The sequence below is a fragment of the Paralichthys olivaceus genome, chromosome 4, assembly GCF_024713975.1.
Source record: "Paralichthys olivaceus isolate ysfri-2021 chromosome 4, ASM2471397v2, whole genome shotgun sequence".
Lineage (NCBI taxonomy): Eukaryota > Metazoa > Chordata > Actinopteri > Pleuronectiformes > Paralichthyidae > Paralichthys > Paralichthys olivaceus.
In genome coordinates, this window is record NC_091096.1 from 19,641,201 (window position 1) to 19,929,558 (window position 288,358).

General features: G+C 40.6%; 7 protein-coding genes and 2 long non-coding RNA genes across 19 annotated transcripts; 4 read left to right on the forward strand and 5 right to left on the reverse strand.

Moving 5' to 3' along the window:
• Positions 1-3,905: 3,905 nt before the first annotated feature.
• On the reverse strand, positions 3,906-8,826 carry asb6 (ankyrin repeat and SOCS box containing 6). 5 transcript variants are annotated; one of them, XM_020094088.2, is made up of 7 exons: positions 8,736-8,826; positions 8,146-8,303; positions 7,542-7,723; positions 7,145-7,251; positions 6,902-7,010; positions 6,386-6,472; positions 3,906-5,570 (listed from the first exon to the last, which is right to left on the reverse strand). In XM_020094088.2, exons 2-7 carry the CDS (start codon positions 8,268-8,270, stop codon positions 4,861-4,863), a joined length of 1,320 nt encoding a protein of 439 aa, XP_019949647.1. In that variant the 5' UTR covers positions 8,271-8,303; positions 8,736-8,826; the 3' UTR covers positions 3,906-4,860. The 5 variants fall into 5 exon arrangements, with proteins under 5 accessions (XP_019949647.1, XP_019949648.1, XP_019949646.1 ...); XM_020094089.2 differs by having other exon boundaries at positions 8,146-8,306; positions 8,736-8,814; XM_020094087.2 differs by having other exon boundaries at positions 8,146-8,306; positions 8,732-8,800.
• A 4,868-nt stretch (positions 8,827-13,694) lies between these two features.
• Positions 13,695-149,414, forward strand: si:dkeyp-14d3.1 (transmembrane protein 132C). 4 transcript variants are annotated; one of them, XM_020094097.2, is made up of 9 exons: positions 13,695-14,082; positions 48,941-49,823; positions 90,382-90,528; positions 113,490-113,679; positions 131,172-131,315; positions 137,511-137,719; positions 142,318-142,591; positions 146,138-146,329; positions 147,558-149,414. In XM_020094097.2, exons 1-9 carry the CDS (start codon positions 14,034-14,036, stop codon positions 148,725-148,727), a joined length of 3,258 nt encoding a protein of 1,085 aa, XP_019949656.2. In that variant the 5' UTR covers positions 13,695-14,033; the 3' UTR covers positions 148,728-149,414. The 4 variants fall into 4 exon arrangements, with proteins under 4 accessions (XP_019949656.2, XP_069380213.1, XP_019949658.2 ...); XM_069524112.1 differs by lacking the exon at positions 13,695-14,082 and adding an exon at positions 18,346-19,506 and having other exon boundaries at positions 48,938-49,823; positions 113,493-113,679; XM_020094099.2 differs by lacking the exon at positions 13,695-14,082 and adding an exon at positions 18,347-19,506 and having other exon boundaries at positions 48,938-49,823.
• Positions 15,267-17,374, reverse strand: LOC138407406 (uncharacterized). Its single transcript, XR_011240814.1, has 2 exons — positions 16,918-17,374; positions 15,267-16,814 (listed from the first exon to the last, which is right to left on the reverse strand). It is a non-coding gene; the product is annotated as an uncharacterized lncRNA (long non-coding RNA).
• A 6,139-nt stretch (positions 149,415-155,553) lies between the features above and the next one.
• Positions 155,554-181,593, reverse strand: slc15a4 (solute carrier family 15 member 4). Its single transcript, XM_020093926.2, has 9 exons — positions 181,274-181,593; positions 180,438-181,066; positions 177,941-178,233; positions 176,811-176,952; positions 176,510-176,587; positions 173,904-174,084; positions 170,384-170,542; positions 166,095-166,253; positions 155,554-157,384 (listed from the first exon to the last, which is right to left on the reverse strand). The coding sequence occupies exons 2-9, from the start codon at positions 181,017-181,019 to the stop codon at positions 157,233-157,235; spliced, it is 1,746 nt and encodes a 581-aa protein (XP_019949485.1). The 5' UTR covers positions 181,020-181,066; positions 181,274-181,593; the 3' UTR covers positions 155,554-157,232.
• A 332-nt stretch (positions 181,594-181,925) lies between these two features.
• On the forward strand, positions 181,926-199,627 carry glt1d1 (glycosyltransferase 1 domain containing 1). Of its 3 annotated transcripts, XM_069524114.1 has the most exons (13): positions 181,926-182,065; positions 182,363-182,514; positions 182,654-182,759; positions 184,558-184,609; positions 185,849-185,885; positions 186,528-186,584; positions 192,613-192,711; positions 194,068-194,117; positions 194,695-194,750; positions 196,202-196,245; positions 196,716-196,831; positions 197,396-197,494; positions 199,161-199,627. In XM_069524114.1, the coding sequence occupies exons 1-13, from the start codon at positions 181,998-182,000 to the stop codon at positions 199,305-199,307; spliced, it is 1,083 nt and encodes a 360-aa protein (XP_069380215.1). In that variant the 5' UTR covers positions 181,926-181,997; the 3' UTR covers positions 199,308-199,627. The 3 variants fall into 3 exon arrangements, with proteins under 3 accessions (XP_069380215.1, XP_019949486.1, XP_069380216.1); XM_020093927.2 differs by lacking the exon at positions 194,695-194,750 and having other exon boundaries at positions 196,711-196,831; XM_069524115.1 differs by lacking the exon at positions 194,695-194,750.
• A 536-nt stretch (positions 199,628-200,163) lies between these two features.
• On the reverse strand, positions 200,164-227,921 carry LOC109633696 (transmembrane protein 132D). Its single transcript, XM_020093724.2, has 9 exons — positions 227,136-227,921; positions 221,337-222,204; positions 213,690-213,827; positions 209,477-209,669; positions 207,001-207,144; positions 203,004-203,209; positions 202,482-202,743; positions 202,080-202,271; positions 200,164-201,993 (listed from the first exon to the last, which is right to left on the reverse strand). The coding sequence occupies exons 1-9, from the start codon at positions 227,206-227,208 to the stop codon at positions 200,704-200,706; spliced, it is 3,366 nt and encodes a 1,121-aa protein (XP_019949283.1). The 5' UTR covers positions 227,209-227,921; the 3' UTR covers positions 200,164-200,703.
• A 29,831-nt stretch (positions 227,922-257,752) lies between these two features.
• On the forward strand, positions 257,753-261,092 carry fzd10 (frizzled class receptor 10). The gene has a single exon (XM_020112795.2). The coding sequence runs from the start codon at positions 258,524-258,526 to the stop codon at positions 260,348-260,350; it is 1,827 nt and encodes a 608-aa protein (XP_019968354.2). The 5' UTR covers positions 257,753-258,523; the 3' UTR covers positions 260,351-261,092.
• A 5,129-nt stretch (positions 261,093-266,221) lies between these two features.
• LOC138407504 (uncharacterized) lies at positions 266,222-273,132 on the reverse strand. Its single transcript, XR_011240939.1, has 3 exons — positions 272,257-273,132; positions 269,624-270,003; positions 266,222-269,413 (listed from the first exon to the last, which is right to left on the reverse strand). It is a non-coding gene; the product is annotated as an uncharacterized lncRNA (long non-coding RNA).
• LOC109633720 (homeodomain-interacting protein kinase 1-like) lies at positions 271,427-276,671 on the forward strand. Of its 2 annotated transcripts, none has more exons than XM_020093747.2 (9): positions 271,427-271,627; positions 273,141-273,316; positions 273,420-273,611; positions 273,771-273,952; positions 274,074-274,197; positions 274,300-274,419; positions 274,555-274,641; positions 274,882-275,051; positions 275,165-276,671. In XM_020093747.2, exons 1-9 carry the CDS (start codon positions 271,606-271,608, stop codon positions 275,757-275,759), a joined length of 1,668 nt encoding a protein of 555 aa, XP_019949306.2. In that variant the 5' UTR covers positions 271,427-271,605; the 3' UTR covers positions 275,760-276,671. The 2 variants fall into 2 exon arrangements, with proteins under 2 accessions (XP_019949306.2, XP_069380217.1); XM_069524116.1 differs by lacking the exon at positions 271,427-271,627 and adding an exon at positions 271,995-272,297.
• The last annotated feature ends 11,687 nt before the right edge of the window (positions 276,672-288,358 follow it).

Below are 288,358 nucleotides of genomic sequence, written 5' to 3' on the forward strand. Positions count from 1 at the left end.
TGCCGCTCCCCTTCTGCCTGTCTTTTCTCTTTCCTCCTGCTCCCTCTTTCTACAGGCTCAGTCTAACCTCCCCCTCCCCTTTCCTCAAGGGAATAAAGGTCGTAACGCAAATGATTACTCAAACCCGAGTTGCCATAGAAACGCAGTCATGTGACTAGAGCAGGCATGCATAGACCACAACAAAGAGGTGGATCAGGAACCAGTGCTGGAAAGAGCTGTAGCTCGCCTTACTGGTGCCTCAGTGCATTTCACTCAAATTCAGGCTTTTTTAAAAATAGGCGAGCAGCATGAAACGCGAGGGGGAGAAGAAGCAGGGAGAGAACACCACTGAAAAGAGTGAGGACGAGAGGCTGTAATGAATCTAGGCTGTAACACTGCAGTGTGCCATATATTCTACCATTCACTAGCATACCAAGGGTGTGTCCTATTCATCATGTCCTTCTTGGAGGCAGAGCTCAGGCGCCAGTTGTCTGGAATTTCTGTGAAATGGCGTCAGTTGTAGAAATGTAGAGGGTGGTGGATTTTGTGTGCTTCTAAAATAGGAGTTGGAGGAGGAAAGCGTAACTTTTTGGTGCACTACACTTTCAAATGATTTCCTCCTTGAAGAACAAAAGGAGACTTGTGTTAATGCTTGTGTGTAACAGTGAGGTTACTTGACTTGTTGGAGCAGTTTTTTGTCCTTTTGTGCCAAAGAGATTAGAAAAGCACAGATGCACATTAAACTGCAGGCATGTGGTTAAACACAATTTGGAATGGTACCTTTAAAAAAACATAAAACAGACTCATACAACTGTATACAAGTGAACAAAAAGTACTGAAATTGTGCAACAACTAAGTCATACATTTAAATCTTAAAACACATTATCCAAAAAAGTATTGAAAATCCCTTAGATTGGTGAACACAGTCAGTATGTATCAATATGAAGGAGGAACCAGCACCTGGAGCAGAATGAGAAGGTGGCCTGCCCCGACAGGATTCAGTTATCCTGCATCCAATCCACCCCCACTGAGATTAGTCCTGTGCCCTGTGTGAACCCAGCGACCTGCGACCATCTCTCAGAGACCAACCAGCACCCCCACCACACACACACACACACACACACACACACACACACACACAGACACACACATACAAACACACTCTGTCAAGCTCCACACAGTCTAAGCCAAACAACAACAATCTGATATATAAGTATAGAAGAAGAAAAGAAAAGAACAGAATATGTTGACACCCAGTGAGATCTTATTTTTTTGTCTTAGCAATAAGAGCCATTCATTTCAGTGAGCTCCATCGACACTGGCGGAGCAATAGGACGGGGTACATTTCTTTCGGATGAAGTCACCACATCTGCGGTTATGAGCACTGTGTGTCTCAACGTCTTCGCTCTCTTTCGCTCCTTCTCTCTCCCACACACAGATGAATCCACGCTGCCTTCACACCAACACCACCAGCACAACACATTCAGTGCAGTGTGTAGCTGTTCAGGCAAACACATAAACTCTCAATCTAAATAAAAAAGGGGTGTGAGCTTGCCGTGTGACCCCCATACACACAACGACTGCTGGCCATTTTTCCCTCCAAAGTCCACCTCGACTCCCATGAGGGTTAGAGGCAGCAGCTGAGTGTTCAGTGATGTCTGCAATTATCCCGTGTCTAGACAATGTCTAGTGAAAGACAAGGAGATGTGCTCACTCTGCTCAGGCTCATGCTCTCTAGAAGAAAAGGCCCCGGAACAGACCACAATGTCTTGTCAGTTGGTGACGTGGTGGTTAATGAAAAGGTTGGGGCCAGAGCAGGGAACTCAGCCAACAAGCAGAGACGTAAACAAACAAAACAGGATGAAATACATGTGTCATATTTACACTAATTGTTTTATTCTTCAGGTTGTAGACTCATGGCTCCTGTCAGTAAACATGCAGTAGAGTACGTGCATGGTTTTGATATTTATCTTGCTCACACAACAGCCTAATAGAATAAACTTGATTTATATAGCACCTTTCACACAGTTACAAGGAGCTGCACAAGTTTAAAAATGAATCATTCAAATGATAGAAAACAATTAAAAGCAACTTGAAGATCACAGAGCATTAGGCAACATTAGGGCACAAAATACAATAATAAAAATATTATGGATGAAAACAAAATGAAGTAAAATACAAAATGATTGAGACAGTCAGGAAGAATTTCTTTCAATCAATTTTAATGAATGTTTTGTGGGTTTATTCTTTGGGACATCTAGTCTGTTATGTTTTGTTAAATGCCCTTGTACTACACTTTACTATGTTCTCATTAAGTTTGACATGAAGCATTCATATTCTTTAGTGTGTGGTGTGAATGATGAGAATAAATGGTGTCAGGGACTAGTGGATACTGAGAAGAATAGAGAATGAGAAATAACAAAAACATGGTTTAAAAATGGAAAGATGTAATCTAAACATATTGAAGTACAGATGGCAAAAATCCAAGCAAGTAACATACAAGGTTATTTGACACTGAGACAGTGATGGAACAATTGACTATTTCAGCGTGTAAACATGTTTTTTGTAGAAGTCTTTAACTGTTTTCTTTTTTTTTTCAAAGTCCATACAGACTTTATCTTCTTAACATGAAACTTTCTAGTGGACTTCACATTAGGGGGTGTCATACTTGATTTAAAGACAATAAAAGAGCTACAGCACCAGCAGGAATCAAAGCTGGAGCTTGAAGCAAAAGGTTGAAAGATACAATGGGATGTGGTGAAAGAAAAGGCTGTGAGAGAATGAGCAGGTGTGGTGGGAAAGACCCATGGGCTTCAGGGAGAGAATAGATCAATAACTAATTTCAGTACCAAGCTTCACTCGCACTGTTTTCCAATAAATGCTGGATGGAGAGTATACTGGCTTAGCCCTCCCCCACTATCTCTTTTCTATCACCTTCTACAAGCAGGGATTGGACTCTTTATGGAAGAAGGCAGTCCCCCCCCCATCTCTCAGCATTGTGATTGTTGGTTGGATGGATTATGTTCCTACATCTAGTGTATTGCGTAAATATAATCCAATGTTGCCATTTCCATGTGTCCTCCACGAGTGCTCACACAACCACTCCACATATGCCGTCTGTATCTTTAACGTTTTTTTCCCTCCTTCCTCTTCTTCTTCTTCACTGTTCTGCTTCCTGCAACCCTCTCCCTCCCTCGCTCCCTCATTCGACCAAGGCCAGCGTTGAGGTTTTGTCAAGCCTGTGCAGGGAGATTCAGACAGACAGGAGAGTGAAGCGTGTGTCATGCAGGGCTGCTGCTGCTGCTGCCGAGGCTCTTCTCCTCAGAGGCTGTGACCTAGATAACCAAGAGGAGCTGGAGCGCCTGCAAGCCTTGGAGCCACTCCAGCTTCAGCAATGTCAGGAAGGGGTTAGTTGTGTAACACAATGTCCTATTTAGTTTGCTCATCACACACACATGGATGCAAACACATACGTACCCCTTGACGTTCCTGTATCTTAACATGCTTCTACCAGGCAATGTTTGGTTATTCCCAAAGATGAGGAGGTGCAGATTTGTAAAAAAGAGGAGTGGGGCTCTGAATTCATCAGAATTTATAATGCTTAGTAAAACTTTCCACACCAGCAGCCACTGCAGCTACGTTGTGTCTCAGTAAAACCACGTCAAAACATCGACTTGCACTCCTGCAGTGTTGTAGCATCTTATTCCTGTTTCTTTATTTTAGCAGGAGCTCTCTACTGATGTTTGGTTTCTGCTCTCAAACTCGAGGCAAATACACAGCACTGATTTCCTCCTTTAACATTTAGTCAGTCAGTTTTAAGAGTCCTATTCTGCGCTGCCACTACCTGGTCAATTAAAAACAGTAATATGTGGACAAACAGAAAATAATGTCAACATTTAGTTAGTGGATAAACACATCAGACCACAGGTGGTGAAACACGCTGCTGTTTTATTGGTCCGTCTTCATGAGGAGCGAGATGACACACAAATTCCACAACACATCACCATCATGTTGAGGAGATAAAATATAGATGGACTCTTCTGCGCTAGAACAACTTTAATAGGCTGCACTGAGAATAACTAAATCTTTGACCCTGCTAGCTGAGCTACTTCTCATCTGCAGGAGCAACACTGCCATCCAGTGCCTTTTATTCTGAACTGCAGCTTCCTCAACACTTGAATTTTGTTCAACAGTTCAACATTAATAACTTGGCAACAACTCAAACACCAACTTGAACATACGAAATGTTGTATATTAGGGAAACATACACTTGTTTTGCCTGTAAATCTGGCAAAGACAACACACAATGAGAATTCAACAAAGGCCTCAGTGATGTCTAAGGTTTAGCTTAATATTTTTTGGGACCTGAGCCCAGGTATTAGGTTACCTCTGCCAAGGAGATTATGTTTTCATCTGTTTGTTTATGTGTTATACATGATTATGTAAAAATTTATGGAGCGGTGGGGCATGACCTATGACTCATTGAATTTTGATGCTGATCTAGGGGGGGGATCCAGGAATTCATTTTACTTTCTTTAACATTGTGCTTTAGGAGGATTTTCAACCTTTTCACTTGATGGCTCAGTAAATAGTGTACAGTGGAAAAGATGGAGTTTTGGCTCGGCAGTTTGTGAGCCAGGTGTGAGAAAGTGTTGTCCATAGATGCACTGTTTGAATGTATGTGTGAATGGGTGGAGGGGAAGTGTAATGGCACTTTGAGGGGTATCAAACTAACATCAAGAGACTGTTGGGCCTTGGTGGAGGTATGAACACTACTGAGTGTCATTCTGGTTAAATTCCTTCCCGGGTGTTTTAAAAAACATTTTAATCAGATTTTGGGTAGAACAGAAACCAGCCTGTAGCTTGCATCATCAGTGTTTGCTATGAAAGCTGGGGCTTGAAGCAGTCCCAGCCAGGTTTTGGTGTATATGTGCGCTCAGGTAGAAGAAAGTCTTTCAGTCTGTCTGGTAATGGCAAGGCATTGACTCTGTCTTCCAGTGGCCAGGGCTGCAGGTGGGTCCGTATGAATGCCCTGCAGAGGCATCGCAAAGCAGGGGGGCTGGCGTCATGTTCTAACACCCTCCTCTGCAGGTCCACCAGAGCCTGAGCGTGAGGGTCCTGACCAGGTGCAGGAAGCTCTGAGCTTAAAGGCAGATTTAGCATGGGGACATTTACCCTCGCTAGGTCGAGCAACACCTCAGCTTGCTCCAGGAGCTCGGACGCATGACTTTGATCAGAGCACTGCTGAAGGGCTTCCTGGAGCCGCCCGAAAAGGAGGCTCTCGGCTGACCAACAGGAGTCGCCATGATAGGTGCACTGCAAAGCAGCGCCGCTCTGCATCAAGAGCACAGCCAGTGGGAAGAAATTGTCAAAGTGCTCCAGGCTTGTCTGTGTCAGGGAGGAATCACCATCCTCATTCATGCAGCAGCTGGGGTCCACACCATGAGTCAGCAAAAGCTGTGTGGTTTTCAGGCAGAATCTACCGATCGCTGCAGCATCCTCCGCGCTGGCATCCAGAGCCTCCTTAATTAGAAACACCAACAAGGATTCGACTGCTTCACCGTGTACAGTGACAGCCTTCGCATCAGCACCTGTAGGGAAGAAAGCATCACAGTAATCATCAGATCAAATCAGACAAACAGGAGTGTGAAGACCCTCCCTCATCATTTAAGTCTGCTGCGTGGGAACACTTCAGTTTCACAGTCACCATTATGACGACAGACTTAGTCAAGAGGATCGTACAAAAGCTGTATGCCAACATTCATAACTGCAATTTGACATGTAGCTGGTCGGACATCGAATATGCCGACTCGTTTGAAACGGCATCACCACAGTTATGTCCACTAACATTAAGAATAACACTAACATAGGGGGACAGGGAAAAATGAGTTCAGTGCAAACCCAGCTATCTGCAGCATTAAAGCTGCAGATTGAAAACAATTCAGACCGCATCAAAACAATAATGAGCAACATATGTGTTTTTATAGCAGCGGACATGTGACCGTTCACTCACTGAAAGTGTTCTCCACAGCAGAGACATTGTTAGAACCAGCAGAGCATTGAACCCTCAACTATGTGAACATGTACATTTTTTATGAAGAAAAAAATACATATATTTAATAATGATAATCATACAATACAATAATGGTGCAGTTTAAGTACAGTTAACTTTTTACATGCTGCACCTTAATGGATATTTATTTTACTATTATTTATAAGACTGTTTTTTTGTTTTACCGTGATTTTTGTGTACCATTACACCCCTAATTTCCGTTAAAGGGTTTATGTGCATATTTTAGTTTCTGGATGTAGGGATTTAACTGTGACCTGGTTTGAAAGATATATTTTGGTGACCAAACTTTACTATGAGTCAAAGTGAGGATGAAGTGGGTTTCACTGTCACTACCTCTCTGAAGAAGAAGCTGGATGCTCTCTGTGTTGTTCACTGTGAGTCCATCGCTGCTGGCCATGGCATGGAGCAGAGGTGTTTTTCCTTTGGAGTCAAGACCAAAACAGTCAGTTTACACCGTGAATGAATGAATGATTGTTACAGAATTAAGTAGAGCCCTAACAATATGGATTTTTGGAGGCAGATACCAATATTAGGGAGTAAAACTATTCCAATATAGATATCCCGGCTGATATATATTTATATTATATAATAGATTTTGTCATCAAACCCTTCTGACAAAGAAATGTAATTGAGGCCTGATATTTTACAGCTTGATAATGAACCTTATTATAAACAAAACTGAAAGAAAACACAAAACAAATACATAGAACTTGAAAATGAGGAAAATAAACATTTCTATGTCAAACGTAAACATAAAAGCACATCTTTTCTGCATTTTTATTCTGTAAAATTAAGTTTTATATATCGGCAATTTTATCGTCAGGCTCTAGAATTAAGATTTAAATTTACCATTTTTATCGCTAGCATTCACATTGGCGCCCAAGTCGAGCAGAGTGAGCAGGCAGGGGAGTCTCTCTGACTCCTCACTGGCAAGATCCAATGGACTGCTCTCATGGATCTAACAAGTAACATACAGCATAGAGTTTTTACATCAAATGAAAAAGGAGAAAAAAAATTAAAATCAGACAGTGTCCAATAAAGACAAGACATAACAGAGATATGTGTTGATTCCAGTTAAGGCAGCTCTCTCACCCTGTCCCTCTTCTCAATGTCTGCTCCATGCCCGACCAGCAGCCTCACCATACTTGGCCTGTTCCGCATAACTGCTACATGTAGAGGATTGTAGTACGACACTGGGTCTGGAGAATAGAAAAAAAATATTAATATTATTCAAACATGTTTTTAGTGATTGCACTGCACATAATTTGAGGACAAATTTGCCCAAAATAAAAATACCTAATTGTTAAAATAGGCAAACTGACAACCTACAAATAAGCCATCTCAGCCACAGATCTGCTGCATTATTATTGATGTATGACAGGACACCCGTGATTTTGTCTGTCTGCCACAACAGCCTATCAAAAAATCCTTTGTAATTTTACTGCATGTTTATCTACATTATTTACTCCACACTCAAATCATTACTCACCTTCAAAGTTTAGATAAGCTCCGTGGCGTAGCAGGATTTCAGCTGCGTACACCAGTCCCCTCTCTGCCACTTTAAACAAAGCGTAGCTGATGCCTTGTACAAACACTTCTGACTGAGACTCTCGCTCCAGAAGCTCCACCAGAGAACTACGCCCACTGGACTCATCCTCTGGAGTCCTGACTCTGTACAGGGGAGCAGAAAGAGATACTGTTAAAGTCAAAGTCTGAGTTAGAACACACGAGGAGTACTACAAACTGGGCTCTGGTAAAAATTTAAATGATGAGATCTTAGGATCTTACTTTAGAATACCTGGGAGTCACTTTGAACACTAATAATATGCAACATGCTGCAAGTGACTTTTTTTTAATATAAAGAATATGAATTCCATTGGCTAGTATATAGATAATCAGATTTCTGAATGTTTTTTTGGACAGGGGTACATTAATACAGCAGTAATACTATGTTAAAACTCACTCGGCTACACATTACAATTTAGAAGTAGTAACTTTGTCCTTGGGAAGAATGAAATTAAAACTTTGAGAACACCAGATAAAATAGAAGATAACCAATCAATCAAACAATATTCATGTCTTCATGTTTCTACCTGTCCTCCTCCTCCTCCTCACCACCTCCATCATCTCCTTCCTCCAGTCCAACAACACGCATCACAGCATCCACCAGCGGCTGATACTCGTAGACGATCCTTCTGAAGCCGTGCAGGAAAGGCATGGCTCCTCTCAACACTGTCAGTCTGGGAATCAGCTGCTGAGTCCACAGAGAGCACGTGTGTTAGGTTACACTTCAGAGAGTGAGTCAGTGCCTGAGATGATGAAACTCTCTGAACCTTATCTTATCTCTACAGCTCAGCTGACAGAGGCTGGAAGCTAACTAGCTGACCTAAACGCTGTGTGTCGCTTTACGGGATATCATATCATCACAGTATAAATATATATACATATAATATAAATATAGAAGTGTGTCTCCGCTCGTGCGAAGACTTGATTCCGCTGTATTTACGCTCTAAGAAAGAAGTTGTGTTGTTAGCTAGCAGGTAAACGCTGTACGTCAGAGACAACACTAGCACAACACTAGCATTGTTAGCTCAGTTTACTCCATCTATCATCTGACTTAATAATGAACCATTCATTTGAATTACTTGAATGAGTGAAGTTGCAGAAACTGTCACATACTCACGTCTGACGTTTTCCTTCTAAACAGGAAGCTACCACTGCGCCTACATCAGTCCGTCAGTGTTTTCATCCCCCCTTAAAACACGACGATGACAAAGTTCCGCTTTCCCATCCGTTCTTTCTAATATTACAATCAAATATTTATAATGTAGATTTTTGTGTGTGGATATTTTACAGTGAACTTGATAAATTATAAAAAAACATTTTGTCTCATTCCAAAGGCTCAAAAGATCAATGTGATCGGTTCAGAAATGATTAATCGGAGAACAAGTGTGTTTTAGAAAGTTAAACATTTGTTTTGTATACAAAATATTAGCTTTTAGCTATAGCTGACAGATAAATGTACTGAGGAAGAAGTACAATATCTAACATGAAATGTTCTGCAGTAGAGGTATAAAGTAGGATAAAAGGGAATATACTTAAGTAAAGTGTAGAGTGCAGTTCTTGAGTCTTTGAGTCACCGATTTGTTCTTACATTATTATGACATTCAATTTTCAACAGCATCTGGCAGATGATCCATGATGTCAGCTTTAACATTTAAAACTTTTAAAACATTTAAAGTGTGGCACTAAGTTTAAAAAAAAAAAAAATTCAATTTTAAAACAAATCCCAATTTTAAACTGTAAGTATACAGCAAACAAAAATATATGTGGCTTGTCAGTGAATAGTCGGTTTTTTATATTAAAATATGCTGAATGGCTCTAGATGTCTAATTACACACATCAACACTCACAATACTGTATCTGTCAGGTTCTGTCACATACTCAACAAACCGCTGACTCATTATGTCTATTTCTTCCAGCAAACATATAATTGATCAACAGAAATTGGACATTTATCATTTGATGTTGTCACTTAAACAAATGTAAAAAAACAACATAATTTGCCACCAACTCAAACAGTTGAAACACAGGATTCAAACAACTTCCGTTTTGTCCATATGGCACAAAAGACAGCAACGTTCAGATTTCTTTTCTTTTTTTTGACAACTCCTCCATTATGCTGACAGCATCTGGCTGCTAACACTCGCCTTTGTCCTGTTTAGCAAACAAACCCCTGCCGTGTCTGGGTTTGCTGACAGATGGCTCGCTTTCAAAAGCTGCTGAGGACTCCTCCCTCACAAAAGATGTCATTTTCAACACATCTGTGTCCGGTTTAGAAATGCAGCTCATGATGGTTACAGTGCATTTTAATGTGTTAACATATGCTGTTGTCAAAATACTGTATCATGATTTGAAAACTCATGCAATAAATGTCTGTGCAAGACACGTAACCTAAACAGACATGTCCTTTTTACCTCCTATAAGGTGGTTATTATTTTTATCAGCATTTGTTTGTTTGTTTGTTTGTTGGTAAGTTTACACAAAAACTACTCAACCGATATCCATTCAATTTTGTGGAGGGGTTGGGCATGAGCCAAGACAGAATACATTGTATTTTGATGCAGATCTGTATCAGGGACCAGATGCAGGATTTATTTTTTAACTTCCTTTAACATTGTGAAATAGGATGTTTGTCAACATCTTCCTTCATTTCTCAGAGAATGATTCATGGATCTTGATGAAAAAAAATCTGAAATGTTTAGGGGACTTTGTGGAATTTGGTGCAGCTCCAAATAAAAATCTGGATCAAGTGAATTCAAATGTGGTTCAATAAGGGGATTGCCTTTATGGTGGTTGCAGTCTACTTAGTGCCAAATATGAGTTTGAGTGCAAAGAAAAAAGGTGATAAACGAAAGGTGATAAAAGACCATGCTGTACCTACAATAATCTAATAAGGTTTAAAACTAGATATTCTGTGGAGTAAAATGGAATAAAATGAATAAGTAAATACATTACATAGCATGACTTCATCATTTGATGCTATGACTGCAGTTGTTTGTGTGTTATGTTGATAAAGTGCACTCTGCTGTGTAATAGCTGACAAAATAAAGGCTGATTCAAACTCTGTCTATAGGTGGCAGTAGAGCAGCACAAGCAAATAGACCACACAGCCTGTAATCAATATCAGTACACATTTGTTATAACACAGCACATGCACGAGCGCACAGTTTTACACATGCATGGAAACGAGTGTAGGCCATAATGTAAATGTGAAAAAACAAACAAATAACCTTGAGTGTATTTGGCACACTGAGATCTGAGCTTCTCCTCTGGAGTGGAAAACAAGGTTTGATTAATTTTAATTTTGCCACTTTCAAGACAAACATTATTTACACATCCAATCAATAAAGCATTGTTCCTTGAAAGGACGGCAGCTTGCACAGAATCCCACTAATGTTGCTTAAGTCTCTCTTGCTATTATCCACCCACACTCAGTTCAAAGTGTGTTTTCCAACCGTGTACTCATGAATAATCTACTCTCTTGTTTAAAAATCCACCGGTGATGAGTTTTTAAATCTCTGTGCACACACCTGGCGGGGCTTCCCCAGTGAAGCAGACAATCTCTCCTCTCACTCTGGGGTTAATTTGTACCTTTAGCACCATGTGGTGACAGGAGCAGGCTTTTCCTTGTCAGACAACAGTAACAGCAGGTGGCACGATACATCCAGTGTTTGGCTGTGAAAAAAAAAAGAGGGTGTTTCAGCTGCAGCCCCCCCACACACACACCTCCAAGGACCCAGACTCAGCATTAATGCAGGTTTCAGAGGAAGTTTGCAGACCTCACAATGGCACCGTGAGCCTCAGTGTCATCCACAAAGCAATGCATTGTTAGCAAAGTGCCTGCGGTCATCAAAATGTGAGGTTTGAAAGTGATTTTGAAAAATCCTCTCGGCTCCTATTCTTTGTAATATCCCTGAGGAAAAGCACAATTTAATATGACTTAAACCACTGAGCTTGTTAAAGGTTTTTTTTGCTTCAGTCCTCTGTTGAGCTTAAAATTCAACCCCATTAACAAAGAACGACCTCACAAAGTCAGAAATATTTCACACTGATCTATCATCATTTATCCTCTCTCTATACTGTACACCATGCAGCACCTCACTAGGATTACAGGTTATTGAAGAGCAATGGTCAGAGTTTAGAACAAAGCTTGATCAAAAACATCACTCTTTGTGCTGTTTGTCTTTTTCCCTGCCGTTTATTTTTGACTTGGATTGGAGGATGGTGGTGAAAAAGGAAAACAGCGGGGAGATAACAGCAGTTCCATTCCTGTGGCCCGTACGAGTAAATTGGCTCTTTATTAAATTTAGGCCTCATCTATCAATACAAAGAATGGTATCGGAATTACTTTGTTGGCCACAAATCGTTGGCAATAGATTGAGGCTCCCTGGAAACAAGGCCATCATTTATCTGCTTCACATTTCCTCCTGAGGTGAAAGGAAGCAAGACACAATAAGACTTTTATTGGCTCTGCGGGTGATAGATGTGACCCCCTCTGATCCTCTGATCCTCTGATTACCACAAGTAAAGTAAGAATCTATTAAACATTTAGACCTGTTGGTCCCCTTTGGATTTCCTCTTTTTTTATCAAATGGTGCTGCCAAGGGAGCTCAAGCTCTGGAGTCCCGCTACACTGAGGAGATTTACTTTGCTACAAAGTATTCTGGGGTACACAAAGCTGTGTAATTTGTCTCAGGAGGGTGATGCATAAAGGAGAAGTTAATTACCATGGCCACATCTTAAAGTACTTTTAAGATGTAATAAAACAGAGCACACGCGTGGCTCGTGAAGAACCTGCATGCTGTGGTGAAAGGTGATAGAATACTGAAGGTGAAGGTGGAGGCAATGAAATGATAATAGGGTGACGGGGCATTGTGGTTTGGTTTCCCTTCAGTTCCAAACTGAGAGCTAGAATTATCAGATCGGCAAGTCTGGGCCTAATATTCTTTTGTGCTGGCAGCATATTGCCGAGTGAAGATTGTGGATGGAAATAATCAGGCCTTTTAAAGGTCAGGGGAAGTTAAGCACACCCAAAGTAGACCATGACACATTTGAGCTGATAAGAAATAACTGTCTGAGTAAGGAAGACTGAGAAGAGTTCACCTTGTCCCATGTATGCTATCATGATTGCTCTGCTGTCACTCAAATAAAGTGACACACATGCATTCAACCAAATCACAACTATATATGAAACTTGCACTGAGGTGCAAAGAATAATGCACTGAAGTACTAATATTGTTGACTCATTAATTATTAATAGCATTGGAATATTTGTCTTTTAGGTACTTCGGTGAGAAAATATGTCGTCTTTTGGGCGGCACAAACAACCGACAACACTGATTTATCATCAGGATTGAAGTTGATGAGAAATTGTCAACATTAAAGTTAATATGTTTCTGTTTACAACTGTGGTGAGAAGAAAAGCATGTCTGAATGCACAACACATCAAACCTAGAGGTGGATGCATGGGCCACATCAGTAAAAGACTGTGTCCTCTCAGGCAAGAACTAGTCTGAGGCTGCAGGAGACACAGACTCACCAAAACGACTGGAAGAACGTATCCGTGTGATGGATCTGAATTTCTACTCAGGCTGTACATGATAGTCTCTAAATGTGGAATCTACAGCATGAATCCATGGAGCCTGCCTGCTTTGTGTCAACAGCCCAGGCTGGGGGGTGATGGTGGAATGGTGTGTGGAATACTTTCTTACCACACTTTGGGTTGTTTAATATGAATCAATCACTTTTTGAATGCAACGGTATATCTGAGCATTGTTGTCCTTTATTGCAAATAGTTCTTTGTCCTTTCATGAGAACCTCCAACATGATAATGCACAAGGTCACAAATGAAAAGAAATTATGTGTTGAAATCACATTTAAATTTTTTTTTCTACATGCATGATTACATATACATACATATACTATATATTTCTATATACTGTTGCAGTCTGAGTAGAGTTAACAAGTTCTGGGCCTCCAAGTGTCAGGTCCGTTAGTATATCAGGTCATAAATGCAAAAATGCACAAAAACGTTTTGTTCTGCAGCCAGCCACCAGGGGGAGATCTGTACGTTTTGGCTTCACATAGGAGGAGCAGGTGGTGAACGCCTTATGCCTGTCAGGCCGCGACCAGGGTGAAGAAAACCCACAGGTAAATCTACCTGGCACTTGTCGCCGCTGCCGTGTGTCATGGCGGCTGGAAACATGCCGCTGAAATGGACGAGTTGTCAGGACTCGTGCTCCTCGATGAAGTTATGAATAACGACGAGCAAAGATCTGACAGACACTGATGTTCAGACAGGATCTGAAGCTGGAACCTAAATGAGAAGGAGAATCTGAGGAGCTGGAACCAGACAGAGTGGAAGACACTGGCACATAGAGTTTGATGAGGGAGGAAATCCTGACTTTGCAAATCTTGCATGGCCCTTCCACTTTATCATCATCATCATCATCATCATCATCATCATGGTGAGTGTGACGTATGAGGTCAATCCTTTATCATGGCACATGAAGGCTGTTATGAACATGTAAATGGCTGAATGTCATGTAATTGATTGTAAAGCAGCAGCTGGACTCTTTGGGCGCATAGTCACCTAGTGTAGTGTGTGTGGCACATAAAGTCCTGCTAAATTAACTGCAATTTTGTTTTTGCTCAGGTTGAACAAAGAAGAAAACATTTAATGAGTTATTCCTGTCCAATTCTGCCCACCAAGTTTTCTGAGATTCCATTCAATTGTTTTTTAAACCTTGCTTACAGAAGTAAAAACAACTAGAATGGCACTCAGAGCCCATACGTCCACCAAGGCCCCTTAAATTCAATCAAGCTGCAGCAAATTTCACACACCAATAGAAATAAGTCTCTCAAACATGCCATATTTTGTTCATAAACATCCATAGGTTATTCTCTGGGAAATCAGTGGGATTTACAAAAAAAGGCCTATTTGCAAAGAAAGTGATTTTGTATTCAAGCTGCACCAAATTGCAACACTCATAGGTATCAGTCTGCTAAATTCCTGATTAATTTGGTTAAGAATTATGAATTGTTCCCTGAGAAAACTGAATGGTTTAAAATGTCTCATAATGTTAAAGGAGGTGAAAAGAATTCCTGGATCTGCTCCAAAATGTAATGGGTTCTTACCTGAGCCATTCCAAAGTTTCATGAAAATCCGGTCTGTAGTTTTTGTGTTATCTTGTTTTCAAACAAACTAACCAACCAACAAATGGACTGGGGGGGAAAACATATCCTCTTTGGCAGGAGTAATAATGTCTGTGTACCGAATCACCCACTCATTCACAAACCCCTACTTCACTATAGAAGGACTTTAATGTAGAGCACTATATAGTGAGCTGTATAAAATGTAAAATAATCTTTGTGTTTTTTTCACTAGTGTATTTCGTCTAAACTGTACAAATTGTTGTTTTCATTACCCTAGAATGGGCCCTTTATATTTAAATGTTTAATGTTTACTTATGGGAGTGTCCTCTCTACGGAGGCCACCATATTTTTTACAGTAATCCAAACTTAAAAAACTAAAAACCTTTTGACTTTTGATGACAACTGAAGGCTGCCACAGGTTCTCTTTTCATGTTTAGAATAGAAGGTTGAGGTGAGGGGTGTTCAGCTCCAATATGCAACTTCACCACACACACACTGAAACTTTAATGTTTATTTCTCACAATATCTAATTATTCCTCTTGTACAAAACTATCAGTTATAACCACAGGAAAGAATCAACCTTTATTTCTCAGTCAATTTACAAAGTTATGGAAGTGTTGACATCAGGCACTGACGCGGCTGTCAGTCGAGTTTCAGCAGCAAAATAAAGTACAAATCATCTGGGACTGTAGTGACTTGCAGCACTGAAGGCCACAGGAAGGTCACTCTCTGCCTTCCCTCTGGGCATCAGTCTTGAAAACAGAGTGACGGCCCCAGTGAGGCTGATAAGTAAATACAGTTTTAATGGGGCTGTGAATGGCTGGTGGTAATCTGTGCAGGCCGTGAGTGGGCAAGGCACAGAGGGCGACGGGGCACTCTGCAGCGGTTATTATTAATGCTATCATAGATCAGATAGGCCAGGGGAGGAGAATGAATGGTGGTGATGAATTTGGGGCCTCCTGTCTACCACTGGACTGGAGGACAAGCTACTGAGGCTGGTTAAGGTCATGGATGAAGGATACCACCCGAAAGAAGACACAGGGGACGATTCATTATGAATAATATAAAGGACAGGATGGAATGTGTCCCAGGGGAGTGACTGAAGGTTACGGGGTGACAATGGGCAACTTCAGAAACACAGCCTCTGGTGTGTTTCCACTTACAAGTCCTATTCATAATATCTGAATGTCCCACAAAAGCTCTTGTATACCCACAGTTGGTTTCAGTGTCGGTATTCTCTACAGAAACTCTGCGTCCTTACAGGAAAATACATTCCAGATGTAAAACGTGGCCATAGGTGTGTGAGTGTGGAAATGCAGAGTGCTGTATGTGTGTGTGCCTGGCATTTGAGTCTTTGCTCTTATTTTCAAGTCATGAAAGCTTCCAGATCTTTTTCGGGACTTCAAAGACTCGAGACCTTTCTGCAGACATCAAAGTTCTAACGTCTGTCCTCGGAGAGGTCTGCACATCCATAAACCTCACGTCTGTCAAGACACAATCGCTTGTTTGGTTTTTTTTTTGGCCTCCTCTTCAAATGGTGCCTATAGGATTGCTTGCTCTACCTGTTTTTAAAATGATTCCAATTCTAACGTGTCTCATCAGAAGATGGATGGTGTTTGAGTGTTTTACAGCAGCTGACGTCTTCACCTGGGAAATGGACTTTCCATATGTATATGTCATATTAATGACTCACAGCCACAGACGGTGAAACCTAAGCCACTCTGGCTCTGTCTGGTGCTCGCTCTGATTTCCAGCAGCTGAATGGACCTCAGTGTAGCGTGAGCTTCAGGGGATTTGACTGAGTGTCGGACTCTAGAATGAGCGACTTTTGGACAGCAACCAGCTTTTTCCTTCGTGTGAGTGATGTTCCAGCCTTCCATTAAACCCCACGGAAGTGACTGCTCTACACTTTTGTCCCCCAGGCCCCCCCCCTTCAAATCTAATGCTTTTTGCAGCTGAACAAGAGTGAATTTGTTTCCAGGATCAAATTGCGCTCGTTGAGGGGGTGGTGGTGGTTGGGGTGGGGGTGGTAAAAGCCTGGCTCCTTAAGGAGAAAATGGAATCAGAGAAAATGCCTTGAAATTAAGGCAGAGGCAGTTGATGGAGCTATGATTTAGTGGTCAAAGAGATTTCAGACTCACACTTACTTTCTCTAACTGAAGTGAAATGACATCCATACACTATCTGTGTGAAGGAAAGATGTCTCAGGGTGATTTTCTTTTACTTTTCCTGAGCTTTTTATGCCTCTGCTCCGTCAACATCCATGGAAAGAGGAATCTCTCGTTTTCAGGTTGTCCGTCAGTCCGTCACGATATCTTAGGAACACCTTTAAAAAAACAGGAACTTCTGACTCTAACACTCATTTGGACTAAAAGATGAACTTGGAGATCAGACATCAAATGTACTTCTTTTGTACAACTTCTTTTGTTTAAACAGTGTAAACAGCTCTTGTCAATCAGATTTATTTTTGTCTTAAAATTAGTTAAATGTATTAACTCCCTTCCAAGTCTTCGTTACATTTATTACGTGTGTCTGGACATGGATGTAAAATTCAACTTGACTGGTTGGCTGAGGCACCTAATATGTATCTTCAATTTGTATGAACCAAAGAGTATCTAGGTTGTGATACTACTCCTATAAATAAAACTAAATTATAGAACATTGTGGCTTTTGATGTAAGAATGAGATGTTCCCATGCATTAATTTCTCCACATAGTGCTTTATTATGCTGTAAACATATACTATTTGTCTTCTAAACTATTAAAGCAGTCACAACGGTATTTCGTGCCTTACTGTGACTCATTGTCGATTAATTGTCATGGCTTTCTTTTATACATTTTTACTTAAATCTCTCTGTATCAGAAAGCAAAGCCAACTAACATGAGGTCCACAGACAAATCCTTAGGAAGAAAATGGTTAGACGTCGACAGACTCATCCTTGTGTATTTGTATCTTATGAAAAAAAAGTAAATCTGTTTGGCTCATGGTTTAATCGATTCCCAGATTACTGTAATAGAGAATATAACATTTTAACTTTCTTTATTCTATCTCTGAACACATTAATTCAACATTGTAAGCTATAGACCCATTGGGTAGGTTACCTTTCATACCTTTTTATATAGTCGGTAGAGTTGCATTATATGAGAAGGCTCCTGTATACATATATGAGAAAGAATGTATTCATGCATGGATAGACCTCATGTCCAGATGACCTTGAATGTAAAGATATGTGGAAAATGCAGACTGACTGACTATAGAAATAGTCTGAAGATGCAACAAGGACACTGTTTCCACAACACTGATCTGCCTCAACGCACCATAGTGTTGATGACATGACAGTAGTCCAGAAATGCTGTATTCTTTTTTTGTGTTATTTACTTGAATTACAGATTTCTAATTGTATCTCTTTAGTGTCAGATGTGTGTTGCCTCGGGAACTCCTCCACACCTGATCTGCACAAAGCTTCTCTTTTTTAGTTCCGCTCTCATGCCACACGGGGTCGCCAGTGCCCACCAAGTGGTGCGTTCAGGCACATCAACTGATGTCCGGTAACAAGTTTTGCTGTCATTCTTTTCCTGCACAGGAGGGTGACGGTGTCGAGGGAGAAACATATTCAGAAAAGATGTTAAGATTAGACTTTGGCTAAAAAACGCGATCTGCCTCTTCTGTTTGAGCACTTGGAGCACGTTTAGGTTTAATGTGAATTTATTTGGATAAAAGTGATGTGAAATGTTTATGTTCATCCTCAGCTCCCTCCGCGGTGTATGGTGCGCTCCCGGTGCGCCACACTCCCCCCCAGCTGTGTGACAGAGCTATAGTTACAGCCTCGCTCCTTCTCTGTCTCTCGACGCGCATTGGACGGGCTCACTATGCGCAAGCTCCACTGAACCTGTAGCCTGCAGCTTGTCTACATAGCCACAAGGCAGATGAAGGTTTGATATCGGACCTTTTAGCAGAATATTTAATGCTGGTGCCAAAGTCATAATCGGAGGTGGTAGAGGAACCTTTGGCTCCGGGAGCAGAGCTCTGTGCGCTCTGCTGCTGCTGCTGCAGGAGTTGCGCTCTGTCGGAACTTCACCAAACCTTAAGGTCGCCTGGGTGTGGATATATGCCGAAGTTGTCTACTTTTATTTATTTTTTACCTTTTTCACCGCAGTGGGAGCCGCGTCCCTTTGTGCCATATTCTTGGACCGTAGGCGCGCTGCAGCATCCAACTTGGGGAGCCGGCTGAGGTGGAGGATACACACGAGACAAACAGCAACTGCGGGGAAGAGATTGGAAGCATTTTCGAAGCGGCTGTTTTTGGATAAAACTTTGAGAAAATGTATCGTAGCAGACGTGCCATTGTGTTTGCAGCAGTCGTCTGAGCGCTTTTTCCTCCAATAATGCTCCAAAGAGTGATGCAAAGCTGCGCGCAAGTTCCTTCTCTCCATATCTTCAATGTTCCTGTAAAAACCCAGCTGACGAGACACTTCTGAAAAGACTCTTGTTCACACGCGTTATGATTTTTTAGCATCGGCATCAAATGACTGGACGATACATGAGATCTTTACCAGTAAAAAAAAGCGTTTTCATTTTTTCCCCACGATGCAGCAACTAGGATTTTTGTCTTCGAATTAAGCCATTTTGGCTTCAATACATTTTTCTTTAGTTTTGGGGGATTCTTGTTTTCCCACCGGCTCCAAGAAACATGTTGCATATCCTCGCGCTTCAGGCTGCGCTGTTGCTTTTGGGAGGTAAGCAGAATGTCAGCCTTTTTACCTATGCGTCTTCTAGTCCACTCTTTAATCCAGTAATTATTTTTATTTCCTCTCTGTCTTTATGCAAACAAACACCATGCAGGCAGAGATGGTGGAGGCATATAGAAACTAGTTTACCTGGGAGACAGGAGAGGCCAGGCAATACTCGAGTGCTGTCACTCTATGTGCTGGTCTGCTGTGATTTGAACGACTGGATTGAATAAAGTGCAGTAGTGTTATACTGCATGCATCTAATTTACTTGGGCTTCATGAGAATACTTTTATATTATGTGTTCCTTTATATTTTAGTCTTTAATCCATTGTGGCCACCAGTGCTCAGAGACTTTGTTCAACAGCTCTGACCTAAAATAACATTAATCTCAGGAACATGTCAATGTGACAAGGATTCACATGTGCAACAGAAGCACTGAGACTTCATCACTGCGTGACTTCTTAGATTAATACTTTAAAATTCATTCTAAAGCTCATAATTACTGTTTGGGAAAGATCACTCAGACCTGCAGTGGTGAGAAATCCTCACATCTCACTCACAACATGACATGTTACAAAACAAAACCTTCCCCCTGTCTATCTTGAGAATGAAACAATGTAATTTTCAGTTTCAGTGCACATGATGTAGCATCAGTCATCAAGTGTCACATGGAGGAGAGCAGCAGTAACTTTGGCTGCCCTGCAGCCACAATTCACAGATCTGAGGGCAGCTGGGGGTCCGGCTAATGAATCCCTTCTGTCTGGTGGGAAAAGGGTTTTAATCCAGAATGGTGTTTGGAAAATGTTTCCTGCCCACAATTGTTAATATTTCTCCAGCTTAAACCTGACTTTAGCAGTCTTTGTTATCAGAGGGATTTAATTCACCATTAATGTTAAAATCTATCTATTGAGCTTTGAGGCTGCATGTATAGTTGACTTAATATCAGTCGCAAATCAGTCTTATCCAGTGATCATACTGGATAATCATTTGATTGTTTTCACATAAACGCCAACAGTCAATAATTGATCACTTATGGTCCAATGAAAAGAAAAACCTGTAAAATGAAGGAAATGTTATTTCAGAAAGTTGCCACTAAACCGTCTCAGGCTGCATCTCAATAATGCACGCACACCTTGATGAGGCTTCTTTGTCAGGGCTCGGAAGATGACTCGTGTTTGACAGCTTCTCTGTTACAAGTGCTGACTCATTGCCTGGAAGTGTGCAGTAATGATGTTTGCCATATGCCAGGGCCTTCTCAGTAACCATACACAGTCTGATCCTAATTGAGCGTTGTGTGTCATCAAGCTACAGGACACAGCCTCTCACTGTGAACAGTGATGGAAATTGATATCACACTCCAGGAAATGAGAGGATCAGATCCACGTTCAGAAAAATGCCTGCACAGCATATTGAAGCCATAATTAAGGAGGGAAATCTCGTGGTGCTAGTGTGACTACGACTGCATCCCTTGTTTTTAGAAAAGCAGAGATATTATCAGGGCAGAGAGTTAGAATATGGCCAAAAAAATCTGCTGAATAAAATGTCATTGTGATTAAGTGAAGATAAATCCTAAAGACCTGGAACTTAACAAAAGAACTGGCCTTTTTTCCTTATATTTTAAAAAGCATGTCCTCTCTATTAAGCGTAGCCACAAGGTGTGTTCTGATGAGGTAGGATTCCTGAGAGGAATATCCAATCTTCCCTCGCTTCATATTATCCTCGAGCTTAGCAAGATCCAAAAGGGGATCAAGCAAGGATAGCCTTCAGTCTACATCTTTAAGTACTAAGCACACAGCCCATGCTGTCTCTCGTCTCTGCCACGCGTCTGTCCTCATGCCTCTATATCCCCGTCTAGTGATGCGGCTTGTCCTGTAGGCGATTTTCTTATTCTTTTTTTAATGCTAACATTTTATTAAGCATGCAGAAATTCTTAGGCTCTTCCTCAGTGGAGAGTTTTGATTTGTAATCATCTTCAGATTGACCTACCGCTGTGGTCCTTCGCCCACAGTGCTGTGGCACGCATCCAGTTTCTCTTACCTCTCCCCTGGCATTTCTTTAAGCCTGGCAACCTGTGTCCTTGAGCGAGCCAGGTCCAGGAAACAAGAGAGAGGGGTGACATACTTGCATCTTTTTAGACAAATTACACAAAAAAGAAAATATGACTTGAATCAGTGGAGCAAAACACAGTTATATGACAAAACAAAATATTACCTTGCGGCTGAGAGCAGACTGATCATGTTTGTCTTCATGCTCGGCTTCATAAATTGGTTGCAGAACGTGTTTGTTTGCATCCATAGAGAAATGTCTATTTGTCTTTGGTTCAGGTTGCACAGTGTTTACACCCTGACAGAAAATGTTGCATGGGTATTCAATGCTTAGTTAAAATAAAACCATCAGCTGGACTGACTTCGTCAACACTCAAGTGGATATTTTAATTTCGACTTTCCTCTTCGCTCATATTTCTACACTGCAAGATTTTAAATGAATTCTGGTCTAATTGAAAAGTACAAATTCTGAATTCTGCTTCAAGCTTTTCATGTTTCTCAGTTGTCATTGTGTCAGGAGCATATGATCGTTAAAATTTAAACGAGCCTCCGTCCTGAGTGAGTTTGCTCTGGATAAAGACCTGTGATGTCATTTTGGTGGTGATAACTCATTGTGGTGTTGAATTGTGGGTTGGAGAGCATGAAAAAGAACAAACAAAATCCGTGGCTTGGTGCTTTGAGCGCTGTGATGCACTTCTGAGATTTGTGACGGAGTACACTGATAAAAAAAGGCAGATTTTTTTCTCCCCTCTCTCAGATCCAATTTGGTCGCTCGGGTGTTTTCCATATATTTTTTCTTCATGGAAGGAGAAAGGAAAAGAGCTCGGCACACGCTGGGCTTTAACTCCTCCAATGTGTAATTACCAACCATCACAAATATTTCACGCTACGTGTTTGTGTCACACTGTGCACTTTTGTTTGTTTGATGACCATTATATGAAGCACACTGAGTGGGTGGACCCTCATCTAAATCCCTTGTACTGCTCTTTCAATCTCTTTACACTTAAAAGTGTGTGTGTGTGGGAGGCGTACATTGTCGCTTTCCAATCACTGAGTCAAAAGAGGGTTTTTTCCCCCATAAATTCATATATCATCAGCATAATACCCCATAATATTTCCACAAAGCCCATCTGCCCTGTGTTAATTGGCTCTTTATAACTGCCATGATCTCACATTCAATTTAATCAATTTTCATGATTAGGGGAAGGTGAATAGAGGAAATCTGTGTAAAAGCTTTGCAGGGAGGGGCTGTGGAGATGTGTGTGTGTGTGTGTGGGGTGGGTGCTTTGGGGTGCTGTATGGTGTGGAGAGGTTGTGGTGTCATTGTAATAATTGACAAACGTGCTGATGCGGTGTTTTTGGTATTCTCTCATCAGTGGATACTTGTGTGTGAACAGAGGGCCTCCTCCTCCTCATAAATCTGTCGGGGAGTTCACAGCCAGACTGTCTGATGCTCTGCAGCAGGAGGAGGATAGCCAAAACCACCAGTTCACTGCACGCTGTTTGAAACTCATACTTTGATTCTAGGAAAAGAAGTCGTGCTGATCATAAACTCACTTATCAGATGTAGAGCTCAGAATTCATTTCAAGGTTGTGTTGATGTTGGGAAATGGAAATGGTACAACAATAGCCTTAAAACCTATAATAACATCTTATGTAACATGGCTTAATATAATTATAATATAACATAATATAATATAATAATCTTGCAATAAAAAGGAAAATTCACCACGTTCCTAACTTTTGCATGGGTTTTAACTCATAGCACAAACTGAAATGAAAGAAAACTATTTAAACTTTGATTGAAAGTTGATCAGTGTGACACTGGATTGGTGGAATTAGCTATTAGTCCAATGGATGGCCAATGTTTGATGTAGCACAGACGATAATGGTCAGATGATGTCTGATGATGAAAGTAAAATTTGTTATTCACTCGTGTCACACCTGCCTGTCCAGGTTGTTGAGATAATAAAGAACCACTGAATTTCAGTGGTTGCCATAGTCCCAGAACATCTAATTACCAGGCCTTCACACAACAAATCTTCAAGGTTCCCAGAGAATGCGAACAAACAGCTTAGAGCAAGAGAGCAATAGTTGTGTGTATAAAGCTTTTGCAGTAATGACAAGATCATTCTCTCCATCAACAAAAGCAATGACTCTGGTGATCCGATGAGAAAGTTGGCCATCTCTGCATTGTACAATATCTTTGCAGCACCAAAAAAGATTTTTTTAGGCAAATTATTTCATTACTTCTAATCGTAGTAAGACCTCGGGAAAAAAATGCCAAGGCCCAGGAGCCGTACGGCAAACCACAGTCAACATGTTGTCCACGTAAAAGAAATGCCTCTTGTGAGTCTACAGCTATGCAAGCAGCTCTGTGAGGATATACAAGGCTCCGCACCAAAACAGTTATCCATCAGTAAAGTCAGTAAACCTTTAGGGACTATGATTTTTTGCCCATCTTTCAATTGGAAGTTGAGCTGTTTTACTTTATAAGTGAAAACTTTGATCCACTGGTGTGACATGATGGAGAGGTTTTATAAAAGTCATTAGGAATCCTCCTCCAGGAGTATGAACATCTCTACATAATGTTATTCTAACACATCCAGTAGCTGTCAAGACATTTCACTCAAAATCATAAATATCATCCTCATGGTGGCACTAGAGGTAAAGTCAGGGAAAAGCCTAATTCACAGGGTTCACCCTCTGGACACTATGAGTGTGTGCACAGTGTTCCCTTGGACCTAATCACTGCTGCCAGCTCCCTACCATCAGTGTGGCTGAAAATCTGAACCAAAGCCATTTTCCGACATGTCCTGTGGAGGATCTCAGGAAGATTGGGTCCGCACTTTCTCCAGAGGTTTCTTTCCACACATGCACAACACAGTGGGGGGTTCTGTTCTCAGACCCGTTCACAACAGCGAAAAAATCTTTGCAGGTGAGGGATGGTGCAGCAGGGAGAGGCACAAAGTATTTATTCTGCTGCAGAGATCACGTGATTTCATTTACAGCACATTGGCTCTTTTCATGACAAACTCTCTTGACATCTTTGTCAGTGTCTTTTACATGTGTGACACCGCTTTTTCACCGGGAGATATTTGTTTCCTTTTTTTTTTTTGCATCTGTAATGTGTGAGAAGTGTCATCACCCCCCAACTCGCCTGTGGTGAATCCTGCGTGGGATCCCCTTCTGTGCACTCCCATCGGATTCTGCAGACTTTATACTCGGGGGCTAGGCTGACAGAGTTCACTGCAGGCCTGAAAGCAGCTTAAGAGGTCACTTAATAGGTTATACTTAAGTTTCTTGAGAAAAATGTCTGGTAGAATGAAAAAACCTTTTCACTTTGACTTTCATACCTGACACTCGACAGCTTTTTGAAACTTAAGTGAGCCACAGCAGCAGCTCTTTGGTTGACATGTGTTCCTCTTCCAGTAAACACCTCCTGTATTCTCATCACATAGAATCAACTGTGTACTTTGAACCAAATGATGTGTCCACTTAGTTTTCTCTGGGAGCTTTTGACACAAACACAGGTAAGAGACTGACATCTGAATAGTGCTGAGATATGATGCTCGATATGTTCTGCAGATAATTAAACCCTTATGCATTTACAGCTTTACACTGTGGTGTGTGACCTGTTTACTGCAAATTTTTGTGTTGCTTTTTATAACAGCTTGACAGAGTTGCAGAAACGGGCATGTTCACAGTTTACTGTAATATGAAAACTATTGAGTCACATGATTTTTGAAAAAAAAAAAAATCCCACCAGATTAAGAAGTGGATTATGTTTTTATTACTTCAGCGCATTAATAAAACATCATTAGTCTGTCTGGGAGCTTTCTCTGGAAACTAAGTGAGCATCCCACACATTAGATTTTTATTCTGGCTCAAACAACATTAATACACTAAAGAACTTTGTTTCGTTTTCACTGCAGGCACAAATATGAAAAGTAAATGTATACTTTTACAAGAACGTATCTTTTTGCATTGCAGTTACTGTGTATTTTCTGTTTCTCCTACCATATACACTATGGCCTCTGAAAAGCTGCTCCTCAGCCGGGACTTGCTGTCTTCCTGTCAGCGGAGATAAATCTATAACTCCACTTGGTTATGCATTTTTGATTTGAGTAATCACAGGCAGGTGGCCGGACAAAAGGCTGTCACTGCATCTGCAAGAGCAGAGCACTTGGTTAGGTGCAGAGCTGTAGCCGTCCATCAGAGGCCTCAGAGCTTAATGTGTTAGAGGCAATGATCTGACAGGAACATATTGTCAAAGCCCATTGACTTCTTTGTGGCTTGGCTGATTGATTGGCGAGATTACGTGAAAATCTGACAATCATTATGTTAAAACCAGAGCCGTGTCCCTTTTTTAGATTCACAGTGGTGTGCTAATGCAGTAGAATGCTGACCAGCCCCAACAAACTACCATTGAATTTTAATTTTGAAATATAATAGTTTTATCACTCAAGCTGTTTCCGAATAATCACTGTTGTCTGCTGTGGCTGGGACAAAGCCGAAGAGTCGGTCGTGCCCTCTCATCTGTGACAGCAAACTAATGTACAGCTGCGTGAAGAATGAATAATGGTCGACGGACAAGTGCTTCTGACACAGCACATTTTATAATGTGAAACAAAGAGCATTAACCTAATGCAAAACTCTTTTAGATTTCTAAAAACAGCAAATCACTGTCTGGAATTTACATATTTATTGTCAGTGAAGTAGCTCTGGGCTTTACTGCAGCTTGACATCACAGGTTAACATTTCACATCTGTGGACTATGGTTTGTTGGTGTTTGAAACAGTTTTACTCTGAATGGTCAGACAAATGCAGATTTTTTCTTCTTTTTCCAATCAACAGCAGTGACCTACAGTTACTATATATCTGTGAAGAAGTTATGATCAGTTATTTAAATAAAGATCCAGCTGCCTGCAGTATATACAGTATACATTACAACTCCTGGAATTACAGTTGCTATACTTGATATACTTATTTTTTTTCAAATAAATGTAAATATAAAGTATCAGGAAATAAACATACGTCCTCTGAAAACACTAAAGCACCATCACAGTGGTTTCTACATCAGCCACCATTCGGCCAATAACTTCAAATCAATTGATGTAAAGATTTAATTATGAAAAGTAAAAAGACATTAAATTAATGGAAAAAATTACTTAAAGTGTGTTCACATCAGATGTAATTCCATTCATAAACACCATACATTGTCCTTATCACATGTTGTATTTTCTAACATTTTACATAGCCATAGAACTGTAGAGTTTAATATGATTTAGTTTTCATGGGCTGCTGCAATGCAGTGATCTTGTCTGCATATTGGCCAATATTGGCTTGTTGCTGATTTATTGGTGCATAAAGTATGTTGGCCCATAAATAATAAGTTGCAGTGGAGAAATGCCAAAGATGTGATTGAGTTATATAGACACAGTAGTTTAAAGAGCACTTTTGAAGCTTGTAAAATATCTTGCTCAGTTCATAGCATCGTCATTTTTCTTTAAATCTACATTCATTGATTTATTTTTGTATTTGTCAGGGAGAGAGCAGATTGTTAAATACAGAGTTTTCATCCAAATTGGACCAACTGATGAGAGTGTGAGTTAAAATCACTTTCAGATGTTGTGGTACTGATATAATGTTTCTTTGCTGATTTGGTTTTTAAGCTGAATCTCGACAAAAATGCCTCCAGAGAAAAATCATTTGTTTATTTACTACAACTCAGTTAAATGTAAAAAGCCTGAAGTACACTCTGACCATTGGCCAGATGGTACTTGGTATAATTGGAAAGCCAGTGTAGGAGCGCGTCCCTAATCAGTCCTGACACAATCACGGATTCCTAATCAGTGTAACTAAGTAATGGCCACCTCTGAGTATAATCAGTGTACAAGTAAGTTTGGCAGGAGTACCTCTAACCTAATGAACTCCTTGGAGTAGACTCCCTGAGCACAACAGTCCTCTTGTGAGCATTGACTTCTAGGATCTAAAGAGCTTTGTCCTTATATTTATTTGTCTTGTTTTTCCAACAACATTTGGAGTAAAGACATGTTTTCATGCTGTCATCTCACCCTCGCCGTCCACAAGCCTCCACCCTTCAGTTTTTGGCAGCCTGTAGCGCTGCAGGCTGCTTTGTTTCTATCATTGCTCAGGGACAGTAAGCTGATGACGGGCAAGGATTTGGTTCGTCCCATGTCCGGTCACAACGTAGACAGTGTGGCAGTAGTGAGGCTCTGGCCCTGTGGTGCTCAGTGCTCTCACCCAGGCCAGGAGGGGCAGCGCTGGCAGTCGTAGCGCATCCTGCCGCAGCTCGCACTGAACCACTATCTGCGCCTGCAGATTTTCCCCTTAACCCAGAGGCCTTTCATTTCACTCAAATTGGAAAGAGTCGCACCAAGCTGAGACAGAATGACCCCAATGATAACGAAGGATTAGCCTAAAATAATATTACAGTCTAATTCAAATTGGGAATGTATGTTATTGAAAATGTGAATGCTGGATTTCCCACCTGCTCACAATTAGAATGTGGGTTAGTTATGATTTTTTATTTATTTATTCGCCATGCTGGAGGAATGGGTCTGTGGATGGTTTCTAGGTCAGTCCACAACTTTAGCCCAGAATATCTCATTAAAGGTTTGAGATGTGCAATGAGGGGATGGATTGTGATGAAATTTGGTATAGAAATCCTTGGGCCCCTCAGAATGAATATTGCTATAACTGTGTTGATACATTCACTTTCCCATCATTCATTCATCAGGTCCAAATTTTAATTTGTCCATTACTTAGACGTTTCACATCTCATTTCTATCTCAGCTGTACTTATTATATATAAATTTATAAATATCAGCCTGATTGTCAGAATATTGGCATATGGCCTGTAGCTCAAAACATGAATGTGAAAGTAGTCATGAAGCATTGTGACTTAGTGTTTCTCTAAATGAGGTTACAAGAGTTCATAAAAATATACCACAACACAAGACAAAATTAGTGTCTAATCAAAGAGAACTCATAAAACAGCACTGATTTAAAGTTTGGGTACTGACTCCTGTCTGTCAGAATGTATGCTGGGTTGAAAGTTCAGAAATGCAAGCTAAAGGCAGGCTGTGTCGACAGCAATGAGCAAAACCTTTGGACCTGTTCTGAACCTCACTGGCAGGCAGTGGAGGGAGGTTAATGTGCTGGTTTCATTAGGAGCCTAGCAGCACTGTTTCTGCACCGTTACATTAGAGACAGTTTTATAGATTTAAATAATGATACATGCACAGGAGTCATGTAAAGTACAAGACAAAACGTGAAAAGTCAACAAAAACTATTTTCAGCTCTGAATTGGATTTGCCAGAGTGATACACAACTACTTTCCACTTATGTGACACGACTATCTCTCCTCCATCATGTTTTTCGATTTACGGAAATTATTATTTATGTTAAGACAGAGGAAAGCAGCTGTCCTCTAACATTTCACTCCATCCTCCTCCACTCCTGGCTCGGATCCAGTGCGAATGATGGAGGCCTTGATATGATTTGCTCAGAGGGCATTCCCCCATATAAGCTGGAGATAAGTGTCAAACAAGCAGCTGCCAAGTGTTTCTTTGCCCTGTGGGGCTGCATTCGATAACTATTGCTCTCTTGCTCTATGCTGTTTGTTCACGTTCTGTGAGAACCTTGAAGATTTGTTGTGTGAAGGCCTGGTAATTAGATGTTCTGGGACTGTGGCAACCACTGAAATTCAGAGTGATGTAATCCGTGCTACCATCCTTAATTGCATATGTCATGGGTAGGATGTCTAATTTAGCCTGTGAGAGTGAATAAACTACAAGCTGTTTGCATTTTCTTTCTTCAAAATCAGCCCATATATAGAATTTCTGGTTGTATTTTTAAAAACAAGCACATATTGTTTTGGCAGAAGATGTGAATTATATCACACAAACAGTGCAACCTTGTGTTCTGGAGGAACACATGACTGCCTCAACAATATTCATGCCAAAGCTCAGGAAAAGCACCGAGAAAAAGTACAGCAATGATATAGATGCAAGATCTAACCAACAACTAACTCTGGTGGCCAGGGTGGTTCATCCAAAGAATCTTTTACCATCTGACCTGTATGTCGACAATGAAACCTCTGTCCAAATCTGTTTGGTAATATATTGTTACCTGATCAGAGAAGAAAGGTGTTGATCTCTATACCCCCATGTTTCCCATAATTATCTAGACAATGGCGGCCCACCATATAATTTGTGCTTCCATTGTTTCAAATAACCCAACCTAACACTTCTCATAATAACATAAGAGATCTCTAACTTGGTGTTTTGCTCCATGGCTGCATTGTATAGCTATTATAAACTCATTTTGCAGCGCTGCATGCTCACTTGCATTATTGAGTTGCCACACACTCGTGCTGTCGTCCATAATGGTTCAGTTTCAGCTGTAGTTGTGCACATACACAAGTTCTCTCATGCAAGAACTAATCTTTCACTCTTTTGTGTACCTGTCATTGGGCATCTGTTGCACATGAGTGACCTTCATCCGCATGCAACTGTTACCACCATAGTTTGTTCTAATTCTGTAGAAAATGCTCGCCGCTGTCAGTCATGGAGCTCGGACATTAATATAAAATTTTCAGGAGCAGCTGTTTGTGGGAAAGCAAATGTCCGAGTCAGTTGTTCCGCCCAATTTATGGAACTTTTCTTGCCAGCACCCTTGTAAATTTTCATGAGTGATCCCATTAGAGAATATAGCAGGAACATTTTTTGAAAATTCACAGTGAACGAGTGAATTTCTAACATGTGATGGACACGAAACTGCAAGAATGTGAATGGAAAGACAACTGTAAATGAAATCATGGGATTTCTGCAGCAGAGGACCTGCCTCCTGCATGCTCTTCTCTACGCCACTCCTCGCCTGAATATCCGCATCCTTTTCCTGTTGTTGTGAACAGCTCTGAAAATCTCCTGCTGCGTTCTTCATAAGTGAAAAGCAAAGTTTCATGTGTGAAAACAGCTTATAACATAACAGCCCCCAGTGATTGAAAGCAGAAGAGAAGTGAGGAAGGACGTCTCTGATACGGCACAGTAAACATGAACCTGTCACTGAGGCAAATGCTACGAAAGCTAAAAACACAAGTTCAGATCCTCTCCCACACACAAAAGCATACAAAGTGCATAAAACCTGAAAGCGTGAGATCTAGAAGAGTTCTGTCCATTATTTGATAAGGGATCTGGAGTTGCATGCAATTTCACAGAGGAAACTGGGAAGTGAACTTGTGATTTATTTCTGCTATATCTCTTCATGTTGTAAGAAATAGAGCTGTTCTGTAAGAAGTGGGCAGCAGTGATACACAGAGAACCAGGAACCAGGTTTAATCATATTAATGGCTATGGTTTGACTCAACCAATGTAGCCGCAATTTTACACACTATGGTTGAAAATACTTTTTCATGTCTCATTGTATCCGCCTGGACAAAAATTCAAATTATGCTCTTAACTGAATAAAATCACACAAATTATAAAACGACTATCCTCAAACTATTCTTAAGATTAATTTACTCTCTGTACTGCTGATTTGAATAAAAGACCCATAATGAAACCACAGAGCTTGATTTTTAGTCAAACTGTGATGTGAGTATTAGTTTATTGGGCACAACATGGAGCAGTGACATACCGTGTATTTTTTATCCACCCATCGACTTTTTAGCTCATTGTGGTTCATACCTTCAGATAGAATAAACAAAGCCCATCAACACAGTGAAGTGTGGAATGACTGGATACCATTTGTCTGTTTGTTGTGGTTTTTTTCACAGGTTTGAGAATAAGTCACCAGAATTATTTAGGAAATGTGAAGCTGTGAGGCCTAAATTACTGAAAGTAAATGCTGCGATTATTTGGCCTTGAGAATAGAAAATATTCTAACATCCCATTTCGCCAAGTTAAAGAAAAAAATTCCTGGATCTGCCCCTTGATCTGGATCCATTCCAAAATTCCATGTGTTTTTCTGCCATCGCTGCACCTTTCAACATTTTCTCAAAAGGGATAAGAAAATGATCTTTCAAAACATTCATGCAAAAGCTGCAAACATTCTCACAATGTTAATGGAATAAAAAAAGAATTCCTGGATCCATCTTTTGACCTGGATGTGCTCCAAAATTCTTTAATTTAATTCCTCCCCTCCACCAAAGTACATGGAATTGGCTGTTCAGATTTTGCATAAACCTGAAGAAAAATATGCTTGGCAGTCGAGCTCATGTTGTGGCGTCTCCGACCCCTCGTAAATATCATCTTTCAGGGATACTTTTAAGAAGATATCGCAGTCCTCTGTTGTGCTCGGCAGGCAGACAGGTTTTTGGCAGAGCTGTCAACAGGATGATGTTTTTATAGCAGGTTTTTTAGTGGGTTACCAGATTTATGAAAGGAAGCAGTCGTGTCAAAGTTATAGTTAGTAATATTTTACACCTGGAAGAACAATAACCTCAACTGTCTTATAGCGGCTGAACAAGTCCACTGGAGCTGAGTAAAGTTTATAACAATCAGGTGATAACACACTCTCACCTGAGTACTGACTGTTTTGTTGTATAACGATAGAGTGGGGGGACAAGGATTTTTGTTTTCAGCAGTAATAATGTATTTAGTTTTGTTTCATTGAGATTTTCTCTTCATTATAATATTTTTTAAAAAGGGATGGTTTTTGAATACAAACGGTAGAAAGACAATAGAACATGAGGGGCACAAGTGATCCGGATGATTTGAACATTTCCAGATCATTTCAGTTACAATTGTATGTGGAGATACAGTTTGTCCCATTACTTACTGTGGCAGCTGCCATAGTCTCATTTGTCTTGATATAGTTTCATAGTGTTTTGACACTTCTCATAATAACATAAAAGATAAATACAGATGAAAAAGTGAATAATGTTTTGGGTTAATTATTCTTCCTGACTACAGCATTCACTATCGTCAATACCTGGTAATTAGCAGCAAGCTATAAACTGGAGTGAACATGACTTGCGAGCTATAGATGTAATGGTTCATAAGGTTGATATATGACTACCTTAGTTCTCCTCTCCTTATTTTCACAGCAACAGTATAAGACTTCACAATAATTACTGCACCATTTCCTTCTCTGCTTTTCATGGGGTTTCAATCTAACTTTACTCAGTTAGGAGAAACCATGGTGCTTTAGGTTGGCCTATTGAGGATTAACTCAAACAACGATTTTTCTACTGCTCCCGCCTGCAGAGCTGCTCCGCATCTAAGAGTGTTTGTAGAACTAAAGTTCTAATTAGCTTCTGTTTCCTAACTTATTTTTTTCAACACATTAGAAACCGTCTGTATTCGCTCAAGAGGAATCTTCTTGTCTTCTTGGATTTCCTATACACTAGTTTGCTGTTAATCACTGAAATAAAGTTCAGACAGGCAGCCGGACAGGAAGACTTTGAAAACAAAACGTGCCAGCCACATTGCTAGATGGAAACATTTCTTTAAATCTAACAGGTTTTGTCAGTAGCATGAAAGCGCAGCTGTTTCTCTCTGATCTGGTCTGAAATAGAAACATTTTTCTCCCTTTGCTTTAATAGCTTTCTTTCTCTGGCCCAAAATAGAGCCACACTTCCCTGGAGTTACTCTTCACTTTGACAGGTGTGAGGTTAAACTGCAGATTTGAAGCTAGTCCATCTGGAGCCACAATAAAGGCTCCTTTCAGTGTGGGGACACCGGACACTGCTTCTACAGAGGGGAAGAGAATCTAGTTTTTATAGGTCCATCGGAAAAAAACTGATACCTACCATACTATCTGTTTTTTAAACATTAATTTAGAGATGCTGTGTTTTTATTTACTTAGGTGCTTTGTGCCGAATGTGCAGCAGAGTAAGAGAAGGGACCTTGACCTGTTTTCAGAGGTGAAAACATGGGAGCAGAGAGTCATAGGCTTCTGTGCTCAGTTCAACATCAACCATTACTATTATTAAAATATAGAGCAAATACACACGAGCCTAAAGATTTTCTTCAATAATTGCATCATATTACATATCGCCATGTAAGATTCAACTCAGTCTATTTTAACTGACAGACTTTGTCCTTTTAGAGTTACATCCCAGTGGATCAGGTCAGAAATGATACAAATGAAAAGCATCAGCGACGCATACCCTCCATATAAGTGCTTAATATATCCCAATCATTACACTCTAATGATGACATTTCATAATGATATCATCATGATTTCATTCATACCATATAATGACGAATGATGGTTAATCTAAATAAGCTGTGGATTGTGTCTCAAAACTTATTGGTTGCAAGTATGCATTACCACTTCTATGACGTAATTTTCCGACTTCTGACTGTTGTGGCGATTTCACACCATCCATTCATCCATCCTTACTGCTTTATTCTTTTAAAGGTCGTGGGGGACTTTAGCCAAACTCAGCTGACATGGGGTGAGAGGCGGGGTACACTCTGGACAGGTCAGCAGCCTATCACGGGCTAACATACAGAAACAAAGAAGCAAACAGCCAATCACGCTCTCATTCACCCCTATGATAAATCTAGACTGCAATCAACCTAACATTAATCTGAATATCTCCAACGCAAACCTTTGTCCACTGTGCCACCCTGACTCCTACCATATGATCATGATTTACTATTATTCTATAAATCCTAGGTCGGGTCTATAGCCATATGATGCCTGGATGCTTAGAAAAATGCATTTTTGAACTATGCATTACTTAATTTTCACTTCTCATATAATATCATAAAATGGGGAATCAATTTCTGATCAAAATGAGGTTCAGAATGTCTCTCTAGCCCTATTAATTGCAGAGTTAACTTGGAAAATGTGTTTTTCAGGCCATGTTTTTGTTGACCTTGACCTTTGACCAGTCAGGTCCAAAATTAATGATCTGGAGATACACTCCCAAGTAATAGCTTGGTGAAAATCTGTCCATGACACACACACACACGCACTCCTAGACAACATTCTGTTTATGGCTGGAGTGCAGCATGATTAACCAAAGAAAAACATTCAAGGGAAACAAAGTTTAGGCTAAGTACAAAAATATTAATAACATTAAAAGTTAAGTTTAACAAAATCACAAAAGACAACAGAAAATTATACTCAAAGCAAAATGAAGCACACACACACACACACACACACACACACACACACACACACACAAACACACACACACACACACACACACACACACACACACACACACACACACACACACACACACACACACACACACACACAGCCTAGATGCTGCCAAATGCGCTACTGGCACAGGCACTGGACACTGACCTTTATGATGCGAGATGCTAACAAGCTCACATTCCTTCATGTCCAAACTTGGTTAATGTGTGTGTACATCAGGTTTCACTGGATAAAAAAAAAGAAGCATTGTATTTGTGCCCTCAATAGCTTGATCTCATGTCCACTCTGTACAGCCGGGGTTTTCGCAGTATGACTTCATGGGTCTGAAAAATCAAGATGAACACAACAACAACCACCATTCATCTGCCCTTTTGACAGACTCATTTAAAATGTGCCAAATTAGCTATCAGCAGTTCCTGTTAGCAATCAACCCTTGAATGTACTGGCAACTTACACTGGATTACTTTTATATATAATTCAGACACACATAATAATGACGTCTTCACGGAGCACAATTCACAAAGACTTTGAAATATGCAAATCATTCAGTGTTTTTATTTTTGACTCATGAGAGAAGCAGTGCAGTTTATGACAAGACCACAGCGGGGAAATGAAGCAAACCTAGTATGCACCGGTAAATATTCAGATCGTAAACAGAGATGCATTCTGGTCGTCTTGTTATTTGGCTACCAGCTGTCAACTCTCAGATGATGGAGCTTCACACAAGCACTTGGATCCATCAGTAAGATAGATGGTTCAAAGCAATACATGGTTTGATGTGGACATGCGGATACAAACTAAAGTACATTTTTGTCTTTTTGCGTTTGCGTGGATTTAAGTCCATGTTTATTAGCTGCAAACACCCAACAGCTGTTATTAAGGAACACACACCGAGTGCATCTGAGGATCTGTTTTACTGACAGCGGTGACGGGCTTGATTTTAAAAAGTCCCAGGAAATTTTAAGGAATATCACTTATTCAACAGCAGAGCACACTTCTTTTCTGCCACTGTCTTTTGTGCATTGATAAAGTGTGTTCATGCAACCTGGGAGTGCTTTGAATTTCTCGCTCCGCAAGTTGAAACATTTTCAAATTAAGTAGACAAATCTTTTCACAGCCCAGAGTGAACCCACACCTGTTTCTCATCGTCTACGTCTTTCTATTGACTTTGAATGTGTTCGTAACCGTCTCGAAATTTTGCTTGGCAATTACACTGAAAGGGCCATTCAGTGATCCAGTCATCAATATTAAGCCTTTTCATATTAGTACTGCAAGGTATTATCAGCATAATTATTGTTCAATTATTTAGCAATAACCCTGTAGTCGGGTAATACACAACATAGAAGAGTAAGCCCAGAAAAAAACCTCATAAGTGATGTGAGGATCACATTCATCGCAGTTTGGCTGCATTTATGGGAATCCAGCCTTGTCAGGAGAGCTCCAGGCAGAATTTATCATCCTATATGTGGCTGACCTTGGGGAGAGGTTTACCAGTAGATTTGGGGAGGGAGCAGGGTTGGATATGGAGGCATTTAAGCATGCAGAGACGCGACAGAACTCCTTCATTTACTAGCTGATTTTAACACCTTGCTATAAATAAAGGGATCTGGGAGAAACATTTCCACTCTGTACAGACGATATAAACGGATTTAATTAACTTGCAGATTTTACTGCTATCATCCACTGGCTCCTGAGCAAACCCCCTAAAGCCTCAGAATATTGGCTTGAACAAATAGTAAGTAAAAACACTTCATTGTGAGACTTTCTGACCACATTTGAACTCTGAATTTGCTGGGTTTGTAAAAGTTTGTTATTAATGCGCCTTGACTCGAGGAGGAGAGGAACATGTTGTGGCTTGATTTGCGCCCACTTTCATTACCAGAGGCTGCCTCACACTCATCAGAGAATCACAGTACTTCATCTTCAAGCTGCAAAAATCACAGACTTCACCATCCATAATAAATCTGCTTTGCTTGTGCTGAATAATGTCCTCGTTTAATATTTGTTGGTTCCGTGATTTGATGCAGTGTAAATGTTTTTTCCTGGTTAGCACACTTCAAGAGGGGAACCATGAGTTGAAAAACAGAGAAAAGTAAATTACAGTGACAATAAAGTCTATTTTAACATGATGCCCAGCAGACGCACAATAGCCATTCAAGCTTGGGGGGAATGTGCCAGTAATGGTATTTTATTATATTACAAATTTTCTATAAGATGATTTAATGGTCATTTTATACTTTGAGTATTAAGGATGTGGCTCCACTTCGTCCCTCTATTCAGAAATATACCAGATACAAACACTGCCATCTTGAAACAATGTCATCATTTGGTGCCAGAGTCTGTGCAGTTGTAATTAGGGGATGGGGTCCCACCGATACATGCACTTGACCAATCGCGAGTCAGTCTCACCTGTCAATCATGATGTTATTATAGCATTATAAAAAACTATTGGCGTTATACACGCTGAACTGCTTTGGAAGATGGTTAGCTTTGTAGTAACTGAAGTTTAGTGGCCACCAGTTATAAAGCTTTTGCTCACTGGTTCATAGACAATAGCATCCTATTAAATATTAAAGGATAGCTGTGTAAATCTTATGGCAGGTAGCCAACACAATCACAGGTTATAGTGAGTAACACTGAATTCAATGTGATATTTCCAGGTCAGGATGCAGGAAAATGTCATAATTTTTTTTTAAAAACGACAGAAAGCAGCAGACCTGTCACCAGTTTCAGAGGAAGGTAATCCGTGGGGAAATTTATAGTCTGTTTTTCCTTCTCTCTTTGTAGTTGTGTCAGTGGGGGGTTGGTTATAGGTTAAATATACCCTAAATCCTTCAATATACTGTATAAGTATAAACTTCCCCAGACAAAAGAAAATAACTCTGCAATTCATATAATACCAGAAAATTGCAGAGTTATTTTCTTTTGTCTGGGTAAGGACCCTTGCCACAGTGATTGTTATCAATTGTCAGTAATCCTCCTGTATAATCCTATTTGTATAATTGTTGTAGCATTTCTAACCTTACCAAGCTCTCCTCTGTAGGTGGCCTACTGTCCTTGTTGGATTTGTGTGCACTGTCCTAACAGAGTGCACTCACCATTAAATGTCCCTGTGCACCCACAAAGAGGCTATCTGACTCTGCCCTGTGAATGCCTCTGTATTTAGTCTGATTTATGATACCTTTTTGCAATAATGGCCGGTGTGAGGGGAAGAGATTCATTAGAGGAATCTAGTTTATGTTTTAGAAAAGTCCGGAGGGGCTATGGGAATACTGATTGGCACACAGATGTGTGTTTGTCTCTCCCCTCCAACCCAAGCCAAAGGCTCCCAACCCTTTCCCCCTCCAGCCATGTGCACTGATTGTCACAAAGGAGATGCTGTTCTCTGCCTGTGGGATACCCAGGATGTCCAGGGTACTTGCCTCCCAGTCTGCAGTCTCCTGCTGCGTTAACACTGGTTCAGACATATTAGTCCTCCTTGCAGCACCTGTTGGCGCTCTCTGCATCCCTTAATGACATCCAAATTGACCCTCCCAGCCGCTAACAGTGGCGACTATTTGGGACCGTCTTTTTCATCCACAGCTTTACCAAATAGGCCAGTGGCACAGCATTGCAGTGTTTACTCTTCATCGGTCGATACTCTTTAATTCCCGAGATAATGCTTTCTCTCATGGACTCAAAATAGGTCTTCCTCCTCCCCCAGAGAAGCAACAGGCCCATTACTCTTTATTAGCTCTTAGCATCTTAAATGTGGCCATCCATTAGAGGCAAAGCAACAAACATCCCCAGCAGGTCTCTCGGTAGCCTGCCAGTGTGCGCGCATACACACACGCAAAATTAAATCAGACCCTAATCAAGGACAATTATTGCATGTTGAAATGTATTCTTATCAAAAATATAGTTTGGTCCCTTTGAAGATTTCAAAAGCTTGTTTTGTGGCCCAACCTCTCTCCTTCATGAGTCTTACTTAACGGCCAGACATACACCACAGACCTCTACCTGCCTGAATGATTTCTCCTCTATGGAGGCTGGCATGAAGTAATACCATACTGTGTCATGTATTGATTCTTTTCCCAGTTCCTCTTTCCTGAATTTCTTGGTGGCTCAAAAGCATAAATCATCTGCAATGATCCTTGAAGGAAATAAGTATTTATTATTCTTGATGCATGGTCACAAATTCAATAGCCCTTATTAATTGAACATGGTGAGAAATATGATGTGCGTACTCCAATGGGACTAGAGCGCTTTCTATCATCCCTCATGTTTAAGACTGTCCTGCTTGGCATTCATAGCAAAGTCCAGAATGATCTGGGGTCAAGATGAGGTTCAAAGGGACTATTATTGTAAACCTTGGCAAAGAGTGTTTTCCTGTCAGCTTTGCAATATGTTTTATTGTTTTCCATTACCAGAAAACCATGTTTACTTTATGAATGCAGGATAATCCCCTTGTATTTAAACCTACTTCAAGGCCCCATACACACCTGGTATTTACGTCCTTAGAGATCCAATCACAAATGGCCAGCATGTGTGTTCACACCTGGCATTAAAATGTGTCACTTTCCCGCTCTACATGCAAATGAACACATATCTCATTTGTGTTAGTATACACCAAATTATGTTGTTTTGACCCAGTCTGAGTTTACAGATGTGTCTGATGTCACTGATTGTGTATGTCTGTGTCAGCATGAGAGGTGCTGAATGAATCTCGTGCAGCTGCAGATCAGTCACAATGTCGTGGTCAGTGTTGTTATTTTGTCGATGGCCACAAACAGGTCAGCTTATGGGCAAAGATAATCAGGAAAAAAAGGTTCAGTTCAAAGCGAAAATGAACTCAGCTGTCTGGCATGATCGGATCACTATCCGATCTGACTGTGTTCACACCTGAATTTAAGGCTGTCCACTTATTCAAAACGCAAAGATTTTTAATCTCAGGTGACTATACACTACTGAAAACATAATTCTTGCAGATCGTACTAATTCCTCCATACCGGACCTTCTAGAGAATCCATGTATCATGGTGCGATTACTTTATTATTTTGCTCATTCTTGCTCATCTACTTTTGCCACTTCCTGTTGAGCTGTCTGCCCTTGTCCCATATTCTGTCTGTCTTGATTTGTGTGTTGAAGCGGAAAGACAGGCACCCAACACCCCATTCAGCCATTTACTTCTGTGTCCACCCACAATATTACAGCCAGGAGTGCGTGGTAGGAATTGTGGCCTCTCCATCCCTGGTGTCTATTGTGGCTCTTCATTTACTCAACCACTGCCAATGTGAAGGCTGCTCTTCGCTCCACCAGTCCTCTTCTATACATATCCTAGCGTGGAGCCCCAGTGGTAGGATGAGTGAGCCTGCGTGAGCCTGGGAATAGAAGGGGAGCTGCTTGGCTAGTTAGCACTCATCTGGTACCATCCTTTCTCCTCTGCACTACAGTGTCTGACAGTAAAACTTCTGACTGGTCAGCTTCAAAACTGGAAAGCAAAAATTGACTCTATGTGACTCTAAGTGGCATCAGATATTCATAAGTGACAACTAAATTAATCAGAACCAAAACAGTTATTAGGCTATTACATGCTGTATGCTTGTAATACAGCATGTACAGTTAGAGAAACTAGATTACACAGAAAGTAGAGCAGTACTGACAGAGACCGAAAAATCTATTTCCTCAATGAGACACAAAGATTTTCTTCCAATTAACTGTTCCATAATCAGAGCTGAAAGTCCGAGTGTGACTTCATCATTTAAATGCTCAGCCTGCTGTTGTTATCCTACATCTGCAAGTAAGAGGAAATCTGTATCTGAACAAGTTGGAGTCAATGTCAATGACAGCAGCATGTCTCTGACGTAGTAGAAATAATCGTTATCATGTTCATTGACTGACTTTAGCCTGTCAGCAAGTTTGCACTAAAAACAAAGTACAACTGAGGTGGATGGGACAGTTTTTAGTTTTTCAGATCACAAATCAAATTAAAATGTTATCCTCATGATGGTGCTAGATGAAAAATTAAGGAATCACCAGAGTTTACAAAAAAGAGGAAAAGAGAGTAGATCACCAAACTCATTAGCATACATCATCTGGACACATAGACTGTATTTAAAGATGGACAACATAACTGCTTCCCACAAGTGAAACCAGATCATCTTGATCGCCCCCTGGTGGCATTCTGAATTTTAAACCCTGCCCTCCTTCAGTCTGTCTTATTTTATGAAGTTCTTATCACAGGTGTATGTTTAAGTGATTCTTTTTCGGGCAAGTTTGGTTAAAATTTGTTATTTGAGGATGTAAAAGAGGGGTCGATTGGTGAATAGTCAGCTGGACATTAATACTTTGGCTCCAGACCACGATAACATGGAAGATTGCAGAACCCTCATCCAGGATAGTATAGCTTAATTTGAATACAACAGGAGGAAGTGTCCATCTTTTTGTTGTATACAGTCTATGTATGGGAACCATGAAAGCCTTCAATCAATTGGATGTGGGAATACTACACTGGATGAGTGAAAACTTTGACCTGCTTGTGGTGCTAGACATAAAAACAGGGGATTATCAAAGTCATAAGAATAGTTTCTATGGGATCAGTGTCTATTTGTACAAGATCAATATCAATAGCTACAACACATTTCCCTAACTCACACAAGTACCAACTTTATTTTCGCAGTAGAGGAAAAAAGTCATTGCAATGCATCTGTTGAGGACCATTAATATCTGCACAGAATTTTGTGACAAATCAAATTAAAGTTGTGGAGAGGTTTCACCCAGGACCAACAGATTTTTCCGTCCACTAATCTACACAGTTTAACTGCCAGGGTAAAAATGACACACTGCTTGTGTGCAGACATACACCGCTTCCATTCAACTGTAACATTTTATGAAGCCCCCATCCTCTATTTTGTTCACAGAGGTTCCTCAGCTGCTCCATGAGGAAAACTCAGCCTCGACACTCTTTCAATATAGAGAGGAAAGAGAAATATGCCTGTATATTAAAAACTGGAAGTGAAGAGATTCAAACATTAGAATTATCTGTCTCAGCATAATGCTTTCTATCCTTTTACACTTTAATGCCACACAATAGGGAACTTTAATTATAAATGATGTGGAACATAAAGTGTATGCTGAAGTAGACATTTTTCTCAGTTGAATTATCATTATTTTTCTTTTATCTTTGCATTTCTATGCCAGATTAATGTTACGTGCACCCCCATTTTTTATGAATATATGTGATTACCATATTCGGGATCCTCTAACATTTCTTGTTAGGACAATTAGTCAATTACAGTCAGCACAAGTACATTTCTAAATTGCTTGATGTTAAGAAAATTGTCAGTTGCTGTTATTACACGGTTTATACAGTTACATTTGTGAACTGAACTATACAAGCAATTTACACACACAAACCAAAAAGAACACCATTCCCACCCCACAACATACATCCCATACTCCCTGCTGTCACTCAGTTGGCCACACTGGCTCCCCTTTGCTACTGCATGGCATGCACATATGTGAAGTATATACACAACCACAAACCATTATAATTCAAGGCACTTAGTGATGTGAAATGAATTAAAAAATGTAGGAATTACATATGATATCATCAGAGGTCAGATTGAAGCTGTATGTATGTGTCAAGGGTGCCAGCATAATAATGTCATTATTCATTCCTGTATTTGTGTGGAAGGTTTGTCAAAGAATATCAGAAAGTATCTCCACATCTTAACAAATTTCCTTTCGGAACCCTGTAATGTGTACCTGATTTTTTTTCAAGCTTCAGGTTAAACAGCACTTCCGTTATCCAGTGGGAGACTGAGGGTGAGGCAGCATCCTTCCACCTCAAAAGTATCAGGCGATGAGCCAAGAGGGTAGTGAAAGCTACGACCCTTTGACCCCCATCAGGCAGCTGCATCCCCTCAGGAATAATTCTGAACAGCGACATAAGGGGGTCTGGATCGATTTTTACACTTAATACTGTAGAAAGAGCTTTGAAAATAGCTTTCCAATACCCCTCCAGGTTGGGGCATAGCCAGAACATGTGAATCAGTGTTGCATCCGTCGATTTACACCTGTCACATGCCGGGTCAATTTGTGGGTATAGTTTAGCAAGTTTGGATTTGAATAGATGCACTCGATGAACCACTTTAAATTGAAGCAAAGAGGACGAGTGAACTCTCTTCAAAATCTTAGTCCAAGTTCCCTTATCAATTGTTATTTGCAAATCTCGTTCCCATGCATTCCTAATACCGGACAAGGAAGGGCAGTCCAAGTTAGAAATTAGCCCTAGCAAAGATGTAATTGCGCCTTTGTCTATTGGATTAGAAGACATGATACCATCAATTATTTTCTTGGGAGGCTTATGGGGAAACTGTGGGACAAACCCCATAATATAATGCCTTATCTGTAAATATCTAAAAAAAATGGGAACTGGGTATTGAACAACTGTTCGGAAAAGGCAAATCTGTTGTCTATGAAGAGGTCACGGAAACATTTTAAGCCCCTGTCGAACTATGGTTTAATAGTTTGTATTTATAAAATGCTTTTCTAGTCTCGATGACCACTCAAAGCACTTTACAGTACAGTTTGCAATTCACTCATTCACACACATATTCATACAGCGCATCTATTTTTGTTCTATGAGGGGCAATTTTGGGGTTCAGCATCTTGCCCAAGGACACTTCGGCATGCAGATGGGGAAGACTGGGGATCAAACTGCCAACCTTCTGGTTGGAGGAAGACCGCTCTACACCTCAGCCACAGTTTCCTCAGTTGAGGGTGTGAAGAGATAGTTGAATGCCACTGGGCTGGAAAGGCAGACGGGACTGTTTTGACATTACATAGCACTTTCTGCTCCATTGCCAATAACAGCTCAGACTGAGCAGGGGTAATGTATTAACCAAACTGCTTTGCCTTTTCGAGTGATCCATCATCACCGCTAGCCTAACTACATATAACTTGTGACCACACCCACACACACACTTGTAACTGCATAGAGAGACGGAGAGAGAGATAGAGGAGTGGGTGGGCAATAATAATTCAATCTGCATACATTTCCCTGAAGGAAAACTAGCTTATTGCTATATAAATCTCATCTCAGATCACCTGCCTCTGGCACTGTCAACCTCCTGACTGAGGACAGGTTTGGGGGTTTCTGTTGTTTTTTAAGTATATGAGATATCTGCGCATCTTGACCTGGAGATATCGATCTAACCTGCTAACTATAACCTGTGATCGTGGTGGTAAAAAATCTCAGCTCTCTGCCATAAGACTCTCACTGCTCTCCTTTAATGTTAGATAAGGTGCAATGCATCAAAAGTCATGACTAGCGAGGGTGAGTGTAAAAACAACCAGATTAAATTATGGCTACTAACTCTATTTAACTACCTGGGACAGCAAACAATGCCCATATTTCTCAAATGCTATTAAGCGTATATAACTAATTGTATTTGAAGATTCTCAGACTTTCAGGCCCTGCAGGCTTTTTCAGTTATAACTGATGAGGTTTCAGGTATTTAAACTTTGTGGGTTGTTAGCTATTTTTAGAGTTAAATTTTATTTTGGTGATCCAACTAGTGGGTGGTTGGGGTTCTTTGGATCCGTTGGAGTAGTGAAATACAAAAGAGCCCAAAGCTGGTGATAGTTGTTTAAGCTGGAAAGGGCCCTGACATATCAAACAATAGTGCTTGAATGAATATTCTCTCAGGGGGCCACATATCTAAGCACTTAGTATCTTATACACCTGCTGCACAGAAAAGCAACAGGAGGTTATAGGTGGTTAAGAAGTATTTGTACACCTGCACTAAATAGTATCTCAGTGATAATGTTTTTGGATTAAACTTGGTAACTTTGTTGGGGGTGGGGTCAGGACCGGCACTATCTAGGTCAAGGTCACAGCTTTGGTAAAAGTTTTAGCCTAAGAAGACACTAATGATTGAACTTTGTGCAAAATGACTGACACAATTTAACCAGCTGAAGCGACTTTGTTCATTTTTCTCAAACCTGAATCTCGCTCATTGCTTAATTCATGCCGTTTTAGCTGCTTCCCTCTGTTGAGTGCAAAGGGGTTAGAACTTGTGTTTTGCTCTTTGTGAATATAGTTACACATACACATGTTCTTCCACAACATTGATATTAAAAGCTACACCACACAGAAAAAATACTTTATGCTCATCAGGTCTTACATTATCATGTATCATGTTTTATATCAATGTTTTGGTCGTCTGCTTGTTTCTTTTTCAATTTTCAAGTTATTATAATTAACAAAACAATTTGTCAACTAATAACAGTCATATGTGCTTAAAGTTCAGACTTTTGATGCTTTAACATTCAATTAAATTGTAGCACATAATGAATATTTAAGACTGCATTCCAGAGTTGGTTCAAGTATCTCAGTGCATTTCTGTTTTTCTTCTGACAGAACAAAGAAGAGAATAATTCATCTTGAAAAAAGCTTTGTACATTTATTAATTCCAACCCATAACACAGGCTGATACTTGTTGATTTATGTTGGATTTGAGTCTGGAGAGTTCCAGGCTTTCTTTGGCTCTAAATAGGATTATTTTCCAATGTATAAATTCAGTGTCAGTTTTCAGGCACTCAGTTTTTTAGTCACAGAGTAAACAAGGTCTGTATGCTCATGCTGAAACTGGCACTGGTTGAGGGCACACACACACTGAAATACAATGGGGAAAGAAATTACCTGCTTTTATTTTATTCTTATCAATTTTTTTATTTGATTTGGACAATGCATGTTAATAAAAAGGGGTTTAAAATGCAGGATGTAAACATGTGGGATTGCAGCAAGAATTCCTATTTACATCTGTAGCCAAATATTTACCTGGATTTGGATGTTGCTTTCTTTTGTTTTTCAACATTTTCTCAGAGAATAATTCATGGATCTTAATGAAAACCAATTTATAATGTTTATAAGTGTGTGAAATTGATGCAAATCCAAAGAAAAATCTGAGAAATCTAGTGAATTCAAATATTGTTTCATAAGAGGACTGTTGGGCCTTGGCATAGTTATGAATATGAACGCTGGATCTTTTATGTTTCTTGAAAAGTCATATACATTTTAGAGCCTTGTGCCTTGAGTGTTTCAGATTCATGCATTAAATATAGTTTAAAGTATAGATGAGCCAAATCAATGCCCACTACTGAAACTAAATGTCAATCAGTGAGTGCTAATTGAACTGTATGGTTTTATAATTTGACACAGTAACAGTTTGGTTGCAGCCATACCAAGATTCTAATTTGTACAGCTTCCATCAGCTCTTTTTCACAAGACTATTCTCAGTTAAAAAAGTGATGACAACACTTTAAGGTTTTGTTTGTACACGAGATGTGCCTCATTACTTTGCAGTAAATAGAATTCAAATACTTGTGTGGATATGTCGGCTCAGTGTGTCTTTTTAACAAGATCTGTCTTCACGTTTTTAGTCAGAAGTTCGTCTTGCTCTTGTGTTGCTCTTGTAAACAATAGAAGATTCATTCATTTGGTCGGGGTCTCGTTTGATCTAATTTGCTTGGATCAAATATGAACAGAGCAGCCTTGCAGAGATTGAACAAATATTCAAATGTAGATCAGCCTTTGATTTTTATTTCATCTTTGTGCTCTGAAATTTAATTCTATCATATTTTGTTTAAAAATCCAGAAGCCTCTTTTTGCCACAAAATGTAAAGTTTGTAAGTCAGTTAACCAGAAAAATGATGGATCTAGTTCACAATCAGTTGTTTAGCATGCATTCTTTCATGGTTTATTAATGAGCAGTGGGTGGTGATTTATGCATGGAATGTTATGTTTTCCAGCTTGTGTAGTAGCAGAGATGTGGGCACATTTGAATTCTTTATATCAGCTGTGAGGAGGAGATTACATTTCTGCAGAGTGAGCGGCTCAGTCCCCTGGAGAGAGCTCTTTGCTTTCACTCTACCTGAGACACGACGACTCAGACATGAGAGTGAGAACAGCGCTGGTGCACAGGGACCAGAGGATGACTTTGTTCCTGACTGTTGTGTCTTGCTGGACTATCAAGCTTTTCATTTGGGAGCGGGGTAATGGCATGTATACAACTTGCCAACAAATGACTCTAAGCGGCTTGTTCAGGGAAAATACAAATTGCTTTGTGGTGCTCAGAAGGTGTGCACACCAGGAAGCTGGCGGTTTCAGCGTAGGACCGCTGGTGCACCAGGGTTGACAGTTGGAGCCTGTGTGCACAATGATGTCCCTCAAGCGGGAAAGGACAGCAGCACTGAGGTCAAGAGGAGCACCACTAATCACAAATTCCTGACTGATTTGTAAACTATCGTGGCGTTGATTTACACGGACGATTGGAGGAAAGAAATCCTGTGGCAGTCAGTATGAAGGGAGTGTAATCACACAGTAGGTTGCTCTTGAGTAGAAGGTCAAAGCCTTTATTTTTATTTTGTGTGCTCCTCAAACAGACAGGCCACAGGTGATAACAAATGAGCATGTACTATTATCTTGTTCTTTGACTATGAACACTGCACATCGAGGGCCTCATTTTAATAATGTCACGAGTCGCTATGATGAGCAGCCATACCTGTTGGACCGTAACATTTCTTCTTTTATAACACTGATAATTCAGAACAGTCAGAGGAATGCATGAGGCTCAGTCAGACTAGCACTGGGCATTGTTATATATGCGTGTCGGTGCTGTTATCAAAACAATATTAATTGCAAAACTACACTCATTTACATATCTGTTTTTTTAGTAAAGAAATGTTTTCTACAAAAACTCATTTTAGTTTCTCAAAAGAAACAAATGCTCTCAATGGTTAAGTGTTTCATAAACACAAGCAGACATACAGGCACATTGCCTAAATGGAATAAAATTGGCTAAGTAATGTTTTCAATCGGGAGCTGTTTTGTTGAAAGAATAGGTAAACAACATTATGAGTCTCACCAGGCATCTGATTCTAACTTTTAATTCTTTTAGATGTTTGGTGTGGACACATTTCAGTTACTCACGTTTGATCAACAGGACACTTTCTTTGCATTTCAGTGGATATCAGTAATTTGATCAAAGGCCGATTTCGTGACTTGACCACATCTTAAATACAGACCCTCAGTCTCAAAATCTAGTTCTGAGACACTTCTAATCAATTCTAATCAAGTTATCACAAATTAACAAACATTATTGATACATTTTGATGGTTATTTTCCTGATTGGGACCAGAGATATTCTTCTTAGGCTGTTGTTGCACAGGATGGGAAGTAACTCAAGTACTTGTGAACCAATGAAACTCAAATAATTTTTTTTAATTTATGGATTTCTTTCAGTTTGTATGTTCTGTTATTGCCTTGCAACTCATTTAATATCTTGTTTATGAGCTTTTTGTCCTTTTTTTGTGAATTAGAGTTGTTATGCATAGAGTGTAAATTGGTTCTAATACGGGTACATTGGCCGATTGTATATATTAAAAGATATTTGACAATGTTTCCTAAAATGTTGTGAAGAGGATGCTGGCAGCCACTGGTAACCAGTGAAGGTAGTGGAGGAGTGGAGGAGCGGTGTAGTGTGAGTGAACATAAGGTTGAAGACCAATCGAGCTACTGCATTCTTGATGAGCTGCAGAGGTCGGATGGCACTAGCAGGTAGACCAGCCAGGAGGGAGTTACAGTAGTCTAGGCGTGAGATGAAAAGAGCCTGGACTAGAACCTGAGTGAGAAGGGGACGTATTCTCCTGATGTTGTGCAGCATGTATCTACACGAGCTGTATGTCTGTGAAAGGCTCATTATTGGCCAATGAATATACATCAGTCAGGCTCTATTGTACAGATTTTAATGTATTTTTGTTTGTGTATGTAATATTGAAAATAAATATATGAACAAAATGAAGTCCACATTCAATTCACAATGATGGGAAAACAGGAAATGTGCTTAATTAATTGTTTTGATTTCAAAATGTTTGTTAAATGAATTTTTTTATAGTGCTAAATTGTTAACTTGTTGTAGCATTGATAAAAACACAAACACTGCTATGTGAGATCTCCATAGAGTTTCAGTGACAGCACACAGACACTTAGGTATCTCACTGTTGTCACAACCAACAGTGAACAGGTACAATAGAACAAGAACATATATGGCATGAAACACACTGTATATACTGTCCTATTATAAGTTCAAATATATTTCACTTTACTAGCTGCTAGTTTTAACAACTGCTTCTCACACCAACAACTTAACTGTGATGAGCTTGTTCTGACATAACTCTTCTCCTGTGTCTCTTGCCGCAGCAGACTGTCGAGTCTTAGAGGGATTGCAGAGATATTCCTCCATCCCCACATACCTGCCTGTCAACTACCAGCTTCTCAACGCTGACTTGGCGTTCTTCCTGAAGGAGGCCAATCAGGATTTCATGCGGAACTCTAGCCTGATGTCGCGGACTGAGCCTTTCTTCATCTACCAGGCTCGAAGTTTGCCCTCCCTGAATGCGAGCTATGGACCTCTGTCTGTGGAGCAGCCCGTCCCTTTGGAGCTCCTTCAGAGCCCGGGCACTTTTCCCGCCTCCTCTGTTTTCACTTTTAACTGGAAAGTGCAGACCTTCCTCATGGATACCAGGATTCACCTGGCCAAGCCCAAAGTCCAGGTTCTGTTCTATATTGCAGGGCGGGACTGGGACGACTACAGTGCCATCGACAAGCTGCCCTGCGTGCACATGTTCGCATTCCATGAGACCCAGGAGGTGCACGGCACTTGCCAGCTGAAAGGGGAGCTGGGGCTGTGCGTGGCAGAGCTGGAGCCGCTGGCCAGCTGGTTCAGCCCTCCAAGTGTAGTGCCTGGACGCCAGAGAAACGTTGAAGTAACAGAGGGCACCCCGGTGGAACTCTACTACACGCTGCAATCCACTGAGGCGGGAGAGTGCCACTCAGAGGAGGCCAGGAAGGACAGCTTCATCCGTTCCAGCCAGGAAGGGCTGTTCGGCTCCTTCACGTCGACGCCACTCAAGAGGATCGGCGGTGTGAAGCTCTACCAGAATCCCTCTCCTCCTCCTCTCGCCGAACACAGGCTGGATAATAACTTTATGGTCATGGTTCCAGCTACGCCCATGAGGCAGAGGGAAACGGTCTCGGCTTTTATCATGGTGTCGGCCTACTCTCCTGTGGAGATCTTCACTCTTAGGTAAGTGCGTTTGTTTTTCTTCTCCATAGAAGTGTCTGACTGCAGACCTTCTCTGTTGGTCTCATACTGTGGAATTCTGCAGCCAGTCTCTATTTGCTTTTGCATATTATTTTCTTCCTCTCGGCTGGAACACTGAAACACTAAACTCACTGAACGTGAACAGTACTTGCTGTAGCTCTGCACCAAGAGCATCCATCAAATCATTATTGATCTAGTTAGGTCGCCTGACAGCATAAATTTAAACACGGGCTAATGACAACAAACAGCATGTTGGGTTTTTATATTGGAAAATGTGCAGATAAGAAAATAAGACAACAAGTGGTGAATCAACACAAATCATCCCCTGCACACTTAATTTAATAATTACTTCTCATTCAGCTAACCTTTATCGTGCATGAGAATCTTCAAATTACTTTCTTCGTATCAAATTACTGTTTGTAGACATTCTAGTCTTCTACCAAACCTCAAAATTTACAAAGATCTTGACAGAAAGCTCATGGCATGGGGCCTTGTTAGGGAATTTTCCAACCATGGTGTGTTTACAGTCTCAGTACAAGTACATAACTTCAACAGAATTTTAACGGTTTCTTGTAAAAATTGTGGTTGCTGTGGACAAACTTAATCAGCCAATCTTGGGTTGCCCCCTCCCAGTTCTGGGCCCCGGTCAATTGCCTGCTTTGCGACGTCCCTGTAAGCAACTGTAGTTGTAAGATAAAGAAGTAAGAAGTAAGATAAAGAATGAGCAGGGTTGTTATGGGATTCAGTGAAGCTGCTGATAAGCTCTAATTACAATGAACAGATGAGACAAAATGATTTATATACATATCATGTAATGCAATGAGGATGTTATTCATTAAAATGGATGTCCATTAGTGTAATGACTGGAGCAGATCTTAATCACACAGTCTTAAAACATTTATAAACCTTTGGCTTGGCTGCAACAAGCGGTCACGTCAGTTTGTCAACATTAAAACAAGCAACATGCTGAATGGAAGTGTTTTCTGCTTAGGCAAGGCGAGAAGAACAGAAGCAATTTTAAAATGAAACATATTAATAAATATATATAAAGCTATTACATGCTTATTTTCTTTTTCTAGTTGTTTACTAATGAAGATACTTTTCCCAGCTAACAAAAAAAACAGATACACAGTGTGCGCTTTAGGCTTAAAATTAGAGTTTAGCTTAAAAAAAAAGTTCACAATAGCTATGAAGTTTTAACAAGCCAAACAAATTCTCCAGACGCGTGTCTCACCCATGCTACATTTAATTACCAACTAGTTGTCCTGAGGTGATAAACCACTGCAAACTTTTTCTTTTCCCCTAATTTGAGGCACTCTGAATGATTCCTTTCATCAGTCAAATGAACAGACCGGGCTGTGCCACTGAGGCAGCGCCTGTGGTGTTTTTATTTGGCAGCATATAGTGCATGGCAGGCACAGGTTGGCCATCTGAGAGCCACAGATATGGAAAAGGCCTCTGTGTGGTCCTAGGTGATAAGGCTGTCCTCGTATGCGCATTTGTTAGGACGCTTAATCGCCAGAGCGGAAAAAAGACTTTGATCTCTATATTCACAACATCATTATCATCTGTGTACTACACACTTCTGTGTCAGCCATTGTTAGCTGTGCAGTGTGAGCGCTGGAAGAGCTTATGATCCTGTGAAATCTGTCAAACAGGCCTCCTGATTACTTAGTTTTACATGTTTATTAGATCCCGGGTTTCTATATTTTATGCTGAAAATCCATCCTTCATATCAATTTCTTCATGTTATGCCTCTCTCTGCATTAGAATATGTAATCAACATCTGTAGGCAACAACAATCCTCAGTTTTGGTATGGTACATTTAAAAGAAAATTAAAATGGCCACTGAGCCCTTCAGTAAATCTTTCCTTCTCTCTCCTTCCTTTTTCACCTTTGTCTGGTTCATTATGCTGAAAGGCTCATGCTGGGATAGCTGTTATGCAATTAAAGCCATTTTCACACGTATTTGATAGCTGATTATCCAGCCAAAGCTTTGTGGACACCCAGCATGGAGCGTATGTGCCTTGCTGCAGTATTTCTGTCTTGACATGCTACTTTTAATTTGATCGGCTCTGATTTGACCTGCTCTGTGTTAATAGGCTGTGTCACTCAGACCCAGAAATTACTTACTTATTTTTTCTGCAGTTTACTTTCCTCAGATTTAGAGGGATTTTCGGTGTGGAGCTTTTGATAAGCTGCGTGGAAATGAAATTTGGTTTGGATGTTAATTAAAGAAAAAAATACTGTAACTACTGGTCATATAACTATTTCAATGATTGTGTTTATTTCATTGTATTATATATCATATTAAAAAATGTATTTTAATGTTTAAATGCATTATTTGTCTAAACTGCATGGCACCTATGCCAAGATGAAGGAATTCAGTATAGATGGCATTGTTTAAGAATACAGTATGCCAGTGTAAGGTATAGGAGTGTGCAGAACGGCCCTCCCCAGATATCTTATTCTAATGTGATAATATAAATCAGCTCTTATTTTAGCCTTGCTGCAATCTTTCTAAACATATGCATTATCCAGTTACCTTATGTTGTCATTTCCAGCTGAAGGAAAATCAGTCTAATCAATGATTGTTAACATGTTTATGAAAGTTGTGCAGCCGTATGAGGTTCAGTTTATAGTAGCATATGATAATAGCTTGCTTGTTTCTCAGTGTAGAGAAGAGACCGAAGGAGCTGATTCGGGATATAAAACATACTGATATATTTTAAACCTGTTTAATTAAATCCTCCTGAGGTTTGTTCTCCACAGCGTCCTGTAATTAGATCTTTCTCCGCTCCATATATTTGTATCATATCTTCAAAGTCTACACATCACTAACCTGTTTTCATTATACTCTAACAACTGATGATGTAGTGGTAATAAAGAAAAAACGACTGTAAGTGGTTTAACAACTTGTGACTATTAATCCGAAGTGTTTGCCACATCTTTAAGAAAGGATGTAATAATGATATTGACAAATATTGCAAGAAGTCAATGATAGCTTCCATATCCTGCAGATTAATAATATTTAAAATTGGAATTTTATGAGCAGCTGAATTGTGAAATGTAACTACTACTGAGCACTTAATGTGGAAATGTAAATACCACTAAGTGTATAGCACTGAAATATTTTAGCAGCCTTTTTATGTAGGTTACATTACCCTCTCAGTTCATAATTATAAGTGTTCCCATTTTAATTGTGCGTGTGTACTTCTATCCTTGTGGAGACACTGAGGACATTTTGACTGGTCCTTGCATTCTGACACTCGTTTAAGGGTAAGGGCTTGGTTTTAGGGTTCAATGTAGGGTTAAGTTAAGCAACGATACATTCAAACACTCACATATGAGTTAAAACAGATGGATACTTGTGTTCAGATTAGGTTCAGGTTAGGGTTAGATAAAAGTATGAATGATGGGGTTTAGGGCAATTTTTTAAAACACTTGAGCAGCTCTGGTGCAATCAGTCTATTCTGATTTAAGAATTTAATTTGGGGGGAAAACAGAGTCGCTAAAGTGGATTAAATAAAGGTTCAGTGTGTAGAAGTTAGTTATATGTAGTGGTGAAGTTGCAGGTTGCAGCTGAATACCCCTCACCTCACCCTCCCCTACCAAACATGAAACAGGTTCTCCTATGGTAGCCTTCAGTTGTCATAGAAACTCTAAAGGTGTTTAATTTGTCCAGTCTGGACTAATGTAAAAAACATGGCATCATTAGAGAGGACCCGCTCCTGATGTAAATAATACGTTTTCAAATATAAACGGCCCATTCTAAGTTAAAGAAAGCAACAATTTGTACAGTTTAGATAAAACACACTAGTGAACTAGAATTATTGTATATGTAATTTCTACCAATAGATCCCTTTCACCTAAGTCGTACACATTGGACCTTTAAATTAAACAAAAGTCAACATGAAAAACTTGAAGTTGAACGCACAACTACTTGTTAAAAATGTATTACATTATGTATATTCCCATGCGTAAAATTCAGTAGTGTTTAAATTCAACACTAAACAACACAGCAGAAAAGTACTCATGGCTACGATCATAAACCTGTATATACCCTTATGAAATAAATCATTAATGTTCAAACAAATGAGCAGAGGTGCTATCTCACAGAGCAAATGCCACGTGGGCATACACATGATTTATGAAAGAGATTGATTTCAGGACAAGATGTGTCAGGACCCTGGCTTACCTGAACTCATGTACTACAGATATTCATTCCTTTCACCAAAAATTGCAAAGAACAGTTTTTTATTAACTTTCTATTTCTGCTAAGTTCCAAACTGACCACACAGGTAAACACATCTCTAAAATGTTCGCTGATGACACGTTTCATTTGTTTTTCTGCAGTTTGAGATTTTCTTTGTTTTCTATGGATGTGGTACAAAAGTCAGAGGAAGATTTTGGTGTTGTTGTACAAGGAAAAATACTGATTTAAAGCATTCAGCAAGATGTGTTTCTACCATTAAAATGAAACTGCACTCTTTCTTTAACCACAATTTGCTTTTGTTGCCTAAACCTAGACACATGTGGGACTGAGGATTTGAACCCAGTTGTCCTGTGTCAGAGTCTTGAATTTCCTCAGCCGAACATTTCCGTTCAACATAAGAGGCATCAGTTATGTTCCTATCCAAATGTATTTTCCAAAAGAAATTAGTGTCTGAAATTTGTAGAATTATAGAAACATGACAACTGAGAGATAAGTTTGACCTCAGCTGAATGGTGAAACCCTGTTCAACAAAGAAACGGTCAGAGTTATAGATGTGAGTCCCTGTCTATTAGCAAATTGTCAGAACTCTAAGGCTAATGTATTGCTATGCCATTACTATCAACAAAGTTAATTACACGAAGATATTTAATGACATTTTCATCCTGCAGGCATGTCATTACCATGCAGGTGATATGAATCCAGTGGAGTTTGACTAAATCTGAAGGGGTTTGCAACGAGTGTGAGAATGGCTGTGTTCCTGTGCAGTAATGCTGAAAAAACGTAATCAAGACTTATATATATATATATATATACTTACAACATCTAAATATATATATATATATATAAAACATCTTAATATAATTTTAAAAAGTGGTGTCAGTGTATAAATATTATGAATAAAGCTGGATTAGTCCAGATTAATTCATTGACTGCTGCATATTCCTCTGCTGCATTCCTGCTTAGATATTTCCATGCCATGTTGTGCTTGATGTGAAACAGTAGCTATCACATAATAGCCTGAAATGTTTCATCACCAACAAGAGTTCCTCCCTGTATTGTCTTCAAAGAATAAAGACATTTTTGCACAGCAGTACTTTCTGCACAGTTGCAGGGGGGAGTCGAGTGAAGGAAGACGACACTGAAAAGACACTTAGGACTTTAAAGCCATAAAATTTGATATGCAAGTAAAGTATAAGCTGTAGTCATTATCATAATGTGTTTTCTGGTATCACTGCGCGAGCATTCTAGATTGTTATATGTCATTGATAATTCATTATTATCCCTCCATATTAGATGGCTCATATGCAAATCAAATGCAATGAAGGAAATGATTTAAAGCATGTGTTCCTCCTGCGGTCTCCAGTGGAAGAAAAACCCCAGAGCACAAAAGGAAATTGCTCTATTTTCTATGTTTTTTTTAATGTTGGTACAGTGCTGCCGTACGAGTATCTGTAGAGGCAGGGTCATTACGTGTGCATTGTCCTCCTTGAATGTACTCAGCCATCATTTCAACAATAGATTCGTGAGACAGTTAGTACGAGCAGACATGTCCTTGGTATTGTGCATCTCTCACTTCTTTCTACATGTATATGACTTTGCTGATAAAAAGTTCACTACCGGTTGTAGTGTGGTCACAGTTGAGCAGAAGTGACAGATTGGAGACCTATTAGGGATTGTATGAAAATAGTGTGTAACCTTTATGAAAGCAGGTCTCACTGAGATGTTATTAGAAGAGCACTCCACCACTTTAGCCATACATTTCTGTATTATCCTCTCAATGGACAGTAACATAAAGGATCTTAATCAATACAGCGAGCAGCATTTCTTCTCATTTTTTCTTTCTTTGTCAAAATCCACCAACTATAATACCCGCAGTACAAATCAACTGCTGACAGTCAGAAACGTGGGTGTGCTATGCTACTAGTGGCAAATGTAACCTCAAGACTGAAGCCAGGGGCAGAAATGACGAGCAGAACAAAGGTCTAGATCACCTTTTTTTCACCCCTAGTTTTTTGTTTGTACTCTTCAGACTCAAGTGACAATGACTCATGTGACATCACTTAAGGCAAATTATCGGATTTCACACAGCGCCCTCTGGAGGAAAAGCTCATTTTATGCAATAGTTCTCTCTAAGAGCTGTAAACAGGGTATAACATTTTCTCCGTTACTGTTACTTGCCGATTTGACAACACTTCGATGTCAGATGCACGTTTGTCTACAAACCAGACAAGAATAAATACAGTCCTCTAGGTAATGGTGGCAGGACATAAGTATGTCATGCATTATTTTATTTTTTTTTGTTGCGACACAAATAACAAAAAGATACAAAGTATATAGAAAGGGATCCTTCTTTAAATCCTAACATATTATCTGAGCAAAACCTTTCACATTGCTGCCATTGCACACATCATAAATGAAATAACGCCTGACTTATAGAAAATATTATAAAATCTATACATATCAAATATATACTATAAATGAACTACTAAATAGATAAATTAGGCTTCACTGTAGTGAATATACAACTATTCATTCACACTGTAGTATATCAATATGAATACTAAAAGTTAAGGTTTTTGTGCACTCGACACTTTGTTAATCTGATATAAAGTGCTTGGACTGGGCAATAACTTAAAGCTCTTACAAGTGTTTCTGTGTTTGAGCTCGCTCCTCCTGTCCTTTGCTCTGGCTTTAACAGCCGCTGAAATGACAAAGATTGGAACTAAATTGGTTGCAATGACACAAAATGATGTGTTGTCATCAGTGTGGAGATAATAACTATTATTGCTTTCGTACTTTCACCTATTGGTTTCGTATGTGTGTGTTTGTGTGGAAGCTTGGCTGATTTGGTTATGTGTGTGTACGTGTGTTTGTGTGATGCTGAGGTGTGGCAGGTGTGTCATGTGTTGTCTTCCATGTCTGTATGTTACATTGCACCAGTCAGATAAACACTGCTGTGCGTGCAGTTTGTTCAATAAAGAAAAGATTTCAACAAACATTTGTTTGCCAACAGATTTTAATAACATTTTCAGCCGTGTATGCATGTGTGTCTGCGTGTGTTTTGTGAGTGTGTGTAAACACAAGTGCATGTGTGCTGACACGTCTCAGCATCGTGCTAGGCTCCCCGGGAATAACAAAAGTACCATATGAGCAGGAGGCAGTGCACCACTGAATAAATTATCTACCATTAGGCTTCATTATGTGTGCTGACGGACAACAGTGACTAATGTATGCAAGATGCAATGACCTAAAATATCAGTGGAGGGGAATCCAAAATAGAATAATTCTCCATAAAAAGGTTAAAAATCCTTCTGAGTCTCAGTCAAAGAAGGTAACATTTTTCCAGAGGGCGTATTTTAACTGCAACTAACAATTATTTCCATTACTGAATTAGGGCTGTGCAATAAAATGATAACAATAATTATAGTTGTGTTCATTTGCAAAATGAGAGCTTTGAACGTTCTTCCTTACAATGGTTTCACCATAGTGGCTTTTAAATAAACTTTTAAACCACAGTGGAGAAATATTGATTTATTTACATTCTTCTCGATAGTTATGGATATCGACTTATGAATACAAACAATGTATTTGTTTTATTATAATTATATATCACTGAGCCTTATATTGAACATTTAGCGGATATGTTTTACTTTCAGGATTCTCTTTTCAAGCGTAAAAATGTAATACACTATATTACATTGCCCTTCACTGCATTTACCATTTGTGAATTACCAGAGGAACAGGCTAATTCAAGCATCCCCCCTCACCATACTGGTCCTGAAGTGATGTATTCTCTGTAGGAAACTAATGTAGGAGATGGGATGAAATGGATTTTAAAGTTTATCTGATATGAGCTAATATAAGGCTCCAGTGGTCTGGTTTGACTGTGAATAAATTAAGTAGTTGTTAAGTATTAGTTTTACTCCCACACACACCTGTGAAGGAGGGATACATTCTAATAGCAGCATGGACTGACACAATATCCCCAAAAAGATACAAGGGCTGCAACTAACACTTACTTCCATATAATTATTTTCTAATTGAATGCTCATCTATAAAATGATTAGAACCCAACCGGTTCAGTTGGCAGATCAAAAATATTTGTAATAAAGGTTATTGTTAAAGTGTAAAATATCAATTTCAGTTTAATCAATTTATTTTCGATGGCACACGGGTTGGATAAAAATATGAAGTCTTTACTATATATAAATGTCCATCAATATTGATCCAAGTCCAAGATGACATCTTCAAATGTCATGCCCAATCCGAAATACAGTATGAAACCCACACACGTTGATTTCACTGATGTAAATTAGGATGGACATTATGATATTGGTGCATTTTTACTCAAATGTCGAATCATCCTCCCTGTTGAGACTCTGTGTCAAAAATTTTAATATAATCAATTGACAATTTGAAAAATAGATTTATACTACTCAATTTACTCGATTAAAGACAATCAGTTATTTTTAAATCAATACTCCTCTTACATCCTCTTATCACCTGGTTCAAGTGATTAAGTTGTTCACACATACGAGACAATTCAGTCTTAAATATATCAAATGCAGCAAAGGGCAAGTTGTGTCTTCAGGAATATTAGCTCTGCCGTCACTTTGTGTTAATTTACAAATGTACATGTGCATACATGGACTCTGACCTACAGGGTGTCACAGTGCTGAGTGAAGTTGGCTGTGAACATGTTCTTTCAACATTAAGTTTGTAGCTGCAGACCAATAATGGATTGATACTTAAGTCCCAGTCAGACCAATAATTCATAGAAACCAATGATTAACTGCTCCCCTTGAGAAATGGACCATAAATGGTTTGCTGGCTTTAGCAAAGTGTGAGACCTCTCCTGTCTTTACATAGGACTACAACATACAGATCAACTCAGTGGTAACATACTCATCTGTGATTCATTATTGTGCAATCTCATTTGAAAGCCATCATCTGTGGCTGTAAAGAGGCTCTGAAGGAGCAGAGCCACTGGAGTGTAAAATATGCGATGAAAGAGTTAAAAAACGCCTTGTCAATTATTGGCATCCATTGAAGCCGTTTTCCTAAAGCAGCGTCTCTCATTTGAAAGAAGGAAGAAAGAACCAGATATAATTTATCAAGACTAAATGTAAGCGAGACTGGCTTCAAGCCTTCATTAAATAAATCTTGTCAGTTGCCTTCTAGTCATTATGAATCATTTCTTTGTAGTTTCAGATTTAGAGACAGGTTTGACTGTGATGTAGCAACCTGCAGCAGATTGCTTGTGCGTCTCCAAATCAAACTGTTACCCTTCCTGTTAAAGAGGCTACTAGTGTTAGCACAAGTGTGTGTGTGTGGAGTCCTTGTGGTTGCAATGATACACCTTCTTGAAAAGGAAACAGAAAGCCAACAAACAGCACTTGTATATTTTGAAGAGCTTTTTTTTATGTAGTAAAGAGTCTCACATTTTCATTTGGGCAGCATGGTGGCTGCTACAAGGCGTCAAACATCAAATTATGCTGAGCTTGCTTATTCAGAGTTGTCCCACTGTGTGTTCCATTTGTGTTAGCTCGTAGTTTGTGTGTGTGTGTGTGTGTGTGTGTGTGTGTGTGGAGTCGCTGAGGCCCTGTTAACAAACACTGCTGCCAGATCCTGGGTACACAGAGAGGTGGCAGTGCTGTTATAGAGCCGAGCAGCGCACAGCTCCCACACTGCTCCATGGGGGGTCTTATCATCTGCCTCGCATCCCTCTAGTTGTGCTCTCAGTGAAAATACAGCACTGTATACACAGGTATATCATTCATATATAATCATTTATAAGACGGCAACATAGAAAGATGGACTGTTGATCTACCCTTTACATAGGAGGCTGTTTTTTCGCAGAGTGAAAGGCATTGTGAGTGCTCATATCCGCGGGCATGATGGGATGTTTTTAGCAGACAACAATTCATATGATCTTGTGATGTTTAGCGTGATGTTACCAGGTAACAGTGAAATGTTTTCTTTCCCTCACACTGTTATTGCATGATAAGATTTGTTCAGCAAGAGAAAATTTTTTTTTACAGAAAAGCAAACAAATAAGCATTCGAAACTGCATCAGCTTGTAGCAAATGAAACACCTTTTATATCAATATTGTAGTTTCCTTAAGTTATCCCCTTACATTTAAATGTATTCTTTACTTTATTCTTATATATATTTGTATTTTTGTAGAATCTTTTTTTTTTTGTGAGTATTAAATAATAAAAAAATAGCCAACTGTCAACAGCAGGCATTACTAATGACTTAGTAATGAATTAGAGCAGCTAGACTCTGTCTTTTCTAATGAATGTTTTCTATGTTGTTATTTTGGCGATATGCTGTTAAACGATGATAAGCGACATTGCGTCTGTCCCGGGAGAGGGATCCCTCACTTGCAGTTCTCTGAGGTTTCCACTTCCTTCTGCTCTTAATTGTTATATATTTGGTTCTTTTTCCCCACTCTGGTCCAGGATTATTACAGAGGATGTGACATCCTGTTAAGATCTATGAGTTCAATTGTGATTTGTATTTTTTTAATAATATGATTTATTGATTGATAGAAGTCCTAAATCAGGTGGGTTTTAATCTGTGTTTCAAAATCATACAGCAAATGTATGGAAACATAGTTTTGCCTCAGTTTTCATGTAATATATTTTGATCACCTTCTGTTGACAAGTTATTATTACTATTAAAAAAATTGTTAAATTCGAGCAAGCACAAATCTGTTTCATGGTCAGTATGTACATGTACACATCTGTTTATATCTGCATAAGATTAATGTAATTAATGTCTCTATGCTCATGCTCACAATTAAATCCATAGAGTCCATGGGGCACAAGAAAAGTGAACAATTCCTTGATTTCAGTAGCTGTTCCCAAGGTTTTCTTCACTTCCAGTCATCCGGAATTGATAGCAGATATTTTATCTTTCGGTTTGATCGTCTGATAAGGTTTGTAACCACCCTGACCCACTGTTACACGTTCAATTAGAGTGCTAATTAAATATTCACTAAACTGAACCTGATAGTCAAAATACCAGGCTGGAAGTTTAATAGAGGCCACACTCTCATCACTGATGAATATATTGACAGGAACAGAGCCTGACAGATCAAAATGTATCTCCTGCACTCTACATTATACACGCAGCTGTAATTATTTCTTTGTAGGATGACTGAATTAAATTACAGAAATTCATTTTATCGTTTATTCAGCGCTAATTAATGAGTCAGCTTATTCAGTCCCCGGTCTTTTACTTACAGTTTTCTTTTGCCCCTCACGCTTTTATTCCCTTCTAAGCATAAACACGATCAAAGCGAGTTTCTTATAATTAATTACAGTCTCTAAGCTAGACCCTGTTATCTTGTAGCTTCATGTTTAATTTAGGGTCAGTATTTTATGGATTCTTCCAAGCTAATAACAACAGTTGTTGATTATAAAGTTCTGATTTTAAATGTTGGTATAGAGATGTCTTTTCTAATGAATTGCCATTTATTATCATGGATGATCATTTTTAATAAATAAATAAAAGTTTTTGATTTAGCTTAATGCACACATGCATTACAGAACACAATCAGTGGAAAAGCAGATGTACAGAACAGAGACTAATTAGATTTTTTTCTCTTTTTTTCCAATGTACTGAAACAACCATCCATCTTCCTCATGTTTCCTCTTGAAATACAGCATGGCACACAGACTACACTGAAAACCTCCACTCTGTGGCTCAGTTTGATTACATCGTCCATTAGACCTTGAATAGTCAGAAAGTACAGAGATATGATTTACTGCTGTATCTTGGAGGGAACACAAAGGACTAAATTGAATGGTTTCGTTATTCGTTTTCATGGACTTTAATGTGCCTTTAAAACTCTGCAATTGGCACCGTAACTGGCATTATATCTTCCCTGATAGTTGCAGTCACTTGTTCCCTCACAGCAGCTAATTATCTCGGTTAGCTTTGCCCTTGTTTTTAAAAAAATGTGGTGTGTACTTTTCTGACATTCACATAAGCCACAAATGATAATATTGTTTTACCACATAAAAACATTATGGAATTCATAATATATTTAGTAGATCAAAATCTGGAAGACTTGAGAACAAATCTTTATCCAAACGCTTTTTTAAAATCTTTTCTTTAGCTGGTTATTTAGCAGCATTCGTATCTGCTGTTTGTGTGTGTCCATCTTTTTATACGGTCTGTGGTTGTAGTCTTTGTCTTCGGCCGAGCTAACTGGCTTCTGACTCTAGCTGCATGCTTACCGTACAGACATGAGGATTGGATCTTCTCATTGAACACGAAAACAAGAAGGTGCAGTTCAAAATGTTAAAGGGACAGCTCATTTGACTTTGACACTTAATAATCATACAAACAAATTAAAGGTTAAGAATTTAACTGGTGAGGAACAGCTGCTTGTAAATGTTGTCAGTTTTAATAATCAAAACAATAAATGTTGCCCATTTGATAATTATCCATCTGTTCATCCACAATATGAAGTGCATTCTACATTGTGTTGTCCTCTAGTCCTGTCTGTGAAAACATCACTGATGGCCACTTGCTTCGTTATGGAAGTCAGACACAGATCACGCTGCTGTACTGAACTACTGATAATCCAAAGTTTCCAAACTATACATCATTATCTTACTTAAAGTCGCATGCTCAACACCGGTCATCCCTAAAGAGACAAACGTTTCCAATTGCAGTTTGTGCTTTTCCTTTCCACGGCTCTAGTGCTATTTAAATTTGACTTAGTGATTTGGCCTTTCAGGAGGCACAGTGGTGTGCATGTGTGAAAAGCCAAAGGACACACGCTCTGCCGGGACTAACGTAATCAGTGCCCTATTTCTCACCTGATTTTAAATTCAAAGTAAGAACTGGCGGTCCAGCCAAAAGGCAGAGAGGGACGCATTACATTTGTTTTGCCTGACTTACCTCACCGTGTTGATCACTCTATTACTGTGACAGTGCAGCCAGCATACTGCACTGTTTTGTTGAACAATTTGCATTACTCACCTAGTTTTATCTCGCTCAGACAGGAGCGGTTAGGTATTCAGAGCTGCTGTGCCTCCGTTACTCTCTCACTATCCTCAGGTTGGATTTCTTTGGCCTACAAGTTGCCTTACCAATGTCAACACTTAACTCATAATCGTGTCCTGACTCTGATGTCGTCTGAGCGAGACCCTGCTAGAGACCCCTTCAAATGTAGGATTTACCCGGTTCATCCCCAGCTTGTGTGTCAACTAGTGTGTATGTGTCTGACAGTAAAACATGTACCTATAGCAACAGAGCCACAGCCCCCTGTGATCACTGTCCCCCAGCGCAGTCCCGCTCCCCACCCACATCAAATCAATAGTGTCAGGCAGAGCGCCATTATAGCTCCGTACAGTAGGCAGACCATTCCCTCTCCCTGACCTTGTTGCTGTGCAGTGCTGTTAACAAGCATATACCTTGAATGTATGATACTCAGATCCTATTAAAACAATTTCTACAGTATGGATCAACAGTAATGACACATTTAACCCTTTGTGTTAAGATGCATTGGAGTCCTTGGTAATATGCTTGGTAATACATTGTTTTTAGAGTTTCCATAGTGACCAACTCTCTGCCACAGGTGAATTGTGTCTTTATTCACAGAGCGGCTCTTTCCCTTGTGATTTACCATCAATCATTACCAGTATTTAAACTGCCTGGAATTAAGGCAAGAGAGGGCAACTGTTCCAATTTGAAAGTAGGACAGGGCAATACAACAATGTCAATAATTACATCAGTGTAATTTTATCAATAGCAAAGGTTCAGTATATATTGACATTTAAAATGTTTACAGATTTGTAAAATATTTTCCTTTTTTTATCAAATGTTTGTCCATCTGTAAAGAAATAATGTGACATTTATCCTGATAATTATCGATATTGACTGATATAAATTTTTTTTATCTTTACATAAATTTTGGCAGCCCATTTTAAAAGTCAACGAATAACTCAAATGGAATAAATTAAAATATATTTCAAGAAATTATGATAGAGACAAAGCTAATTAAATACAGAAAATTATATGGTAAAATATTCCGCTAACTAAGTATTAAGATGAAACTGGCCTTTGCCTTGTCTTCTATTGTCCATTTATTTTTCAATTGTGTGCTCATGTTTTTATGTCTGGTTCTTTTATTGTTTCATTTACAACAATTGTACTTTTGTGAAGCACTTTGTGACTTGCTCTGTGAGAGGTGCTTCACTAAATATACCCTACTTATTCCTCATGCTTTCTAAAATCACCAGTATTGGAGGAATGTTTAGAACAACCTTAAAAAAAATATGTTATTAGACTTTAATTAGAGCTGGTTGATATCGCCAAAACTTTTAATTGGATAAAAATCTTCATCTCAGTCGATATTGATAGTTATCACAATAAATGTCACATTATTATTTTACAAATCTGAGGTAGATTAATTATGTGACTTTCTATGCTTGCACATTGCATTAGAATGATATTGATATATGTTGGACCTTTGTTATATTGTTGTTATATTGTGATGATTATTGATATTCTTTTATTACTATACAAGCATGGAAAATTATACTAAAGTATTATTCAATGAATATGTATTATAATCATAAGTATGCGATACAGAGAAATGCCCCCAGGGATGTAATTGTGTTAGTCGTTTTAGGTGGATAATGTTGGGCATATTCCATCACAATTTCCAATATTCATTAAGCTTATCCCAACAATTTTAAGGATAATTTATATATGTAAGTGTGTATCCGTCAGCATAATAGCAGTGGACTGAAAGGTGCGAGGTGAATGTTGTGGCTCAGTATAACTTTGTGTTTACAGTAGACGATGCCCTTCATGTCTCTGCTCAATCATCACATTATTTGAATGATATCCCTGTTTGCCCTCGATCTTTTTAAAGCACAATCAGATTACAGCTGAGAGAGAAGCTAAAGGGGAAAGTGTCTTTGAGATGTCAGTGATTTAATCTGTTTATTTTTGTAATACATCTGTGTCGGCTTTCCCTCGTATTAATATTAGCAGATCTGTAACAGTATTATACTTTGACATCTTGACACTGACCTCTCCATGACCCAACAGGAAGCACTCAACCACCGATCATGTGTCGACAGTGTGGCAATGTTCACCTGAATGTGGAGAACTGCTCCTTGACCTTCAAACCAGATCAGCGAGGGATAATCCTGCATTCAGAATAAAGAACAGATCACAAGTCTTAGGTTGAAGCCGGGTAGTGTTGTCTCTTATTTGTTAACAGAGTAGTCCTTACACAGAGCTTCAGACATGGACTAGGTGTGTGTGCACACACATTTGAAGTTTGATTTTTGAAGAGGATGAGTCATTCTGCGATTATATGCACAGTTAATAAAAAACGATGCCACCTGCATTCATGGCATCAGCTACTATAGGTTCTTCCCACCCATTGATTTGTTCCTGTGAATCAGAGACTGTCCTCCCATTACAAATGTATATATTTGTTCCAGTACCGTTCCACATGTTTATCATCGAGACGAAAATGCTCAAGGTCTGAGGTGCCTGATACGCTCCTATGAGTCATATCAGAAAATAGTCTGGGTCTTTGTGGTCCCCAGGTAAATCAGAGATACTCATCAATTAAACCGGATCAATCAAACCTCGAAACAATTCTTTCATTTAAAATTGTCATTGTTTGGGATGAATGTAATCAGCCATTCTCGGAGGCCCCCTATCACCTCATTGTCCTCTTGCATTGCCTACCCTATTGCAACGCCCCTGCCTATGTGATTTATCAGCGACTCATGTCGCTTCTGCATTAAACTTTAGTTAATTGTTCTTCATTATTATTATTATTAATGGGTTTGAAATTGTATGTTAACTTTTTTCAAATTCTGGGTTGAAAAAAACTCCCATCATTTACCATTTTTATTCTTTAAACAGAAAACATTTTTAGCAGGTGCATGGTACCACCTGTACGCCATGTACTGTAGTTGACTGTGATGCTGAGGAGAAAGAGACTGACTGTTAGGCTTGGCCACACCTGTGCATTGAGATGAATACTGACACCATTTTGCTAACATATTCACAATGACTATGCTATATGCTTTTGTTTGCAGGCATGTTATGTATTTGCAAGTAATCAGCACATTAGTTTAGCATATTAGCATGTTAATTACAAATTAGAAAACATACCATTAGTTTTGAACAAATTAGGTTTTGTGAAGTGATGATGAAATTGGATCACTGGATTACCAAACACTCATCCTTAGCAGAACATGAATGTGTGCACCAGATTTCATGGCAGCCCATCCAATATTTACTGGGTCCAAACTCAGGTATTTCAGTTTGGACCATAGCAGTGGACCTTCTGGCGGATCAACAGAGCGACACTGACATCCCTAGAGCTGCACCTCCACTATGTGATGGCTCGAAATGATTCCACCTGCCCTGTTATCAATGGAGGCAAAGTTTTGGACCCAAACAGACAGGTGACAGGTGTACTGGAAAATAGACTTTAATTAAAAAGTAATGCACACTGAGAAATTATTGCATCAGCAAATTGACATTGTTCAGCTTTTCATTTAGGAGTTATACTAATGTCTACATCCAGATTTAATTAGTGTTATTTTCAGGTTTTCTCAGAGATTTGAAATCCCAGTATAGATTTACGTTGGTCATAACATGCTGCTCCAATACAGTACATCTTCCCATGTGCTGTTGCACAAACATAGCATTCTGGAAAACGTATTGCTGAAGCAACATGACGTGGCATGACAGGGCTGCTGCTGATAAAGCCACAATGCTTGCATGACAAAGGAAGTCCATAACCATTTTCTTTTCTCCTCAAAACAGTGGCAGTGCTGATGGAAAACGGCAGTGGCTTGGGAAATAACGTCATCAAGGACAGAGAGTGTTCACACAGGCTGCCTCGGTGATTAAAATGAAAAAGTCTTTACTCTCACAGCTTGATTGCTGTCCAACTATAGGTGGGGGAGGCTTTGCTTTCCCAGGCTTCAATAGACCCACACATAAGCATTCCACAATAAATGGCTATTTTCACGGGAAGTTTTCTGGTGAATATATATATTATTAGATTTTGTATTTATAATTTTGCACACAAGTCACTACAGTTCAGATGATTGAAAATCCAGACTGTTTAAAGGTCCAGTGTATAAGATTTAGGTGAAAGGGAACTATTGGCAGAAATTTAATGTAGAATAATCCTCATGATGTTTTCACTAGTTCATTTCATCTAAATTATATGAATTGCAGTGTTTTTTTTACCCCGGAAAAGGTCCTTTCTATTTAAATACTTGTTGTTTACACCATGTTTTTTTAGAGTAGTCCAGACTGGACAAACTAAACATCTTTTGAGTTTTTATAACAACTGAAGCTGCCAAAGGTTCTTTTTCATGTTTGGAAGGAGAGGGTGAGGTGGGGGGTTTTCAGCAGCATTAGGCAATTTCAACACTAGATATTAAAAAATTCTACACATTGTACCTTTAATATGATGGGGTATTAGGCCACTTAAAGGAAAACAAATCTGAGATTGCAAGGATAAAGTCATAATATTACGAGAAAAAAGTCAGAAGTTTACCAGAATAAAATTGTGATATCACCAGAATAAAGCCATCTCTGTTAAATTGAGGAATCTGTGGCATCACATTGTCATAAGTATCAAGACTTTGTAAAGATTGTGAGAGTGTTCTGAACAAAGAACCACACAGACTAAGAGAAAAGTGACTCTTGTGGAGGAGGACATGTTTGGTAGTGGTGGACTGCAAGGTTATCGTTCGTTATATCTGTGTGATATTCAAAGAGGCTTCATAGTTTCTCAGGTAACAATGATTTATTTTCCATATGGCTGGAATTCTCTGTCATAGTTTCAAATATAACCACAACAACAACATACAGTAGTTTATTACATTTTTGGCAATTTTCCATATTTTCTCAATCTGTTTGTATCAAGCTTTAACAATCATTGTATGGTACTATGTGAATGTGTGTGTGTGTGTAAGACATATCCATTTCTCTCTTGTCAAATACACAGTTTTAATGACGGTTTCCACATTCAGCCTGTCCCCGGAGGGAAATGGAGCAGAGCGCCGCATTATCAAAATGCAAACTCCCTTCTTTACATTTCATCCTCTTGTTCCTGTACTAATCTTTGGAGAAAACTGTTATTAACCTGAGGAGACCCCGTTCTCCTAAAAGCAATATGGAGACAGAACGTGAAATTACTTAAAGATGAGATTTTATGCCAGGAAATTGCAGTGGGATAATGTAATGTCTGGCGTGCAGTCTTGCTTCTTCTTCTTGTTTCAATGGTCAATTTGATGAAGACATGTTTGCTTACTTTGATTGAAACATTTCTTGATAAGGCTAACATGTGCCCGGACTACAGATGGAATAACAATAACATCTTCCACACTCACCCAGACACCTCAGGATTTGACCACTCTAAATCCAAACTGACATTTTACATGTACTTCCAGATTTGGTTATTCGTTATTCATTCTTTGGCATTTCCAAAGGTCCCAACCTTTGCTTGTTCGTTTAGTGCCTTCGATGTCAACGTTTCAGTGTCCAACATGAGCAGATGTCAGAGGTCTTGGCCTTGTTAGAGCTGAAGAAGGTGCTGATCAGCACCAAACATCAATTCTTAGCATGGCGTCTGTGATCTTTTCTTGCTGCCACCTCCTCTATCCCCCTGAACTGATCAACGCACTTAGGGTTTACCCAACAGGCGGCAGCATTACAGTTCCAGCGGATCTGTGGTGAGACGTGCTGGTGCACAACAAGGACTCTTTGACAAGCCCATTGGCACCAAAGCAAAAGAAGTAAAACAGCTGACCCCCAAGTTTCTCACTGTCAGATAAAAATTCAAAATTGCTCTTTTGCTCACATTCCTAAGCAGAGCAGGCTTCTCCTCTGCAGGATGTATCCACCATAGGCAGACACTGAAAACATGACAGCTCCTCCTGTTGCATTAGGCCACTATCTGACTGTGGGGAAGGAGAAGCGGAGCAAATCTGTTCATCTGATGGGCTAAAGGCTGAGAGAGATGAACCATGGTGGCCTCTCTCTCTCCTGTGATAGGAGACACTGGGCCCGTCCAGCAGCGGGAAGGTTAGGGATTCATCATTGACCAGAAAATTCAAGTGAGTGTGTGTGCGATCGGGGTGGTTGGCCCAGCGCTGGGCTAAATGGAAGACTAATGAGTAGTGGGAACGAGCCTGACGGGCTCTGAGGAGCCCTGCTCTCTCTCCCTCCACATGTCATCCATCACATTTCCAGCTGATACTGGGAGATAGCTGTCCCGCATTGGTGGGAGGTGTGGGGGGGTGAGGCAGTAATAAAGGGATGGAGGAGGGGGCACCAGCTGGCTGAGGACAGGGACAGGGACGTGGCTCCTGCATGCCTTTAGGAGCAGTCAGTGTTCAGCAGCCTTTCTCATCATTGAAGCAGAGCGGAGGGTGTCTGTTGGGGTCAGGATGATGGCACGGGCTGTGCTCACACTAAAACAAGACTAGGCTTCCAATCAATGCTCTCCAACAACATTTAAACAACACGTCCTGCTAATCTTTATTTTCTTTACTTCTTAATGATGTGCTCATGTCATTATGCAACATGAAAACGGATGAAGGAGACTAAAATGACTGACGGACAAAGCAAAGGGTGATGGTCACATCATGATTAGCACTGATGCTTATGTAAGTAGATTAGAGCATTCTGTATCAGCGAGACTCTGAAAAAAAATAATGTTTTTTTCAAAAAACGGTGAAGGTTCAGCGGTTTTTCTTCAAGTGTGGAGGCTTCACAGAAACCTTTTCACATGATTATAATTATCAATACACACACACACACACGCACGCACACATATACAACCAACAGTCTCACAGTAGCTCCAGTGTTTGTGATAAGAAAAACAGAAACTATACTCACTTCGCTTACTCCTACAAACATTTGATTTTTATAGTGTTTTTAAAAATGTCTCAATGTATAATTCCTGTGGGAACTAATAAGTGGACCTGGTTTATAAACAGACATGACAGTGTACTAAATAACAGTTGTAATAACATAGAACATGTCTTCAGAGGATTCATTAATAAAACACTATATCAGCTTACAACTGCGGTACAATACATACATAAACAGAATGTTCTGAATAAATAATTGTTCTACACAAAAAACTAAAGAAGTATTCTTGAGAAAAACATTTTAGACATGCAGTGTAATCCTTTTTAGTATTTTTAATTTGCTGGTATAGTAGTTTCAGGTTTTTGCTGACATATGTAGTTAACACAGGGTCAACTGTACAATGAAAGGTTTCGTATTGGACAATAAGAAATAAAAGCAAGGTAAAAAAAGAGCTACTGCAAACAAGGCAATACAATTAAACTAAGAATATGCACATTCAAAAGTGCTTGAATTTTAACTGTGTGAATAGTTATTGCAAATGAAAGCAGGTCTGTGCTCTTTTTTTAAAACAGTGACTCTTTAAAATATGTATGTAAAACATCCCAGATATGGTAGCTAGCTTGGGCTGTTGGCATCATTTGGAGCCGGTGTCTGCACAGTAGTGATGATGGAGTAGAGCTGCAGTATCAGGTCCCATCAATACAAGCACATGAGTCAGTCTCAGCTGTCAATCATGATGTCTCACCTTGTTTTTAGTATCAAATAACTAATTTAAATCAAACTTGTCAGAAGCATAAGCACTTGAACATACCTCAGCATGTGAAGATCTTTGGGAAAGAAAAAATTGCATGTAATTTGACTTTTTAGTTTGGCCCATGCATGTCCCACCTGCTAACATGGAGGAGGCAGGGTTTAATGACCTATATTGCAGGCAGCCACCAGGGGTTTGTATTGTTATTGAGCTTCTCAGTGTTGGAGCAGCCTTTATCCAAGTCAGAGCCTAGTCCCTGAGTTTTTCCTCCTGTGTCGACTGACAGCAGGTTGTAGTATTTCGTGTGCTAACATAAGTGTATTCTTCTTTACATCTGTTGGCCAAAAGTTAAAGAACACAAGGTCTTGAGTACTTTTTAGTCAGTCAAGTAATGATGATTTTATATATTTGCCTTCTGAATTCACAGTGACCCTGCCAACCTCAAGCAATGTCTAAACATTTTCACATTCAACAGCAATGTAATATGTGCAATTAGGAAATAAAAACAATGAGAGGCTACTGAAAAGAACTGAAGTGAGCTCAGCATTTTAATACTGTTCTCCTCCTTGAAACCTTGACTAGGCTACTCCAGTAGATCTTTAAATCATAAAAATGAAACAATTTAAGTAAGAAATCTGAATAAAATCCTGATTGAAAACTGGACAACAAAACATTTTACCCTTTGTAGTGTAAGTGAAGGGTCTGTGAAAGAATATTCAGTGTACAAAGTACTTTCAGCTTGAATCACAAGCGAGAATGATTTAGAAAAAAAACAGCTGATTTTAATAAACCTGAAATTTAAAGTATCTATTTCTGACCCTGCGTTTTCCAGTGGTCATAACACTTTAAGGAACTTACGAGTTTACAGTTTGGTGGAGTAGCTGTAAAACATCAGAGATAAGTTTCCCTCATGTGGTTTCTGCCACCCATCGGTTTTCACCAGAATAATTTCACATATTCTCCCCCTCACTTTTTCCTGGTTTTCAGTGCATCATCTTGTATGGAAGTGGCTCTTGACACTTTTGTGTACTGTGGCTGTTAAAATGCAAATTTCACAGGATTCAGCTTTCCTGTTCTGTCGGCAATTTACTGTGTGACGTCCCCATCTCCTTGCTGCTGAGCAGAGGATGCGGGTGTCAGCTATATCCATCCTCCTGAGTCTTGGTAAAATGCCACAATATCCCGCTGCACAAACTGCAGCACTTCCCCTCACACTGCAAAGCACGGAGACGAAAGGGGTTACGAGCCGCTCACTCTCGGATCTCTGATGTTTAAGGCCCTAACATTGTTTGCACGTACGTCTTTTAAGCTGATGGCACCTCAGGGAAAAACCTTGAGTTGTGCTGTTTACTTGCTGCAGACAGATAGCAGGGATATCCTGTGCAAACATTGTAGGGAGGTGATTTTAAGCTTCATTTTACTGCAAGAGTAAAATTCAAACAAAGCAAGTCTCTAAAAGGCGAAGGGATGGTTGTGTATGCATGTCCCATGGTTTTGTAAAACCACACAGGCATTATGCAGGGCAACTTGCCACCTTTAGATATACAAGAAGGGCAGGTCACTATTTTGCAGCTATAGAGATTGTTATGTGGACCTGCTGCATTTATTAGACGCAGGGCAAACACCTTGAGTTGGCTCACTGCAAATGTTCCTGCAGAGCAAAACCTGTCTCTTCTATTGTCGTACCTTTATCTGTTGTGTGCTGTAATTTACAGACATTGCCACTGTAGCCTGCCTAGAGAGTTCACTTTTTCCACTCTAAAGAGCTTTATCTCAGACATTTCAGCAGCGACATTGGCACTTTGCAAGCAAGTGCTATTAATTGTCCCAGACTCATTAACTCACAGTGTATACTGAGTAAACAGCCTTAGCTAAGGTGAAATGAAGCATACTGCAAATTATGTGCACCAAGCAGTGTGAGAGTGAGTGAGAGAGAGAGTGTGTGTGTGTGTGTGTGTGCGTGTGCGCGTGTGCACGTGGTTTTCTTGGGTATACCTACAGTGAATTGGCTCAAGGTTGCAGAACAGACAAGTGAAAATGACAAGTAAATGTTGGAGAGAAAAAGGTGAAAAACAAATGACAGACAAACAGAAGGAAATGGAAACCCAACATGTATTAAAACAGTATTTCTAATTCCTTTCCCTTTGCTTTCTTTTCCATTCCTTTATTTCCTTCCCCCTTTCCTCCTCAACTGTATCAGGACACTTAGTCATCAGAGACAGATCGCCATAAATCAACCATTTTTATTAACACCCTCCTGTCAATGAAATAACTAGCCATGAAATAAGCATCAGTTAATGTGCATGTCCTTAATTCACATAGAACATGACACCCACTTATTATTAGATACTGCCGACTGCCATGTGCATTAACAGCTCCTGTTACATACAGCGTAGCATGAGACTGACGGGGGGAAAATTAAAGCCTTAGTTGTAGACCTTGTGAGTGGAGGCACAATGGCGAGTTCAGCATGTAGCTGTCTGTAATAATTCTGTCTGAATCTGTTTTCCAGACCACCTCTTAAAAATGTTCATGAAGTTCTATTACTATTACAATGTGTGGTGGTTCTCTTCTCTCAGCCACGTCAGACTACAGATTACGTCTTTATCATTGGCTCAGTGAAAGGACTGAACAATCGTAATGTAGCCTGTTATACAACAGTGCTTTTCATTAGTTACCTCAAAGGGGCTGCCATAATGTTCATTTGCTGATAGATTTATAATGATTCGATTTTTTCCTCATAACAACTCTCAAATCTCGTTTACTTGGTGTTTTTTTTGCTTTTGCTTCAGTTCTTCTTTTGCCCCACTGTCACTGCCATCAGGAGAAATCCTGCCATGTCAGTGGGCTCTGAAAATACCAATACATTTTTTACAGTCCTCGTCAAGCAGGCAAAAGTTCTCACAGCACTGGTTGTTTCTGCTTTAGTTGCTTCCCCCAGCTACTGCCACAGATTGAATCTAATTCCGTGGGAAACACTGTGCAGCTACTTAATGTGTTGTCATGAAAAAAGGAAGTAGCCCTTAATTGCTGTACTAAAACGTACCTGAACATAGCATAAGTTATTTAATCTGTATATTTAATCTCTTTTATGGGCCTAGTGCATTCATTTAATTTTTTTTGGAGAGATAGTTAACAGCAAAATAATAGTATAATAAAATAGCATAATAAATGTTTTTGGAAAACACACAAGACCCCCAAAAGTACAGTGTGTTGTTTATACATTAAGGTTTGATATAGAGGTATAACAAACAAGATTTATGGTTTTAATCATCTAAAACCAAAAGAAAAACTTGTCAGCTAACATATTGCTGGGTGGCAAGCATGTCCACAGCTCAACAGAAGCAGTGCTTCTCTCACAGACCGTTAATAAAGATGGAGGACATAACTGCTTGGACATGGACCAAACTTAACAGTCAAAGTACACATCGAATACATTTTTCTCTTACATTTTTGGTCGTTCTTATCATAGTGATGTATGTTCAAGTGTTTTAACATTTTTCTGATAAGCAAAGGTAAGATTTAAATTAGTAATTTGAAGTTTAGTGATGGGACCTTGCAACCACAGCTCTATCCCCTGATTGTTGCTGTGCATATTCTGGTTCCAAATGAACAAGATGGCAGTGTTTGTCTCCAGGATATTGTGGCTTCATTTCTAGATATGGGTGTAAAGTGGAGATGCATCACTCATGTCTAATTGTTTACTACTCAGCCTAGCCAGCATTGCACTACCAAGCTTCTACTTTGAAAGTGTGCAGTTTCTTGATAGATTAAGTGGGTGAAAGGAACTTGTTTTTGGCTTTTTGCTGCATCTGGAAACAATGCTAATAAGAACCCTGAGAGTGACACAGCTTTTGGGCATAAAACCAAAAGAGTGAACCAAAAAATGGTGAAAGACTCCACAGAGCTAAGGTGATAGTGACCTGAGGGTTCATCTTTTAAAGTGCAGCTTCATTTGATTTGACTTGAATGTTGGTCCCTGCAGTTTTAAGTTTTATGTCCCCTATGTTCGGTACTTTCATGCAGTCTACTTATTATCTGTCAAGATGATTTGTCTGCTGTCTCACCGTCATTGTTTTCCTACCAAACCGCCTTGCAATAAGCATCTAATCCTATTAAAGAGAAGCCCGTGCACCTTCCTGAAGAGTCAATGAGTCTCAAGCTGCTGCTTTTGGAGAAGAAAGTGGTCCACATCTGTCTTTTCCTCTTTCATGGTGGAATTTTCTCTGTATGGATCCTCGCTCTTTGATTCTGCCGGGCTTTTATGTAAAACGTCTATGATTGTAGTACTTGAAAGATGATGTTTCCTTTAAAGCTGTTCTGAAACGTGGAAGCAGTGACTGCCTTTATCTCAGCTGCTTTTTTAAGACTTCTGATGTCATGCCTCTTCAACACATTGAGAGTTGATGCATGACTGCAGATGTGAAAATCATGCACATGCAGGTGAAAAACATACACAAGCTTCCACATCCCCTCTCTTTTACGACGGCACTGCAGTGTTTATTTGTTTGTAAGGGGGTGTTGTTAGCGCGGGGAACCTGAAGGACACTTGTCCCTGGTGGGATGGAAAAGAGCCTTGTGCTTTTTGAGCTGTAGAGCCGCTGCTCTGACAGGCGGGTCTATCAGCTGTTCTCAGCTCTGGCCACAGAGGACAAGGACACATCTTCTGCTGCCCACTTCAATACAGCGCCACCTCACCTTTCATGGACTGTGTCACCTGTCAATCACAGCCCAGTAATGTATTGTCAAGTGCACGGGCCAAGGGCACCACCAGCCATGGTAATAATTAACTGTGCTAAGAGCTTCGAGTCATGTAATAGGGGTCAGCACACTCCCACTGTAGGTCTGGCATTAGATAATAATTATCTTCCACGAGGAGCAGTGTGATTAAAATGACATATATGTTTCCAGGCAGCATTGAGGGGAGTGGGGCAGTGCCTCATCACTTCTTATTCAGAAAAGGTCATCCTGTTGTGTAGGTAACAACCACGGTTTGGAAGTCAAATTTGAAAATACATGCAAAGTCATGATCAAACACTGCATAAACAACATTGGAACTGTGAATCTCAGTGTTCCACAAGCAGCTGACATTACTGAGATTTTATCACATAAGATATTATTGGTCTCTATGGTGTCCACGTTTTATGGGAGCCTAACACTAACTTTGCATCATTTTATGTATGCAGTAAACTGTGTGTGCTAAATAAAGGTAACAGCAACAACATGACATGGTGGTGTCTAAGGTAGGTGTGCTGCCGTTAGTTCTGCCGTCACAGACTTCCTCCTCCGTGAAGGAGGTGACACAATCAACGTCAGTTATTGAATTCATTTCCAGGTTCACTCAAGGCCAGTTAGGTTTTTCTTCTTGATATGCTCCCTCACATCTACAAATAGACCCACACTACTGGCTGGTGTCATTTTCATTACTTTGATAAATTAGTCAGCGTGGGCAAAGTAGCTTTTCCTAAGTTAACTCAAATTCAATATGCAAGTCACATGATGACCATTTTCTCATCTCCATAACGATTGAGAAAATATTCAATAAAGAACGCAAGATGTTATTAAAAGCATCAGAGGAGGCTAAGAAATGTTAGTCCCACTATGATGAAAAATGCAAATTTAAAATGATAATAATAAAATATAAAATAACTAATAATTTAGAATAAAAATACAAAACACAAGGAAATATATGAATAGAATTAAATTGCAAAGACTACAGCTGCACTAATCATATACATAATCATATTCATATGACAAAAAGCTGTGGTTTGCTCATTATTACCCAACTCTGCAGTGCGTTTGAACTCTGTTTTACTGTTGCAGTCTTGTGGCTGTCATCGACATCGTTTTCAGCCTGGACAGCAGGTTTTATTACAAATCTTCTATTAGACCCATTGAACCAGAAAACTCAACAACAGACAAAGTTAGCAACAAGCTGTTGATGATAATGCCTTAACGGTGCTTCAAGATTATTTTGTAGTACTGCAATTTCAGAAATGAACTTACAAGCTTGATCTTTATCATGTATTTCCTTTATTGTAAAGAGTGAAGGCAAATTAAGTTGTGTGACGCATCAATAAATAGCTGATAGTCTTTCTTACCTCAATATACAAATCCTGCAGATGCAAACAGAGCACATAATAAAACCATTGCAGCATTTCTGAAGTGTTTTGTTGATTCCTCTCACAGCAGTTAAGGTGTCAATGCTGCAAAAAGGAAATCTTTGTCCGACTGCAATGCCTTCTCCTCTGTGTCGTATTAGGGCGTTAGTGGCTCTCTGTGGTTTTGCATGATTTGAAAAGTTGTGTCGTTACATTAGCGGCCTGCGTCTCCTTCTAATCCCATTTGCCTTGTGGTTACAAACAAGGTGCCAGCACAGCCACTCAGCTGAAAGAACAGGGAATCCATGCTTTATACGAGGCGGCCCTAATTCAATTGACATTACTGGCTGGCTTTAATGGATTTTACCTGGGGAGCCTGCAAATTGAATATTTTAAGGCATATCAACTCCTTTAGAATTACTGAGGAGGAAAAGGTGCACATTTCTTTCTGTGCTGGTAACGAAATGGTGACATACAGGAGATGATCTATTTTTCCAGTTAGATTTGATTCATTTGAGTCGTCTTCGGTAAATCACTGTCCCTCGCCTCTGGTTTGGGCTTTTATCTCCCTCAGGCCATTTGATGTCCTTAACCACTCCTCTTTGCTCCTGGAACACACTCTCACACAAATTCATATGCACCACATACACACAACTGCATTCTTTTGTAGTTGTGTAGTTCGACTGTGTTGTTGACTTTTCCTGAGAGGTGGAACTCTTTGCTGTGTCATCCTGAAGTTGTTATTGTTTTATCTCTCAGTGAGATGATCTCGCCGCGAGGTGGGCGGCCGTCCTTCCTCTGCTCTCTTCTGTAAAGGTCAGTGAGCCTCAGATGATGCTGTGTCGATCAGACGAGTGCCGCAGACTGACAGCTAATTTTCATCAAAGCAGCTCTGGGCGAGGTGGGCTGAGAGGCAGGGTGCCTGGGGACCCTCTCGGCTCTCTGAGGATTCTGCACTATACTCATCAGCCTTACTGATTCACCGCGCAGGGTATGGTCATGCTGCGGGAACGAAAAGTTAAAATGCACCTCTGGTTTCGCAAAGCCAGACCTGTTTCCACAGCGCTGCGTCAGCCTGCGTGCAGCACTGTTGTTGTTCCCCTGCAGAGAAGGCTTTTTGAAAATGGTAACACGTAGGAACCGCGAGAGAAGGAGATGCTGTGGCCAATGGCAGGGTTCGTCCCGCAGCCTTGTGTGATCTGCACATGCCCCAGTCACTTTGTTTCTCTCTATCCATTTCCCCCCCCTTTCCTCTCCTCTCTCCTCTGTTTCTCCTTTTTTCCCTCTTTATTATGCTCCTCTCCTCTCCTCATTCTTTTTCTCCTCTCCTCATTCTTTCTCTTCTCTCCTCATTCTTTCTCTTCTCTTCCCCACCTGTCCTTTCCTCTCCTCACTCTTTCTCTCCTCTCTCTCTTCACCTCCTCCTCTCCTCTCTTTTTCTCTCCTCTCTCTTCCTCTCCTCTCTCTCCTCCTCCTCTCCTCTCTTTTTCTCTCCTCTTTCTTCCTCTCCTCTCTTCTCCTCCCTCTCTTCACTTCCTCCTATCCTCTCTTTTTCTCCCCTCTCCTCTCTCTTTCACTCCTCTCACTTGTCCTCCTTTCCTCTTTTTTTCTTCTCTTGTCCTCCTCTCCTCCCCTCTTCTCTCTCTTCTCCTCTCCTCTCTTTTCTAAACAGGGTTTGCATTGATTTTTTTTCTTTTCTACCAATTAAAAGCAATTTTGTGAGCATTAGAGTAAACTATGCCGGGGGCCTTTTACTTTAGCTGCTCGTTCATTACCTCATTGTGTGTGTGTGTGTGTGTGTGTGTGTGTGTGTGTGTGTGTGTGTGTGTGTGTGTGTGTGTGTGTGTGTGTGTGTGTGTGTGTGTGTGTGTGTCTCAGTGTGAACTAACTCCTGGGTGGCTCTCTTATGCTTATTTCCCTCTGTGAATGTGTCTGTGCTTGCATGACTTTGGTTTGTGTGTGTGTGCGTGCCTTACCATTTTTGTTTAGCTATACATAGCGGATGAAAGCTGGTGTGTCTCTGAGATTACCCACATGTGCAGGGCATTAGTACTCTGTTTGCAGGCTAAATCCTCATGTTGTTGAAGCGGTGTCAGTCGCCTCTGCCACGACACGAGGCTTATCATATACCAACTCCTGTATCCCCTTGGGAATGGGGGACATGAGGGTGAGGCAGGGGATGAGGGGATGTAAAAGAAGGCAGGAACCTACTGGCTGGTGTAAATAACCCTCGACTCTGGGGGAAGGTTAAGAAGCCAATGCCATGAAGAATATTAAGCATTATCCCTGAAGGACTCGGTGCCTGTGCTTCCCAGCCTGACAGAGCCCCGTGCCTCTCGTGCCAGTCCTCACATCCATGCCTTGGTGCACACACTTCTCTATTTATCAGTGACTGTGGCCCCCATTCAAACCTGTTGATGGACAACTCCTGCATTAATAGTGCATCTGTACAGCAAAGGATAAGCAGAATAAATTTGTATTTTTTATTTTTTGTGAGCTTGGGAATGTTTTTAAACTCCAACTGTTACTTGAGGCAATGACAGTGACGGCAGTAGCATATTTTTTGCAAAGGTTTTCAAGTCACCGCTCACTTACCTGCTCACTTACAGCATGGAACATTCACTGTGAAATAATACATAATCTGTCAGATATAATAAAAAAAAGCAGCTTTTCATTGTGTGAATATAGAATAATTAATTACACCTCCCTGTATTTTCATCACAGTTTCTAGAACACAGTGCAACAAATAGGTGCACATGAAATGGGTATGGAATTGTTTTTTTCGGTAAATATACTTTTAAAAGGTTCCAGTGCCAGAACTGATACGTTTTTTCTTTGAAGAAACACAAATGATAGTCAACACAAAGAACGGCTGATGGCTAAGGCAAATTAGAAGTTGAATTGTAAATTTAAGAACACCTTTTGTGGACTTGACACAGAGACAGTTGTTCTTTTGTAACAGCTCTGTACAGGAGTTTTTGTCCATGTCGATCAATTAAAAACGTGGCTCTTTGCAAAATCAGCTGAGGCAACTTCAAGATTTAGGCTTTACAACTTTTAATTCGGACCAACATGCCGCATGAAACCAGAGTGTGTGAGCAGCAGAGCCACGGCCTTCGGCATAACTTCCCATTTACTAACAATTTCCTCTGGGCACACAACTATGTATTCCCCTACCATTTTCTCGAATCTGGAAATAAAATGAAAATGAGCAAAAATAGGGGAAAATAAAGGAAAACAAGTGTGCGAGTAAATCTCTCCTGCCAAAGGCAATGTTGTGACATTATCTCTTCGTCACAGCTTAACAGAGGCTTGCTCCTACGAGTGTGTGTTCCTGTGTTTGTTTGAGAGTTTGTGTGTATGCTTGCGCAAGCCATACATGCATGCGTACATGTGTATTTGTCAGTGTGTGTTTGTGTTTGTTTTCTGACACATTTTCCTGCGCCTGTGCTTGTTTGAGATCTCAGAGCGTTTGCTGTTGTGCTCAAAATGAAAGGCATCGTCTTTACCTCGACACACACATACGCGCTCAACCGTAACTTAGCCTGCGGCTCTCTGCCCCATGTAGGAAAAAAAGTGGAAATACACACTTTCCAGCAGCCTTTGTTGAGCCAAAGTACCTGCTCCCTCCAACAAAGGATGACCCTGCAATTCATAGGCTCAAGGAGCTTTTTCACAAACCTTCAAACTAACTGATTAATTAATTTAGTTTAGTGACACAGATTTTTGATCTTGTTGGACTCAATTTGGTTTGATTGAAAACTCTCATAGTGTATAGGTAAAGCTGTGCAAATATTATGCAAGTCTTAAAATATCATAGAAAACTCAAATCGACTATTATCGACTGTTTCTGTTTCTCAGAGCCACCTTCATTCCCCTGCATGGTTTCCCCCCCCCACTCGCTGTGCTCTTGAACGTCGTGAAAATCCAATTAGGTGGACACATTCTGTGAGAACCACGCGCCATGATAGCAAACATATGAATTCTTCATATGGGATTTTCTATGCTCCCCTGTTGTTGCTCACACGGTGTCTACACAAAAAATAGAATAATTGGCAAACAGATTTCTGTACAAAATGCATCTCCCTTCTCTTTTATGGCCATTCAGCACAACAACGGGTACTTCTGTAATCTCCGCTGTGTGATTCGGAAATGAAAAGCTGCGGAAATGTGTCTCCTGGCATGTGGAGAAAATGACTGCTACTGTGAGCAGAACATGTTTTCAGCACTCAGGGGCTCCCTCAGTGACACATGAGCAAAAGGCACATAGTTGTCTAATAAGCGTTTTGTTTAAGTCTTTTTTTATTTTCCGGCAGACTGTGGAACTTCCTTCAACAGCTTTGTTCGATCAAGTAAGAGCTAAATTATGCCAGTCAACATACAGTGCAGCATTAATCGCTAATATTTGCAGGGAAACACATGGGGAATTGTAAATACTTTTGTGTCGTTTATGTAGTTAAAAAAGAGGGAAGGAATGAATAATTATACTTAGACAATTGGCTGATGTGAGGGCTATAGAGTGAGGATATTATGTTTACTTGATTGTGCTGACAGCCAGCAGACAGGGAAGGTCTGTCTAACACTCATGGTTATTTAAGTTTTCATAAAGGGACTTAAAAGTGTTGTGTTAGGCATTACATTAGAATCACTCAAGCTGTCATCTTATTGACATTTTAATTGATTCATATCTCTGATTCCTTTTGACTCTACACACACACACACACACACACACTTCTTATTTTAGTCTCCTGTAACCTATACTATTGAAACGTCTGTTTTTCTTCTCTGATGAATCATGGAGATGAGCTGCATGGCAGATGGATTTAAGTAACAGTACAGTCACGCTCTGTGGCTGCAAACACTCCTAACCTTCCTTTCTCCTTTTCAGTCTCACTGTCTTTCTATTTGCTTCAACTCCTACCTGCCTGACCCACAGCATGTCTTCATGTTCTTTTCCTTTTCTTTTTGAAAAGGAAATGTAAGGAGAAAAAAGACCAAGAGTCAGCTGCATCTCTGTGTAGAAGTATTTCTCCATCCAGATTTGTCTTTGTGCCAGTTTATCTGGTCTATATTTCACAGGGTAGTTTCGACTGGGGTCAGTTGGATTATTTATCCTACAGGCTTCATGGGAAGCTGCACCTAAATTCATGGAAATCTGTCCAATCAATGGTTGTTGTGATTAGAGATCACAATTATAGTGACTTAAATGATCATGGATATCAGTGGTTTTGTTAAAATGTAAAGGAATGTTAAAAACAATATTTATTCGAAATAAATATACGTGAGGGAGAGACAGGTGGACAATTTGTTTTATGCAGATGTTGACCCCAAACAAGAAAGGATAAAATATTGACATTTGTTAAATGCATTAGCAGCTGCCCCCCACAGCTAACTTTGGTAGATGCTGGACAATATCAACCATATCAGCATAGTAATTAAAAATCCCTAGTTGTGTTATGGACAGATAAACCAACATTGCCATTTACGCTGCACTCACAGGTATGACTTGCTTGCATGCTTTACGGTGAGGAGGCCCGACACTTGCTGCCAGTGGATACTAACACAATAAATAAAATCCGAGGCCAGATGAACACACACCAGGTTATCCAAGTGTCTCTGCCTCCTCTTTTGCTTCAACATGATTTGGTTGGCTGGCACCTGCAACTGAGTATTTGATTAAACACGGTTTGAATCCTGCATGAAAAGTTGACCCTTCTTTCTGCTGTATTCACTGAGTGAGCAGTGTTTTGGTTGGAGCCTCCAGTACATACAGTTTATGTGCTGTCCTGCAGTATATCAGTGTATCAGTACGCAGGAACACATAACTGTACATCTGAATGCTTTAATTTCTAATTGGGAGGGTCATTGGGGTGAATACATCAATAACATCACAATCAAAAAGATATGAGATAATGACCCAATATGCACACTCAGATACACAAACACAAACAATCATCAAAAAGTGTCTTTGAATTTCTGACACTTTGGAAAAGTTTTCTTGTGTTTTTGTATATTGCAGACATTTGACTGTTGAGATATGTAGCTTCGGGGTTGCAGTGTGGGCGTATGGCCTGATTTATTTTTTGTTTGCCACTGTATGTGTGTGTGTGTGTGTTCCGGCATCTGCAGCAATGCTTTGCGTAGCAGCAGACTAGTAGATGAGTGGAGTGCTTTACACCGTTCTATTAGGCGTCATCTACAAACCATAACAATGCACTGTCCTCCCGCTGCCTCTCTCCCATGCCCCCACGCAGCAACTCCTCTCTTTTCCCTCTTCCCAACTGAGCTACATTCCCTGCACATTGTTTATGTAGGCGGGATGGCACAATAAAACAGGAAGCATTTCTTGAGGGAGCTGCTGGTTGTGGATGAATATGGTCCTCGGAGGAATGGTCAGAATAGGTCACCAGCCCCTACGATGCATGTGAGCCAAGTGCAGCCCGACATATAGCCAGTTGGAGGGAGGCCACAGAGACAACTGGACTGCAGGTCGAGTCACGGGACACAGACCACTGGCTGGGGACTCCCATTATCGTCCAGCCTCAACCTTATTGTATTTCCCCTGGAAATGTTTTTCTTTCTCTGCCCCGCTGAGAAGAAGCTCTCCTACTTATCTCATCACTATTTATTAAGGGAGCCCCTGAGGAGTCCAAGCGTACAGTCAAGACAGAGCAAGGATTGGTGGTCGAGGGCGAGCAGTGACACAGTCAGGAGAGGAAAATAAAGTGAGATAGAATACACTGTAGCTGCTGCATAATTTCCTTTACTTTCTATCCATGACAGGCTCATGATGACTTGAAATGGCATTACAGTCAGGAGTGGACCATGCTGTGTTATCTGATTGCCTCTGCACCACCTTCATCCACTTCTCTTTGTTCTGCTCAGTTTGGTCCACGGTACAAGCTTGTCAGGTTCTCTCATGATTGCTGACAATTTTGAGGAGTTGGATCTTGTGTAAGTTTAGCCTGTCAGCTAAATGTAGCAGCCTTTTCCTTTTTTCCATCTTTAGCCGTTTATTTCCCCTCCAGTTTCTCATAATACTTGATATTCAGAGCCACCAATGGTAGCTCAGTGGCTTCACAGGAAAGCTGTTAACAGTGAGATGAGCCCAGGTGCATTGATATATGATGTTACCTTCTCTTTCATTTTCAGAGGGAGTGTCAACATGACAAACTTTGAGGAGAGATCTAACCAGTTTGCCCTGGAATCCATTTCCTTATGTTCAGTGATGCATGTTAGCTTCACCAAATGCAAGATTAAGAAAAACATATGTAGGGAAAAATGGGCTGATTTTGGGGAAAGGTAGTATCAATCAGAATTGTTATGCAGAACCAATTTAATTATTTAGCTATCAATATAATTTCGGAGTCAGTATAACAACACTAATGAAACTGTCATCACATGGTTTGCCTATAATGCATACATTTATTTTGACTAATAATGAACCTGAGTTTAAGTAGAACAAGCAAATAATGAGTTAGTTTCAGTGTGGAGGTTTCCAGAGATGGGGCAGGTGATGATGCAGCAGCAGAGGTGTGGAGGTTAAGATTCTGTGAAAGTTTAGATTAGATTGAGGAAGACTAGGACAGCTAGTACTGGTGACAAAAGAAAAAACAACAGTTGCCGCTCGGTGACATAATTTAAATTGAAAAGAAATTCATGAAGGGTTTTGAAGATATCTGACTTTGAGATGTCTGGGTGAATGAATGAGTGAGGGTGAGTGACCTTGTGAGTTCAGGCTCACATTTCAGTGTGGCAGTGCTGTCCTCTATTCGGTCTGACTTGGAGTTAGGCTCCCTTCTCTCTTCAATTCATCTTGAAGGATAATCCATTCTGCTGCATGTAGCTCCATGTAGGTGAAGAGTAAGTTCTGGAGGTTAAAGCAAGGCAGCACAGGATGTTGGCCCCATGCTGCTACAGGGTTCTTTGTGCCATCAACCCACAGCTCTCCGGGGCAGTTAGCAGTTTGCTTGTCATACTGTCATACTGCCTGCTCCAAGGTCTTTGATTGTGTTTGAATGTAAATACCAAATATATTTTAATATCTGCCTATTCAGCAAATGGCCTCACAACTCATTTGTACCAGTGGGAAGATAATTAGTCCTGAAGGGAAGGAGTGGGTGGAGGTGGTTGAGGCACTAATGTCTCCTGTGTTCTGCACAGAGATTTCCTATGCATATAAAGATACAGCTTAGGAGGGTAATGATTAAAACATAGCTAGATATAGACTCAAACAGTATAAAGGAGGAGTGAACCTTTATCTTATCAAGGGCTTTTTGAGTTTACATAATATATATCACATTTTGTAAAGGCGTCTGATGTCAGATGGTAGTAATGATGATGCTACTTACAGCAGGTTTTCTAGGTTTGGGTCAGTCGGCTTTGCAAGACTCAGTTTTGCTCACAGCAGCAGTATGTTGTCCCAAACAGTAGAGTGAGTGTTTCATACTTAGTTTATAGTTGAGTAAATTCCTTTTGTTCGTTGTCAGGCACATCAGCTGGCACATCAAATGACACATCAAATATGTTCAGTTCCTTTGTTCACTTTTCTTGTCCTGAAACCTGAAGCCAAATGTCTGACGAAATTTTGCAAACCAGCATTTTCAAATGTCAGAGCAGGCTTTTGTTCTTTGAGTGTAGAAATGTACAGTGTTACAGCTTTCCAGTTGCACTTGCCTCTGTAGAGACGGCTTTCAAAGACAATGATTTCTCCCTCATATCCAACTCCTTCGGCAAAAAAGGTTAGTTGGTTGGTATGTCTGAAAAGAATTGGAAATTTCCTGTGGTGTTCCTCTGTGTTTTTTTGTAGTATTTTGTGCCATATCAAGAATCCTCTCTGAAATAGTTCTTTGAGACAAAGATTTGATGGACACTCAGACTTTGTTAACTGTTAGTATTTTTCCTCACAGCTCATCCAGTTAAGCCGCATGTTCCTCGCTGCAATAGTGCTAGAGATAGTTTTTTTCATTTTTGTGACCAAGTCCCCAAACTTGGGACACTGGGTTGTTTTTTACTTCAACAAGAAAAGTAATTGATTGTCCACTTGTCTTAAAGCGTGACATTTCGCTTCTACTTTTCTTTTCTTGACAGTTGCCATGATGCATGTCAGTGATGATTCATAACAGCTACAGTAAGTGTGTGTTCGCCCTGGACAGGCATATGGCCTCGAAGAACCACCTTGGAGGACATGCTTGTCCACTATTTTATGTTATTTTCATTTATTACTTTTATCTCCATTTCTGAGCTTTTGTATTCATGAATTGCCTCAAACACTCATAGACAGCATAGAGCGCAGAGGTCTGCCATCTCCCACCTGGGGTATAAATGTACAGCTACGTGAAGGGTGTGCTGTTCAGAGTATAAAACTGACTGTCAATTGGTCCACCACTATGTTCCAGACTGAAACTTCAGATTCTGTGCTGACATTCATGGTTCTCAGATGATGACTTTGGTAATGTAATAATCTTCACTCTAGCCGACCATTCGATTGGCATTTTTGATCTGAACTGATATATCTTGATGGATATTGGATGGAATAACAGGAAATTTGGTATAAATATTCACGATGAAACTTGTAATGCAAGCAGCAGGTAAATATTTTAATTGTACGGTAAAGGTCTTTTGTGAGACGTGACAACAATTGAATAGATTGCCATCATATTTGGTAGAAACCCAAAAAAGATAAAATGTAATAACATTTCTTCCAGCGTCATCAGAACAAATGTTCTATTTGCGATACCTGGCAAACCTATGAAAATAATCGGTCAATATTTAGTTCAAAGTGTCATGCCTGGAATGCTCAATATTGGTTTTAAAACATTTGAGGATTGCTTACTTGGTTATGTTTTTAGAAGTACCCTATTTGAAGGCTTATACCCCCCAGCAGAGGTTAACACTGGAATCTGATAGCCGCATTTGATCCTATTTAGCTTGCAGGAGCTTCTCCGTTGGCTGGTTACAAGGCCGAACTGACCATTAAGTTAATAAAAGACACTTCAACCATTCTCCAGCAACTTCTCAGTGAGCTTGGATATGGTCTGTTGAGTAATGACTGGCTTCCCTGTGAGACTTAACTGTGTTTAAAACATTCTGAAGCCTCACTAGAAAACCACTGATAGACATCCTGATCACTGAAGTGTAAAGAAACCAGATACAAGACCCTGCTGCTCCCGTTGGGACACGAGGAGGCCTGTGTCGGAGCTTTTTCTGTTACAGTTGTATGCTCACTGCCAGTAAGTTCCTCCTCAGCACTTCCTTTCACTCCGGCTTAAACAGTGGACCTTCCATCTTTGGGTTGACACTGTAAGCTTTTATTTTGTGATGTTCTGTGTATTACAGTGTTTGCAGTGGGTCAAGATGAAGTGTCGTAATTAAATTTTTGGTGGAGCCACTTTACCTCCACATTTCTCACATACAGTAAATAGGTTGAGGCGATCTCCTGCTGCACCAATATGTTGAAGTTTTGCAAACTGGTGCTGTCAGGCAAAGGATGATAAATGGGAACAATAATACAGACTACAAGACAAGACTGCAGACTGGTGTTTATAACGTATAAAATATATAATATCTTGTGTCTGCTTTATTGATTCTAGTTGTTGTGGAAAATCCGGGTATTTAACTGTGCTCTAAAACTCTATGTGGCCAGTAATTTAAAGAATTTTGAATAAAATAAACATGACAGTAATAGTATGCTAACAGGCAACAAAACTAGCACAATTCAGCACATTGTGCAATGAACCTCTTTACATCAAAACTGTAACAAGTACCAGGTTTCAAACCATTATACAGCAGTTTTATATAGATCAAGTACTCCCCATGGAAGATTACTCTCCTGTGTAAAATTGCCAGTGCTCCCTTTTCCCATCGAGTCTCTGTTGTTATAACTGTAGCCAACCCCTCCTACTTTAGTTTTCATCATCATCTTCCTTTGCAGAATTTGAATCGACATCCTGATAAGAAGAGACAGAAAACAAAAAGGCCTAGGAGAAAAGATGTTGTAATTTAAGTAAACCTATAACCTTTTGACTATCACCTTCTTGTCAGCGGCGGTAAACCAAATTAATCACATATGTGGGTGCAACATCACCCTCAGTGAGGCATGCTGCTCCACCGCACATAACTCTGTTAACTGGGAAAGAATGAGACAGATCCAGAGTCACTGCTGAGAAATGACGATCTCATTCAGAAACCCAATATTTCTTTGTGTTATCAGGCAGAACACTTTACAGTTCATCTCAGGTCTTACATGCTTTGAAAGATGGCAAACTATGATTGGTCAGGGTGTGATGTTTAGTGCACCATGTCTTTCAGCCAGGTCAAAGAATTTATGAGTGTTTGGCTGCCTGGACCGACACAGATCTAATCTAAAAAGACAAAAACACTGTGTCGTCTGAGACCAAACGTGATGTTCTGGAAAATCGGTAAATATCTTTAGGCCGTTACACACAACACAGAGGACAGAAGAGAGAACACTGCAACACAGATATGATTATTAGACAAACACATGCACATATGGAGCAGACACACACACTTACCCAGAGTAACCCTTGTGTGTTTATCTTCATTCTTATGGAGACGGGAAGTATACCATCTGTCATATTACCCATTTTCATTTCGTATATAACCCCCTTCAAAACATGATAAGACACCACATCAAAGAAAGAGGCTTGACTGCAGGGCAGATACAGTCATTTGCAAACAGACAGGCAATCACATAGTGCATGTTAAAGTGCAGCAACAAATTCAAGATGAAAGCAAAGTCCTATCTTTGGTCTCATCTGCCAACCTTGTATGGATTGGATAGGAAAAGTGATTGGTCCTTCTCTTATAATTTATTTTTATCGTCAATCCTGGAATTTCTCTGTCACCTAGACAGAATCACAAAGGCCTTTGAGCATATTATACAATGGAGCATTTGTCTAAGTCTATTTTAAGTTAACATGACAACATCTTACATTCAGTGCAAAGTGGTGCCATGAACGACACTAGTGCTCCTTTAGACTGACACATTTGTAATTTTTCCATCCAGCACCCATGTGATTGCACTTGTGAGCCCCCAGAGGTGGGTTAGTATTAAAATGAGGTTTGCTAAGGTGCATTGTTAGCCATTGCTACCGTAAGGCAATGGAAAGCAATTACCCACCACCCAATTTTGACCCACAAAAACCTGGACTGAGTTCTGTGGCACAGTATTTCACACAAGGGACAATGTCAACATTGTGATATGAACATCTATAACTTTGCGCAGGATGAATGTACACTTTCATTGTTCGGCTTTCAGATGGTCTGCTTGTTTTAACGTTTAACAGTAAATCCGCACTTATGCCAGCAATCAGTCAAAGGTGCAATCAAACCATGATTACATGATTAATTAAGAGACAAGTAAACATACAATCCATCTGAACCATGCACCTCTGCAGCAACCATTTTCCCAGTTTTCCTCAGCAAAAGTGTATTTTGACCCATCCTTAATGCTCTTGTCCTGACATATGCGCTTTAGACCATGTGCTTAGATTCTATAAATGGACCCTGTTCATACTTGTATCTCTCCTCTCTGTTGAGTGCAAATACTTTGCAACATGGGTCACCTTTAAAGGTCCAGTGTGTAAGATTTAGGTGAAAGGGAACTATTGGCAGAAATTTAATGTAGAATAATCCTCATGATGTTTTCACTAGTTTGTTTCATCTAAATTGTATGAATTGTAGTTTTCTTTACCCCAGAAAAGGCCCTTTATATTTAAATACTTTATATTTACATCGAGGGGACCCTCTCTACGGAGGCCACCATGTTTTTTACATTAGTCCAGACTGAACAAACTAAACACCTATTGAGTTTTTATGACAATTAAAGGCTACCACAGGTTCTTTTTAATGTTTGGAAGGAAAGTGTGAGGTGAGGGGTGTTCAGCTGCAACATGCAATTTTAACACTAGATATCAAAAAATTCTACACACTGTACCTTTAAGGGAGATTTTCATTTGCAGATTTTGTTTTCCTGTGGACATTTTCCTGCTTTGTACACCACTGAGCCAAGGACATTGACACTGCAATTCTTTCAGCAGTCAAAGAATCTTTTCATAATTTACAGACTGCCAGAGAGTGTTACCTAGAGAGGTAAATGAGGGAGAGGAGTGACAAAATGGTATCAGCACCTTCACCACAGATGGCAGGAAAAAGAGTTGTTTGTTATGCAATCATATTGATGCATACAATTTAGAATTAAACTCAATGACACTGTAGCAAAGATGTAAACCAGCAGCTGTCACACAGCTTACGAGACACACAAATAGCAGGTGCTGTATGTGTTGTGTTTACTTGATGAACTGCTGCAACTCACTGATAACACGCATGTTTGAAACCGCCAGTTGTTCTCCTTTGAAACAGAAACAGTGTGATCGAAACCAAGATAACAGCTGTGACATCTTTGAAGACGACACAGTGCAGTGAACCATCTGGATAATGTAATTCGAGGCAGACTGATGGGAATAAAAATCATTGTCTTTTTGGATGCAGCTGCTGTGCAGGGATCAGTTGGATGTATCCAATGATTCATAAACTCATCTTTTCTGTCTCCACAGAGTTAAGTTGAAAGAAGGAGTGACGTTTCTTGGGGCTCGACCCAGCAACCCAACTCAGTGGATGGTTAGCCAGGATGTGAGGAGTGAAGGCCACCGAGTAGTGACTCTGCACTGCCGCAGGAAGGAGTCTGGCTATGATCAGCCAAGGTAAGCAGACATACATTGATTTTCAAGGAACGCTAAGAAACTGGCCTATTAACGTTTCCTTAATTAAGTTATGAAAAGAAACATATAAATGTATTTCCAGCTCATAACTTTCATTCAGTTACATATATTTTCACATTGGCAAACACCCTAACCCTTCATACCTTCAGGAGACAAGGAGCAACATTAGGAATTATTTCAGCATGCATGGTAAATCTAAGCACATTATTCAGTTTAAATGTTTGCTCTTTTTTGGTCTCTACAAACTGCTAAATTCTTCACCATAGCTAGCTTTGTCTGTTTGTAATTTAGTGCTGGGAAGATAGCATACATAAAAGCAAAAGAATGAGCTGAAAATAGCAAATCATTATCACTAGCAGGTGACCTGATACACAGGCATTATGTCTATTGTTAATATATAAAATATCAAATGTTGTAGTTTTAATGTCTCTAGTAAATGATTTCATATAAACATTGAGATGTATATTTGTACATGAAGTCTTCCACAGGCCACTGTCGTCACATTTGGTTTTGGCTTTTTTAAAATATATTCTTTTAATATAATGCTAAAACAAACTTTACTTTACAACACAATTAAATATTACTTTCGGGTTAGAGGTTAGAGTTATATTCTCACTTTAGCGATACTCAGCCACTGTGTTTGCAATGTAGATTATTGAGTACTGGTCTAACCGCCTCAAAAATTTATCTACAGTCCCTAACCTAGTCTTAGAGAGTGCTATTGCTGATCATTCACATTTTACAAGAGGCACTGGAGCACTGACACCTGCAGTGAGAATGGTCTTCTAAGTGATGTTTCCTTTGGTGAAATGACACACTTGACTTGACATAAAGGCCATGGGATATGTCTGCTGAGACCACTGTGGGGAGGGGAAAGTTAATAGACTATTGCAATATCCCCTCTTCTCTGTCTGTCTTTCCCTCCCTCCCCATGTCTAAATATATATATTTATGTATAATGTATCCTCCCTCTTCCCTTGCGCTGTCTTTTTTTATTTGCATACTTATTTCCTCAGCTGCCATAGCTGCCACAGCCTCAGAGTTGTTGTGGTCATATCCAATCTGCATTCACGTCCTTAAACTAATCTGGCAGATAGCAAAGTGATTGCCAGCACTGGGAGAAAGGTTGCTGTGTTAATTAACTGCTGATTGAAGGCTTTTGTGTGTTTTAATGGTTTTTCCCTCTCGGATCAGGAAGCAGTTTTAATACATCTAACTTTCTAGTGACAGGTGTAATTTTATGGATTAGAGGCAGATTTGGGACAGGAGAAAGCTCCACTTATTTGCTCTTTAGCTTTCGTTCCACTTAACGAACTCTAAACCACTCCCTTAAGAAAACAGGATACTTGACACTGCAACTGCAACTTTATAATCAAAGTTGTGCTTGGGATTTTCTAAGTGTAGATCAGTCCATGAAATGTGCAATTTAAATCTGTTGGTCCAGTGATTTTGTTGAGACATGCTGCTATTAGTGGATCACAGCGAGGAATGATCACAGTGTAACTACAACTGCGCAGCACATAAAACAAAGATAGCTGTGCCTCCTTTTGGACGTCAGACCAGGCTTATAAAGATTTTCCTCCACTGACATCTCATACAGTAATTTGCTGTGTGATACCGCAGTGCTGCATTCAGACCTGCCTGTTACAGATGGTTGTATTCACACCTCAGTGCCATCTTTTTGAACCCAGTTTGATATTTTTACTCCTCAGACTATATAGTACAACTTTACTTTATAAGAAGCCATTTGCAAACATGAGCTGCCTTGGGAAGTCATAGTCACCTTCGCACTGGAACTTCTGACATCTCAATCTTATTAATAAAAAGGTTTCAGCTGATGGCAAATACACTGAAATGCAAAATACGCAGTTGATAATCTTTATGTTTGCATCTGCATCATCTGAAACCTCTTTTTATTTACTGAAACAATAAGGCCAGAATAAAGCTGTAGTTTGTGATCATGACTAATGGCATACAGTGAGCTATAAGTGTGAGCTGGAAATTATGTGTTACCAAATATTTGCCTCATTACTGTTCATGCGATTTAAAATGCTTAGAGTTGGTATATATATATATATATATATATATATATAATTTTTCTAAGCAGCATGAATCCTGAAAACCATTTAGCTTCTCTCCGTCGGCTGGTGTCAACAATTAAGCAAATAATCTCAGGAATACATTGAGCATGAACATTTTGTTGATAAACTTTTTGTTTTAAAATCTCACAGAAGCCTGACTATGTGTATAAATTTGTCTGAGTGGAATATTAACCAATAGCCTTTCAATGGATCTTATATCAAACGCATGTGCATGGCTGTAAGCGGAGCTGCAGCAGCATCTTGAATGAGATAAAAAAGAGCTTTCAACAAACTGCAGCAGTGAGTCGCAACACTTGGCAGCTGGCTCCTCCTTCCCTCCAGAGCCTCTCTCCCCTTTTTATGCAGGTATTACTCTCTCTGCTCTGCCTCATGACCCTAAACACAAACACACACTTACACACCTACACACTCATATACACAGTCTGGCCCTGTTACTGTTGTAAAATCATGTTTTATTGATTTTCTAAGTGAAGGAACCAGAGACAAGAGTGAGCATATTTAGTCTAATCCTTGCTGTTTGGGCCATGTACGATGGACTGCTCCTTAATCCCCACAGCTGTCAAAGTCACTTCACAGAGAAGACCAAAGACGCCCCATGATAGCTGTATAATACACAATGCTCCAATTTTTCTTTCGTCTTGTCCTCCCTGCTCCCAGTCATTTCAATGAAGCTCTTTTAGAAAGGGATTAGACACAGCTATCTCATCTGTTGAGCTGTCATTCAGCCTCCTTTCTTCTCTCTGCTGCGTCCTCCACTATAGGAGGATGATGAGGTGTGTAGGTCAAACAAATATGGAGCTAGTTTGTATCCGAATGTTTGTTTATTAAGCAAAAGAATGAACGGGATTTTTACATGTATCCATTTATATTTAAGGAACTGCAGGACTTAGCTTCCATTCTCAAGAGCCCCTCTCCTTAGAAATGCAATGTACTTGAACAGTGACCACCAGGATTTGTGGGTGATTTGTAATTGCACATAAAACATGTGCACATATCTGTGTTGAATACAGTTTATAATCATCTTCATGGCCTCGCTGATAACTGTTCACTTCCAGTCCTTCCAGTATTACTTTATTTCAGCCCACTCAAAGTCAAACATTCATATCAAATCATTTGCCCTTGATATTTCTCAACTTTTTGAAGTATTATTCATCCATTTAGAGACAGTTTAAGCATTGGAATGTAACTAAGAAAGGATGATGATGAAAGCATGAAAGGGAGAAAGTATGGAAAGCTGAAGACATTACTAAACTAAACAAAAGCATGTTTCTTTTCAAATATTTTGAGCAACATCCATGTTCCTGTACCATTTCAATCAGGAGAGACTTGTAGAAAAATAAATGGGAACTAGAAGGGTCTCCTGAAAGTGCAAATACCTCCAGCAAGGCTAATGCCTTATATTTCGATGTCAAAGTCGTGTTTCCCATTAATTATATAAACTGTAGCGGCCAGCCATATTCTAATTTGTCCCATCTCAGTTTCATTATGAACCCAAAAAGAGCTCTCTAACGTAGTGTTTTTCTCTCTTGCTGCTGTCTGCTTCTTGCACTGTTATTTGCCTCATGCTGACTCGTGTTATCGTCCATACAGTTGTTAAGTCCACTCAGATAGTCAGACCTCATAGTTTGAGGTGCAGTTGTCTCGATACCCACAAGTAGACAATGCAGTTCTCTCTCATGCAAGAACTGTGCATGTGACTTTTGTTCAGCTTTATTTCAACACGACTACACATAACAAATGTAAATTACTTAAACCCAGTATTTGACAAGTTTTGCAACTTTCCTTTTGCCCGTTCACAATCTTGGGTCACATTAATGCAAATTTAACAAAGTTAAAAACTGAGACATGCAGATGAAAAAACAACACTCAAATATTCTTTTCTAAATGTCAAAGTAAAGGTTCAGTATAGATGGATCATTGTCACTGCTGTGGACTGAATTGTGAAATTGACTTAAGTGTCATTGAATAATGTCTGTGGTGCTGCTAATTGAAGCCTTTGTGTGTGTGCTATGATGGGAGCTCCTGGGCCACTGCAGGCATGAGAGCCCAGCGTCGCTGATGGGTCAGGTGTACTCCTTGTGCAGGTTCAGTCAGTCACTCGGAGCTGCTGACTGTGGCCAGCTGAGCCGCTCCTTTGTTCCCATTCACAGCTGATGCTCCAACCACACCCGACTCACAATGAAAACCCATTTAGAAGATAAAATAAACCTGACATTGCCATTGTACACTTGCCCTGTTTCCTCTTTCTGCTATTTAAGCTTTCAAATTGAAATATCATCCATTATAAAACATAACATACGTTTTTTGACAGTATTCCTCAAACAATACAAGACACATTCTTTTCAAGTGGCGTGACATATTTTTGATTTAGTTTCCTGACTGCGCACACTTGTCCTCCCCCTGACTGGTGTCTTCCAGTCTAATAAAGGCAATACTGAGGTGACAGTTTTTCATCAAGGCCTGCCACAGTGTAAAGACAGGTTGGGCTTCTGACAGAAAATAACAGAGCTGAATTCACCCTGAAGAAAATGCCACCAAACAGCTTTTCAGCTCAATAAAAGGAGACCTTAGCATGCTATGATGAGCTAATAGCTGTCCATGGTCTTGTCTTGAAATGAAAAAGCCAGATCTGCTCCAGAGGGCTTCAAATCATCATATCAGCAATGACTTCTGAGTAAAGCACTTGTTGATATAAAACCTCCTGTAAGGGTTGGTTCACCATTAGAAATTGTGCCATGGGTCTGGGGATAAGGCTGAGGGCAGAGACGTTATTACTTTGCACAATTACGATTACTATGCAGCAATTACTATGCAATATACAGTAGTCATAATGCTGTGCTCGTTATTTAATTAAAGTGATTGATAGATGATGACTTTAAAGCAAATGCATTAATCAGTGGCACAAGAGGCCTCTCAGGGTTTCACCACATATAGGTTGATAGTCAACATCGTAAAAGTTTGAAGAGTGATGTCTTGTTTCCTCAAGTTTGGTTTTAATTAATTATTTGATGCTATAAAAATGTAGTAAAGTGTCATGATTGACAGCTGAAACTGACTCATGATTTGTAGAATGGTGTATTGACAGGAACTCACCACCACAGTTCCACCCCTGATTGGTACTGTGCAGACTGACTTCAAATGGACAAGATGGCAGCGTTCATAATATTATTGTGCCTTCATTTCTACAGTCTAAGGTTACATTAACAATATAGCTGTTCAGGACTGGTGCATATAAGCATAGCTCCACTGTATCTATTTATGAATTTTTTGCTTTGTGCTATGTTAGATTTCCATTGATGCCGCTTCACTACAACAGAGAAAAATGAGTCACACCAGAAGGGGACAAAATTGCTCTGTGGAGTACATATGTTGGCTGGAGTGCACTTTGTTAGATTGAAAAGTTCACTTTGTCACAATTAAAAGCAAGCCCTTTCAAAACAAAAGCAGTCCTGCTTCCTCAGCATGTCATAAGCCTTAAGTGAAGGCCTCAGTAAAAGTGCTATGTCTGGGTCTTGGTAGTTCATTAAGACTGTCTGGGTGCAGATGGATCTCCCTTGTGAGCCTCGAGTTCATTAATCCCCCACACCACACCCAGCAGATGGACAGCAGGCAGTCCACTCAATACAGTCACCCCACAAGAGGCAGTCCAAATGACACATAGGTGTGTGTGTGTGTGTGTGTGTGTGTGTGTGTGTGTGTGTGTGTGTGTGTGTGTGTTTTACAATTATTACATAGCCAAAGTTTGCATTAACAGCCATTTTATTTTAACAAAACTTAGTGAGTTGACAAATTCACTTACTTTATGCTGACCTCACGCTACATGAATTTTTAGCTGGATTTTCTAATCGCAGATGAATTCGCTGATCACTGTGCCTGAACATTTCAAAGATGGGATTTTTAGGGGCTTGCTTGCTTTTTCTTTACAACTGCGATGTCTGAAGCATTTTGCCTGATGTATCATTCTGTGATCAGGATGATTATTCAGACTCACTGTGTCTCTTCATGTGTGTGTGTCAAACATAGGCCTGGTTTGGTGGCCAGACATCATAGTCGGGGGGTTTTCCCGGTGAAAGGTTGAGTAGTGTGTGATCCCCTGTCACTCAGTTGTGTAGCACAAAGTCACAACTGCACAACTCTATGACCGACACCAAGTCGTGCAGCGTGAACTGCACTCAGACTGACGTCTTTGAAAGTTGTGGTGTTTGAACTTTACTTGCCAGGAGCGATGGAAAACAACGCTGATGTCAAAACTTGATTTCCTTCTATTTTTTATTACTTCCCTGCTTTTACTGAAGTTAACATGCAAACAAGTTAGCCCTGTCCTGGGCCACCCTTTTCATCACTTTCCTATAGTGAGTCACAGTAGTGTCAAGTCTGCCCTGCAGGAGCAGATAACCTCAAACAACGTCTTCTCTTGTTACCACGACGATGTCTGAAACTGTTTTCACCTGCACCAACCATCAAGAAACCACATTCAGCAGCAGAGCAAACTTACATAGCACCTTTAGTGTAATACAATTCAGAGTCCATTAATTTACAATACACAACTTTTCCTCTTAAGCAGATCTGTAAATTTCATCGGTGTGAAGGGTTAGCAACCCAGAGGGAAAGAATTCAGAGCTATGTAATAGCAGATGAGACTTGGCAGCGACTTCTCAATTTATTTAAATTTCAAAGTCTAGAGAACCTTTAACAACATAATTATTTACAGTAGGTGACATTTACTGTAAACCAAAGTGAAACACAAGACCCATGGTAGGTATTTTATTCCTGTAGGCCCCTGAAAAATATTAACCTTCTTCATACAGTCACAGTTGTATCATTCTGTCTGTTGCTCAGAAAAATGTGCCTCGTGTGGTTTGCTCGATATGTGACAGTCTGATTGGAATAAGAATGACAGGGTGGCTTTTAAGAAAAAATATATTAAAACAAATAACATCTCAGTCACTACAGTACATGAACAGGTCTTTGCTAATTATTCTTTTTTAAGGTGCAGTCACACTGAGAATGAGCCCTGAGAATGATCTGTGGGCATTAATGCGATATAATACTGCATAAATCAAGGATAAAATGAAATGGCCCAATTATATTAGGGGCAAACAGGAATATTAACTTGACAGTCTTAACACTAACACCCTTAATAATGAATCAGCCCTGTTCTCAGTGGATTCCATTTACTGTAAACACGCTTCCTGAAGCTACATCGGCAGTATTTTTCATTGCACGTCTCGGCTGCCCTATTTTCTTGTTCATCTCTTACTAAGAAAAAAATGACATGTGATTAGTGGTGTTGTGTGACAGCCCAGAAATGTCGTAGCTTTTACTGCTGATGTTCTTCCTTTTTTGTATCAAGAGGGAGTAAACTAGAAGTGTGATCAGGGGCTGTAATGTCAGGTTGATGAGAAAGGAACATTGAAATTGCATTTAATGGTATAAATGTGGCCGAGGTTTCCTTTATCAGGGCCGCTGCAGAGATGTGACATATTCTGTGCCTCCCCTGGACGGCCAGCTGATTACAGCAGTCAGCGCAGATTACGTCTGACTGTTGAGGCTGCTCCTTTGTTCATCACTAAGGAAACAATATAGGGAAATAATGTTCCAGGATGCTTCATTGCACTTTTTTTCCACGTTAACCAATCGGACAGTAATAATACCTGAGGCTCTGGTGAGGTCTGATCCGAGCGAAGTTGCTAGGGTAACCCTTGTCAAAGTTTAATAAGAATCACTTGTCAGTAATAAAGGCAGATGTGAAGTTACATGATGGGCTCAGAGCCCCTCGTATCACGCCACGACGGATCCCGTGTGTCTCAAAATTTGTTTGTGGCCGGCTCCATGTTTTATAGTTCATGTGCAGGGAAGAGACAGATTGTGGTTTGCATGTGCTCTAGTTAAGGTTTATGAGTGAATATCCTGCTCTTAGAGGTTAATCCCTGAGAGGATTAGATTGTGGCCACCAGTGTTTGGAGGGATGCATTATCAGAGTATGTTTAAGATATTATATATTTATTTAGGAAAATAGTATTTTTTTTATAATTGTTTTTATAGTTATTTTACACTGTTTTATTTGAAGTTTTTATAACCAAAAGAATTGGATATCAGTTTTAAATCTCTACTCTTATGCGTCCCTGTTAAGCCTATGTAAGAAGAGGATGTTTCGTGTTGACATCTGAACCTCTCCTCTGATTGGCTGTTATCAGAGTGACACACAGCCAAGCCAACCACAGCAAACTGATTGTAGCAGATATATTAGAATGCCGATGGTTGGTCGGTACTGAAGTGAGCGAAGCAGACAGTAAAATATAAATGCTGAAGGCCGTGCAGTGACATTTTGGCTTCCTGGCATCCAATGACCATGTGGTGTTTGTGTTGTTAAGAAGGTGTACAATTAGAAAAAGTTGTGCCATGGGTCTGGGGATAAGGCTGAGGGCAGTGATGTTATTACTTTGCACAACTACTATTACAATGCAGCAATCATATGCAATAAAAAAAAGACCCTTTTGATTATGGCCTGACAATAACAGTTTAATCATTCTGTACATACTGGGCATCAGTATATTAGGAAAAAGGTAGAAGGTCAAGGAATTAATGGGAAAAGTTCTCCATCTTCAAAAACCACAAATTAATATGTAGTAATATAAGTACTGACTAGTTGACTATCGCTACAGCTTTGAAATAGTTATCTTTACATACTGTGCAACCTTGCTGTCATTGTTGGATCCTTGTGACCTTTACTGGTGGTGTCATGATAGATACAAACAGATTCATATATATCAGTGTATATGTCATCTTATCATGAACAAGAAAGAAGCAGACGACATTTTAAAATTACTTTTATTTGATGTTTTTTGAGCAGAGGCTGCAATGACTGTGTGGCTTTATTTCCCTTATAAATAAACATCTGACCGTGTCCTCTGCAGAACTGTCCCCACATTTTCAGAGCAGTGAGACACAGATTTGGAGAAATTGGAGCCGTTGTTGGATCTGAATTGTTTCTGTGCTCACTGCAGGTAGCGCTCAGCCAGGGAGCTGAGGTGTTTTGAGACGTAAACATGGAATTGTCTCCAGGCGTTCTCAAAAACATACTGCTTGTTTCTAATTGCATCTTTGTCTTTTGAATAAGAAGCAAGTGTATTTTCCCTCATTCAGCTCTGCGCCCCTGTTGAACATCAACCATGGGCCATGAGAATAAGCTACGATCCGTCTTTAATATCATTGGAATTATCTCACTGAATAGGCACAGGAAACCTTGGCTCCAATTAACCTCAGTTTAGCTTAGCCTTCAAGATGATTGGCTTTTATACCAAAGCCTATTCCACTTAAAGAAACGCCTGGACTGGCACCAACACTGTCTCATTTCTCTAACCGGAACAGGAGAAATATTTAAATGAGCCTATTAAAAGAGACCCTGGGCAGTTGAGTTAGGTATAGAGGCAACATTTGAAGAAAGAATGGAGGGGGAGTGTGCACACAGAGACGAAGGGATGTTGAAGAAGTCAATACATGGAACACAAATGGGCAGCTCTGCTTTCAGTCACAAGGAGAATCAGTCAACCAGAAGACAAACAGAAAGGGTACGAGTCACATCTTCTCGTCTGCACTGCGCCGCTTATGTGCGCTAACACTGACAAGCAATCTTTTGCTGTCTTCTGTTATCATTCCCGGCCTAACAGGTTGAAAGTAGGACTATGCCCAGCTGATAACGTGCCAGGGAAAGTAGGGTTCCACCGCAGGCGGCTTTAAGCAGGACTTACCAGCTCTGACATGTAATCAGCCGGCGTGTACATCTCAGTGGGCCACAGGGGTATCAGCTGCTGGACCCCAAAGTGCCACAATGCAGCGGAACCAGCGCGCTTGTTCATGCCTCCAGATGAGATGCCACATTCTGTGCACGTCACCTCATCCACCTCGAACCCACGCACGTAAACTTGAGCAATTTCAAGTTTCAACCTCAGGTGATGGTGACACATCGAGAGGCGTCGTTGGCTCGTGGAGGTCGCACTGAAAAGACACTGAGCAGCTCTTCTGATGACTCGACTACCTTCGTTGCCTTTTGTTCAAATATGGTATAACCGTCTATAGAAGAACCTTGATGCAAAGCTGCATGTTTTCAAAGCTACAGTGGCATCTCAGTCATGTCATGTGAGCGGCTCATGCTGATGCAGTCAGACGCTTTCCCTCCGTCTACGATCCGTGTGTTTTTCTCAGCCACTGGATCAACCCTACGTCTCTGAATGACTGTGCTGAATATGTAAATGGGGGCCATTAAAGCTCTCTTTCTTTAATTAGTCTCTAGATTTCACGAGCCAGTGCTTCCAATTATGGATCAATGTCTCATTTCTGCACACGGACCCCTGGGTGTGTGCACAGAGTTTTTCCCGTAACAAAATGCTTTATAATTTCTCCTCTGCCAAAACAGCCGCACACATCACACTCCCTAACTGCTGATCAATGAGAAACGCTCCTGCTGATATGTGCACTGTAGGATTTTTTTAAATAAACATGATCAGACCCCAGCAAATATAAGGTTTGATTTATGGAGGAGTCTGACTTTATTCTGTTGACGTGTGTCTGGTGGATGTGATATTTTGGGGAAAAATGGGCTGATGTGTGATATTGCTCTGGCAGTAATTTAGCCCTGAGCTCATTAAGTGTAGTATAAGAGAAATTCTGCTTAATACCTAAGTGCACTTCTGACTTGGAGCCTGGTGCATCCTGGGAGGAGGTGATGATCTAGCACTTTGAGACTGTAAAATGTGACTGCTGTGTTTTAAAAATGGTCTTTATGGTCCCTTCGGTTCCAAAAGCCTGTGATAGCTGCTCAGGGGTTTTAATGAAAACCAAATGTTAAGTAATCTTACTGTTAATTGGCTTTTGACCGTCAGTGTTTTTAAATACGCATCTCACACAAGCTCAATCATGGAAAACACAACCTTTGTGGTTACATCACAATGGCAGCAGAAGCAGAAGCAAATGACAACAGATGTTGATCATGAAACAGATAACTGACTTGTTCTGGTTTTCACAAACAGTAACATCCTCTGTCGCTGACCTTCGTTGTGGTTACGTTTCCGTTGTGTGGCTTTTGTAGTTTAGTTGTGGCTCCTACATATGTCATTGTATGGAACTATGAAATGGTCATGTGCATTTATTGTGTCTCTGTATTAAAGTGGATTTCTCTCGGACTTCTAAATATGTATATGCCTCCATCAGTACGTCTTACCTCTCTGATCTCAGGGACGCCGCATTAGGAGGTACAAGACGAACATGCCCACACTTCCTCCGCATCTCTTCCTCACCAGCACTGTAATTTTCATAAACAAAGTGGGATGTGCATAAATATATGTGTCTATGTGAATACGTTTTTATGTGACTGTGCATGCTGGTCTCCGGCATCATTAGTTTTTTTGCATCAGATTTTAAAGGCTCTGTGATGTAGGTGCATCAGGTCAAATATACCTCATTTGTTGCTTTTGTCATAAGAAGCAGGCACAGGTCTCTGAAAACCCTGCCGCTGCGGCAAATTCAACATGTTGCCCTCTTGTCTTTACTTACCACTGACCTGTTTGCAAAACACATGCTGTTAATATTGAGCTGGTCCTTTGACCGACTCTTTCACCCCAACCCTGCACACGCTACAAGCTTCTGGTGGTGGGAGGCGTGAGTGAAGTCAAGTTACAATAGAGTACCATTGATCTGTTCATCTGGGCCCCTCTGGTCAATGACTCTTGTGTGTTCTCCAGGTTCTGTTGCCATGCCAACGGCCGCAGAGCTGAAAGGACGCAGGTTTTTTTTTTTGTCAGTCTTTAAGGAGTTTTGTGAGGAGGACAGGCCCCACCAGTGTCACAACACCTGCAGCTGCAAAGTCAGGCCCGGGTGATCACAGCCATAGATCAACCTAGGAGGGCATCTACAGCGGTTGGGGAGTTTATCTGCACACACAGTTGCATCACTGCCCCAGGGCTCAGTGTCTGCTGCCCCCTAGTGTGTGTGTGGATGGCCAGCAGCTCCACTGGATGTGTTTTCCAACCTTGAGATGAGTGCTTTGATGTGGGGAAAATTGAGTGTAACTGTCAGGACAAGTGGCAATTTATTATAACGTAATTTGCTATTTAGATCACTATATGACGGGGTAGTGTGCAACTGACTGGGAGGTGATGCCTGCAAAAAGGTCTGAGGTCACTGGTGATGATAACAGCTGTCATCAGGGATCCATTACACCACGCCGCCTACTTCAGCTGATGGACTCTAATGATGTGGCACTGCAGTAAAAAGCATTTAGTTTTGATTAGACTATTGTTGGCATGGTGCATTTAATTAACTCCAAGATGAGATTTTGTTGTCTGATGAGAGTTGATATGCTGCTGTTTCAGCCCGGGCTAAAGGCTGACTGCACCCTGGTTCCCTCAAGGCAATCTGTAGCAAGTTAAGGAACAAATGATATAATGGAATATTCCCCTCCAGACACTATAATACCTTTTACCCCCAGCATCCTTCCCCTTCCTTATACCCCCCAGACAAATTGACTTTTAACTAGTCTCACTGTCTAGAGATACTGTACAGTGGCTCTGCTTCTTTGCCCCACATTACTGCATGTATGTGTGTGTGAGCTACTGCCCTTTAGTGTCAGTGTCGATGTGACCATCCTGCCAAGTAAACTTTTTTTTTTTGAAGTGCCAGATCATGATTTGAGTTATTAAATGCAAATTAATGACAAAAACTCCTCAGTGTGCAAATCAAGACCAAAGATGGAAGTGAGAACAAACACTCTCCTTTCCCATGTTCATTTAATCATGTGTGTGGCAGTTTTCATGACTTAGGGAGGGATCCGAGAAGAGCGAGATAGAAAGAGAGAGAGGGAGAGAGCGAGCGAGCGCTGTGTGCGGGAGTTGAATATTTTAGCTGATGAAAGCTGCAGAGGGCTGTTCAGCTAATCGGAAATGTGATCCCCTTATTGGGTTTGATACACACAAGCCAGAAGCCCTCGGTTTGCGCCGATGCTTCATTATAATCGTATAATTAATAGTCCTCAGCCCTTTTCTTTGTGTGCACGTTAGAAAGAGGGGAGAAGAATACATGATTAAATTAAAAGGGATCTGATGCTTTTTAAAAGTGGTTTTTAATATCAGCACTGTAGGTTATTTGAAATGTAACAGCCTGATCTTTTTTTATGTACTCCTGGAGAAGAAGATAAATGGAAATTACATTCATACAATTAATCCCTGGCAATCTGGAGAACAAAGGAGTATGATGTAGAACAGCTCTGAAAGCACAGGTCTCTTATTGTATCATAGCATATTATCATTATTTTAATTATTTTTTAGGAACTTATTCTTTAACGAATTACCCAGAGTAGAGAGAAAGTGACATGTGACAGAGTTTAGGTGTTTTTTAATGATTGGTGGAGGCAGAAGTATTGAATTATTATAAAAAATAATCAATTACAATTCATGTATTTAAGTAAGGACGCATTTTCTGCAAAATATAATTAAAGTGATCAATACTTTGATACTTGACACATTATCCTATTGGATTATTATTACTAATTCATACAAATGATTCATTAATGTCTAAACTAAATGTAAATACTTTGTGTACTGTTTATTACATTGATGTATATCAGAGGATCAGGTTTTAAAACTGAACTTATATTCCACTTTCATTATACAGTGAGATCGAGCTTTAGGTATTTGCTCTCTGATGTCCCTCTTTGAATCTTAATCTGTACAGTAACCAGTAACAACGTATGTATGTGGAGAACTGTATGAACATGAGGTAAATGGAAACACATTCTGAAAACCCTGTACAATACTTACAAAGAATTTACTCAGTCGAAACATATATATTTTCGACTGAGTAAAACAGTTGGAAATATATATTTCATTCTGTGTCCCAGACTGAACTGTCAGCAGTTGAGTTGCATTGTGGGTACCAGGTTTTGACTAAAAGTAAGACTGCATGAAATGAGAAAAAAGAGAGAAAAAGATCTTTGGTTCTGCTGCATCAACTTTACATATTTTTAACTGTCCATCATCACTCTGTCAATGTAGGAGTGCAATGCTAATCTGGTGAAATGTTCATTAGTGAGGACAGAGGGTGTAAGTCTATTTACTATTTATTCACTGGAACTACCATAATAGAAATTTTAAAAAAAGAAAAAACATGACTGACTGAGTCGATAGATAGATAGATAGATATTTACATAGATAGATAGATAGATAGATAGATAGATAGATATTTACATAGATAGATAGATAGATAGATAGATGGATAGATATTTACATAGATAGATAGATAGATATTTACATAGATAGATAGATAGATATTTACATAGATAGATAGATATTTACATAAATAGATAGATAGATAGATGGATAGATATTTACATAGATAGATAGATAGATATTTACATAGATAGATAGATAGATATTTACATAGATAGATAGATATTTACATAAATAGATAGATAGATAGATGGATAAATGTGGATTTGAGCCTTTTGGAAATGCATAATGTGACATACAGCATATATCAGACAGACAACAAGATAACAATGAAACATCAACACCATCCACCTCAATGAAAAACTCTACATAATCACAGAGCAGTACTACACATAACACCAGAGAACATTATCACACACTGAGGTTGAACTGTTCAAGTCTGTACAGATCTAAAAACAACACTGTCTTCATCAAACACATTAGATAATCTGTGAAGTGTGGTAATCATGCTTGTTATTCCAAGGCAGTGTGGAATGTACAGATGAGGTCAAATGATTTATTCTTGCTGTTGTAAATTTTAGAACACTGTAAAGAGAATCTATGTTTTTTTCATCACACTTCCATATCTCCAGTATAACCTTTAAACAGAGACCGTCTTTTAACAACCACGTCATATATATTTCTTCAATTTTTCTTCTGCCAGTTTAGAGGTGGATAAATAAATGCCAGGTGACGCACCGTAAATCAAACGTATTGGTTTAGGGCCTCAGAGGAAATGATAGTAGCGCGAGGGGCTCCTCCCGCGTGCTTGATTGTATCACCGGTCTCTCGTGAAAACACTTCGATGTGTTTGAAAGACTGAGATCCTACACATTGCTCCACATAAACATGTGCATGTATGTCCAACATGGATCCATACATTGAGAGGCAGCTCGGTGTTAAAGTATAACCGAATGTAAAACAAATGGCGTTGTTCTGAATGTCATGTTAGCAGCAGCACAAGCTTTGTATCGAGGGATCTTTGCAGCGTACGTCCTCGAGAAGATGGAGAGAACAGTCACAGGCTGCATGAACATATTGTTGCTGTCAGGTTTTGAGTTGTTTTTTTTTTTCTTTTTCTTTCTCTGAATAACCCAGGGTGAAGTTTCCTGATGACACATTTATTTCCACGACACTTGAAGTCGGTTAGAAACCTGAAATGTGGCTCTTGATTTTTCTTAGAAAAGCAACTCACTGTAAGGGCGTCTGTTTATGTTCGATTTTCATTTTTTTTAACGTGAAGGACAAACCTTTCACTCTTATCTGTCAAACTGAATTATCTGTGGACATTTAATCTAAATAAATACATCGAAAGAAGGGTTATGGCTTTTAAACCCCATATGCCTGTATCCACTTTCTTCTTCTATCGGATTATCTTGAATTGTCTGCTTTCTCATGGGATATCGCTCTCTCCTGTCTTGCTCTAACCCTTGTGCCCACTTTGCACAATATGTCTCCGCATAACCATGAACCTCCAAAGCCACAGAGGCGTCTGCACCTCGCTGACATTTATCACTATTATTCTCATCCCTGTCTTCCCTTTATTTGACAGTGTTTCAGGGGGAGTGTTCACCTTTTTCTTCCTCTGTCACTATCTCTCTTTGCATTCTGGACATGGCTGAATTGAAAAGGTCTGCTGGGTATAGGCGTCTGAGGGTTTTTTTCCTCCCACGCTCACTCCCAACTCTGCAACAGGAGTATGAAAATACTAATGCACTTACCAGACTTTGCTTTGTGCTCAACTTTTCTTCTGCCTAACTTGGAGGAATGTGATCCCTTCAGTGTATTTCTCCGTCTTCTACCCACAGAATCTTCTATGAAATTAGTGCAATGATAAATATTAACTAATTACAATTATCCATGGAAACTCTGATCCAATGCAGTGTTTCAGATTGATGCTGTTCGTGCTTCCATGCCTCCAGTACATTACAGGCTCGGAGTGATTTTCTTTGATTGCAAAGGGCTGTGAAAATGTGACTTTAAGAACTCTGCTTTCCGGTCAGGTCTCCCTCAGCAGAGAGATGATGCCTCATGCTGCGACCAGCGCCATCCTTTCTCAGAAATCAGACCTGAAAAGAGGCTCTGACCTCAGAGGGGTAGGTTTGTTGGAGGCAGCCCGGGGTAATTTACCTCTAATGGGCTCCCCTCAGGCTGCGAAATGAAATTCACGCACAGTTTAAAGAAATCCATCATGGAGTTCACAAGGCATTCATTCTGATGGGCCTGATGTTTGTTTGTCTGTCTTGATAACATTAACTCATCCTATTCATGTAGCTGTCCATCATTACCTGTTTACTGGACAAAACAGCTATCACTTTAGTCAGGGTCATCATAACCATTGAGGAAACTGAGCTCATGTTTTCATAGGATGAGTTTCTGACTTTCTGAGATTCTACTTATATCATCCAAAATGTGTTTTAGGGCTAAAAACATGAATTTAGGGATTTCATTTTTCTCCAGTGAATTATGTTCCTGTCATCGTGGAAACTATTTTAAAATGTAAGACTGAAGATTCCCGTCTTCATCCCTCTCACTTTCAATAGTTTTGTCAAAACCTGTAAAAAATAATAGCAGCAGAAAACCTGTAAGCCATGCATATTTTAACAACGCTTCCCGAGAACAGAGACTCAGCATCTTACTTGGAACGTTCATCTCTTGAACTCGCAGTCAGGTAGAGCTGAAACTGTTACTCAATGATTAAATCTGTCAATTGATAGAACATTTTAATTTTGATAACCAATCAATTCATAATTTATGTCAGTTTTATGTAAAAAATAAATAAATCACAAACATTTGTTTCCAGCTTCTCAAATGTGAGGATTTGCTTGTTTCCATTTTTTTAGAGTGAACTGAACTGACACAACCTGGAATAGAATGGAACTATATGACAATGTTCTATACTTTTGGACATTTGTCCATATTTTTTGAACAAAGAATGGATTGAGCAAGTAGTCATCAGTTTAATTTAAAATGTAAATGTTGACCTTTTATAGTGCAATTGTTGTTTTGTGGCTCCTTAAGGAGAAGGGCTTGCCACATGACTACCAGAGACCTGACAGTTAATTTGTGATTTCTAATAACTTGTTGACATAAATGCTTAAAAAACATTTAATTTACAAACTGTATTGTGCCAATGGCAAACTAAGTGAATTAGAAAGACTTTTAGAATTAATTGTAAGTGTGTGTGTGTGTTGTGTGTCTTGTGTGTGTGTGTGTGTGTGTGTGTGTGTGTCTTGTGTGTGTGTGTGTGTGTGTGTGTGTCTTGTGTGTAAATGTGTATTTGTCTGTGCTTCATTGTGCTGACTGGTTTATTGCTGTTCCAGGTGACAGAGCATGAGAACAGCAGAGTTTCAGGGTGCTGTTTTCAAGCACCACTGAAGCCACAAATTTGATTATTTTTTCCTCCACAAGTAGTTTAGAGTTGAGGCCCCCCTCTCTATCTCTCTTTCTTTCCCACACACACACACACACACACACACACACACTCACACACAGACACACGCCACCGCCGCCTCAGATTTGGACACCCTCTCCTCTGGTTCCACCAGTCTGCGTTATGCATCTGCCACTCTGTTTCCATTCAACATCTCTTGTTACGGTGATCTAGCAGCGATACGTGCTGCTCAGCTGAGGTTTGTTATGGCCCCTTTGTGGTATGTACTCTACATCTCACTCTAGTATCTTATACATAAAACATACACATAGAAAAAAGACTGAGGCCTGAGCTCCAAATGTTCTGCCAGACATCAGGCCAAATCATTTTGTCGCTCTAATGTTAAAGTGACACCAGGGGATATCCGGTAATACTTGTTCTACAAGTTTAAAAATGAAGAAAAGGGCCTGAGAAGTGTCTGGGCTAAACTTTATTTATCCCCGTCTCTAACTCTCCCTCTCTTATTCTCTGAACCCCATTGAGTGAGACTGTGGACAGATTCTATCACATCAGGGGAGATTAAACAAAGAGTCATAATGACACACTGAGTTTGATAATGGAACAATAGAAGCCCTTTCAATTAAAGTGCTTTCTCTAGAGAAATCTGCTTCAAAAGACTTCCCTTCTGTAACTTTGTCCTTCAGTGTCTGTTTATCCATTTTGACATTTAAATCCAACTTTCTTTAACCTTCTTGCAGCCAGAATTCAATAGCTCTGTAACATCCTCCAATCAACGTAATGTAAAGCTGTAAAGAGCCTTCGACTGTATAATTAATGTAGACAGAAGTTAAACAAAAGAATAAAAAAAATGGTCTCATATACTATTACCTGGTTTTTCCAGTGTCATTTTTTTATGTAAGCAAAATGGATCTGAAACCGTACGTTTTAGCGATAGAAAATAATTGCAGTTATGTAGGTAACTATAAGTGCTACTTTTAAGACAAGCAACACATTTTTGGCTTTTAATTGTTGTGTGATGGTTTTAGATCCTGCTCATTGTTTTGACCAAAGTTAGATGAGAAAATGTATATCATGCTCATAAGTTTCTGTTAAATGTAATGGTTAACTGTGCTTAGCATCTCTTCAGACTCAATGAAAAGAAAAGAAAACCCACCTACCTGCACCTCTAAAGCTCACTACACAACACCTAATATTGAGTTGGTTTAATCTGTTCAAAGTGTAACTTGTCTTTTTGAAGTTTTACAGTGGTAACTCTTGGCTGTGAACCATGAACAGCTGTTTCCCCCTGTTTGTATTTACCAGGCAAATATAAACAGAGGGTTCGATCTTCTTATCTGATTAATGTGTTTCTCAAATTATTGACTTATTCCTTTAATCGAAAAAATAATGAAAGCTGTAATCATGATCAATAGATATGTGACAAAAGTCTGTGGGAACCTAATGAAGGAGAGTCAGGATACCAACAATTATAACATTCTCCGCAGGCCAGAATATCAAACAAATACGTTTTATTACAGTAACCTCTCTGATGGCTGGATCTGCTTTTTGTTGATGCATCTGATGTCAGATGGTAGTGATGAGAAGGATGAGAGGGATGATGATGATGATTAAAAATGCTCCCCTTTTGTAGTGCCATACGTGGCTTGCAAAAATAGCAATTTTTCCCTCTTATCAAAGTCGGCAATTATCCCATGCACCGAACTTACTTAATAATCTGATGTTTCATTGAAAGTCAGAGGGAAAAAAATCCAATATCCAAATTTCTTTTTCCAGGACCATTTGTCCTTGTAACTCGTCCAGTTTAGCTGCATGTCTCAGCCGTAATAATGCTGGAGATCTTGAATGAATTTGGTCTTATTGGCTCAATGTGGCCCTGAGGCAGGAGGGTCCCAACCCCTGACTTTATAGTGTATTTTTTTTAATAATTTCTAGACATTTAAGAAGTCAATGTTGGTGGTGGGAGAGGTCACTGTCACCTCTATTGTTAATAACAACAATTGGTTTCACATTGTCATACTGTTTTGACATATAGAAAATGCAGCATCATAAAGGAAATACATTCTGATGTGAAGCTATTCACAGGGATTTATGTATAATTTGTGTCCGTCAGATCTGCTGTTACTGTGATTTATGAGCGGATGGGGCTACACGGCGTCCTCTCAGCCACCTCTGTGCTATTCTCAGGGAGTCAGTTGTCGAGCTGCCGTCTCAGGCAGCATCTTGTCAAGTGTGATTTGCTCTCCAGTCCAGCTTCTTGAGCCAGAGGGCCAGCTGCTTCCAACTTCAGGGCCTGTTATCTACCGAGCCCCTCTCCGTTGCCTTTGGCCGCCCCCTTGGTTGTCTGTCTGGCCTCAGATTTAGTCAAACCGCAGCCAGTGTACAGATAATTATCAGGCGGAGGCCAGCTGGGTGGCACACATCCACAGGCCCTATGTTGCTAATTGAATTAGTCTGCATGCTGGAACCAACGGAGAAATAAACAGTTTCCCCCAGCGAGCTGTGTGATTAGCGGACGTGGAGGCGGGAGGTCGGCTCAGGATGGCGTGCTGGTGGTGTACATGGTGTCTGACTCAACGTCACGTTCACCCTGACATGTTTCTGTTGGGTTCCATTTTATTACCTGTCAATGTGCAGCAGACAATCAGACTGTCTCTGCGAGGATGATATTGCTCCCTCCATTTACTTTACAACTTATTGACCTGCTCGACATACAGTCAGCAGCATCCTTTAGTTTTTACTAGTCAGTCATATTCACCATGACATGTATCAGCCTTGTGCATTGAAACTCATCCTTTAACTAAATTACAGTCAAACACAGAGACATTCATTCATATTTTGTGTCATCTATTGAAGACGGGGAATGGCCCAGGTGAAGTGAGGGTGTGCATTCCTCTATGTCATCGCTCTAGTCCTTGATCTGATCTTTGCACCATGAGATCCTATTCCCCTTTTCCTTCACTTGTCCTTGTTTTTATATAGCTGTCATATTTTCAGCTCTTCCTTCTGAAGATGGATACAAATGCAAACTTAGTGCGTTGCGTGTCTGAATGCTAAATAAAAGCCTATTTATATCCCCTCACTGTACATGCTTTGAACTCAATATTTTGTCGGCACCTTTCAAATTTCAAAAGACTTTATTGTCATTGCACAGTCGTACTTCGTACACTAGCACAACGAAATTGTAGCACAGTCCTCCTCCTCGATGCCAAACATACAATTAACAAGACACAATCCACAAATTGAAATTCATAAGGGGATTCCAGGACCAAAGGCATTTAAAGAAGTGGATATACTATACAAAATAAATACTGATACATGCAGATAATATGCTGTAATCTTGTGCAAAGAAAATTTGAGAAACTCATAAAATTCATAGCATTCACAGCTGCTGTTTAAATTTGGCAACCGGATTGTGAGCGAGTAGGGAAATAATTGACATTTATGAAGGGAGAGAGATAAAAGCTAATAACAGACAACTTAGAGTGAAGGTGTTGATTGTTGCTCGTGTACGTGGGTAGTGTGTGTGTGCACCACAATAAAACCTTTCTGCTGTACAGTTACTTCCATTCTTTTGCCTGTGTGCCTGATGCCATTTGTCAGCAGCAGAAATTGTGCCTGTGCTGCAGAAACTAGGCCATTTGGGCTGAAGCCTGACATGAGTCCTGTGTGATGCTCAATGACTGCGGAGCACTCAGAGGTTTATTTCTGGACGCTCGGTGCATCATCTGCTAGCTCCGCTTGCCCGACGAAGCTCGTGGCTTCGCTGGTCTGCAAGTAGAGATTAGCATCTGTCTTTTTCCCAGAGCATTGCGGGGATAGCTATGCAAGTCCACGATGTCGTATTAAGCCTCTGACGGCTCGGAACAAGTTATTTGCTTGTCAACTTAATTATTTATACTCACCTCTGTTGGATGTGAAAATTGAGTTGTTGTGTTCTGCAGTGCAACAAATCCTTCATTCTCACTGAATTAAATTGAATAATAAGAGAGTGATGTCGAACCTATGTGAATATGAGAGCAGTGGATAAGACACACTCTATTATTTATATTTTACTGTCTTTAGTCCCATTTTAATCATTTAGGATGTTATACATTTGCTTTGCCGTCTTGTTCCACGTATGTATTATGCCTCTTCATGGCAACATTTGGTTTGCTTGATTTTACAGTGAGCTTTTCTTCTTTTGTGTTTTTTACTGTGTTGACACATGCACCGTCCTCTCCTAACAAAGGACCATGATGATTTATTCATCCCTCCTCTTCACCATGCTAAAATTACAATATGTTGTTTGGTGTCGGTGTGTGCCACAGAGACCATGCATGAAATGTATTGGCCCCGGAGTCCCGCCATTTGACACGCAAGACATGGCTAACAGATTTTGTGCCATTTCCCATCTTTTCCAGCTCCTGTGCAAAGCTGACCTTTCCTGCCTCCAGGCTATATTTAAACCCTGAGCACCAGAGACTTATGGCGCCATGGGAAATTTTATTATCAGCGCTCTCCATTTGTCTGACTTAATTCCAGCTCACCGTAGATTGTGCCGAAGCGTGCTTTATATTTACACTCAGCCGGGGCAAACAAGGGCGCCGGTGACAAACCCGACCATCAACATCTTAGCGGGGCCGACACCTGGTGAAAAATTCCTTTGAACCGTGCTGAGGAACAGATATTAGAGTTACTATTTACAGTGCACATCCCCGCAGAAAGGAATAAGTGGAATGAGGGTGATATTATTCCATCAAGTGGAGGGTTGACCAAAGAGTCAAGCACAGAGGGGCTTGACATTTTGAAGAATCTCAGTTGGTGAAATGTCATAGATTTCAGCCACAGACACATTCATCAGCCTTGACTGTTAGTCATCATTTCAGCAGAGAGTGGGTTGAATGCACACACTCTGTTGTACTTTTAGTACAAGTATCTTAGCAAGGACACTTAGCATTCATTCCCTCTTCCCTTACAATAACCTTAACATCACAACCAAATTCCTAACCCAGATCCTAATTCTAACCCTAACCCTTAAAGTTTCAGGTCTTAACACTCATGCAGCTCATTAAAAATGTGTCAGGATGTGAAAAAAACGTCTAAACTCAAAATGATCCTAACAAGTGTATCTGTACAATTACACAAACACACCACACACACACATCTATTCATCTGTTCACTGACACCTTTTTTTTATTCACACTCCAGCAGGTCTGAGATGGGAGTTCAGCGCGTGCTCCAGGTGGACCTGAAAATGGAAAGCTTCCCGGAGCCGCTGGGCAGCCGATGGATGGCGTGGCAGGTGGAGTACCCGGCTAGTCGCGCCACCACTCAAGAGGTGGAGACGGAGATCCGCCTGGCGCAGGAGGACCTGGCAGGCATCGTGCCCCTGGCCATGGTGAGTGATGCCACTTCCAGCTCGGTGCAACACTCAAATAGATGGCACGCGCACTCATCACTCTGAATGTGAAATGTTGCATCTTGATAATATAGAAGACCATATTTTATTAATTCTACACCATTGATAGCTGTTTGTAAATGTTTGCTTTCAGCACACAGATTAAATCCTCAAGCAGGGAGATGAACATATACATTATCAGGTCACTTCCTCTGTGTCGATTATAATGAAGTATTTTATAACATAACATGAATAGAAAGCAGAATATTTTCTTTCACATCATGTAGAGTAAAAGTAATTTACTTGACATTTAAACCCCTCATGAGTGTGTCTGCTACACCACTTTACCATACTGTACATAAGAGAAGTACTTGTACTTTATTTGAGTATTTGAGTGTGTCATTTCTGCTTCTACTCCACTACACTTCAGAGGAAATGTTGCTCATTCTGCTTCATTACATTATACTGACAACTGTGGTAAATAGTTTCCTTTTCAGATCAAGACTTTACATCCAAACTTTTACGATATAATGCATTGAATTGTATAATGAATGTCTTGCAATATCTGCAGACAAATGCATTTGTGTCTGGTAAATTATACCATCATAACATTGGTGACAACAGTTAAATACATACTGGTCCCACACCTGACGACCAGCATAAACGTGAGGGGTTTGAGATGCCTCCCAAATGTTATAAAACTCAAATGGTGCTCAGAGCTCTGCCCTTCGTCATGTCAAAGGAAGTGAAAAAGTAAATTCCTGGACCTACTCATTTATCCGCATCCCCTCCACAAAATAGTAGTTTTTCCGTAATATTGCTGACAATCAGACAAACATATGTCAATGAACACATAAACTTCTCTGTGGAGGTAATACAACAAATATGAATAGTTCCTAAATTAGCTGGAACAAAATACTGCATATTCTCTAATTCATCAGTAATTACGCAATCACACGGTACATTTATAAACAGTGTGAAAGGAGTTATTCAGTAGAATTGATCATTTATACTTCAAGTGCACATTAAAGTACATTTTGTATAAAATTAAATTAAGTACGTATAATTTTATTGGCTGTCATTTTTAACAGAGCACATTTTAGTAGTAGTACTTATACTTGAGTATTTTACCTGAATCCTTCCTCCACCACTGGTGCCTTGATAGATAGAGTTGGAGCAGGCAGAACTGTAATGTCAGTCTGTGCCCATAGAGTGTATTTAGGAGCAGGGCAGGCAGAGAGTGTCTGTAACTCCCAGCATGCCTCAGATGGCGTCTGGAGGGTGGCTCTGGCCTGAGGGTGAGCCTGGAGCAGTGTCTCCCTCAGTGAGGCAGAGTTACTCAGTTGGGTACATTTACCAAAACTCCCCCTATCGAGCTTCACACAAAAAGCCATTAATGCTTCTCCGCAGCTTTGCACAGTGGCCTGTGGATCTTGACGAAAGAGAAAAACTTGCCGTCACAATCGATTTGCCGATTACTGAAACAAAGATTGCATTCATTTCTATTTTGGTGCTTCTGATCTGCATAGTACAGACATGACTGTTGTTTCAAAATCATTCTCTAAGTATTGCCTGTAGCTGTGCAGATGATAGATGCCTGTGGGTGGCTGTTCCTGAATACAGAGGGATGTGGCGCGTCCTCACCCACTGATCCATTCTCAGGATAATTAAAGCTATGTGTCCAATGCTGCCGTATAATTTCAGTTCTTTCCCTCACATCTTTTTCATGTCACTGATGTATCTACAGCCTTGCTCGAGGAATATATAGTTAGCTTCCACACCTTCCACTGGCAAAAGACTGTGAAGATGATTTGCATGATTATCTCGTAAAGGCTCAGCTCACAAAAGAGATTCCACCAAAGAATTGGCAAGGCCCTGCTCACTAAAGAACACGTTCTAAATAAAATGTTCATCATAAATCCAGATTGAAATTCATTTGGCTTGTGTGCGTATATAAAAGGCGATGCTTCCATTATTGTTTTTGCAAAACAAATCTGTAAATTAGTGGACCCCCTCCAAAGTCTAGCATGCAATCATCAATCAGTTCTAAAAGTGTCGGCTTTTTCTCTCTGATTATTTCGCTCATTTTAAATTTAAGAGGGAGTTTTTAAGGCTCACCATAAATCATGTAATTTTTTTTAAACTGACAAAAATCCATCTCAGTTAGTCTGATATTACAATTATTTGATAAACTTGGCTAAATCCATTAGGGACAGGATAATTTAGGCAGAGTCCTCACAGGAGACAAAGAGAAATGTGTACTAAATAGATGATGGGTTGTGTGAGTGTGTGTAGCCCAATGATCTTGTGACAGTTTTGTTTGGACATTAAAATAGTTGTTTCAGTGTTCAGGAGAGTATCACAGGAGTTTCCCTTTCACAAAAGATACCTGCGGGGCCCTATATTGAACTGAACTCCTTTTTTTTAGTGTTGAGAGGTTGAACTCTGTCTGGGTTAGGGTTAAGGTTAGGCCTAGGGCAACAGTTGTAAGCAGCTGGGGAACATGTTAGTGACGGCCCATAAAGACAAGTTTCCAAGACAGCGTGGTTTTCTTACTTAGATCTACTATTCTGTTCAGAGGCCTTTTCATAAGCTGCTTACAGACATTCACTGGATCCTCTGTATTTTCTCTGGAGGAGGTGCATGTATGAACGCAAATGTCTGAGTGAGACGCTCCGCAGTTTCTACGGACTTTATCTGCCTGACCTCCTTATATAAAATCCGTAGAAATCCAGGAGAAGTCAGTGTGTGAACACAGCAGGGGACCTCCCACTGGATTCATCGTGAGAAAGTGGGAGGGTTGATGACGCTTCTAATGCGCAATAAACGCAAAAATGAAAAAAACAAAAGAAATATCTCCTGGTGAAAAAGCGGTGACACCCATAGAAGACACAGATGAAGATGTCAAGAGATTTTGTGGATTTTAAGAGCTGATGACAGTTTCAGGGTGCTGTAAACAAGATCACGCGATCTCTGCAGCAGGGTTAATATGTCACTTCCTGCCTCTGTCTGCTGCACCCGGCTGCTCCAACTCTCACCTGAATAACGTGGAGGATTTGATTGTGTTGTGCAGAAAACCTCCCGCTGTGTTGTGCATGTGGCAAAGGAAGACTGAGGGTAAACTTTGTAGCCAATTCTTCAGATCTTACCTGGAGTTCATGTCTAAAAATGTCTATAGTGTTAGTGAAACAGCTGCTATATCAGAGTGTGCACATACAGTTCATTGACAGTGTAAACCTTTAATACTAATATTTAGAATCATCTTCCAACACATGAGCGTCTTCTTCTTCTCCTTATTTCCAGCCACCCTGTGGTACTTAACACACAAATACAAATTCATGCAGACACATTCTGAACTCATTACCTCTGTCTTTCTCCATCAGTCCCCTTTTCTCTCCCTCGCTCTGACACATACACACACACAAACGCACACACAAGGCTTTTGCAAACTGTGTGCACCAATATGAAAGAAGCACACAAGCGAGAAAGAGGATGGCTGAATTAGATTACTTGGGTTCACTGTGGCATGAAAAGGCCCACAGATAAGTTCCTCTCCCTCCCCTCTGCTACAATCCTCGCCGACAGAAAAGAGGAAGTGAGGTAATGTCGAGAAGTGCTGTCAACCCACCTTAAACACACAGACACAGCAGCCACTCGCCCCAAAAAGGAAAACACACTCAGTGATTCCATTAGAAAACTGGTCGCTGTGCACAGAATTCAAGTGGTGAAGACGCAGCTGCAGCAGAGTTGGTACATGAAGGTGTCGACTTGGTACATGAAGGTGTTGTTGGACAGAATATATGACAGTCACATGACCAGTATCAAACTAGGGACGCATGCATACAAATATTGTATTGCTTTAAGGTGGAGTGCTCATTGTGCAGTATGGGATTACTCTGTAGGGAACCATGCAGTCCTCACAGCTTTACAGCAGTACAGATCCAGTTTCATTTTTTGTTTTACATTTCAGATATAGACTGCTGCTGCCTGAAATTCAGGTTTGAAGTTATTATTTGATGATCAATTCGGGGTGAAACATCATGATTGACAGTTGAGATTGACAGATAATTGGTCAAGTGTTTGTTAAGGTGGGACGTCACAACAGAGGCTACTGGGCAGACTCTGGCTTGGTTTCTGGATAGTTGGCGGAAGAAGAGATGGGTTGTCCATACATACAGTCTGTGTGTCTACTTTTGAGGAATGTTTCACCATCCTCACATATTACATCTGCACAACACCATTATGAGAATAGAGCCTCTCTATATGGAGAATACAGTCTCATTCCACATGTTCTCCCTTCTCTCCCAGCAATACCCAAGGTCAGGTTATAGATAAAGGGTCAACTAGCAGTACATTGTAGTGTCTATGCACATGGACTTTCATATCTGCCTCAGATACAGAGAGGCACCAAACTCCAACTCTTTTGTGTATTACACCAGTGGCAAGACGTAAGGACACAACGTGACTTAAGAATGCATGCTTTAGGCATAACTGTCCAATAGGGTGTGAACACCTACATGTAACATAGAGAGTGACAGCAATTCTAGCCTTTCATGGATGTGCTGTTAGAATAGGTGACACAAGTATAGGGAGATATTTGGGGATGCTGCAGGAGACATCTTCTTGAGAATTTCCCGACAGAGTGTAAGCTAAAGAATTCAATTGTCATAAGATACACATACAATTCACAAATTATAGTGTATTACATGAGTTTGGACTAAAATGGATGAAAACAGTAACTTGACTGGTTGGCAAAGGCATAAAACTCTGAGGTGTTAATTCTGTTTTGGATAATTTATCCTTCAGAATCTGTAGATTAACTGTTGATTTTGTGCTGTTTCCATCCCAGAGGAGACCCTGCAGAGAACCTCTGTTCTCAGGCCGACTGAAAACTCCACCAAGTAATGTAGGGCAGACAGTATGAAGCCCTGTGAGGCAAAACCCTGGGAAAAGTTAATTGAAAAATCACTCGCTGCTGCTCATTAAGCTTTTTTTTTTCCTTCTCTGAGCACACAGTTATAATTAATCTTTACTCAGATTAGCGTATCAGGCTTTTAATGAAGATCCTATTGAGCTTATCTCATCTGGTTTTTAGCCACCGGACAGTTTGAGGACTCAGGAGTTTCAGGAAGAATACATTTTTATCCCGGACCTTGTCTAAAAAATCAAGAAGAAGAATATCAACTGTTGCTTCATGAAGCTTTGAAAGAAATATGATCGTCTACAGCTGCCTCTGTTTCTGCTCATAAAATTTAACAGAAAGCCGTTTCCAATATATTTGGTGCCATTGTTATGGTTATTGTATTTATTTTGCAGCATTATTATGATAAGTGATGTTGACAATAAATCAAGGTTACAGATGAAAGAAAGAGGGATAAGAAATGTGGGGAGAGGAGAAGTGGAGAACCAGACTCGGAGGGTGTTTTCAGAGATTGCGTGCAGGGAGAAACACGAGAGGAAATTCTCCAATCTTTTTTAATCAAGTTGAGAGGGGAGACTTCACAGAGCATGCTGAAGGCATCTGTTGACACAACAGCTCTGTGGTTTCGTTCTAGAAAAACCTTTCATCTGTAATTACCACTAATTAGTCTAAGAAGCTAAACTGTATTTTGTCATAATGGAAACTGCTGTGATCGTGTTTAGACCAGAAATAATCTCATAAACTGAATGAGGATCTGTAGCTGACCATGTATCTAAAGGTCGTAATGTAATAAAGCTAATGACTATAGTAATGGGAAGCTTATTTTGGGATTGATCACATTAATGGCCAATTACTCCACTGGTTCCTCAGACCTGTTTCCTGCACGTTTGAGTTTTGAATTACCGCGCCCCTGCTGGGATTGATTATTATGAAAAGGTCTTTTTATTGCGTTTCCCCTGCCAAGTGATGAGCTAGGCAATGGGGGACACCTCTGGGAAAGCAGCAACATCACTTTCAAAGACGACTTCTCTTTTTTTCACCGCTCCCTTTGAAGAGGGCTCCTCCTGCGTGTTGTCACAGACCCACCTGTGCTGGGAGGACTCAGAGCGCCGCTCACCACTTTGTCACCGGTTTCAAACCGTGAAGCCACAGTTCTGCAAATGCAGCAATTATTTCAAAGCAGAAAAAAAATCAAACAACCTCTCAAAAGTTTAAGTCAGTTTAGAGCCAGGAAAAAGCCTCAGAATGCTTTCTGTCAACTGTAGAGGTATCTGCTTGTTTTCTCCTCACCTGCTTTTCCAGATCTGTTCTTCTTTTTTTCTCCACCTCCCATATTTCTTCTACTTGCTCCAGACAAACGTACATTCATTTTACTAACAATCTAGATTAATTGCCTCCCTTGTCACCCCCGCCTCCTTCTGTTGGCATCCTGTGTCTCACACATCACAGTGTGAAAGAGCTGTGTGTTTTTTGGGTCATCTTGAGATGGATCTTAAAGGCAATAATTGGATGCCTGCACCAATTCCCCTGCACAGCGGGAGACTGGTCCATTATCTTTTACCATTGTGAAGTAATACGCTCCTGTCCGGGCTGCCCTCATCATCATTACCCATGCTGTGGATGCCCGGTGACTGAGAGGGAGCAGGAGGACAGGGCATACATCATATCTGGACTCATCAGTCTTCCTGTTCCAGCCGAGACACCAAACTGTGCTCAGTCACAGGAGCTGCGCGGCCGCAGAGATGAGGAGAAATGAAAGCAGCCGTTTGTATTCACATACTGCTCCAATGTATCGTTAAACAATACATCATCACCCCAGCCTTCTCTGGCCACTTCTGCTCTCACATGATAAAGTCATCTATCAACATCCCCCAATGAATGTTTCATTTTACTCCCTTCAATTCCATTCCCTCTGTTGCAGTGCACATCTCCTCTGCCAGGCAAGTGAAATCCGGAGGATCATTAATCAGACACATCGTTAGACATACAGACATATATACTTATATGCCAGCTAATCCTGCAGAACTCATCATTTGCACACAGAGTATTGTGCAAGCTGTTTACCAGCAAGAGCAGAGTACCTGGTTTCCATTGTCCAATAACCTCAGCCACTTGTCTTTAGTCTCTGTTGCATGCCCCTGCTGTTTTAGACAAACAGGATAACAAAAGCATTTTTTCTTTCTCTACAAAGCATGAGTCATACAGTTTACAATAAGGGGCTGATGGATGGACCCCAAGCGAGTAATCCATTAGCATCTACCACAGCTTAGAGGCTGATGATGAAGTGGGAGCAATAATTGAGGCTGCCGCAGTATGCACATGTGGCATATACATGAAATGCTAATTAGGACAATAGACTGTGACGAATGCCCGGCTAATCCAGAACACGACTGGAGTCCTTTACACTGCACGGCTTCCACGTCCATTAGTTCCTTAGTCATCACAGGACGTAAAAAGGAATTTGGATGAGCTGACAGTTGCTGTGACTGCCCATGTACAGTAACGAGGGAGTGAGTGGGTGGATTACTGTACCTTTTCATGACACTGGTGCACAGTGTGAGTTACTCTCAAAAGAACAGATCCTCAGATTTGATGGAAAATTCTTCCAGTGTCTCTCAGTTGGAGGATTCTATGTTCTGAAATCCTTTTGTAATTGAAAGGTTAAAAGTGGGGTGTGTTTGTGAGTTTTTAAAACTCACAAACCCTCTTTTGTTTTTGCAGCATTTCTTTGAAGCGTCGCTCATTACAGTGACATCAGAAATTATCCGTGTCCTTTAAGCAAGCTCACCTTTACACAATGTTTCTGAAAGCTCCTCCAGCAGTCAGGTCAAATGACTTGTTTTCTGTGCCATCGCAATGCCCGGACACTGACCCGCGATTCGTTCTCTGATTTACTTTAAGTTTATTTTGCTGTGACTACAGAAAACGATTAAGACCTTTACCCTGTGGAACCACTTATATTCAAGTTTGTCTGATGGAATGCAGTGAACATTCCTCCCTGTTGCTTTAGCCCTCTCAGTTCTCCTAACCCTGTCTGTAATGGTGGAAAAAAAAAAAGTTTGTACAGCATGGCAAAGTAAAAATGCAGGGATAAAGTGAAGATAGAGTGACAGGGTCTGCACATGTCTGCTCCCATAATTGTTCCCACATCCCACTTCACATTCTGTCTCACTTCTATTCATTCTGACTTTCATCCCGGCCCACTGAGGTTTGAAAGGAATGTGTGTATTTTTTAGTGGTAATGGACTCTACAGTGGAGATGACCTTTGTGCCTGCTGCGAGAGGTCTGTGTCCAGAGGGCAGCTAAGCCAAGCTAAGCCAAGCTAAGCTGGCAGTATAGATCTCGATCAGAGAGGGGTGAAGAAATCAGACGAAGATCATGAGGTCATCCCCTACAGGCATGGTTTGCTGTTGGTGAAGAACTCTTCATCGATCGTCTGAGTGTGATAGATATCGGGCTGAAATTGAGCAGACTGGTGCAAGCAGGGTTGTTTCCCTGAGTCCTGGCCTCAGGGTGCTGGCTTTATGGGCGAACAGCAGGGGTTTGAAAAAGGCATTGCTGCAGCAGCACCGGCATCACTCAAAGCACCCGTCAGCTAACTCCCCTGAGTCCCCACCACTCTCTCACTCATCTCACTGTGAGCAGAGTTGGCTCTGTCCCTGGTGTCTGACCTTGATTCTTCGAGAGCCCAGTTGAGACTGTTGTTGAAATCCACCAGGGACACTCGCTCCTCCCTGCTGACCTGTTGATCTTAATGTATTACAGGTACGGTATTCATGAGAATTGCAGGCGATTCATTCTATAAACTTAAAGTAAAGTACTTCCTCATCAGGCCATGTTTTATTCAAAAGCTCCTTCTCACCACACAAGGTGCATATTGGGGCCACTGGGCTCCACAGCATGGATCTGTCATTCCTGCGCCAACCCTCAATAATAATACCTCTTTTGAAAGACTTTAAAAGCACAGAAACTATTAAGCTCTCTCTAAATGTTCTTTTATATCACAGACAGGTGCCTTAAAGATGCCTGGGAGAAGCATTAGACTGTGTCGTTCCTCTACTCTCTGCATGTTTCTTTTAAAGCTAAAACAGTGTTGCTTGATAAGATTTCAGATTCCTAATGTAATTAATATTTGTTGGGGGATTTGTCCTGTCAGCAGTGTGTCATTGTGACACCTCACTGCAGTCACTTTACCCATAAATCATCTGCACTCATAAATAATGTACAGTTGAGAGCAATTCAATGTGACTGAGAAAATCAATACTGTCCATAAACTGTTGTCTGAATCCTTTTTACATAACCGACCGAGCGGCTCAACTTAAAAAGTGGGAGTTTTTTAATACGTCATTGACTGCCCTTCTTTTGAAGTTTGTGAGTGAGGGGAGAAATGTGATACAAATGTTCCTACCACTGAGTTTATTACGCTCAGGAATTTCTGTTTATTTTTACTTCAGTTGCTGTGAGAATCGTCTGGAGGTTTCAGTGCAAACCATTTTGTCTTTTGATGTTTTCTTACTATTTTTTGCTGCTCCGCACAGTCACAATGGTTTTATCTTCAAAAGTCAAGCTCAGGACATTTAGAAGGAAGATGCTTCTTTTACTCGTGAGTCAGGGACACTTGTGATGGAAGTGGCTATTTAAAACATTATACATTTAGATTTTATCCGCTGATATTGAGAGATGTCAAACAATTCAAGCAGGGACAAGGAATGTGATGGTGAGCTCACCTATATATCCCCTATATATTTCAACATAGGGAATATTTTTTTCTTTATTTATGGAAATAAGGGAAAAAAGACTTATTAGAGGGAATGAGAAGCTACAGCTCTGACAGGGTTTAGCTTCATTTAGCGTTATGACTGGAAGCAGGGGGAAACATCCTCCCTGGCTGGTAAGTTGTGCTCTTACAGGGGATTAAGGACTGTCTCCAGCCACACCGACTTACTGTCACTATGTCTTTACTTGTTACTGCTTCCAGCCAGGAAACAGTCCAGCAAATAACAGTCCATTAAGTGTCTTGTCTATATTTAGATATTATATGGATAAAAAAACAAGACATAATAATATCATGTTTTAATTAGAGGTGCTTGTAAGCATGCTTTGTTTTTACATTTGGACAAAGCCATTTTAGCTGTTTCCACCTGCCCCATCTTTATGCTTTACTAAGCTAATTAGCTGGTGTGGTAGGATTATATTTACCATACAGAGAGTTACAGAGTGGTATCAATCAATCTCTTTGCTGAAATATTACTATAGTAAACACATAGATATTAAATATAATTCAAAGCAACAGTACTGTAAGCTATAAATGCCATGTGGACTGTGCAATTAGTAAATTCATTGATTTACTATCACCTTTGCTTTAAAAGAAATTGTACTGTTAGCTCAACTCAACTGCACACCTCTTTTATTGTGTTTTGTGGATGTTTCTTCTTCTTTTACTTGCCTGATACCAAATTGCCTTTGGAATTAATGGAATTGTTTTGTCACCTGCCTGAATATAATTGGGCTCATCAACTGGTAGCCACGTAACTGATACATTTTAAAGCAAGAAAAAAGAAGACAAGTGACTTAAAAGATGCTCTGATCCTCGTAACTTTGAAGATGAAACATATTTTTATATAATCAGGTGCGTGGCCATGTCTTTCCTCTGCCCCATAGTCAAATAGCAGCTTGTGATAAATCGTGTCTCACTAAAATGAGTGAATGTGTGGTTTGCATTCCTGACCTCTATATCTATTTCTGTGATATTTCACACTGGTGTCGTATTCACTTACATTTTCTCACTGTAGAAAACAGAACAGGAGGCAGAGATTGTCATCTTTGATTGAAGGCAACAATATGTCTATTGTTTATATAAAACTGTTAAATTCCATGTACTTTAAATATTGTGTGCCATTGGCTGAATTGTTTGAATATTGTTACAACTAAAATCCATCACAGTGAAACCAGGGGATGTCAAACTGTTTTCTATGAACAATAATTTGTAGTTTAGAAGTTACACGGTCAAATGTACCATGTGCCACAATCTGCACACATCTATTTATAATCAGCTCAAATATTCAGCCACTTCACATATCATCACTTCAGTCGGTTTGACCTACTATGTTTTCTGACAGAGAATGAAGTGCCTATCCTATAGTGTCTCTTAATTACTGAAGGAAGTACCTCTTGAAGTGGCCCTAGATGTGGCTGCTAATAACAAGGTACCAGTTCACTGTGTCTGTGTGATCCTCAACATGATATCTCATTACCTCTCCTTTTAAACTGACATTTTCTCGACCAGATCCACTATCAAAGCAGCCATCAAGTTCATCTTCCCCCAACTGGCGGTAATGAGCAGATCAGATCTCTGACTGGCGTGCACCTGAGACTGCTACTGAAACGCAGTTAAAGAGGTTTTTGGAGGCAGCGAGGTATGACTGCCGAGTGGAGATTGGTCTTTTTGCAGTCACCTCCGTCCTGTCAGCCAAAAAGAATCAAGGAAAAGGGGGAAGGAGAGGAATGGGAGAGGAGCTGGTTGATTCTTGGAGAAGCGAGTGTGGTTAGGGAAGAGGAGCGAGCACGAGAGGGACTCTCATTAAAAGGCAGTGTGTTGGCTTCACGACCATCCCACCACTTCAATGCGCTGTCATGCAGTGATGTATCGCTCTGCATGGTGCTACCAAGGCCTTTATTCCCACTCTCCTACATGTTTCTTGATTCTAGCCAATTAAACGCCCACTGAAATTGAGCGAAGAAGGTGGCATATTGAGCAATTCATATAGTGGGGAGAGGAGCTGAAGGAAGGATATGTGTCTTTTAGTCTGCTTAATAGCTTCAGGACACTGACACTGAGTGGCCTTTAATGTCTGCTGCATATTATTCGCAATCCCCCTGCTCCCATCTCAGTTTCCTCACTCGTGCACATACCTAATCACCAAGGGATACAAATGTTTATCACAACTCAAGGAATATTTAATTTACTGTAGGTTAGTTGACTGTTGGCATATTTCATGTTATTTTTTAAAAAGCTTTTGCTCTTGAAATGACATGTAAAATCATCAAGGGACTCAATGAAAAGTCATCAATCATGGTGGTAAAATCACCAGATTGTATGTTTTTGCTTTTAAATTGTGCATTTGGGTTCATCTGGACAGTCTGTTGGCTGTAAAACAGCCAGAACAACAGGGGACTGACATGAATAGGTGTAAACACTAAGCATAGGCACTATGTTTCCACCCTCGAATCTCTTCGCTGCGCTATGAATAATGCACGTCCCGAAATTTCCAAATTCAACACCATGGTTGACCTGTTCATTTGTTGGTGTGGCCGAGATGGTGGAGGTCAGAATATGGATGCGTCGGTGCGCCGTCGAGGCAACAGCAGGACAGACGGCGTTGCTACTTCTCATGCTGCCCATGTCACTCAGGCTGACACCATAAATCTCACTTATTTTCAGATCCAGCCGAGACACAGGCAGAAATTACGGCCCAGAACACATTACCAGCCACTGCAGTGTGCTGAATGCTAACAGAGAGATCCTTGATAAAGCAGACAGGCAGTTCTCCAACAGATTATTGAACAAAAAGACTTCTACCTATGAGACTTGAGGGAGCAGACTGGTTTGTGAGTAAAGCACAAACATTTATGTCAACTTTTGAGAATCAAATAAAATACAAAACAGGATGCCTGCATGGAAACATCTGTAAAAATATGAATATGTGCTTTTGTGGAACTATATCACTGTCCTGTGTCTTCTGCAGTATACACCACATTGTCTTATAGTGGTGAGGAAAGAGTGATAAAAAGCAGGACACATGTCAGTGAGGAGGCACAGAGAGTGAGTAGATATAATATAATGCTTCTTTATACCCTTACTTTATATGCATGCTCTTTTTAAATTTGCTATATGTAATAGCTACAGACAGTATACTCATTCTCATTGGCTTGTTTTGGGTGTTACCAGCTTCTTTAGCTTTTTCTACATTTACCAGGCTTAGACTAATAACTGGGAAAAGTGAGTAACTGGTTCATTGGGCGTCCAAAATCCTGCTGGCTCACTTACTAGCTGGGCCTAGACGGTTGAAGGGGTGACTATTTCTCAAGAAGCAAGGCGGGTCATCCACTGACCAGAAGGTTGGCAGTTTCATCCTTGGGAAAGATACTGAACCCCAAATTGCTCTTGATGGCTGTGCTGCACATGGATGTTCTGTAAGAATGCGTGTGTGAATGGGTGAATCGCAAAACTGTATCGTAAAGAGCTTTGTTTCAGAAATACCTTAATCTTTTGGCTCATCAGCAGCACATAATCATAAGTATCAGAGATTGTGTAAAAAGCTGTTTATTTTGAAGAAAGAACCACACTTTGAGGAAGTTGCTTTTTCTGTGCAGGAGGAAACTGTAAAGTTATTGTTGGTTACATTTGTGTGATATCCAAAGGGATTTTGTAGTTTATCAACAGTTAACCTAGATTTTGGATTTGAGTGGAAGTCCAGAATCAAGAGTTATCTTTGCTGCTTAATTCCTAAAAAAAAGTATTTTTTCTTCTGGTAATATTCTGACTTTGTTACTGTAATATGGTGACTTTTTTGTCATTTAATTACAAATTTATTCTCGCAGTATTATACTGGTTTTTTTTCTCAATTAAGACTCTATTGTTGTAATATTACAACTTTATTGTTAAAATCTGGGATTTGTTTTTGTTCAGTACGCCCCTAATACTCTGTCGTAGATGAGGGCGAAGCAGACACAGAACTAGAGTTAAATCATTTTCTGTGAAATTCCCCTTTAATATATCTAACATCTAGAATAAGAAAGTCATTAATCTCTGACCATAATGAAAGCTCTCATTGTGTAATAGACATTTTTCCAGTTTCAAAGGCCCATATTTCATTATGTCTTCATTCATACCAGTGTAATCTGACCATGTATCACTGCTGATGTGCTCCACTGGTGTCCATTCTGTGTTTAATTGTGCTATCTATGTCAGAGTGTGTGAACCATTGATGCATCACTCTGGGCTCCTGCTGTGTCTTATTACCAGCAGGCCCTGCTCTCTGCCGCTCTCAGCCTGCTGGGTCATCTCCAGCTGCTGTAATCTAACATTAGCCTCTGCTTTCACCAGGTCCCAGCCATTTACCCCATCATGTATTATAGATGACCCCCTGAAAATGGAGGAATCCCGGTTAATTTACAACAACCCTGGGCTTTAAGGGGAATTGAATCAAAGTTGGCGACACAGGGAGTGTAGGGTTTATTTTGCTTTATAACACTGTCACAGTCTATAAAATTGTAATGAAAATTCATTTGAAGATTAAGTGGCTTTTTTGTGATACATTGGTATTTCCTGGCTCAACTAAAAATCATTTAGCTCCCAAGCTGAATGGTCTCGGTAAATGATGCTTACAAACGAACAGGCTCCTTTCAACCAAACTTAATCCTGCTTTTCTCTTTTTTCCAAAGACTCCGATTCTCCAGCTCACAAACACACGGCAAGTCTTTAGAAAGCGAGTTCACAGAACAGCGAACAAGTCCCCTGTACTTTCCTGGTGACTGTGAAATACACATGATTATGACGACATTGAGTCAGACTCGGTCCTATCTGCGCCTGTCAGATTTAGTAATATTATTCAAAGTGAATGTGACATTTTATTCAACAGACATCACTTCAGAGTAAAAAGAAAGAAAGAAAGAAAAATTGTTGCTACCTCAATAGAATAACGCAGACATGTCTTATGTGCTGGTAAAGCCTAAATACTGAGAAATAAAAAATAGTGTGTCATGAGGTTCCTGCCCATTGAAATTGAGGAAATCAGTTCCGGGCTTTTGTGGAAGGCCATCTGAAGCACAGAATGAAAACCGCTTACAATTCTGTACAATTAGCTAAAGCCATTTCAGTTCAATTGCAAGAGGGTTTTGTTCATCACACAGTATTCAGAGGTACACGTTAACCTCAGTTATTTACTGTGGCAACCAGGGTTCCAGAGAAATCTTTGTAATTTCTTTGGGCTCAATAGGCAGAAGAGACAATCTGAAGTGCATGGCTGACCAGACTGCAAAAGTTCCCTCAAACTTATCTTAACTGGCCCCAATTATCTTCTGTGACAATAGTGGTGTCTGTGAATGTGTAATAAAAGGTTAAGATTTCTGTTCAGAGTAATGAAGCTGTGCCATTTATTTTAAAGAACCAGGGCTATCTAAACCACTAAGGTCACTCACTGAAAGTATTTCTACTAAAGTCCATGGGCAAATTACGGCACTGGTGTTTTTCACAGTGGTGTGAATTTGATCAGATATTTTATTTGTCATTGTTAGACCTGAGTTAAAAGTCCATCTTAGTTTTGTTCATATTTATTTTTTATTTTAGTTTAGTGACTATATCTCTGGAAATCCATCAAAATATATTCTAAATGTGTAAGACTTATTTTAGTCATTTGAGTCTCCTTATCATCCAGACCAAGAACAAGCTTTTTATTTAGACATCAGCAATTTCATCCAACTGCAACAACCTTTGCAATTTCAGTGAAACTCTTGCAATGTGGATCTGTCAGAGAGAAAACAGAATTAAATAAAACCCTTTACATGCAAAAGGAACCATGTACAACAGCTGTGTTATACATCCTATATAACCTAATATGTAATTTTGTGGAACTTGGTGTTGTGGTGTTTACAGGTTCAACACAAACGTTTTGCACATAAAGCAACATAAGTACTACACAGTTACAATAGCTATGACCCAACAGACTTTATTCAAGACCAAAACAATCTCCTACATGACATACTCTTCTGCATTCAATATATTATTTGTCTTGTGAAAACCCAAAATGCATCAGCCACATATTGAACAAAAATTGAGACTCTCTGTGTCTGTTAGCAGTGGTATAAAAAAAGACTAACCACAATATCATTTCAATGAAAAGTTGAGGGGCACTCAGTGGAGCGCAAACCTCCATCAAGGTCCAATAGCCCTTCATGAAACCTTATTTAAATTCACGAGGTCTGGATTTTTGTTTGAATCTGCACCAAATTGCACAGACTCATACAGATCAGTCCTCTCAACATGCCCGATTTTTTTCTGGTATTCTGTTGTCATAATCCGTCCAGTATATTTCGTAACCTTGCTTACAAGCAAACAAACCTAAATAAGCTAAACAAACCTTTTTGGTGGACGTCAAAATTTCCAGTTGTTGAAGAAAGAGTTTTTTTATCCAGTTCAGATCTTGTTTTAGCGTTTTAAGATGTGAGAAAAGAAAAAAAAAAAGAAAACTGCAGGAGGAAGTGGTGTTCACCGTGTATTTTAAACCAGAGTTTGAGACTTCTCCTGTTACTACTCTTACCAGGTGATTACACAGGCACAAGAGCAGGGTAATTACATCCCCCAAAGAGACTGTGAAGACAGCACTTAATTTCCTGTGAATCCAAGAAAAAGTGAAGCTGAAACAACCCCAGCAACAGAAGCTCTCTGTGACTACATGTAACATTACTGATAATGTTTCTGAGTGGAAGAGGAAATAATTAATGTAATGGAGCACACACACTTTTCTCACTTAAATGTACTTTTCAGCATTTGATCTGTTAAATTTGTTTCCCCAGATCTGTAATTCCATACAAGCAACCTGGCTGATATGCTAACTACTTTCATCAGTTAGGTGGCTGAGGAGCTGAGGGAAATGCTGTCTATTCCTACAAATACTTACACTCACTATAACTGGATGAACCGCAAATATTTACAACAACAAACTCAACAGTAGATACACAAAAATCAGTATCGTGAATGAGAAAGAAAATACATGTAAATAGACAAAACATCTATGGCACTCAGTTGAGAGCATACCTCCACCAACAGACCCCCTTATGAAAACAGATTAGGTTCAATTTATTTGGACCTGTGCAAACTCATAAATATCTGTCAGTCAAACATCTGAATTATTCTCTGAGAAATGCTAAAAAAAAACGCCCTGTCTCACAATGTTAAAGAAAGTGGGGGGAAAATCTGGGCTGTGCCCCCTGTTCTGGATCCGCACCAAAGTCCAGTAGTTTTTAACGTAATCCTGCCAACTAACATACGAAAATACACACAACACAACCAAATACAGAAACACACCAACAAATGCTCACAACACTACTGATGAGAAGTCGACTTCAAAAGTCATGTCGCATTGAACAACAAGTGTTCTTACATTTGCTGTGTTGTGCATTTTAGTTGCAGTGTGTTAGCCTCCTCAGCCACAGATAAAATGCTGCACCTTTAAAAACTGAGCTCTCTTTCCTGGAGATCAACTTAACGATGCAGATTTAGATTGTAGTCGTCCGCTGCGCCTGGTGAAATAGATTTTAAATGAAAGACATTGATTTTTAGCTGCTGAGCTCACCAAGTCCCATTATTCTCTAATTGAGCAGTGATTGTACAAAGCCTCTTTAGGTCATTTTCAATACCACTTGTTACTCACACATTTTCTATTAGCTCTGAACTGGTGATTACTGATCATGTGTTAGTGGTTGGATTAGACACTTAGCAGCTCATTGACCAGTGTTGTGCTCTGTTCTCTCTCTCCCTCCCTCTCCCTCTCTCTCTCTCCATGTCTCTAGGACTCGGAAATCTTGAACACTGCCGTGCTGACCGGGAAGACAGTGGCTGTCCCAGTAAAGGTGGTGACCATCGGAATAGACAACTCAGTTACTGACGTCTCCGATGCAGTCAAGTGTCGCTCTACAGATGAAGATGTGGTGAAGGTCAGTAAAAGATGAGATGTTCAAAGAGAAGCTACCCTCTGCATCTCTTTAGGTGTTTAGGTGTTTTTTATTTATTTATTTTCATTATATATTTACAGAATTTTACATCAGCAGCAGGAACATTGTGTGACCTGGTAAAGTCATGTGCAGATATATATTGATATACAAAACTGCTGGGCCTCAGTGCAAGGACCCATATTGTGTGTATATATATGGTACATTTACCTTCATAATATAATCAATTCATTAATATTGGTTCATATCAGTTCAAATGCAAAATGTATTATTTTGTCCCTTTTCAAACTGACAATCTGTATTAGTTCAAAAAGACGCAGGGCAGGTATTGTCAAGCTGTACAGATATTGCATTAAAGCTTTTGTGAAATCAATAATGTATGTTTTAAAGATGTCACACATGAGAAGGTTTTCTATGTTTACCGTATCTAAATAAATCCTGGAGAAAGGAAGCAAACACCAGCAAACAACATGAAAGTATGTGTTTGATATGCAGTGGCTGCTCACTGCTGCTCAACTCTTCCCTTATTTTTAGGGCCTGTTTCAAACCCGAGGCTCAAAGCACAACAAAGTAAAAAAGTCACGTAGTGTTATCACATTGAGCCCTGGTATCAGTGGCTTTACTCTCCAGTAAAAAAAGTTTTCACCTCTTTCACTCTTCACCACAATCCCAGGTCCCTAATATCTACAGAAACACTTGATGAAAAACCAGAGAAAGAAATCACATATTTCTTTGGTCTTTTCCAAATTCTAAGAGGCTGAGAAGTGGCTCAGTATCTACAAACAGTCCCCAGCCTTGTCAGGGGCTGCGTTCCAAATCATCTTTCTTTCTGAACCTGTCAGGATCACACAGGATAGCGAGATGCAGCAAACCAAACTCAAAGTAATGTACACTAAAGTGTGATAATGAAACCAAATCAAAACTAAGGAAGAGGAACATATTTATCCACATCAATCCACCTAATCATGTCTGATGCATGAGTTATGGATGGCTAAGTAAGTTCCAGAGGGAAATTAAATTGCAGTCAAAGCTGTTTTAATAAAAGCCACAGCTCTACTGCTGAGATCTCTAGTTCAGAGCATTTATCCGGGTGCCCACTCAGGGTACGTTGTTTTTCTAATCATAGCTCGCAATCATGTATGTTAACATGACTAATTTATCTAATTTTGACCCAGGGAATTGTAGATAAGTAAACACAGAGTGACATTAAATCTGAATAATGAATCACCCTGCGCATTAAAAGATGCTTCTACTCACTTGTGGCATCATAATTGCAGTGAATTAGAAAGAAATCCCTCAGGTCACATGTTTTTCTTTAAAACCTTTTTGGAGGTTTATCCTGTTTGAACAAATTTGGCCCGGCATGTGTAGGTATGAATAAAGCTCTGCCTTCATTTGTATGCTCCTTTTGGCAGTTGATAGGTTTGCTGTGTGGGCTGCGTGTTACACGTCAAAGTGTGTGTGGAAGGACAGCAGAACCTCATCTACAATCATTCTGCAGCTTCATGTGTCGTGGCAAAACAATAAGGACATTTTCAAAGACTTGAAGTGTCTATAATCACCATGGATCACATGACTACTTTTATGTAAGTCAAATATATCAGCCTGCCATTACTGTTATGCAGCTTTGCCAATGGCGGATCTAGGATTTTCCTAAATCAGGGGCCATAAAGGGGCCATGATTTACACAGAGGGGCCAATTATATTTGCAATATCAGTGGAAAAAACAGTGCTCAATTCCTGAATAGGTAAAGTGCACCATTCAGTCATAACTTGTTCACTGTTATCTTAATTTTTTTGGGTCATGCCACACATCATTGAATATATTGTTCAAATAAATTGTGTTTTTCAAAAAAGCTTATAGAAGATAAAAACTTTTAATAAATGGTCACATTTATTGTTCAGGACAGGGGCACAATACGATTTCAACTGGGGCAAGTGGCCCCCCTTGGGCCCCCTCCCATGGATGTTACAGCATCTTTCACTTGGATATATGATCAACTTTACAGTTTTCAGTTCACCCACTGCAGTGTTGCTTCAAACAGCTTCAGTCAGCTGTTCTTTTTAGCTTAGAAGAAGTTCCTATATCCAATGACCAACTTCAAACGATAGACAATATAAGTTAGTAACAAGATGAACAGCACATCTTAGGGGCAAAAGATTAGTTAAATAGAGATGGAATACTTGAATTCTTAATTCTCTGAATTTGCAGAGAAATTGTAAATATGCAGCTGTGAATGTAAAAAATATAAAGATATAGAATCCAGTTTAACACAAGCTTTAAATGTAATTTCAGTGTAATTTTAATATTGAGAAGGTCCAAACATTCTATTACGATCTCGTGCTTCCATAGTCGGGCATTAAACAAACAGTCTCACAGCATGCAGGTAGAAAAACTTTATTTCGGTTGCTTACACAGGAGACAATATCTAAACCAGAAAAACAAACGCAAGCAACCGTTGTGTATTCATGTGTTTTCCTGAGTATTAGCAATGAGCTGTAGTTACTCAAGGTCATGCTACGAGTGGGCTCTTACAAGCGCTGCTATCACGAAGCAGGGCTATTAGAATATGTAGAGACATTCCCAGTGCGTTGAAGTGAGCGCTGTAGCTTATGCAGAGGAGTCTGAGCGGCTTAATTGCTTCTGTCAAGCCAACTCTTGTGTACAAGCCAGAGACAGGCTCGGCCCACCTTCTTGCTCCCTACTCCCATTGCTCATAACTGCTTCGCATTTTATCTGTCTTGCGACTTGTTAATTTCCTTGGCTAGATCCAGAGACAGCCATATGTCCGCCATAAGTATTCTCCCGTTAGCTGCCTAATGTGTCTGATTAATGTGGCGGAGCATCCTCTCTGACGTTTATGATACTACGTGAATCAGAATGACGGAGCACACATCCTGCAGAGAGGGCGTATGAGGGGTTAAAAGGGGGTCGCTGATTGAGTAGGACGTGTCTTTATATGTTAAATTATTGATTTTTGAGTTATGTTGGCCAATAATGCAACACAGCAGGAAGGTGTAAGCACATCAGTGTAATGTTTTTTGATGGCTGGATGTCAGCTGCCATGTTTTCTATAATTGTTTCTGCTGAGATTGTTTGGGAATAGATTAAAGAAATGCCAGCAGGCAGTTCATTTCTCTGGCATGGGACAAACTGTAGCAGAACTGTATGTTAATAATCCCTCAGGCATTTAGACTTTCTTTTGCTACGGTGGAGAGAAAAATAAGACAGGAAAAATCTCATTTGTTTATCCATTCTTACAGATTAGTCATGTCACAGTCGGTCAGTGAATCTCACATAGAGCCCAGGTGTTATATACAAACCTAATGCTCATGTCAGACAAGTTGTCAGGCCCCGACTTGTGAGAGAAGTCTGAGATGAAGGGGCTGTCAAAGGCACTTCAGTCTCGGCAGACTGAGTGTGGTAAGAGAGAAAGAGACGAACAATGAGGGCTGATAAGGAGCAGGCACTCCTCTGACATCTTTATCAGTTCAAACACACTCTCACACTGGGAGCCCTGATGGAGCCCAATCTGCTCCATGACTGACTGTAGCCAGGGGAGTGACGCTGCCCTTGTAGAAATGTTCAAAAGCTTCATTAACCAACTCTGTCAATCCCTGTTACGTCTTCAGTGTCGTGTAGCAGCAGCGCGTGAGCAAGGTGCTACTATGACTGCTCTCTTTTTATTGACCAGAATAACAAAGAGCAAATATCCAATGATCCTGCGAGTGTGGAGAATGCAGGACATGTGCAGTCCCGGGGTTCTGATGGTTGGCTGTAGCCTTGAAGGATGCCCTGCAGCAGGATTTGTATCTTTCACACATCGGTTTACAAAGATTCTTGCCTCTCACTCAGTACAGTGTACAGACACAAAGTCCACTGCTCTTGTTGCCTTGATGTTGGAAAGCTTTGCCGTACCATTTTAAAATTGCCTCCTTGCGTTACTTTGAACTTGACTCTCAGAGGAATGACTCTGCTTTTCCCTCCACTTCATATATTTGAAATGTATTACCTCCACCAAGATGATTGTTATGTTTCTTTTTGGGTCTTTTGTCTGTCTGTTAGTTAGCAGCATTATGTAAAAGCAATTGGAAGGATTACCACAGTTAGTGGAAAGATGCAGTATGAGTCAGGAAAGAACCCATTCAATGTTGGTGCAGATCCTAATAAATGGATGGATCACATTGTCTTTAGCATTTCCCCATAGAATTCACTCAATCTATGGCAGTAGTGGCGTTCCTCTCACACGCAACAGATTCCGAGGTACACAATCTACCCTAATGTCAGATCTCTAAGTTTTTGGAGTTCTGAAATATCCTTTCTATTACTCCAGTAAAGAGTCTGAGTCTATTTCTGCCACTAGTTACGAAAAGGTAACAGTTAGCTTAAGTTAATTATGTAGAAGGTATGGTTATGGATAGGCAACTAAAACACATGATTAAAGCAACATTTTTCATCATTCATCATTTTATCTAAAACTAGCAGCTTTAAATTAATTTGAATGGTACACTGACTTGGATTAGGAAAGTACGGGGCTGTTTCATTTCCCCTCCTCGGCGCAAACACATGCTCTTGCACCATATAATTTTGGTGAGTGGGTGCAATCTCTGGAAATGCTGGAATCAAGTCCAGTAAGATCAAGAGTAATTTCTCACTAAAAACCAAAGTTTATATCGAATAATCAGGGAGGAATCTTTGAAATCATCAAGATTTCTCAATAGACTTTTGCTCAGTAAGAGTTCTTCATGTTAGGGAAGCTGTGGGTCATGAGGAATAAACACTGTTTGGTCGTGTTTCAGTTCAGTGAGTGGGACTACACGGTTGGAGCGCCGGTCAAGCGATTGATAGGCTTTGTTTTCTGTACATGAAAACCTCTTGACTGCTCAGGCTCGAAACTGAACAGAATTTATTACCACTTATGGCTGCAGAGGCTGCTGTGTTACTTCAATGGTTAAGGAAAGATTGTCTCAATAACAAGACAAATGATAAATACATATAGATTATGGATATCTCAAAATCAAATTTCTGGGGATGCTCAGCTTTTGTGCAGTCGGGTGACAGTGGTCTGTTCAGAAAACAGAGGAGATAATATGGAGAATGTGTCATGTCTGCTTTGATGAAGGCTTTCTAGCAGGTTCCCACACTCTCCACTAGTCACACACACACACACACACACACACACACAAACACGCAGTGCCGAGGATGACGCCATTTCAGGGAAATCAGCAAATATGTGCTTTCTTTTATACAAACCCACCAAATTTATTTTCCACAGAAATTCTCCTGCCGGCTTCACCCTAGAGGGAGCTCACATAAAGATGTAGAATCTGTCTCGCGCAAAGTTTTCCTCCTGGTCACAGAGGATGCCCTGCCGTGACTTCATGATGAATGGTTGTTTATGGTTTTATCTTGCTGTGGAGAAAAAAACTTGGAACGAGAAAAAGTATACGTTCCCCACACTGTATAGTTCCATTTGGTTCTTGCGATGGTAGTCTGCTATATGTTGGATACAGGATTGACAAAATTCCCAGAAAAAAAAAATTTACGGATTAATTAACTTTGTGTGTGTGTGTGTTAGATACCCCTCATAAGTTATAGTTGCATATCATATCATGCAAGGTTTAAAGAGAAAGAAGATTCTGGATGTTGGTCAAATTTACGTGTTCAAAGAAAAAGAGGAAGAAGCATAAGGGGCTTCAAAGAGAGCAACAAGGAGTTGTGTCTTTCAGTAATGCAAAATTGGCCCACTTACTCTCTTCCTAAAGCAATTAATGAAACAGATGGCTTTGAGTTTGGTCGTTTTATCAAGAGACAACTGCTCTCCTCTTACTAGTTTCCATCTGTTGGCTCTTCTCTTCGCTGTAGGCTGAACTATAATAGAAGAGCAGACCACGACCTGTTTTCCCTCTGGTTCAAACATGTCCTCGCTGCCCTCCTCCCTCCTTCCTCAAGTGTGGAGCAGATATAGAAGCTTTCATCTTGTTCAAAGTAGTTACAGGAATGCAGCATCGGTCGAGAGCTCAAGAGTGTAAAGGCTTATAATCAACCTGGTCCTGCAGTGTGCACTGTACAGCATATTGCACTGTGCAATTGACTGTGTAGTCATCTAGCTGTGCCGTCAGAAGAGCTCAACGTACGCCGCCCCTCTCTCTTAATCCCTCCCCTCTCCTCCCACGCAGGTGTCAGACAGGTGTGACTACGTCTTCGTAAATGGCAAGGAGATGAAGGGCAAGGTGAAGATGACAGTGAACTTCACCTACGGATACCTGAGTGCTCAGCTGGAGCTCAACGTGTGGCTCCCCCGGCTCCCTCTCCAGATCGAGGTGTCAGATACGGAGCTCAGCCAGATCAAGGGGTGGAGGGTGCCCATCGTTGCCCCCGGTCAGAGGTACTGTCATTTACAGGGCTGTGTGACAGTGTGTTCTGTTCTCTTACTCAACAAAGGTCCTGAATCTATTTATAACTATACAAGTAAAATATACGAGTAAAATAATTGTCTTAATATTAATTAATTAATATTACTTTTGCCAAGAAGGCTATGTTTTCTTTTTGCGTTTAATATTTTCTTTTATTCCTCAAATACATAACTCTACATAATGTTGTGTGTGAAATGTGATGCAGATCCCAAATCCTTTAAAATATGTGGTTTATGAGGACACTGTTGGGCCTTCTATTTTTTTTAGAAATTCACACAAATCCTGGATCTGACCCCTGATCAGGATCCACTCCAAACTTTAAGGGGTTCTTTCCTGACCCATACATACATTTTGTGGTAATGAGTCCAGTAGTTTTTGCTTAATCAAACAAACAAACAAACAGACAGGGGTGAAAACATTATAATAATTATAAACAGCAAGGACTGCAATTCAGCTTTAATTGTGTCATCCGCTCTGCAAAGTGCAATTCCCATATATTCTACTATTATCCAATATTATCCTTTTATTTTGAGTAGATACATGTTCTAACTTTTTTCTCATCCTATAATAATTTTCTGCTTCTAGATTGTCCTGTCAATGTTAATGAGTCATTTGTCCACCTTTGCAACCAGAGTTTCAGAGGTTAACAGCATTTATTCCAGGTGATGTGTCTGATTTCAAGCCTCAGATCAAATACTGTTGTGATGTGAGACTGAATAACGCTCCACCTGTCTCCTGATTCTGCTCCTGCTTGGCAGCTCTTGGCAGATAACAAAATGGCTGACCTGTGCAATATGGCTTGTCATTAGGACTGGCTTCAGGTGGCCTGTCATTGCCCTTCTTAATCGTCAGTAGGACAGAACATTATTAGAGCTGTCTGGAGGTCAGTCCTCTTCCCTAGGGCCTCATCACTAGCAGCACCTCTGCCAACGCCGCTGTGCAGTGCTACTCTGCAACTGTTGAAATCCATCAAGAGATGGAGCAGCTATCAGACTACCTGCAGTAATTACTTCTGGAAAAAAAAAGTTGAGGTTGAACTTGCAGCAATCCACCAGTGTGGCCACTCTAATTACCCCTACCTCCCTCCCTGCCCATTTTGAGTGACAGAGGTACAGCATTCGACTATTGCCATGGCTTGCCGAGGATGTTGCTTCCCCCTCCTGTGTGCTGGTTTGCCTTTATCAACTGAGACAGCAAAGTTGTTTTGTCAGTGTGGATGCCAGTACGACTGCTGACGGGCGGCAGGAGGCTTTGTTTCTCCCTGTCTTCCACCCGTCTTTGTTTATCAGGGGGAGAACAGGCGTGACCTTGCAAAGTATAGCGCTATGGCTGCTGGTGAGAATGGGCTTCGGTCCACTCACCACGAGCCCGCAAGGAAGTCTGCCAGTGAGTGACGGTAGTGGCCACGCTGAGGTGGAGGGAGAGAAATGAGAAATAAAGAGACATCAGGCCTGTTTGTGGAATAATGGCACAAGTACTCTTAACACAGTTTCAGACTGACTCTTCCTGTATGGCTCACCTCTTCCCTTGCCTAAGTCCTGTCAAAACAGGGACAAGAGGAGCCTGTGCCAACAGCAAACTTAGTGTAAGCGTAGCACTTGGGCATGTACATTCCTCTTTCACTCTTTGTTTAATCCCCTCGCTACCTTTTAATACTCGATTTGAGTATGTTTACAATTTATACTGTGTTGTCTTTCTGCAGTTAAACAAACAGCTACACTCAAATTCTCTGATACAAACACTAAACAAGATACAAACACTAAAACAAACACTGTTGTCAGATAGAGCTGCTTATATATAGAGGCAGCGTCGTCTATTTCTGTCCAAATGACCTTTGTCATGTTACTGCAGCAGAAAATAAAATGCAGCATCACGCCAAAACAAATACAGCGCACGATCCACAGGACACAACATAAATAAGGCTGCCACACACACACACACACACACACACACACACACACACACACACACACACACACACACACACACACACACACACACACATATTAATATGCAGCAACTCCTCTGAAGTCAGAACTGGGCCTGAAAGTGAATGAAGCAGGAAAAAAATGTGCTTTATGGTGCAAGTTGTTCTCCGTGCTGAGTGTGGTTTGTTTATTAGATTAACCTCAGATTAGATTATGAGATGGCTGCACAAACTGGCATATATCAGATTTATACCAGAGCTGAAATGGTTGGACGTCACTGTCAGCTTGTTTACTCCTGGATCCATTACATCTGTTTAATACCTGTACATATGAATGTCCTCATAAATATGCTGTTTAAACACTGATTAAGTGAGTATGTCAGTACACAACCTCTCAGCATCAGGGCCATTAAATAACAAATTCAGTTTACGCTCAAAAGCTTCACATTATGATTCTAAAAGCAAAGGAGAGAGACATTTAAAAGAATTGTAAATGTTCGATCACAAATTCATGATTCGCAACCTGTATGTGAACAAGTCTTATGCAGCTGTGAGTTATTTTGTTTTCATACAAATTCCAATGTTGGTCTTAAATAAACTGTGCTAGATTACATCGCGATGAAGTGTATCACAGGGCTGACATGTAGAGACAAACAACCATTCACACTTACATTCACACCTATTGGCAATTTAGAGTCGCTAATAAGATGATGTGTCTTTATTGGATGAAGCCAAAATACTTAGTGATTCAAAAGAACTCAAATCACCCCGTCCTAACCTGAAAATTTGATGCAGTTTTAATTCTGTGTAGAAAATATCATAAAAGTCATGAGTGGAGGGGGTAGTTCTGTTGAACGTACATTGAATGTGAAATAAAGGGCAAACTCAAAAAAAATAAATTTTAGAGACAAACAGCTTTTCATGCTGATCAGCACACATCCATCCAGGTCCTGTGTGGTGGGAACAGAACTGATCATTTGACTTAAGTCTAATCAGTCAGTACAGGTGATGTCACACTGTTCAGTGTCGTGATCATAGACTGTATATAAAGGTCATGATTTAACTACATTTGAATGGACGACAGCTGATATTTTTTTGTTCTGAGTTGTTTGTTCACCGTCAATCAAATCTGATCAAACCACATCCACACAGTCCTAATAGAATAGATTCCAACTTTATTGTTTCACTGTTTGATGTGAACTTGTGGCCTCTTAAGTCATGAATATTTCATGTGGTAGATAAATACTTTGATGTGAAGGTTTCAGGGGCACAGAAAGTAAAGAAAAGACAGTGAAACAGTGTTAGTAAAGCAACAATAAAATATTTGCTTATTTAATAGTAATACATTGGTTAAACTTGACCTGCAGATGAGTCTTTAGCTCTTGATGAATCAAGATAGAACCAAAATTAGAGTAAATATTACTGTGAATTGATGTTAGTATGTTGCATGTGAAAGGTTTTAAACTCCACAACTCTGCATCTCACTGTACTTGTTGCTTTTCTCTGGAGCGTGCTGCCAACATCTTACTCCCACCGCTTCACGTGCAGTCAGATTTCTCAGGGGATTCCGTTAGAAAGGGACAAGTTGAGGGGATAATCGCAAGTAAAACAGTTTATTTCTTTTCTTCTCCCCCTGTATCATTATCACAACCTTTGCTTGTGTGTGTTTGTGTTAGAGACGGACGAACAAATGACAATGATTAGACAGAGTGGCAGCTCTTTAAGCTCTTACTACAATGTGTGATTAGTGGTTTTGTTGACAAAGCACTTTTTCTGTTTGCAAGTATCCCAATTGTGTCCCAGTGTGAGACTGAAGAGCTGCAACAGCGCTTCCTCTCCCAGATCAAGCATTCAAACATTGCATTCTCAACCTCTCTGTCATTTTTATAGAGCTGTTTGTTGAAGCAAAATTAAAAACAGAACAGTTATGGACCAAATCTAATGACTTTGCAGCTGTAACCATTTAAACCTAGTTTGTCATTCTTCAAGCAGTTTTACTGGTGAGAAAGAGCTGAGTCTCTGTTGCTGATTTGTTGCCTACAGTAATAAAATTAGATTTGCCAGCAACAGAGCGATCAGGGAGGCTATTAAGTAAAGCAGTAGGGAGGTGTGCACATTCACAGTCCAGACCCGGTGCTCCTTGATGGTGAAGGAAAGTCGCTGAAGGAGGAAAATGGTTAGCCATATGCTGGACTGTTCATTACTGGATCCTTGTCAGGTAAACATCCCTGTATAAATTACTCTGCTGAGTGAGAGTCCATCTGGCAGAGGTCGGTTTAAGTGGGGACGCTGCTAAAAATACAACAAATTGCACGTTAATGCAGAATTAACAGAAAAAACAAAGTACAGCTGAGGCTGAAGAGAAAGTCACTAGTGTTGCAGGAGTTGGACACTAAGTATTTAGATGTATTTAGACCCTGAGGAAAATCAATGCATGTATGAAATTTTAGGGCAATCCAGTAGTTGTCAAGACATTTCTCCTCATGTTGGCGGCAAAGTCATCAAGATTCCTCCTCTGGGGACCATTAATGTCTGTACTGAATTTATTGGCAATTTATCAAACCAGTAAGTAGTTAGGTGAGATATTTCTGTCTAGACCAACCACCAGTGTTTATGAGGGATGTCTTTTCTTTTTATTGTCAGGTCCACACGGGACAGTGACGATGAGGACGATGAAGACAGACGAGGACGAAGCTGCACTCTGCAGTACCAGCACGCCATGGTTCGAGTCCTCACCCATTTTGTAGCGGAGTCAGCAGATCCCCGAGGTCAGGCGAGCTTCATGCTGGGCACCGATTGGCAGGTAGACATAACGGAGCTGGTGTGGGACTTCCTGAAGGTAGAGGACCCGCAGATTGCACAGCTGCTGGACAGAAGGATACTGATGGGACTAGACGTGGGGATGACCACAATTCAGGTAGGTCATGTATCTGCTTTAAACAGGCACTGCTGCTTTAAAGGTTCAGTGTGTAGAATTCAGTGACATCTAGTGGTGAAGTTGAATGTTGCAGCTGAATACCCCCCACCTCACCCTCCCCTTCCAAACATGAAAGAGAACCTGTGGTAGCCTCCAGGTGTCATAGAAAACTCAAAAGGTGTTTAATTTGTCCACTCTGGATTACTGTAAAAAAAAAACACATGGCGGCCTGTATAGCGAGAACTCCCTCCCGATGTAAATATAAAGTATTTATATACAAAGGGCCCATTGTAGGGTAAACAATAATTCATACATTTTAGATGAAACATTATTTTATATTCAAAATATGTTTGATTGATGTTTTTGCCTCTGTCCATTGGTTGGGTTGTTTGATTGCTACTCAATGGATTCCCATGGAACTCTGTGGAATGATAGGACATGGGCCAAGAAAGAAACCAGTACATTTTGGGGTGGATCCAGACAAAGAGGCGAGAACAGGATTTACATTTTTTGACATTTTCACAAATAATTGATGGATCTTGATGAAAAAATCAAGCATTTGTAGTGAACTGATGTAGCTTGATTGAATTTAAGAAAATTGTTGAGCCTTGGCGGAGGTAAGTGCTCTACTGAGTGCAATTCTAGACTTTTTTTTAATTTGTTTTTGGATATTCATTTCAGTAGCAATTTTGAGTTTTGAGATTCTACTCATCAAGATTATTGCTGGCATCAGTCAGACGAGCCAACTATCACTAAACAATCATAAAGGTTTGGATCAAACTCCCACACTAGTTATACTTATTTGGAATTGAGGAGGAAGATGAGCTGTAACATCATTACCCTGGTTGTGTAAACATCCACCACAGTTTAGAGGTTCTGTTTTTAACGTTCTGTTTCAACAACTTTTTGGGTTCAATATTTGTTTTCACCAATTGCAGTTTATTTTGTTTTTTTTGCATTTGTTAGAGATCATTCTCCCCTTGTCTGGGCTTCACTGTAGTAACATGGACAAGATCCCAGCTCTCGACAGCTACTTTAATAACTCGAATGTTACCATCATGTATATAAATGACAATTTGAACAAAAAAATTTTCATATAGGTTGATATGGAACACAATGTATAAGAATTATATTGATATATATTGAACCTGTGTTGTATTGCTATTGATGAACATTTTATTGTTATATTTTTTTATATTGTTTTATTGCCCAGCCCTAGATAGAGCTATGAAAATAAGACCAAAGTTGAAATAAGCCTGAACTACTGTTTAACTCAGTGGTGTTTTCTAAATAAGCAGGCCCAAATAATAAGGCCACTCATGCCAGTGGCATTGTTGTTGCAGGATTTAAGGAACACTATTAATTATAATGTTCCACTTGTGCCACAGCCTCCCAAATTAGGTCCATGCTTCCTGTCCAGCTACTTGTCCTTCTCCCACAAACCATTGGTGCTTTGTGAAAGAGAAAAATGAGAAAAAACAGTGAAGCAGAGCTGGGACCTTATAAAACTAACATTCATTTGTGAATACATAAATATTTTTTACTTAGAGCAGCATAATATTTGTATATAATAATAATATAATGAGTAGGGCTGTGCAATAGTACAATAAAATATATCAAGATAAAATTGTTCAGATCACATCGTTGATATCTGTAATTATCACAAGAAATATCTTATTTGTCCTTAAATAATTTTATTTTAAGTAAAAATGTTGCTTCTGAGGTTGTGGCTTTAAACTCTTAATGAGCAGAGAGTGACAAAGACTTTAAAAACAGGAAACCATTTTAATCAGAGACATATAAATGATGTGTCACACAATGCAGTAGTAGTATATCAATATATATTAAACCTTTGTTATATTGCTATTGATGACAATTATATTGCATTAATTATTGATATTGTTTTATTGCACACTGGAGCATTTTACATTTTTACAGGTGCCTGTCTCTTTTCTTGTATTTTGGTTTTCTAAAAGCTCAACACTTTGCTGAATTGACCAAATGAGAAGACAGCGTAAAAGCTAAGTTCGTGATGAACATGAAAAAAAAGCGTAAGAGTCATATTTACACTGGAGGATCAGTGCCTGCTTCAAATCTTATCATGTCAAGTTATTCCTCAGGTTTGTCCCAAAATCTGATGACACACAATGTAAAATGCACTGCAGAGTGCGGTGGAGGCTGCCAATGCTCTTGGCAAAGGTCTCTGTCAGTAATGACAGAACATAATGAGGTAATTATTTGAATGTTTTGAAACTAATATGGTCATTATTTTATGTTTAAATATCACCCATGTTCAAATTATCTGAATTATGAAAACCACCATGTCAGAGAGCTATTTTATTCATATGCTTTATTCAACTTCACTGCAGTACATCATTATGTCAACACAGTGTGTTATAATAATATACTGCAGGGGCGTGAGCATATTGTTTATTCCAGGGACGAAACTAGATGCCGATGTCATGGCGGCAGTTTGACTAGAATCTCCTTTTGTCTGGAGCAGACAGGTGCTTATTTGTGTGTCACAGGCTTCACTGCAGGCTCTCAGCAGTGAGCAGGTCCTCGCTCTCGGCCCTTTGGGTTGTCATGCTCTTCAGGCTAACTGGATGAATATCAGCATCCTAATGACATCTGTGTGAGTGGGATCTGCTTCCCAGTGCCAGGGACTCATCTGTCTGTCAGCCTGCAGATGTGTCTTCACCTCCGCAACACAAAGGAAGCACAAAACTGGAAAACATTTGCAAACGCAAAAGGTCGGACAGGCGCGCCACATGCCACGCAGACTGATGATTGCATGCAGAGAAAGTCACAAATCCCTCTGGTGGTATTCATCATAAACACAGTTAGGTAGTTAGTTAGTTCCTGCTTCAGTTTTGGGGTTAAAGTGTTCCTCTCCTCTATATATCCACGTTAATCAAAGGGAATGGATTCTTACCTACAGGAAGTATGGGGGTGGGAGGGTAACTAAGTGCAGTTGTTGTTTGATCCACATAGCCTGAATAAAGAGCTCAAATAAAAAGTAGTTTTTATGTATCGTTTTGCATATTGTGAGGGGGCTTGTGAGTCTTTTATGTTAGATGAAACACTTGGAGAGACACTTTCTTAAATCGCCTATAACCCGCTGGTAATCCGCTTTTTTCATGTCGCTGACTTCCTCGCTGCTCAGTGCTCATTGATGTGGTATTTTTATTTCCCCACTTACCAGGAATCTCCTGTCAATCAAGTGGCGTGACCACTGCTGATTTATATCTGCTCTGATTTTCTGTTGATAAAGTTTCTATAGGTAGTTTTCTGTTTCTCTGTTCAGCTGCTGTTGCTGTCACTGTTGGGACAGACCTCCCCAGCCCTGAGTGTTTAAAGTAGTAAATGAACACTGCAGTAATTGATCATATACTAGACAGTTACAGCTGACAATGACGTATTTGAGATAAATATTGTGGAGGAAAATCCCAACTCTTCAGCTTTAACTTTTAAAATTCCTTTTAATGTTCAAATCTATAATCTCTTCCCCTCAATACCTCACTGTCTTTCTTTTCCACATTCTAGGTATTGTCTCCTTTGTCAGACTCCATCCTGGCAGAGAAGACTGTGACCGTGGTGGATGACAAAGTCACCATCACAGAGCTGGGGGTCCAGCTGGTGACGGGGCTCTCCATGAGCCTGCAGCTCAGTCCAGGAAGCAACAGAGCCATTGTGGCCACCACGAACACACAGGAGGTTCTGCAGAGCCCCAAGCAGGTCAGTACAAGAGCCCTGAAGTAAATTCTGAAACAAAAATGTATGAATGTATTGCTTCATGGTTCAAGTCTCCCTTAGCCACCAAAGCTAAATATAAAGGCCTCAGTTTCAAAATCTCTTGATCTAATACGCTTAAAAAGAAAGCTGTCATTATTTCCGAACAATATTCCACCAGTTCTGATTAAGACAGAACAGTGATCATTTGTTTTACACCTTTATTTGGTTCGATTGACACAATTCAACTTTATATATCTGCAGAAACCAAATCTGTGCATTCTGCAGCCTTGATTACTGTGCAGAAACAAAAAGGCTTTCTTCCAGATTCCATTTCACACTATCAAGGTCCTTGAATGAGCAATTGTACAATCACAGAACGCTATGAGTGTGCATGTGCCCTTGTACACGTGACGTTTGTTTGTTCCATTCCTAACCCTCTTAACGCAGAGGCTTGAAAAGCCAGAGTGTGACAGAGAGCGTTTCCAGAGGCAACTAATAGTAACAGGAGCTTAATGACGGAGCATGCAAAGGCAACACAAAACAGCGAAAATATGACTTGGAGACCAAACTTGGCCATTCTGTCACGTTCTCATTCGCCCCGGCTACTCTCATTGTGGCCTCTTTGATCTGCCCATCAAGCTCTCTTACCCACTGTTCCTTTTTTAAATTCCTCTTCCCCCACTTCGTCCAAGAAAGGAAGGATGGGGTGAGCACAGTTATCTGACCTATCTCCATATGCAGATGAAGAGAATCAGGCAGCACTGCACTGGAAGTCCTCTGGTGGCAGTAATTAGGGATCATTGGGGATTTGTCCTTAAGCAACTTTAAGAAATTAAATATGAGAAAGCCGTAGGATGCTGACTGTACAGCAAATCTTCATCCCAACGAACAACATTTAATGTTGCTGTCTGATCTTCTGCACATATCTTTGAATCTGTATCCCTCTTATCGTAGACAGAGCTGCAGCTGAGATAGCAGAACCACGCCTCTTAGTCAGTTTGTATTCTACTTACAATGTCTTACAGACTTACATCTGAAATTTCCATACATAGTGAACTATATGTTAATGTGTTGCATTGTCCACGGGTTGCATTGATAAAAGGAAGAGTGAATGTGATAATAATCAGTGCTTCATTTTTACTAAATCACAACACTGCGTCAGAGACTATTCATTTTCATTTTTTCTCTTATAATGCTGTATTGTATTTTTTGTGTGTGTGTGTGTCCATAGGAGGCCCTGATCAGTGCTTGGCTTCAGTTCAGCGACGGCTCACTAGCTCCTCTAGACCTGTACAATTCTGAATTTTTTGTCCTAACAGCCACCTCTCTAGACGAGGAGGTGGTAACAGTGCAGCAGGACCCCTCATGGAAGTGGCCAGTCATCGTGACTGAGGCGGAGGGCCAAGGCCTTCTGGTCAGAGTGGAAATGACTGTTTGTGAAGTCTGCCAGAAGTTCAAGCGGCGCAGCATCCTGGCAGCAGGGAACTGTAACATCAGGGTGAAGTTTGGTCACAGTGATAGCTCGAGGGCAGGCAACAGCGACTACAGCCCTGATGGAGATGATTTAGACAACAGAGGCAGGCTCTCCCCCTCCCAGGACAGGACTGGACTTAACACCCACTATTATGGCAGCTCCATCTCTGACATGGAGGACGGGGTGTTGAGGAAAGCCACCACCACTAGAAGCGCGATAATTCGCCGCCCCAATGGGGATAAACTATCAGATGATGGTAGCCAGGATATGCCAATTGACTTTGCTGACTTCCCTGCACAAGTGGACCTGCCCCGTGGCCGCAACATGGACGATGACCTCATTCAGACTGCTCGTGGGCTCACAGACCTCGAAATCGGCATGTATGCCCTGCTGGGTGTCTTCTGTCTCGCTATCTTGGTCTTTCTCATCAATTGCATCTCCTATACCCTGAAATACCGTCACAAGGAGCTATCCATTGAGGGACAGGAAAACATGAACCATGCCCATGATTGGGTGTGGTTGGGGAATGAGGCAGAGCTGCTAGAGAGTCAAATCAGCCTGTCGCCACAACAGGAGGAGCAGACTTCCATGATGGACTCGAGCAGTGGCCTCGAGGAAGGCAGCCATTTGCTGAATGGAGGTTCTGCCCAGAAGAGCGTGCAGGGCCAAGTGCACCGGACAGCAGACACAGGCTGCATAGCCAAGGACAGCAAAGGAGACTCACCCACCACTAAGAGGAAGCGTGTCAAGTTCACCACTTTCACCACCATTCCCTTGGACAGTAGCTACCCCACTGTTAACACACTGACGGGAAGCCACTGCCAGGACATTAAGTGGGTGTGCCAAGACGTGGAGCTGGGAGACTCCAAGGAGTTGCGCAATTACATGGAAAGGTTAAATGACAGTGCTTTAAAAGAGGTGGCATAATGTACTATGTGCACTTGTGACAAACTCACCCTTATGCCTTTCAGAGGAAAGTGGTCTGGACAGAAACCAGATCCCTAACAAGTGAAAGAGGAAGAAATCAACTTTAGAATCACCCCAAACTGCCAAAGGGTCATCACGTTCAAGAGGACTGTCTTGATTCCACAAGTGACTGATGGTGAATCACAAAAGAAAAATACAGTTTGTCAAAGAAAGAGGACATGAGGTGATTCTTTTCTTTCCATTTGTTGATCAGATGATTACCTTTTTATTACGACAGGGTTTAGATAGAATTCAAGTAATGGTCCCAGGACTTATCTGCAGCAACTATGACCTGTGATATTCAGACATGTAGATTTTAAAAAGACCAGTGACATAACTAGATAGATGTTCTGAATGTGTGTGTGCACATTAAATGGTTTTCGGAAGTTTTGTAACATTTTTGAATATTAATTTCTTACGCCAGATCCTTATTCTGGGGAAGAGTTCTGGAAAGGCCAAAGCAAGCCAAGAGAAACGTGTGCATGTTGTTGAGGAAAAAGAAAAGGCACAACTTTCCAGGTCATTCTCATCCTCCTTAACACGTCAGAAGACCTGTCATGTATATACTGAACAGTCTCCAAAGCATTGTATTGTTGCTCTGTATATTGTATTTTCATAACATTTAAGGAATACACAATAATGTCAAGAGCCTGTATCATCCTTTTATTGATCGTAAAGCTATTCTTGTCTCCTGTCTCGAGGTCAGCTGAGAAGTGTGGGTCACAAAAAATGGCCAATTAAACATTCACATTTGTATGGCAAGTGTTTTATGAGCAATTTACCCACACGCCACAACACAATATGTTACTGCTTTTAATGCATGCCAGTGGAGGGAGGCAGTGGTCATTAATATTCTCATCTCATCTGTGAGAACAACTAAAATGACAGCCAGCGTATGATGGGGCTTTTAAATAAATGGCTGAACAACATGGTAATGTGCCATTTCCTACTGCCACCACCCCCCAGTTTAAAGTTTTGTGAGCTTTGAAGGAAATGCCAATTAATGTCTCGTTAACCTCTGTCCCAGAGCCTCGGGGGAAAGCTTAATGATGGACAAGCAGGGATGTAATGTGCTCTGCATCTCTCAGGGATCATGCAGATACAAAGAGAGATAATTACGGGCAAGGTGGAAAATGTTTTCGTTTTTGGAAATGGATTATTTATTATAATTGCACAAACAATAATCATCTCTGAAAACTTCCTAAACAAAAGGCAGTCGGCTGAAAAATTACACTTTGCTCAGTGAGCGTTATTATCACAGTGGTGTTGGCTGATTGCGTTTTTTTTTTCCATCAAGCAGGGAAATATTCACAGTATGTATACTGTTGCTCTAGTGTGGCAGTACTACCTCAAGTAATTACAAATCAAGATTAAGATCAACTCAGTTATGTTAACAGTGAGCACTGAATGGAGCTCCTCCAGACAAGTTTGAAAGGTTAGTGACTTTTATTTAATTAGTTCAAGTGTGTTGATTCTCTCTTTCTACTTCTAGGGTTCTGCTTTAGGTTTGCTTCATGCTGAGCCAGAACACCGAATTAATATGACAAAATAACAAGTAGGGTTCAGATAGTGAGATAACAAGGTATTCAAGGGAGGGTTGGTCAGTTGTATGGGAAACACTTCTGATCTTATTTGTTGAATTCCTCCTCACGTCCTGATAGCCATCAATAAGTAAAGTTGTCTGTGGCCCTCGCAGGTCTGTAAGAAACACGTCCAATAATTTCCAATCGTTCTGACGTGCCTGCATACACCCTGCCAATGCTCTCAATCCACTTGACAGGAGTCTTCACAAGCTGAAGCAGAGATGATATTGAGAAGTTAGTAATCGAGTCAATTATAAATGCCAGAAAAAGTGCAGCCAAAATTCCCAGTTCAACTACAGACAAAGGCTTCGACTGCAAAACAAAGCAAGAAAAGAAAGACCAAAGTTCAAAAGGCTAGGACCAAAATGTGTTTGGATGATGAACTCGGCTCAGAAGTGTAATCTGAGTCAAATCCAACAAATCTCTCATTATGGAAACTAACACGCAAAAAACATACGTAAGTCCAGTGCAAATGACACGTTGGTCAATGTGCCACTAATGCTAACAGAAAATGCAATTTTAATAAATAAATTCCCTTGCTAACATACTACCATGATAACAGCCATGTTTATATTTTAGGCTCAATATGATATTGTTAGGTGTTTTTTTACAGGTGATTCAGACATGATAATGTCAATGAAGCTGTTCACTCTCTCCTCCAGTAAGCTTCTAGCTGTCAATCAGTGCCCGTTCATGTATTTTGGTGGTGTCATTGTTGTGAGGTTAGATTTGAGGGGTTAATATAGCAGTTGCACATTTTCAATGCAGCCTGCTCTTGCTAGGTTTTTCCGTGCTAATAAACTACTGCTTTAAGATAAAACAGGTGTCAGGTCGGAACTGAGGTTATTTGCTGTTTTGCAACATTTCGATGAGAAGATCGACAAAACATCACAACTCATCTCTGTGTACGAAGCTACAGCCAGCAGATACTTAGCTATTCTTAGCATAAAGACTGGAAACATCCATATCTGCCTGTCATCATTTATTAAGTTCACAAATTAATAGTTAAACTGTATAAAATCCTTGAAGACCTCAGCTTAGTAAATAAGCATGAACACACAGAGGAGAAAGTCTCCCTCCTTACTGCCCTGTCTCTGCGTCTTCTCTGTCCTAATATGTTTCTACTCTTCTTTCCGTGGTGCGACCGGCCGTCTCCTGTGTGATTTTCCTGCTTCTGTATCAGAGGCTGCAGGCAGTTGAAGTGGGGTCTGTGCAGTGTGTGCTGGGACTGAGGCTGCTGTGTTCAGCCTGTGGACTGTGAAGGACGAGGGGAGCCGGTGCAGCCTGGTCTGGGAGGGATTTAACTGTCAGCCACAAGGGGCATGATTGATGGAGGGTCCTGCGTAATTAAAACACCACTGTGACTCTCTGTCTGTGACCATCGTCGGTGGCTTCAGCCTCCTCAGGTAGGAACAGCAGCGCATCCCATTAAAGATCTTCCGTCTCCACCCCCTCAGGCCCTAGTTTTAGTCGTGTTCATGCCTGCTGGGATGTGGCACCGCAGATATAATGATTGTATTTTCTTCAATTTGTGGAACGTGGTAACTCCAGACTCACTTTTGTTGGCTTCAAGTCTTACCTTCCCTGAAAGGAAAAGAAAAAACTCTCCCTAGGCTGCCATCTTAAATGGATTTTTAATTAAATTGATGATGTGAGACCAACAAACTCTCACCAATGGTTGGCTGTGCTCCCTGTGGTCCTAGCGTGCCAGATCTGTATTTGCAATTTCCAAATGATTATTTCCTGCTTGATTTATGTTGCTTCCTTTGAATTCACTCTAAAATCAGTTCACAGTAGCTTCACAGCAACTAATCATGCACAAACACGCGGCTGCAGAGGAACGAAAGAGCAGCGGACAAGGTCAGCTTGACTTTCTCGTTTTAGCCATTTCTACAGACGGAGCCGTGGAGCTCAAAAGACAATACTGTTCAGAAAAAAAACCCTTGTGCCAAATCTATGTCTTGTAAACGCAATCTTCCAGCTGTGCAGAACACACATGCACCTGCAAACACCCCCCCCCCACACACACAGTTATTTGTCTCCATATCCTCACGGCTCTCACCAACTTCTTACCTTACAAGATAAACTGGTTTTAGTCTATACTTATATCGACTATAAATCCCATGAAAACATCAAAATATAATATTACTAATCAATTTCATAGCATTTTTTGACTTTCCTACCTTGTCAGTGGCAGGGTAGCACTAAGGTGCTAATGATATAAACACAAACTCACACACAACAGCATAAACGGATGCACTGCAAAAAAGATCAGCGATGACTCACAAACTGAAATGTATTAAACAAATACAATAGCGAAGTCCCTTTGCAAACACTAGGTGAGTACCCAACCATGTCATTTAGATAAATCGGCTCAGGAGGACTAGTGGACACAGGGGAGCAACCTATCAGCCACTGCACTCAGACAGGTCAGGGCATTTTTCTATCTGCTGGAAAACAATAGAAGGTCAGAGGGCTACCACGATACACCTGGCACGAATGGTCCTGCTCACTGTGGCTGAGCAAGATTTATCTTGATACCCGTACTGTTATATGAGAGTCAAGCCCCATTCTGAACAAATAAGATGCTCTAAACCACGGGTCCTGCACATAATAACTAAGGTTGATGCCATAAATCCGGATAGATGTACACTGTTAAAGCATTTTACGGTTGCTTATTTCACAGATCATCTGTCTGAGTGAACAGCCTTAACCCGCCGCTGTGCCAACAGCCCCGCAGAACACAGTATTTCAAATGACGAGACAGCACATTTTCTGGAACAAGAGATCGTGAGAGGCCCGACATGTGTTTTTCTTTCCATAGCTCATATCCTCAGAGAGACTTCATTGGTGTAGCATGTTATTAACAGATCAACCCTGAGTTAAACAACTTGTCTCTTGTCCAAACACTGTCCCGTGTATTGCAGAACAAGCTCCAGGAGGCCGAGGAACAAAGACAGCTCAGATAGGATAATTAGGTCTATGTAAATGCCAGTGATTAGTATGTAGGGATGGGCGATTTGTCTGCTTGGCCATTCTCTTAAACATTGTATCTGCATTAGCTTATCTTAATTAACATGTGATGATACCTCCTAATCCTCCAATTACTGCAGCAACATCTTAGGGAGCGTCTCCCGGTTGCTCATTACACAGGTAAGACTGTAATACAATTAAAAGCAGCTTAACATTCTGTGGATTATGTTCAACTGCCACATGCCCATGAAAAGTAATTTAGATTGGACGGGTAATAGACAAAATCGTTTGACGTGGAGGATGGATAACAGCCTTACTCAAGGACATATACACACCAACTTCTTTTTTTGTTAATTCTAAGCTAATACAATTATTTAAGAAAGTAAATGTAATTTAATGTAAGTAAAAGTAAACTTACTGACTGAAACTGCAACTTTATTTTGTATTAGTTATTGTTTGGCTGTCAGGCCTGCTACCATTCTAAAATGCAATTACAGTCAAGTTTATTCATTTCTTTAGTAAACTTATTTTGCCTTGCAGTTACAGCCTCTGGCCAGGAGATTTGCTGCACCCCCCGCCCAATGCCTGTGAGGTGGTACTGAGGCACATCAGTGCTCTGAGCTAAATGCATTTCAATCACTCTTGACGTTATGAATGCAGAAGTCAAAAGAAAACCAAAATCATTAGGAAACCACGAATCACTTTCCAAATAAACGAATGACACAGCCCCACTCCATCCAAAAAGATCCTGAGTTAGGATCTGATTGGCCCCTGAAATGCCCCTTACCTGCCAGTAGTCTTATTTTGTCATATAAACTAGTAATTTACTCACAATAAAAAACAATAAACATGATCATTTTTTAGTATTAATTCTTTCAATGATGTGTGGCTTTGCTCAAAGCTGTAGAACTAACAGTAATGACTGAATCAGGAATTCTTTAAAGATGTTGTACATATAACTCTGGCCCCTTTATGTGGCCCCCTGATTTGGAAAAGTTCTAGATTTGCCAATGCATCCACCTGATGTATTGATGCGTTACAGGATAGTTAAAACTCCACCTCTAATGATGCTGGTGAAAATGTTATTGGATGATTCATGGAAATCATGAATCATGATAGCAAAACAATTTGTGGAAATTTATCCAGCAGATTTTTCTGTCTAAACCAATGAGATGTTCCAACAGACCAACACTACCACACCTAACCCTAATGAGAAAACAGGAAAGTTAGTTTCAAAGTTTATTCTATTAAAATTGAAAACTCTTTACACCTTTGAGGTCATGCATTACCTCGGCTATGAGGCTGTGCTCGAAAAAGGAGAAAAGATAAAACACTAACAGGTATACATTTATGCAGGAAGCGTTCTCTCCAAGGATCTGCTGTTTGCTTAGATCCTGGCCAATATATCACCTTAGAAATATTGGAAGGCCAGTACAAAACTATATATCTCAGTGTTATTGCCCTGCAATTCAGCCTCCATAACCACTTGGATGTGTCAGAAATCCCTCTCAACATGAGAAACAAGCCGCCACACTAGAATTATGACCTGGAGGCATTGTGTTGGTTTCAAACATCAAGCTGTCTGCTCAGTCACGGTTATGTGAGCTCTCTGACCAAATTAAACAGGAAGTGGCCCTTTGCGTGCCTCATGGCTGGAAGGCCTTAACGTTAAAAAAGAAAAAAATCTGTGATGACAAGTTGATTTCAATCCTTGTCTGATGAAACTCAGAGGAAATCTACTGCTTCTCCCAGTGGGAATTTCAAATGAGGCTTTATCCATGTGTGTTTGCAGCAGACTGTCATAGGGTGTTTTTTTTAAATATATATATGAATAATTGAAACCCTCGACTTTGAGTTTTCCTTGGGAGCAATGAAAAAATATAATATGTTTCTAATCATGTTGCGCTTTAAGAACACAATGTCTGGTACAAATATAAATAAAAGGGTTGCCTTACTGCTCAGTTTGTAAATTATTAATGTGTAAAATGTATATTTACATCATTGTGAATACAGGAGTTAGGCTTTTGTCAATAAAAGGAAACTAAGCACTTGTCAGTCATAAATACAATTTCAGATTGCACAACTAAAAACAAAGTAGTTTTGGCGTGAAAGCAAAAATTAGATATAGCCTGTTTTTTTAAACAACCACAATTGTGGTTGTGAAACCACTAAGCAATGTCTGACCTAGCCTTAAAAGTCATTTTTTTATTGAGCCAAAGGTTGAAAACCAATTCTCAATTCAATATACTTTATTAGCAGCAAACATAACCACAGAAATTACAATCCAGTTTTACAGCATCATGAAACACAATGAAAATCCAAAATAAACATAATAGATGTTTTTAAGATGATGAAGCAAGTATGTGTATAAAATATGCAATAAAACGAGGAACATCCATTTCTCCAACCAATTAAACACAAATTAAAATCGCTCTAAAAGGTATTACATACCATCAGAGACATAGCTTCGTCTTTTAATGTGCTGTGTTACAAATGTAACTGACATCATGGGCTAACCACTCCTCCACTCGCTTCAAAGCCACTTTTACATTTCCTGGACAGTCATGTCAAATGACACTATTCCTCAAGCCCTGAGAGTAAATTCAGTACCTTGTGCTCTACTTGTTCTGAGGAAAAGATCCACACACTAATATTATTCTTAACAGTATAAAGCCAATACAAATGTATCACAGTCTCATAAATACATCGACCAATCAGAAGCTTTGCCAGCTTTTTTCTGGCAAAGCTGATAACACTGTAAAAGGTACCTGAAAGTAATTATTATTATTTTTAATGAAAAGCACAAAACAGAAATAATGGGTTATGTTTTAAACAACTAATACTTCACTCCAAGCATTAATGCCACAGAAATCTTCAGAGCTACACTCAATGTTAAAGGTTACTTTGTAATTAGTTCTGCTGATTTTTCAGTTTGACCAGAAATTAAAAACTTCTGTGAAGCCTCACAGGAGTAATGGAGTATTTTTACCACAAGGAGTTATATCTTTAGTCATGTACAGTGCTGTTTTAAGATTAATTGCAGATTTATAGGATGGGCTTATGTGGACTACACAGAGTGCAATCACACATTTTAATTGTTTCTCAATATTAGATTTAAGTTTTAGATTATTGAAACAAATCTAACTGTGTTTATTCAAACATAAACCCTTTTCTGCCTCTATAGTTATAGCCATCATTTCTGAAAATCTGTAACAACACTAAAACATAAAATTAGCCTCTAGATTACAATTCCCCATTCAATGTGATGACAACTATGCATAGGTATTAAAGGTCTAAAATTTAGACCTTTAATACCTATGCATCATTTAGACTCTAAATGATTCATGTACATTTAATGCATCCAATACCCCAGTTTCACATTTGCACTGCACATTCAGAAACCACTGCAGGGTCGGTTTGACTAAATACATGTATCACACCAGGATTGGTAAAATGACGATTTAGCGAGTTAGTCAAAAAATAAGATTTTGTTAGAAAACACAAAGTAAAAGTCTATATATCTATAAAACATCCTTCATGATTAGAAAACAACATGTCGCATTTTTTATGGAACCACTTCTCAAGTCAAGTGCAAATGATCACAGAAAGGCAACAGGAGTAAAGACATGGGTGTTTAGGGAACGATTCAAACATGGCTTCTGCCTTAAGCTGTGCGTTCACCCAGTGTTGTAAAACCATTGTGGTTGTAAGAAGGAAAGAGAATATCCAAATAAAAGCTAAAACCAACATAAATAATAAACATAGTCATGACAGAATCACGTGTGAGGTAACCCAAGCTTCTGTAGGATGTGATTAGTAAAGAAACCATTTGACAGGGTCTTTGTGCACTGGGTGATTTGACAGGAGAAGGCAGGTATGGTGAGGGAGGACAACGGGGCAGGTGTTGGGGTCATGAGGAGGTGTGTCTCTGCCTTTGGCTTCCCGCTCTGCCCCTCTGCTTGTCATACTTGACAGAGACAATAAGGAAGACCAGCAAGGTTAAGCCCTGGATGCCTGCCAGGAGGAAGAAGTAGTAGTGCAGAGAGCAGTCGTTGATATTACCTGGAAGAGAGAAAACCAGGGTGTTATCGTTTTATATAACAGGATACAGAGCCTCAGCGACACTGGCATTCAACTGTCACTTAAAACTTTTTTTGCTTTGCAAACTGCGGCAAAATGACAAAAATATGCAAATGTGAAGAAGATAACAGTGAGTCAAGACATATTCAGAGGGGGCAGCAGGATCATTCGCTACTTCTCATCTCAATGCTGTGAGAGACAGTTGACCCCATGCTTCGCCGCTGACACAGAAAGGCGACATTGGTGATGTGGGACTGGAGTCTCATAAATAACAGACTAATACGAACCCTCGGCTGTGATTTGACCCAGGGAGTCTTTCATCGGTATTAAAGGACTGCTTGTTCCCTCCTGGGACTTGAGTACAAATACAAAAAGAAGGAAAAAATAAAGTGATGCTCGCACTGTGACTTGTTGGGACTGAAATGTGACTTGTGGAAACACAGAGCTGAGCACACGCTGAACAGTAAGTTTCAGTAATTTAAAAAACGACGCTATTTGTTTACGTTCCCAAACAATTTTTTCCAGCCCGGTTCTGGAGGATTCAACCAGTAATCTGTAAATTCTAATTGTCTTAACATTTGCTGCCCAGTTGATTGAAGTGGTTGTCCTCATTCAAAAACAAAGCTCAAGAGGAACGCTCTAAATAAATCCTGTTTTCGCCTTGCTGGGGTTTTACAGGAAGTGCAAAGCTCACTAAAATACAATTGTCTCCACTGTACAAGTATGGAGACAATTGGATTGGCATTAGAGCGGCTTTTGTCCTCTTGACCATGGCAGCCAGACCAATTGACTTTGTAGCCAGCAGCGTGAGAGTCGGCTGTTTACTACTTTACTGGAGAGGGAAACATTTTGGGGTGAGCTGTAGGCCGAGCAGGATTTTTGTTTTTCATTTTTTCCTGCTACAGCACATTTAAGTGATTATACAGCACATTTAAATGTTTATTTTTTGGGTAAGATTCAATTTTCATACACAGCTTCACCATATACCCATATCTTATTTCATCATATGAGTATATTTGAGGAGCGATCTGCGGTCTTCTCAAAGAGCTCCCATTAGCCTCTCAATGTGGAACTGTCACAGCATTAAAGAGTCAGAGAACGAGCGGCAGGCATGATTTTAATTAGTATTGGGAGAAATTCTGAATCCATGTTCTGCCTGTTCACGTGGCAGGGTGTGTGCAGAGTGTGTATACAGGAGTGTGGTCTAATTACGCCTGTCAGTTTTAAGTGAACAGCTTCCTGGGTCAAGATGGTGCTTATGGACTTATACAAGATGTCTAAAGATTTTTCTATTTATTTCACGTTATTTTACATGTTTTACTTTATTAAACCACTTGTGTTCATGTGATGCAGGTATGCAGGAACATTTGTAACCATGAAACTGCTGCGTCAATGATAGTTACGCATGACAACAGCAGCTTAATGAATGAAAAGAAGCTTTTATATTGTCATCTGGAAGATTTAGAGCAGGTTTTGTGCAGGTAGTGGCAGATGCCTTTTATTAAACTCATTAGTACAGCGATAATAGAAACAAATGACTAATAATTAAAAAAATATTAAATGTGAGGCAGGGCAGCAGCATTCGATTCGAGATGGCTGTGAAGAAAACAACATGGGCTGATGATCTTCTTAAATGTTGGAAAATATGCCGTCAGCGGCAGAGTGGCAGTTATAAGAGAGAGAATTGACCCGTCTCGTGTGTGAAGGTGTGGCAGTGTAGCAGCCTGATGTGATTTTATCTAGGTAAGCACAGCGGTGTCCACGTGTAATGCCGCTGCGCTCTGGCACAGCACTGCTCTAATTGGATGCTGCAGATTTAACAACATATGTGTCCTGCTGCCTTCAGATGGGCGACCGATATTATAAGTGAGTGCAATTTGGTGCAGATCCAAGTACAAATCCAGATCTAGTGGATTTAAATATGGTTTTATAAGGGCAGTGTTGGGCCTTGGCGAAGGTATGAACCTTACTAAGAGGCATCCATGTACTTTTGCATTTACAAGGCAACAGTTCTAAATTATTAAAGGCAAATAAAAACAAAGCATTAACACATTTTGACTGGCAGAGGAGGAAAAGTAAGAAGATTACCAAAGCCATTAAGATACATCCTGTTGTGTCTCAACGTATCCTCGGCTAGCACAGAAACCTTCATTTTCCTGTGATTTAACAGGGCGTCCCTGGCTACTAATCAAAGAGCAGGCTTTACTAATTTGAAACAAGTGATCCCGGTGACGAGCACAATCACTTGCGATCAGTAGAGCAGATCAAACTCTATAATGTCACCATGCGTATCGTGCATGCAGATATATCCTCTCCCAGTGTCTCTGTTGTGTGCATGCTTCTGTGGATAATTACAAATCGAGGGGAATAAAGAAACACGGTGATGATAGGGTGCATCACACGGGAGAGATTCTTTGTCGATGCACTGTGCACTGGGCCGTCTCTATTGCGTGAAACCTTTGATCTAGGAACAGAGAGCCGTCTGCTGACTCTGAAGTTCTGCCAGAGCATTAATGAAATGAGTGGCAAATGGAAAAACCTAACAAACACTTTGACCCCCGTCGCAGTTTTAATTTATTTTGTTGTCATCTTAATCTGGTCTCAGGTTTAAACTGTGACAGATCAAAAACCAAAGCGGTGTTTGAATAATTCATGAAGCGCACAACAATGTGCTTGACAGGAAGAGCATAGGAAAAGCGTGTCTGTGGTGAGGGGGTGCTTGAATTTTCAATCGATAATTCACTTTAACAGATAGTACACCGAGAGTCGAGAGCTGCTGCAGTCTTAATTAACAGAGCGGTACCGCTTTCAAAATTTAAGGAATATAGCATAAAAATCATGCAGAGGGAATGTGTGTGTGTGTGTGAGTGTGTGTGTGTGTGTGTGTGTGTGTGTGTGTGTGTGTGTGTGTGTGTGTGTGTACATCAGCAGCAATATCCTGAGCTTTGACAATATGAGTATGAAAATAAAATGAAGGAACATATTCAAGAGTGCTCTCCTGGGCAGGTACTCAATGTCAACACGAGCATGTAAAAAATTCTGGCTGATGACTGGATCTCCACCTTTGTTCTAGATTTCCAAACTTCTGTCTTAACTAGCACACAAGAAATGAAAAAAGGGGCCCTGGCAAAATAAAAAGTACCATCCAATTATTGAAACAGTCCTGGAAATTGTGCAAGGTTTCACTTTTTTGAGGCGTCTTGTTCTAATTTCATTAAACATTAAGTGAGGCTCTACCTCCTCCTCTCAGCCTCGGCCCCCCAGGGCTCACTCGGCTGCTAAGCACTTTCGGGAAAATATGGAAGGAAGGCTAATTACAGCAGCAAAAGACTAAACAAGGAATTGGTGTAAAAAAAAAAAATTAGAGTAGAGTCATAAATATTCGACAAATTCTGAGCGAGAGAGGATATAGAGCTCAACAGTGTGTTTCCAGAAGTAAAAATCCCATTTATTTTTTCATAAGAGATTTTGATTATCAGCCATAGTGTTGAAACCATCCAAGGTAGACTCACCACAAGCTAGGAGATTGTGAAACAGTGTTATGTGCTCATATGAGATCAACTGTGTTTTAAGAAAAATATGTTTTGAGAATGTGAAGGACTGCACGATGATGATTCTGTGTTACTAAGATAGGTAACTACAATATATGAAATTCTAGAGACATACAAGACACTAATGCCCTGTCCCAATTCACGCCTTAGCCCTAGAATTCCATTTTGTACGTGGCCATGAGAGGGTAGCGTTGTCTCATTTCTCTATGTGATGTAGGGGGAGTGATTCTCTAGCCCTTCAAACACCCTTTCAACCGTGGTGTATTCAGGACCCCCCTGATTCCTGAATGCTTTAGGAACAGACGAAATAAATCAACATGGCGACTGCTGTGGGTAAGTTCTAATAAATGTAAGAATAAAATCTTACAAAATAACAGCGTTTTATGAAAATCGCTATAAAAAAAAAAAAGCACGTAAACATGTCCCGCAGTTGTCAGATGTGTCACTATCATAATGTTGGTTGATAACGGTTGTAAGGTTATAACGTTAGTTGATACTGTCTGTCATATAATAATGTTGGTCAGCTGCTGATGACGTAGCGAGTTGTTTGGAGGGGACACTCCCAGCAAAGGGCACTTCGTATCTAGGGGTAGGGCCAAGGGAGAGAGGACTTGGGACAGGGCATATACTGTAGCACTTTATTAACAAAGTCAAATTTTAGTAGAAGCATGCAGGAAACTGTTTGAAATGAATCATTCACAATAGTTTATGGGCTGCGTAGTTCCTTCAGTCTTCTAATTATGCGCACAGTCTTTGATTTTTGCCTTTTCTTCCTTTTTCCAGGATATTTTGCTCTGAATCAAATTTTTTAAGGTCACGATTTATCTTGTAGCTGCTCAGCCTGGTTTCAGACTATAAAGTCTTTCATAAGGATTTTCTGAAACGTCAAAGCGAGAAAATGAATGGGAAATTTACTTATGGAACCAGAGCCTTTCTAAAAGTTGGACATTTCCTGTTCCACGCTCTATAGTTCAAACAATTTCAAGAACAAAAGTTGAGTCAGAGGTTTCCACTCGTTTGCCCAGAGGTCCTGTTACACAGCTATGAGTTAGCAAATATGAGCGTGACTGTGAATACCCTGGATTCCCCCACAGAAGGTCAGCCATCTATTATCTGAGTTATATAAACTCACGAGACATTTTACCTGCGAGTAGGTTTGAGCAGTCCATGTGAGTCCAGATGAAACAGGTCAATATCAATTTAACGTTTAAAAATGGATCGATTGATCCAGACCTTCAGTGGAATGACCCAACATTTTAATGCTTCGGTGCTTTCAGTGCCATCCTCAGGCTCCGAATGAAACCAGAGGGAATCAAGTCATGTTTGTTTCAGCTGGAAATATAGTTATTTTCTGCAGCCCGCCAGGCGTCAGCCGTAAAACCGTTACGACTGACGCTGTTTTGAGTTTTGTGGCTAACCACAACATGTGATGTTCATTGGCTCTCAGTTGCCTCTGTCTACTAGATAAATTAATAAATCACGACATCCGTATCAGAGAGAAAAAGAGTTCATGTTGAATTTGACAGATATGTCATGAATGTCTTCCTCTAAGACACATAAAAATATACCACCATAAAAACATTTCACTGAGTGTGAACACTTCATGAGCCGGATGTGCGAATGTCATCTCACTCTGAACGTCTGGACACGTCCTAGACATTTGATATGAGACCAGTCAGAACTTTAACACCTCAAAGAAAAGGCCATTTCCTGTCATGTGACCAGAGTGGCTTCCAAAAACACCCATTCACTTTGAGTGAATAACCCCCCCAGCACAAAGGTGGAACATATTAAATACAACAAAGAGACATTTTCTGGAAATAAAAGCCCCCTTGTGTGTAAAGGATAATGCTGGTGAAGAAAGTGCAGGTTTGATATTTGACAGAGGAGGATGAGATGCTTCGAAGTCATGCAGCCTTATAAAGATACGAAATAAAAGAGCGTGATGAATGACTGCTCCTCCAGATGCAGCTGGGGGAGGGGGGATGTGCTGTGGGATTTTAAAGATCAATAATTTCAACACATAAGCTCAGCATTTTAAGTTTGAAACCAGATGTGGCTGAAATATAGTATGACCGTTTTCACCACAGCTCTGCAGACTGCAGCCATAAGCTTTCAGTCACATTTATGGTCATTCAACCCCACATGTTATCTGGTAAAGTCATTCATATTTGGACACTCAATTGAGAGGACTCTCAGAAAGTGGCCTGTTTTTGAGTCATGTTATGTCTGTGTTTTTTGAAAGGTCACAAACATGAGTATGAATATGTCACAAGAAACTAATGAAGTTGTTTTTACATTAGGTTTTTTCATATATATGTCCAGGTTGCATTTATTTGCAACCTTGAGAAAAATGTATTTGTGTCTGGGGTTCATATTCAACAAATACACACTGACTGTGATGAAAACACACTAAACACACTCAAAGTGTAGAGGTATTACAGAACAAGGAAATTCATGCAAAAGTACAAAAGTAGAAGGAATGGAAAACTAAAACCAAGCAAATTGAAATCTTGACACAACAACTATTCTTCCTATCAATTGATTCAAAAAACATTTGTCTTCCATAAAATGCCAGAAGCCAGAATCCGAACAATGGCCATCACAAATTTAAAAGCTCAGGTTTTGTCCAGTTCAAAAGTGGAAGAAGAGAACTTGTCAATTTTCTTTTTGCCAATTGCTACAGTTTTGTCAATGAAAGTGAGTCGAGTGATGAACTGCAAACATTCTGTATTTCAAATGAAGAAGCCGTTCAAGTCAATTATTTTGCTTATGTACTATCTCACTATGTTCAAACTGATGACATAGGAGGAAGGGGCCAGTAAGCATACACGCATGTTCCTGTTAGTCACAGGGACAGTCAATCACAGTGTATGACTGTAGTCACTGTTTCCTTCTTTATTAACATCACTTGCATCACCTTGGTTTCTTAAGAGAATGCAGAACATGAATAGTTCTAATAGATTAAATCTCTACTGAATAATCAACTACTAAAAAAAAAGACAGTGGCGTTATGGGTGCAGTCATCTGAATGATTTTTCCTTCCCTTCTTGCAGAATATGAGCCTTGAATGTCTCTAGCTTCCAAAGCAGCAGATAATATAGTAGCAAAGGACAGACTCTTATTGTGACACTTTATCTATGCTGACTAAAATTATTTTATTCAGAGTGAGGGAAAATGAAGCTAGAGCTCGACAGCAGAGAGCTGAGCATCCACCAGCGTGATGCCAGACCAGCAGTGGCATCTCCATGTAATGCTCCAGGGACAGCTTTACTTAAGAGGAGCAGGGCTATGCAATCAGACCCCCAGCCTGTGATTAATGCTGCTCATCTGTCTTCAGGCCTGCACTGCAACTCAGCACAGCTCACCCAAGATGCTGTTTACTGCACACCATTCTGCCCGCAGCAATGGAAATAAGTTGAATCCCTTCCACCTAGACAGGCATGAGACGTGGAAGAAGCCAACATCCAACAAACAGTGAAAAACAGCCACGGAAACAAACTGCGTGATTCCTGACTGCACTTAATGCCGAAGCTTTGTGCCATGTGTCTTTTATCAGTGGCCAGGAGGATGTTTTGTTCCATTTCCACAGCTCACCTTTTAAATGACTTGTTTTCTAAAGCGAAAAAGGGAGTCTTACAGGCAATCCAGCTCTAGTTTAACTGTCCTTCAAGTGAAGCAAGGCAAAGGATGGATTTCTGCAGCATGCCAAGCATCTTCCAGTGCTAACATCATCAAAAGCACCCCCCACCCTCCACTACCTGTCGGGACACATTAATTAGCTATTAGGGGTTTGTGGGTAAACAATTTACAGTGTTGGCTTATTAACCGCATGCTCAGGGAAAAGTGCATCTGTGTTGGGAGGCTCCTCTTGCTGGAAAGCCCATCCATCTGCTGCCACCACCGCACTATTCATTCTACCACGTGGACAGATTTATACAAACCTTTTTGTTGTCTGACATCTCTATTCTTTTTTTTACACTATAGGAAACACACTCAATCAGCACCAGCTATGAACAGTCCACAGGTATGTCCCTGGAAAATACACATCTGCATTTTAATCAATGTGATCGAACAACAATTTGATCACAAGTCCATACATTCAGTCAAGTAATAAGTAAGTTCAAAGCTGGCCAATATCATTATCACCATCATGTATTTCAGACAACCACAGGATCAATTACTCACACAGTGGAGTCTCACATTGCTTGTTTCAGATCAACGTCACGACTGCAGAGCAGACGCACTGCCTGATGGGTATAGGTCCAGTATACATTTAATTTTTTGGCCCTCTATTTTAGGCCCCTAAGGGGAAACCACTGGCTTTGTAGTGGTGAAATGCTCTGCTATGTTCACTAGCTAGCCCCTAACTATGTCTGTCTGCAGGTAGTGTAATGTGATTCCTGCCAACTGTTTTTAGCCATGGCTGATATATAGGAACAAATGCGAACAAAACCTAAACCAAAAAATTTAAGTTCTCGAAAACCAAACCAGTGAACTGCGAGAAGCTAAAATGCTCTGTCTAGTTTAGAGGAGGGCAGATAATTGATGATCATACTATTACTCTGAATTACCACTTTCACATTATAGAGGAACATGGTCCTTTGTCATCCATCCAGGGGAGCAGAGTATTGTTTTCACAATTGTCGTTGTGTACAAAATAAGCAAAGAAGGATGGATTTTTCACCAATCTTGGTGGGAATATTACTAAGGAGGATATGTCCAGATTGGGGAGGGGGCAAACATAAAAAGCACTTACAAAGCAAAGCCATTGTTAACCTGAGGTCAGCCTGCCTGCTGAGAACAGTATCGCATCGCATGAATGCGCACAGTGAAACCAGAATCTACTTCAAGCTGAATAGGTGGAATTTTGCAAAGGATGGTAAAAACTTTATGAATGTTTTAACAGGCCATTGAGACAGGCGGAATTCCTCCCAGTGCTGCTGTGGGTCATTTGTATTTTTCTGTCATTATGAAACTGTGGTGAGACAAATAAAGTACATATGGTGTATATACTGTACAACGGCCCATATACAACACATGTGCAGGTTATGCATCAACCCTCCACTGCTTTTACTTTTACTTAGGTTTGTTAAATTTTCCACCTGCAGAAACATGTGATAAGTTATTGAATGTATTACCAAAGTCTTTGTGGGATGACATCCAGCCAATCTCTTTAAGGGAGACAATAGCCAACAGGCCGTAGCCCACAAAGGAGCCAATCCCAGAGAAGAAGAAAAAGAGCCCCATGATGGCACTCTGCATGGACTTGGGGGCTGCGGAATAGGCAAACTCCAGACCTGTGAGACAAAGAGAGGACATTTTTTGAATTATTATATTATCAGATATTTATTTAATTGTCGAGGAAGTTTAGGATTTACAGTAAACAAGTGAAGAACACTTTACACTTTACATGCTGTGACCTGCAGCAGAAGGTTTCCCATGCTGCAGCCAGTGATAGTGTGACATGCCATTTATCTATATACTAAGCAGAACTCATACTGCCAAGTTCCTGTCTGTGATAGTGGAACATATGAGGTATGCATGCATAAATCAGTTCTTGTGACAGAGACTGATTTGCTTTTAGTATGGTGGTGTATAAGAAACTGAAAGGCTGCATGGGAACTTATTTTCCACTGGTCTCTGTTGCATATGTGGCGCACAGTAAAACAGGAGAGCATAACACTCAGCATCATCAGTCAGTATTCAGTATGTCATTAAAGAAGTACAAAACCAAGAAAATGGGCAAAGGACCGTAGAGAAAAGAAGCTGTGGAGTGAAATAGAAAAAACATCAGATCTGTCTTTTTTTTGCCCTAAGATCTGTCAGCCTGCAAGCTGACATTGATAATTTCATGGCACCTCAAACATGAGATTTTTTCAAATGAGGCCCTATAGCTACAACTGTCAGGAGAGATTAGGGAGCTACAGTTAAATATGTTTCAAGACCTTCCTGGTAGAAGGACATTGCACAAATTAGTGTGACGAATAGTTTCCTGACAGATACCTGCGCTAGCCACGCAGAAAAAAAAAAAAAATCTACATCTGAAAAGAAATGAGATAAAAGCAAAGCCAAAAATAATGTAAACTCAGTGGAAAACTAGAATGACCTTTACAGAGTTCACAACAATACATTTGTTTATATCCCGAGCTAACCTTCTGATAGCAACAAACACTGGTCAATAGCTACGCACATCACAGGGGACAGCAAAGGTTGATGAGGGTTTGCAGATACAGCTCTGTCAAAGAGCAAAGGAAACCATGCAGAATTGTAGCATTATGTTAAATCCAGCTCCTGTCTGTCTGTGATACAATCAGTGATTTCCACGTCTTTCACCACACCGCAGAACAAACAGCTTGACCTTTCTCCACCAAAACGCAGAATTATTTGAGGAAACAGACATAGAAGGGAGGGCATGGAAATTAAAATGTATATATAATTGTTTTCCTCCTATAGGCATTGTTAAAGGAGTGATTTTTCTTTCTTAGAAAACAACATTAGCCTTTAACATTTTGCAAATCATAATTTAAAATACTGTAGGGAATGATGTTGCAAAAGTTTTTGCATATTCTTATTGCCCAAGAGGAGAAAGACCTGGGTGGTTTGTGTGCAGAGAATTACATTACGTCCTATAAGACTGGGGACTGCAGCGAGGAAGTTTGATGGCACCTGAAGTTTTAAACCAATTTATTCCAACAGAAGACTAAGGGGAAATATTCCTCTTAACCAGACGTACTGTATGTCACAATTCTGTCAGCCAATTTCCTTTGAAGTAAACCCAGTGGGATGGTATGCAGGGAGAGAGGAGGCTAAGTTTATTTTAAGGATCCCTATAGCTTTGTTATGTCTGGATTTTACTTTCATAGGGACCCTGACAGATTTGTCCAGAGTTCATTCTGCTCAAGGGCTTTATTAAATATTATCAAATTATTGATAAACACATCTTAGGATCTGTGGATTTTATACTAAAAGATGACAAATGTTCACTCTTGCATAAAAACCAGCAGTAACTGGATCAGCCAGATAATCCTTCCACTGTGGTGAGAAAAAAAGTGGTAATGGTTCAATCTTCACTCTAATTGTGGAAATTAAGTTAGGACTATATGGAAGAGCCAACAACAACAAAAATGATCTGTACTAATAGGAGAATGACTCAATCATGGCCAGTGGCCTTAACAAACTCAAATCACAAGATAATTAAGGCCTGAGGGCGTGATCATGACTGTAGAAGAAAAAAAACATTTAGACAGACAGATAACCACAATTAGAGAGTAGATTTCTGTTGTGCATGCATTGTCCAGAGTATACTGTAAGAAACAAATAATGCACGGCTGCCACATTGCAGTACATGTCTCACAGACATAAGCTGCCCTCATTTCATACAGGAGGATATTGTTTCTGTCGTTCCCATGCTTGTCTAAGATTTAATGGACACTACTTGATATAACATTATTATATAACATTACAACAATTTCTACCTTTGTCACATTATTGTATTACAGGGGAAAATGTCCTTACCTCATGGCTTTTAATGAAATGGGAATTCGTCTTTAGGCCAAGGCTCACAAGGAACAAGAGCCATCTTTTATGGAGTGGTTGTCAGCTGATAAAAATAAATTAACAAAAAGATGTTGGCCGCTGTCGGCTCCAGCACGAACCTTTCTGACCTGCTTGGATTCAATTTTATTGTTTTTTGAAAACTATTTTTGGGTAAATCAAATTCTGCCAGATTTCAAATGCAGGATTGTGGGTGGCCTCATATTGATAATGGTGACATCTTGGAATGACATTTACTGAACTGAAAGCAAAATCAGAGCTGAGGACATACTATGAGAAGTTAGTCCATGTGCTGTATTTCTGAAAAACTCTTTGAGTTATACATTTTTCGAAGAAATTCCTCCATCTACTACCAGAAGATATAAGATGAAACTGTTCACAAGGGATTTCAGCCAAGTAGACGCCTTCTTTTAAAGGGAACAAATAATAAATATGGACGTTATTACGAAGCTTAGAACCTTTATAAGGGATCATTACAGCAAGTTACGATCCATACTAGTAGTGTTTTGTAATGCAGATAGTTTGGTTTTATTATGTTGAGGTTTTGAGGCATGTGCCTTTAGATCTTTGGTTGCCACCCTGATACCTCTCTGGAGATTTATCAATTTCCTTTGTGCTCCCCAGTGAAAGATTTTTAAACCTGCAGAAATTCCCTTTGTACCATGAAAGCAATAAATGTTGCTGTATTAATTTAATAGGATAAAGAGGAGTTTTACCTCAATGTGACAGAGTGCTTTGATTTGTCAGATATTTGATTCACCAAGTTTGCTCAAGTAAAAAAAAAATCTGAACCAGCTATTTTACCAAGTTTTTGATTTTATCCATCCCACCCAGTGCAAGAGAGTGGGGAATTGTACTTCACAGTTAGTGTTGCGGGAAGCCAAGGACTGTGCCCTTGGTTCTCCTGTCATTTGTCCACAGTATAATGCCTCGAAAAGTGTTCATGTGTACCATTTGAGGATGTTTAAGACTCATTCCCTGCCTCTTTGCTCTACATGCAAATGTAACTGTCAGCATCTTAATAACTTGAATGATGATATACCTTTATTTTCTCTGTTTCGAGTGTAATATGTCCCTATGAACAGTGTGACAGCTGAGTAAGCATGCTAATTGGATATATAGTCATGTCAATGCAAATTGTATTTTATCTTTGATGATCTCTTCAGTGCGACTGTGTGGTGGAGGGGGCAGGGCATACACTGTCATACAATATTCCATATGCTGGGACATTTTTACATTCATGGTAAATGTCCAACACTATACCAGCTGACTGAACACAGGGGTTAAAAGTTTATACTATGATGCTAGACGTGTTGAAATTTCAACTACGCCCACAGGGACAGATTGTGCAGCATTAAGTAGATATCTGTGTATTTATCCATCTTCTTATCCACTCTGTCTTTTTGGACAATGAGCAGAGGAAGAGGGCTAATGTGATGCTAGTCTGCGGCTGCCAAAGGCAAAGCAAGTGCACAGCTTCATCATCATTTCAACTGTAAGGTTACTTTATCCACACCTTATTTATAAAATGTCCCATTACTGAACAATGTCTTGCAGTGGTGCGAGAAAATCAATTATCGATCAACATCTTGGACTATTTACTCTGAAATACAACCCACAAACACATTAAGCTGCTGGAGTCTGGCAATGAATCAAACAAACTGGTCAAAAAGGGTGTATTTCACCCTTTTGACCAGGTTCTCTTCACTGCATTCTGCTTTGGAAGATTGGACACTGTCTGTTTTTAGCACACACTGTTCAGATGGGTAGTGTATTTTCCTGTTAGTTTGAATCATCATGTCTTCCTGATTGTAGACGTAGGGGGTAGCTTCTACAAGCTGCAGATTTTACAAGAGACGTGAAACAACTGTACCTGCAATGCTGGCAAAGATCTCGCTGATTCCTATCAGCACATATTGAGGCACTTGCCACCATATGGGTAAATCTGCAGCGTAGTAGATAACGTTGCCAAGCACCTGGTCAATGGTACCATTTGATTTGACGATCTCCAGGCGTTTGGTCTCCAGAATACCTGAGGGGACACACACAGAAAACAATGTACATAAATGGTTAGCTGAGCGTAGAGGAATTAAAAAAAATAATAACATGGACAAAGAATTGCCTTAAAAAACTGTACACGTATATGTAAGGTATAAGGCTGCAACATTGTGAAAACACTAAAGACAAAGTGTAACCAGGGCATTGGGTTAATTTAAAAGCTTGTATATTTCAGTCAGAATGAGGAAACAGTTGTTAGAGTATTTATCACTGTGAAGTCCATGACACCAACAAACAGCTAAACACGCCCAGAGCTGCAGGATTCAGTGACACTTCATTTAGGATTTAACTTGTTTTTTAAGGCTACCCCACCACTTCATTAAGATCACATCTGCACGCTTCTATATTACAGCAGTTAGCAATGGAAGAGTGCAGACAGCTCAATAATAAGAGCGAAGCAGTTGTCATCAACCCCTACCGCCTCTGAAAAGCTTTATTCGATAGCCATTATCATGTAACCAGCGGCTATTTCCAGATAACTCCCAGAAACAGTCTCCTATCATAAGCACACTTAATGCTGTATTTGAGAGGAGTTGTAGCCTTGTAATCCGACTCGCCAATAATAGTGGCCGTCCATCTCAGGCCACCGGGCTGCCCAGAGCTAGTCTCTCACTATAAACACATATCCCGGCTTTCATTTCCCATACTAAACATCACACATCAGACAAACCAGTGTGATCCCTGGCAACTCTGCTACAGCTTTATTAAAAAAAATAAAAAATAGAGTCTTTTGGACACCTAGAGCCATTGAAGGAGGTTGGACCATGAAGTTAAGAGAATGAGCTTAAACATACTAAAAAACACATTTCTTCAGAAGCAGTGTCGGCAGAGAGCTGGGCCCAGCGTGTGTCTGACGTCTGGGACACAAAAGAAATGGGGATCAGAATCAGTCCATACTGTCCGCTTGACAGCATATCTTCAGACATCCTTTTGCACTGTATGGGAGGTCCAGCTGTCCTCGTGCCACGCATGTCACACAGTGCGTGCAATGAAATTCTGTGAAATATCGCTGCACCAGTGTTATCATGGCACAATTGTTGCACATGCAGATGAAAGTGATTCTAACTCTGAAAAGCAGTGGTATGGTCGAGATCGTTGACACAGAGTGGCAGGCTGACGATGCAATGTGATGGAGTGGATATTCTGTGGGAGGAGGATGCCACAGTTGGTTCCTTCACAACCATCAACTAGTGGACAGATGCAGATGAGCACATATGGAAATCTGGCTGAGAGAAAACCAGCTAAAAATATATAACAGTTCAAGGCAGCTCCCTGGAGTCAATGTTTGTGACTGAATAACGTAAAGCAAGCAATACTGAGGATAAACAGCACGCAGGCTCAGGAAATTATTCTTGGATGAATAATTGTCACAATAAGATGCAGATACAATTTCAGTAACGCTGCATCTCAATAACTCACAGAGCATATTACTGTACGATTGGATCCAGCCGTCTGATTCCACTCCTAAAATCCAGGTCAGAACTGTGTTACACACTAGTTGTGTATTCGCCTGATCTGTGACCAATGGCCACAACACGGCACCATTCAAACCCTTTCTCCCCACTCCCAGCACTCAAAATTGCTTCCTGCAATATTAAGCATATATTTGGCTTGAATTCAAATGCAAGGATTGCACTTTCTTTCATGGAGCCAAATGGAAAAGTAAATACCCGAATGTCTTTTGAACATCTAACGACGTTAGAGCACCTTTCCTTCTAGGACTGCTAATGTGCTCTGAAAAGAAAACATTACTCTAAACAGAAAAATAGACACATCAGATTTGGTTAATAGACCCATTGCCACATCACACTGATTGAAAAAGATGTTTCAGATTGGCTAAGTGAGGCTTTAGTAACTACACCATCTGACTGCTCTGCCTCAACAAACTTTCTCATCTCTGCTTCACTACATTTGAATAAAGTAAGAAATATGGACGAGAGTTCAGTAAACTAAAATCTCACCTCACAAAGGCTTAGTATTATTTGCTTTATTATATATATTACACATTCAGTCTATAAGATCCCATTCACCTGTATTTACATATTCCTGCTAGTATCAGTGACCTTCACCACATATAAAAACATGTGATACTCCTTTCTATGGTCAAATAATATCGTCCATGTGATGAGGACTTTTATACACAAATCTGTTAGTGCTGATGGCTTACTTGACATTAATAACATTGACAATCTTAGGTTTTTGAATCTCACAACACATACCCTGTAAGTGTGATCTAATAGTGCAGGGAGGAATCAGTAGCATTTATGGGGCTGCTACCCTATCACCACACATTTGCAATATTCCTATGGCAACAGGTCAATTATAGCTGACATTGTTATTCTCAAATGACATATATGAATGTAATTTAAACTGTTGAATGTCTGTGTATTTGTTAGTTCCTCCTATTTATATATATATATATTATTAGTTAAATTTGTACAAACAAAATATTTAATAAACTAATAAATAAAATTATGATCCTGCACAATTACTTAAAATTTGATTCAGTTCATGTTTTACAATCAATTGTCAATCTGGTTGAGGCCAACCAGCCAATATCTAAAAGGTCACTAATGACAGAACATGTTCATATTATATGTGGCAGAAGCATTGTGCATCTGAGAAAGAAGAAAGGGCAGTAGTTGTGGGAAATATAATGTGCATTGATTCTAAGGAGTGTTACTGATTTGCTTTCTTCGTGCCTCTGGGCTTGTGTCTCTCTCAGAACATTTTAGCCAGGATGTATCAATGCAGCAGCACCCACTGACAGGCCTGGATGAGACTTTATTTTCAAAATAATCCACAGGCTGGAAGTAAATAGGACTGAGCAGCACTGCTGCATGTGGCTGCAGTCATTCAGGATCAAATAAGTGAGAGGCCACAGCTCCCCCTGTGCTCGTCAGGACGAGGAAGAAAGATGTAACTCTGGTCCCTCTTTGCCAGGTTAAAAATGATGTTATGATTCAGTGTCAATAAATACATATGGAACATATACCCAGTGCTAATTCCCATAGAAAAACAACACGATAGAGATTGAAAAAAAGATTCACCAAATACCTCTAAATCAAACCAAGGGCAGATCAAAAATGCCTCAGCAATAGTATTCCACATAGAGCATGATACATTTGTGCTGGCTTTTGTTGGTGAGGTGTTTCTTTTGATTGAAATTAAGATTATGTAGATGAGAAACTGCAGCTTCATAGCTCGTTGCCTTTTTGAGCATTGATTACATGTGGCATTACCATGGCAAACAAGTGCTAACTTTGTTGTTTCCTGAGTTCTTCTGGCCTACTTATGTGACAGCACAGAGGGGACGCGTCTGCCAGTGCACTCACCCGCCGCCACAGCCGACCACATCACAAAGAACATCCCCACTGCAATCCTCTTCAGAGAGGAGGGCAGCAGGCCGCGACGTTTCAAGATGGGGTCCACCACTTTGTCCTTAAGGGGAATCAGCATAAGGATGAGCACTGCGTCAAACATGGTGAGCCAGGCGGTCGGGAAGCGGAACGTCATCTGTGGGAACCAGAGGAGAAAGATGAGGTAAAACTGTGTAAAAAAGGCAACAAAGCGTGAAAACTACAGAGAATGCCAATGAATTCCAACACAGTTGAGAGTGTGCATGAGAGTGTGCGTGTGAGTCTGTGTACTTTGCCCTTGATATTGCTTTGGCACCCCCATGTGGTCAAAACCAAGCATAAGGAAATTAAAAATATTTAGTGAAATCAGAGTAAAGACAACACAGTCAAAATAATAGTATTATTAGTGATAACCTGTTTGAATTATTATTATTGCTCTAATTATAATAAATGTAAACATGACCAAAATATATATTTTTTTCATTTCATTAGGAATCGAAATCTATTAGCATGAAGTGTAATCTATGAAAGGAAAAATTACACTGTGCAGAGTGGATGACAAGTTATTTAGGTAAAAAGACAATACATCGCATGTGCAGCTTCAGGCACCGTCTCACTGACTGAGCATTGAAAGAGAGAAAACTGCTGGAGATGATTTTTGCAATTCAAATTCCAAGTGCCATCTCAGCTCCTCATGTGTCTCTGGTTTAACACTTCTGATATCATCATTTATTCTCAAATTGAATTTCCATTTCTTGGAGTAACCACTGGCAATCTATACGCAGCTCCTTAGAGAGTGTTTTCCTCCCTTGTTTGCACATTATCATATTCAAAATGATAGAAAATGCTAAGTGAGGTTTTTTTTTCTTGTTGAAGGAAAGCCTGGCATTAATGATGTAGTCATGCCTGACAAGCTTAGGTCTAGTGGTAGGCAGGGAAAATTGTTTTACTTCCTAAAATGGACTACAGACATGTGTACTGTATGCATACACACTCTACATCAAATGTCCCAGGTTAGGATCTAAAGAGAAGATAAAAAGTAAAGAAATAAAAGAAAAGGCTTATTTCACTGCAAATAACTGTTGTGGATAATTCTGAATTTTTTGTGGCACAATAGGTAATTTTACCTCTTTAGAAATCAAAATATATAGAAATTAGACAATGTGATTAAAATGCATACCACAGCCTTATAGAGTGTTGTGAGTTTACTTTGCTTTGTGTATATATAACAAGCCTAAAAGGCTGGAAAAAAATGCTCCATATGCATCACAGGATGCAAAGGTTGTCTTAATAAAACATATAATAATTGTTTTAATAAAAAAATATAATATTTGTACAACGCTAATCCTACAACAAATACAGGCCAGTACATTTACGTGAGGACTCAATCCGACAATGAATTATTATGACATATTCGCTCCGATCTGTTCATTCCCACCTATTATTATTACGAGTGTGGAGTCTTGTTTCCTTGAAGAGACAGTATTTGTTCAGTTTAGCCATTGAAATGTGTCAGGTGAGGTGAGGGAGCGGATCACAGAGGCATCTAATCTCACTTCCCTTTTGATGTTGAGAAGTGTCAAGGCTGGTAGCAGAGAAGCTTAGTTCCGTTTTTGATACCCGATAAAAAAAAGTTTGTGGTGAAAAACCAGCTAATATAGTTCTTAAAGTTAGATGCAATGTGAAATACGACTCATGAAAACTACATAAGAACAATCTGACTGTGTCAAGACTCAATGATTATTATTGTGAAATAAAAGATTATATATGTGCCGGTTATACAACACTAGGTTTGCTTGTGTGGTTAACCAGTGTGTTTCACTTCATATTTCCATGAAGTTAGTGCACTTCACTGTCGCCTCAGTCTGCTAGTGTAAAAAGCAAAAGAGCACCTGTTCTTTTTATTCAACACTTCCTATTCCAATGTCATTCCTTTTAAACCATTGATTTTTGAGGGGCTGTGTATCATATGGAGAGAGTGAGGGCGTTTCTGTCAGACCTCAACATACAATCTGTCAGAGGGAGATGCAGGTAAGCCAGCAGTAGCCAAGGAGAATCAGGTGGAGGCGCTGAGATACAATCACTGGCAGGTTGCTAATCTGCAAAGTATTAGTCTGTGAAGTCAACTCTGATTTAATCCTCAGGGTATTACCAACCTTTGCTGCAGCCTCCAGCTGTTGCCTTCCATTGTGGCAGTGACCTACTGACTAGTTCAGACCTACTTATGTGTAGGCAGGTCAGAGCTCCACGGGTTAATGCAACAGAAGTATGCAGTAGTGTGAATAACAGATCACAATATCAAACCACACAGATGCCGTGTTTTTAATTACCTCCACTAATGGAGGTTCATTGCTGTTTATCTGTTTGGCAGGACAACGCAAAAACTACAGACCCTGTATTATTGAAACTTGGCAGAACGGAGTGTTGTGGGCCAAAGGGGATCATATTAACCTTTAAAGAGGAAGCGATTTAGGAGGAGGATCCAGGAATGTTTTTTTCTCTATCTTTAACAGGCATGCGCTCTCCGTTGCCATTGTAGTTAAAAAGAAACAGGTAATGAGAGTGTCTCCATGTTAACTTACCTGTTGGGAGTCCCCAGTGCTGTTCGAGCTACCAGGAATCCTCAGATGGAGGCTCTGCAGGACGTATGTTGTCTGCATCTGCAACACATGAAGATTAGAGTCTCAGCATGAAGTAATTATCCACGCCATGATCACCAGGATGTCTCAAGCAAATCGTCAATAATATGCCCTAATTTTTACACAAGTGTGTACATACAGTATTGACATCCAGACAGCTAATACTCCTGTATGACATTCCTTCATATTTTTCATCATATGTGAAGAATAGCACATAAATGTTGGGTTGATGAGTTGATCTTACCTGGAAGTAAACAGTCCAATATGGGATAAGGGCAAAGAAAACTGGGAGGATTTTCACCAGAGATTTCACTTCCTCTACTTTCTCTTCTGGAAATTTCCCACCATAAGTCACTTTGGCACTGTCCAATAATGTTGGTTTGTTGCTTCATGGGAATTAAAAGAAAGAAAAAGATAAAATAAGCTTTCAAAATCCTATTTAAAGGGTGAATCATAGCATAAAACAAACACATACATAAAATAATACAACAATCCAATACATACAGTTGAGACCCTTAACCAGCTGTCTTTGTGAACATCTCACTCTTAAATAGAAGCACTTCTAGAGACAGGAGAGAGTTTTTATTCTAAAGCCTATAATCCTCATCTCAGGAGAAAATGCCTTAATAAGAAATTCTTGAAAGGCTATGGGATTGGCAAATTTAAAATATTCAATGTCAAGTTTTTGAACAGATTGTGCTACTTTGGTTCAAAGTCAAGTAACGGCACTTCAGAATAACATTCACTACGGGGAATGAAGACAAACGCCTGGACCAGTGGAGGGGAAAAAGAATTATACAGGGGGGATCAAAAGAGGCTTTAACATAAAGTTCTAGCAACAACACCTGGGTGTGTTACGCCACTGGATCAGTCATCCTCCTACTAAACTCTACCATGAAAGGCTGCACTGTTGGAAAGAGATGCCTCTATAAGACTGATGAATGCTATGCTGCACCATAGCAATTGTGAATATGCTGTTGTCATTCAACCTTTTATTGCCGGACAAAACTGTCCATTGTTCCAGCTCCTCTTTTCAGCCTCTGTCTGAAACACTTGGTTTGAGCTCCTGTCTCTTTAAGGCCCCCCTTCTGATATAGCCCAGTCTGCTCTGATTGGCCAGGTGGCCCACCCTGTTGTAATTGGTTAACTGCTTCCACCAATGTAAGAAATGTCCCCCTCCGCTCTCGCTTTGTTAGGCTGTGTGGCGGACTAACTGCTAGTCTATGGGGTGATGTGCTTCCTTTACCTTCAGCACAAAACACACTAATAGGAAGCAAAACTGGGAAGCACAATTTGTCTCCTCTCAGCTTTTTCCTATTGGTGTATAAAATGACTTATTTTGAATGATACACAGAAGTGCTATGCTGCTCTCACCGGAGCAGGTTAGGTTCTTTGGGTTTTTTGGACCAGCAGGCGAAGCTCAGGATCTTGGCCATGTCTGTGAAGGCGCTGCCATCAGCAGGCTTGGTGATGAAGACAGTTCGGCCCAAGAGGAAGACGAGGAAAGAGACCCCGAGGCACACTGCTGGAATGATGAAGCCGAGCTCAAAGCTGAAATTCTGCTGAATGTAGGCCACGCCTCCCAGAGACAGGATGGCTCCTAAGTTAATGCACCAGTAGAACCAGTTGAAAAATCTGCGTGTGGCCTCTGGTCCTCTGTCTTTGACCTGAGGTTACACAGAGACAAAAGAATCACTCTGTTATTCTGTCACGCATTCAAGGAGATCATTTAAGAGAAATTGATTTAACCATTTCAGGGAAAAGACCATAAACGCTGAACATTCCCTTAACTGAGTCATATTAGTCACATCAGTTTGATTCTCAACTTGCAGCCCTCATCTTTCAAATAGGTTTGGTTATCAGCACTTCAAATCAAATGCATTTAAGTTACAGTTACATTGGTGAAGCTACAAATTGCATTATATAAAACAGCTTGATAAGTGATGAGAACAGAATGGAAAAGAAAAGCTGCACTGACAAAGAGGAAGCAAGCTGAAACTGACAGGGATGTGAAAGTAAGTTAAATGGTTACAATGACTGTATTTAATTTGATAATGTGATAAATAGTGAAATCTTTGTGCTACCCTGTTATTGCGTGAATTGAAAATACCCATATTATAATGGGGAAAGTATTAGGCAACAGGGGATGGGGAATTTTATTTTATTACTCATGGGAGTGATAAAATATAAACTAAATCAACATCAACTTTGTGTCTTCTTCTTCTTGCTTTCTGTAGTTTTCAGTATTCTTCTAAAATGTGCTGTAATAAACACCTACACTGTTAGGTTACTGAAAAAACTGCAATAATGTTAAATGTCTATGCAAGCCCATAATATTATTCTCATAATGACACTGAGCCATTCCATGTGCAGTTATCCCTGTGGAGGAAAAGATGTTATCATGTGTGATGAAGTAGATATGTCTTATGTATTTGAGCGCGGATAAAATGCAGCAGTGAAGCTACAATTAATTATCAGGGGAGATAATGTCACAGCATTCACAAGCTGAAGCTGAGCAGACATTTTTTTCTGGGGTTTCTCTCTTCCAACTTGTGTCGGTTACAAAATCACTTGTTTGTCTTGCGTTACCAACATGTGCATTTTTGCTTTCGTTGCTTGTATATTTACTTCTGACACAAGATCACTGAGAGTAAATGGTTCCCCCAGTCTTCCAAGTCATGTCAAGACAAGACAAACCTTTATTTTACCATATTGTGTCAGTGTTGTCAAACATAGAATCGGTCTTAGATAGGTATATATTACACTGATTATAGGGTGGCACATGATAGATCTGCAGTGACTCACAAGAGGATAAAAATGGGATAAAGGTGTAATAGTTTCCTCCTTTCTGAACCCTGCTTTAAGTTCAACTTGAATATCTGCCCAGTAACAGCTGTTTGCATCTACACTTATTCAGTGTGGAGTCTCTGTCAAAGTGTAAAAATATGATTGTTATACTTAACATGCATAGCAATTTAGGTAAAGATCACATTGACCATGGCACGATTTACACTGCTTAAAGGTGCAAATATCCCTTAAAGAGAAATCAAGCCCAAAGTGAAGCTTTGCTTTATTTTAAAATCTTAAATTGAACTCAAACTGAGCAAATTTAAGGTATTAACAGCTCCCACTGTCAGTTGTGTCTTTCAGCAGAAGGAGCATTAATGGAGAAATTCAAATGTTATACAATAATACTTGAAGTTAATTGTGTTGTGCACCTAGGGGATGTATTACTTGTGTTGCCTTTTTTATGTTTGTTGTGAGATTTCATAAGACTGTGTTTTTCTGGGTTTACGCCGATATATGGATTTTGCTTGCTGTTGTACATGTTGCATGTTTGAAAATGATCAAAAGAAGCCGTGACAGAAAATCATGTAATGAGTACTGTGGGCTCAAGCACTAAGCGTATTCGACCTGCCAGTCCCCTTTGAAAAGCTTTTACCCACTCTTGATTCGATTCTTGGGAGAAACAATGTTCCCATTGATGAACTTTCCTATTACTTCACCTTTTAATCATAAATCTCTCTGCATAATCTGATATTATTTTGCCACCAAACTGCCAAATAGTGATGTGTTTCACTTCTTATTACCTCCAAAGCTTCATTCAAATTTCTGTTCTTGGGGTTTCGTGTGAGTGACGGAAATACAAAGGGGTTTTCATTGACTTGAACATTATGGTCCACAGTGTATGGCCCCGATGATCAAGAGCATGCATGTCTATGTGAACTATCATGATGCAACAGAGATCCCATCACATGTTTGACATTATGTCACACTGCATACCCAATCTTACACAGGCCTATCTCAGAAGAAAAATCTTTTTCAAAGACCTTGTAGCTTAAGATAAACTGTTATATTGTTTATACTCTACCTGATCAGCCCCAAATGGAGTGATGTTGGATTTCACTGAACCCACACCCAATGCAATTAAAAACAGTCCACTGTAGATTACGGGGCCACAGTATGAGGCCCGGATGGGGCAGGTTATACTGCTTGGAGGGGTGCTGTTTGTGCTCAGACACTCAGCGGGCTGCACAGGAAACGCCAGCTCTTCTCCACACAGTTGAATCCTGGTGTCTTCATTAGAAATGAAGGGGAAAAACAGCAAGCCAGTAAAATACAGGATCAGGCTCGCAGCAATGGTCCAGAATTTCCCAAGGTAGGCGTCCGCCAGCCAGCCTCCAAAGGGTGAAATCAGGTAAGTGACTCCCATGAACACCAGAGGTGCCTGGCTGGCCTGCGTGCCCTGCCAATAGAAAGGGCTGCTGTTGAGGAAGAGAACCAGATTGGATGTGATGCCGTAGAATGCAACCCGCTCCAGGGACTCAGCCAGCAGAATGGCTGCACATGCCAGCCTCCTTCCCTGGAACACTGATGATGGTGGAGATCTGCTCCCAGATGAGTCCAGGAGAGGGGTGCTCTCACCGGCATCCCTGCTGTCCGCCATGCTCATCCACCTGAATCAAAGGCTGAGGTGCCTGTTTGATTGAGAGTTCAAACCTGAGAGGAAAATACGCAGGTTAGCTAAACGTGGCCATCACTGTGTGCACAGAGAAAACCAGCAGCTGCATCACTCTCAACATATGACACCCCCCCCCTCCTCCTCATCACATGTCATACAAGCACTCAGTGAAGACATTCACCAATGTTAACCTAGCTCTGGCACAGCGTTAGCTTGGTAGATAAAAGTTTGCTGTTTAAAGTTACCTTTAATCACTGAAACTCGTCGTTATCTCCATGAACTCAGATGCTAACTAACGCCGAAATGTTTCCTCTGGCGCGTCTGGAATCAACACTTTATCAAAGCAGAACTGGAAGTCAACAAAAAAACAGTCACAGTACTATCGCGTGACACTCAGCTCCGTCAACAAACCGTCACGCCTGCGTTTCCCCGGAGACGATCAATAAATGAAACAACCCCGGAAGTGCCCTGCGAGGGAGGCGGCTAGCATCTTATCCATGTGGTTTACAGATCTGCTCCGTCCACGCAGACGTCGAGAGGAGGAAGTTGAGGTGCGTGCCCCCCCCCCGTGTCAGAACAAACCCTGACTCACTTGTCAGGAGATGCAGCTGTCTGTGTTCTGTGTGTGAAGAAGTGTCTGTCACTGTGTGGGGAATCTAAATAAAGTGTCTGTGCGGTGTCTGCGACCTGCGCGTGTTTCCCGGGGACCATATTGGGGACGGACGTGTAAACATTTGGAGCGTGGTGCTCAGTCAAGCTACGCTCACCTAGCAGGGCGCCGGTGCAGCTAGCTGTTAGCCTAGCATGAGCGCTACGTGTAAGTTCAGCATGGGTTGAGGAAATGTGATCTCCCGGTGTAACGAGCCAGGAACAGCGCACACCGAGGCTCCGCTCGCCGCTTCATTACGTGCGCTTAATGCCCTCGCGTGAACTAGGGGTAACTCGGCTGCCCAGCCTTTTAGTGGAGGTATGAAAGTACTGTTCCTCGCCTGTCTCAGCCCTCAAACTGGGAACCACACTACAGCTGAGAGGATCAGGTAATTTACAGAGTGGACACAGAAGCTGTTGTTTGATCCGCGAGGCTGGAAGAGGAAGTAGCAGAGGAGTTAGGTGTTGACCAGGGTGAACTATAAATAAAGTAGTTGTGAAACAGCGGAGTTACTTTTCTGTCCGGAGTGTGTCATTGTGCTGTAATCAACAAGCAGCATAACTATAGAGAAACCAGCACATTCGTGTAATGACTGAAATAAGGATTTTGAGACGAAGTTATTTGAATGAGGGAACTTTACTGAACTCCCGTGTTGTTGACGGTTACATGTTTCTTTACATTGTAGGTCCCACATAGAGTCCGCAGGACACACGTGTGAGCTCAGGGATGCAGCAGAATTTCAGTCACCTGCTGAGGTGGCCAACCTAGTATCCCAGAATCCTCCATTTGAGGCCGCACTGGCCATTCACCTGTTCAAAGCAGGCAGGCTCCTCCTGGGTAAACATGCTTCCCACTGTATGATCTATTAACCGGTCTGCTGTACATATGTTTCCCTTTGTCAATGTAATAACACAGTTTTAAGTTGACAGCCGCCTGTTCCACACATGTTCTGTTTTATGTCTGACCTTTACACCAGACATCCAAGTACCCTTCGGCGTCATCTTTGGCGGAACAGACATAAATGAAGATGTGAAAGTTAAACAGAAGCGTGTGGTTATGGAGCAGGTGCTGCTGAAAGCCAGGTGATGCTGCTGAAAGCTACTGTTTTAACCTACTTCATTTCAGAGAGCTTGAGCACATGAGTTTGACCCTTTTATTCAACACATCACACAAACTGCAGGAGACCACCTCCATGTTCAAGTGAGGAGGAACATGATCAGCTAATGAAGCCGTTAATTAAAGTGACGGTGTGATTGTAAAGTATGTAAGAAGCAGTTTTATAGCAGACAGGTGTAACTAATAACATTTGTTATGGATGCATTATATTTAACTGTCAGTTTAAGGACCTTGTTATTGTACAGGCTGGTAGCTTTTATGTGATGATCATCATTCTTATGTTACACCTGCTCTTGTTCTGCTATAACAAGATGACATATCGCTGTTTGAACAAGTTATGCCTCATGTGATATAATTATTATATGAGTAATGGACACCATTCAGGTGTTAGCACTAAATATTACAGCCCGACCAATATGGATTTTAGGGGTTTGTATTAAAATTCTGATTCCAATTTATCTGCTAATATATTTATATTTTGTATTTTGTATATATAAGACATTTTGGCAGTGATTCCTAATGGTAAATCAAAAAAAGTAAGTTACCATAACCCCGGTTATAAATAATTATGAATAAACAGGAAGCAAAACACAACCAAATATCCAGAATTTGAATCAAAGATAAAATGTAAACATAAATGGACATCTTTTCTAAAATATTATTCTTTAAAATACATTTTTATTATTGGCGAACATAAATGCAGATACCAATATATATTCACATCAGCCAATTTATATCAGTCAATCAATAGATAAGTCTAGCTCTACTAAATATGTTTTGTACTCTGGACAGGCAGCAAATCTGACTGTACTTTTTTGCGCCTTTTTATTACATTATTATTTATACCCTTCACTTGAAATTGTTCAAATGTAATTGAGTCATCCTTTATTTTCAATCAACACGTGATTTTCAGACATGCTGACAAACCTTTTGTAGATTTACAAGACAAAAAAAGATTGTGTCACAGTTGTGACCAATTGAAATAAATGGGTGATTGTCATGAAGCACTGTATTGAGTGTGTTGCCTATTTATTGTATGTATTTAGTATTGTTGAATTTATGTATCACCAAGATTTTATCTGTTGCAAAGCATCTGAATTGTAACTAGTGTCTCTGATATCTGTGAATATATATTAAAAAAACAGACTGGATCCTCACAAGTGCCTGGAGTGCTGGCATGAAAGAATGAGGCTGAGCACATGAGAGCTAACCCCAGCTGTGCAGGCTGCGTGTTTCCTCCTCCCCTAGTTTAACACTGATACGTTGAAACGTTAATCTGTAGACAGGCTTGTCCAGGTCCCTGACGTCATCCTGGTGTCTGCTGTAATCGTTAAGATGGAAATAGATTGTTAAGCATCAATCTTGTGAATCGAAGGGAGATAATTGTCTTCTGGGAGAAAGGGAGATATAAAGGTCTCATTGCTTCAAACATCTGAATCGTTGCATCTCCTGCTGCTAGTGCCTCCTCACACAAACCTTAAACATGAAATACAGTTACCATTCCAGCCAATTTGCTAACGCACACTCACATACCTGCAAATGAATATCTCCCCACTGTTTTTTGCTCTACATTTCCTTTGTTTTACACTTTGTATTCTTGTTGTATTCATTCTTAAGTCCTGTGCCTTAAATCCACAGCTTACTTTTTTGTGTCATTGATGCTTTTTTCTCTATTGTTGTCAATTCTTTTCAATGTGATCATTTACTGTTGGCAATGAAATTCTTGCTTTTACATGAGTGAAAACAAAGTGTCTTTTTTTTCAGGTTTGCTGTTGCATTTACTGACAAACTAAAAGAAGAGGCAGAGATATTTTTGGTATGATTCTTGACTTTAGTATTTTACTGAATCAACTTAAAGGTACAGTGTGTAGAATGTTGTGATATCTAGTGTTGAAATTGCATGTTGCAGCTGAACAGCCCTCACCTCACCATCTCCTTCCAAACATAAAAAAAACCTCTGGTACCCTTTAATTGTCATAAAAACTCAAAAGGTGTTTAGTTTGTCCAGTCTGGACTAATGTAAAAAACATGGCGGCCTCCGTAGAGAGGGTCCCCTCGATGTAAATATAAAGTATTTAAATATAAAGGGCCTTTTCTGGGGTAAAGAAAACTACAATTTAGATGAAACAAACTAGTTAGAACATCATGAGGATTATTCTACATTAAATGTTTGCCAATAGATCCCTTTCACCTAAATCTCACACACCTTTAACTGGTTTATAACTAATTGCTCACTTAATCAATAAGCTTTGATAAATGATGAAGTTTGTGTCTCATGTTCGTCATTATTCATTTATTGAAGTTTTACAGTCAGAATTCTGTGTGCGCCTCTTTGCAGATTACCTCTGCTGCACCCAACCCTCCAAACCTAGCAACTAGCAAAACCCATGAATGCTATTTTCATATAAACTAAACATCGACCTATTTCTTGCACAGCACGCATGAGTGCGAGGAAAAGTTTTTTGTTCACATTTTAAGGCACATCGACAGACAGCAGGAGGCTGCCGGCTTCAATAAATACAACAGAAGGGTTTTTATACAAACACAATATCCTGCCCTGTCCCATAATAGATGAGCATTAAAACAATATTACCATGCTTTATTTTCAGATTAGATTCCAGCCGTGGGCTGTAGATTGAGGCGAGTGGCATGCTTTATCTCCACCATTTAGTGCTGACAGCAGGCAGACAGGACAGGCACTGAGAGCATTGCTACGCTTTTTAATGTGACAGAAAACACACATAGGGATGGATCTAGTGTGATAACACCCAGTCAATTTCCTTTCCCTCTCCTGTGATCTATTTTGCAGTGCCCTCATTATCTTAGCAACTGCTTTCCTGACTCTTTTAAAGTTAAGATTCGTATTAAATATGTTTGCAGCACAAAGAGCATTTAGTGGATCTTTTTATTTCCTGGCATAAGGAGGAAAAAAGCACAATAATATATAATCAAATGTAATTTGTATATAGAACATTGATTTTAAAACACGTATGCATTTATATTTAGTGCTTGTTTTATCCAGACTTTTCTAATGTTCTGTTTTTTTTCTTTGAAGCTGTCCCAGAGCAGTAAAATCTGTGTCCAGCCCCAAGGTAAGCTCTGCGGGATGAATATCCTCGCCTGATGTTGTGCATCCCTGACTCGCCACTGAAGTGTTACATTAATCAGCTTTGACATTTTTTCCTCCATTATCATACTGTCTGCTGTACAGCATCGTATTTGCTTTTGCCATTGGCCACCGTACCATGTATGATGGCCCAAATCACTCTTCCATGTTGCTTCCCACCAGCAGCCTTGTTTGGCAAATAGTGTCCCTTCATAGATTAGAGCAGAGCTCTGAGCCGGCTGCATGGCTGAGCCATGGCCGGTGGAAGCTTATTTTTCATGCTTGTCACCAGATAGTGATCACACTGAAGAGCTTTTTTACATGGGCCACACAAAGTATTAGTTTGATCTTGTTCAATCTTTTTTTGTTTTTCACATATTGGAGGTTGTTATAACAACATCAATGTATGCACCCAATATGAATAAACCATATAAAGACTACAGGATGTGTTTGCAGGTTATGTTCTGAGAGGTTAGACTATTAACCTAAGGCCATGATAATAAAAACAATTCAGGTTATTTACCACTGGAATTAAAAGCCACTTGGTTTATTTATTTCACAGTGGATTAAATCACTGTTGTACATTAAAAGCTTACTAACAGCACTGTGCCCTGTGTTTATTTTAAAGGTATCCAGACGCAAGTGACTGACACATTCTGCTGGACTGAATTCTTGAGGAGCTCAGGTACTGTCACTGCTTCAGTCGGTTGTCCTTCCAGCAGTAGATAACATGGGATAATTACTTTAGACGTTTTAAGTCTAGTGAAAGCTCTTCTGAGTTTTTTTCTCTTTAGATTTCTCTTAAAGGTCCAGTGTGTAAGATTTAGGTGAAAGGGAACTATTGGCAGAAATTTAATGGAGAATAATCCTCATGATGTTTTCACTAGTTCATTTCATCTAAATTGTATGAATTGTAGTTTTCTTTACATTAGTCCAGACTGGAAAACCCCCTTTTGAGTTTTTATGACAATTAAAGGCTACCACAGGTTCTTTTTCATGTTATGAAGGGGAGGGTGAGGTGAGGGGTGTTCAGCTGCAACATGACATTTCAACACTAGATATCACAAAATTCTACACACTGTACCTTTAAATAGCAAAATGGCAAAGTAAATAGTGAAATTGCTGTCATATATATTTGTTGTACTTATGAAAGAAATATTGCCTACAGTCTTTTACCTTGATATTTTGTGCTCCGTAAGAACTGCATTTTATTGGCAGGTTACATTTTAGTAAAAGACTGAGTATTCTTGTTTAAGAATTTATAAACATGACGGAAACAACTGACCACGATCTCTCAAATCCTAGCAGGGACAGTTGTTAGCACATCAACAAAACCTTGGAACTGTGGAACAGGTTCTGGATACTTTGTTCAGTGCAATAAAATGGAGAGGTAACTGCAAAGTGAAATTTAAGATCCCTTTTAAAATAGGGACTCTGGTGTCAGACATATACCAGTGCCCCATGTTACTGTTTGCTATACTGTATATTAAGAATATCCTAGTATATCCGATCAAATATATATCCTTATTCTAGACTGCATCCTTCATCTCTCTCCTTATCTCCTCTTCATACTCCCCAAACCTGAAAAGCTCCAGGCGGTGAGCATACATTTACTCTGCTATGTGAGATGCATCAGCGTGGTGATCAGGGAGGCCATGAGTTTCCAGCCTTATCCAGCCTTTTTCCTTCCCTCCTGCATTTTTCAACTCCCATTTGCCCAGTAAATGTACACAACAGCTTCTCCGAGCATGCTCTACACACACAACCTGGACTTTATATTGGAAATTGCGAGATGATGTCCGTCTCAGGTACATTAGTGCTCATGCAGAGCACTGTGTGACTGCACAGAGGAACAGTTGATTAATAGCCCTCCAGTCTGTGGCCATTCGTCACTATGCTTCACAACCAGTACGTGTAATACTAATCGCCCACAGTCACTTCTCCATTTGTTATACTTGAAATAGGGGGTTCTTACTATTTGGTTTTTCATCAGATGGAAGTGCTATATTCAGATCCATAGTTGTTGTCCGGGCTGCAAACATTATTCTGCTTTCTGTATGTGTGCTTTTTGGGGTTCTCTTTATTAGTAGATGTGGGTTAGATGCATCTTTAAGAGGAAGTTCTGTCCGTTTTGTATTTTTCTGTTTTGTGTTATCACAACAGTGCATTTGACAACACATTCCCCCACATTCTTAATTGTGTGTATGTAATAGGGAAAGGTGGATGTGACCACAAGCCAGAGAGCTGTGTCTTCAAATTTGAATTTTAACTTATCCTGCACATGAGAAATGTGCTTTTGAGAGGATAAATTGTACTTATGTTTTCATAAAACTTTCAATTTTACATGTGCTCCTTTAAGACATTGATTATGTTTGTCAGTTGCAGTAATCAGTCTCAACAATATCACTCATGTTTGAGTTTTATGAAAACACAACAAACGCAGTCTGACAGAAGTGACTCCTGCAGCAACCTGCATTCTCTGCTGTCCTCTCATCCACTTTTTTTTTTTTTTTTTATCTTCACACACACTCCCAGCACAGCAGGGGGCACTATCCCATGTGTGTGTCTTCTCAACTCCCAGATCTCGTGCATATTGATTTACTTTTTCATCCTTCCATATTGCAGGACATAAATTAATCATTACTAAATATCGTATAGAGTATGAGGTACATAGGCGACCTTAACGAAGATGTGCGATAGTTTGAGTGTGGGGAATAAATGTATTCTGTGTGGCGCTGTGTTGCAGTGACACACAGTAAAAAAAAAGACATCATGCGGTGAACATGAAAGAGGCAAAGCAACACTCCTACCTGATTGAAGATCCATGACTTTACTGTATACGTGTCTGTGATTATCCTCTGGGTGTCATGTACTCTCCAAAGGCACTGACTTTAGCACTGGGATCCAGAAGCTGTCAGTCCATGTAAGCCGATTGGTGTATGTTGTTTGTGGCCCCTGCTGTGTGCCCTGTGAGGTGGGGTTAAGGGGATACATGAGAAGAAAGTGCAGCGACGCTTTGACTCACCGAAAGAGTGTGTTGGTCCTCGGATGATTGATATTGAAAAAATTAAACATGAAGTGTTGAGTGAAGAAGCTTTTTGAGAGATAAATGATTAAAATTCAAAGGACGGGCAAAGGTGATGTGTTCACAGAAATGCCAGTTATCATCTTATAGTCATGGCAACATGATCAGGGAACAGTCTCAATTTCTCAACCATCAAGGAGGTTGTGTTTGTTGGTTGGTTGGTTTGTAAACAGGATTATTTGAAAACAACTGAATGGATTTCCGTAACACTTGGTGAAAGAATGCGATAAGTGTCAGGGAAGAACCTATTCAATTTTGGTGCAGATCTGAACCAGAGGCCAGATCAAGGATTCATTCATCATTGCACAACAAATCATATGGATACCTATGGGTGTGTGCAGCTTGATTGAGTTGAAGGGAACTGTTGGACCTTGGCTGAGGGATTCGCTGTACTGAGTGTCCTTCTTGGTTTGTTTCTTTGCAAGATCACGCAAAATCTACTAAACCAAATTCTACTAAACTCGGTGGAGGGAGGGAGATGGAGCCTGGGAGGAACACGTTACATTTTAGTGCAAATGTTAATCAAGGGGCAGTTCCAGGATTTATTTTCCTTTTATATTGCAACATCAGGGATTTTTTTAATGGATTAATCGAACAATCTTAGTTTATTAAAATCCAGCGTATTTAGTGGGCTGACATTTATGAGTGTGTACAATTTGGTGCTGATCTTTAGATTTCTTGGAATGATTTGTTCCACAGCTTTTTGTTGTGGTTAATCTGTAGCCTTACTAGTTGTTATATTTTGAGTTACTATAAAATACTATGTTACTGTGTTTTTTATCTCTTGAGATACAGTACATGTAGTGAAGAGTAAAAAATATGTGTCCTTGGTTTTCATGTTCACTGTTAAGGACTGTGTCCACTTCCTTTATTATTTTATTTTTCGAATTACTTATCGTGTCAGATTCTTTAGCCTTGATGGAGGGATGCACTTCAGTGTGTCTCCATATTGAAATAAAAACAATAAAACTCGTGGACATTAAACATTGATTGCCGACAGAGCTTTGATACAGTAGAATGTTTGCGTGCTGTTTCAGCTAACAAACGCATAGTTTCGAATTCTTAATTCATCCCCAAGTATTAAGTCCCAAACATACACTATGACTCAGTCTCTGCTCATGTGACCTGGCTGTTTTTTTCCTGCTATTTAAAGAAGATAAGCTTCAAGCCTAGTACTTTCTCTTTTGTGGTGATAACAGAGTTGAACAAAATCAACAGCACACAGGGAAACTGCAGCACAAATGTTCCTGTTTGTGCAGCTTGGTGTGTATTGTTCTGACTAGAGACCCTGCTCCCCTGCCTGAACCCTCTAATTTTGGTGCATCTCCTCCGCTGTGGCTTCGTTCAGGTAGATGTTCACTCAAACACGATATAAAATGAAACATAATATATTTTGACTGACAGTAAATGCCTCTCATCTACTTATGTGAGAATATATGAGAAAATGGAGCTAAAGAAGTCGGACTTCAGGCACCAGCAATTTGTGCACAAACTGTCAAACCTCTGTAGAATTCAGACATAATCTCACTTTTATAATTTAGTTATTGTATGTGATTGTGTCCCTTTTTTCCGATGTTGTCATTATTTTGTCTACACCCTGCAGACTCCAGTCTCTCTGTCATCCTGTGCCACCCGGCAGATTAAGAGAAGCTGTTCGGATAGATATATGCTCCCGCATCCACGCACAGGCATATACACAGACACACTCACACATACTGATTAAAGCATCAGGGGGGGGTTTCAGAATGTCCTTCTGAAATCAAAGGCGAACGAACAAAAGTGTATTTTTCATAGAACTCACACAACTGCACAGAAAGAGAGAAGAGATTGCTGCTGGCACAACTGATGATTTGTACAATTTGTTTTTCTCCCCTGAGGAAAGATGAATTGTGTCTCACATCCAAAGACCTTGTTTGTTTCTTTGAATTTCTTGTTCATTTTGACAGGTCTGTGCGGTATGATTCCAGCGATCCTCCATTATATTCCTGCTTCTTGTTCTGTGGCAGTGACACTGGTGTTTACCTTAACTGACGTCCTCTCTCATCCTGCGAATCAATGCAAGGAAGTTTGATGGTTCCCACAGATGAAGTGCTTTTTTGACGATAGTCTCCAAGGATCAGGGTCAATGCCCAGACTCCATGCTGACATTGTAAGATGCTCTTTAATAGCATTAAAAGAGCTGCCTCAGCCTCCTGATCTGGACTTATCTGGCAGCAGGGGATTTCACTCGACTGTCGCTGTGCTTTAAGCACGTGTCAGTGTCTGTCTGTGGTATTATTTTCAAAATGTTTTGTTTCTTGGTTTGTAGACACTACACATGAGCCCCCCCCCAGCTGTTTTTACACTCAAATTGTGGTTCACCACAGCTTTGCCAGCTTAGCTATTAGGAGCAATACAATCTCTGCAGTTACTTTTCTGGCTCATTGTCAGACATAAAAGGTCAGGAATCTCATATTAAACTTCTCTCGTTACCCTCTAATATTAAAATATCCTTATAGATCTTATTTAAAGTGTTGCCTTGACATCAACTTCACTTAAAATGAAATCAATCTGTGATTGTTGTTTCAGTTGTAAAGAACTGGGCATTACAGCTTAAGAAATTAAATACATTTTCTTTTCACAAAGACTTCTTTTCTTTTGTTGCTTCATTTCATCAGTACACCTTTTATGGGATATGTGTTATCTTAAGTGTCTTGTATGTGACCATCAGTTTGCTCCAGACTGATGTCTCAACAAGTCTTTCAGTGATAGCCATGGGCTTTGGGACACACATCTTCAGACACTACTGTGCCCAAGTCCAGCCTCACACAGCTGCTTGCATGACTGGTAATCTCCATTTTGGTGAGCGTTTAAATCAGGGTTACACCCCTTTGCTTCAGGACTCATGGACACTCACTTCCAGAAAGTAGCACCCTTAAAAGAACTAGTCTCCCTGCTCACTCCACTCTCCACTAGGTAGCTGTGAATGTAACTCAGCCCACCTCAGGCCAGTGAACCCTCTATATGGAGTACGGTGAGAAGTAAATATCCATTTAAAGTTCATTAGAGGATTTGCTCATTGCTAAGTCTGACGGTCCAGTGTCTGCTGTCATCATCCCAGAGCAGGGCTCTTTCACAAGGCTCTCCACTCGTATTCTCTACCTCTACAAAGTCAGGTGCAGTCCACAGTAGAATCTGGCAGTAATCACAGTTGTGTTGCAGCCAGTTTACGACTAATCTATGGATTGATCCTAAAAGCTGGAAGGTCTGGAAAGAGTCGATTTAGTGGTCCGGCCTCTCAATTCAAGTGAAGTTCTGAAAAATGTTTGATGTTGTTAGCATGATGCCGGGTTATCTCATTTTAATCTAGGTCTGCTCAGTGAGCGAATACTTTAGCTCTGTAGTTATGATGCTGTATTACACTCTGATTATGCGGCAACCTTCCAATGTTTTCAGCAGACTATTGCCCTCTTGAGTGTTACAGCTCTGATCAGAGAATTGTGGGAGCACATTAGTCACCGCTGTCTTACTTTCCTCATGACCTTGGGTGATGTATTGCTTTCATTATATGCCGATGTACTTGGGATGTTCATTATGCAGTGTTTTGATATTGTGGCGCTGTCTTTCTTTGTGTCTGGCGTCTTTCCAGGTGTAAGCACTGAGCATTTGGATGAGCTGCGTGTCTTCCTGTTGGTCTGCGGCCTCAGAAGAGTCAAGGACCCCCTCTATCTGGTGAAGGTATTTTCAGGTAAACCACGCAGGTCTTTTTGTTTAAAATATAAGAAATAATAATAAACTCAGTTTACAAAGAGAAAAGCTGGGACACATTGTAAGCAGGCCAGCTTGATGGACTTTCACACAGACATGTTTTCGCTTTGGTCAACCTCAGGGTCAGCTGAACTCCCAAAGCCTTCCTCACTGTAGTGGCCTGTGTCCTCATGACTTAAGAATGATGTTAGATCTCTGTGGTTGACTTTCAGCTAATTGAAAATGTATGTGAAAGAGCAATGAGATTCTTCTGAGAGCTCATTCTGCCCCTAAAAAAAGACACACTTTCTAGTTGAGACTTGTTTTTATAGTTTGGTTTGGTTTATTCTCTTCTGCTTCTGATGATGATAGCCATCCTATTGCCAATGATTAGCCACATCAGTTGGTTCTTTTTAAATAATCTTTTATTTCATGTGATTTTCATAACACACAGTTATGGTAAAAATCATAGAGGCCGTTAAACTATATACTGTATGAATGCTTCATCCAGATAGAGATGTGTGGATTGTCACATGGCCTTCATATGAATTGAATTGCAATGTTCAAACAAGATAGTCACACTCCAGTAGGTTGTTAATTCCCCTGAAACTATGCTTTAATCCACAAAATAACATTTTACAATAGCTAATGCTGATATGGCCCTGCCCCTGTTCACTGTCTCTCCACCCTCACAGCTCACCTGTAGTTGAGGAGCCTTTTCCAGTTCCTGAGCCCCAGACGCAAGTTGACAGGATTGGTTTATTAACTCTGCCAAGGATTTCATCTGCATTTATTATTTTTTTACTTCGTAGAATTATGCAGAAATTCTGTAAGGACGCATGCCGTATGGGTCATGGGAGAAGCCATTACATTTTGGTGGGGATCCAGGAATATTATTTTTTCACTTTCTTTGACATTAAGATACAGGCCATTATTTGACATTTTCACCAATTTCGCAGGGAATAATTCATGGATCTAGATCTAGACGGCACATTTAGAGGATCTATGAGCGTGTGCAATTTGGTGCAGCCTGATTGGACTTCAGGGGACTTTTAGGCTTTGGCGGACGTATGAGCTCAACTGAGTGCTGTTCTATTCTGGTTTCAGAATGGTAATTGTTAACTTCATTGTTAAGATGGAAATACTCAGCCAATAGCGTTAAATACATACTTCTTTAAACATATTTATTTCATCTTATACAAGGCCAAACATGCAAACATATGGTGCAGTAACCAAGTATAGCTGCAAGAATTCTAAACAAAACAGCTTTTCTGCTTTTGAGAAAGCTCCAACTGTTAATTAGTTTTCCAAGCTGATGTTGTTTTTTTCACTGCCATTTACATTGTGTGTCTTCTAGAGTGGCATTGTGAGAATCCGCTGAATGCCCTGATCATTATTGGGCCAAAGGTACGTACACAGTCATTATACAGAAAGTCAGGATATTTATTTTCATACTTGCCATGTGTTGTCCCTCAGTACTGTGACTCTTTGTGCTGTTAAATTACCTCGAAACCTGCCCTGGGAATACAGGATGCCTCTAATTGGATGTAGCAGAGATATGGCCATAGCTGTTTAGCTGGAATTAACAGTCGTCGCCAGGAGAAAATGGCAGTGTTCTAAACACAGGACGAAGGTCAGCAGCCACAGCTGCAGTGTTTGGTCTACTGATGCATTTCATACCGCAGATTAGCACTCACGGTTGTCTAGTGACCTGTGCAGAGCTACCTCATTTTATTACACGTGGATGACCATGTATCTGGACGTGTGCTGGTAAAGCAGTTAGCCCTGTCACACAACAACGGCTTCAGTCCTGTGTGTCATCCTTGAAGACATCACCTGCACATATACTGACTGCACAAGTCTAGTAGCTGGAAGAAAAGCAATTGAACTCTTACAGCCTGCCATGATTTATGATATTCATAAATCAGCCTTTACATTTACTGTACGTTTTTTTTACTGATTGCACTTTTATGCTGTTCTGCAGAAAGAAGTCATATCCCGGCCAGCAGCAGCAGCCGCCTCAGTGCTCTTACAGCCCTTGTGTGTTTTTCCTGATTTCATTTCCAATATCCCACTCATTGATTTCTCTGTATGTTTGTCTTCATCTCCTCCTGCCCTTTGACTTGCTTTGATATGACATCACTGTACCACATTTTAGTGCAGCATCAAACAGCGGAGTCAGGCAAGAGGCATGTTCTGCTTTAGTTTTGCTCATAAACAACTCAATTAGACACGGACTGAAGCGTCTTGCTCGGCTCTGCTTTCTTGTTGTCTGATGAAATGGTTCAGTGGAAGCGGAGATGCATGATTCATCTCAACACCCCTGAATCACAGTGGAAGCGTGTTTGTTTGTTTGTTCGTCTGAGAAATGAAAAGCCATATATTATTTTTATGATAAACATGTATTTTTTATGACTGTCAGATTTCCACCCTTGATAATTTCAGGATTCCACAGTTAATGAAACGTAAACATTGCTGGACATATTTAATGAGGATACTGTCAAATAAAAATAAAAAAACAAAGAGAAGTTAGATTGAGAAGTTTTTTGTTTGGGCTATTATGATGCACCATAAATCCACAGTTACTAAGTAATAAATGGTCTGGCTGCACAGCATCTGTCATTAAGAGGAAAATTCAGGTCAGCTTGTGAGCAATGACACATCTCACTGCTCGGTAACTAGGCTTTTATTAAGCAACACGATCTGCAGAATACTTCCTATCACAATGAAATAAAATGAACTGAAAGCTCACTGTGAAAATTAAATGACAGATCTGAAACAGTAGCAGACATTTGCACCATATGTGTCGCTTTAAAACAAGAAATTATGTAGCTGAGGAAAAGAGAGCATCTTGATTATCAAAAAAAAAGGAAAGATGTGACAGATTCACTTGGACAAGCAAAAACATGGGTGTAGCATCTGCCTTCTCCTTCTGACTACTGACTACTGTCCCTCCTCTCTGTTTCCTGTTGACTCACTGCAGGACAACAGAGAATCTGTGCTTAAATCATTTGTGATTGTTAATGCAGCCTTTATCGTGATCTGTCCCCCGCTGGTTCTACAATGTCTGCTTAATCCCAGATTACAGCAGGATGCAAGACATGTTCTTAGTTCAAATTCTTTAATTGTAATGCACATGTGCTGTAAAGCAGATTTAATTTAGAAATTCCATGAGCTATAAAATGACAGAGAGAAAAAACTGAAGGAGCCTGCTTGGTAGCATCTTTGACCTAAATTGCTATGCTTTGTTTCTATGTGCAAGCTAATGCAGGCAAATCCCACATTGCAATTAATCAGATTGGCCACCCACCCCATCCTGACCCCAATCTTTGACTATACATGATTTTTAGAGATTGATTTGCTCTGAATAGAAATTATTAATTTTGCTTCATTGTTTATTTTGTCCTCCTGATTAAGTCATTGTTGCCATCCTTGATGAGCACAGCACTCAGATAAGGGGTTTCACATGATTTCAATTTTTAATCTTTCAGATTGATCCTGTGTTTACTGTCGAAGTGGAAGCTGTTGTTCAAAGGTAAGCCATCTGTTTTGTTTTGTTGAATTTTCTTAATCAATTACACGTCTCATAAAAGCAAACTTGAGATCTGACAGTTTAATTGCCAAGATCCTGCTCCTGTGAGAAATGTGATGGTTGCTCTTTTTTGTGTTTATCCCATGTGGTACAAGAATTTAGTGCTTACATTTATTTTAGCATAAACTGAAAAGAATGCAGGTGGGAGAGAATCAAGATCCTTTTTTCCCCTGTCACCCTGCTCTTGAGTCTTGGTATTCAGTTTTTCGCCAGGGGCCTTCACCACAACATAGACCTGTGCAGCAGGAAGCGGCCCTCTCTGGTTAGGACTTTACCTGGATACTCTGAGATTGTTAGGCATAGTGTACCCATGTTTCCTGCCCTGAGCTTGTCACTGCTGTTCAGTATCATTCATGCCTCTGTGAGCCCTGAGTCACGCAGAACTGAGCTTTGCCACTGCGTCTGCAGAACAGCAGGGGTCTTCTTGGCCCAGGAGAGGAGCCAACAGGAGCTTCACGCTGCCATGAAAAGGTGCTTCGCCATGGTCAACAGCTCCATCTCAGAGGGCATGTCAGCAGCAATCTTGGAGGTAAACATCTTCAGGGCTCATGGGTAATTGGAGGATTCCATGCCATGCCTTCGACATTTATACTGTTAAACTCAGTTTATCTTTCTGTTGCTCCTGCATTGTGGTGCACATTAATATAACGGTAATGAGAACTTGATTTATCGAATGTGAATATTTACAGGAGTCCTTATCTCTGCTACAATGTTATCTGACCACTTCAGGGACAATTACCCAAATTAATTGCTTGACTCAAATCTTCCTATTCCTGAGTGAGCAAAACCTGCAAATCCACTTAATCTCTTTTAAACACAGTCGATTAAGACAATCCACAGTGGGCTTAAAGTCTGATTAGTATGTTAACATGTTTCACTCAACAACCTGCTGAAGGTATTAGCGGATACACATTGTTAATTCTGTAAGTGAACTCAACTCTGCACTGACGTGTAGATGAGCCAAGCTGCACAATTTCCACAGAGCTCAGGTGCTTTTTTTTTTTTACCTTAATGATGATAGAAAGAGTGAGTAACCTCTGTCGAATCTCACTGTGTGAATTTTGAGTGTGTTATGTTCTCTCTGCTCCAATAGGCCATGGATCTCGGGGTACCTGTGCTGGCCAGGGACATTCCAGGAAATTCTGCCGTGGTGCAGCACAAGTTCACTGGCCTGTTGTACTCGTCTCCTCAGGTATATAGTGACAGTCACTGACCAGGTCACCATATGCGTTAAGCCCTGTTAAGCTTTAATGCTGTTGATGGCCTGCACAGAGAATCTACTGCATATACCTCTGCAGCCAACACCTACACCTTAGCTGACTGGAAAAGTACTTAATGCTAATAAGTAGTATTGAAGCACAGCCTCAGGATGTCTTCAGGTGTTTCATCTTCCTGCCATAGATTTATCTTAAAAAGCCTGGAGGCTTTTAAGAAAGAAAACTCCAACTTTACATCATTTTGTTAAATTTTGTACTTTCAATTTTCTTATCATTAGTCCAAACATAGGTAAAATAATATTAAAAGAATTGCTGTTTTTTCAGGTGCACAGATTAGAATCAAAAAGTGAAGCCTTCAGGGAGAAAGCAAAGATAGCACATTACCACATAGTGATGCAACATGTAGCAGCAAGCAGGAAAGAGAGCCCCCATGAGAACGCTTCATTCTGATATTTAATGAGGTTTCATGCAAAGGGAGGATAACATAGGTTAAGGCCAGCTGACAGAGGGCTTGAGCATGGTGCTGTCATCTAGCGTGATGTTGCCGTAACGGTGGAGATAAGTCCTCTCCGGGGGGGTCACGTGTGCTCAGCTGAGCTGCCAGGAGGAAGCTCTCACAGATGGTCGCAGCGACATGGGTTGTATAAACCAAGACCTCAGCCAGGACTAATGAGCAGCAAGCGCTGGTTTTTCAGCCAAAAAGTTTCTTTGCAGTTGATCTACTTTTTTCACATATCAAAACCCTGTCTCATTTCAAAATGTCAGTTTTTCTCATTGTTTAAGCTTTCAAAGTTATTACAGGTGCAGCACAGGTATCAAGTAACGTGTTAAAGGAAACAAACAAACAGAGGGGAAAAAGTGAACGTCCTCCCCTGTCTGGCTCTTTAATTTGCAGTGAGTGAAGTGATTATAAGCATGCTGCTCATAAGTTGAGCTTTAATCCTGTTGCTGAGGATTTATTACTCTCATATGGCCACACAGAAGAGCTGTTTTCAACCAAGAGCCTCTTCAGACATAATCACATCACTTGACTGAAGTGAAGTAAAGTGAAGTGGCCTTCTGACTGGCAGTGTCTAAAACTTTGTGTCTCTATTGGCTCTCTGCTGCAGCAAATGTTGGCTGCCATGCTGCAAGAACACTTTAAGGCACTTTAGCTGCCTTTTGTTGGAGGCCTCTCTCAGTCTGATGGGCCAACAGTTGAGCAACTAGGATTCAGGATTCTTTGTGGTTAACCTACATTTCATTCAATGCTCAGTGATGGCAACATTACTCGTTTTTAATGTATAAATAATAAATCCTTATTTTCCTGTGACAGCTGGTTGGGTAGTGTTGTTTTAATGTTTGCTGTAATTTGATTTGGTTTTCCCTGTCTTCATAAGCAAATGAGAGGTGGCAGCTATTATAGGATGGACCAAAAAGTTCTTTGGACAGTCCTATTTGGCTCTGGAGCGACAAATATCTCCATCCTTGTCCGTTGTAAGACCTATTTGAAGTATTTACTAATCAGTGCACAGGCTTCTATCTGAGCTCTGTTCTTATGTCTTGGATTGTCTTTAACACGTATCTTTTGGCAACTTTCATGACCAGCTTCAAGTGGCACAGGGCAGTAAATGAGACTTGTTTTGCTTTTGTTCCGGCCAGGAATTTGTGCATCAATCTCAGAGGCTGTTGTCAGATCATGAGCTGAGAGAGAAAGTGGTGCGCAACGGAAAACTCTATGTGGAAGAGCATCACAGCTTGAAACAAGAGAGAGAAACCTACCAGCGACTGGTGGACATTCTGCACTAAGGTCACCACATTCAACTTCACTTTCCATACTTTCTCAGGAACAGCAGTGACAGGGAAATATACTGGTGTATTTACCAGGCATACTGTACATATCATTTTCACATGTGTCTTCTACAAAATAATTCTGTTTTATCTGCACTGCCAAACTGAAATGATGCAGCAGAGCACTTTGAACCAAAGACCTACAGTAGAAATGGATGTTTGCCATGTCAATATATTTTATGTACTGTATTTGAAATTGATGATGTACTGTTATTTATGGTCAAGTACAAATGTATGAGAGTCATGGGAACTACTTAATAAAAAGGCAAACAGCTCCACGGGTTGTTTTTAACTGGGTGATGATCTGTGTAGTGTATGGTTATAAAATTATTCAGTCTAGTGAGGCAAAAAAAAGCTGTTTGTAATACAAACAGCTTGTATTGCAAACAGCATAAATTCTTGAAGTGCCATTAAATCTTGATTTTCTTTCAGATGCGGTGCCGGATCAGCTAATCTACTGTTGCTAAAAATGCTTCAAATGTTACTTTCCCCTGCAGTCTGTTTGCTACCACATTCATTTTTAATAAAGCGCAATGGTTGGTTTGTACAGATCCCAGAGGCTAGCAAAAACTCAATTTGTTTAAAGGGCAAAGGGGCACAAAAGGTTGTTGTAATTTGCCATTTCAAAGGTTGATTTTGGCAACACATTGGGGCTTTGGCTGGTTAGAGAAATGTGATTGTTCTCTAAAATGTTTTGCACTATGTCAGGCTGTACAGTGAAACATTACACAAAATATAGACATTAGTAAATGACCAACATACTGCTACCAACTGGTAAGCCTCTTATATTAGAAAATCAATTGAAAGGCAACAGTCAAGATCATAGTGTTTTAATGAAAGAAAATCAATCAATTAATAAAATTTACAAATAAAATGGTCTTGGATATTGCATAATACAAAACACCAATTCCATCCAGTATTATGTTTGATCAAAGCCACAGTTTTGGTGAAATCTATATCTGTCAGACTGAGTTCTATATTATAACCGGAAATTGGATATATGGCGTTTGTAATTTGAGATACTTTGTCAGTGTGTCTGTACTGTATATCCCAGCATGTGAGTGCAAAATTAGAGTAGATATCCCACATGCAGCATTAACATTGGGTGGCTATAAACATTGTGTATATAATGCGTAGATTCCATCTGGTCAGCCGTCTTTAACATCACCCCACGCATCCACTTATTAACAATAATATACAGTACATGTACATGTAAAAGGCCTTGATAGGTAATGAAATGTAGAGGAGGGCAATTCCAAAATCACATGTTCTTCACAGTTGTTGGAGTTAACAAAGGCATTGAGGTGATCAAAGCCACGTCTACTGTGCATGTGAGGTCTGATCAGGTTCTGTATTATAACTGGTCCCCAGGCTCTGTGATGGGCACTTGGGGTTCCTCCTCATAACTGTCCTCCTTCCCAACCCAGTGAATGCCATGGCCGTTCTCCCGAGGTGGCGAATGCTGGCGTTCCAGTGTGGAGAAGGTGGTGAACTGGACTCTCTTTCTCTTGCTCGTCGGCGAGTGGAGGGACTCAGTGTGCATAGGTTTGCTCCTGAGGGAGCCTACGCAACTGAGGGGAGAGTCTGTAACAGAGGCCAAGCAACTGGGCCTTCTGGATAGAGAGGTGGTCTTATCAGGCCCAATGTCTATCACGGTTGTTGTAGTCTGGGAGTCTTGCTGCACAGGGCTACCTGGCACACTCATCACCAGCTCAGCGTCTGTGCCGAGCCATACCCAGTCGTGCCTGTGCCCTGTGGGCTCATGGCTGTGAGAGGGAGGCTTCTTGTGTCTGAACTTAACAACATGTGAGATACAGTTTACTAAGAACACCAGGATAGCAAGGCAAAATACGCCCAAGAGAGCGTACATGCCAATCTCCAAGTCTGTAAGAGGCCTATTCACCAACATTTCTTCACCACCAATTTCAACTTCCTCCACCTTGGTGGGGAAGTTGTTGTAGTTTACCAGGTTCCCAGGGGCTTTCACAGTGCTAGTAAAGCTAACACTGCTCATATCCTCCACTTTCATGTTATCTGAGCCATATCCTTTGCTGCTGTCACTGGGGATGCTCATCATGCTGACATTTACCACCGTGGTAGGACTACTGGGGTTTCCTGAATTGCTGGTCTTACCTACTCCTCCAAGGCTGCCACTGGTTATGAAGGTCCGTTCTATAGATTTGATGGTGGTAGTAATCTTTTGCATGGCGCTCTCCTCTCTTTCTGAGGTTGAGCTGCGTGGTGGAGATTGCTTCCTCTGCTTCTTCTCAGTGTCCACCTCTTCCCCATCATTCCCATAGTCACTGCCGTTGTCCTTTCTGCTAACAGTAACTTCGAAGCTGCTGGTATTGCTGTTGGTTGACCATCCGCTATTTACCTGAAACTTGATCCTTAGGCTTCCGTTGCCCACAGCTACAGTGCTTTTGCGTTTGGACTTCTGGCAAGCCTCACAGATGGACATTTCTAGTCTGATCAGAACTCCCTCGCCCTCTCCCTCTGCCACCACAGTCAAAGGTGTGCCCTGCACAGACACCACGCCCTGATCCAGGGATGTCACCGTCACTCTGTAGTAAGCAGGATCATAAATATCCAGAGGTGTCTGGCTGCCATCACTGAACTGCACCCAGACACTGACCAAAGCTTCCTGAAAGCAGAAAATGGCAGAAATTGTTACACTGTTTTGAATCTAAAGTTTGTTCTTAAAATGCTTAAAGTTATGAAGACTGTTACCTGTTTGGGGCTCTGTAGAACCTCTTGTGTGGTTGTGGTAGCCAGGATGGCCCTGTTGCTTCCTGGACTGAGCTGTAGAGTCATGGAGAGGCCTGTAACCAGCTGGACCCCCAACTCTGTGATGGTCACTTTGTCATCCACAACCTTGATAGTTGTCTTAGCCAAAATTGTGTCAGAGAGTGGAGAAAACACCTATCACAGAATAATATCAGATACAATAAATTAATTGGGGTGCCTCGGACTGTATCTTCCAGTTCAGTTCAAGGTGAAATTCATGTCCTTATCAAACCTAAATCCAACTGCTTTTCTAATCTAATCCAGGGCCTGAATTTCTTCTTGTTGTGACATTGGTCACAGTCTATTTTGGCAAATGTTAATTCAAGCAGTAGTTCAGATCATTACCTGGATGGTGGTGGTCCCAAGATCCCGTCCCGACAGCACTCTTCCACCCTGCAGCCTTGCCACTCGAGGGTCTTCTACCTTCATGAAGTATCGAACCAGTCTTGTGACATCAACCTGCCAATCAGAGCCCAGGAAATAGGCCTTGGGATCCCGAGGGTCCGCCTGCTCTGCCACGAAATGAGTTAGCACCCGCACCAGTGCGTGCTGGAACTGCAGCATGCAGCCCTTCCCCTTCCTGTCTTCTTCACTGTTCCAGCCAGGTCTGGGACATGAGCACAGAAACACACATGCAGGTAACACCTGTCACACAGCAAATGATTTGACCTGGTATTCTTCAATCACTCAATCCTGTCTCTTCGCTTGATTGGATCACATTGAGATATTACAATACATTATATAATGGAATAAAAACCCTAAACCCTTTCAGAGATAGGATTTTGAAGTACGCTTCTAGAAATCCCATTGAGAACTTAACTAAGTAAAGTTTTTGTGTGAAACAAATGGTTTGTTTGTGCATCTTACCTTTTAGAGGTTAGTATGGGTACCCTCCAGCTTTTGATCTGGCTCAACTCTGTGTCAGACACCTCAATCTGGAGGGGGAGCTGGGGCATCCACACGTTCATTTCCAATTGAGCACTCAGGTAGCTGTAGGTAAAGTTCACCATCATCTTCACTTTGCCCTTTGTCTCTTTGCCATTCACGAAAACATAGTCGCACCTGTCCGACACCTGGGAAGGAATAGATAAAAACACATGAATATCTTATCATTTTAATTTCCATGATAATAACAAAGTTTTGTGTATGTATGCTTGTATAGACAGTCTATATCAAGCTCAGTCTGAGATTGTTGTCAATGAAGGAGATGTTACTCATCTAACCAATGACAGAGAATAATCTGATATCTCATAAAAGTCACGATTTTAACAAATAGACCATTCCTACAACAACAAATGGCCTTGAGGCAGTTTTGAACTGCATGTGTTACCATAGTAATGTCAGCTGGCTGTAATAAACTACTGCGATGATCACCGGTCCGAAGCTTTAGGAAAACTAGCATTGCAATTTTATGTTAATCAAAATATCATGTGGAGCAGCGCTGAATATCAGTCCTTCACAGCCAAGTGCATACATTACACTGTAATTTCAAAGGTGACCTTGGCAAGTTTGTGCAACTGCTGAAACATCTCATGAAAATTTTGATACACGAGTCAGGAGATTTTCATTGGTCTTCTCAACAGCCACTGCTTTGAACAAATTGGATAATTAACGCATCATTGAAATTCAGTCACCAGCTTGTGGAGTGCACAGGGGAGCAGAAGGAAGAAAATGGTGACTTTGACAGATAGCCTAAGGAGGAATTCAAATAGCAAATAGATCCCCCTCTTATTTGCAACAGACTGGCTAGAGGATGTGCTGTCCCAGTGACACGCTGTTTTTGAGAGGGTCTTGTGTCATCATTCACTTCTAAGCATCAGTCATCATGCACCCATGACCACAGCTTTGGCTTTGAAGTGACCACATCACTATGTGTCATCCTTGCTTCTAACTGAGATGCCCTGACCTTTCTGTGCTAATAATTCTGTGCTTGATTTATATCAAAACAGCAGATTTACAATATGTGGCACTGAAGCCCTGGAACGGTTGTTGCTATGGAACATTTCTAATGCAAGCATGGAACAGAAGATGATGAAGATCAAATTTAGTTATAGTGAAGTCGCCTGTAACACTCATGAGTTAATTCAGTGTGGAAGCAGTTGACCAGTCATCCATGATCTACAACATTTCCCTTATTTCAGAGAAGCACATTCCAGGAGCTCCACTGACCTTAACACTAGTCACGTTTGAATAATATTCTGAAGCATTAGTTGAAAAAGAATATGTGCCATCCATCCACTCATCTTGTCACAATCTCATTCTGCTGCCAGGAGGATCCCTCAGTGTTTCGGATGTCAAAAAGGATATTTATTTAAAATAGGTTTTGACTTTCATCATTGGGTATAGTATTAAAAACAGGCAGACATTTAATAAAGCTAAGAGTGCAGAAAGTATATGTGATACTAAGGGGAAAATTAAGTTTAGGCCTCCAAACGCATGGATAGGCATTGTTAAGGCAATGAAAAAACGGCAAATCAAAAAAATCCATGAGCACAAACACTGCATCCAAAATGCAGCAGAGTAGTTCATTTTAAATTAAGCATCCAGTTGAATAAATCCATTGTGTTTTAGGTGTTTTTGGCTGTTAAACTACAAACTGTTGCTGCTACAAATCTTACATGCAGAAATGTGAAGGCTTGCAGGCAACAATACAGCTATTTCACCAACAACATTTATTTTTGTTACATTATACTTTATGTTACCAGACACACAATCTGAATCTGACTGCCTATCAGGGCCAGATTCAAGTGGATTCACATATGTGGGTCTATAAAGTTTTCAAAGTTTTTACTAGCTTCCTTACTGTCTTTCTACTTACATAGGCAGAACTGTCACACCACCACTAGCCTTAACATCGCCACCATTGCCTGCAAGCCCGTTATAAACTGCACAGTCTGGTGCATGGGCCATATTTACATCTTGTCCCTCCCAATGCCCTCTTTCCCCATCTCCCCTCTTCTTTCCACTGTCCTTTGCACAAACACTAACTCCCTTGTTCCTGATTTTGTTGCTCTGTCCAAGCCAGTTCCAATGTACAGAGCCAGGCTTGTGTAGAAACCCACACAGAATGGACCGTGAGGGGGCATTTACTGAATTTGACAAAAAATTACTGGATTAAAATCACTTAGTCAATCTTTAATGCAATTCAGTCAAATCTCCACGTCATTAAAAGTCCTTATTGATCCACTAAATAGACACATATGTACATATATCAGTATTGTAATTTGGTCAAGTGCAATATCCAAATCTCAGAAGCTGCAAATTGTTGATTAAGGTTAAATGTGTCACACCTTACTATTATGAATGAAGCATTGTGGTGCTACAGAAATTCCTAGCCTACAAATCATATTCTGCTGGTGTGTTACATACCCCCATCACATTATTGTAATTTTGTGTATTTAATTCATAAATTAAATACAGAAATTACAACTCAAATCATGACTCATATTGAAACCACGAAATCTAAAAAAATATTCACAATATGGATTATTTTTGAAATAAATTAATGTATCATTATTTTGTCCCTTCACCATCCATGCACATGGGAAAACCTTTCCATCCTGACAGATTAGACTTTGTTTTGCTTTTGTTTTGCCACATGAGCTGTTCATTCTGGATAAATCCTGACCCCCTCTATCACGAGCAGATTTGATACTCTTCAGGCACACCAGAAGAGAAAAGATATCTGAGTCAAGCTGTTAGACTAAGAAGATTAAAGGGTATATTTGTGACTGAAGCTGCTATCTGGTCAGCAAATACACTGAGCTACAGTAAGCTTAGAACAACAGCAAAGTTGGCTACATCACAGGGTTGAAAAGATTGATTTAGTCCACAGCTGGCCTCTTGACATCCTCACATAATCCTGCTTTTCTTATAACTGACACCCATCTGCACTTAAAACATTTGCACTTACTGTATGTACTGTCCTCTGGATCTGCTCATGGAGCAACACACAACACTGCACAAAATGTGACATTTATTAGCCAAGACATCTATTGTTTGCTGAATCTGCTTTGGGACATATCTGACCAGCAGAAAAAAATATATTAGAGAGCTGGAGTCCACTGCATGTCTTTATTCTTTGTTTACAATGCCACTTTAGCCTTGAGTAAATACATTCACAGCCCCAGACCTCAGGGGCCAGGGGCCTCACTTTCAATTTCATCAGTAAACAAAGCCAGCTTTTGGCAGTCAGCCGTGCTCAGGTTCACAGGATAAAAGGGACAAGTCACAGGATGGGCGCGTGGAGGCGGACCGTGGGGTCATTTATGGTGAGCAATTTAATGCAGTGGCTGTTCATTGTCTAGAAGATGAATGGACGATGTTGTCAGAGCTCAACTAATAGTTTGTTTTACTGTGTGGAAAAGAGACGGGGATCAGAGGTGACTTTGGCACAACTTATTCCTCCGCATCTGTCCTCACCATCACACATGAGACCCACCTTGCCCATACGGAGCAGCATTTTAACCTTCGCTACACATTTCTCTTTCTCACCTTGGCAATAGGATTGGCAGACAAAGAAATATCTCTCATTCTTCTGTTCATTACAGCTAAACCCATTTTTGTTCTCAGGTAACCATTTACTAGAAATGATTGAATATTTTTTTACATAATACCACTACAGAGAAAGTCATTAAAAGTTGAATAAAAAGGTGTAGAAAATATCTTTGAAAAGAAATTCCACAGCAATTTCACCTCTTACCTTGTCATTGTCCTTTTTCACAAATAGACTTGAGCCCTATCTGCTACATGATAACAACTGCATTTGGAATATTTAAAACCAAAGAATGTAGAAATGAAATCAGAAAGCTATTGTGCACTATACAATATCTTTTACTATGTAAGAAAGAGGAGGAAATCTTACCTTAAGAACATCTTCGTCAGCAGAGATGCAGTCTGTGTAGTCCGATACATCAGTGACGACTCCATCCTCCTCAACAGCTACGATCCTCACAGGCATCACCACCTTCTTACCAGTCAACACGGCTGTGTTCAGGATCTCTGTGTCCTGCAGAGCGACAAGGAACATAAACACAGTGTATACAATATAATATAACAAACCTGATACAATAATTACATTTAATTTTAAATTTACATCTTGTGCAGGGGAATTACCAGACATCTAAAGGTGTTTATGTTTAGGAGTCAGTTACTCAGTAATCCTGTTTGCCCCAAACACTTCCCCCTCCAACAGGAGGTTGGTGAAAGGAGCAGGGTTTACGCAGGGTGATGATCAGGTCACCACATGGAGAGCTAAGCTTGGAGTTTGCTGCCCTGGCACGGCCCTTAAAGGAATGTCATATCAGTTCACACACGGCCAAATAACTAACGACAGGGACATGGACTAGGATTAATCTCTGCACATATCCATGCAGCTCCATCTTTGGCTTCCATAGTCCATGCAGAAATCAGTTGGTGTGAGCAAGATACTGACCCCAAAAGGCTCAGGATGGTGAGACTAGCACCTTGCACCATAGGGTTGTCAGAATGTGAGGTGTAATAGAATGGATTAATGCAAGAAAAGTTATGCAGTTATTTGGATAGAGCAGCCAATTTATAATGTCCCAGGTATCTCACTGCATTTGCGTGTGTTTGTGTCCCCACATTATGAGGACTTGTTTTCCTTATCGGGACAAAAATGAAGTCCCCATGACGTAAATCATTGAGATTAAGGTGAAGATGTGTTTTTAAGTTACGTTTAGGTTAAGGTAAGCGTTAGGTTACGGTTTAATTTCGGTTAGAGCAGAACTCTGTGTGAGCCCAGAGAACCATTTCTATGCATGCATGAATAATCAAAGCCTATAAATGAAGCAGATGGATATGTGTCCTCCGCTGTAAAAACACCCAGTTTCAAATGAAGTTGAAATGATTAAACATTGTGCGTGTGTGTGTATGTGTATGTGTGTGTATGTGTATGTGTGTGTGTGTGTGTGTGTGTGTGTGTGTAGATCAGTGTGAGAGCAGCGGAGCACAGCCCGGTCAAGTTCTGTGAATGATCAGCTAAATCAAATTTATAGAGACACTTGGCTGCTCCGAGTATGAAAATGAAGCAGATGGATACGTGTCCATCGACTGTTAAACTGCTTTAAATGAAGCTGAAACAACTGAACATAGTTTATTTTTTTCAGCTGTCATTACAATATAGTTGAGAAAACACTGATCTGAAGGTTTTGTCAGCGAAGTTTCCCGCTATGTTAGGTATTAAGTATTGAGCTGCAGCAACAGTAGCAGGATCAGTCAATGCTAATGTTCCTTCAAGTCAACCATTAAATCTCTGCATGTTTGGGCCTCAGCCTGAGGTCAGCTTCTAATCCACAAAGGAGATGAACCATGTCCAATTCTCAAGTCAGGATACTGTGGTATATCCTCATATATTCAAGCAATCCAGCTGCATTATGATGGAAATGCAGTAGACAGCTCTGTGAAATGTGAGTAAACTACTGCCCATACGTTGTCGTAACGTAAAGTCCAGTCATTTCTTACGCGAAACTGTCTTGCTGCAATAACTGTCAATTATTTATTTATTTTGCTCATATTATATTCATACCCATTTTACCACATATAGTTATATTTAGTCATGTCAAAGACTGCAATTTTGCACCTTGTCTTTTGTGTCTTACTCTCTGTGAATGTTGAACTGCTGCTGTGACACAACAATTTCCCAACTGGGATCAATAAAATTCATCTATCTATCTATCTATCTATCTATCTATCTATCTAAATTACATAAATTATTGATAATATGTGGTAAACACATTTACAGACATGGGAAAGGCCAGTGTGGGTGTATTCTATGACAAGGTGTCTTATCATTCTCAAACAACGCTGGATTAGGAAGTCACTGTCCCAGGTGACAAATAAATCAGATTGGACTCTGTAATTCAGAGTGGTGTAAACTCTTGTGTAATGTTCCTTATTTAGTAGTGGGGATTATATTGTGGATTAATTATAGAGGTAGCATGATAAAGAAGCCAGCTGCACCAAAATAGCACCACATGAAGCAGCTGTTTGTCGGAGAAGATGACCACATATTGCATGCCAGAACAGAACAGAGCAGAACAACACAGAGGAGAGACATCAGCTCGCTGACAGTCAACAACACAAGGTCACTCTCTGCTCAAAATAGAACCCATTTGCTAAACAATCCCAAGCATACCCAGCCGTCTGCATATGCAAACCAGACAGGAATGGATCACAGCAAAGTGCATTTTATGATATTTTCATGCATCAACGCTCAAAGGATACAGTCCAAGCATTATCGGAAAAGCTGCTGTCTGTAACATCAATGCCAGGTTTTTAATAATGATTAGGTGTGACATGGAGGCTGTCAGCGAACTCACCATTACGAGTGGAGCCAAGCCGACAAAGTCTCTCTGAGTGGTGTAGATTCTCATGGCTCCTTCGGTCTTGGTAACGTTTCTGGACACGGTCGGCAGCTCCAGTTTCCATACAATCACCTGACTGTTGAGAGGACTGCTCAGCTCCTCAACCTCAAAATCCATCTGAAGCACCTCCAGCAGACTGCTATCAAGCCTGGGTGGGGAACAGAGAGCACAATGAGTTAGACAAAAACAGCACAACACATACACATACACATATATAGATACAGTAAAGGCGATACAGTTCCTGCATACAATTCGAATGAGACAATTTAGGTGTTAAAGCTAGAATGGCACTCAGTAGCACGCATACCTCCACCAAGGCCCAACAGTCCCATTAGCACAGTCCCCTAAACATGCTTCATGTTTTCATCAAAATTCCTGAATTATTCTGATTGAAAACATTGAAAATGGAACATATGCAATGTGCAAGAAAATGAAAAACAATCCCTGTACCTGCCCAATTATCCACATCCACACCAAAATGTAATGGGGGCTTCTCTGACCCATATTGTATCCTTTCACCAAATAACGATGATCTATCCTGTAGGTTTTGTGTTGTCCTACTAACTAACAGACAAACAAACACAGATAAAACAATACTTCCTTGGCAGCGGTAATAAAGATAAGGCAAGATAATGTTTGACAAGACATGTTGTAAAATGACTGTTGCAGATTATGCATATTGTGTTTTCATTTCATGCAAGCGGTGGGATGCTGCATTTTTCAGTGTTTTTGGCAGTTTGGGGGCTGTGTGATTCTTTCAACACCTTCACTTTGTACATTAATAGCAGAAACACACAATCTTTCCATCACAGCCAATGATACTTTATATGATTACTTCACCATTGGAGTCTCAGATTCTCTTCCCTCTCTTTAAGGTCCTGTAGAGATAATTGTGTCTGGAAAGAGGCACAGTGATTCTGCAGCAGTGCAGCCCCCTTTACTTCAGCCTGTGGTGCTCAGTGCTCTCGATGCTCATGGATCCTGGAGAGCTGTCTTTTCTCTTTTTAAAGATTCTGATGAAGTCACGCTTTGCATTAGGATGTTAGACGTTTCGTTTGATAAATACTAGAAGACTTCGCAGAGACTGGAGGTTCAGAGATATCCGGCTCAAAATTCATAGTGCGATGTTATGAATTCTGCCCCTTGGGTAGTAAGCGAAGAGATTTGCAGGAGAGCGGCGTGATCCCCAGTAGTTGCGACAAGAACCAAATCCCCCCTTCCTCCCTTTTTTTATTTTTTTTTTCCTATTTTGTGGAGAGCTTTGCATCTCTAGGCATTTTCACAAATCGAACTTAAAAAAGGAATAGATATGAATTTCTCTCTTCTGGCCTTGTGCTGGAGTTGCTGCTACTGATAAGTGTGTAAAGAATAAAAGGTGGTCTGAGGACAGAGGCGCTCTGCATGCACAAAAAAGTTGAAGGCTTTGCAACCTATAATGACCTCACAGAAATAGAGTGGAGTGTCATAGTCATGGATTCAATATACTCTCCCTTGGCCTCTTCCAAGTTAGTATCCTTGGTTTTATTTTCTTGGCTCTCTGCTGAACAGGAGGAAAGATATATAGGTGGACAAAACATAGCAAGAATGCACATTCTGTACCCACATGGACATTATCAGACCCACCGCTGCCGGTGTGTACATGTTATATATATTTGTGTCAGCGCTGTGCAGACACAGTTGGGCCTGCATCCTGCATTTAAATGACCTCTATAGGGCTGTGTACTGGCTGCCTTTGTGCATTAAAGCAACAACAACAGGAGAAACTGCAAATCATTTTTTGTTAATCCCCCAATAAGATTCAAACTCAACAACAAAACATGTATACAAGTCACTCTCTATACCCCCCCTCTCATATCTGCCCTCATTAGAGGAAAGGCAGAGATTCTGTATAATTGAATAATCTTAGCATATTGCTGAGAGACCTGAGATTAAAAGATAGTAATGGAATTCTGGTCAAGTATCAAAACAAGATAGGCTCAACTCATCCCTTTAAGTATGCATTAACACAGATATCCATACGATAAAGGATGTTGCCATGCTATTTACACCCTTGGCCATTTTTGTGAAGCTTTCAGGGGACTGACGTTTCAACAATTTGTTTACAGCTGGCGGCCTTTTTGTGAGAGGCAGTGCATTAATATTAAGATCCAAAACCAGGCCGCTGCCACAAAGGATAAAAAGGGCTTTAATGTACAGATACTTTTAGTGCTAAAGCCATGAAGACAAAAAGTCAGAGAAATCCCCACACACTCTCTGCAGGGGTCCTGTTAGTTTCATGACATTTTAGAGAGGATTATCCAAAATGACTGAGTGGAAAAATATGTTGAAACGGACAGAAATTACAATAAACAATGTTGTAATCCATGCACCAGCAAATGGGGAAAACAGCGTAATGAGGTCAAAGCAATAACGATGAGCACAGATAAGGTCAGTGCTCTGTCTCTGGCTATAGTAGGCTGTGTCTATTGCTGTGTGAGATCTGGAGTCTGAGCCACATTTAACTTCAAGATGTTTAAATTTATCTCTGTACTGGAGTTCAGCAAATGCTATTGTTTCCTCATTTTGTTTTTTTCCTTCTTGGGAAAGTTGGCTGTGTACACTTGCTCTACTCCAACTATGCCAGCCACTCACATACAGTTTAGGGCTTGAGCTTTACAAGCACTTGGAGCTGCTCTACGAAACAGAAATAATCTCACTGTTTGAGTTCAATCTCAGCGGATCAAATCAAGTGAACATTACCAATACTGATGCTTTTCTGCTGAATATACGATGCATTCAAGATATTTGGATTAGAGTTGTGCACTGGGTCGGGTAGCCCACAAAAAAGTGATATAACAGGCAGAATTTAACATCTAAATAGGCCTCAGCTGCAGGTTTGACCCCTTAACTTCTGCTCAACTGTCACTACCAACACCAAATTAACTAGCTAACATCAAAATGGATTACATAAAGATAAAAATAGCCAGTATTGAATATGTCCTCAGTGGCTTTGCTGCTTGTAAAAAGTGCCACGATGTGTTAGCCTTTGACAGCCACAAGCTAAGCATAGAGGAAACACACTGATCGCTGCAGGAGAAGAGGTGCTGGCACAGTTCAAAGAGGCTTTTCCAGGTACACGACTCTTCACCATTTGATGTGAGTGACTTTGTATGTAGCAGGTTTAATCATGGGTGACGGGTTGGACGTTAATGGGACCGGGTGAGTCCGGATTTGACTTGGAGATAGGGTGGTGGTTTGCGTCCTGTACGGAGCTTTGTGGGTGCGGTTTGCAAATGAACTCCTGTAGGACTCTGATTTGGGTCAGTCAATTAGTTCATCTAGATGACTTCTCAGCCAGTCTATAGGTCCACAACTTACAAACAGAAATACTTATCAATATCCATTCATGGTCTTTAAGGTCAGGATTTGATCCCCTGCCCTTTCCTTCAGTATTCATCTGCTGACATTTGTGGTTTTATGGTAAAATATCTTCACAACTATTGGTTGGATTGCCATTCGATTCAGTACTGATATTCAGATCTCCTTCAGGCTGAATAATAACTCTGGTAATTCAAGTTTTTCATGCAGCATCATCATCAGATTTGAAATGAACTGCTTGTTAGGGAAAAGGTGAATTTCCATTGAATAAGGTTATGGTGCAAGCTGAATTTTTAGGAGCAGAGATTGAATGGATGGTGTTATGTTTGAAAATGGCTCACTATAGTTCTGCTGTAATGACCTCCCTGGCTTGCAGCTTTGAAATCAGGTTAAATCTTTTACTGTATGTTAGGAATGCATGGTCATGCACCACGCAGCACATAGAGGAAGTGGGGAATGAAAGACGGGGGAAGCATTCATTGTTTACAAGGGGCTTTATGAGAGCACCCGCAGCCAACCTGTGCTGAGAGGGTATATCGGGGATGTCCTCTGAGGTGAGTGTTGTTTTCAGACCTCTACAGTACAAATACTTTGTCGTTCATTCCACGGGTGCAGAGACAGTTACTGAAATGTTTTGCAGGATTTACATTACAACAGTTTAACGTAGAACAGCCAGAGACAGTGAGACTCTGGGCCTTGGGAGAATTATTTATTCATTCAAACATTAGACCATAAATATATAATCAATTTCTCAGTGATAACTAAGTAGACACACAAAGGTAGAACACACAGGCAGGTTAGACACACTTGCCTTTTTCCAGGTATGGGAGCCTTCCTCTGACAAATAACAGCGATGGTTCCATCTGCACCCATATCCAGAGTGATGTCCCACAGTAGAGAGTTACTGGGTGTTGCTGTTCGAAAGGTCACACCTTTCTTAACTGTCGCTCTGTGAAAAGACAAAAAACAAAGAAGGTCAAGGCTGTGCTGACGTCCAAATGTCCCATATTACTAGACAATGAAAATTAAGACAACAAATTCATCCAAAATGTAAACATAGAAAGTGAATAAATGATGAAATACATTTTTACGACTTTCCCAATGTTAATTCATGCTGAAATTTGATCTAGCTTCAACTTCAGCTTTCAACTTTAATTGTCCCCAGAGGACAATTTATGTCTGCAGCAAGGAAATATAACACATAAGACCAAAAAGAAAATTTTGTACAATAAGCATATTGTACAATAAGGGAAGTGGGAGGAGCCCTGAACCCAGTAGGCCAGAGAAACCCAGAGCAGTGAAGCATCAGTAACATCTGGAAGTTTAATACCATGTGTATAGCATTAGACACAAAAAGGAAAAAAAAACAACAATAAAAAAGATCAAGTGAAAGTCAGGTAGTCCAAATATTGTGCAGTGTGCATGCATATAACCTGATCAGCATTTTGTCATCTGTCATACAAACAGCCATCATCAAGGATTCAGGTTATTTTAATTAAACCAGGACTTCAAATAAAAATCAGTTTCAATGTGATTGTCATATATCATCTATAATAAAATACATATAAAACAATATGGATATTAGCATAAAGCAAGCAAAAATAAACTGTCAACAATAACTGATTTACTACCACCCATACCCCACCCTTCTAATCACCCTCTACCCCTTTGAATTAGAAAAACATTGCTCTCTCTGTTCCTCCTTATGGGCACTCATTATTTAAACTGTACTAATAGAGCTTTCGCTTCCTTAGTGCATAATTTGTAGATGTTAAGTATTGTGCATCTGAACATTCAGACCTTCCCACTGGGCTTTCCCAGCATAAGCAGCTTGCAGTACGTCAGATGTTAATGAGATATTCTAGTACAAGAATTGCAATCAAGTCAGGCCAAGAGAGGCACGCATGTAGAGATGCCAAGGAGTTCCAGTCTTTTACTGCAACAATACCAGTAATCTATATACTGCTCCTTCTTTTATATTCTCAAAGCTCTAATAAACAGTTCACAGAAACATTTTCGTGCCTTCATCTGTTTTCATCTGTATGCAAAGCTGTGCGGTTTATCGCTGAATCTTTCAGATAAAAACAAAGTGCATTATGAGCCTCTGAGGAGGTGTAATCTATAATAGGAGCAACAGCAATCTGATGATGAGCTGCTCTGCTCAGCTCTGGGCTGGGGTTGGTTTGGACTCCTCAGGCAATAGGAGGGGGAACACTGCTCCCTGTTCGACACAATTAAACAAAACGATCTACCGGCATTAATCTTTAATTGAAAATATTCAAGATAACTTCTTCATGAGTGTCGTGTGCACATTTTTGTAAGTTTGTGTGACAACATCTGCACATCCAACGTGTAATCTGAGGTCTCAAGTGGCAACAGATCTTGGCATGGATGTCCGTGCTATACACGCCACACCGTCTAACACGAGCCAGCACATTCACAGTTGCAGTGCATGAGTAAAGCTTTTAAATATTTTTTATTCTGTCTCATCTCATGAGTAGATGGATTTGGCAAATGTGACATCTTTAAAAGTTGTAATGTCAAAGATCTTAGTCTGCAGGTCAAAGGCCACTGTCAGCTGTGTCTCATTTTATAATAGTGGTTTTAATCTTGTGCCATCATGACCTGGGAGACTGTCGACTTCAATTCCAGTCGCACACCACAGAGGCTGGTTTATCTGATTAACACAGGTTAAGCCAGGAAGCAGAGGGCTAAAAGGTGATAGCATCTGGTGCCGTGGTTGGTCTGGAAAATTAAAAAACTCCCAGGTCTTTTGGTCATGATCGCATACAGTGAACACTTTTATGAGATATGGTTAGATTAACTTGTATAGGGCTCAGTAAATGGTATTTATATAAAGTGCACTCAAAGCTTATCAAAGTTAAAGTCTGCCATTCAAACATTCATATCACACATCACTCGCACAATGCTAGTACAGGCATCAGGAGCAATTTGGGGGTCAATATTTTACCCAAGGACAATTCGACACACATGATGGAGGGGCTGTGAATCAAACTGCCTACTCTCCATTTAACGGACAACCCGCTCTACCTCCTACAACCCGCTGTAGGTAGTTATGTTAAAGCCTCTGACCTCTGGCCATCTTTACTATCAACCATAGGTTGCTGTGAGAAATGCGGTTCAGGAGACACACACTGAACTAACTAATTCTTTGGTTCTCACCAAAATAAATCAGATAAAGGATCCTGTGGGTGCTGCATGGTCTTTGTGTTTGTATCATCCCTGTGTGCTGTGCATGATATGAGAGAGCAGAAAGGTGAAGCCAGTCCAGTGTTATCAGTCAGAGGGCTCCCAGGAGGCAGAGGAGTCAACGACAACACACAGGGACAAACACGTAGCCTGGGCTAAATGAGCAGAGAGAAATACATGCTTTGGTTTTAATGTGAACTGGCTACGGCTTTCTAATTAAAATGAAATGTGAGGCAAGAACAAGAGGGAACAATACAATACAGCAGAGGTAATGTGCCACTAAATAATTGTTTCTGTTTCTACAGACCCTCCAAGCGTTGTCTTTAAAAATGTAAAATGTTACTTAGCAAGCTTTTAGAGGTGCTAGTAGGTGGGTTAGATTATATTTGGCCAGAACTATAAGCTAACTGTTTCTGTTTCCAGGAACAGTACGGTGTATGTGAAACAAATATCTCAAAAACCATTCAACTTCTGTAGAGTCTCCAATTAACCTAACTCCAGATTGTGTGTCTTCAGACTATGGGAGGAAGCCAGAGCACCTGGAGAAAACCAAAGCAGACACAGGGAGAACGTGAAAAAGACCCCGGCTGAACCAAAAACCTTCTTGCTGTGAGACATCAGCGCTACCCACTTCATTACCGTGTTGTCCCAACATTTCATTTCCTATTTTTGTGTTTTATTGCAGCACTGATGCTGTCTGTGGAGATTTGTAAGTGCAGTGCCATTATTTTCTTTCAATTTGGAGAAAACTTTAATCCGGTATAATCAATGAGGTAAGCATGATGGCATCGTCAATGTAGTAATGAGAAAACCAAGGAGGACTGTTAATCTAGTAATGGCCTCTGAACAACATGGCCTGCTGTGATGAAATGCCTCTGTGTATTGAGCTGAGTGGTGAGGGGTTTACCTAATAAAAAGTGACACTAACAAGGAGACTTATCTTCAGCCCTTTTTTCTTTCTCTCAGCCCCCCTTGTGTAAAAAAAAACATCCCAGGTGACTGGAAGAGGTGTTTTTCTTCTGAGTGGTTGGGAACAAGAACTAGTGTCCACGGCCTTGGTTAGCAGACCCCGAGGAGGCAGCAGGCAGGGGGGAGGAACCGGGGCAGAGAAGATGGATGGCTGTGGAGACTGAAGCTGACAGTGTGTGAGAACAGCAGCTCTCAGGTCCTGCACCTGCCATCCATCTCACTTCTGACCACGCAAGGCATAAGTGGCACTATTGTTTCACCTTTAACATACACCTCATTCACTCTCACACACACATGCATGTACGCAAAAATGCCAACACACAAACTGGCAAACAAATAGATACACACTGCCAAAAACACTCAAAGCAAACCTTGTGACCTTTATCAGTCAGCTGCCTTCCCTTATTTATTTGTGGAATTAAGTTTTCTTTACACTTCTTTGAAAGATCACAGCGCTATGACCAACAAAGGAAAGTAAAAGAATGAGACCAATTCAAAAACATGAATAAATAATAGAATCAAACAGAGACACAGTTTGATCAAAGATCTACAAGAGACTGCATCCTCTGTGTGAGTGAGACAGCATGGCCCAGATGCATTTCATCACCACGGCTGCTATCAGGTTGCTACATAGGGTTTGTAATTACTTCCCTGATATAATTTGCGTTTCCATCTTTGGCTCAGAGAATGCAGCGCTCAGGGGCCACAGTACCACCACTGAACCCCAGTGCAATCGGAAACAGATGCAATCGTTAATTATGCAGTCAAATGTCCATCGTTTAGCCAGTCTGATGGCCAGCCATCGGCAACGTGCTTATCGTACTTATGGAGCAGTTTAGGGAGCTGGGGAGATGCTTGTGCAACAATCCTGCCAAATGGCAGGCACCGCGGCACTAACAGAGGATGTAAAAGTCCTATTTGTCACACAGATGAGTGATTGGTCTCCCTGGTTGAAACGTTCACTGGCACGGTGTCCTGTTGATACAGAGGTTCAAGTTTATTTATCGCCACAGTGCTGCCTCTAAATAAAACTCATGGAACAAGACAAACTGTTGTGGCTCATAGGTGACTTTTAACTGCCTTTAGAATACGGACAAACACAATGTATGGTCATTACACTAATCAATGCCCTTTACGTGGCTATTGTGATGATGGTAATACAATGTGACCTTTATCAAATTGTCACTGAGTATGACAGCTTCATTTTGCCGGAGTGGACAGGTGTGGCTTGTCTTTTCTCAATCGACCTCAAATTTGTATGTCCCTCTGCTCCAGTTATAGACATCAATAACAGGTTTATCATGCTGATGAGAGTATTAAGCAAAGCTTAATAGGACATTCAGACAGTGATAAAGCACACAGACAGCTGTTGAAGAGGGGATGCACCAAGCTTGTTAATGTGTTAATAAGCTGGGGGAGGGGAGTTAGTAACAGTCACCAGTATATACTGGATAAATAGAACATCATACAAGGTCAACTACCACAAAGCTTCATAACAATGTCTTCCAATGTCTTCCAATATCCTCCAACCCAGAGACAGTAGCTATGAGTAGCTGAGTAGTGTGGAAGGAAAGAAAAGGAAATGAAAAGGAGGAAAGAGAGCTGACAGATGAGAAAAATAAAGAATAGTAAAATAATAGGAAGAGAGAGGGAAGGACAGAAAAAAAGGAAGAAAAGAAACAGAGGAAAGAGGAGGTGACATGTCTGCTATCTGAATCAGAAACATGAGTGACTGAGTAAATGAATTAAAGCAGCAATGATTAAAAGCGACAGAATGAAGAGGGGAAATCAGGATTTCTTTTCTGGCTTCATTGCTTCAGCTCAAATCAAAAGAGAGTAACAAAATGAAACCAATAATCTAAACCTTTAAAACACCTGAGCGCAAGTTAATGTTTCTCAGACAAAAAAAACCCTTCAGCTCTGTGTCCCTCTGTTTCCTTTGCAGCACCAGAAACCTGAGGAGAAATTCTGACAAACTACAAACTCTGAAATTGGACGAAGAGGACAAGTGCATCCATGCATGGCTGTCCACCCAATCAATATTCAGCTACTGCAGCATTTCAGGACTGTCTGGATGAATGTGGGAACAGGTGAAAAAGGAATCGCCTCCTCACCCGCTCACCTCCACTGAAGCATGTATGAGCGAGTCAAGGCCGGGGTAAGTCAAGTATTATTTATTTTTCATAAAGTATTGATTGTGTACCACAGAGTTTCTGGCTGTGACAATTGTTAAGGGATAGTTGCACGAGCTGCCTTCAAGGACTTTCTTGTTCAGGACAACTTACTGGATGTCACCCAAAAAACACAGGGAACACCAACATCATTTATTACATGATGTGGTGTCAAACCACACGTAAAGGATAGATTTATGACATGCCTTTGTCATGATCAAAATCTACTCGGTATATAACTCCTTCTGACAGTTCATTATGCACTGGCGGGGAGCAAAGCAGATGGTATCTGGAATAATAATAACAATAATAATAATAATAATAAAAAAGTCAATTTCTAATGAAGTTATTATAAATCTGTACTTGTGGACAAATCCAGTGACGCTGCAACACGCTTGTATTTGATATCCAATAGCAAAAGATATGATGACCATGAAAACCAAACTGTGCGAGCCTTTAATTCAAATCCACTTTTGAGGTGCCAATCCCTCATGTCTCATCGTTCCACCTTGAGAAAGGACAGACTTTCAAGTTTGGAAACGCTGCTGGCCTCGTTTTAGATGATAGATCATCTTTATTGTCATTCCCGTCAGTGACAGAAATTCTTCTTCAGCAGGGCAAAATATACACAAGTCACATTTAGTTTGAAAACTCTGCAACAGCATTTTACTCTGGATGTGCAGAACCTAAGATGTTTGGAAACGATGATGTAGACACTCACAACTGCTTGCTGATGTGGTCTTTTCAGTCACAACATAGTCTTTGCTGATTCGTCAGGCTCCTATCACCTGAACCCCCTTCCGTTAGAAAACAACCAGCATTATCCTCGGCCGACAGAACACAACATAGATAATCAATTACAAGTGTTGCCCTCCCTGTTTCTGCTAACAGCTATTGTGCACTTAAATTCTACATTTTCAAATGATAAAACAGTTCTCAAGGAGACAAGCTATTTTTCGAGGAATGCCTGTTTACACCGGCATGCACATGCACAGTGTACTTGAGTCATTATGTGATATGGGACTTTAGGCGTGTTAGTATGGATGGGGATTTAAACTGATACACAGCCAAAACACTCGAAAGAGATTGTTTTTAATTTAAAATTTGGTTTTCAAACTAACATTTGTGTAACCGAAATCTTTTTTTTTCTGACTTATGTGCATCTGTATATATATTTTCCTCCTGAGGATAAGACGGGTTGTTGATGCCTTAATTCTTATAATAATGATAATTGATAAGTATATCTGTACGATTATCTCCATAAAATGAGTATCTATTACCAAAGATGTCACAGAGACTTCCAGAGAAAAAAAAAATATTGCCTGAGATTGGTGCTACAAATGCTCTCATCGTCAAACAGTAATATTCTGCATTTGCAAATGAGAACAGAGCCTTAAATTAAATTCACCTATTCCAGTAATACCCATGATCCTCATTCGGTCAATAGCAGCACATCTCATGTGTGAACACAGATCCCGAGAATATCCATGAGTCACAGGCCACACCTGATTTTATTTGATCCATGTCAACCTTGATGACTAGTGCACTTCAAACAGCCTTAAATGTCCTTGTTTTCAACTCTAAATCAAATAATCCAACCCACTTCCCAGAGAGACTGTTAATCTCCATAATATTATCAGAAAAAGGCCATAATCCATCCTTGATCTAATTTCCTCCAATATGCCCTTATTTTTTTAGGATGGAGCTAGATTTATGCAAGCATTTGAAACAAGGACTGTCATTGAACATTTCACCACGTTGAACTCCTATTAACCAATTGATCCAATTCGACTGAAACGGCCCCACAGAAGTGATGGCAGTGTTTCACCTTAGTGTTAGAAATCTTCCTTTCACCAGAGGGTCGTGGCTTGATCCCAGTCTTCCCCATTCCACATGCCAAAGTGTCCTTGAGCAAGATACTGAACCCAAAATTGCCCCTTCTCATAGAAAAGGGGCTGCACATAGATGCACTGTATAAATGTGTGGATGGCAAAACTGTACTGTAAAGCTCTTTGAGTGGTTTTCAAGACTAGAAAAGATCTACATAAATACAGACTATTCACCGTTCTGGCGTTTGGAAACTGAGACAAAATAAAACACAATCTTACCTGAGTGTGAAGTTAGTCAGCTGAGCAGAGCTGGCCATGAGTATGTAGAACGTGGCGATATCTGTCTTCTTCAGTGGTTTGGAGGACGTCCGTATGACAATAGCGTTGCCAAGCTTGAGTCGAGAGAGTGTTGCCATCCCTTTAGGCACCTGCAGAAGTCGTACACTGCCAATCCTCTGCATGGGAGTGACAGGAACATACTCGGCCTGCTGCTGTGAGCGACTTCCATCCAAAGAATTACATTTCCCTCTGACTTTAGCCTGAGCCTGGTAGTACAGCTCCACAGGGTTCCCAGCCGATGGGTCCTGCCTCTCCCTGCTGGTGCCTTCTGAACCCGGAGCAAACCAGTCAAGAGAAGGAGCCAGCTCGGCTATGCAGGTTCCCCTCTCGCCTCCCATGGCACAAGAGGCCCTGACCTCCTGGGTCTGCCAGAAAGCGTATACTGTCACACAAGGTAACTCATCCACAGCTCCTTCCCCCCTGCCCCAATCCCTCCCTGCGACATAGAAGAGCACCCGCACTTTGGGCTTGGAGGAGAAAACCCGGGGCGTCAGTACAAAGGCCTGGATTTTCCAGTTAAAGGTGAAGACCTCTGGAGCGTTGAATAGCTGCACAGACTGAACCAGATCCAGAGGCACAAGCTGCTCTGTGGACATGGTGCCATAGCTCGCGTTGACAGCTGGCTGGCGGCTGGCTCTTAAAATAACAAAGGGCTGCGTGTGACTCTGCATGCTGGAGTTCCTCATGAAGTCCTGGCCGGCCTCCTTCAAGAAGAGGTAGTCAGCGTCCCGCACGTTGTAGTTGACTGGCAAGAAGACAGGGAAAGGCACTGGGCTCTTCCTGTCGGTCAGCTCTTTACTGCTCAAATCTGAAAGGAAAACATGAAAAATGACTCTCGGCTTGATAAAAGTCACAGCTCTATAGTTCTAAGCAACTAAAATTGTACTTGGAACAAAAACAGAAGTAAGACCATCACCTCTCCTCCACATGTCACAGTAAAATATTATCCAGGAACTAAGACTTGGGTTTAAAAGTTATCTAAGGCCAAATGATCAACTGAGTGGGGAATCAAAGTATTACACTAAAAGGCTTCTGAGCTTAACCCTAAAGTCCCTGTAACAGAGCACCCAGGTGAAATAATGTAAATTACAACAAGAGAAGCTTAAGAGTGTTTTGGTTTCTGCTTGCATGGACCAAATGAGTGAATTCTGCGGATTTGAAATTTTGCGGTGTTGTTTATTGGTGCACCCCAGTTTCGATCTTAATCTCTCAATGGAATTTGAACTGTGAGCCACAGACGTACACATTAATAAATCCCTGATGAAGAGGCAGAACTGTTTTCCACTGCATATCGCAAAGTGCACCTTCATGAACATGCTGTAGGCTTAAGCTGTCTGACTATTTACCAAGTGTATTTACAAAGAATAAAAAAGACACTCCACTGCTCTACATCTCCACCAATAGTCAAAAGAAAAATTACAATACTTTGCACACTTTTCTGATCCCTTCCAAGTTCCGGTACTGATAAATAATTAAATAATAAAAAGGTTCTAAATAATATCCATGTAGAAAATCTCACCATGGAAAGATACACTGCTACTTAATTTCCTATATGCTTGACTTTTGAAGGCCTTTTCGGACCTTATCGGTTATTAAAAATACTGTACATAAATCAAATAATTCTATAATAAAAACTTTTTCTTGAAAAATATTTCCTGCCATGTTGTTGTTCCCCGTTTCCCCTCCGCTGCCCCAGTTTCATCTCTCCCACATGGATGATCAGCTTTCTGTATATGGGCGGGAAAGGTGGGATCTGATACATCTGGCACAAGGTTGACATCAGCCATTAGAACCTGGGATTAAAATGGCTTTTCAGATTGTCATCAGGATGTGAATTGAATGCCTTGCAGATCCACCATATAAAAAAATGAGTCGAGTACATCATCGTGTGAGGTATAAGATCTGGATGCAACATTCTGATTAAAAAATACAAAACTAATTAAAACAGAAGTGCATCTTGAGTATTTTATATCAGTCAGTATTATTAGTGAGGCCACTTCACATTGCCTATATAATGTTTTCAAGGATTACAGGCTGGCTGTAAAACACAAGTGCAAGGAATGACCTTTTTTTTTACATGAGTGAGTAAAAACAAGCGGAGAGCATAAATATCTCTGATCTGGTTTAAGAGCTTGATGGTGTTTGCCCCCGATGGAAATGAGCAGAGGCAGAGGTCACTCGGCCATCATGTGTCCTCATTAAACATCCATTTTGATAGAATTATGAAGATTACAGCAGCTGACCTGAGCATGCACTGTTTATCTGGTGGCTAATTGCCCTACTTGGTGAATTAAGGACAAAAACACTGGTGTTTACTCTAGAGATTATAAACTGCACCAAGCAAAGCACTGCACAGTGAAAAACAGATATAGTGGCAAATGATTCTCTCTTATGTGAGAAGTATGTGAGGTGAGGATATCATGCTGCCTAATCCACTTTAACAAGAAGATTTTTGCAGATAAGAGGACATCATATCTAGATTGATAGACCGGTGTAAGATGCATTTGTGGAATCATAATAAAGGATGCCAGTCATTACGTCCTTCATGGCTGCTGGCATTTGACAGGCCCCTTGTTTATCTCGCCCTCCTCTGCTTTTTCATCCTCACCCGTGCACCCATTCAAAGAGCCCGTCATGATGCTCTGACAGCTCCCACAGCAACGACTATACTGTAAGTGTCACAATCATAACCCAACAGCATCGATCTCCCCCCTCCACTCCCTTCACTCACAGACGAGAGTGTCAGTCATGTTCTCTAAGCACACATGCTGCATGAGGCAGACACTGGAGCCGGGAGCAGGGGGTTGTCCTGGCTTAGCCTACCGGTGGCCATAGTGACAGATGTGCTGTTTAATACCAGAGCTGGCAGCGGCTCTGGCTGGAGTGAATATAAACTGGCTCAGTGACTCCAGCGGGGAGAACGCAGTGCCAATGTGGAAACAAAGTGCTGCACATGAAAGCCCATCCCTTTACAGTTGTGTTTGATGGGTCATCTGCGCTCCTCTTGTTATTTCACATGCTTCTCATTCCACACGGCCCAAAGGAGACAGATTAAATGAAGCATACACAGCACACACAATCTATTTGTGAAAATGATGCCAGACATTGCAGAAATTGTCTGCTTAAGTTTTTTTGCAGGTTTTAGAGAGAGTTCTTCTTTGCCAGTATTTTCTTTGCCAATATTTTTAATTTAACAAGTAGCCAATGTAAACTCCACTTCAGTGGTCGTCTCATCATGATGAGAGTCCTGCCCTCAACTGATAAAACATGAGAGCAAATCCACAGCATCACCTGTTCCCGCCTCTCAAATCACTCATTGTGAAGAGCCTCAGCTTCTCTTCCTTCTTGGCCGAGTCAGAAAGCATCAGTGTTGCCATGCTCATGCTTCACTCATGTCTCCCAGACTCCTGCTGTCCTGCACACTGACATGATCACTGCCCGACACTGTTGCTTTAATTTATTTTTTCTCTCTATGGTTTGTGTTTAGTCCTCTTGTGTTCCATCACAATCCATCTTTGATTGAAAACAAAAAATTAACTTTAACAGGGATTTCCTGTGACTTTGTGTAATAGAGCTTTTCATGTTTACATTATCCCTCAGCTCTGTTTATTTTTAGTGGAGTCACTCATATGAGGCAAGTTCAATTTCAGAAAGGGAAACCAAACTGAGATCAGTTCTGTGTGAGTAACTGTAGAGTTTACTTAGGGCTTTAGTCTTAGTTATGTTCCCCATTACCAGTTGTTATAAAAAACACTGCTCTGTCTAACAAGCAACATTTCCTCCTGTGGTTTGTCTCGGGGCCCAGCATTAACCCGTCCTCCCTAGCATGTCAGCATAACTTCTTTTCAGTGCATTTCTCTTTCAGCGTGATTTCTTCATTTGTAATCAATCTCTGTATTATTCTATTAAAGAGACACAAAGCTGGAGTAACCATTGTGAATTCTAATGTGCAGTAATGACTCCTACCATATGTGCAAAGCAGATGCAGAAATGACTCAACTCCCAACAGCATCGCAGATGACAACAATGGATGTCTGCATTTTAATCTGTGACTGAGAGATTATAAAAGATGTGTTTTGTCTGTTGGATCAAATATTGGGCCAATTTATAGCAATACCCTGATTATAACAAATGGCAAACAGCATTTTCTTAATCTGACGTCAGCACTGTGTGTTTCTTTCTTTTGACTGGCTGACCTTTACAGCACCTTTTATAGCGCACCAGGTACAGACTCATTAGGATCTGACAGCTTGCCAATGAGTAGGTCCTTACATGCAAAGATTTGTATTGATGTCGTCTGTGAGACGCTGAAACACTTAGCAGTCACCTGGGGATGAAAACAGTAGCTTTTAACTGAGGGAAGCTGATGCTATGCTTTGGAATATTTTTTAAGAAGCTTCTTTCAGCCATTGCAATTAATTATCAAAGGGCGACTAGAAATTTGGAGAAACTCTGGTTCAAAAAGTTCAAAATTAAATAAAAACTCAGAAGGTGTGAGTTCAAATTCCTGGATATTTTTGCTCTCAAATGTTGTGATTGTTATGATGATGATGAGGGCAACACATTTAATTTGACCAAAATTTGTAAAATATGGAGTTTTCAAAACTTTGCACTGTATTGATGTTCTGTGATCAAGAATTTGTATTTGTAGCAAACCTGCAACACAGGCCTACTTACATCCAGGATATAAGTTAAATTTTTCTTATCTGCAACAATCTTCTTGTTAAAGTGGATTTGGCAGCATTATATCATCACCTCACATACTTGAGTCAGTGTTTTATACAAACACAGGAGAGATCATAGCACATGACGATCATATAGCATGTAATGTTCTGTGGTGAGAGGGTGGAGAAGATAAGGAGAGAGAGAGTGAGAGGGCAGAGAGAGACTGAGTGAGGCTTAAGCTTGTGCAGTGATTGCTGGGGATTGCTATGTCCAATGAGATTCTTAAATCTGCTTTAAAAAAAATCTGTTTTTCTCAAAATTTCCCAATTTTACTCATCTTTTTATCCACATAAATCAGCCGGCACGCATTCCCTAGAAATAGCCATGAATCTATGAGGCAGATATAGGCTTTTCAGTAAATGCCCCTGTGATGTGCTTTATTTCTCTTCTGTTGCCATTATCAAGTTGGGAGTTTAGATTGTCTGCGTCTTGTGTGAAAATTGGGTTCCCTGGTTTTCTATCAGATATCCATAAGGGGTCATAATATATTCCCAGAGAGAGGAAAAGCACTGAGCATATAAAGGCACAGCTCAAGTTGTAATGTAAACCCATCAAGTCTTTTACCCCTCACCAATTTCATCCTAAATGTTTAATATCCCACTCAATGCTGTGACACCCCTCCGCTGCAGTGAGTAAGATGCTCATGTTAGCCTCTCTGGAATACTGTATCACTGTGGGTTAAGATGTAAGTTTGTGGCACAAATGAGGACATATATGTATTATTTAGACTTTCCAGAGGAGGCTGTTCTACTGCTGGCATGGCTTTGCTGAGAGAAAGGCACCCACCTCCCCTCAGTAGCATGTGCACAACACAGATAGTCCATTCGAATAGATTATTTGTTTTTAGCTATCATCATTAAATCCAGTGTGGTCACAGTGTGCATGCTGAAACAGAGGCTCCAGGTTAATTCACTGCACTTTGGTTTTGGCTGCCTTGTCTTCTATTCGTTTCACGTGTGTATTTTAGATTTTTTTTACAGGATCAAAACGCACATCCAAAATATTTCCACTTACCTTGTGTGAGAACTGCTGTTATTGTTGCCAACACTATCTGTAAGATCCTCCAGCTCTGCCAGTAAAGGCTCATTTTGGCACCCGGCGCTGCTCGCTGCTGTTCCAGGCAAGTTCCCAGTGTCCGTGAGGTTTTGGTCTTGTTTCAGCAGAGCGTGGAGAGGATCGTTTCATCCATTCCTGCAGTTCGCACACTTATTAACATAATCACACCTGTGGGGGTATAAATCGTAGCGTAGTCCGAGCTGAAAGTGACATGGACCTCGCATCGAGATCCGTTCGTCGGCCGTGCGTAAAAGTTGTGCGCAACGAGTCTGGAGACGTCTCTCCTGGAGACTTCGCGTCCGGTCAGAAGATGCGGGGATCTTGAGCTGAAGCTGCGCTACCGATGATGTTCAGTTTCGATCAGTATCACCTTCTAACCAAATAATCTCAACAAGTCCACTCAGAGTCCGTCTCCTCCGTCTGCTGCCGCGGCGGGGACTCTGCGGTGTTAAACGGCTGTTAGGACAGTCAGCGATCACTGAGTGTCTTGTGCACAATCCTCAGGGCACTGAACTCATCATCTGTCACTGTCCATCCGCTCAGGAAGCCACGTCCAGTGCGCAGCTGGTACAGGATTAACCCTGAGTTGGTTTGGATGTGATGTCAGAGGAAACGATCAGTGTGCTTTCCGATCAACACATCTGTTAATGCAGCGGCTTCATTATGAACCAGAGTCAACAGGATATTGATCCAGAGTGAAGCGCACGCAGTTTCATCTGGAGACTCCCACATTCTGCTGTCCCGTCACAAAGTCTCCTCAACCCAGAGTCAACACACAGCCATAGTTTCCACAGCCCCAGGAAGATGGATGTTCAGATCTGCTGCGAGAATTTAGATCATGGATGTAGTTAAGATTACTTTCATGTATTAAGAATAGATAGCAAATGAATAGTAGATAATCAAAGATGTAAATCAAATAAATAAATAAAAAGTCTGACCTGTTTTTGATTGTCTGAAGAGATGTATCCTCAAACAATTTGGAGAAAGTAATACATATATTATCTTGAATTTTCACATTTCTCTACAACGCAACTTCTGTCTTTCTACAAGTGTAAAATTATTGTGCTTCACTCTAAATTACAAATGATTTTCTCCACAGATAGTCAATATATCTCAATCTCCCCAGACCCTCACTGGTTCAGTGCATTTACTGTAATAATCACAGTTCAAATTCAACCAGAGCTAATCAGAATAATTAGAACGTGATTACATCCCACTTATCTCATGGTTCATTCAAAACTTAGGGATTGATTAAAAGGGGATTTTAATTTATTATGTCATTCAGTCAAACACTTTAAGTTGGATCCCATGATAGTTAGATTGTAATGGTCTGTTTTCTGGGAGAGCATCAGGTGGATTATTAGTGCCCTCTGATGGTTAGGAGGAGTTTTTATGGCAGTGAAGTAAGGTTAGGTGTTAACACTTGAGCCCCATGTTCTGTTTTTAGGGCGCAGATTTCAGCAGGAAATCGTCCATTAGAAACACCACACATAGAACAAGTTTTATTTAAAACTCATTTGCAGAAGCCACTTACTTGTTTGCAGACTTGTAGCGGTAAATGTAACAGGGCTTCATGGACTAATAAAGAGGATTAACCAACATATCAGTGCACAGTGTGTGACCAGACCTCACAGTATCTAGAGACAGGAGGAAGTTGCCACTAGCTACTCTACTGTGAGCTTCCTTGAGCTCCTCCATAGCACTGCAGTGCTGTGATAAGCAGCATCTGTGTGCTGGGGTTGCTCCAGTGTGCCGTGGCACTGCCGTGGGATAATTTAGATCCTTTCCTTTTTTACCTGCTACTCACACAGGCAGAAGCAGCTCGTACACTTTGTATCATGAACAGGCTTAGAAGATTTATCCTCCCAAAACCGCTGCTGAAGTTGTTGCAGCAGTACACAAACACCCTCAGTGCTGCACACACACAAACACAGAAGTTGAGACTGAGATGACATGAACGCTTGTCATATATGCATACAAGCACAAATATTTGATGAGAGGCAGCCGGCCTTAAGAGCTGAAAGTAAACAGAGGCGCAATCTTCTATGTACATTTGACAGTTTGGATTTGAGGAATTGGCAGCAGAATGGTTGAGTAATCTCCCGACTGAATCTTCATTAAAATGGCAGCGGCATGCTGCAGCAAGGAAACAGCATTTTCAGTCACCTGATGTTGCACATAATGCAAATCACTTGTCAGAAGTGTCATGCATTCACCCATCATTTAACACGACGTTCTACGAAAAATCTGAATTTTCTGACTTAACTCCAGAGAATCTCTATATGGGGCCTCCTGATGTGGAGAAAGCATATGGTGTCAAGAATATATTATGAACACTTAAAGGACAGACAAACAACACTGGCCTCTGGCTATGAAAGTTAGGAAGTTGACATAGATGGATGTCACAGCAGAGATGTGCTGGAGTCGGGAGAGTGGCCATAAACTGGTGATAGATGTGAGTGCCACAAGCAAGGGAATGTGTTTTCAATGTACATCATCCTTCTGTTTGACAGATAGAGGCTCCTACTGCTGAGGTGCATTCAGCCACACACGACACTCTAATGTTTCCATTCTCATTCTCATTGCTTAATCAGAAAGAGAGTGATCCGAAATTTACTTTTGTTTAAAATAACATCATTAACAACTGTTTGAGGTTAAGTATATGGACAAAATGTTTTGACTGTGTCATATTTAGTATATGCTGTCTGATTGTATTTGATAACAATACAAATGTAAAAGTTAGTTAATAAAAACCAGACTGACACTCAGTACAGCACATGAACACAAGAAAGTCAGAAATAACATCCGCCCCCTGCTCCAGATCTGCAATAAAATTAAATGGGTTCTTCCATCACCTATACTACACCCATACTACATCCATACACAAAAGCTTTTGATGGTCCATTAGTTTTTGTGTAGTCATGCTGAAAAACAAACAGCTTCTTGGTGGAGGTAATAAATGCTCATGCAGTTACAATCCAACATCTTTCTAATGTCTGTCTGTTAACTGCTAAGGTTTAGCATGCGCCTGGTTAGCTTAGCTTGGCATAAACACAGAAACATGGAGAAACAGCTTGCCGGGTTTCATGAAGGTATCACAATTAGCCAGCACTTCCAAAGCTCACTAATTAACACATGTATTATGTGCACAGACCAACATGTTAAAAGGCAATTCATTCTTTTAAAAAGTATTTTTGTAAGAATTTAATAAATCAAGCAAAAAGACAATGTTAATTTCTTTTAGTTTTTACACCACATAGTTCTTTTGGCAGCCACAACCCAAAAGCTGTCATTATCACTTGGTCTGTAAGCGATTAGCAAATGGTTTCTCAATAGATAGCTGCATTTTTAATGTTTCTTTGTAACTGAGACTTCTCATGAGTTAATCACCTCTGCAAACCTTAAGCAAGTTGTTTGATTAACTTTAATGAACCCTGCTGTTATGTTGCCGCTAAAGACTTATTCGTTTTATAAATGCAAACAAGAGGACTTGTGCTACTCTGCAGGTAATAATCCAGAATAAACAGGACCATTGATAACACACAAACTAGCCATACTAAACAAACGGTAATGGCCTGTTGTGTGATCCAGACTTTATACATTATGCAGGTTGTGGTGGCTGTGATCAAACATAGGAATAAACTCCACTTCTGAATAAGTGTCATGTGAATAACTGTACAAAAAAATCTGACGAGTGAAACTACACCCACTAAAGCTCCAGATCAAACAGAGTATTCTCAAAACCCTGTCAATCACTGCATGCAATTACAGTTGGGGCTGCTCCCACCTCCCGTAGGCTCTGTCTGCACTTCCTCACCCAATAAACCTTCAAAGAGTGTACATTGTTCAAACTGCAATGAATAACAAGCCCTCTGCTTACAAAACTGACGAACACCATTATATTCTGATCGGGATAAAACAGCAATAGGCAAATCTTTTATGTTCCGGAGGCTTCTTCCTGTTGAATAAAAGAAAATGGAATCTGCACTCTTAATAGGCAGCAGGTGACTGGAGGCCTTTTCATAGCACATGTCTGTGAAGCATCCAGGGCAATCCCCCGCAAATTTCTGCTCTGCAACCATTAATGGTAAATCTGCAAAACTTAAAAAGGTATTAAAACAAAGACCTGAGCAAGCACACAAGCTCACATGGCTCAAATACACACAGGAGCCTGAACTCCCTTTATTCCCCTGGGTCCTAGAGGCAAATGGGTTATCTCTGCATGAATGCCACCCAGAGTCAATTTCAGGCAAACAGTACTCTTCATATGTGAGGGGTTCTGATCACTGATGTGTCTGTGAGATACTTTTGTCTATTAAAGTTTAGATTTCATGCAGTAAGAGACACACAAACAGACTTCAAAGTCTTGTCAGTGATCGAGTGCAAATAGTGACGCTCACGACTGCAAACGTATAATATTGGTGCACTCATTTGAACCATTTGAAGCAGTTGTTTTCCCCCCAAAAAAACTCTTGTGCAGTGAAATGCTGTCTGCAGCTTCCTAATCCAGCCCAAACTGGGGCATGAGAGACAGCTCTCCATGTTTGGGATGAATACCCCCAGGCAGCCAAAGAAGAGTTTGTTCAGCCTAATCTGTGATGTGTGACTTTTTTCCCCCTGCCGCAGCACTCATGTAATCTGCTGTTTGTGTCGCTTTAAGTCCGGGGTAGTGAGGGGTTGAAGCGGGAGACTACATGATGGGAACTGTCATCTCTGTCCCATCGATGGGTTCTGCCAGGATCCTGCTAATCCCCAGAGTAATCCCAGCACCACAACAGGGAAATCAGACACACCAAGGCAGGCCGAGCAGGACTCTGCATGCAGCCCTATGCACAGCCAACACATACAGATGTGTACACACAGCCACACACAAACTGTGTGTTAACACAGCAACAACAAACTGCTTTACATGAAAATTGGCCCCCTCTCTCTCAGGCCTGATTAATGATAGAACTGATGTTTCCATGTCATGACAAATAAAAATGCACCAACCAACTGATGATGATTTGCATTTTGAGTGAAACTGAATCACTTGACACAAACGTTCACTTGTGTGACTGAGATTTCTGACACATTCCTACGTCGCAATATTCTATCCTGAGCTAAAATCAAGGAGAGGATCTCTAACATTTATTTGGTTCAGAAAACAATTCTGTTCAACCCAGACATTCTTCTAAAACAACTGAACCTCATTAAAGAAATCTTCAAACTTTCTATGAGAGTTTTTATTTTGTTGTCCCGACCGTTATGTAATAGTGGAAGATTTTGAGGATCGGGAATCATTCAGGCGAGGAAACATTTCTGTTGTCTGAAAAAGCAGAATCCAGATGGAATCTGAAGGGGTGAAAGCCAGATGTTTGATTGCTGCGTCAAAGCTGCTTTTCCCTTTACGATGTAAACAATTCTCCTTTCTGGTATTTTCTTTTTTGCCTAATTAGGAAGCTTTGATGTGTCTGTGTATCCAGTATTTCCGTCTGGAGGCTGTCGGCTGTAAAGTTATTAAGGAATATGTTAACAATGGTGACATAAAACAATAATGAGATCTTGACATCTAAAGATTTGTTTCCTTTAAAATCCAAAAGAAAAACACATTTCAGACAATTATCAAACTGTTGGTTTGTCTCAGCACAAAGATCATTTTTTTCGCACAGAATCTTCATGTTTTATTAATGAGCTTGTTCATTTCCATGTAGGCATAAGGAGGATGTAGAGGAAACAAACTCAGTGAAAAAGTATTCAGGACACAATTAAACATAAGACTGAATATAATTCTCTTCTTCTTATCATCTTCAATTCATCCATCACTTTGCAGCTTGGATGTATAGATGAAAACATCAGTCGGTGAATTGACCCACACTTTGATTCATAAATATCTCAACAACTATTGCAACTTGCTGAACTGTCAGGAATTTCTGTACAGACACTCACACACGTCACAGGATGAATCCAAATGACTTTGGTAATCTTTCTTCGATTTCAATTTTGGAGTGGATGGAAATTCATGGCCCACGAGTTGTAATCATTTTGAAGATCCCTTGATATCATTATAATCATCTAGTGCTTGACTCATCAGGTCAATTTGAATAATTCACTTATGATTTACTAATAGCTTCTCCATTACTGTAGTTTAGTAGCAAACATCTGCAAAACAATGACATTCCCCTCATCCTCAGGTGTGCTGAAACATGGTAAGAGAGGTAAATATTTATATAGGTATATATAGGTAGGTATATTCTTCTGTGCTTCCTTAGATGCTCACAAGAGCCGTGATAGATTTCTACAAATATGTCAATAAACACCTATATGCGCTTAAACCTACATTTTGAGTGTTATAAACCATGTATGGTGTTTATGTTTATTAAGTGCTTGTAAATAATAAAGATGAGGACTTGAACTGCTGCTGTCAGTTGCATTTTGCAACAATTAGCAAACGTTTGCATGCCAAGTAGAATGTTTCAGAAATCAAATAACAAAAATATTAGAAATAGCATTTTTAGCCATAATTATTACAAGTTATGAGTTGAATCTAAAATAAAAACGTGCAAACAAAAAAATACTTTCCCCACATGACTCCTGATGTGATAATGACATACGAGTGACAGTGTCACTTGATGTAGTTTAATTTGCACATTGCGATATGTGCACATGTGCACATTTGTTTTGCAAATTAGCTCTAATCAATATTCTCTGAACATATGTCACAACCACCTCTGAGTATAGAAGGGGTAACAAAATAAAACTAAGATGGTAAACATGACAAATTATGTAACTGCTAAACATCAGCATGGTAACGCATGGATGCATTTAGTTCTGTGCCAAAATACAGTTTCACTCAGCTGCCAGCATGGCCGGAGACCGTTTTATTAGCAACAAAACACCTAAGAGGACGTTTGCCCAATCTAAGGTTGTAAAAGAATTTCTCCAAGAATAACCTCTCCTTTCTCTCTTTTTCAGAAACTGTGTAGAGGTTAAGTGGTAAAATGGATAAAAGAGATGCCTGTTTTCATGGCAGTATCAGTGGCTCCATATAGTGGATGAAATATCTGCTATAATACAGTTTGTGTGGCAGCTGCGGAGGTCAGACAAGGAGACGAGACAGATCCTTATTTCAGCTGCTGGCAAGCTGAGAGGCCTTGACCCAAATTTAATATGTTTGTCAAAAGGACATGTACATACTCAGTATGAGGAGGTTGTTGGCTGCAAACCTCAAACAGTGAAAGAGAACCAAGAATAGATGATAAAGCGATGTCTAACCTTGTCTGTAATCGGACAAGTGAACTAAAGGGCAGAGATGACAGGTTATTTAAGTGCAAGGACGGTTCAGCACAATGCAGGCTGGCAGCAAAGATATTAATCCACTTTGGGAGTGGCCCATAAATGCTACCCAAGGTACCTATGAGGATGATGAGGTTGATGGAGGGGTCGGTGCGAGTGAATTGCGACACCCCATTGGTTGAGCGTTAAGGTCATGAGGTGGACCTCTGCAGAATCAGATTGTCAAGGATGAGAGGTGCCAGGGGCAACGTTCAATAAAACATGAGAGCAATCTTCTCACCAGGAGTAAAAATGCTTGGCAGTTCAGCGTCGGGTAGCCCAAACAGATTTCCCCTGTGAGCCAAACACACTGCGGCTGCTCATTCACCACAGCTGGCGAGACAAGCTGCCGTCCAATCCACAGCCGTCGCCAGGAATAGTGCTGGAAATTGGTGGGACTATCACATAGTATATCTGACCTCTGACAAAGCTTATCTCGCTCAAGAAAATGTATAGAGGTAAAAAATGTCTGTCTGCTCCAGTTCCTCTTTCTGCCTCATTAGCTGCTGATATTGGATAGGTTATCTCACATTTTAAGGTTGCAGACGGCTCACCTTATCCGGAGGATGCCATGGAGGAAGGTTACCTTTTTGTGCAAGAATATCACACCTGAAATTCCTTTTGAATATCATGATTAACTGTGCCCACTGCTTCCTTCTGTGTGCAGCAATAGAGGTGTGTGTTTGTCAGTGATGGCTACATCCTGAGTTTGTTCCATCTGTCAAGACTGCCTGCTACAGGGCATGAAATGAGGAGACAGATGATAAGCCTCTCCCTCACGCTCTGGGGAACATGCTCGGCCATAATGGAATGAATCATAACGGGCAGGAATCTCAGATTCAGAAAAGTATGTGTTCGCCAACAATGTATGATGCATTGACGGCGGCAGCATTGACATCCCTGGACAACTGTTTGGACGTGGCCACTGGGGTCTGGGAGGCCAGGGAATGCAGGGAATTCTTTAAGCTTGAATATATATGCACATGACTATGGATCTAGTTTGACTTGATTACATATGTTTAAGTTCAAACTTGCCCACGAACAGCAAACATCAGCCTAAGTAGCGCAGACTGAAAACATTAAACTTCCAAGTCTTCCCCTTCAGCATCCTTAAAGACACTCTGCGAAACCAGAGGGGCTCCACATCTTAAACCCAATTCCCCCTTTACTGATAGGATGCCAAGTTCCAGGAATTACCTGGCGAGTGGTGATCAGGTCCAAAGGATTAACAGGAATCTTCCTTTCCAAGAGTCAGACTTTTTTCTTTTTACATCTCCAGAGGGAGGTTTAGGAAAAGGCCAATGAGTAGGATGTCAGAGCTCAACTTTAATTTATGTATTTTTCTTTTCCTTTGAGCTCACAACAGCATGACATGAAGGCTGAGCAGTTAGTCAACCATGTTATTAGAATTTTTTTTCTTTACCAGGGAGGATGGGGTGCACATGAGGAGTTTTAGGACAGGCAGCATGTCATTTAAATACCCTGTGAATGGACATATGACATCGTATGTAATCATGTTATGTCATTCAAGTGATCAGGTGAGATGTGGAGATGTTTAAATAGTCAATGAGGAGGTGGTGCAGCAGTGCGGCAGTGCTGCCATCTAGTGCTTCAGTCCAGCACCTCACCGCTTCTTCTGCACTGCATTTATTATATTTTCATTTATCGCCTATGAAGCAAGTGTGTGTGTGTGTGTGTGTGTGTGTGTGTCACTGGGGATTGTGCCTCAGTACATACTGTTATTCTGAGCATCCTACAGTAGCAGCAGTGCACATGTCTCCTGTAAGGGTAATCCCAGAGGGAATCAAAACCACAGTCTTGGCAGTGTTGTTGTCATGCTCTATCCTTTTAACTTCACAGTGGGTATCTGTTTGCCTGGTGTTGTGACTGTGTCTAATTTAACCACCACCATATTCCACAAATAAATTAATTTAATTTAATGAAAACTCGAGCTCACGTCTATTGGTACCGAACCACATCGTTACATTGCATTTAAAATTAAGTTAAAAAAACAGTCCAAAAGAAGTTATTTCTATATTATTTTTTTACTTTAATGTAATTTATGAGTTCTAATTTACCTCCTTTGTGTTGGGGTTGTGAAAAAAAAATTCTTGTTGATAACACTGTTTGAATAGCGGCGCAGAGGAGTAAGTGGAAAAGCATCACATTTAAAGCAGACGTTTATAAATCTATGAGTGCAATTTTCCATATAGATCTGTGGTACCCTTTTGCTGCTTTAGGCTATGTAGCAGGACACAAACAGAAATCATCATATAGTTTCATACTTTGGCTAAGGTAAACAGTTTTCATATCTTCAGTGCCATGCATCCTCAAAACTATAATCTTTGAACTCCAAAACCCAGAGGGGTTGAAAGTTTTATTTTTTTTAATTTTTTTTTAGGTTTCACCATTTATCAGTAAGTTTCAGGTTTGAAGTTTGAAGTTTTGTTTGTCATATGTAAGTTAACAAAGGTCAAGGGTACAAGGAAAAATGTTGGAGGTGGGAAAATATCCCGTAAAATACAATAATATTAAGTGTATACTGTGTTACATATTTTCAGAGCTGAGTAAACAAACAGTGGATAGGTGATAATGCCATTGAAATTAAGTTTCCACAGAAATGCAGGATTTTATGTTGCAGTGACATGTGAGCAAACAGTGAGTAAAAGAAAGTGTCTTGGCGCTCAGAGGGTTAAGAAGCTGATGAACAAAGTAATTGCAGGTCATTGCCAGTCAGTCAAACTAAAACTCTCTTATTAGAGCTAAAGTGGAGAATTCTTCTGTCACTTCAGCCGATACAGATGTCACCTCAGGTTTTGTTATTGCTCTGCTGTCCTCCACAGGCTGCTGTTGTGCTGTGGCTCTGCTCTGTGATTGACTGTGTGTGCAGCAGGATGCACCAGGACAGAGCCACTTATCACTCCAGGAGCAATGGATGACCCATGAGCAGAGATGCAGCTCCGGACCACACGCTGTGTCATCTGTCAGCCGGCCGCGTATAGGTAAAGCGGATGAAGAGGGGGAGATGAGCAGAAGTGAGATTTAGTGCCAACCTTCCTCACATTATCTCCCCCTCACAACAATGCTCATGCTGTGCTGCCCCCTGGAGCTAAGAGCCCACTGGAACAGACTTTAAAATGGGAGAATGAGGGGACAGCTGAAGGATGAGGGTGGGCTAAACCATCAGATACATGCTGTAGTGGTTGTAATGAGAATAAGAATCTAAATCACTATATTCATCAAGTACAACAAGTCTCAGCTAATTTGTCTGGTCAGCACCGAGCCAGGGATGTATCGACATCCACGCACACTTGCCAGCTGGACAAAAGGCATTCATTCTGATTCAAGGCAGAAGCGGTTTGAGTTTGATGTCAAAACTTTCACTTCTCACTCAACCTCTCCTGTGTTGCTGCATAGGGTTATTAGGGCTGTGTTCAAACCAATGGAGGATCATCCCAGGGAATTAAAGATGCATTGTGCTGCAAAAACATCTATTTAATCCCACATTTGCATCACAATAAATGTGCACGGAATAAGTGACCTGGCCAGAGCCCATCATACATTAAGCAACAAGCTCTTAGCATAATTGTATCCACGTGCAGTTCAGTCAACTGTTCAGTCTGCTGCGTGGGAGGCAGCAAGTCATGCAGACACCGACACATCTCTCCATCCAGGCAGAGCAGAGGGAGGGATGTGTGTTCAGTGGAGCTGACAGGTACCTACCTCTGATTCAATGTGATTTATTTCCACACACAGCGTGGACGTGGCCAGTGCATCGGGAGGTCAATTTGGTTTGGGTAGACGAGGAGTCGTCTGATTGATGGAATAGGGACCAGCCATGTTCTCTCTATGCTTGGCTCCCCCTCTATCAGGGCCCCTGCTATGGTTGATTAATCCTCTGTACACTGAGGCAGGGATTTTAGTGTGTGTGTGTGTGTGTAAGCGGTTATCTCTGAGCTAAGACTGCCTCCTTCTGGAAGCAGACTGTCATCAGGACCATTTTGACATGGGTGCTTATGTATCTGTATATTCATAGCAGTGGGCGGCATGGTAAAGTTGTGAGCAGCACACAGCAAGAGGGTTTTGCGGTCTTTCTGTGTTCTCCTTGTGTCTGTGGGTTTCTCCAGATTGGTGTTGGTGAATTGGTGAATCAGAGACGAGATGTTCAGAGATGTTTGTCTCTGTGTGTTAACCCTGTGATATGCTGTCCAGGGTGTACCCCATATCTCCTGTGACCCTCAAAGATAAGTTGTATAGATGATTGATAGATTTTCACAGCATTAAGAATGACTCCTTTATTATTCAAAGGATCTAGAGAAATGAAAGTAAAACAGATACTGTTGTAACCACTAGATGGCAATATCAGCTAAAATGAATTCAGTAGTTTTTGCTAAGGATCACATTAGAGTCATATGTTCTGTCATTGTGACTTAATGAGCGATCTAACTCTATACATGTAAATATCATAAGAAACCTCAGTAATGCTCATGTAAACTACTTTTTCTTCATGAGATAATTTACAATTTCCATTTTTTTCTACTGTGAATATTATGTTGCTTTGATTGTATTTATAATGTAAAAAAAGCTACATATATCAATTATTTACCCATTTTTATGAGCTTTTTCAACTATTTATCCAACATATTTAATAATGTATGTTTATCTCCCGTATAGACAGCTAGCTAACTATTTTAACTAATAATTTTACTTTTCACTCTCTATTAATTATTTAATGTATCAATTTGTACTTAACATTTGTTTAGATAATTCCTACATTAATAGTCAAATATCAAAAGCAGAATACTGAGCTGCTGACTTGCTCATTCATCAGTAACAACAGCACAGCCATCTGTCTCCCTGTGATTCAGTTCAGCGCTACTCTCCTGGTGCTTTCTCGCAGTGCTCACCCTGAGCCCCACCTGTGTTGGATGAAACTTGACAGACCTCTGGCCTCTCACATCTTCAAGGCTCGGTGTGGTCAAAGAGCCGCCTGACGTCCCACCAACCCAGCCAACCTCCGAGTTTCTGACCAAAGCCTCTCTTTCCACCTGAAACCTCCCAAAGGATTGTTTTTTTATCCCTTCATCCAGGCATGACATCAGAATTCCAGATCAGGATTAGGGTCAGTATCTGGATCAGTTGTATCAGATATCTACTGAAGCACATCTCTCCATCTCTCTCTTTCTACTCCTCCTCTCTGGCTTCTCTGGTCTAAAAGATGTTTAATCTCATGCTCCCCTTCCCCTCTCTTCTTTAGATGAGTGACACATCAGAGATAGCCTTCAGCTAATCCTATCCTTTTTACTCTGTGAGAGTAAGTTGTGAGCCTGTAGCCCTTTCACACTTTATTTGTTGTCGTTTGAAATCATACTTAATGTCATGCTCGACGTCAGATGAGAAGATCGAGGGGCTCTTTTTTGAAAATTTCACTGGGGTCGATGATGTGCCTGTCAGAAGGAAAAACTTAAACATCAAAGTGAGACAAGGAGCCTTCCAGTCAAACTGTTGGTTACTGTTGGATTTGCTCCAGGAAATACTGGATGAATGCACTTGCAGCCGCCTTTCAAGCCAGCGTTGTGTTTGGTTGGGAGGTTTTGAAAGCTTCCCAAACTGCTGTCATTGTACATCCCTGGGCTCCATGCACCAGGGTGTGATAGAAGCGAGTCATATCACATTGTTTCTATCTCTGTAGCATCATTTTGAGCACTTTCACAAAGTAATCTCACTAATGATTTACTGTTTTAGATGTAATGTGTTGTTTTTCTTTCTACTTTTACTTTTCATTTAAGCAAAATCTGCTGTCTCACCCTGTGCAGCTGTATTTGCTCATTTCTCCAGCAGGTGGTGCTGGCGAGCTAATAGTTGCAGACACTATATATGTGTGTGGACCATAGCAGGCACCTCTCCCCAGAGCTTTACCTGACCTCCCATTCCCCTCTGCTGCACACACCTTGTCAGCAGGTCTGGGGCCTTATCTCTCTCTCTGGACTGAAGCGAGCCATTGAGCGCACACTTGACCTTGTCATTATCTTGTACCTGGCTTTGTTTCCACTCTCCTTTCTCCCTTTTGTGTGTTTCCTGACTTTCCCTTTCCACAATGTTTGAACAAAGATAAGAACCGAGTCTATTTACTGCACCCCCCTCCCACCACCACCACCATTTGCTGCCACACACCCTCTCTTCTCTCCTGCCCTGTCTTTTGTTTGAGAAAGAAGTCTTGTGTTTAGGCCCTGACCATGACCTTCCATGGTGGTTTTAATTTGTAGTGTTCACCACCACTAAATCTTTTTTTGTCTTTCATTAACAAAATAGAGGAAGGACGCGGGATCATACTTTATCCTGAGCACAAAGCATATTTAGTGTGTATGCAGTTGCTCTTCCTGTTAAACACAATGAACAGATTACATACAATGAAGGAACATGGGCTATAAAGGAAGACAGGAAGGAGAGGAACAATTAGGAGCATTATTATGAATCTTTCACTTTTATTAAAGTGAAAGATTTTCATTATGCACCAGTTTGATAAACCGAGCATCCTGTTAGATTTTAAACAGTCTTCTTTTCACACGACATGAATGAAAGGAAAACTGCAGCGGTGGTTTAGGAGCTCGTTCTCAGTGTAACCGAGGGATGCCATCGAGTTTCAAAGTCGCTTTTGGAATTACAATAGGCATATGCTACCCATAAAGCAAGCCTCAATATATCTGTCCATCAAAAGGTTCACTGACAGCATGTGGAGAGATGGTGCTCGCCTTTGATTCTAATGCTAAGAGCATAATTTATGTAAGATGTTTGAATGGCTTTTTGAGTAAGAATAGATTAAAGGAAGTTTCATGTTTGAGGAGCTAAGAAAGTGCCTGCAAAGCACTGTTTTTAAAACTCCTGGGGCCCAGAGAGAGTTGATGAACGGGGCGGGTGCAAATGGTGATTAGCTCCAGCCACTTATCGCGCTAACAAAACAGTGTGCCAATCATGGCCGTCCCTTGTGTTTTCCTCTCTTTTTCTGTAAATATGAAAGACCTTGTCCCGACAGTGACTTCAAACGTGGCAGCAGCAGGCCCCATACCAGGCCAAGGCGTCTCCCCGAGCCCTTCCCCTCCATACATCAAACCCCAGCTGACAAAAGAAGCTCTAGGTGGCATAATGAGGCACATCGCTCCTTTCAACTGTGTGTGAAGTGTGACATTCTCTGTCTACTTGTGTCATGTGTTGACACTGCAGCCTGCGTGTGAGGAGTCGACCGGACAGTCCCGACAGCCCCCTCACCCCCTCTGTCTTGGACACTAGCCACCGAGGGCAGCATCAAAGGCCTGGAAGTTCCTTAGAGTCAACAGTCAGGGATGTACACACACGACGAACACAAAGGAAGAGGAGAGCAGTTTCGGTACGGAACCTCCCTCTTGCAGCTTCCTCCAGATATTTAATTGTTTCATGTATGTCCAGAGGGAGCCCTGCCAAGCAAAACTGTCAACTGATGATTTCATTTTCACAACTTTTCCTGGCTTCAGAGGCAGCGCTGGCTAACTGTACTGCCGTTTAAGGGGAATGTTTCATGCACGCCCTATCCTATCAGACAGAAGATAGCGGAAGGCATGCTCCTGCCTTGTGACTGACTCTCTGGTGTTTTTGGAGGTGATGGAGGCTATTATTAGTGGATTAACAGAAGCTAAGATGGTGGGGGCTCCCAGTGTTGGAACATGCTGCCCTCATTCTCCCCTCGCCTGCATCCCATGTATTACTCCTGTCCAGTGGCCAGCAGATAAGATCCCTCGGAGAGACAGAAACTATGCAACCTTGCACTGCGCCTCTCATATGACCATACCGCCAGAGCCAAAAGTAAAAGACTAGTTCAGTAAGCTGTGAGAGACCCGACCATGCTTGAAATCCACAGGCAGATTTTCTGAAAAATAGAGGGAACCTGCGCTGTGAATCCCGCGGAGGCCCAGAAAGTAGCATTCAACATGTCACAACACAGCCCAAAAAAACAAAGAGCGGTTTCTGCTCCCTGGAAGCACACACACAACAGCTGCATTCATATTCTCCCACCATTCATCTCAACTCATGGCATAATACAATTGGACAGGTGGATTGATAATCTAATATGGCTTAGTTTTTTTATCCTATTGCTCTCACTTTTCAAATAGTTTACCCAGAGCCCGAGGGTGTGAGCCATCCTGTTTTCTATGGCCACCGAAATACCTCAGAGCGCGCAGTGCCTCGCTCGCTGCCAGAGAGGGAGGCGAGTATTGTTTTCATGACAGAGATCAATGGGTGGGTGAATGTGCTTTAATTCTGCAGGAGCTCCTCTCCCAGGCTAATAAATGCAAGCCTCCCTGCTGACTGGGCTGTCGTGCTGAGCCCAGCGGGGGTCAGCCTTTTTGTGTTCCTGTGCCCAAATTATGGAACCATCAATACACTCCCTGGAACCAGTCAATAGAAGCCCGATTTGCAGCCGAGGGGAGACCAACTTCAAGGCTGTTCCAAAAAGAAGAAAAAAAACCCTAAGCTCTGACACATTTACCAAATCAGATCAGGCTCGCAGAACGTACAGATAAATTATACATTCAACAATTCAGAATTTCTGCTCATGCTAAAGATTTCAGATGTGTCTCACCAGTGTGTTGCATCCAGACAAACCTGTTTGAGCTCTTTGTCAATAATTGTTTACATGTTGAAAATGCTTTAGCTGTGTGTTCACATCAGTGCCAGTGCACAAAGCTTTGACCACGAGGTGGAACTATTCCAGAGAAATTCTGGTTGTTTTTTGAACATCCATAAAGGGACAAAATGGAGTCAATAGTTATAGCAGTTGCAGTAACTTTGCAAATGTTAAAAAAATGTAAAATGTAGAAGTTCAATTAATAAAAACTTCTTTCAAACACCACTTTTTTTTTCAAAATGCTACATTTCTGTCGCCCAAACCAGGGGTTGTGACACACTTTCTCTTGACAACGCATAGGCGGTGAAAACTGTTGTCATGCATGAGCGTGTTTCCATACCGCCTTACTGCTGCTTGTAGCATCAAGTGAATTATTAAGCATCCAGCTTCAAAAAGCTTGTAAAACTCTGTCCTCCTGAAAATCTCAAACTTTTTTTTTTCTTCCCCTCTCCCCTTTTCTCTCCTTCTTTTATTTTTGTTGGTTTCTCAAACATCAAGTTGTCTCCGGATTTTCAAAAGGGTTGAAAAATAAGAGTTTCCCCAGCTTGCAAGCACATTCAAAGGCCGTGCTCTTCAGATGTGCCACCTTGCAGCGTGGTGGTGGCTGTGCAGGAACAGGATCATTCAGATATGCTAATGGATCAGCGGGGTAGCTCCAAGCGCGGCTTACCCCGCTTTAAAAGACAGCTGCCTTCTCCCTTTCTTTTCATGCCCTACTCACAGAGCTGCCTCTCTTTCCCACTCTACATTGATAGCAGGTTGAAATTTAATAACCATTACATTTCTTCTAATTAGACAGATAGAGCAATTAGCCGGGTGCATGTAAATCCAGTTTGTGAAATATGTTGGACAAAGAGAGTTCAGAGGATGAGTTTGGGCAGTGAGTGAATGCAGCTGAGTCGGCACAGTGTAATGATATCATGCTCAATGCAGAGAGCTGCAGATAATAGAACCAGTGCACACCAGCCCTCCCCTTGGCAAAGTGGCCCTCTGTGTCAGTGCTTGTGTATGAGCTGTTGGCTCTGCCGCTGAGGCTCCAGTCCCACACTCTCCTGGGCTATCTATTCTCTCCAGCCAGAGTCATGCTGCGCAGGAATCCTGGGTGATTGGGTTTCTTTCAGGGGCCTTATAGTCAGTCATAAATCGGAGGGGATCCTGCCCGGCCCCTCGCTCTCGCCCCTAACCCTGGCTCCAGCTGGCAGGGGACGATTGTTGGAGAGCCGAGGTCAATGCAGGGTCGCTCTCTATGGCGCTTCTTAACTCCCCTTGCCTATTTTTTTCTACCCCTCCTCTCCACTGTTTCCCCCCCTTTTTTTCTCTGTCTCCCGGCTGACGTTGCTAAGGCTTGGTATTTGCTTTTTAAGACCATGTTGTAATTACAGAGGAGCTCTACTCCCCTCACTGCCTCTGGCTCTCTCTCCTCTTTTCTATCACTCCTGATTGGTGGTAAGAAGCCATAGTGGGGCCATGTCACCCCCCACAACAAGCTTTTGTGCTGCCTCTTCCCTGGGCACACACAGACCTGATTCATTCACATCTCGTAACCTTTACAGAAGTAGAAAAAGACCAAGGTGGCCTCCTCACACAGATCAGACAGCAACCACAGGATAGGAGGTGGGAGTGACCTACACAGGAAATAGGTGCAGGATTCTCAGCATTTATGAGATGAAACAACAGTCCCTGCAGAAAAAAGATGCATCAATAAATATAAAGCCATTCGCAGTGGCAGATGTGTTTTTTTTGTGCAAATACACTGTGTCTGAGATCCAGAGTGAACGATTGTGATTGCAAAACAATTAAATCTTTAAATTTGGTCAACAAATCAGGTCGCCACAGCCTTGGGCCACGTTTCTTTGCTGTGTGGCTGCTTTGGGTTTGTGGGAGGACGGATCTGTGTTTGCTGTTTTAGGAGAACTACACCACAGAGAACATCAGACGGCCCTGAAATGTCTTTTCTGTGGGAGTGCACCCCTCTGCCAACATCTGGGACCATAAACCAAGATCAGAAAGTGACAGTGAAAAACAATACCGCAATGACAACAAACAGTCATTGGACAATAAACTGAGGGGGAGTTGCCTCAAACCACAGTTAGAAGGGAGGAAGAAGAGAATGCTAAACAAGAAGTCAGTTCCTTTGTCTGTGTTGAATTTGATCTAATTTGCAATAAAACAAAAATGGGCTGTATTTGTCAACTGCAAAGGAATTGTGGTATTAAAAACTTAAGTTGCTTTTACTGCAGCTGCAGCACAAACTGCACTTCGCCTATGGGTCAGAGGCCCGAGATGCAGCAGCTCACCATACATATACTGTAGGTATGACCTATTAAAACAGAGTCTGGAACTAAATGATTATATCCACATCACAAATCCTTTAGAGCGAGCAAAGTATTTGATGCTGTGCAGAGGCTTGTCCTTCCCCTAACACACATCAAAGCATTCCGCACCAAAATATCACAAAAATGCATACACTGTGCATTGTTCCCTATGAAATAGGATACAAGCTTGCAAGAGCTATTGTTCTATTTCAGTTTGCTTGAATCTCCTCTGTTGCATGTTGGCTCCCTGCTTCACCGTTCTGACTTCTGACAAACAGCATCTGCACCAGGGACGCCACTTCCTCCCACGAGGCAGATGGGAACAAACCCAGTATAATCACTTCAAATAAACAGGATGCCATTAATTGTTTGCCCCATCAATTGAAGTGTGTCCCTTGGTATTCAGCGAGAACTTGATTAATCATTTTAGTGGTTTGACTTGACGCCAGTGAGAGGAGATGAATTGTCTGGCAAGGAACAAATTACTGGTTGAAGCCCACATCACTCTGCAGAGGCCGGGCTTATTTCATAACTATAGACAGTTAATCCATTTATACTGTAGCTCTTTGATAACCACATGTGACTATAGAGAGCCCAAGTGAAACCAAACTCAGTGACAATCATGGTGTCTTCTATAATGTCATCAATGACTAAAAATCCAGCCTTGAAACTTAGCTATTAGACCAATTGTTGTTGTTGTTGTTTATTTATTACGTCTGTTCTGGGGATCTATGATATCAATCATTTACAATAAGCTTTTGAATATCTGAAATTATATAGTTATAGTGATTAAAAACATTATGTGAGCAAGTTGAGGTGCCACATCTAGTTCAGGGACATCTATAATCACATACTGTGGGTTATGGTAACAACGTTGGTAAGATCATATCATATATATGGATATCCTAATCAGGGTTTCATTTTAAATTTTGACCTAATTTTCCAAAAACTGTGTTTTACCATCAACAACTGTTATTTAATGATAGGAGCTGGGTGCATTGAGATGTGCAGTGATAGCTGGTTTTTAAGTTGTGGGCCATTAAACCAGTGGAGAAGATGTCTAAATGAAACAGCATAAATAAAAATCCCACTTCAAACAATCAAATGTGATGCAGAAAAAAATGGAAATATGGCATTTATGTTTGTTTCATTCATTCATGTGAGGAGGATAGAAATGTATCTATAATTAATTATAATTATATTTATATAATTTCTGTGTTTTAGTAATGCATTGTTGTTTTAAACCCATAGAATGTTTGGTCTCCTCTTCCTCCCACAAGAAACGACAGTCTGCACAATAGTAATCAATGGGTGGAGATATGGGGGCAAGGTACCACTGATATGCATTAGGCCAATCGCGAGTCCTTCTCAGCTGTCAATCATTACATTTCACCCTGTATTTATTATTTATTAGCATCTAATTTCTAATCAAAATCAAACTTAAAATGATTAAAATGAAAGAAACCACATTTTTGGGGTGCAGTCATCTCATATTTTTTGTATGTACAGACTATGGTTTAAGTTTATATTAAGAGTTAATACAACATATGAATATAAATAGTAAAGCCAAGGAAAACAACTGATGCTTTTCAGTGAAACCACTGAAAGAAATGGAACAGTGGATGGATGAACATTAGCTGGCAAGGACATCAGAACTTTAATTATCTGATCCCTTGAACATGCTTGCAAAAAATATAGAATCAAATGCATGCAAGGATAAGAAATAACCCATAATAAGAAATGCTATCCTCCTGTTTTAGTGAAAACAACTAACACACCTCACAAAAGACTGTAGTGCTCTCAGGAAGGAGATTTGTTCAGGGCAGGTAATTCTAACACATATCAGATGTTGGCAGTGAGCCAAATGTCAACAGACATAAACAAACACTTCCAGACAGCGGAGCAAACCATATTTTTGTTGTCTTTGCTGAGCCAAGGAGTTCCTCCCAGTGTTGTCAGGTCTGTCTGCTTTGACATCATCACAGTGGCAGGCTAACAACCCGACCGTGGTCAGATCACAAGGACTCAAACGGCTGGATGAAAGGGCTTCACCTAAAGGTGCTAATGGAAACGTCCTGAACCTGAAACACCAGCCTCTCTGTCAAAACCCACAGAGGGAGAGGAGGGGAGAGAGGAAGAAACACACTCTGAAACCTGGAGAGGCAGCAGTTGTTTGTCCAAACTGAGAGAGAGGTGGTGGTGACAGCACGTCCTATTCTTTAGGGCGATCGCTAGTTGTGTCAGCTCCCAGAGGACAGCCGGTGTTGTCTTTCACCCCCGCTGACCTGTTTGAACTACAGAGGGCTGTCCGCTGTTCACTTGTTTAGACAGCTAACCGTCTGCTGACTCTGAACCCAAACTGTCAACAGCACTTGACACTCAACACGGCACTTAAAAGCACCAAAGGTTTTGTTTAACCTCCACTTGGTCTTCCTCTCAAGTGAACGAAGGCGGAAATCTTCTCAACATCTGCACCGAAGATGAAAAACAGAATAATAATTGGAGTCAACTATGAGAGAGACAAGCTGTCCTGTTGGTGATGTTCTCACAGAGCATCATCGTCATTACAGTAACATCTGGAAAATATTACAGATTTATTAGTTGGTGCCTCAGTAAGAACTGAAGACAGAAGTTACAACATAGACAGACTGAACTCAGCTAGAGAATACTGTCCATTTGGTAACAACACACATTCCAATTAAAACACGTAGACCGCGCTTGACTAACTGAAATGATTGCATCATCAAGTGTCCGTTAGATCGGGTTGAGTACTTGCATTCAATAATACATTTTCACCTCGCTTGCTGCAGCCAGTATCTCTTTGAAAAACAGATTGTTGCAGAAGTGCAATGAATCATGGGATTTGTTGGGCTGGTAAGGATCCACCTTATGGTGCCTCCATTGCTCAGGGGTGGAAGGATGCATTTTCCACCGCATTTGTCTATTCGTGCGGCTGTGACGCAATCTGTCTTCAAATGCAGCTGGATGCAGGCCCCCGAGTTGAATTGTTACATATTATATTTTTAAGGGAATTGAAGTTTTGGCAAATGCTCTTATTTACTTTCTTGCCAACACTTAGATGTGCAAATACCACTCTTATGTTAATATGGTAAATATGGGTGAGGTTATCTTAGCTTTTGATAAAGAGTGGAAAGGGGTGGCACTGGTAGTTTTCAATTTGCCTTAACGCTAAGCTAACCACTGCTGACTGTAGCCTTTTATTTACCTGGCAGATATGAGAGTTATATCAATTTGCTCAGTAAAAAAGTGAATGAGGTATTTTGTAAACAGTCAGACTTTCTTTTAAATTCTTCTTGACTGAAACACTATGATTTTTTGTGATTAAATAACTAATTTTAAATGAAATTATAATGACTCTTAAAGGAAAAGAGAGATCTGCTCTAAGCGTTAGGCCATGAATGCTTTTAATAACGAGCTTAAGAGCTCAGACCCGGCCTCCACCAGTCGACATCCAGCAGCCATCTCTGAACATCTTTGTGCTTTCTTTTCTCCCTTTCACCGTCTTCTTATCAGAGCAGCAACCAATCAAACCGCTCGCAAATCCTTCTTTTAAAACCTCTACACAATCCTCTCCCAGGAGCAGAAGCAGTCACAGTTATTGTCTGCAGCTATGAAACAGAAAAAGCTGCATATGTATGTTTGCATGTGTGATAGATAGATGAATGAATGTTGTTTCGTGGGTTGTTTAATCATACAAAGAAAACAGCCACTCCACAAAGACACCTGTATACTTTGGAGATAAACCTGAAGCGTATCAAACAGAGAGTATAAAACTTGCGTGTCAAACAGCAGGACGATGTTTGACTGACTGTCACAGTGGCTTACACACTTCTGACAGTGTTGGATTTGTCATAGGTTCCCCAGTCGATCACTCAGGAGGCGGCGAGTCATTGATGTGGAATGGAAATCACTTGGCGTTAAGCTTGATATCAGTGTGTGGGACACTTTTTGAACACCAGACGTGAAAAAGTCAAACAGCTATTACACTTGCTCAGAGTGTGAGAGAAGAGGGGGAAACAGCCCCCGGCACTTCTCATAACTAGGTTACAATCAAGGTTATATATAAGAAACTTAAACGGTTTTATAATTTATTTTGTTTCTGAGACATTTTCAGAATCGTTTGATAACAACAATTCTTTGTTTCCGAGTCAACTTTTTTAAATCTTTACACCGCTTTTGCTACTCTAATGCCATGACCTTTAACCTTTAGAGGTCAAACCTTCTTAGGTGCAAAACTACGATGAAAAACCGACCCCAAGCACGATCACGCAGCGACGTCTGTTCGGTGGAGGGAGAATGACAGGTTATTTAGTGCTGTTTTGATATATGAGCCCGAGGAATGCCTACGGATACAGTGATCCCTCTGTCTGAGGAGTAAGCCTCATAGATGAGGTAAGACTGCTTACAGCTATGAAACAATATCTGAAACAGATTAAAAGACATTTTCCTCAGCTTGATTCATGTTTCCTTTCAGCTCGCCCAGGTGTTGCATCTCTCAGCTGAGAGGTGAAGGGAGCAGGGCAGATGTGCAAATGCAGAAATACAGTAAGCAAAGAGACATTCGTTCTTTTTTCAGAGTTGTTTGCACATCCTTTATTGACTGACTGATATTTTTTATTATACTGACATCTTTGTAACACTGCTCTGCTCGTAGATAAAGTTTGATGTGCAAAACTGGAAAGATCCAACGTGAGGAGAATTACAGCTGAGAAAAAGACACACTCCTGGTCCACACACTGATTGTTTCAACTTGTCTTCATACCTGTTCAGGTTTCACTCCAAGGCTTGTCAATCCTGCCCAGCACTTCAAACACGGCGCTGAATCCCTCAGCTGCACCTTCACTCATCCCTTCACACCTTGCTAACAACCTGCAATACAGGTAGAGCGACAGTAAATTACCCATGATTACCAAGATTTGTGCTCGTCATAACAAAGAAAAGAATTTTGTTTGCTGTTGTGTTATTACTGGAACATCACGTCCTCCAGCTCTCTAATTAAAGCTGACACCTTTCAAGCGCGCAGCTATCTGCTGTGTAGCGCTGACAAAAAACTTTGTCTGTGCCTCATTCCTTGTGACTGCACTGAACATAAAAGCAAATACAAAAAAAAAAATGGCCAGTGAAAGACGCTCTTCAGCTTTCATGCAAATCTGAATAAACTTCACAGAGATACAGACTCCACATGTGGTTCCTTAAAAAGAGACTAATGCTGCAGATGAGAAGACAATAACAAAACTACATGCATTCTTCTGTCCAGAGAATCAGAGCTAATAACAGCACCAGACAACACAGTTCCCATGCTCGCTCTTCATGCCACTCTCATGCTTGCCATTAGATGTTCTCTCATTATTCTTCCCCGTGTCGTGCTGCAAAAGTGAAAACAGATTTGGACGGGAATGAGAAGTTACCCAATCACTAAGATCTCAAGCGCTCTGTGAAATCTGTTTATCCCAGATCATTATTACAGTATTTTGCTGTCTATATCGATAGTCATTTCCTTTCTCCCTGCAGCAGCCTCACAGTCTCCATCGCTGGCGCTGAGCACAGCACAGCCAGCGCAGTCCCACGGAGTGCAAGCAAAGGAGGAAATCAATAGAGAAAATATCGCTGCAGGCTCACACATTTTTATCTTGCTTTGAACGAGTCAGCTTTAATTTTGCTTTGATCTCAATTTGCTGCTTTTGGGAAAGCTCGGCTGCACATTGAACCAGGAGGAGAAAGCCTCCACCAGGGCTTTCTTACAAAAGACCCTTTCAACTGAGGCCTTTATTTTGCCTGTATGCGTCAGTGTCCATTACTGGTTTACAAGGAATAAAGATGCAAGGAATCAAAACAACTAATACTGCAGGACTTGGACACACTGGTGTACAGCTCCCGCAGACAAGTTTGCAGACTGCACTTTATCTATTCGGTCAGGGAGGTTTCACGGCCAAGCAGAGCAAACGTTGGACAATGTTGGTGAGGGGTCGCAATAAGAGATCCTTAGTGTTGCTGTCAGAAAAAGGGGTTGTTGTGGGGTAACAGGTTGACATGATGCACAGCTGGCGTTGTTCTCACTGCTCCACCAACCACACTGCCACAACTCTCCCCTTCCCCTCACATCATTAGAGCTGGCACACCAAAAGGATGGCGATATTATAGCATCACCTCAGGTCTGCTAAAGATGTCTGCACTTCCCTCATCTTTTTTTCTCCAAACCCATGCATTCTTAGGAGGGGAGTTGTTTGGGAATTTGTTTCTCTTTTATAAAGCAGAGACAAAAGGGGTAGAATAAATGATCGGGCAGAGAAAAGACCAGCGCCTTGCTGGGGAGAAAGGGAAGGGTCTAATCTAATTTGGTTAGAGGAGGATCTGTGCTGTGTTGGTGCGTGCACATGTCTCAGTGCTCGTGTGTGTGCGCATGCATATAGCTGCGCTGCACAGTGTGAGGGGACTGTGGGAATGGGACAGGAGGGCTGCACAATTGAATGGAGCCTCCAGAGCCAGAAGCAGTGGGGAGTCTCCCCAGACGCGCTGATACCGGGCCGGCCACTCAAAGAGGGATTAGGCCAGAGAAGGCCTTCCTGATTAGCAATTCACACTCAAGTGCCCCCACAAGGACCCTGGGTAATAATATTAACATCAGTGTCCTTCACCGACGCAGGCAATTAAATGTTTACTCCCGTTTCGATTTTTCTTTCTCCCCCTTCATCTCTAACGTCCACTAATCACTCTCATGTTATTTCAAGAACTTTGCAGAAAAGTCAAACAACAACTGCAAACGTCCTTCACCAAAGTGTGACAAGACTTTCAGAAACAAAAAAATGCATTTTGGAAGCTGTTGCCTGTTTTGGTTCCTTGCTTAGTCTCACTCTGCTGAACTCCAACAGCCCACTCCCCCTTCCCCATTTCTTCCCCATCTCCTTCCTCTCTCCGCTGTTAAACGACCACCACATGAAAGAGAATGATGTAAGAACACCCCACTAAACTAATATTGCTGTTTCAAAGCAGCCTCTACCCAGATGTTTTTGGGCTTCATAACAAACAAAAATTCATTACAACACTGCTTATTGCAGATTGACTGCTTTCCCACTCATATAAAACTCTGTCATCCATATAATTATACTAATCTACTGTATAAACACTTACAAAGGTCACAAAACACAGAGACTTCTTTTTATCGACCACAATACACGATGAATGAGGTCGGAGGGTTAACCTTCGACTGATGGGAATCTACACGCGATTGCAGCAGAAAAACAAAGCAGATTTTAATGGAGTAAAGTGAAAAGAAGAGACAGAGAAATTAGTCCTCATTAATAAGTTACTTTATTGAACTATTTAAACCATATGAGGGAAGAATACTGCAGGCTTTGATGTTGACAGGGTTCTTTAATAATTAATTGCTTGATTCATATGCGTTTCCTCAAAACGTCTGACCCTTTATGGAAACTGGTGCTCTTATTAAAGATGTAAGAAATTATCTATGTGAGCAGTTGAAAAAGAAATCTCTTCTTTTTTTTCATCATTTTAGCACATGGTTCTTTACTGTCTGTGTAGAGATGCAATAGCTTTTTCATCACTGCTTTTGGTTTTTGGCACCAACCTCTTCACAAACTAAAGAGAAGCAATAAGATGAAAATAAAAGATTATGTTGATAAATAGGATCATCCTGAGCTAAATGCTGAACGCATGCAATCAGGAGGGAGAACAGGATCCCTGGACAATGTGCAGGGCATGCGGACAAATAGTCTCACCTCCAACTGAGTGTGTTGTTTCTTCTCATTGTGCCGTCTGAAAGAGAAGAGGAGGGCCTTGGTTAAGAAGATTATAGCCCTACCCCACCCGTACGTTTAATCAACATGCCCTTTCAGCGCCAGCAACAATGCCAAACATGTCCAAAACGTCCCCCCATCTCTCCTACAGCATACCTCACATGTTGGGACAGCATGCCAGTCATCAAACGTCAGCAATTAAGAGAAATACTATATCGTTATTATTCTTAGGGATACATGGTTGGTGTAGGCAGATCATATTATCCTGTCAAAGAAGTGATGGCGTCAATTTCAGAAATGTCACCATCACAGTGCTGCGTTTGATACCCATTTAATTTCAGGCGCTGCAAAAATGTATTGGCTTCAATTCATTTTTACTGATCAAAATTCCCTGAAGAACCCGAGGAGCTTTGTTTCCTCACCCTTCACTTCTTTCATCCATGGTTAAATATGTAAATAAAATGTCTAAAGTCATTCTTCAAAGGGGAACAAAAGAAAAAAGGGGGCTGAGGGAAAAGACAGCCATAAAATTCCTCCGATTCTCCATAACATTAGCCAGAGGGGGCCAGCTTCCAGCCAGAGCCTAACAGCAGGGGAGCGAGCTCGCTCCATAGAATCACACATCTCAAATCCCACACACAAAAAATAAAATATCTTTTCAGCTTCAGTCATCAAAGGCCCCCCCTCCTTTCACTTTATTAGTTACAGAATTATCTCAGTTGCTGATTTTTCAGAGATGGAGCTGCACTGCTTTTCTTCGTCACACTGTTGTGCTTGCAAAGATGAGATAAAATGTGTGAGTCTGTGAGAGTGTGTGTGTGTGTGTGTGCATATTTTGCAAATGTGTGAGAAGGAATGAGCCGTGTGTGGGGGGGTTAGGGGGTGTATATGGAAAAGAGGGTGGGAGACAGAAAAAGAACATAAAAGGAACAGTAGTAGCTGCTGAGGCTGTGGATGCTAAAGAGTGAACAGGCCTGATTCCTCTCTCCTTCTCTTTTCTTCTCATTTTCAAAGAGATATCATCATGACCAGCAAAACAATCATGAAAGAGAGGGAGGCAGGAGGGAAGACAGGAGCAAGAACAGAACAAAGCCGATGAATTACCACAAACTAGTCGACTGTGTCTTCTTTTTAGACTGTGTAACAATATTATCTTGTCAGTTTCATTACACCAAAGGCAGCCATAATAAGGGCAGTTGTTTGCTTTAAAATACGCCAGACAGGGTTTTCTCAAAGATGGATGATCAGTGAATGGAGAGCAGAGGTTGGCCCGGCTGGGGCAAAGCATTGATATTACATTATTCTTCTTCACATTAAAGCTGCCGTCTCTTTTTGTCATCTCCTCTACTCATCAGTGACATAATAAACGTGTAAGTGGAGAGGGAGGGACAGAGCAGGCATGTCAGCTGTCCTTGTCTTTGTGAGTGAGGGGTCACACTATAGAAGATTCATGTTGTTTTTTTACAAAGGAAAATAGTTTGCATACCATTATGAATATCCCACAATATATATGTGTGTGTGTGTGTGTGAGTGTGTGTATGTTCTGATCAAAACCACTTCAAACATTAACAGCTGGATAAGTGAAACCTGAGCTGCATAGGAGGAGTGTATTGTGTTCATAAGTGTATTCATACCCTATATTTATGCTGCTGCTCCACACACTGGGCGCTAACAGCTGAAATGCCCTCACTAAGATATGCTGTGCTTAAACCATTTATGCATGCTGGTGTCAGGTTTCTCATCTTGCACAGACACATTTCAGAAATACCTCTAAAAGCACTTTTAGTGACTCTTGTTAAAAGCTCTAAAAGCACTGCTGTTTACTTGTGATCAGTATTTCAGGCATGATGGAGACCATGACATGGCCTCAGCATAAATCTTACAGCCACAAACGTTTTACAAGGTAACGTGAGTGAGGTCTGGAGGATCTCTCTCACACACATACACATAAAAAAGGCAAAAGGCCTCATAACCTATTCTTCTCATAGCATATATGCCACCCTGCTCCTCCATGAACAGGCTGATGATATAAAACCATGATGGAGTTCTTACTCGCTCTAACAACAATGCATCATCAGGGTTTACTGATGCCATTTATTACTGCACTCTATGTGTTGACACGTTGTGTTTGGTTTATTTTATAATGGCCTGTGACACTGGTAGTGCTGTGTTTCACTTTAACGGGCTGATAAAAGCCCATCCATTCATTTTCTAAACCACTTATACTGTTCTGGGTCACAAGGAGGCTGGAGCCTGCCCCAAGCAGGAGACCGGATACACTCTAGACACTTTATCACAGAGCTAACAGGGCCGTGAGTGTATAGCATAACATCTGTACTCAAGGGGAGGTGGTCACTTTGGAAAGGGAGAGGGAAACCACAATGACATGAGATGAACATACAAAAAACCTCTACTTCACAAGAGGCCACTGATTCTGTTTGTGATATAACAAGCTAGAAAAAAGATTACTCCAAATGAATTAACTCTGTTTATTCCCATGAGAATAGCAACTGATTTGGACAAAGTGCTTTATGATTAGTTCATTATTTTTAATTAGACATATCGCCCTGCATTATCACCATTAATGTTAAATGGTCATTTACATAGAACATCTCTAGTCTTGATGACTATTCAAAGCACTTTACATTCACATATTACCACACACATTCATACAGTGCATCAATGTGCAGCACTTACTCTATCACACATCAGGGGAGTTTTGAGATCCAGTTTCTTTGCCAAGGACATTTTGTAATGTGGAATGGAGGAGCCTGGGATCAAACCACCAGCATTCTGGTTAGTGGATGACCCACTCCACATCCTTAGCCACTACTGCCCAATAGCCTGTGACATAATATCACATGTAGAAGTATTTTTCGCAGAACATGCCTACATACATTTGCAAAAATGTCCATTGAAATGTGAGCTTGTTAAGATGCTAACATTGGAAAAACCATTCCCTGTGCTGTGTCTGTAAGGCCACCATGCCTGGGAAAGGGCACATAGCTATCCATGATAAGGTTATTTGAGAAACAGTAAATGAATGCAAGGTGCTGTTGTATTTGGCACAAATAACGCTGTGGCCACAACACACAGATTCCCACACTGCTACATTATAAACAGATTCTAAACTTGGATATGTTTTCATCCACATCCTTACAAATGTCCCTCATGAGTGGTTTGCCCTGGTGCTTTCAAGAACGCCTGGGGGAAGTTTCATGCAGTCCACACACTGACAAATTGACTCACGTGTCTCTTTCAACAGAAAGACCATTGTTTCTAGCTTCTTGTCCACTGTTGTTTTGTTTGTGTATGTGTGAATATTATTATTGTGTGTGGTTTGCAAACTTGCCTTGAATACTGAGGAATGAATAATTCATCTGGACTGAATTCAGATTTAAAATGTTGTAAAAACCCATGTGCACATTTCCCTCACAGTAGGTCTGTCTTGTTTATATACAGTGTACATTGCACAAAAAATTCTGACGAATATATCATCATTCATGTGATCATTTTCATCTTAAAGTGTTCAGCATCACTTCTGCTGGAATTAAAAGCTCTGGTCTATGAAAATCATATAACAATCTTTATAAACCTGAAAATCCCTGTGGCTGATTCCAGAAGATGTCTATGAAGCTGATGGAAATTGAATAGAGTACTGTACTCATGGTACTTGACTAAAGTTCTGAGATATTTATGCTTTTTTTCTGCTCCTCTGTATTTGCAGAACTAGAAGAATGGCAGCATTTTGCATACAAAACATTAATCAGTTCATTAAATTGTGCAATTTAATATCCAAATGGCTCCAGCTCCACTACTCTCAAAGTAAAGTGGAATAGATAATGGATGAATGGAATATACCAAATTACAGCATATGAGGGAGTTCAAAATAGCTTTAAATTACATGAATATTGTGCTTATATCAATGCATCAAGAATAACAATCCCTATAAAGCCCTATATAATATAGAATACTGCATGTAATTTAGATGCACTAGGTATATATTCTATAAATATATATATTTGGTAAATTTAATTGTAACAAAGTATTATTTTTATGTTGTGGATCTAAACTGCATAGCTGGTCACAGGTTGCCTGACTGTGCAGTGGGGACGATATAAAATTAGCCATCAGATGGATTATTGTTTAAGGTTAAGTTAATCGTTGGCCCATGCTATTTATGTATCTGTAAAATAACCTTTAGTGCAAAAATCAAATGTTCAGTTGCAGTTAGTTGTCCATGTGCAACTTTTAAATCAACATGCACATATTTAGAGAGATGTGACATTGAGTTTTGGCAAGAAAACAGCAAATATGTTATATTTGTGGTTGTTTAATCGGCTATTTTGAAAAGAAGGTGCCTGTTAAAACGTATTGGTCAAGGGACAGCGATAAAAACAAGGGGGGGGGGGCGGTAAAAACTTGTCCAGCAACTTTGTGAGTGTCCCGTAGATTGCGCAGCATTTTGTGATTGTCATAAAAACTCTGTGTGTTGTGGTGGTTGAGAATCTTGTGTCCGGGCGCAAACAGGCCAACAGAGACAGGGAGAGGGGAGTTTGCTGAGTCTGTGAACTCTCTATAATGAACAAGCTGTTCCGCACGATTTGAAAATAATCCGCGTGTCAGTGTCATATTCTCATGTAAAGTAGCTGTGTCTTTGAAGGCGGATCTCTTGGCAGGTTAGACCGGGACGGAGGCTCCGACCAGCTCAGACGAGCGCTGCCACCAAACCAGACGCATCAGTTGGCCGCCGCTGTGTGACGGGAGGAGCATAATCCTGCTTTTTCTGGGACTCGTTTAGTTTCATTTATTTATTTTGCAGATTAGTTGTCTCGGGATCCTGGTGAGGAGACGCCTCTGCGTAAAGGATCAGCCGCGTAAAGGACTATTTTATTTCTTTTTCTCCAAGTTGTCGCACGGACCACACATCGTTTTGCTGCGCAGGGAAAAGTGACATGAAACGCGAGGACGGGTCAGTGGATCTTCAGGGAACAAGTGAGAGACAAGTCGGAAGCCACAGTATTTGTAATTTAACCACAGCAGACTGAACTGTGTGCTGCGGGACATTGAGCAAGTACAGCTCCAACACATGCGCTCGGAAAGCATGGACCTGTGCGCACGATATTTCCAGCGAGAAAGCGTCCACGGACCACCGCGGGAAATATGTTCTTATTAAACTCTCCACACCAATAATGAGAAAGCAATCTCCTTAGTTGTGTAACTTCTCCCACGTTGATCTATCCGACACACCAACACCAGCCTGGATTCATCACAGACTTTTCAATGAGAGAATCGTGTGTTGTGGTAGTGATGAACATCCTGTCGTTTTCTTCATTAAATCAAGAAGGGAGGATGCGTTCATGTGCCAGACTGAGCCTGGTCTATGTGCTGCTCGCCCTGTGGAGCAGTGGAGCTTCAGCTATCAGCTCCATAGACCCGGACTGGTCAGGAGAGGGGAGATGTCAACACATCAACATCCCCCTGTGTAAAGACATTGGCTACAATATGACTCGCATGCCAAATCTCATGGGCCACGATGACCAAAAAGAGGCAGCGATAAAGCTGCAGGAGTTTGCAACACTGATAGAGTTTGGATGCCACAGTCATCTCAAATTTTTCCTGTGCTCGCTGCACGCTCCCATGTGCACGGAGCAGGTTTCCAACCCCATCCCAGCATGTAGAGTTATGTGTGAGCAGGTGAAGTTAAAATGCTCACCCATTTTGAAAAACTTTAACTTCCCGTGGCCCGACTCTCTGGACTGCTCCCGGCTGCCGACCAAAAATGACCCAAACAACCTCTGCATGGAGGCGCCCAACAACGGCTCAGACGAGCCCCCCAAAGTCTCCCACACCCAGCCCCCAGACTTCAGGCCGCAGAGGCCCCTGAGCAGCCACGACCTGCACCTGAAGGACAGCAGCAGCAGCAGCAAGCAGACGTGCAGCAACCCTGGCAAGTTCCACTTTGTGGAGAAGAGCGAGTCCTGTGCCCCTAAATGCTACCCCAAAGTGGACGTATACTGGAGTCAGGGAGACAAGCAATTCTCTCTGGTGTGGATGGCCATCTGGTCCATCCTCTGCTTTGTCTCTAGTGCCTTCACTGTGCTCACATTCCTCATAGACCCACAGAGATTCAAATACCCAGAGCGGCCGATCATCTTCCTTTCCATGTCCTACTGTGTTTACTCTGTGGGCTACCTCATCCGACTTTTTGTGGGCGCTGACAGAATAGCGTGTGACAGAGACAATGGGGTGCAATATGTTATCCAGGAGGGTCTGGAGAGCACCGGCTGCACTATTGTGTTCCTCATCCTGTATTATTTTGGCATGGCCAGCTCCCTCTGGTGGGTTATCCTGACCCTCACATGGTTCCTGGCTGCGGGGAAGAAGTGGGGTCATGAGGCCATCGAGGCCAACAGCAGCTACTTCCACCTAGCGGCGTGGGCCATCCCTGCTGTGAAGACCATCATGATCCTGGTGATGAGGAAGGTGGCGGGGGACGAGCTGACGGGCATCTGCTACGTGGGCAGCATGGATGTCAAAGCTCTCACTGGCTTCGTGCTAATTCCTCTCTCCTGCTATCTTATTATTGGCACTTCTTTCCTGCTGTCGGGCTTCGTGGCCCTCTTCCACATCCGTAAGATAATGAAAACAGAGGGAGAAAACACGGACAAGCTGGAGAAGCTGATGGTTCGCATTGGGGTTTTCTCTGTGCTCTACACCGTCCCGGCCACCTGCGTCATCGCCTGCTACTTTTACGAGAGGCTCAACATGGACTACTGGCGCATCCTGGCAGTGGAGCAGAAGTGTGTGGATGGCGGCGGGCCGGAGTCAGCTGAGTGTGTCATGAAGACTTCCATCCCTGCTGTGGAGATCTTCATGGTGAAGATCTTCATGCTGCTGGTGGTGGGCATCACCAGCGGCATGTGGATCTGGACGTCAAAGACGCTGCAATCGTGGCAGAACGTGTTTAGCAGGAAGCTAAAGAAGAAGTCGAGGAGAAAGGCTGCCAGTGTGTTCACCAGCAGTAGGCCTTACATCAAACCTCACCCATCTCTCAAAGGGCACAGCACTAAGTATGAGCCTACACGGCCTCCTCCAACATGTGTATGAGCTGGCTCTCCTTGTATAAACCCCAAAAGTACTTGTTAAGCCCTTATCTAAATGAGACTTTGTAATCAGAGTGCCATCAAAAGAATCAAGGTTCGTGTTTTATTTATGCAAACTCTGTTGAAGATAATGCAATGTGGGTTTTTTTGTATCTTCAGCCATCTCGTGCAACAAGAGCTGCCTTTGTTTGAGGAAAAATCTGCTACTCCTGGATTCACTTATCCTATTGAGGACCTTGGTGGAGGAAAAAAAAATGTTATTGTTCCCAAGACAAAAAGACTGGAATAAACCATTTGGATGTGCCATTGGGTTACTTGAATAATGTGCAATAGATGTTTTCCCTACAGGCAAGAAAAAGGGACACTTGTACTGTTAGTGACAGATTACGGACAATGCAAGGACCCCGCAGACAATGGAGGCAAATGGTCAGAGAGACACTACAGAGAGTGTTGTGTTTGGAGGCTTTTTAATACAAACTGAGGCAGTGTCACACATGTTTGAACTGAAGTGAGAGCAGCTGCTGAAAAAGCGCTCGAGACGTTACAAACTGCCCATTGTGAGGCAAATCCACACCATAAATTTATCAAGCACTCATCACTGAAAAAAAGTTATTTGTACACGCTGTTGAGTTTTCATTGTTTTTTTCTTTGCTGTTTTATAGCACAAGAGAACGTTTGTATATATTTCTAAAAAAAAAGAAAGCTGAGATTTTATAGAAAAATTAATAAAACGTTCTAGTTTTAAATGTTTGTAAAGTCGGATTTTTGTATTGCAACTGTATTGTTATTCTCTCTACTGGATTGAGTCACCGTCCTCGCAAAGCAGCGATAAGATTTTTAATGCAATTACATCCTTCGTCATTATATGCTGACAGTGCGAAGCAGTAATTTTCATGCAACACACAAATCAACATCAGTGTTCTTGATTTGTGAATGTGATGGTATGTTGGAGCTGGATTTAGAATAATTCGTCTTTAGGAATAATTGATTTAGACAACATTGTGTGACCAAAAGTCAGAAGGAGAAACATTTTAATATAAATACTATGATAATAACTGAGTGGTTGCAAGAGCAGATTAGATAGTCCATAAATGTTGCACTCACACGTCTCTGGAAACCAAATTGCCCTTTTACATCTCATAAAAGATAAATAATCTTACCTGACTTTGCAGAAATTAACTGGTACACAAGTCAACACAAAGCATAACAGTCACAACTCTATTCTAGTTTTTAAATACTGTATTCATAAAGAAACAATGGGACATTTTTCCGTTTACCACGTTTTATGTGGTGTCACCATACACAGCAACGGTCTTTCATTCGCTGCATGTGTGCTGTATAATAAGGTAACAATGGGATTTGTGTGCATAGTTTCAGATTTATTCAGTGTTTTTATTATAAAATTAGCCGTAGTCTTATATTTTAATATATTTGCTTCACCAAGAAAAAACAAGCAAATTATAAATTTTTACTTGGCTCACAGATACTTAGATTTTGTGATTTATTGCTGTTTTATCAAGAATTGAGTTAAAAAGGAATAATTATGTGACCAGAATGTCTCATATTTGAACTTAAATATCAGTTTTGATTACCTGTTAATGTTTTTTTTATTTCCCTAACTGCATTTAAAATGGGTTCTTTTATAACCCTGTGTATAATTCTTCATTTTAGTCCCCCTTTCTCCTCATCTCTCTCTCGTGCATGTTTCGTTGCGTATCCATGATGGAGTTATACAATAATCCAGCTCTCATTCAGGACAGGATTAGACTGTTTGGAGGGGGCTGACTTTGAAAACGAGGATCTCTGCAAACCAAAATACAGGATATCTGTCATCGTGTTTCTCCTTATCAGCCGGGGCATGGTGACATTTCTAAAGACACATCTGGCCTGGATTTGAAGTAGTTATATATTGACTGAGGTCTTTTTCCAAAGCACGAGCAAACTGAAATACATTGTGTGGCGTTTGGCGTTAAACGATCCTGTAACCTGTCAACAGATTTAAAGGTGCACACAGAGAGAGAGAGAGAGAGAGAGAGAGAGACGCATGTCTGGTCTTGAATCCGGGCAAGGCCAATTGACTTTTGTCTTGACAGCACTGTCAGAGCAACAGGAAAACATGGATACTTAGAGTCATTGTATATGTACAAGTATGTGAACCGTATAAGAGACATATAGGAATTATAATAGATTGTCAGAAGTCAATGTAAGAAGTAAAGAAAGAGGTTTTACTTTTAGATATGTGAGGGAGAATATGCAGTTTTAGAGGATCCTTTATTCACCTCACCTTCAAATCCTTTTTTGAGAGTTTAAAACCTGTGGTAGAGAGTCCTCTCTGGTCTAATAAAGTTTTAGAAGTGTAGTAATACTTCATCCCCGAGGGCATTCAAGTTTCAGCATCAACCCAACCCGTTTCAACAGCCGAAAAGCACATGACTCACAACCTCTATGTGGCTGAATCAAAGTCAGCCAGTGTCTATTGATACTCTGAGTTGTGAAAAAGGTGTGAGTGCTTCTGAGAGCTTCAACAGAGGCCACCTGGATAACAGCCCCCGAGGTGTCTGAGAAGGCTGTAAATATAAATGACAGTTACCACCCCCCTCCAGGGCTTCTTCAGCCAAACAGCCTTCACTTCTCCTCTTCTCTGCGCTTCAAAGGGAAAAATCCTGCTCAGAGCAAGGGCAAAGTGTTGCTGTCAAGAAAGAAAGGGCTTTTTTTCTTTTTTGGAAATCACACTCAACTGTATGTTGCAGGATTTCAGCTTTAAAAGTATAGATCTTATTTCATCAGACCGCAGACTATAAAGCCAAAAGTGTCTCTCAGCACAGTGAAACATCCTCCATCTGATCATTACATGTTGTTTCTGTGCGATGGAATGTTTTATTTGACCAAGTGGGGAATCCCACCCTGACCATGTGACGAAAGGCTGATGAGTCTCAGACACACGTACCTCCAAACTCTGCCGGGACGAATGCCGTCACCCGGGTACTCATCCCACTTCCTGCCTCTCATTCTTTCCGCCGTGCCATGACGGAGGCTGCAGCGTCTGTGCTGGCTCGTGATGTGTTGACAATAAGAAGCTTCTGCTTGTGATCAGGGTTGTTGAAACGGCATCAAACCTTTGATAATGACTTGAATTTAATTTAATCTGACTGGTTCACCAGCGAGCCAGGATTTTCAGCTTTTCACACTCTGTAATTGAGCTGATGTTAAGTGTCTTTGTGGAACCGAGCAGTATTAAAAAACATAAAGTTGAGATGACAGAACAATTAAGCCTACTCTGCAAGTCAAAGCCTGTTTTGGGTTCAGAGGGGGGAAGAAAAATAGATCATCGCTAGTCAAAACCTTAAACAATGCTCCAGTGTGTCAGTAGATGACTACACCTTCGTCTCCGTGCCATGTTGTTGCACTCGGAGGCGTGGATGAGTCTGTGTACCTTCAGTTTGTGTGCTGCCTTTGCAAGCAGTCATAAAGTTCTGTGACACAGTGACATAAATCAAGTTGCTGGGATGACTGGCGGCTGAGGCAGCTTCTCTTTGATCAGGCTTCGTGGAGACGCCCCATGTCCTCATCCTCAGCTGCTACAGCAGCACCTGTTTACTAGTTCAGGCCTGTCTGTTTGCAAAGCACTGCTTAGCCTCTCAATGTCATACACTCATACATGACACACAACATACACACAAAGGAATTTGGCGAGTGCTGAGGGGTGGGTGGGTCTTTTTGATGTGTCCTTTTAATGTGCTAGACCCACACTGATTCTTGGCACTTGTTTCTCTTATTAGACAGCTGCTTTAAATGCAAACTCTGTCGGCTTTTGGAGGATCCTGCCTCCTTTGGTTGGAAGAAAAATAGTTGTTGCATCCTGACAAATGAAAAGGCTTTGTTTTCCTGCTGAAGAAGTAACTTGCAGTAAGAGGGTTACTGAAGAGAAAAAAACTTTACACTGAGCGCTGCAAGTTTTTATACACCAAAGTGTTATCATAGGGTGCAATGAAAAGTGCAATGAAAGCACCCTCTCATCCCACAAGTTCTCATGGCACATAAATCCAGAGTACTGAGACTTTGGTTGAATGAAGTGTGGGTGGGCTTCATGGTCTGGATTGATCTATATAGAAAAGAATCTAGGGCAAAGTAAAAGTACAGTATATATGCCTAATCTGCAGTAACAAGCCACATGAATAGCTCACACACACACACACACACACCTCAGTCTGCTGGGTAGGCAGTTGTCTCCAGCCACGGCTGAAGGTGAGAGTAATTACATAAAAAGCTGGCAACAATGAGCTCTGTCCTGACAAAGGCGGGGGCATGGCACTTTTTTTCAAATGCATAATGAACTACCTCACAGGCGCTCTGCTGATCAAACAAGTGTTTGATAGTGGCTTTGGTTTGAAAGAGGGCTGAATATGTTTATTTGCATGTGGAGAAGTGAGTGACTTTGAGGTGGAGATCAGGCAGATTAGTGTTAACTGACAGACCTGTGCAAACAGACACTCCCCCTCCATACAGGCAGGGCAACAGCACACTTCCTCAGAGGACTAGTTAGGCTGAATACAACATCAGATAGAGCATAGTGACTGCTGCTACTTTTCAGACTTTGTATGCCAGTCTCCTCCCTTCAGCCTGACCCTCTTTTATTGGCTTGTTTGCACTGGTGCATGTGAAAGCATGCACAGCGATCTCTGGCAAACAATGTAAGAGATGAGAAATCCAATAACTGGCAGCTATTCATCAAAGATATTCTCATTTACAAAAGGCTTCAGAGCCACATTCACTACTATAGTGAAGTGTCACAAGAGCGATACATTTCAAACTATTACATCGGCTTATACTAAAATACAGTGCATTCTGGGAAACATATGGAGATAGGAGAACAGGTGCAAGGGGATTTTCAGCTGATATCCGACCATATCAGGGTACAAAATCTCGTCAAGTTGCCAAAAGTTAGATGAGAGGATCAATACCACTTTCATGCTGTATGCTAAATATAAAGCTTCATCCATCAGCTGCCACGGTTATCTTAGCATAAAGAAGGGAAATGCCATGCTAGCTGTATAGATGCAAACATATAGGAATAGTGTTAAGCTCACCAGTTGCTGCTGGTGGCCTTATGTTTAATGGACAGACGTCAGAGAGGCGCCAATCTTTCCATTTTAATCTCTGCGAAGGAATAAGCATAATATCCAAAACCTCAAACTTAACAAGAGCAAGATGACCATGATGCACATGTTCTCTGCCACTACAATGACAGATATGCAGCATTTAGCACAACACTGTCAGATTCAAGGAAAAAGTATTACATACACTGTAATACCATGGGATGCAACGTGACTGCAAAGGCAAGAGATGGCGTGGTTAGAGCGATGTGAATAGTCTGGCGTCAGCTGGAAACAAGATTTTTGCCATGGTGTTTTAGGAGAAGACTCTAACCTGCCACCTTCCTAATCCACACTGCAGAGAGCTCAACAGTCATTTAAAAACAGCAGAATTGTAGGAATGGCTTCTCCTCGGTCTGTGGACCTTCTCATACGGAAGCCCACACACATCCACGCAATGTAATTTATTTTGCTGCTTTGATGTGTGTGTCATTTTCTTCAGTAAGTTCATGAGTTACATCACAAAAGCCCATTTTGATGTCTATTTATTTAATGGCATTCAGTTGTGAATGCATGTGTGTGTGTGTGTGTGTGTGTGTGTGTGTGTGTTAGGGTTTGTCATCCGCGAGTGTTTTTCAGAGATGTTATGAAGGCAGTGACAGTATTGATGGTAGAGTGGAGAGAGCAACAAGCACAACAGGAGACTGTCTGCATGTGTATTTATTTGTTTGTGTGTGTGTGTGTGTGTGTGTGTGTGTGTGTGTGTGTGTGTGTGTGTGTGTGTGTGTGTGTGTTTACAGACAGTATAGGAGCTATAGAGGGACAGACAGAGGGAGAGGGATGATGATGGATCTGGCAGGGCTGAGAGAAAATGCCTGTGGTTCAAAGACACTCTCAGCAAACTTAACAAAGAAAGATGGCACAGAGGGGGAGAGCATGAGAGGAAGCTACACAATCAACTGTCACATAAACTTGGAGAAAACCTCCTGGCCCTGCTGACAGAGTATACTGTATGCAAACATTTTTTTTTACATAAACTAAATGCAATGAACAGAGACAAAGTGAGATACTACTATTTAATGACTAATTTGTAATAGACGTCTTATTGTAAATGCCTGATTGTGTGTTTCCTCACTTTACACAAGCTAGGCTGGCATTTGATTTACAGTAACCACTTAATTATGGACTAACATGAGCTCTCTGTGCATTATATCTGATGAATAATCATCTTTTAATCATTATAAAATCCCAAATTACCTAATGAAGGTTTATTGTATGATTCTGATAACAACGTTTGTAAAGAAAGACATATTCAAAATACAGATTCATTGTGTTGCTTGTGTAAATGTCAGTATTCATAAGTTAACATGCGCTGGAAGAAATGCTCAGAGTGAAATTAGCAATGACAATGTGACCGTTTACAGTCTTGCTCTAAAAACCTTAACATATTAACATAAGGGGGTATCAAATTTCCTTCTTGTGGCAAATGGCATTCATATTATATTATATATTATTCATATTATATTACTTTTAGTAAAATAGTAGTAATATTTGAATTACCAATATGTTAACATGTGAATTGTATTTTACTGGTGTAACTGAGGATCAACATTTTTTATTTTGAGTACAGGTGAGTAGTTTAATCTAGTTTAAATGAAAAACTTTAAATTTTAGGAAATATGTTTTTTACTTTTAAGTCAAGAGGATCAATACTACTGTGTGTCGTAATGTAGCCTGCAGCTGGTTAGCTTAGCATTATGACTTGAAACATGGAAACAAGTAACCAGGCTCTGTTTAACATAAAGGATTCTTACCTTTTGGACAGACTCACACAAACTGTCTCCCCCTGTTTCCAATCACACTGTATATTTACCCTATAGACACTTAAAGTGCTACAAGGATACATGTCATATTATTCCTGATTTATAACCATCAAGTAGTGGAAAACTAAAACACTCCAATAAACTACAAGTAAACCATGTGTCAAAACTGTCCAGCACACACTTAAACAGGAGAAGCTGAATGAGAGACCTCAACTCCAATCTCATGACAGCAGGAGGAAGCAAACAAAACTGATAAAGTGGTGGTTTTAGCTTTTGACTGGCACATCCCTGCTGCTCTTGTATTTGTACAGACATGAAACACACAACCTATTTGTCATCTGGCTTGTGTTGTTACTGCCACCACATACTTTGTTTTTGGCCACACACACCTCGGTCTGGCAAAAATCCTTGCATAGAATTCTTTTCTTTTTCTTGGGGCATCAAGTTAATATGAGTGGGCATGCACAACACGTAACATGTGTTGGTCTGCAGCGATCCAAGGCAATGTCCCATTTTGCTCCCAGCTTGCTTTATGCAGTGACAGGAATGGAAGTAATTTGGTGCAAGTACTGAGGAACAGTTGGGGAGATGATAAAGGACGTTATTGTTGGATTTTGCAACTGTATCTGATGCCTGTGCATGTGTTCCTTTGACTAATCAAGCTGTAGCATGGCAAAAGAATCTTGGTTTCCTGGACACTGGTGGCGGGCCAGATTGTCTGGTCCTGATAATAGTAATGGGAGTGATAGCAGCAGTGGCTAATCTACACAGAGAAGGGGTCAGGACCTGCTTATCTCGCCTGAGTGGAAAATAACAGGACTTAAACAGCACTTTAAGGACCAGTCTGTGATTGCGGTATGACAACCCAGTTGAAATATGTTTGCCCCACTTCTGCCTTTGTTTATGTAGCGACTTTCCGGGTTTGAGACATTTTTTCACACTGACATTTATTTCCTAAGCTTTTGATGTCAGACTTGAGGCCACTTGAGGTTTGTTTATGTTCGTAAACTTGTCAACACTTGAATTACATTCACTTGTATTTTTGGTTACGATGGTGGAGGAACCCTTCTAAAAACAATTACCTCATTCTCTGTGTCAAAGTCCTTTAGAACAGAAGTGAGCATTGCCAGAATTTACATGGCAAAATAAAAGAAACTGATTTAGTCCATAAAATGAAAACCAAAGGCATTCCATCACACTGTATTTCACAAAGGCATCTAAGTTATATGTTGACACAGTATTTACTGCACATGACCTGCACAGTATGCTTATGAATCTTTGCAGATACAGTGCATCTGTATGCAACACAGACTGACGATGAACTAAATTTGGTTCTGTGTTTGATCGTTGCCTCAGGTCATGGACAACTCTTTGAACCAACATGCCTAGTTTCACAAAACAACAGAGACAAGCCTGTGTCCATCTGTTCTTCAAAGGAGGGAAAGGAGCAGAGCTTCAGACAACAAAATGTTCTTTTAGCAAAGAAACACATGACTCGGTTAAGATGGGGATTAAATTGCAGGCTGTTTCTCAGAATGCAGGAGCAAAGAGTTTGATTATGTGCTTGAGAAACATGTATCAATAAATTATATACAAAGTTTATTGTGTGTGCTATCAAAAGCAGGGGTCCAAATCTTTTTTATCTGACATGCCCCTTCATCCCAATCACATGAATCCCTTTCAAGTACCCTTTAATTGACCCCACCTACATGTCTTAGACTGTAAATGAAGATTGATAACCATTTTTCTCCTACTATCAAGAAATAAAGCCAAAATATCCCACATACGAGTCAATCAATCAATCAATCAAATGTATTTATATAGCATGGTATCACAACAAACAGTTGTCTCAGGGTGCTGCACAAAAGTCCAAGATCTTAAGAAAGACAAAATCCAACTTGTTCCACACCGAGCAAGCATGAGCAACAGCGGGGAGGAAAAACTCCCAGGTGGAAGAAACCTTCAGCAGAACCAGGCTCGGTGTGGACGGCCTCTGGTCCAACATGCACAGTAGGTGGACCCATGGCTCCAAAGGTGAGAGGTCCTCAGGTGAGAGTGCTGGTGGTTGCGTGACCCTCCATGTCAGCCCTGCGATAGACCGTTGACCTCCACTAGGTCCATCCCTCATCAGGACCCGAACCAGGACGGGCTCTGGAGAGCCGCACAGTATGGACCAAGGAGGGGAGGAGAAGACCCAAGGAATTAGAGATATGTAATAAGATACAACAAAATAAACAAGGCAGCGAGGGCTGCCATCTTGCACATTTGAAGTCAGTCAGCAGGATCACGGTCTTGCTGATACATGAATTTGATCCATCATGAGTCATTCTCAGCTGTCGCAACATTTCATCCTGTACTAACCTCTCTGATGCAATGGCTGGAAGTCCTTCTCTTTGGCCAGGCGTCCGATGTAGATGGTGATGATGTTGGCAATGCTACTCACAGATGAATTTCCAGGTTTTAATCTTTGCAAGATTCAATTTCACAAAGAAGTGCTCACAGGTTGTCCTAAAAAGACACATCAAAAGGACAAACATACAGATTAAAGGTTGTGTCTCCATTCAGGGACTGCATCCTTTGGATACAACACATATGTCCAGTTGATTTTTTGTACTTTTCATGTCCTAAATGAGAAAGACAGACACCTCACCAGTATATTCTGTTGCCACCAATAATCTTCAAACCATCACATGGTCTCAAACCCAGATTCTCCAGTTTAGTCTTATGGCTCCTTGTGCCATCTAAAATCCAAACGCACACTTGTTGGTGTTGGTGGCAGCTGACCGTGGACTATGACTACAACAAGACTGCTGGACATACAATATATCTCCTCAGATTCTCGACCATTACTAACAATAATTCCTCGATTCGTTTACCTTCCATCATGCTTCAAACTATTTACTCTAACCAATGCTGTAATTACTCATCTATTTCTGTGACGTTCTCCATTACACGTGGCATCTATTGCACTTCTGTCCATCCTGGGAGAGGGATCCCTCACATGTGGCTCTATCTGAGGTTTTTGATTTTTCCCTGTTAGTTTTTCCTTACAGGGCAGAGGATGTCAAAGCTTCTTAAAGCCCTATGAGACAAATTGTGATTTATGAATATGGGCTATACAAATAAAATTTGATTGATTGATTGTTGGCTGTAAACTTCAAAAATATCCAAATATGACCCAAGGATGTTTTATCCTTTTGTTGCTGCTTAAATTGTTAGTTATTCCCTTGTGTGTCTGCAGTTTTTCCTGTCCTTATGTTTCCTGTTTGTCCCCGGTTTCTCCTTGTCTGTGTTTGTTTGTGTGTTAAATACATGTTATAACCCTTTAAAAATCTAATTTGAAAAATATTTGGTGTGGAAAGATAAATGATTATAAAGGTCCAGTGTGTAAGATTTATTTAAAATAATCGTCATGATGTTTTCAGTTCACTAATGTGCTTCATCAAAATTGTGGGAGTTGTTGTTTCCTTTACCCTTTATATTTAAATACTTTATATTAACATCAAGGGGTTCCTCTCTACGGAGGCCGCCATGTTTTAAACAGTAGTCCAGACCAGGGTTATTATAGTTAACGAAAACTAAGTCTAAAACTCAAACTAGCAATGAAAAAATAATTCAGTTAACTGAACTAAAAACAAAAACGACAATTACAAAAAAAATAACTAAAACTACAATGAACAATGCAAAACTAACTAAAACTGAATTGCAGATAAATTCAGCTTGGTTTTCTTTTCGTTTTCTCCCTCGATTACTGCCTGTCCTGCAGGTGATGGTTAAAGAATGAAATTAAAGGACTTGAACATTGTTTCATCCTTTTTCAGCTTCTACAAGTCACTGCTTTCTCTTAATACCTGGAAAAACTAAAATTAAGACTAAAACTAAATATAAACTAAACTGAAACTAGTCGATTCCTCAAAATAAAAACTAAGCTAAAACTACAAAATCACTTGTTGAACTAACTAAAACTAAACTGAAATAAAAAAGCAAACTGAAGAACTAAATAAAAATAAAAACTAATGAAAATTTAAAAACTATAATAACCTTGGTCCAGACTGGACAATATAACAGATAACTGAACTCTTATGTCTGGAAGGGGAGGGTGAGGTGAGGGGTATTCAGCTGCAAACTGCAATTTCACCACTAGTTGTCACTAGGCACACTGTACATTTAAAAAAAAGCGTGACTTTGATGTGGAATTCTGAGTATCAACAGTTACTTTCTCACATGACCTCAGTTGAACACATTTCATGAACTGTGAACAACACTTGTTCCTGGAGACGTTTCAGCGACGACATTTTTGTGGAAAAGATTGATTTATTTCGATTAAACCGCCATCAGATAAAATGTCAGCAGCAGTAGGACGAGGTAAGAATACTGCAAACACACACACACATCAACAGTGTGTTGGAAATTTAGTAAGTGAGTGAATGTACTTAATTACTGTACTGTATGTGATTGTAAATTGAAATGTAGTAGATTAAGTATAGAGAAGCATAAATTGTAGCAACATAGAGCATATGATATATTAATAACACCAAAAATTGTCTCTTAAACATCAATACATTGTGATACAGTCAATTTAAACTTAGACGTTGATCGCTCAGTAATTAGGGATGTCAAACTATATCTATATATCTAAATCTAAACTATATATACTGATATCTAACTGTGGTGTCCTGCTTCTCGCGAGTGACGTAAATAGTGTGCGCCGCGCGGTGATAGCTCTCGCGGATCATGTAATTTGTGTGCGCCAGTGAAACATTATTTGGGAAAAGGGAACTGATTTAATGGATTTATTTCCACCAGCGCTGGACAACAAACTCCATCGGAGAAGTTCACAGTGAGAGGAGAAAGACTTGTTTACTTTCGATTTCTGACCAGTTTGCGGCTAACACACACACGCACGCACGCACACACGCACGCAGCTCTCTCTGTCGCTCCCTTTGTTTCTCTGCATAGCAACCATTTTAAATGTAGCCGACAGTTGGGTTCACCTGTATGGAGGCAGCGGGTGAAGAAGGACTCGAACACTGAGGTTTGAACGAGGACACTTCACCTGTTTACTTTTCACAAGTGGTCACCTAGCTACCAAAACAGAACTGCTTCCGTCGGTGACACGTCACAATAAAAGTCCCATAGAGCTACACTGGTTATCATGACAGGAAACACAAATTCACTGACCAGCCTTCCATAATAAAGCAACTAAATAAAATACCTTACATAAATTACTTCTAAATATGCAGACGTTACACTTTAAAAACTGGATATTGTTGATAATAATCAATATTTTAGTTCATTAGCTATATTATTAGCTATATATTTTTTGTTGTGTGTCCTTTTCCTTCTATAGTATCAATAATCGTGAAACTGATATTTCCTCTGACAATAATCGTGGCACCAACATTTCATATCGTGACATCCCTAGTAACAGTAATGCTTTAGTATAATATACAATAATATAACACTGATATCCTGCCTCCACAATGACTACTTTGATGCTGTATGTACCTAAAACTATTGTCAATGCAAGATATGTGCATGTTATTTGTGCATGAAGCATGTGTTTTTACTTTTTATTTTTGCACCTTAAAAATCTGTTTGCTACTTGAGTGAAGATTCTGAAAACTGAAGTCTGATTTAGCTTTCCATGAGATTTTTCTCTTGTTCAGAGGACGTCACTCTTCTTAACCTCTTGTAATATCACTCATTGAAATGAAGCTATAGTCAGTGACTCATCTTCATGTGGTCATAGAACAGAATCATTTATCGACATTAACATAATTGATGCTTCAGCTGCATGTTTGCGTCATGTATTTACTGAATAAAACCCACCTTCTCACATGTTGTGATATTCACACGTTCTGCTCCTTTCTCACAGAACAAAAGTCAGCGTTTCAAAACAATGGCCTGCTGATTAGCGAGAAGAGTTGTTACATGATCCTGGACATAATTGGCGAAGGAGCTTTCGGTAGTGTTGCCAGGGGAGTGAATTTGCGCACAAAGGAGGATGTTGCGATCAAGATTTTGTCTGACAAAAAAGTATTCAAAACAGAGGTAAGTCTTTTAGTGCCACTTCAAAGGTTTTGTTACATTTAGGCTCATTGAATAAATAAACTGCTGAGTCAGTGCTGTTCCTTATCTATGTTCCCTCTCACAGATCGACATGATGGAAGTCGTGAGTGTTCTGGACCCAGTTAAATCCAACGTGGTGCACTTCTATGAGAAGGTTGAGCAGGTTGGACGTACCTGCCTCGTGTTCGAAAGGTTGGACAGGAATCTGGACGAGCTTCTCGATGACAGAGAGGGCAAACCGCTGCTTGTCAGTGAGATACGGCCGATATCACAACAGGTAAACTCTACGGCCTTACACAAAGAGTGTATAATATATAAATATTGGCAGTATACTGAGGATTTAGCTATTAAAAAGTGTTAAATCATGTTCCTTGTTGATCTGTTCACTGTTCGCTGGTCTACAGTGTGTTTAAACTACATTTGTCTGTCCCTGCAGGTGCTGACGGCCTTAGAAGCCCTGAGGGGACTTGGCATCATCCACAGTGACTTGAAGCCAGATAATATCATGCTGGTTAATCACCAGAACGAGCCATTCCGCGTCAAACTCATAGACTTTGGCTTGTCGCTCAGAACCTCTGAAGTGAAAGACGGAATGGTGATTCAGCCTCTGGGTTTCAGGTAGGTTCAATCTGCACAGCTCATCTTTGCAGTTCAGTGTTTCAGCTGATGTCAGTTTTCAATAAACATGTTGACTCTTGAGTGCTTAAGAGCTCTTTTTGCTCTTGTCCTCTACAAACAGGGCACCTGAAGTCTCCCTGGGTCTCCCCATCTCCCAAGCAATCGACCTGTGGGGTCTTGGGTGTATTCTGGCATACTTGTACCTCGGTGTGGAACTTTTTAGTATAGGCTGCGAGTATCAGATGGTGAGTAAAGTAGTACAGTATATCTAGATTGGACTTCACAGCCTCTGACTGAGTCTTGCTGTAGGATGTGGGCTGATGTGGTTCTTTATATTCTCTCTCCAGATGAGGAGCATGATCACTCTCCTGGGCAAACCAGATGACTACCTCCTCAATGCAGGAACATACACCCATTGGTTCTTCACGGAGAACCCGCCCTGGAAAAACCCTAAATGGTCACTGAAGGTAATTTTAACCTTTTAATTTAGTTTTGCTTTTACCTGAGCTGTTGATATTATTTTATATCCCCTAACCAGAGAAAAGTTTGCAATGGTTGACACATTTGGGGAGAAGTATCTAAAATATGTTCTGTTGTTGCAGAGCCCACTGCAATTCAGGCTGGACACTGGGGTGGACCCTGAAAAGAGCTGGCCAATTCAGTTCAGTTCCCTGGATCAGCTTGAAACAGTAAGTGGTCCTTTTCATAAAATTAGTAAATGGTCTGTATTATATTTCCCCCATTCACACTCACTCAGGCAAGTATGTGCAGCACTTTCTCTATCACACATCATTCACATGCTGCCTGAGGACAGAGCACAGAGAATGGAATCCATCTGCCAACCCTCTTGTTAAAGGTTTCCTGCCGAGTTCTGTTGCCAAGAGACAGGAAGCAGATAAACTGAACAATCATCTTTGTTTCAAATCCAGATTTACCAAGAGGGTAAGGAGCCAATTAATATGAGTGACAACAAAGCCTTCATCAACCTGCTGAAGCATCTTCTGCACATGGACTCTGATCTGAGGATCAGTTCTGCTGATGCTCTGCAGCACCCGTTTATATCCATGGAACACATGGAGGAGCTGGACACCAGCCTTTAGTAAGTAACTGTGTGTTGGTATCTGCAGAGTTGAACAGATGCACGATTGGATGAATTGACAAGTTTATTTACTGATTGATTAAGTCACTATTTATTTGTCGTGTTTTTCTCAGTGTGTGCAACGCATTTGAGAAGATGATCGTCTGCAAGTTGGAGGACTTGAAGGATGACTCCATCCTGAATGACAAAGTCTCTGCCTCTCCTCTCTGTGGTGATGACGTCACTAACGAGCCTGCCACACTTGGAGAAATCCTGTTGATAAAGACGGACAACTCTCTGGAGGAAACGTCTGATGATAAGACTGAGGAGGAAGTTCAGTGCGTGTCTTCAACGTCTCCTTGCGCCAATGAATGCAGCACAAATCTGCCTGAAATAGCAGCTGCTGCCGGAGCTGAGGATGCTGAAGCTGTCAATCACGATGCCATCAGTTGTGATCCGACTGAGGAGAAGACGGTGCCTGTTCAGGGCGTGTCTTCAACGTCTCCTTGCGCCAATGAATGCAGCACAAATCTGCCTGGAATAGCAGCTGCTGCTGGAGCTGAGGATGCTGAAGCTGTCAATCACGATGCCATCAGTTGTGATCCGACTGAGGAGAAGACAGTGCCGGATGTTTCACCTGATGTCAAAAGAAGGAAGAGCCTGTTCAAAAGGATTCGCTCATTCTTCAGCAGAAAGTTTAGACCCTTGTGCTGCATGAGAAGATCTTAGGTGAAAATTGTGCAAACCATTCATATACACTTCTAACTGACATTAGACATGAATGTGCACAGACTCAATTTATCATTTTTGTTTATACTCTGTTTTATCTTTGTCCCAGAGGGAATTTTTTGACTTCTGCGATCTATTTTGATGTCACACATAGGGTTGGGCATCGTTTGGATTTTAACGATTCCGATCCTCAATATCGATTCCAATTCTTTGAGGTGGAGGAGAGAAAAAAAAACAAGATAATTTTTTTATTTGAAAAAGCCTTTACACAGGCCATTTTTATCCACTTCGGACTGTCAACCAATCAGCTAAATCAGCTACTGGAAATCAGCTACATGAAAATTATGATGGTCTTATTCTTAACTGACTAGCTTAAGTTATAGACCACCAGTTGCTAAAACTGTGTCAAATCTGTTCATAGTTGTTGAACGCTCGCAGAGTGATGCTAACGTTAGCCAGTCTGAGCCTGCTGCTGCTGCTGCTACGTTAAAGGAGAAGTTCGGTTTTTTTCATCCTGGTCCTTTTTTCCAGCATATGGTATGTAGGTCTACTCACCCATAAAGGTTTGGAGTAACTTGGAGTCCTTCGGACGCTTTTAGATCCGCACGTGATCGGTGTATATCCATACAACGCAAGTGATTGGGGCATCCACAATCACCAGCACTAGTCCCCTGTGAGTCCAAGTTGCTTTGTTTACATCCCAGGCTTTCACTGCGGTGACGTCACCGAGGCGCGCAGCCGCAGCACAGCTGACTCGTCACAGCTGACTCCCTGTAAAGAGTTTGCTGATCGTCACAGCTGACTCGTCACAGCTGACTCCCTGCAAAGAGTTTGCTGATCGTCACAGCTGATCGTCAGCTGTGCTGTGCCTGCGCGCCTCGGTGACGTCACCCCAGTGAAAGCCCGGGATGTAAACAAAGCAACTTGAACTCACAGGGGACTAGTGCTGGCGATTCATAGTAAATAAAGAGTTTCGCAGCAGATAATGAGTTATTTAGAGGCTGTATTGTGGATGCCCCAATCACTTACCTTTATGGGTGAGTAGACCTACATACCATATGCTGGAAATAAGGACCAGGTTGAAAAAAACGTACTTCTCCTTTAACATAGCAGCAGCAGCAGCAGGCTCAGACTGGCTAACATTAGCATCACTCTGCGAGCGTTCAACAACTATGAACAGATTTGACACAGTTTTAGCTACTGGTGGTCTATAACTTAAGCTAGTCAGTTAAAGGAGAAGCTTGGTTTTTTTCAACCTGGTCCTTATTTCCAGCATATGGTATGTAGATCTACTCACCCATAAAGGTTTTGGAGTTACTTGGAGTCCTTTGGACGCTTTTAGATCCACATGCGATCGGCGTATATCCATACAACGCAAGGGACTGGGGCATCCACAATACAGCCTCTAAATAACGCATTATCTGCCGCGAAACTCTTTATTTACTATGAATCGCCAGCACTAGTGCCCTGTGAGTCCTAGTTGCTTTGTTTACATGCCGGGCTTTCACTGTGGTGACGTCACCGAGGCGCCGAGGACCAGGTTGAAAAAAAACGAACTTCTCCTTTAAGAATAAGACAATGACGAGGAGTTGCTGGCTGATAGTTGACTGTTGAAACCCCAAAAACAAACAAGTGCGGTCATTTAGGAACCAAAAAAAAGAAAGGAAATTCAAACATCTTCCGGAACCGGACGTTAGGAACTCTCGGTGCCCAACCCTACTTACACATTAGATTAACATATCATAAGGGATAATATATAGCAACCCTAATGTTATAAATAATGTGTAAACATATAATTAACACTAACATATGTATAAACATTTTCTAAATAAATATTAATAATGTATATATATATATATATATGTGTGTGTGTGTGTGTGTGCACTGACCTTCTGAATCCCTGCTTTTTTTGTCTTCAAGTTTTCATGTTTTCACATCAGAGCATGCATGGGTAAAACCATGTCAAGTGTGTTGTGATTATGTACTGTCATTAAACGTGGCACCATTAAACGTTGTGCTTTTGGGCATTCTATAAATTTGGCTATCAGATAAATATTAAATATTAATATTAAAAATATTATTATTAAATAATAATTGAATTGATAAAAGATAAATCTGGGCACCACCCTTCAAAGGAAGGGAAAAGATAGCCAAGTTATTGAATAAGTCTCATGAAATTACTGACTACAAATTGGAACTGTGATTGATAATTAAATAAATAACAATAACCAAAATTGACTGACTGAAATTCAAAATGGAGGCTGGCCACTATGAAGACAAAAAGCCCCCTGGAGTGTTGGGACCATGTGGCTGAGATCACATGTGTGTGTTACGTTTGTGGAGAGGAGTGTGTGAGGTGTTGGTGCCAGGTAGTGAAAGTAGTTAGATGCATGCAGAGAAAGTGAACAGCATAACAGAACTAACATTAACTTTCAAATAACATATTACCAAATATCACAAGAACACAAGTCAAACTTAAAATCATCACATGAAATAGAAATAGAATTAAACAGTCTTTTGCTTAGCCTAGCGTAATAATAAAGTCCAAAAGGGGGAAAGGTCCTTTTTGGATCTGCTGTTTGAAGTCTAGTGAAGTGGTCTTGTTGGTTTGTGGCTCCTGTTGTGCATCTGATGGTCAGACCTTGTGTCGTGGCCAGTTGTGCTGAAGTTCTTAGGCAGGTTCTTGCGTTGCTGCCTCCGGAAGGTTTGAGCAGTCGGCTCCAGGCAGGCCTGCTTGAAGTTGAAGAGCTAGTGCTCAGAGATGATATCATTAGAGTATTAACGAGGTTGTGTTCTCTGGGCACACATCCACAGAGATGAGTGGCAGGGAGAGCGCCACAGAGTTTAAGTAAAGAAGTGGATTTGTCTTAATTTACATACAAAACAACTTTGTCAAAGTTTGTATGATTTCAATTTCAGTTTGTATGAGGGGGAAGAGTACTGATGTGGAGTTGTTGTCACAGTGGAAAAAACAAACTGACACACACTCTCTCAAATCAATAACAATCTCCCTGATGACCTGGGTTTATTGGGTTGCCATCAATATAACTTATTTACATTTGTATAGTTCAAGCAGCTTTCCCACCACAACTAACTGTATAATGCATGACCAGTGAGAGGTCTAGAAAGCTTCAACAGGACACATGATATCAGCGCTGACACCACAAGACTACCTCAACCTCTCATCATTTCCTTGTACCATCCACTGAGGAACGATTCAACTGTCTATCGTAAATGTATAAGATAAATCAGTTGCTTTACAGCAGGGGTGGGTCGTGCCTTTTTCATATCAAGGCCATTTAAATTTTTATAACATTCTTCGAGGACCATACCGAATTATTATACACATATGTACAGCATAGCATCAAAAAGTAATTACAACCAAACTTACAGGGAAAACTACCACTTGAACAACTTGCAGCCAACCACCAGGGAGGCAATTTCTTTCACCTTTGGGAGGCTGTCATGTACATAGGCTTTTTTACAATCTGTGGTTCCAAGTGTGTTAATTTCAATGTATGTGCACATGTACACTCTTATATAAGAATTATCAGTATTTAAATTAGTCAAGTACTGCTTCTTCTACATCTATTTTATATATAACTTTAGCTAACTTGTTTAATTATTTAAACTTTTATCCATTAGCTACCTTTAGCTAAATGTGCATTGCTGTACCAGCTAACAAATTGAACTGTTTATCTATTCATGTTGGTTCTCATTTGTATCCTCGTAACATTTTACTTCTTAAACCATTTATCCTTTATTCACTTTTGTGTGTATTTATTTACAAAGTATAATGCACATTAATTAACATGCATTAAGTCCAACCTGTAAATGTGCCAGATTTAGCCATGCAGGTTAGTTTTTATCTGGTGTCCCTTTTAGCTATTTACTTTTAACTAATTATTTTTACCTTATGCTTGCTAGTTAGTTTTCAGGAGGTGTGTCCCATGTATTCAGACTACTGAAGCTAACTTAGTAGTAATCATTATAAATATATTAAAACTCAGTATCACACAAATTTGTTTCCTATTTGGATATTTATTTTTTGCTCAAAACCCAAGTGTGTGGAGGTGTGAGGCCTGGCAGCTGCAGAGGTTCCCTCAGTGTAGGACCCACTGGTTGGGAATCGCTGCTCCAGCAAAAAACAAATGAGCAGAACCAAATTAAAACTGGAAGCAGGAATGCATGTGTGCTGGTGAAGTGGTGTTTAACCCTGTGGAATCAGTCTTCCTGGTCTGAATGCAGGGAAAGGCTGGAAGCAGGTCAGTAGGGGTCAGAGAGGACAGCCACAGCTTCTCATGTGAGTCAGACACTTTTGAAGACCACTGCAAGGGGCACTGAATCAGTTCATTGATATTCAAGGATTTGACCCGCTGACAACAGGAATGTCACTGAGGTTAAGACAGCCGTACTCTCCGTATTGTGCAGGGCCAAAAAGCCAGGGGGTCCCTCAGCCCCCCCACCCCCCTGTGCACGGTTGTCATGGTGAGCAAATCAGTCCGGCAGCACTATGTCACAATCATGCGGACACATTCTCTCTTTCTTCCTCTCTCTCTTTTCTTTCTCTGACTTTCTATCGTGCTGCTCCGCTGAGGGTGACTGCCAGAGAGAGCTTTCCGTCCACTGATAATGCCTGGTGTGTCATGGACATCCTCATACATATACAGTGCAAAGAAGAAGAATCCAAGTGCTTCCCTTCCCATAACACATGGCAACACTATGTTCTGCTGTGGGATCCCAGCAAGTGTGTTGTATTGTAGTGAATAATCGCAGCGGGTCACAAAGTCCAAATAAATCATATTTCATCCAATATCTGGAGAGAGGGACTGTTGAAGGAGATGTTTCAAAGTGTTGCTATCGCTTATATAGCTGACATTAAATAAAACAGCTGTTTAGTAATTATCTAGCAGAAACATCGCAAGTTCATCATCACACTTTATCATGTTTCTGTTTGTTTGTTACCTCTGCCAAGGAGGTTGTGTTTTGTTTGTCTGTTATTTAGCAGGATTACACAAAAACTATTGAACAGATTACCGCAAAACCTGGAAAGTTGTGCTTTGGGTCAGGTACAGTTCCCAAAAAAATCCAGATTTAGTCAATTTAAAAGCGGTTTCATAAGGGGACTGTTTACCATGGTAGATACGCTCTTTGAGTACCAGTCTAATCCCTTTGCCTTTGTTAACACTTGTTTTGACTCTATTCATTTTCTTATTAAATTAATTAAAATGTCCTAAGTTCTTTGATTCAAATTAAGTTAGTAAGCTAATTAGCAAGCCCGGCCCTGACAGGCCTGTCTCATCACTTTCTGGTGCTTGGCCCAGTAGCATCCACCCTGCCCTGAAGAAGAAGTGCTGCTCTGAGTGTTTATTATTACCTCTTGTCTTATAAACTCTTGGCTAGCGACCATCACCACCATCCGCCCCTGGCAAGAAACCACTACTTGGCGGCAAAGCTGCATCCCATCATGAGGTGGTGTCGTTTGCATTATTAGATTGTGCTGCAACTAAACTCTTACACAAGTTTGTTTAATAGTATATAGTATAGTATATCGTATAGTTATAATAGTAATGGACCACTCTAACATTATCACAAATAAAGCTCACTGCTAAAAACACAAATAAGTTAACAGATATAAATTTGAATCGCTCACAAAACATACATTTCTCATAACCTAACTGTGCCTTCTAATGGAGTTTAGTTATATAGGCCTCTGCAGTCTCTTGTTGTCACACAAATATGTTCCTATCAAGCCAGTGTCAAGGAGATTAGGCTGAAGGGAAAATTGCAGCAGTATTAAACAGAAAAGCTGGTGGAGCTGGCTCCTCTCGGGTGATGGGGCATGTCTGTGCCTTACCCCATCTGAACCTGACGGCTGCTGCAGTTGGCACTGTAATTACAGAGGTTAGGCATAAATCACCAGGCAAGAGGTAGGAGAGAGGGGGAGAGAGAGGGAGAAAGTAAAGACAGAATGACTAGCATAGCCTCAGGGCAAGAGGAGGCCCTGACACTCAGAAACACACTGTTCCATCCTAAATGCTCTCCCACTCATTCCCTTCTTTTTCTTTCTTTCTTTCTTTCTTCCTCTCATTTTTTCCGCCCTTTCATCGCTCCCACACATGCCGTCAAACACAAACACACTCTTACAGGCCGTCTCTAAGGGTTCACATCCTTCCTGTGGCTGTGGCAGTCGGACTATACTGGGTCCTTTACTGGGCCTGCGGGCTCCTGATTACACCACTCTTCTTCATCCTGTACGCATTAAAGCCGTGAGCAACATACCACAGAAAATCATGTCTGGAGCTGCTGATGTGTACCTTCACGCCAATCTTCTTGTTTCTAGCTCCAAGAGCAGATTTATCCATTTTGAATTTGGGGGATATACTCCTCTCATGATGTTGGCATATAGGAGTCTTTGGAGCAGAAATATATGATGTGTTCTCTATCACTGTGATGTTATAACTATTAAATAGTAGTGATCATGCTAATTCAAATGTGAAATGGGTTAATTCCACCATAGAATTAATTCTGAATGCCATTCTCTATCCTGCTTTATGTTAATTGGTTATTTTTATACTACATTCAGCTGCTATTAGTTTGGGGGCATTTTGTTGATGAGAAGAGAGAAGAGAAGGGATAGTGATGTCCATAGGTCAAAACCAAATCCTGTCAGGTGGTCCACAGCATTAATTACTTGGTCACCTGGAAACCACACATCCCTTGTTACTGAGTCAAAGGAGCAACTCAGTAATGTTGATACATTACTGAGTTGCATGACCATACAGCTGTGGAAGATGTGTTCACAGATATGAACCAATTTGTTTCGGATTCCTAGCGTGGCTGGCAGGAAAGTCATAAAACCAGAAATACCCACAGTTATTACAGTAATCGACGGGATCAACATGTTTTTATATAATGGAAAGAATCAAATTTTCTATCAGTCTACAATGAGACAAGTTTTTGAAAAGGAATGTTTCATGGCTAAATTATGACCGTACGACCATCATTAGTATGGAGCTATTTTCTGTCCTGTTTGTTTTACTTATTTTATTTGCCATCCATTTTCTCTCTGTAATGTGGTCTGACTGATACGAAGGCACATCCCCATTCTTTTGTTATATTATGCAAGTTTGGTTTCAAACTTTGTACTTCATGATTAAATCTTTAATTTTATGAATCCCCAACTTTTTTAGTTTCTTCGTTCATGGGTGTGCTGTACTTTTTGTTTAAATTTTAGATTTTTTTACCAGGGATTCAGCTTCCACTGGAAGTCCTGTATGACCATTTTCATCGTTTATATGGACAAAGAAAACCCCAATATAAGAGAGTATTTTTTTAAAAAGGCTATTAGTTCATGTCACCATCCAAGAGCAATCAATCCCACGTTTTTAATTATGTGACTTATCTACTAAGGTTTTGTGGTCCTGGCTGCAATAACAACTGCATTTCACTTACTTCTCTGATCAAGAGAAAAGAAGCATAATTTACTGCAGAAACTTCAGATGCTCTTGATTTGCTTGGCAGGACAGTCTGTATTATAACTTGAAAACTGAACTTCATGTGTTAAGACAGTATTAACAGAGAGCAAAAAACTACACACCGAAAAAAAGCTTCAAATCAAGAAATGTTCACAACATAATCTTTATCGGGGAAAAAAATCACTTTTATTCATGTACATACAGTAGCTGTAGTATGATCTTCAATGTATTCACAATGGAAAAGGCACCTTTTCAGAACACATTCTGTAAAAGCAGCAAAAATGCTTGATCATTCAAGTACGGTGCATTAAAAATAATGTTTAGAGGAGAGAGAGGTCTTTGATCGTGATCTCTTCATGCAATCCAGGGAAAAGAGAAAATAGAATAGGCATCTCCTTATGATCTCTAGGTGTGAGTTTTACAGAGGCATGTTGTAGGTCACAAGCAATTACTGAACCTGTTTCGTTGGGACTTATATTGTAATATTAATATTTAAAATGACCTGACAATACTGTATATCTTCTCAGTATTTATAGCCAGAAATGAACAGTAGTCAGCTGTTCATGACATCACCTCCACAAGAAGCTAAAAATATGGTAGTACCATTTGTTTCTGATTGTCCCTCAGCTGTACATTGTACACACGAGCATATCTGGAATAAGCTGAAGGGGAAATTATAGGCTGTCGCTGCAAAAATCCGCTGAGTCTGAATCATGAGAGTGAGAGAAATGTGGAGTCTGCAGCCAGAGCAACCAGGATACATGGACATGAACACATCTCTGATGCAGCTCCAATCTTCTTCTTCCATATCAGACTAAAACTCAAGGTCAATGCTCTTCATGTAGAGATAATGTTGCTGAGAAGACAATCAACTCTCCTGATTGCATTTAGTGCCACAGATCGTAACGTGGCTTCCGCTGATCCACAATATCATCACCAAGAGGCTTTTAACAGGTTCCAAGGACCATGGCTTACTTTTTAAATAAAATATAAACAAGGGAAAATATCAAACCCATTAATCTTTCATTAGGCTCACCGGATAAAAAAGAATCGCTTAAAGTATCATTCGTTACCATCACTGCATGTGCAAAAGCCCCCCGCTAACATCAAAGGCTCCTCAAAGAAACAGAGCGGGAGAGAGTCAGTTCGCTGAATTTGGCTGAGAACCAGCTTGTGGTTGGGCTTTAATTTTGGCTAACTCGTAATGGCACAGAGGAGGAAACAGGAACCCAGTCTATAATGGTTCTTGTGGCATTGCTTTTTGAGCAAACACATAAACAATGCTGTATGGATTCAGGTTGGATGCTCACAAAGGTGGAGAGCTCATCCTCATCCTGCACAAGTCTTTGTGTCGGTGAAAGATCAGAGGCTTCTCATGGCCAAAGAGAGAGAAAGAAAGAGGGGAGACTCCATCTCAAATACATAGCACACACATACACACACACTTGTGCTGCAGAGGTGGGAGGATGTACCAGCACTATTTAGGAACTCACAGATCCTGCTTTACACTGTGTGTTTGGGTGGGGCATCCTGCAACTTTGATGGAGGATCTTTGAATAATTTAGAAAATTCACACACAATATTTTGGAGATTCTTTATTCAATGCTCCCACTGTTTTTGAACTAGCTGCTGTGTCTCATGACACATGTATACTATAGTACTATGGTATATGTAAGAAGTGCCACTGACTGACAGATAGGTGCTCTTTACCTGCGAGAAACACAATAATGCTCTGACATCCTGTCTTCTACATTAGTTATCTCGCTGTCATTTGAAAGCACTAAAAACAGCTTGGCACTGATGCCAAGTAGGTTAATAACATGCAGTGGATTAAGGTTTTAGTGTAGCACAGCAGCGCCTCTATACCGAAGAACTGATTTTACTATGGAAGGAAATAAACCCAACGCATTTTCCTGACCTGCATCGCTGTGCTGAGGTACATCACCGCCAAAAAATACAGTGACACATTCCTTTCTGTCAACGGTTCACAAAGCAACGGAGTAGAAGCCTTCGACTGACTTCAGAGGCCCAGTATATTACATGAGTTAGTCATGGCTCATACTGAATTAAACATGGGAAGAAGAGTTTCTTTTCATCCACAGCCAAAATGTGCTAAGTCTGACCACTGCAACTGATACTCGCCCACTTCAAATCCTGCCTTTGATAGTGGAAGCGTAGGAGCTTCAAATGTATCAGTTTGTCCTCATTTTGTAATGGGTTTCAGTCACCAACACTAGTTGATGTTTGCAACGGAAAATACAATTTTGCAAAAGCAGTCTTTTCCTGCTTCATTCCTCTGCAGGGAAAATAAATCAGTTATGTTTTGGCCGCTCTTTCATATCTGTATTTGTTCATTGTTTGCAGCACAGGTAGATTTAATTAACCAACAGCAGGGTGACAGTTTCCCTCCAAGCCATCTCTGATAGGTGCAATAATAATTACAGTGGACACAAATAGACAGGCCTGTGAGATCTCCCACTGTTCTTTTGGAGTTGGATGATAGATAGATAATTCTCTGTTCGGCACAGAGATGTGTTCTGGTTGTGAGGAACTCATCTTCGCTGGTGTGGAGTTGTGATATTTTTGGACAAGCAGGGATGAAAGCCTAGGGTCCTGTGGCTAATGAGATACCGAGGCAGTGGGAATGATGGTTTTAATTACTGCCCAGGACTGGTCTAAAGGGGGCGATTGCTGAAGAGCATGCTGAGTGTCCTAGGTTGGGAGTTCAGACCAACGCCAGTCATGCTGTGCCTGCCTCCCTTTGATGCTCACTCCCCTCTGCTTTATTCCCACATTGTGCTTATTAGATTCTTTGCTGCCGATGCTTCACTGCACCTTTGTTCACACCGTTTCTTTGGACAAAGAGAGGAATAACCACCAAGGCTTCAACTTCAAACCCCAAGAAGTTTCAGTGATGCAGAAGGCAACTTAATCTTTGGGGGGAAATTAAGGCTGGATCCCTCCCATTGTCCAGGAGCTCTCTGGCACGGTGGAGATGTATTGGGAGTTTGCTTGGAGCAGACGGCGTGGTGCCCTGGTACACGGTTGACTAACAGGAGTGTGAAAATTAGCAGTTGCTTCTGTGATGATAAAACTGAATTTGAGGATTATTGCTCCCCACTGTCCGCTCATGTTGCACAGAGCGAAAACCTACAGTAGATCCATCGGCACCGTCTCCTTGGCTGCTCCCAGCAGGAGGGTGTTGCTACGTGCCCGCTCTGTGTTCTCCTGCAGCCCAGCTGTGGACCAACCCTTGTTGACTTTTCAGAGATCACATGGCATCTTCAGTGAGGCTGGCTCAGAGGGGGCTCTGCCTCCGCAGGACTCTGCTGTGGTCAGCACAGGCCTCCTCCTCCTCCTGCTGCCTTTAACGCCCGCCTTTGGGCTGGTGTTTGAACACACCAAGCATATTAACTAACACAACAACTTAGAAATTTGTCAAATTCTTTCTTGCCACTCCTGGCAAAGGATTGATTGAGAACATATCTTAGTTTTCTCATTAACAGTTTTCAGTGGACAAATCCATCACTGTTGACTGAAATCTTTTTATTTCCTTTTTCTGTTTGCACGAATAATCTCTTGCAAGTCAAGGACACCAGCCAGAGTGTTGTTATCAAATGAACAGGAAACAGTATTTGCCAAACACTGTAAGAACAAAATGGTGCTTGAATGGGACATGTCCTTGAAGCTCACGCTTGCAGGAAGTGCGGATAAGGGAATGTATAATAAGTGAAAAAAAGTTTCTGTACTTTGAAAGCTACACTGATGACTTGTGTGACCCCAGATACTGTTTTGGTTTCATTTAGAGTTGGCTACATAGCAATTTGGCCATAGTGTGTGTGTTGATTATTTGTATAGCTATTTCTGGCTCGGTCCCTGTTCTGAGCCAGATAGAGTCCCAAGTATTTGACTTCTATCCTCTGCCAGATACTTGCTGATGTTGAGTTTTAGCAATCCACATGGAAAACAACAAAAACCACACAAAAAAAAAGACTGGTAGAGTTATTTGTTTTCATAAATAAATTTATGAAATCAGCACAATAAACTGAGCCACTTATTACTAAAAAGAATTATATGGTAAAAATGTTCACCAGGACTTCAAAATAAATAAAATCTTAATATAATAAATGACATTTCCAGTTTAAACTGGAGAAGAAGGTGGTGAACAAAGAATTTGGACAAATAAAATCTTAAATCAAGTTCCACTTACCAGGTTTTTCCTCCTTAGTGAATGGAATCTGTTGAAATAAGTTGTCATAAGTGTTGGCGCAATCTGATGTAATCACCTCTGTCACTTTAAATTATATTTCATATGCACAGTACCATTCGCTTAAAACAACAATGTTCATAAGAGCCATTGTGCTACACAAAATCTGCCCTTCAATTTATATCCAAAAAGGGGGCTGTCATTTAAATACCTTACATTCATCATATTATTCTTTGTATACAATATAGATGGAGTTCAATTTATGGCCTATTAATATATTTAAATAAAATATATATAAATACAGGAAAATTGTTGATATGTTTGTTCAGAAAACCGTCTCTTTTTAAAAAAAATTTTTTTTTCCAATCATTCATTTATTTCTCTTTCAGAATCTACATGAGTATGATCCTCTCCCTCTGTTGCAGGACTGCTGGTGGAAGCTATAGCCTTTAGTGATGTTGAACATAACAACTGTGCGCCATCATTAACAAAGCCTGAAACTGTTACAGTCTTTTCTGTCTACAGATAAAACACCAGCTTGTTTTAGATTCAACAAACTGTGTGCAGTCAAACCAACTGCTGATCCTGCATGGGCTGTGGAAACCCATGGTGCAAGTTGTGTGTGATGCAGCACTTGCTGTCTTTTTAAGAGGGAATACACTGGTGCAGAGCAGATTAGGTTCCACGGCAGGTAAGAGAATAATCTAATTTTCCTAACTGGCTTACTGATATCATGGCACCGTAGATCCTTATTATTCACAATCCCCTCCTGTTCTGATTTGACAATCGGGGGTTCGAGCTTCACGGGGGCCACTGTGATTTATGTAAAACAGCAGCTTTGATCCTGTTTTGTTTTTCTTGTTTCAAACAGGAAGTGAGCTTGAACTACCAACCAACACAGAACATGTCCCTGA

What these genes read in the sequence shown, in the direction of transcription:
- asb6 (XM_020094088.2), bottom strand. Translation starts at nt 8,270, where the DNA reads ATGCCTTTCCTGCACGGCTTCAGAAGGATCGTCTACGAGTATCAGCCG. An exon ending in GAGGAGGAGGAGGAGGACAG is followed by an intron (nt 7,724 to 8,145) that starts GTAGAAACATGA and finishes TCCCCTGTACAG; the next exon opens with AGTCAGGACTCCAGAGGATG. An exon ending in GAATGCTAGCGATAAAAATG is followed by an intron (nt 6,473 to 6,901) that starts GTAAATTTAAAT and finishes TTGACTCCAAAG; the next exon opens with GAAAAACACCTCTGCTCCAT.
- si:dkeyp-14d3.1 (XM_020094097.2), top strand. Translation starts at nt 14,034, where the DNA reads ATGGCCCTTCCACTTTATCATCATCATCATCATCATCATCATCATCAT. An exon ending in TCTGGCTATGATCAGCCAAG is followed by an intron (nt 90,529 to 113,489) that starts GTAAGCAGACAT and finishes TTCACACTCCAG; the next exon opens with CAGGTCTGAGATGGGAGTTC. An exon ending in ATCGTTGCCCCCGGTCAGAG is followed by an intron (nt 137,720 to 142,317) that starts GTACTGTCATTT and finishes TTTTATTGTCAG; the next exon opens with GTCCACACGGGACAGTGACG.
- slc15a4 (XM_020093926.2), bottom strand. Translation starts at nt 181,019, where the DNA reads ATGAGCATGGCGGACAGCAGGGATGCCGGTGAGAGCACCCCTCTCCTG. An exon ending in CTCCATTTGGGGCTGATCAG is followed by an intron (nt 178,234 to 180,437) that starts GTAGAGTATAAA and finishes GTGTAACCTCAG; the next exon opens with GTCAAAGACAGAGGACCAGA. An exon ending in ATTGGACTGTTTACTTCCAG is followed by an intron (nt 176,588 to 176,810) that starts GTAAGATCAACT and finishes CATGTGTTGCAG; the next exon opens with ATGCAGACAACATACGTCCT.
- glt1d1 (XM_069524114.1), top strand. Translation starts at nt 181,998, where the DNA reads ATGAAAGTACTGTTCCTCGCCTGTCTCAGCCCTCAAACTGGGAACCAC. An exon ending in AGCAGGCAGGCTCCTCCTGG is followed by an intron (nt 182,515 to 182,653) that starts GTAAACATGCTT and finishes CCTTTACACCAG; the next exon opens with ACATCCAAGTACCCTTCGGC. An exon ending in AATCTGTGTCCAGCCCCAAG is followed by an intron (nt 185,886 to 186,527) that starts GTAAGCTCTGCG and finishes TTTATTTTAAAG; the next exon opens with GTATCCAGACGCAAGTGACT.
- LOC109633696 (XM_020093724.2), bottom strand. Translation starts at nt 227,208, where the DNA reads ATGAGCCTTTACTGGCAGAGCTGGAGGATCTTACAGATAGTGTTGGCA. An exon ending in AACAGCAGTTCTCACACAAG is followed by an intron (nt 222,205 to 227,135) that starts GTAAGTGGAAAT and finishes TTTTCCTTTCAG; the next exon opens with ATTTGAGCAGTAAAGAGCTG. An exon ending in GCTTGGCTCCACTCGTAATG is followed by an intron (nt 207,145 to 209,476) that starts GTGAGTTCGCTG and finishes GTCGCTCTGCAG; the next exon opens with GACACAGAGATCCTGAACAC.
- fzd10 (XM_020112795.2), top strand. Translation starts at nt 258,524, where the DNA reads ATGAGAGAATCGTGTGTTGTGGTAGTGATGAACATCCTGTCGTTTTCT.
- LOC109633720 (XM_020093747.2), top strand. Translation starts at nt 271,606, where the DNA reads ATGTCAGCAGCAGTAGGACGAG. An exon ending in GTCAGCAGCAGTAGGACGAG is followed by an intron (nt 271,628 to 273,140) that starts GTAAGAATACTG and finishes CCTTTCTCACAG; the next exon opens with AACAAAAGTCAGCGTTTCAA. An exon ending in ACCCTAAATGGTCACTGAAG is followed by an intron (nt 274,420 to 274,554) that starts GTAATTTTAACC and finishes CTGTTGTTGCAG; the next exon opens with AGCCCACTGCAATTCAGGCT.